At 37.3% G+C, this 288,358-nt stretch overlaps 2 protein-coding genes and 1 long non-coding RNA gene across 4 annotated transcripts; 2 read left to right on the plus strand and 1 right to left on the minus strand.

Moving 5' to 3' along the window:
* Positions 1–82,749: 82,749 nt before the first annotated feature.
* LOC141411586 (uncharacterized) lies at positions 82,750–143,456 on the minus strand. The gene is made up of 4 exons (XR_012436424.1): positions 143,148–143,456; positions 142,845–143,034; positions 87,221–87,375; positions 82,750–85,290 (listed from the first exon to the last, which is right to left on the minus strand). It is a non-coding gene; the product is annotated as an uncharacterized lncRNA (long non-coding RNA).
* A 63-nt stretch (positions 143,457–143,519) lies between these two features.
* Obi1 (ORC ubiquitin ligase 1) lies at positions 143,520–185,001 on the plus strand. 2 transcript variants are annotated; one of them, XM_020180413.2, is made up of 6 exons: positions 143,520–143,652; positions 154,949–155,084; positions 157,183–157,274; positions 161,226–161,474; positions 164,784–164,872; positions 182,239–185,001. In XM_020180413.2, the coding sequence occupies exons 1-6, from the start codon at positions 143,581–143,583 to the stop codon at positions 183,782–183,784; spliced, it is 2,184 nt and encodes a 727-aa protein (XP_020036002.1). In that variant the 5' UTR covers positions 143,520–143,580; the 3' UTR covers positions 183,785–185,001. The 2 variants fall into 2 exon arrangements, with proteins under 2 accessions (XP_020036002.1, XP_020036003.1); XM_020180414.2 differs by lacking the exons at positions 143,520–143,652; positions 157,183–157,274 and having other exon boundaries at positions 154,948–155,084.
* A 9,648-nt stretch (positions 185,002–194,649) lies between these two features.
* On the plus strand, positions 194,650–199,179 carry Pou4f1 (POU class 4 homeobox 1). Its single transcript, XM_074044618.1, has 2 exons — positions 194,650–194,891; positions 195,526–199,179. Exons 1-2 carry the CDS (start codon positions 194,769–194,771, stop codon positions 196,666–196,668), a joined length of 1,266 nt encoding a protein of 421 aa, XP_073900719.1. The 5' UTR covers positions 194,650–194,768; the 3' UTR covers positions 196,669–199,179.
* The last annotated feature ends 89,179 nt before the right edge of the window (positions 199,180–288,358 follow it).

Raw genomic sequence — 288,358 nt, forward strand, 5'->3', positions numbered from 1 at the left:
TAATACCCTTTAATATACTTGAAGAAGACTGCACCTTCATTTTTCTCCATGCCACGTTGACACTTTGCTTATATTGCAAATTCCCACAGAGGGTCAAGAGATAGGGGGCAAGATAACATAATGAAGAGCAAATTTGATAAAATATTTAAAACTTTCAATAGTCTGTAGACCATAGAAGATAGTATTTGTTATTGTTACTATAAAAAGTAACCTTCTTTCTGACTCCTTTTGCAACTGTCTAAGGCAGAGTGTCACTTTCCCCAACATTCCTAGCAGTCAGCTACTATCTATCAGAGCACCTGTTACCTTGCTTTGTAATGATCACTTGATATAAATGTTTGTCTCTCCATTTGCTTTTAGAAGGTGACCAATATCTCATTCTTCTTCTGTCCCTATATCCTAGTACCATACTGAGCACATGATTACAATAATAGATGTTTGTTGAGGGAATTAGTCAACTAATTAGTTTTGCATACTAAAATACAGCATATTTCTACAAATATAAGAGGATCAGGACCTTTCTTCTATTATCTCTAAGAAACCCAGGAAAACATTAACAACTTCATCAGCTGTATCAAGATTATTTTGTTTCAGGCATTACATATCAACATATATTATCTTTTCTTCATAAGAGTTCTCTGAGATAGTTGTTATTATCTGTTTAATAACTAGATTGATGATAATATATTATCTATCTCACTAAATAAATGAGAAATCTGAGGTTGGAGGAGCCCACAATCTACTGTAAAATGCAGAGATTTGAATCTAGACTGGCCTGAGTCCAAACTCATGCATTAGCTGTGTGAGTAGTTTCTGATAAGGAAATGAACTGTATGTGAGTGCTCAGTGCTGTCTGATTCTTTCATCCTTGCTTGGATGGATTGTCACTTGCTGGGAAAAGAAAAAATAAAGAGAAAAAAAAGGCACTGTTCAGTTGACTCTACTTATCTTGAAGGAGACAATGGAGCAGGGAAGGGGAAAGTTACCAAGTTTTAATGACAGATGCTTTGTGTTTTTAGGACAAATTACTCAGTTCCTCTAAGATCCAGGAATTTTTGTTGTTGTTGCAAAGGACATGAAGTGATTCATTATTTTGTTAGTTAGTATGATACGATGATGATTTTTTTCCTCCTTCCTTTCGGAGCCATGCCTTCTGAAAGGACAGTCAGAACCTGATGCTTTCCCATCTCTACTACCACTCACTCTCTGATCCCTTTTGAACAGCTTCTGACATTATCTTAATCTTTATTCTACATTATTTTATCAAATTCCATCATTGACTGTCTAGTCACATCTTCTCCCCCCATTTTCATTTCTTTGACTTCTATAATGCTCACAACTGTTTATAAAATAATGTCTAGTAGGTATCTTACCACTTAAAAAGTGATCCCTATTGATTTTGTAAAAATTTTATTTATTTATTTATTTACTTAGGTGGCACTGGGGTTTGAACTCAGAGCTTCTCACTTGCAAAGCAGGATCTGCTTGAGTCACACCTTCAGTCCATTTTGGTCTGGTTATTTTGCAGATGATGTCTTTGTGAACTATTTGCTCAGGCTGGCCTCGAAACATGATCCTTCCAATCTCGGCCTTCCAAGTAACTAGAATTACAGGCAAGAGCCATGGGCACCAGGCTTTATTGTACAAAGTTATTAAGAAAAGTATTAAGAAGAAACTAAAATCATTTCCATTGTCATTATTTTAAAATAAAGCTGTGAATATTTTGGCTTATTTCCTTTAATTACATTTTATTATGCATATTTAAATTTGATTTGACCTAATAAAGTTCGAATACATCTAAAATTGCTTAAAAACATAAACATTAACCCATGTATTTAAATTTTATTTTAAACCAAAATGGATGCATAGCCATGTACCATAATTGATTTGACTCTTTCCATTTTATTTAGAATGTAAGTGTTATAGTAAAGATTCTAGCTGGGAACATAGCTCAAGTAGTAGAGTGCTTGCCTCGCTAGTGCAAGGCCCTGTGTTCAAACCCCAGTACTGCCAAAAGAAAAATAAAAAGTATATATTGGTGTCTTCTTCACCCCCATCTCTGCGTGTCAGCAGGAGGTGCTTTTCCTTCTATTTGCTATTTCTCTCTATTTTATCCTGTTTTGCTAAATAAATATTTGCTAAATTAAAAGAAATCTTGTATATGCATTTTTCCTGACCATTTTACCACAGAATATAGTTCTTAAAAATTTTTAAATATATTAACATTTTTGGATATATGCTTTTTTAAGTTGCTTTTCAGAACACCTAAGTCTATGCTTTCTAACATCACAGCCAATAGCCACATATGGCTATTTAAATGTAAATTTAAATGTAGTGGACATAAGAACATTACAAATTCAGCTTGGCAGAGACACTGGGCAATTTTCAAGTGTTAGGTAACCATAGATATGGAACATCTCCATCCTTGCAAAGGCTTCTATTGAATAGTGATGAGGCAAGAGTGATCCAGGAGGATGATGGATTAGTTATGTTTCTGTTTGATTCTGAAGAAAAGGAGCAGATGCAGAACTCGTTACCTCCTCAAGGTGCACAGATTAGATAGTTATGTAGCAGGAGAGAGGCAAGATGAAAAGTACAACTTACATGTTTAACAAAAAAAAACAGCTCTTTTTACTTTTACTCATTTTGAAGCTGTGTCTCACCCTTAGAATAATCTCCCAAACAGAAAGAAAATTTCTTTTCTCCTAAGAATTTATGTTGCTAGTGGATTTTTAAAGTCTGAAACATAGTCAACACACTTTTCTCTTACTGATGTCTTGCAAATCTGCACAAGTGGCCACCAAGTCCTACTCAGGAAGAACGGAAGCATTAGGGATGTTTTGTGAGAGAAGAGCTAGGAGTGGGTCAAAACTCTGAAGAGACTGCAGGAAATGAGGAAGAGCCAAGAAAAGGCAAGTTCACTCACTATGAAGTTTCAAATGACTAAATGAGGCCTCATTTTAGAGCATGATCTCATAGTGCATATAGTTCAGTAAAATATTAGGAAAAGGACTAATGTAAAAAAGTGCTATCCTGTGTATAGGTGGTGTGCTGGGTCAGAGGTCCACCTGCAGCCCAACTCAATGTGGATGATTTGCAAAAGTCAGCTGCATTGCCAGATCCCATCTGCATGAGTGAGAGAAGGATTATGGAAGAGAGGAGCATCCTGAACTTAACTGTGCCTTGAACCTTTGCACAAATCATTTTCCTATTCTGTAGGGACACTTGTAAAGAGTGAGCTATAAAGGAAAGAAACTCATCTGAGGATAGTCTTTATCAAATCCTTACCAATCTAGTGACTTTACACACATTTATTTCACTTTTTAACAATTTGAGGAGTTTTCTTTCTCAGAGTAAGAATCTGAGTATCAACAATAGGAACACATGGGGTGGGGCAGTGCATTAAGTTTGCTAAATCAGGATGAGTTAACTCCATATCAGATATGAATTAGTGTGAGGAGAGGATGATGCTGATAAGATGATTTACAGTCTGAGATAAGAATAAACATCAAAAATAAACCAAGTCTCTAAAAGTTTGTGTAACTTAAGTAGCATGCAGCATCGTAAGTCAAAGAGGTCTGAGCAAAATCATAAAGTTGATTCTTGAGATTTGATTTTTTTAAATATGAGTTTTACAAAGCATAAGTAATTTCCACTGGAATTGTTGTACTGCTTAGATATGACCACAGGAGACTGTTTTGCCCATTCTATGGAGAAAATATATTTAATAGATATCAAAAGAGACCATCCTAAGACTAGGATTTGAGTCTCTGGTTTCAGCTGCCTAAAATGAAAGACATTCCTAGATTTCCCAGTTATGTCAGTTAATAAATTCCCTTTGAAAGTATAAATCATTAAATTAAACAAATTAATAATGATACATAAAGATAATTAAGATATCATTAAATAGGTGAATGAATAAGCAAACTATGTACCTTTAGATGGAATGCTACTCTATGATAAAAATAAATGAGCTATCAAGCAATGAAAGAAGCCAGTCTGAAATTAATACATAGTATATTATTGTAATTATATGACATTCTGGAAAATGCAAAACTCTGGAGTCAGTAAAAAGATCAGTAGCTGATCTTTTTGGGGAGGAGGGCATGGGGGATTTCACAGTGTGAAAACATTCTGATACTATGGCAGTAAAGTATTACATTCTGCACTTGCAAACACCCATAGAACTACATAACAGGGAGAGTGAATTTCAAGATAAACTATGAACTTTTAATAATAATGAATCAAAATTATTTTATCAATTGTAACAATTGTACCACACCAAGATAAAATGAGACAGCAGCAAGGAATAAATGGGAATTTCCGTACTTTCTGCTCAACTTTTCTGTAAACCTAAAAGTGCTCTAAAAATAAATTTGTTAATAAAAACATTTGTTTGATTCCTTAAAGTCCTTTATCAAATTACAATAAAATAAATGAGTAATATGAAAAGCCTACTGATTAGATTTATTTGCTAAAATTATCAAGTTGAATAGTGGATATTCCACAGAGAATATGTAAAATCCAATGCTAATTGTACAAATCAACCCCTCTGCCTTGTACACACACACACACACACACACACACACAGAGTCCATATGTTCAAATTAAGGCTCAATGATGACACTTAGCAAAGATTCCACAAAAGGGAGAGAACAGATATGATAACTGGAAAGTCAAAATATTTTTATGCTTGTTAGCCAACTGATGCCTATTATGCAATTGAGTCTATACTCTTTAAAATCCATTTATAGATTATATATAAGTATATACCATACTTTTTATAAGTCATCTGCAGCTGCCTTTAAGTTTTAGCTGTCCTCTTTGAGTCAAAAAAATAATGAGAATAAATGGGTCCACTCTAAAGAGAGAAGTCATTCTGGGTAGGTGGGGCTGGAAGAACACTATTGATTCCTGTGCTATTGGTCAGAGGACCCTACTCAGAAGTCATCAATGGTAAATGTCAGCCTCGGGGGCATATTGAGCAGTAGTCCTCGAGGAGTCAGTTCTGCACCTGGTGCTATTTAATGTTTTCATGAGTGACTCCAATGATGGCCTTTAGATGTTTTTCTTATGACAGCTTTTACTTTAACAAACATAATAATTCATAATCTACAAGATACGGAGAAATAAGGAAGTGTTAAAGCAGTATAATATGTAGAGGGAAAGAGAAGGGAAATTTATTTTAGAAAATAAACTCCCTGTCTATATCATGTAATGGTCCTGTTACAAATCTCCACCAAGGCTCTTGCTTTATTGCTTTAGCTAGCCTATCCCTAAGTGGACCTAATCGGTTCTCTGTTCCCCTGAGTGAAACAATGTGAGCCTTTCCTTACTAGATCAGAGCCCAATGAAAAGACTAGAATGTGCTGAAATTTGGAAGGATCTTTGAATGACTGTGACATGTAAATTAGCAAAATCATTAGCCCCCACAAGACTGTTAGGTGAGTGTAATGGGGGCTATAGGGATCTCAAACAGGTATATCCATTATGGAAAACAATATGGATGCTCCTAAAGAAATTGAAAATAGAGCTACAAAAAGGTCCAACAATTTTTCTTCTAGGTATATACCAAAAGGAGATGAGAATACCACTTGGGAAAAATAGCTGCACTCTTATGTTCACTGCAACAATATTCACAATAGCCAAGATACAGAAACAACCTAAATATCCAACAATACATGAATGGGTAAAGGAAATGTAGTACAGATATACAAGTGAATATTATTCGGCCTTAAGAAAGAAGGCAATCTTTCTACTTCCCACAATATGGATGGATTAGGAGGACATCATACTAAGTGAAATAGGCCAGACACAGAAAGAAAAACAATCTTGTTTATATGTCGAATGTTTTTTAAAAGCTCAGAATCAGAGAAGAGAATGAAAGAATGGTTATCATGGGGAGGGGATGACTCAAAGAATTCACAGTAGCATACATGTAAAATAAACATCTAGAGATCTAATGTACAGCATGTGGACAAAAGTTAATAAAATTGTATTGTATTAGGGGTTTTTGTTAAGTAAATAGATTTTAGCTGTATAAAGTAACTGTATTAGATATCTATGTTAATCCAGTTTACTACAGTAACTATTTTACTGTATCTATGCATGTCATAATATCATGTCATAAGCCTCAAATGCACACAATAAAATTTATTCAAAGTTTTTAAAGAGAGACCATTTAGGATTGATAATATTCAAAGTATCCAGAAATTATTTTTGATGACAAAAATGAAATTTTTATAAATGATCACAACTGAATAAACTATTGGTATCTGGTTCTTATTGTTTAAAAAGATTATTTATAAAATTTTTATTTTATTGTGAAATGCTCATTAATGACCTAATAATAAGCAATACGAATTCTGAAAGCAAAGTATAATCATTCTGAATTAAGATGGACAAACAAGGTTCCACATAGAGCTGAGCTTTGGAGGGAAGGGTTTGGATAAAAACAAGGCATAGAGAATTTCTGATAAAACACTAGCAAAAATTATGCTCTAAAGCACCCATTGACAGACATCTGGTGCTAGGCACTTATTTGTTATAAGGAGCTTTCTAGCATAGGATGTTTAGCAGCACCACTGACCTCCATCCACTATAGTTGGGTTGTAGTAACAACCCTCAATTATGACAACCAAAATGTGTGTAGACATTGCAAAGGTTCCTGGGCTGTGAGAGTACTGGGGTAGGGAGAAGGCAAAGAAGTGAATATAATCACCTGCCCATGAGAAACAGCTTTCAAGGAGAAACATTAGAAACCCAAAACTTGATTTTCCAAGTTAGAAAGTTAGATTATAAGATTAAGTAATTTTGTCAAAGTCAGAAAGCAAGTAAGAAATTCTGGACTAGAACTGAGGTCTTCTGGTTCCTAGTGTAGGCTTTTTCAAAACTTAACCCTGCTGCTTTGAGTCCTAAAAAGGTGGACAATTTCAAAGAGAGTAAGTCTGGAGAGTCAGTAGAGGTGCATGGATTACCTTTGAATATACTACACATAATACCTTAGAAGCCCTCAGGAGCCAGGCAGATGATGTACTCTGTTCCTCTCAAGACAGAGATTTCTTACCTCTTCCAAGGTAAGGACAGGACAGTGAGAAAAAAGGAGAAGTTTATGGGAACAGAGAACCTCCAAAGCTGAAAGTAATTTCTAATCCATTTCTGCAATTTCAGGAAACACATAATACAATAATTTATGTTTCGGGGGAAACAGTCCCAAGCATCTTGCAATTAAGGTGATAAAGAGCTTCCAGTTTTTGTTATATAATCATAAATATAACAAGCAGAATTTTCAAAAAATGTGATGAATCCCAAAAGTGCAACAATAAAAGTAAAAATTGGGCAATTAAATTTTCTCAAAATGTAAAAATTTTGAGCTTCTCAAGAAAGGGAAAAGAGCCTGGCATGATAGTCACATCTGTAATCCCAGTGCTCAAGGGATTGAAGCAAGAGGGTTGTGAAGTTGAGGCCAGCCTGGGCTACAGAGCAAGACCTTGTCTCAAGTAAACTACAACAACAAAGAAAACCAGAAACAGAAAAGGAAAAAAAGTGAAAAGAGAGCACACAGATTGGAAGAAAATATATCTAAGAAGGGGCTTGTGCTCAGAACACATATAAAACTCTCACAGTTAATAATAAAATGGAATAAGTCAATTAAAATGGTCAAAGGACTTGAATAAGTATTCATCCACAGAATATAAAATAGCCTATAAGCACATGAAACAACCTCAACATTATAGTCACTAGGAAAAAGCAAATCAAACCCACGATGAAACACTATCGTGCCAATTAAAATGGCTGTAATCAAAAAGAGAGGCTATAACAAATATTGTCAGGATGCAGAAAAATTGGAGCCCTCACAAACTTCTGGAAAGAATATAAGAAGGTACAGTTACTTTGGAAAACTTCTGGAAATGTTCTTAAAACGTTAACAAAAATTTATCATATTACTCAACAATGCTATTCCTAGGAACCTGCACCAAATTAAAAGAAATATCCATACAAAAACTTGTACTCAAATGTTCACAGCAGTATTATTCATAACAGTCAAAATATAGGAGTGGTCCAAATGTCCATCAATTGTCAGATAGATAAACAAAATGTGGTATGTCCATATAATGGGATGCTATTGACAATAAAAAAACAAAGAAGTACTGATGTTACAACATGGCTAGACTTCTATAACATGATGCTAAGCAAGACACAGATACAAAAGAACGTGTATGCTATTAATTCCATTTACATAAAATGTCAAAAAAAGGCAAGTAACAAAGAAACTAATTAGATTAGCGTTTGCCTGGGGCTGGGAGTGGACTAGAGAATAACTGATTAGGTACAGGTTTCTTTTTACAGTAAAGGAAGTATCCTAAAATTATATTGTCATGACTAGGTAACTGTACTAAACTCCATTGAATTGGACAACCAAAATGGATGTATCTCTGATGCGTAAGTCATAGCTGAATCAAGTTGCTTTTTTGAAAAACTCCTTTAAACAAAACAACGAGTTACAGGCTGGGAAAAATAATCTCAATGTATGTGCCTTACAGGATATGTACTTCACGCCCCTGCAAAAGAGCAAGTGAAATCTGAATCTTTGAATTTAAATAGAGCAAGCTAAAAGAAGTAATACAGTACTCCCAAGAGAATATTTCTTGGTGTGCATCATTAATATGACATAATAGATATGAAGCAGAGTTTATAATATTTAAATCAAATGACGGAAAGCAAAAAAGGTTTTGATAAGAGACCTTTACTACAGTGAGCTATGCTTACAGAACTATCTATCCTCCTCGTTGATCACTTTCTAACAACAAAAAAATGTGGTTGAAGTACGTACTAGTAACAAAACATTGTGCCAAAAAATTAAGGGGGGAAAAAGTAGCAAAATTTCCAAGTGGTTAGAGAAGGTCTGCAAACAGAAGTGATATCATGGCAATTTCTTTGCAAACGGAGAACCTAAACAATAAGGGAAGCTTGATATGCTGCTGTGGACAGATAATGGCACAATAAAAGAAGGCTCATTGCCTTGTTCAAAGCCACCAGTGAGTGTTGATTGTTGGTGACACAGTCAAGGGCTTCCTTAAAGTAGCTGTTATTCCAGTTTTCAACATCCCCTCGAGGTGCCACCCTGCCCTCTGTGTATTCTGGACTCCTGCTTTTCATACACCAAACATTTGCTCCACCTCAAAATGCCTCCTGTGTCCTTCAGTGTGCAATGTCTCCCCTGTCTTTACCTATTTAAATCCTACTCAATTGGCAAAGCCTAATTTAAAAGCCCCCTTCTTCCAGACAGGTTTCTTTAGATCTTCTTACTAGAAATAAGTCTCTGTTCTCTCTTTCCACAGCACTTTGTAGGTTTCTCCTGGCATTTAGCCATCTTTAGACTGTCACTCTCTGTACAGATCTCTTGTATTCCTTCCCTCGTTATTATAAACTTCTTCAGGTAAGCGGCTCTGTTTATTCTCCATATTCCTACCTAGTAGGTAGGTGCCCAGAAAAGGCTAAGTTCTCCAGATATTCTAGATGAAGCTTCCAAAGTAAGAAGTAATGGATTCTACATCCCATATCAGTTAGCTTCTAATAACAGTATCCAAAAGAATCAAATCAAATTGCCAAATTAGGAGTGATAAGAGGTTGATTCTCTCCACATATTTATTATAATTATCAAGAGGCAATGGTGCCTAAATAAAGAGAAAGTAGGCTTTTAATGATAAGATAATAAAAACCATAAGTATCTCCTTAAAAGTTATCATAGAAATGGGTTTAAATTCTAACATTATTGAGGTATTACTATGTAACAAATTGAAGTAAATAACTGTGAAACAACAAAAAGAAAGATAATTATATAAAGTATTAATTCTCTTAGCTGCATTTAGCGGTTAAGCTAGAGGAAAGATTTATGATAATGAAAAGGAAATAAAATATGAAAAAAAAGAAATAAGTAAAAAATTCTTTCTTTCTTTCTTTCTTTCTTTCTTTTTTTTTTTTTTTTTTGAGATGGGGTCTTGTTTTGTTGCCCAGGCTGGTCTCAATCTCATGAACTTAAGTGACTCCTCTGCCTCAGGCTCCCAAATGCTGACACTACAGGCATGTACCACTGCACTTGCTTAAGGGAAAAAAATTCTTTAGGGATAGACATTTATTTATTCAATCAGTCACTCAATCAAGCAAGTGACCAAAATATATTTAGTGTACTATATACCCTAAACTTGTACTAGATGTTGAGGGAATTTAAAAAACTGTTCATGTGGAGTTACAGATGTATTAAAATGTGCGTGAAATAAAAAGTTGGTTGTGTTTTAGATTTTAGTGGGTAGAAGCCCACCTAAGTGCAATGGTGTCCACTGGTTCAGAAGTGGCCTCTCAGAGGAAGGAAGCTAGAGCTACTTTGGAGATCCCTGAGGGACCAGTAGGCTGCCATTGGAGGACACATGGGTGAAAGCTTCCTTTTAGAAGGAAGATTAAGAGGAAAGTTACAAAAGCAGGACACCATCTGTGTATCCTGAGAATTATAGACAGGTAAGTATGTCTGAAATTTGGGGTATAAGGAAAAGCACAGAAAGAATATAACAGAGAGGTTTGCTAAGCTAAAAAAGTTTGAAGTTCAGGCAATGTGGACTCTGAAGACTTTTTTGATAACTGTCTATAGGCAATTTTGCATTTCAGAGGAACCCCATCTTGGTGGGAAAGAGGAAGATGAATTAGAATGAAGCAAGACAAGAGAAAGGGATGTAATTAGGAGACTTACAGTGCTCCAGTCTAGACTTGACAGAGGCCTGGTGTGCAGTAGTGAGGAAGGAGAGAGGAGACAGAATGAAGATATATTTAGGAAGCTGATTCAACAGGACATGGTGATTAATGGCAAGTGCAGAGGAAGAGACAAGGAGGAGCCCAGACTTGGGGCTCAGGCAATTGGGACATGTCATTTTGTGTGGTAGAGATAATGGAAAGAGGAGTGGTTAATGGTAAGATGATGAATCCTATTTCAGACATCTCAGGTTTGAAGAAAATGTGAGACATCCAAGTGGCAATTTTCAATAGGCAACTGGATTAATGTGTCTGGAGAGAGAGAGAAAGGCAGGGCTGGAATTAGATATTTAAAAGTCAACTTTGTCTCTTGTAATTTTGTCCATCAGAGTGGGTGAGAAGTTCAAAGCCAATGGGTAGAGTCTGAAGAGAACTGAAACTTGGAAGGAACTTCAGAAAACGCCAAGCTTCAGACAACATTCAGCACAAAGGACATTTTTTTTTTGCAAATTCATGCCTGCTGTGATATTTACCCATGTTGGCCCCACCAATATTTTCTCTCTTCTAGTCTAAGTTAAGTTGAACACTTCCTGACCTTTGGAGATGTAAAAACATCATAGAAAAGTCCTTAGATTATTCATTCTGAAGCACCATTGCCATTAGAGTACAGTAAAATATTAAGAATGTCAAATTATCAAACCAGCAGCAAGGAAGAAATTTAGGGCTTATCTGTAAGACTTGAATATGACCCATCAGGATATAAGTTCAAAGCAGAGAGAATTCAAGGCTGATGCAAATATAAGATTTGTTATACTATTTTCTCTACTTTTGTTTCCTTGGAGTTTTCTAAAGAAAAAGTTAAGAAGCAGAGAATGTCAAATGAACAGAGATGAAAGTCAGTTTTCCAACGAAATCAGGCCAATTAAAGAGAGGCATGATGGTTGAAGGAGGCAACAATAAAGCTTAAAATGTCAGCTCTAAAGAGAAACTTGTGGGTATAAATCAGAGCCCACCATTTATGCTGCCATTGCATGACCTTGGAGGATTCATTTAACCTCTTTGTGCCTCAGTTTTCTTATTTGCAAAATGGTAATAATGTACATCTCTTTGAGGTGTTAAGTGAGATGAATTTAGCACAGTATCTCAATATAGTAAACTACCACTAAACATTATCTCTCTAATAGATTAGAATAAGGAATCTAATTTCTCTAATAGACTTGAAAAAGGAAAAGCAAGAAAAGAAGATTATAATCAGAGAAGAGAAAAATGGAGAATTCAAACTGCATTATTTTTTTGTTCCATTTATCCATCAATCCACCCACTAATTTACTTTGTCTTCATTATATACTCTCTGGACATCTAGTTTTGATATTCTCTTCCCTCATCTGGCTTAAGATCTAAAATTAACCCTATGGGATCTAATCTAGCTATTTCTTCATGAGATTTAAATGTGAAGTATCTGATTATTTAAACTTAGCACACACCCTAATGAAAACCCCAGGTGACCTTTCTGTGCTGCAGCCTTTTGCAAAGGCAGCAGCTAGGTGATTGATCAATATGGAAACCCTTGAATCCCCAAACTATTGTGAAGAGAAGCTGACAGGGTTAGGTGATACCACCCCCAAGTAACTGCTTTCTATAGGAGATAGGGAACATGCCTCCATGATTACTATTTCATCCCCAGAGCCTTGTACAGAATCTCACTACACGCTCAATGAAAGCCAGTTGAATGAACAAATGAATGAACTTGCATTGGGATATTATTATAAGGAATGTAGGAATCTGCTTTTTTCCAACATTTTCATTTTGAACAGACTTAAAATTACAGCAAGAGTGACTTTGGTGCATCACAATTCAAGTCCAAGAATCTTCAAAGTCAGCTGAGTCAGTGGCTAGGTTTGTATCTTAACCCACAAAATGGGTTAAGATTCAGCAAGGCCTGACTGACAAGTGAGAGGAATGTAGGGTGGAGATGTAAATTCTCCCCACCACAGTTTCCTTCCCAAGACCTGCAGGAGCCATGCCAGTAGCCAAGCTACAGGAGTGACCAGTGTTCAGCCTTTCTGCTTCTGATCACAGTGTTCATGCTCCAGCCTTCATCCGCGCATCTGGAGAACAATCAATTGCATTTCAAATGTCTGCTCTCTGTAATAAACTGTTTTTAAACACCAAATTATTTGACTTTATCTAAACCAATGATGTTTTTATTTTAATGTCTGAATTTCTAAAGTCCTGACTTAATTCTCATGGTTTTATATTTTAGAAGTTTACCCTATGAATATTCTTTTCACTGGGTTGTTTTCTTTTTTTATTTGTTTTGTTCTCAAATTGTTCAGTGATCTATGATGATTTAGTGCAAATGCTTTAAAGTAGGATAATAAATTATGTTTTAAATTATCTTTTTTTAACCCATACTTCATCCTCACATGATAGACATTTTGCAGATTTTTACAGATGAGAAAATGATCATAAAGTAATTTGCCCAAGTTCATCTAATTAGCGAAGTCAAGAAAGTTCACTCTCTTCTGAAAACATAGGTTCCATTCTATTTAGTATCCTTGAAATTAGAAATAAAATATGTTATTAAATATGTTTTTAATAACAACCATATGTACAGATAAACAAAAATAGTCTTTTTCTCTTTTTTCTTTACGCTTCTTTTTCCAAGGCAGAAACAGGGGCCTCATAGGAAACAAAGAAAGGATTACTACCAAGCTCTTCTCTGTTTCCCCCTCACTAAGCCAGCACTGCTTAAAAACAGACCTGCACCAAGGTTTGTCCTCAGTACAGACCACTCTCATTTTAATGACAGCTCTGTGGGTTCTATGTTTCTTTATCCTAAGAACTCTATGCCTTTTCTCATTTGGAAGGGTCTTTTTTTCCCCTCACTGTGACAGAGACAGAGAATTACCTCTCAGAGAAATGGGAGAACTGCAAGACTGAATGTACAGGTGTGAGGAAGCCACAGTGGGGCTCACCACGCTGCAGACAGAGTGCACCCAGGGCTTCTGGAGCTCACAGGAGCCAGGGGCCTACAGCCAGGCATTTGTCTACTCAGGTCTTAAACAGGGTTTTGAAAGAACACAGTTAGTTGTATGACATCTAGAGACAACCAAACATTTGCAATACTTTACCATTTCCCCAAGTTTTTGTTATATTTTTATTTTATAAACAAAGGTATGTGATTAATAGTCTGTGAACCATGATAGTCAACACATATGTATTGTACTATATCTATAACTTTTAATTATTTCAGAATAAAAAAATCTACATCTAATGACCACTAAGTGCCAAAACTATACTGAAAGTTTCTCAACTGTAATCATTGCTGACTTCAAACCCAAGGGTTGGTCAATTCTAGGTGATTGGTAGAAAATTGTATAATAGATGCCATTTTTTTTTGTACAAAGGACACAAATTTGGCCCTTGAAACATGCAGATAAAAAACAGATGGATTTTTATGTATTCATTCAAAGTGGGGGGGAGGGACCAAGTGATCTGTGTGTTTTGTGTATCTCTATTGGAGGACAATAAACTGATTCAGAGGGGCTTTTTTTTTTTGGAAAAGAAAGGCAGACAGGACTAAATCAACAACCATCCCTTTGGATGCCAGCTGACCTAGGATGGAAATTTAGTGCTAGATTTAAAGGGCTTTGTTTACAGACAATTAAAAACCACATAAATTTAAATTGTCAAAGAAGAAATGGTTTCCAAAGCTTCTGACAGCCTAACAACCCCTCCTCAGCACTGTGCAGGAAAGGCCCAGAGGCAAATGCAAAGCCACCAACCCAAATGCCTGTAGAGTTTGCCAGGAAGCCAGATCCTGCTGCTTCTGCTGTGTGCTACTTCTACTACAAAACAAAATCTTGTACAGCTTCAAACCTAGGTTCTTTGAGTGCTAATCAACAGCAAGAAAGGGACAGGCTACCATGGAAGAAGTGACTGCACAAAAGTACACCCAAGTATGGAAATTGCCACGGTTTAGGCTGTAGGCAATGAGAAAGCTTGAACCTTTTGTGTGCTCTCCATCTTCCCTATGGAAGGAATTAGATTTAAAGATGAAAAAGTGAGACAAATACAAATGATTGTAGGGTTTAGAGTCTGAAATGCTCCAAATTATCTTATCTGTTGGTTTTAATTTGTTCCATCTAGTCATCAGGCAAATGGACCTAGAATCAGAAAATCAGCTCTGTAGGAGAAAAACAAAAACAAAAACAAAAGAACACCCTTGCATGTTTGCAACAATATTTGGTGCTGATGTTGATGAATAAGTAATGATGTTTAGGTGTTGATAACATTTATACACATCCCTGATTGGTTCTGACACAGGTGCTCCATGGAGGATGAGGTTACAAGCTGAAAACGGTCAGGAGAAAGCCATGGTTTCAGGCTGTCCCTCACAGATGCAGGATTTTGCACCTGTGTTTGAAGTTGTTTTCATTTAGTTTCTCTGCCGAAAAGCCAGACATGATGTTCAAACTGGGAGCACCTGTGTCTGGGGCCAACTTGGACAATTTTGTGGCCTGGATGTGATCTCTTACATTTATTACCTAAACTTAACAAAAAAAACTTTTTTTCCTTGGAGTTTTGAAAATTGGGGTTAAAAAATCTAAGTTATGAATGCATATATTAATCTTACTATAGGACCAAGCATATGCAAAGTGTTGTACAGCTTGCTTACATTATTCAAGTCCTTTGGTGATAAAAGACAAATGCTATTAAAAACTGGATGAGGACTGAAACCCTGCTCGTCAATGGAAATCTTTGTTTAAATCACAAGGCAATTTTCCTGTTAGTGGTGGGACATTTAGGCACCAGAATCAACTCTAATTTAATACAACCTCTTCTATTCTAAGTTAAAGGCAGAAACTGAACATCATCTACAGCTAAGTTAAAATTTGGAAGATTTTTTCCTCTAATAAACTGACAACAATATTGATAGATTCTTCACTCTCTGTTTAATTGGGTTAAGAACATTAAAAATTCTCAAGTTTAAAATAATAAGACTTTTGCAACCATAACTAATCTTTCATTCCCTAAGGTTTGGCCAGTGACAACTGGAGGCAAATCAAGAATTTATCACTTGGAATTGTAGCCACAAGTCTCATTAAAAAGAATTGCAGGGAGAACAATTAAATGGCATGTTTAAATTCTTTGCACTTGCCATTGGCAAAGATAAGGGCTAAGAATATGTATATGCAAATCTCTCGATTGCTTTAATTTTTAGCCAAATTTGTAATTATGATATATGTCAAAATGGACTATTTTAATTTCTATTAAATAATAAATGTGGGGGAAATGATATACTTAGCTATCTTCAAAGAAATAAAATAGGACTGTTTGACCAAAATTCTATTTGTAAATTATATTGGTAACACCATTCTGAAGAACAGACTCATTATTTAGACTTTATTTCCAAAAGCAGAAGGTGTCAATCAAGTAATAATGTGCTAAATAAATATTGTGTGGTTGATATCATAAAGAGGCTTGCACACACAAGAACATTTTACACTGTTAATGGGTTTCAACAAATAATAACTGACTACAAAAAAATTTTCAGATTAACACTTGTTTTATTTTTATCAATTAGGCAAGCCTTTGATTTAAATTCTCCACCCTCTGGCACCAAGGAGATGCCTTTTCTTTTCTTTAAACAAAGGATTATTCTTCCTCAGAAGGGGTTTGTCTAGTTCTTTTATTGCTTTATGTCACACAAGGGAAAAACGCTTTTGAGACATCACTACTGAATTTAGCAGGGACGAGAGTTTACTGCTATATAATCATTAGTCAATGCAGTAGCTGAAACCTTAAACAAAAGAAAACAAACTACAAACAGGCAAGCATCCCCTACAGGCACATCAGAACACCGGAGAGGGGCAGCATGGATTTCAAACAAGGCTGCCCAAGCATGTGCTAAATATTGCTGCTCTTGACTTTAAACTGCTCGCCAAGGAATACGGTTTCACTTTCTATTCTGAAACAACACTGAGAAGTGGGGGGAGAGAGAAGATAAAGGAGTTAGCAAATGCACTTTACTCCTACTCTGTTGCAACTTTGTGAAAATTATATTTCAACCCTAATAAAATCCCTTAATATACAGAGTCTGATCATCAAGCTATTAGAAAGGAATGCTTAAATTGCAAGCATCTTTTTTATCCCGAGCCATGCTTTGTTACTTCTTTCCAATTACCACCACACACAGTAAAGGTCTATAATATAGCTGTATCCTGTTAGAAATCTTGGGAAAGCATTTTGCCAGACGCTTGCCTTCAAACAGACTGATCACTTCTTAATTAACACCTGTCTATTATAAGTTCCTAGTGCAGAAACATTGATTTGTGAGAATAAGCACAAACAAAAAAGTATGAACAAGAAAGAGTACAAAGGAAGTAGTCATGCCATTTTTAAAGACAGAGAAAATGCATGTAAAACACATTTCACAGAAAGGAACCCAAATATTGTGTATGCTACAATAAAAGTATCTTTTATACCAAATTTTTTAATCTGAAATATTTCTTTATATTACTGATTCAAATTTCTGAGGTTTGTCTATGTGTAGGTTTTTTTTTTTTTCACTATTACAGTCCTTTTGGTAGACTTTTTGTTATTGAGACTTGCTGATTAAGATGGAGGTAATGATAACCTCATAAAATAGAGAGTGAGGGAAATTGCTTACTTGTCAGCATTTAACAAGCTGTGTCAGGCAGGGTGTGTTCCTCATTAGCAATGTGTGTTTTTGCTACATATTCCCAAACCTTGTTCACATGTGCTCCCTCTACTCCTCTCCCCAAAATGACTCTCACTTTTAGATTTTTTTCAAGGAACTACAAGTCAATCAGATATGATGTAGCTAATGTAACAAAAGGTAAAATTCTAAATTGCATTGATTTTCTTGGATTTTGATGTTATGTTACAAGAGCTCAATAGGATGGATAATAGAAGGAATTTAATGCCACTAACTACTCTCCCCAAATAAGCAGTCTAAAATTCTTGACAAGATAAAATGGTATCACTGACAATAACATTGATCACTGTGAAAAGTCATGATTTCCACAAAAACATACCTTGTCTGGGATTGAGATTTTCTTCAAATCTAATTTGCATGAAAATACTTTGTATGGAAATATCACGAGACACCTTTGTACAATTCATGTAAGCTAATAAATTTTTTTCCACAAAAAAAAGAAAATATGTCTGTAGCACTACTTTCTTCCATTCAATGTTAGGTTTCCTTACATTTGGTTGGAAAATTGCATGTAGTTGTAGTACTATGAGCTGGATGAAATAAACTGAGATGTGAAATGATAGTTTTCAGATCTTAATTTATACTTTTGCCCCAAAGTTAGAATTAGTTCATAAGTTCATGAAAGAACTGCCTATTTCAGATTTTATCAAAACTTGTATGGCCCTCATTATAGTCCTTGAGAGGAGGGACTCAGATTTTCTTGTCCTCAGATCACCCCACCACCACTACCTTTTGCCCAATTCAATAAACGTTTATTCAGTGAATGGATGAGAAAGTGAACTAATGATGCCCAAGAAGAGATGGAAGGCAAGAAACATAAAGAAAAATCATTGAAACTTGCAAAGACTCAAAAATTTTGGAGAGTAAAAAAGCCTATAGCACGTATTTTCCTGAAATAATAATTAAAAATTAGTATAGATTTTCACATTGTAGGAGTTTTGATACAAAATTCCTTAGTAAAATTCATTTTTTTGGACAGTGCTGGGGTTTGAATTCAGGGCTTCATGGGACTCTTACTGCTTGAGCCACTCCACCAGCCCTGAAATTCATGTTCAACTGAATTTGATAGTATTTAATGAGTATAGACATCAGCTAAAAATAGTAATTTGATTATAGCAAACTAGAAAATAATCATCAGAAACATTGTTTCATAAATCTGTCTTGTTTTCCTGGATGTTGACATTGTGTCTAGACATGTACAAAAAGTTGAGAAAAGATCGAATGTTGGCTATTTATCTGTTTCAGATAAATATTTAAATGACCTTCCTATACTACATTACCCTTCAACTCAGGGCTTGCACTTGCTAAGCAGGGGTTCTACCACTTGAACCATGCCCCCAGCCTTGGAGCATGAATTTTTGCCTAATGACTTGGAAATGCCAAAGCTTCGTTTTATTTGTATACCCATATTTATATCATGGTGAAAAAATGTTTCATTTTCATGTAGAAGACTTTACATACATATCGACTATTTGATTCTGTCTAGGCAAAACTTACTCTTCATCATCAAATTCAAATTAGAACTTTTACAGACAAAATCAGAAATCAACTTTTTAGTCAAAAGCATTTTGTTGTATATGCCAAATGTCTTAGTCTTCAAAGTGTCCTTAAAAGACCATAAAAGCATTATTACAATGCTTGCAAATCTGGCTCTTTTTTATACAAGTTAATGATGTGGGATGAGAGATATTTCATCTTTTATACAGTTATTTGACAGTGATGAATTTAATTCATTCTATCACATTGAATGATACATTTATATTCAGTATGTAGTTTAAAATTTCATAAATGATTAAAGTCCCTGTCGTTTTAATTATAATATGCAGAGAGCAGCCAGAACTTATTTGCAAAGAATAATGTACAAGTCAATAAATTTGGTGAGCACTCCTGACAACATATAAATAATGACCTTAGAAGTATAACTACCTGTAGTTGAAAACTAAATAACAAAGATCCGTGTTTAGGTTTTTATGAACTAGCTGATTTAGCTTTGTATGGAAGTTCTTTGGAGTTATAATTTGCTTTATTAAATTGAAAACAAAGCAGTGCAATGACATTTGATTACTAGTAAACCAATTTCAACCTGGAATCAAGCTTTAATAAATCAGTCCTGTTTGTGTTCCTACCCCAGGACCTTGACCATTGAAAAGAGCTTTGGGTCCTCTGGGATCCCCCAGGGTCCTTTAAACTAAGAATTGTCAATAAGAAATTCATCTCCTCATCTACATGGATGGTCCACCACTCAGAACCACATTGCTTTCCACCCTTACCACCCTTCCCAAATCATACCTTTTTGTTTATAGCTGAAGTCATTTACATTATAAAAAAAGAGCCCACTTCAATCCATTTATTCATTCATTTGCCAGGTATTAGCTGAGCATTAACTGTATGTTTGGTTCTACTATACCTTGTAAAGCTACAGAACAGGACTTGCCAGAACCACATTACACTATATGAGGTTAAAAAAGAAAGGAAAGAAATCAAATGATCAGAATTTACAGTACCATGTGGTTACAACTCAGTGCCTCTTTCAACTTGTATTCTATTTATTTCAGTGCATTCCTCTCTATCTCAGAATTCCATTTCAATAGAAGATATTAAAATATACTGACAAAGCAGACAAGCCTTTCTTGGATCCTCCTTTATGCTCAGAAATTATTGAGATTAATCATTTTATACTACTTAATGATTAAAACAGGACCAAATGTCATCATTCCTCTTCTCTGCGGTATCTGAAACTATCCCCCCACAGATAATCCATTGGAGAAGCAGTCATTCCTGCTGCTCCTACAAGCTTAGTAGACAAAATCAGTACAAAAATTTATCCCAAAGATCTAGTAGTTCTACCTTCCTACTAAGATTATGAGCCTGGTATCATTTTATGAAGAGACCAGAAGTGAGGTTTAAACTTGTGCCTGACATCAATTATGTCAGGACAAACACAGCCATTATTCAGGAGCTGTGTTGTATTCCCTGAGAAATGAACAAAAAAGAAGCTAAACTAATAATACTATGTCATATTCATTTAACTTCAAACATCTGTGACTGAATTCTGTTATTCCATACCAGAAAACATCATTCAAGATTGTTGCTACCTTGTTTATGGGAATCTGTATCTCACCATAACTGCAGGTCTGCATCCACAGTGTTATTGTAACTAGAGGTCTGGATATTTGTATTTCTCAAAAAAAAAGAAGGAAGGAAGAAGGGGAAAAATAGGAAAGAAGGAAGGAAAGAAAGAAGGAAGGAAGGGAGGGAGAGAGGGAAAAAAGGAGGAAGGAAAGAAATATAGGTTCCTAACCTCCAACATGAGCATTTTATACACACAGAGGGACTTGCTAACATCTCAAAGGCCAGAGTGAATATTAGAGAAAAGTTGTCTCTGAATGTCCTAAAGAAGAAAGCCTAGTTGGCTCCAGTGGCTCACACCTGTAATCCTAGCTACTTGGGAGGCTGAGATTAGGAAAATCACAGTTTGAGGCTAGCCCAGGCAGACAGTTTAGAGACCCTCATCTCCAAAATAACCAAAGCAAAATGGACTACAGATGTGGCTTAAGCAGTAGAATACCTGCTCTGCAAGTGTGAAGCCCTGGGTTCAAATCCCAGTCCCCTCCACGCACTAAATAAATAAATAAATAAATAAACTAAATAGAAAAGTCTACACCCATATTATTTCTGGCCACTTTTTATCTGTTCTTCTACCCTTACAGTTCTCACTCTGGCCTTCCCATCCCCACAACACCACTGAAAGAAGAAATCCTTGTGCTTGCTTAGGAACTGAGATGCAAAAATGACTGTTAACCTATTACTGAAACAGATGAGTTAACTACCACCCTTAAGCTGGGGTCTGGTAGAAACTATGACAGACTTTTCATGAGATTGCTGTGGCTGGGTGGTAGCCTAATAAATAGCTGCCTAGAATCTCTTAGGGTTAATAAGCCACCTGTCTTGAAAGTAGTAGTCATATTGGTCTTTGAAGCCTATCCCAATACTTAAACTCTTGATGAAGTTCTTACCGTGCCAAAAGAACTTACTAACAAAGCCACTGAGTCAATTTAACCTAGGGAAACTGGACCCAGTAGACTAGGCTATCAGAGTTTTGTGTTGAGATAATTACTGCACTAAAGAGAGCATATGGGCTGTCAGGGCTGGCACATGGCCTGCACCAGCTGTTACCTGGGCGCTTTGGAAAACCTACTGAACAGCATTTTGGACACAGCACAGCTCTGTGTAAGTTTTCCAAGGCTTCTACTGGGAGTTCTTCATAATAAATTTATTTCCTGTATAAGGGAGGATTGCACCCAGTAACGTAACTGGAACGAGCATGTTAAATTTTTCTGGCAGACAGAGTATCAATGGCTAAAAGGGAAAAACAATCTGGGACATAAAGAGGCACAAAGCCTGCAAAGTCAGGAATAATCAAAATGTTAACTAGGATAGGTCTCCCTAACTTAAAACATTAAAAAGTAAAATTAGTGCACGGAAAATTTCCTGAAAAACAATTGAGAGTTATAAGATCAAGCATTTACCATAGTGACCAGCACACAATAAATAATAGTTTCTATTTTTGTTACTATTACTATTTGATTGATCCTACTTAGTTGGCATGTTCAAGGTTCCTGACCTGTCACAAAGTAGACCATTTTGAACCTAGGACTTTACACATGCGAGGCGGGCACTCATCAGTGCAGCCACAACCCCACACTAGCACATGCTTCTGTCATTGTTGTTAGGGTGGTTTTAGCTCAATAAAAGATTTTTCCAAGAATGGACATCAGAGTGTCAACCAATAAACAACCTATGACAACAACTTTCATTTATACGTAGCATAATTCCTCCTAAATGACCTGACCCCAAAAATGGACCACTGGGGTATTCATAACTTGCATATTAAAATTCAGCCACCTCTGAAAGTACCACATAACCACATTCCACATGCAATGAAAGATCTGAAGACAAACCCAGGAAAACAGGGAGTGGGAGATAGGTTTTTTTCATCCTAGAGTTCCTAAAAGAGTAATTTCAATAAGCATAGCCCCAAAATATGTCTTTAATTATTAAGCTTTAATTCCATTAATAATGTTATCATTTGTAGCTTAAACTTTCTTATCAAAAATGATTATTTTTCCCTTCAAGAATGTCAGGGAGAGAAACTTCAGGCAATGATTGTTTCCCATTACTGAAAAGTCACTAAAATATCTACTCAGTGGTAGTATCCAAGCAAACAGTAGGCTTGGATTTTGTTTCTAAATTCAATACTCCGTAATCTCTTTGAAAAGATAAATAGAATGAATATGACAGTCACCTAGCTAGGAAGGAAAATCAGTTTTACTTCAAGAAAATAAAGCCAAGCTTACTTACAAAACAGGTCTTGTTCAAGGTTTTCTCTTGAATTGGACCCCATACTTAGTCCTGATTAAGTGAATTTACTTTGAGAAAACACACAGCAATAAAGACAAGCTGGGGAAGCACCACGTCCAGTCTCTTTGGTTCTGTTTCCAGGGGGAGAGCTGATTTGGGATCTTAGACAAAGAAAGTCATGTTTCAGTGAAATGAGTGCATGTCCAACTCGGAAAAACTCAGTCATTAGATTTAAATTTTTAAAATGTATGCTTTAAAAACATGCAGGACATTTAGAAAATCTACTGCATTACATCACAGTAAGTGCATCACTGCATTATATTTTGCAAGCTTTAGCAAATAAAAAAATCCCCCAGAAGAATCTTAATTCTTATCTATGGAAAACATTAAACTGCTAAGCGCTAACAACTGGAATTAGTCCTTAAATCTCTAATGAGAATAATAAAACATGAGTGCAGTTTGTGCTGTAACTTGATAAGGCCTGAATTTACTTGCTGTTAGGAAAAGTCACTGATCCAGCAGTATGGCTTTTTTACTCCCTGAGGTACAGGAAACAATATCTGTCCTCTAGGAACCTTCTCTGTGGTAAGCACTTCTTATCTGTGCTATCAGAGGACAGAGATAGCAGGCTAATATCTAGTAACAGCAGCTTCATGAGATGATCCATTACTGATTTAGATCAATCTCAAAGCAGGTAGTTCTTAACCCATTCAAAGCAGACATGACCCCCACCACAGAGCATCTCTGACTCCCTCTGTTTTCTGCCAGGTCTGAACTTCTAGGCAAGAAACTAACTGAAAAAACACTATTTATCCTGTACAAGAAGCACATTGTTAAAATCTTATTGCTCTGAAAAACGTCAGAATGAAGGGCACTGACCAAAAATTGAAATCCACTTTTACAATTTTCAATTCCATGTTCACTCAGTAGATACATAAGCAAGAGCTTAATGAGTCTATTAGCAATTTGCAAAGATCCAAACTTGCTGTGAGGAATGTGAACATGAGACATGTCTGTCTTTGCACTTGGGGAATTACGTGAAAGACACTTGCTGGGAAGCAAGTCCTACTGTTTATAGGCATGGATCAGCATAAACGTGAATGGAAGAGTGAGCAAATTAAGCCATGCATTTCAGGAATTAACAGGGGCATCAGATGTTAAAGTATCAGCAATATCCAATATTGAAGGTTCATATGTTCTAAACAGTAAATATCTTAACACTTGGATAAATAAATGCTAAAGATAGATTTCAGCCTTATATAGTCCAATGAATATATGCAGGCATATATTTTACACAAACACGGATAACAAAATAATAGATATCAGTGTGTGGAGATGCTTTACTTATTACCTTTTACCCCACAACAGAGGCTTTGGGAGGTTCAATAACTTATCCAAGGGCATAGGTAGACAGTGACAGAATTGAAATCACCTAACATCTGCTGATGCTTTCCTACTATACTTTATTTCTTTTAAACAGAAGTCTTTGTAAATACGTAAAATTCTATATACATATGATGTTTTAGTGCATTCTGGTTATCAGAAGTAATTCAAACTATGTGAACAAAAATAGTACTCATGTATTAAATATTTAAGATTCATTATATTGACTTTGGGTGGAAGTTTTATTTCCATATCAATTAGATTTTAATATAGTCACCTTTTCACTCACTATCGGAAGAGTTAAAGTGTCAAAGTCAGTTGAACACAGAAAGAAAAATATCTGGTCCCAGCTATAAATGGTTTTCTAAATCATCCCCACTTTTTTCCTCATAATCTTACCTTCAGAAAAATAGGATAAATATTCAGACTTCTCCACTAGTATACAATTGTTAGTTTTTACACTGTGTGAATTCAATATATGGAATTGTTATTTCACTTTATTGAAATAAAAATTAGTGGCAATATATGAACCACAAATGCTTCTGCTACTTTGTAAAACGGGAATGTGCTTTTTGACTTTCTGAGATGAGATTTAAGCACTTTTCACTAATGCAACTTTTTTAAAAAGTTTATTAAAGACTCTATTAATTAGTTGCATCTAACCTGCTATGGCAGCAAAAGTTGATTGTTTAAAATTTTTATTTTCTGGAAAAGTGTTAATACTTAGACACTAACCACCCAAAAAAGAAAAGGGCTCTGTCCTAACTATTCTGTTAAAGACACATTTCTTTCTCCTTCACCTCAGCCTCAGCAGAGGATCTGTGTCTCCTTCAGCTTCCAAACTGTTTCCCCTGATCCTGTCCAATTGCTGACATACCCGACCACCTAGAGAACCACAATAATGGGCTTCCCCTGGAGAGAGCCACGTGGGAATTCTGTTCATTCCTTTCATGTAGAAACGGCATGCGGGATATTTTATGATTCATTTTTTCCTTTTTGATAAGATATGAAAGAAATATCAAAAGAAATTCAGAAATATTTCCATTTCCTCAGAATAAGAAGTACAAGGAGCTTCTACTTAAGAAACATGCTTTTTTTCCCTGACATTCTGGGTTCATAAAGTGAGAAAATTACTTTTACTGCTTTTCTTGTTTGATGCCTAAAGATATGATTTGGTATATTCTTGCATTTTTAACACTTTCAAATGAAATTCCCTATCTCTATTAATTTAGTTAATATAAGAACTAAGCAGAATACCACCTAGTAATTGTAGTTTTAGTAAGCACCAATAACCACTTGCTTATTAAATTAACAGCATTCAAAAAAAGGCAATAGGAAATATACAAGGACAAAAATCTCTAATGGGTCTGTCTCCAAATTAAAATATTGTATTCATACGGTACAACATTCTAGCAATATATTTCATTGTCTTAAATATTTAGTTGAAATGAAAGAAATAAATATTTTAATGCACCATACAAAATTATCTAAATATTGCGTCCACAGGCTCCAGGTTTGTAGAAAGAGGCAAACAGCCTTCTCCCTTTGTTATTTAATCAGATTTTCTAATAATTCTTTATATGTTAAGGTCATTCCTAAGATTTCAGAGATGGACACTTTTATGTTTTATGTATTATAATTAAGTCACTTTATCACAATTGCTCCGAAATGCTTTGTTTTTTCAGAGGTTTCACGCATTCAAAAATTCAAATGTTTTAGCAATCTTATCAAAACACCACTTTGAAGAAAACTAGGATTAATGGGTTTAGTATCACATATACAGTATTTATTCAATGGTCTAAAGCTACAGTTTTCTGCTGTCTTATTTTTGCAATCCTTAATTCTCTTATAGAAGAATATGAACCCAGTATTAACATATTTAAACCAAAATAACACCCAAGAACGCGATCCTTGTAATCATTCTGTTATGTGACTGTAAAATGTATGCTGACAGCATTTTACTTATTTTGTCAATAGCTTGTTTATAAATGACTTATCATCAAATTTCAGGAAAGTTTACTGCCAAACTACCATTGGTTAATTTTATAGAAAAAAAAAAGCAGCAAAAATCCAGTTTAATCTGGTGCCATTAGAACAGTTCCAAGACATTTTAAAACAGAAGCCAACTTGATATTCCTCTGCCTTGGTTATCACAATTCCAGAAATTCAGAAGGCCTTCAAAAAAGGAACACTTGGATATTTTATACATAAGCTCAAATATAGTATTACACTTGGTTGTCCTCTAGTTATAATATCAAGGATGAGAAGGTAGGAATTCCATGGCTATCAAGATACCTGTATACCAAATATACATTTAAAAGGGATTTACATTTTATTATTTGTACTACTGTTGGAAATACGATTTGAATAAAAAATGTATTTTTCTCTGTTTTGCATCATTCCCTCCCCACCCTAAACAAGTATAAGTCATACTTTCTTACAGAAAGGAAGATAATAATACAGTGAGGGCTCCAAGTAAAATCTAGCACTGTACCGACAGCGTAATAATGATGTCATTAAGACTGCTAGCTGAAGGGGTTTCAGACAGAACTGTTGTGTAGCTGCAGACATAAATCTGAAAGAACTTTTTGGCTACATTCTCAGACTTACCTTGAGAGATATTTAGGAGCTCCAGCAAAATGAGTTGAGAGAAATGCACTCAAAAGAAGAAGGGAGGCAGACTGCAGATAGAGATGTAGGCCCTATAGGTGCATCCTTCTGAGATACAGGAGGAAACAGTTTGTTAAATGGATGAAGACAGAGAAACAATCTGAAGAAGAGGAAAACAGAAAACAAATAAACCTTAATTCTAGCACAAATAAATGAGAGAAAGGCAATTGTGGGGCTGCTCAAAGCCTTTTTGCCTAGCTGAATGAAAGCAATCCCTAAGACTGAATGGGTAATGAGATCCTGGCTCCTGAGATTTTAGCTTTCTTAATCATGTTCATAATTAATTCAAGAACATTGATAATTTCATTACATTCTTTTTGTCTTATCAATAAATGATGTGCCTGCACTTTTGGTCCTGTGTACAGGGAGAGGAGAAATGCTTTGGGTAATACTGCACTAGGAATAGTGGATATATATGATCCAAAAAGGGGAAGTGGTAATTATTATCCTTGACCAGCCTTCTATTATCAGAACACGATGACAAGCAGCTACAAATAATTAATAAGCCTTTTATGCAGAAATGCAAAGCCTTTGAAGAAAAATATGCTGCAAGTAGAATTCCTTATTGAAGATTATATACATAGCACAGCACACTTCTACAGGGACACAGTTTGAAATGGAAGTCACTAAAATGCCTGCATTACAAATACAAAAAGAAAATCAATAACTGGTTTTTAAAATCTCATTTTAAAATAACTTTTCTTTGTCTTAATGCTTTACTAAAAAAGAAAAATTCTGTGTCCTTCTGAGTGTCTTCCTAAAGTCCTTTTCAGGATCAACTTACAAAAGATGTTAAAACTGAACTCGGTAAAACCTCCTTTTTTAAACCAAGATGGAAAGCTCTGTCATTATCTGTCAGTCATCATCAAAGGGGCCCTTTCCCTTTACAATTTTCTGTTCACCCCCATGAAAATTTTCACAAAGCTATCACTCATTATTTTTACAATCCATATTCAAGGGTTTGGAAAGAATGCTTAATGCTACTTAATAGTAGGAAACAGAAATTGTTGCCTTGGTCTTCCCAACTATTCAGATAATTAGGATCAAATTAAAAACTGATCAGTTAGGAAGAGCTGCAACTATAAGAATCCCCCTAATTGGTAACAGGAATAGCATTTCAGTTTTAAATACAATGTGTAGCAAATAATCTATGCTCAAGCGCACAGCAATGATACATAAACTAGCATTTTTTCAAACTAGACCAATATGGTAGGATAAAATTTCTGCAGTGGAAACCATTCCATAAAAGTGTGTCTGAACTAATTGTGCCATTAAAGATAAAAACAATTCATGTGATACTAAGCAGTATTCATGTTGGCACATTGATCTGATTACTAAACAAAATAGTCTTTGAGAAGACATTGCAGAATCACTTAGTAAAGCAAGCTGTTGCCCATGACATTGATGTATGGGACAGAGATGATGTATATACTGGGTGGATTTATCAGTAAATCACTAACTCTATTTACTTTCCCCAGGAAAAAGACCTGTCCCCGAAAGAGAATTCTTTGTTAGAACCACCAGTAGGGGATTGATATTGGCAAAACATTCAATTTGGATATAGTCCTGCAGAAAACTCATAAAACAATAATTTAATAAGTTAATGGACAAAGACTTAGCACATTGGCAGCACACAGTTGCCAAGAGAACATTAAGTTTCTTTATTAATTTCATCAGATTACTTCTTTGTGAACTCAATTATATAGGTTCTAGCTACCAGGACCTATTTCTGCATTTTAAAAAATTGAGAAAGTCTAAGTCCCCCCCCCAGTAACATTTCCCTAAAATACAAAATACCAACACTACACAAGCGAAGTACTGGTTCTTTAAGCCTAAGAAGTCAACTTCTGCATGTCCCACATATTTTTATACATTTCAGGTCTGCTTTTTTAAAGTTCCAAATAGGAGGTAGCATTGCAAATCAAATATGCCAATCAATATTCCAAGTTAATACAGACCAAACTGAATCTCAGGGACAGAGGCCCTATAAGTGCTTTTAGTGCAGTTTCATAAAAGCAGTAAAATTTGAAAGAAAAAAAAATATGATGGAATGCAGCTTCAATTAAAGGTTGCATTTCAAATTCTATACATTTCTCATGTTTACCATCAGCCTCAATCTCTCCCCTAGAGAGTTTCAAACTTATGCACAGTTCCTGGGATGCTCACATGGATGGTCTTAATAATTGTGTCCCAGATTGGGCTTTATCTCCCTCTCTTCTAGCCTGTTCTCTTACTGCCCCACCTCTGGGACTAGCACCACCATTTACCTGCTTATCCAAGAAGACATTAAGGCATTTTCTTAACAAATGTCTCAAGTTTCCTCCCACATGCAATTAACCATAAAGTTAGAATGCCTTGACTTGCCAAATGTCTCTGTCCTGCCCACTTTTCTCCACTCCCAAAATCAGCAACCTCCTTTGAGTCATCAACCTGTTATGTTTTCTTAATGACCTTCTGTCTCTAAGCACACCTATTATTGCTCACCATCTTTTCAAAATGCAAGTCTAATCATATCATTTCCCCACTCAAGCCTTCAACAGCTCCTCAGTGCCCTCCTGATTGTACGCGAGGCCTTTTTGACCAGGTTCCTAACACTACTCTTAGCCTCATCTTTCAGCCTTACTATACCCCAAATTGTGTGGAACAGTACCTGGTCTGCTCTTTCCCCTCAGACTTTGGTGCATACAGCACAATTGCTATATTCAGTGATCAATGGCCAATTATTTTCTAACTTGGTTTTATAATACTTTTGAAGAGTTTTCCCTTGCTCTTTGTAGTTCCTGAAAGTTCACAATAAAATCAAGTGCTCATCAGTGGAACTGGTGGTTCTACTTATTAATTCTCGCTGCAGTTTATCAGTGGGCATTGTGCCACTCAGTCACCCTGGCAGTATTAGCCTAACCCCCATCTTGTTTTCATTGTCTGTGGCTTTTACTGTTTGCTTCTCCCACAGAACTGAAGAGTGAAAAGTATAAGCAGAAAGCCTCATTTTGCATTTAATCAATTATGCTCTATTCTTGAAAAAAATCCTGTAATGTTCCCTTCTTCTCACTAGAGTGACATTCTTGATCTTTGCTACAATTATTTTATCAACTCAGATGCATTCTTCACTTTCTTCTATTTAATATTTGTGTTTTAGTCTACATGGAAAGGTGAAAGAAAGTTGCTGGAATGGAGAAAAACAAATCAGCTGGCTTGATAGATATTATCATATGAGTTAATGCATTTTGATTGCATTTTTAAATTTTGTGTCTCTTCCTCCCTGAAAAATTTTAAAAAGGATAATATAAAGATAGGAAAAAATGTTGCTTCTTATTTATTCGAAATTTTATGTTAATCTCAATACCATTGCAATCAGGAAGAATTTGATGTAAAGACACAGGACAGTGATAGAATTTAATGATTGGTCAACAAATTTGCTGAAATAATTGATAAAATTAAATTGATCCTATAAGACTTTGTATTTATGATATCACTCTACATTTCCAGTTGGCTGCTTTATAGAAAAATGTGGATTTGGTAAGTTAATTGTTAAATAGGACATGTTATCATGGTATGATTTGCAAAGGTTGTTATAATTTTAGGTTTTTGAAAAGTTAACATTTTTAAAATTCCTTTATCAATAAGAATTCACTTTCTGGTGATACCAAATAAACAGTCTAATGCAGAACACACAGTGTCTCAACAGAATTAAAAGAGGACAGAGAGAAGACAAAAACATAGAGAAGTACAAGCATTAAGCTATACCAGATCAGTAAAGGGGAAAGTTATCAGTCCAAGTAAGAAAATAATAGCCAGGGGACGCTAGAGAGCTGGAGCCATTTGGTCTGCATGGGAAGAGCTAGTCTGCTCTGACAAAAACAGGTTAGCAAATTTTACACTGCATTGGAATAATTTAAAATGTAAGGTTTTATTTTACAAAAACATTAACACTTAGAGGATATTTTAGAAGAACATGACAATGTTTATGTTTTAATTAGCCATAAAAAACTTTTATCTTTTTATCTCTTTTCTATGTCAGAAAGTCACCTATTTTACATCTGAGTTTAAGAGTTCTTTCTTTTCCCTAGTTGGTAATTGAGGCCCCAAAAAGCTAGAATAAATTTCTTTAAATACAAACGACAAAAATTTCCACATTGATTTTCCTTATGTTAGAGATAATACCCAAGCCTACAGATTTAGTCTATTTTGGAATTTGAAAAGATCAGAAACTAAATAGAAAACTAATCTAAAACATATAATTAACAAATATTTGGTAGAAATGATTTCTTCAGAAGCATATTCAATCATTTTCCCTTTCTTCATGGACATTTTAAAAATCTGTATAAAAAATACACACAGTTCTAGACATTTCTTAATCTGAAATGATATGTATTAAATATTTGGCACTCTATGAATGATAAAGAACCAGATTTGTGATTGCTCAGCCCTATTGTTCTATGACACACACAGCTTCAGAGACAAGCACGTCTTATTCACTCCATACTGTAGATATACTAGACCACAGGAAGTTGTTTTCCTGGGTTATAAGACTTGTGACCTGTGAAAGTGGGATTTCCCCTTATTCAATTGAATTAACCACTTCCTTTTATTTTATTTTTGACCTACTGCTTATGTGGTCTTGCCTTACCATGTGCTCTTCATCATTTGGAAGCAAGAGGCTTAAGGATCCCAGTATCATTTAATTTTTCCCCTAATACCTTCCCAGAAATCACAGAATGCAAAGGAGAAGTGCAAAGAGATCTAATCTGCCTTGTTTGGAGTGTAGAGAAGGGAAGTGCCCCAAACACCTCTGGGGAGAGAGAGTGAGCAAGCTGGAAATCCTGGAATCTCACAATGGGCCTGGGTCTCTATTGGGACAGAGGAGAGCACAGCTCCAGGGTAGCCAGGCAGGCCACAGGCTGCAGGCCTCAGTCTCCTATGGAAGAAATTTGTTTAGGATGGGGTCGGGTAAGAGAGAAGATGAAGTTAGAGGCTTTGGGATTTCCTCCTGGGAGACATATGACAATTCTAAAAAACATTTTTTATTATTACGACAGGAAGAAGATGCAACAGCAGCAACTGAGTACAGTCCTGGGCTGTTACTAAACATCCTGTAGTGAACAGGATGCCCTCTCTCCCTCAACAAATAATTTTCTGATCTAATGTCAATGAGGCCCAGGTAGAGGAACCCTGGGTGAGAGAAGGCCTCTCTGACTATGTCTTTAATCTCCATTTTCCCTCAGCCTTGTTGAGAATAAGGTTAGGTAACAGAGGTAACACAAATTTTCTTTTCCATTGTCTTCTCATTTAGGCAGCTAGAAGGAACATACAAGTAAATTGGGTTGCACTCCCATCCTCTTGTGTGCATTGGAGGAGGCTTTGTAGCCTAGGGTTAGGACCACAGGCTCTGGAATCACAGGATCTGGTTCGGGTTCTAGATTAGCCATTTACAATTGATAGGACTTGAGGCAAGTTATTTTTCTTATTTAAGCCTCCATTTATTTACCTACTCATCCATAAAATTAATACATAATAGCATGACCTCTGAAGTTGAAGATCTCCCTACTTTCTAAACTCCTGGGTCATGCTACTATCTATCTATCTATCATCTATCTTTCTTTCTTTTTCTTTCTCTCTTTCTTTCTTTGGTACTCATAATCTTGTCACTGAGCATTTGCTACTAGTAGGGTCTATTCTCTGTCTCTATATTTCTCTACCCTGGGGTGACCATTCCCTTTCTCAATCTAAGAATCAGTCATTCTTCCCTCTGAGTACAGGTGTAGTTTTATGATTAGGCTTGATCAATTAGAATGCTCCATCTCTCTGGCCACAATAATTAGTTTGGGAATGAGGACACGGAACCCAAGTCAAGCCAACAAAATCCATCCCAGGGCTTTTGCTGGAGCTGCTGAGAAATTGGTGTTTTCTTTTTCTGGACTGAATTTCTGACAATGGTGGAAAATTGACACAGCCAGAGAACTGGCTATGCATAAAGCCAACCCAGAGAAAAGCAAAGCCATGAGATGCAAAGAGCAAGAGGGAGGCAGGCAGAGCTGTGACAGCACTGTAACAGTATGAGCACCCGAATCTAGCTAACTCTGTATCAAGTTCTACTTGAGTTATTTAATCACTTATGCCAACTTTTTTTTTTTGCTTAAATCTATGTGAAGAGTTTTTTGACTTTTGCAAGTAACAGCACACAAAAAATGTCCTGATTTCTCCTAATCTTTCTGCCATCAGTTTCTACCCACACCAGATGACAATCTCTTCCAAAGTTTGGTAGCTAATATTTAAATCTTTTAAAAAATATATAAGTATTTTGATGCCATTGACCTGTTTTAAAACTCCACTAATTACAGGTGGATGACAAGACACAACCTAAGCTCTACAACATGACACCAAATAATAATAATAATAGTAACAGTAACAATAAATAAAGATCCTATTACAGTATCTCCAATCTTATCTCCAGCCAACAGAAAAATGAAATTTCTTACTGTAACATCAATGCCATCTAGTTATTCGTGCTTTGTCTTTGCAAGTACTATTCTCTTGCCTCGTCAGCTACTATTTCCTCACCTCCTATTTGCTCTTAACTTATTCTGCAAGACCCCATTCAAATTTTACCTGTTTTGAACAGTGTCTCCCCAAGAACCCTTGGCAGAGTTAGTCACAATCTTAGTTAAGACATTTTAAGCTTAATAACCACTCAAAATGTGGTTAATAATGAAGAAAATTTATTCCCCGCTAGTTTTTAACCCTTAGCTCAATAAAGTTATCCAAGGTCAAGGGCACACATTCTTTTGTCTCTCCCCCATCCCATCCTTATCACTTGGGCTTTTGCCCTCTGGGTTGATGCATGGGGACAATATGGCTGGTGCAGGTTCAGATATCACATGATCGTGTGAACACACTATGAACCAAGTTTTGAAAAGGAAAAAGAATGTTTCTTACTGAACATCTCTTTTTTATTAGTCATAACTGAGCTACAGGTCCAGACCTCATTGGAAAGAGAACTTTTTTTTTTTACCAGCCTCTTTCAGATAAACACATTTGTAGTCATCTCCCCAATCTGGGGTCTCTGTTCCTTGCAAGGAAAAAGAAAGGTATAGACTTGAGGTAGAAACCATCATTACTTCCCTTGCATTTGCACAGCCAGCAAATTGTCTACATTTGTGTCTTTATCTAATCTTTTAACTCTTTACACATCTCTCTTCTCCACTAGAACCATAAGATCAAGTAAGGTAGGGAATAGCTCTCATTTCCTGTTTGCTCCTGGAAGGCAACTGAATACTATAATTCAATGAAACTAAGACACTAATTACAAGATGCGACAATTTTTTACCACTGAGAGGGAAGAAGTGATGCCAATTGAACCATGCAATGGTGATGCATCTGAGAAATGATGAGGAATTATCACTACTAGTTTGCTGGCAGAAAGAATAAAGGAATGAAACATAGTTGCCAATGAAGGTAGAATACTTTAACACCTGTCTTTAAATTGCTTCAAGTCATGATGCTTTAGACTATATCTTTTTTTTTGGAATATTAGCTTTCCTTTCTGATAGTGATTTTTTTAAATTGTTGTGCTGGGTGGGGGGTACATTGTGATATTTACAAAATTTCTTACAATATTTCAAATATATCATACTTCAATTCACCCCCTCCACCATTCTCCTTCATTCCTCCCTCCTCCCAGTAATAGTTTCAAAAGATATCATTTTTCCACTTACATACATGTGTACACAGTAGTTGCACCATATTCATCATCCTACACCCTTTCCTCACCTCTTCCCCACTCCCACCAGTACCAATCCCCTAGGCAGGACCTGTTCTGCCCTCCTGTTCTCTGCTTTTGTATAAGAAAAAAGAAAAAAATGACATTTTTGCTTATTTAAGATAGCAACACAGGGAGTTTCCTTGTAACATTTCCATGTATGTAGGTATTCTAACCTGAATTAGTTAAGCTTCTCTATTTTTCTTCTTTCTTTTATTTATATTATATTATAAATTTTCCTGATGGGATTTTTTTATATTAAACTTATAAATAAATATAACCTTTTTTCTCTATGTAAAGTCTTTTATTCATCAGTTTCATTCACATTTTTTAAAAGTAACTTTAAATATCTGAACTTATTATTATAGAAAAAAATGGAGCATTGTGGGATACAAGCTTGTCCTGGTGATGGACAGATTTCAGACTACTACCAGAGCACTATTCACTTTGGCTTTTCATTTTCATAAATTCTGGGGCACTGGAGAGAGGAGTTAACTAAAGGAAAAGTACCTGCACCTGAAGTGCCATATGTAGTAAGAAAAGAGGTTGTAGGTTTTACAATTTCCTATCTCTTGTATGAGACAATAATCTAAGAGGTGGAGATGCTGCCTCCATCTTTGTGCTCCTCATACAGCCCACTGTCTCACTTCTACATAACAGGACTTCAGAACTGTCCAATTAGTGGACTCTAATTCCTTTGAGAAATGAATAGCATAAAGTATGGGAATGCAGTGGGGCAAAATAGAGATGAAATGAGAAGAAAAAATCCAAAGACAAAAAGTTTGAGGTTATTGCAAAGAGTCACGGAGGCATTGGCAAAGCTGTTAGATGAAGTGAATAGAAGCCTAACCCCCAAAGCTGGTGGGAAAGAATGTGTCCAGGGCAGAATGGGGCAGGGAAGTGTAGCAATGGTCAATGCCTATTCTGAGGTAGACATGGGCCAGGGAGAGAGAGACTATCAGAATACATGTACAAATTCTACTATAGTAATGAGATAATTCATTTCAAGTTACAATGTTTTATAACAGACTTTTTTATCTACATTATATTTCACTATGGGAAATATTTTTTCATTAAATTTATAAATTAATGTAATTAATTTCTTATACTTGGAGCTTTCTATTCATTGGTGCTTCCTTCACATGGGGAAAACCACTAAGCTTTCCACATCTATACTTAATATTATAGAAAAAAGTGTAGCATTATGGGATATAATCTTGGTTTCGTGATGGACAGTGAGAATGCATCAGCATGGCACCTGAAAGAGAAGACGGCTTGGTTATGCTCACTCTGAGTAAGTATAGCACAGCAACCTGAAGATCCAAAGCCAAGTATCCTCTGCTGCTGACTGAGATTTAACTTTCAAATTACTTAAATTGCTGAGTTTCTCCTTTCATTATCTATAACATAGAGATATAGATCCCTATCCTCCGGATGATTGTGAGGGCTAAATGAGACAGCATTTGTGAAAGTGTTCAGTACAGCACCTGAGAAAATGTAGAGGATCAAACCCATTTGGGAAAGAAGCAGAACATAAAGAAATACCTGAATTTGTTGAAAATGTTTGTTAAGTGTTTAAACACACCAGATACCACACTAGCTGCTGGAGAGGAAAAATACGTAAGATATTTCCTTTTCTCCAGACACAGTTTAGTAGAAGCCCAGATAGCTAATCTTCTTCATAAAAATACAACATGATTACTGCTACCATAGAACAAAAAAACAACATGGAACCCAGAAAAGACAGAGATGCATTTTGCCTCTACGAACCAGAACAGACTCAATTAGCTCAGGTTGGGAAATTACAGAAGACTTCAAAGACAATGGGACATATATACATGGAGTATAAAATGATCAATAGGGGTGTACAGAATTTTTAAAGTTAAAATAAAAAGAAGTTATTACTAAGAATTGGAAAATTTCTATAATTAACTTCAACTCAAACACTGTGGGTTCTGATATACAGATGATAAATAAGCACAGGCAAAAAGGAACAACTCGATTAACCATCAAGGAAACACAAACTAAAACCACATGTATCAGAATTACTCAAAAACATAATGATAATACCAAACACTGGATAGGATTCAGAGATTCAGGATCTCTCATGTATAAATGATAAGAATGTAAAATAGTACAGTCACTCTGAGAAACAGCTTGGCAGTTTCTTACAAAATTAAACATGCAAATTCCACATATACAATCCAGCATATTGTACTCTCTCAGACATTTTGCTCAAAGTATGTTTCTGAAAATATTTGTACATGAATGCTCAGACAGCAGCTTTACTTGTAATAACCAAAACCAAAAATTAGTCCAGACGTCCTACTACTGGTAATGGCTAAGCAAACTGGTATGTCCATATATGGAATTGCTCAGCAATCAAAAGGAGTGAACTATTAATAAATACAGGCACTTAGATGATTCTGTAGGAAATTATGCTGAATGAAAAGTCAAACCCAAAGTTTATATGTTATGTATTTTTATTTACATAACACTTTTAAATAACTAAACTTTAGAAATGGAGAGAAGAGTAGGGGTTGAAAGAGATTAGCAATGGGGAGAGTTTTCATGGCAATGAAACTGTTCTGTATCTTGTTGTGGGTAATACACAACCTAAATAAGTTACAAAATTGATAGAAATAAACACATACAAATGAATACAAATAAAATTGGGGAAATGTGAATAAGATCAGTGGACGTGTCAATGTCAACATCAGTGTTGTGATATTGTGCAATAGTTTTGAAACTGGCTAAAGTATACAAGATAGCACTATGTATCATTTCTTAGTACATGTGAATCAACAATATCTCATTAAGGTTTCAACTAAGAAACCACTAGGGTTCTATATCATAAACTAATTGATGTTTCATTATTTTTCATTCATTTTAGTCTAAAAGTATTTATTGAGCTCATACTATGATTTTTAATGTGATTTGAGTATATCTCCTGAAGGTCTGTGTACTGAAAGATTGGTCCTCAGTGAGACAATATTGGGAAGTGACAGAACCTTTAAGAAGCGAGTCTAGTAGGAGTAATCAGATCTCTGTTTTTGGAAGGGATTAATGGTGGTATCTCAGTAACAGAGTTCTCCCAAGGGCTGGTTGCTATGAGGCAAGGTTAGACCATGCATCTGACCTCTTCTGTATGTGGCCATTTCCCTTTCTGCTTCTTCACCATATTGTGTTGCAGGAAGACGGTCCTCACTAGAGGCCAAACAAACGGGGCTGCCTGATCTCGGACATTTACCCTCTAACATGGGGAGCTAAATAAACCTCTTTTCTTTGTAAAGTACCTAGACTCCCATATGTAGTATAGCAACAGAAATTTGCAACTGTAGCTAGGTATTTGCCAATAACAAATTCCTATCCTTTTGTGCTTATTCCAATTGGGGTCAATCCTTCCTTCATTTGGCCTCTACTTTGCACTGTGTTTATCTCTGTTATACTAATAGTGCACTAATTGCAATCATTTCTCTATAGGGACTTCCAAGGTACTCACTAAAAACTTTTTTGATACCTCTGGGTATAAAACTGGTTCATGTTTCCCAGTTTCCCTGGCAGTTAAGCATGCCTTTGTGACCAGGTTCCAGGCAATGAAATGTGGGCAGCCATTCCCTGCCCTAATCCACCAATGACTCAGGTGCCATCCTCTAAACTTTCTCTTCTGATCAGACAAATCTATAGCCCAAACTCACAGTTAGAGAATCCCAAACCTATGAATAACAGTATGGAAGCAGTAAACTTGTATTATATTAAACCATTGAATTTTGGTATATTACAGAGCAAACTGTTATTTGCCCAAATTGATGCATCTGCTTATCTCCGGATCCTTGAGCTATGTTCAAGGTCTTGGGACCTTGTTCAGGCTGGCACAGATCTCGTGAACAATCACATTTCCACCAGGGACAGGCTGCCCATGCCCTTGTCTTTTTCATATCTATTCTCCTCCTTAAATGTGGTAGGAAAGCCTAGGATCACATCCTCAAGTCTGAAGTGTCCCTAATGGACTGGCGAAGAGGCTGTAGCAGTCAGATGGGCAAAGTTCAAAGGTATTGCTTAGTTTCTTCATTTCTTACTGTTAAGTACATTTTACTTTCTTTTAATTTGTGTTAAAAACACAGTTAACCATAACCTCATTGATGTGAATATGATTTAATCTTAAATTCAGTAAGTTTCTTTAAATAAATGTTTCTGTAAGTTTCACAGCAAAAAACTCTAACAAGAGCTTGTATCTAGAAAGCTTCATTATTTTTTAGAAAAATACCACAAAACACTTACTACTGCACCATGAAATTGTATAAATAATTAAAGGCAAACCTCACATATCAAAGTAAATTACCAAACACTTTTCATGATATATTATCCTTTTACTTTGTGGATTGGCTTGCTTACTGGATAATTTGTAAAAACTTTGCTCATCAAAAATGGGTCACTGGGTCACATGGGTAAATTTACATTTGTGGAATTCTGGGGTTTTGCTTCACTTGGAAACCAACATGTCTTCTTTTTATCTTATCTAAGCATGCACACACATCAGTTTTTCAAAACCCAAGAGAAAAATAAGACTAACTTCTTTAATTTATGCTTTTATAAATGTTTTCTCTTTTAAACTAATAAGTTTTGTGTGCAACTTAATAACCCTTTTTAACGATATGTTTAATATTTTGATTACTATGGATAGCTGCACTATCACAGTATTTGATAAATGGAAAAGACATAAAGTGTACATGATCTAACACCTTCATTTGCACATAAGGAAACTATTTCTGTTCCAAGAGGTTACATGGATGTCAGAGCTCACATTGTGCTGACAAGCAGAAGGGCCACAGTGAGAACCCTGGCTTCTTTCTGACTCTGTCAAAGGATGCTTTGGCAATGCCAAAAATAATTTCAATGTTGATTATAAGATTTTAGAGAATAAAATGTGAGTTTTTATAAAAATAAATTATTTACTTGATTTTTATCCTTGTGACTTAAACTCATTTATAATTACATAAGAGATTAATTGTGTGGTAGCTAACCAGGTCATGGTTTCTTAATACTTAGTTCAACATTTATTAATTTAAATTATTTGGGGCTTTCTTTGGGGGTAACATTTTCCTGGGTCCAAACTTTTTTAAAAGCCCTCAAAAGCATATGACTTTGTTAAGAGTTTCAACATTCACCCTCATTATCCTTCTTATTTTTATGGTTTGAGTTTTCACTCACATTTAACTCTTTAATCATGTTGAAGTTTATTTAATCTATGGCATAATGTGAGAATCAAAATTTCTGTTTTTCATCTTAACTATTTTGGTGCCTTTCCCACTTATCCGTGTTGCATCTTTATCACATATAATATTCTTTTAGATAATGAGCCTGTTTTCTAAATATCTGTGCTATGATATTTAATCCCTTCTATCATTGCTAATATCAGTGAAGATCAACTAGGTAGTGAAGAACAGCCTCAAGGTTCTGTGGTTTACAAACCTTTTATTTCTTACTAAAGTTATATGTCCACTGTGAGTCAGTAGGGGACTCTGTACATCCTGGTCACTCAGGGGCCCAGCATGGTCCCCAATCCATCTCCACACGTGTTTCCAGGATCAGGGAAGCCATACTGGAGTCTCAAAGGTATGTCACTTCTGTTCCATAACTTCTTTTCCTCAGTTTTGCAGAATTATAAAAAAAATCCATTTCATTGACACTCAAGTTAGTGTAAAATGGTACTGCTCATACATGTAAGCAATTCTTAGAACTTTTATTCTAGTTTTTTATATTTGTGTTTTATCTAACTATTCACAAGAGTTGCTAAGAATTTATCTCTTTGTTGAATTTCTTTTTCAAAAAATTCTGAGTTTCACTTTCCACTTATACATTTTACTTTTAATTCACTAGTTTCTGCAATTCATTTTATTGGTTTTCTTTTTTTTTACTTTCTATGTGAGGTTACTTTGCTTTGTCTTGTTAAATTCAGTGATTAACCAATTTATGTTCTCTCTTTTTTTAATAACTGTTCCCTAGCATATCTTTAAATATACCATACATTGGAATACATAATATTTTATGTTCATAAGCTTGAAGTAATCTAAAGTTGCATTGTTGATCTCTATATTAATCACATTTTAGGAGAGCACTGTTTAGCTTTTAAGGACTTAAACACTTCTGTTTAATTAAATTATTTAATTTTTCAGTGCTGAGATTGAATCCAGAGCTGCTTAGCTATGTATGTTAAACTCATACTAAGCACATATTTTACCATGGAGTTACATGCCTAGCCCTGTATTTAAATGTTTTTAAAATAAAATTTCTTGTTCATTATATTATGGTGAAAGAATTCAGCTTATATAATCTCACAAATTATATAATTACCAAATCGTCTAAAATTGTACTAACAATTTTAGTTAGCTACTTCTTCATCCAAGAGGCAGGCTGAAGAGCCATTCTGATTTCCATTCTACTTTCCAGCCAGCCATCTGTTCAGGTTCAAGTACATCTGTTCCAGGTTTTTCAATCCAGTGATTCCAAATCACCAATGGCAAGCCCATCCCTGCCTTGGACTCAGCCATGTGGTTGAGTATTAGTTTTAATTTTCAAGAGTATTAACAGCTGTCATAATTTTCATCATTATTCTTTTGAATATACTTTTAATTTTGATTATTTTAAATTTTAAAACATACACATTTTACCCATTTTGCCATACTTTTTAGAATCAAGTCTTCCTGTCTCTGGACATCATGAAACATTTTGGAAGTTTCCAAGAGCCTGTGTCTTCCTAAAGATGTAGAACTGATCGTGGATATTTTCATGGGAAATTGGGAAAAGTCATTCCATGTTACCACAGAACATGTACAAGTTTTAAAAACAAAAATATGTGGAAAATAGAATAAAATGGGTGGACTTCATTCTTTTACTTGCACTTCCAAATTCTCACAGCTAAGAGGAGTAATTACACAAATAAACAAAATATATCCAGGGCTTAGCACATAATCGAAAATGCTGCTCAGCCTTAATAATGTTTGACAGTCTCCTTGAGTAAAATTCAGGAACTGGGATGAAATGAGCCAGAGAAATCTTCAATATTAAAAGTAGTGACTAAGTGTTTGTGAAAATTCAAGGTCTTAATCTACAAAGTTACTAAAAAGACTGATTAAATGGCTCTATTTTAAATATTAAAGCCCTCATAATTTCTTGTAAATTATTAGATTATTATAAGGTAGTGCTACCTGTAAAATATCTTATGAGCATGATAGCTGAGATATTTTAACACACAAATGTCCGAATAACCATTAACTGGTGTACACAAATTAAAGAAACTAAGACTATTTCACAAAATATGTGCTTATATTTTTTTTAATTAGTAGAGAAGTGGGAATCACACATTTTAAAATTAAAGATAAAAATCTGCACAGAGACCACAGGACAGCAGCAATTATTTCAGCCATAGCTCCTAGATGGGCTTGGACTCTCACATCTATGAAGAACAACAGAAAATGAAATTGTAAAAGATAGAATTGACCTACAAAATCTTATACATAGGCTATCATGCACAAAATATAAAAACCTCAAAAAGATATTGGTACAAAACAACATGCTTAGAATCTTTCCTTTTTTTGGTAATAGTTTCTGTCTCAGGTTTTAGTTACAAGTTCACAAAGCCTGCTTCAGCCCCTGCCACATGCAAAACATGGGACCAGGGACTGTGGTCAACACCAAGATTGTTTTGTTTATGCTTGCTAGTGTATCTCTGCTTTTAGGGACCCACTCTTTAGCACTGGCAGTAGACACAAACATCAACAATTCCAAAAAAGTCATGAAGAATTCTATACCAAAGGACCTCACAGAAAATTATGGGTCAAATTAGGACTTAAAGGAGAGGGAAGACTTTATATGGCACCTAAATATTTACCAATATGGTCAATGACCGAATGCCTCTACCAAGAAGACCATGTGGCAAGGCTGCAAAGGACACTGATGTGGCAAAGCAGTGGTTCTAGATTCTGCACCCACCTGTCCACCGTACTGTTCGGTCTCTTGGCCCTGCCCTGTCTCAGTAAACATGCAGTTAGCATTGGCACTCCTCTACCCAGTGATTCTCAGACCAAAGGTACAGTTGGCCTCCAGCAAATAGGACCACTCTTACAGAAAACTATGCATATAGAGGAAGCTCTGACCCCACCGGGAGAAGTATTCCAACAATAGCCAGACCTTCCTTCCCTTCAAAGACAGCAATCATTTTTCTATATGGAATAAAATGACATACAGATCAAATGCTTTACAGATCAAATGACTTCAAGCATGTGTGAGAGCTTTTCAAATCATAAAAATCCCACATAAATGTCAGGTGCTGATATTACCATAATAATCCTGGGTGAAAAGAAACACAGTAAGCAAGGAAGTAAAGAGGTGGCTGACCACCTCCACCCCACGCTGCAGTTTGATTCTTAGCGTCTAAGGTAGAAGAAATACCTTAGTGACCTCATGTCTTTCTACTTCTCTACCATTTTCTGAAAGACCCACACAGGTATTGAAAGCAGTTGGTGGCCACTCACTCCTTCGAAAATTTTAAACCAGGAGAGTATTTCTCTACCTTTAATAGTTTACGTACTAACTTCGTGATTTTTGCTATAGCCTCATACAGCCTATAATATTCATTTACCAATTTTCTTTGCATTGACTATCATTTTTTAAAATGTGTTTACTTAAAAATGAAGTTTCTCATAGATAGCTTAACAAAGGCTGTGCAAGTGCAGCCACGTGGGAGAACCCAGGTACACCAGCAGCGATCACCTGGCCAACTCACAGAATTATGGGAGTTAACAAGGTCCTGCAAATTTAAACCTATATTTGGGAGTGCTTTTTTTTACCCAAAGCAAACTGAATCATTGAGTGGCAGCTCTTTTCAATCCTTTATATGCACACAGATGACCTGAGGACCTGATAAAAACAGAGTTTGATTCTAAAGGTCTGGGTTAAACCTGAGTTTCCACACAGGTTTCTTTGTTGTTGTTTTTGTTTTTTGTTGTTGTTGTTGTTGTTGTTGTTGTTTTACCATAGCCAAGGTAATATCAAAGGACCACAGGCTAGTGCTCTCTCACTGAGCTATATTCCCTGTCTTTGGTCCACATTTTGAGTAGTAAATTTTAGAGAACATAATCTTTGTCTTGACTTATTTTTTGGTTTTTGTATTGGTTTCTAAAAAGTACCACATACTGGGTAGCTTAAACAACAGAAATTTATTTTCTCATAATTCTGGAGGCTCAAAGTGTGCAATGAAGGTATGGGCAGGGTCAGATTTTGCTGAGATCTGTCTGTTGACTTTCTGATGGTGATCTCTGACTTCACGAGGTCTTTGCTCTGTGTCTGTGTCCTGATCTCCTCTTCTTATAAGGACCCTAGGACTTAGGCCCAATCCAATGACCTCATTTAGTCCTAATTACCTCTGCAAAGCCCCATCCTGCAAATGGTGTCACCTTCAGAAGTACTGGGTTAGGAATTCAACATATGAATTTTGAGAGGCTGCAAGTCACCCTGTAATAGCTATTTAGAAAAGTTTCAAGAGGAAATCATGCCAACTGTGTTGAAACTTAAAAAAGATAACTTTTATTTTGTAGTAGCCAAGGATTTGAGCCCAGGCTGGTCAACTTGGTATGAACTTAGTATCGACTTGGGCGTGTATATGTTTTATAAATAGAATAGGCAACTCACATGCTACTGTATTGAGCATTTTGATTTGCTTTTTTAAAGAGTGCGTCATTATTGACAGATAGGCAAAATCTACTCCCCTCCCCCCCCACACACACTGAGAATTAAATTTCCAACACTAGGAGAGCTCAGCTTCTGCTCATCTGGGGACAGTGTGTGATTATCCTGCACAACCTCAGAATCTGTCCCTCTACATCTATGGCACTAAACCAGACCCTCTGTCCCTCGAGCACTCTCATTGCAGGCTGCATCTTTTCAGTCAAACACTGCCATGCTGGAACACTCCCATTGAAAGCCACAGCATTTATGTATCCAGGGAAAGAAACAAAAGGCGTCTCTTGCCCGTGCCTTTCTCTCAAGCTGATGATAAATAATAATACATGGTATTGACGTAGCACCTTTCTCAAAGGAGCTCAGAGTGCTTTCCAGACATTACCTCACAACATCCTTGTGATTCTAACCTGAGAAGTGGCTCCTGAAAGTACGGCCCTACTCAATCACCACAAGAAATCTAGAAACCAGTGGGTAATATATATTCTTTTAAGGATAAACGAGGGACTACTTAACTACCACTGAGGGTCTCTTTTTTCACTCTCAGAGTGCTTAGGTAATACAGGCAATAAGCATTTTTGACTGGGTGATTACATACTCTTTGGACATCACATGTGCCTGTATGGGGGAGTCAAAAGATGAATGTGCTCTTCAATCTTGATTCATACAGCAGTGCACTTTGGAAAACTACCCAACAGCCCATTACATACTTCCTATTTAGCCTTTGAGTTATTTGAAAGAGATCCTACAGAAATGTTGTATTCACAAGCGCCAGGAGCAACAGTAAAAATGGAAGGCCGTATTAGCCACAAAATCCCCACTACTTAATGGAGTTCTCTATTCTTTTTCTTATCCATGTGGCTTGTTTTCTTATCCTTGTGCCTTGGGAAACACACACTTTTTCATTGAGATTATAAAACCATCCTTTCACATCCTGTTTTCATTTCAAGTCTCTCTAGGGGTGAGGCTTTATTTAACTGAAGACAAAATAATTATATCTAAGAAAGCATCACTGCCTCCTCAAGGCCAGTCACAGAAAAGAGCACCAGTCATGGCATCCCATAAACCCAGGTTCAGATCTCCATGGTTACTTACAAGCTCTGTGACTTTGGACAAGTGGTGTTATTCCTCTAGGTGTCTATTTCTAGAAATAATAACAATAAATAATAATCATCATAATGGTTAATAAAACTATTAACTAAAACTGTATATGTAAAGAGCTAGGGCCTTCCCTGTCATATCATTGTTTCATCAACGAATATACAATCATCATACCATAATGACAAAAATCATCACTACTCCCCATTTTATCCATGATATTCAAAAGGAATGGTAGAATAAAGCAGAAGAATGTGAGAGAATTTAGGAGTTCTCAAACCCTACACTTCATATCCCCATATCCCAAGTGAGTGGCATTATTGGGCTCACAACCTTCATGATGAACTAGAATCTTGTTCTGATTTATTTTGTTTTGTTTGTTGTTTTGTAACATGCTGCAGAAACTTCTCTATACTTTCTTCCCCACTGGAGTTTAACACAAGATAATGCTCTCTAGTGTACAGGTTAGAGAATTAGAAGCAGTAAGTCCAACTTTAAGGAAAATTTGGTTTTAAAATAAAATTATGCAGAGAAATAGCTAAATTTTTCATGTTAGTTTAAAAGAAGAATCCATTCCTAGCCACCACATCTGATCAGTTGAGAACTTGGGTTTCCATTTAACTATGACAGGATAAGTGAGATATTTTTCTATTCCAGGGTGCTGCTTATTCTAAACAACAGAAAATGGTCTATGTAATGATGCGTACATATCCAAGTGAGGAACTATTATTTTCTCTGTCTTAAAAACCCTTGATGGTATTTACATTCTAAATTAAACTGAACACTGTATATTGATTTTAATATGTTAAGATGAAATTCAATTTCATGACTACTGCTAACATTACAGAGCATGTAGGATCAATGTGTTTGCTGATTTCCTGCTTACTACCAATATCTCCCCAAGGGTTTAATACAAGATTTACAAGAATATTGTTTCTGAAGATGTAGGCATAACTATGTTATCAAATAAGCTACAATGCATTGCACATTAGGTAGTGAATGATTTGTTTGCTACATTTTAATCAGCCTGGCATAAATGCTGACATATCCTTTGGAGAGTTCACTGTAGTCAGTTCACCTGCTGGGGTGTCTCAGGGAGCAGAGCCAGCAGGAGAGGTCTCCCTGAAGCTGCTCTTAGAATTCACTGTCTCCAAAAAGAGGAAGCACACTTCAGCTAAGATAGAGCTATGGGTACTCAGGATGTGACTGCTGAGATGGCAGGAAGCCCAATGGCCAATTAGTACCAGTAAGTGTGTGTGTGTGTGTGTGTGTGTGTGTGTGTGTGTGTGTGTGTGTGTGTGTGTGAGCGCACACGTGAGCATGCATGATGTGTTCATCTACCTCCATAAAGCCTTATTTTGACAATGGGAGAGGTTCTCTAATACACTTTGGGCTTGGAGATGAGCAGCACTTGTGTCAAGTACAGCTTATGTTATCTGCCACCTGGATGACATTGAGTAAATTACTTAACTACAGCTCAATGTCCTCATCTGAAAAATGGGACGAGTAGCAATAAGTATTTTGTATAGTTGTAAAGATTGAATGAGACAAGACATATAATCCCCACAGTATTTGGTACTGAAGAAGAACTCAATAAGTGGTAGCTATTGTTATTGGATAAAACTCATATTCCAGCATTCAAACAAAATTTTTATTGAATTCTCATGAGCAAGACACTGAATAGACACTTAGGGGATGTGAATATATTAATATGACATATTCCCTGCTTTTGAGGGACTTACATTCTATTTAGATAGACGGATATATGCATAACTGTAGTTGATAATAATACATGCAAAAGTGGCAAAATAGAAACGTAATAAAAAGCTGGGTCCACAAGGTAAACAGATTTCCTGCTGCAAAGATGAGGGAAGCCCTGTGAAAAGAATGCTATTGGTTTTCAAGTATTGAAGAATGAATAGAATTTTAATGTGCACAGAGTTGAGTGTGCACAAGGATAAAGATATAGAAACAAGAATGTGAGAGAGATATGTCCAGCTATTCTGACTGTTGGGAATTTGCTTTACCAGCATTGACTCACTTAGTCTCCATCAAAACCTAAGAGGTGAGTACTCTTATTGCTGACAGTTCATAGATAAGAAATCCAAAGCATGGGAAGATTATATCAACTTTCTACAAGCACAAAATTGTCAGGTATTGGTAGAGGCAGGATTCCAACCCAGGTTATCTGACTGCAGCACTCATGGCTTTGACCACTAATATAAAGTCTGCTGCTCCAGAAGAAAGTGAGAGTAGAGTGAGGGGGGTAGGGAGGAAGCCACCATCAGAGAGCAACTGAGACCAAATGAGGGCCTGAGGTAATTTGATTAAAGTAGAATGATGACACAGAGACAACTACGAAGATTATGACAAGGGTAATATTGATAGGACTGAGGAATTAGTTTCATTTAATGAAGTGAGAAAGTGGATACAAATTTCTCAATTCTGTTCTCTCAGGAGCACATTTTAGGGCATTTATGAGTTGAAGCAACACAGCACAACACATAGTGATCCAAGAGTATGGATGATGTCATATGACAGACCCTTGGATGATGTTGGGCAGTATTATCCATACACCAAAATAAAGATTTATAGAGTTAGTTTTGATGAAATGAAATTATATAATGTTTATGGAAGTGAATGGAACACAGGAGGCACTGAATGAACACTTACTTCCTTTTATGATGAAAAGCCCAGGGAACATGGATTAGAGGAAGGACAAGGTAAAGGAATAGAGCAGGAGATGTTACCTGGGAGTGCTCAGCTCTCCTCCTATGGTGGGAGTTGCTCTGTTTTTAAATGTTACAGAGGACTTAAAGGAAAGGGGAAGACTTGAGAAGCAGAGACTGAGGTTGGAGTCAGTTATAGGCAATCCTGTACTCCATCTGTATGAGGAAACAGATAGAGAAAGAGAGAAAGAAAGATTGTTGGAGTGAAAAGGAAACTTTTCTGGCCTGTGAGATTGGCATTCTGATATTAGGGCTCAACAAGAGGACATCGTAAGTAAGCATATGATGCCTATGTGCAAAGTTGCTTTACAAATGACCAGCCAATACCTGTCAGGTGTCTTTGGCCATACACTACAGTGTGACTTTGTAATTAATATGGTATATAAACTTAAAATTTAGAAACAGACTGATGAATTTTGAACCCTTTTGAGAGAAGCTTTGAAGTCTTTCCATAAGGAAGGGTTCTTTCCTAATATACTTCGCTGTTGAACCAATTGGCCATTTTAATTACTGGATCAAGAAGCTGAAGCAGGCACCAGGGAGAAGGGTCATAGAATTGATGAGATTAGAACAGTTCTACAACCAAATTCTCAAGGAAGTGAGATGATTTGTAAAAGATCCAAACCTATAAACTATTTCTCAAACTGCAAAAACAGTTGACCCTATGGAGAACAAGGGAAATAGTCACTCAAAAGCAAGGGGAATTTGAACTTTCCTTTAAAAGGCAAAAGAAGAAAGAAATCCCTTAAGAGAAAAAGCTGGATAAAGCTAATAGGGAATCTGCTAGTTCCTGTTTAAAAGGCTCCAACTGCAGGTCACCTCAGAAAGGCACCTCAGAGATGCTGAGCAAGGCCTATTTAGATACCTAGAGGCATGGAGAGATTAAGCAGAATTTTTGGTTATGCTTTTTGGTTTTGGCAGAGTAGAGTTTGAACTCAGGACTTCATGCTTGTAAAGCAGGTACTCTACTACTTGAGCTACATCTCCAGTCCCTGTTCTGCTTTGTTTTAATGCCTGAAAGATTGGGCTTGAGCTACCTCAGGTTATAAAGCAGCAGAAATATTACCTCAGATAAACCCTTTACCACCCGATAAACCCTTCACCCCAGACTCAGACTCTGCTCCCTCAACATCCCAGGCTGCACCTCATTCTAGAACCAACACCTCTTTACTGTTGGTGATTTCCTCGTGGATACTCTGAGTTACATAGGCATGCTTTGTCCTTCCATCTGAAGTTCTTGTGATTTAAACTAGCCAATACAGATCTCAAGGTTGTGTGCCTTCAGCTAGCAACTCTGGATCACCATCATGGCAAGAGCATTGAGGCCACCCTATAAAAGCAGTTCTTGCAGTATGGCCCAAGGAGAAGCTTAGGTCCTTGGGACACTTTTCTGGAACACCCAAGGTCTTCCCTTTTCCAAATATTATGTATCATGAAACTAGATTTTCTTAACACACTTAAATTAAAAAGATATCTTGCAAAGTACATTATGTTGCATGTATGAAAGTGTCATTATGAAACTCTTACTATAGACAATTTAATATTTGCCAGTAAAAAATAACATGAATTATGTAATTATAAAATTTTTTAAAAGACACAGTGAATTCAAACACAGGTATAGAAACTCAACAGTCTTTTGCAAAGCCAGATATCTAAAAACAACTTACAAAAATGTAAAATAATGATATCCTTCATATTTTTTTGTTTTGGAAAACAAAAGTATTTTTTCAAAATAACATCATCTATGCTAACATAATGGATTAATTTCATTATATTTATGTAAAATAAAATGCTTTCAAAGTTCTCAGTTTCAACTGAAAATGCACTTAATATCCATAGAAATAACCCATCCAAAACAAAAACAAATGCTCTTCAGAGTCCTCAATAATTCTTGAGGGTGGAAGAGGATTCTCAAAAGATGTGAGATCTGCTATTCTAAAAAGGCGTTGTCTATTTTGTCTGCATATGGGCTATGAGTTCATCTTGGCTAAGATTCTTCAGACATCTAAGTTACAGAAAATTGTCATCCAAGGATGATGGGGAGACATTAACTCTGATAGTCCAGCTACCAAACTGACTAACTTTTGGCAAATAAATACAATGCCATGCTCCATACTCTTTAAAACTTTTATAAAGAAATAACAAAAATATGACTATTTATAGAAACTACAATAAATCTCAACTTCTAATGACTACTGGAATGACGTTCAGCTCATTCCAGACTCTTGTCTTATCTGATCTAGCTTATTTCAGGCTTTCTGTGCTAGAGCACAAGTGTTAACTACCAATCCACCTTCTTATTACTTCTTTTCTCTTTCTTTCTTTCTTCCTTCTTTCCTTTCTTTCTTTTTTGGTAGTACTGCAATGTGAATTCAGGGCTTCAAGTTTGCTAGGCAAGTATTCTACCACTTAACCCATGCTTCCAGCTCATTTTGTTCTGGTTATTTTGGAGATAGGGACTCGCTTTCTGCTTGCCTAGACCACAATTCTCCTATTTATGCTTCCATATCCCAGCCATTTATCAGATAACAGGTGCACACCACCATGCCTAGCTTTTTTCCACCGAGATAGGGGTGTCACAAACTTTTTTTGATTGGGTTGGCCCAGAACTGTGATCTTCCCAATCTCATCCTCCTATGTAGCTTGGGATGACAGGTACATTCTGCCAAACATAGCTATTCATTGTGATCTCATTGAAATGGGACCTCATGAACTTGCCCAGGCTGGCATTGAACAGATACTCTCCGGATCTCAGTCTCCCAAGTAGCTAAGATTACAGGCATGAGCCCAAAAAAGCCTATTTTTGAGCTCCACCCAAGGTTTCTTGATGTATAATCTCCCAGTGTGAATACCAGAATCCTACATTTTTTTTGATAAGGATCCCAAGTGATATGTGTACAATCAAATTTGGGAACTAAGAGCACTTTGCCTCTGCCAGAGATCTCAAATTTACCTACCCTGATTAATAATTTTTTTCTCTCATGAAACAACTGTCTACAAATTTTACATAACTCAGATATACTTTGACTCACAGTTTTTCATTCTTACCTTCTCATTTAAACTGCTGAAATGTTTTTATATATTTGAGGCAATTGTTTCGCCTCGGTTCTCAGGAATTCTCCATTGCATTCTATGTCTCCCATTTTGTTTATAAGGGAATCAGATCATTTGCCTACAAAACAGACATAATTTGAATACCCAACTAAGTAACAAAATGTTAACAACAAGATAATCAGGACTGTCATCATCAGGTTTCTGTCACTACCAAAAAGAAGATAGAATGAAGTTGCAGCCCTACCATAACTGGAAGAAGTGACAACGATGGATGGGAAAAGTTGAGTAGTGGATATTTGCTTTTAAAGGCTTCCTGGGACAGCTCTGTGCCTTTACCCTGGGATCTCCAAGTCTGGTTTTAAAACAATTTATCCTTTGGGGGAGAAAAGGGGAGACAGGCTCATTTCAGGCCAAGGATGTAGACTATCTCAACAATGAACTCTTGGTCCCTTGGGACCTAGGACTTGCAAATGACATTAGACAGGAAACTATACAGGGTATTTTCTTTTCTTTCTGTTTTTCTTAGTATACACATCCTTATGGGAGAAATAAAGAGCAAGGCAGAGCAAGCATCAATAAATGTGCCAAGGCAGACGAGTAATCTTCAAAAGCCTGGGTATGATGGTGGTAATAAAGACCTTTGATTTCTTTTAAATTATTTATGCTTTGCTCATTTTTTAAGTAGGCATCTAATTTATAATAGAAACAGAGACTTGGGGAAGAGACCATCCATTCCTCTCTCCCTGTCAGCACAGGGTTGTTTCCTGCAGAACATTTTGGAGTGCTTCGCCTTGCAGACACTCTGTCTAAGTCTGTTCCACAAGGAGCCTAATGCACAAGTGGTGCTGGGTGAACACGCACGCCATGACAGCAGAGCAGTATTAATAGCGCACAAGTAGGCAGCATCCCAGTGACAGGACTTTACCGCTCACTCTGGAAGACAACCCCACATTCATATTGACCTGCTCTGGGAAAGTATTTCCTGAGACCTTTTCTAAAGTTCCCTCTTGCTCCTCACTGTGCCATTACTTGTAGTTAGGGCTTTCAGCTGCTGTTGATGGAGAGGTGGGGATGTCATTGTTTCTAAGTGCTTCTGGAAAGTGCTGAGCTGGCAACCCAGGAGACAGGCTTTATTTATCCCCAGAAGAGGCAGAAACTAAGCCATGGTCACAGGAGTTTCCAATGGGCTGGACAGCAGAGTTCAAACTTGCTTTGTAAAGCTGAATTCTTTTAGACTCAAGGAGAGGCGATTTGACTCAGAAGATGTGATGGTACAGCTAGACAAGGCCCAATTAATTTCTCATAAACCAAAGAACAGCCAGAAATTATCCTGATTGTTCAATGCCAGCAACTCTTGACTGACTACTACCAAACCTTGATTTTTTTTTTAATGCCACCAGGTTAAAGTTTGTCCTTTTATACTTCTTAAACAAAAACTAAAATGCATAGGTTTAAATGCCTTTAGAAATAAGCCAAAGATAATTTGTATTAAAACTCTCCAAGCTAAGCCTTCTGCCTTCTTACCTCCCACTAGCCTGAGGGAGAACAGGGAAGAGCTACTGAAGCCTACTCAAGAGTTATTACAAGAAATTCTTTGACACAAAGAACTGAACATGGGAGGAATTGTATCTAATCATGCTGAATTCCCTTGGAAACTATCTTTGGGAAAAATCAGAATCTTCAGCTTTATTCTGATCTCTCTGCCACTTGAAATGAGCTTCCTGCTATGAATAATAATACTAAATTAAAAGTATAAACAATTATTAGAAATATATCGTCAAAGAAACCATTAAATTTGTTCCTTAAACAGGTTTATTACTTTTCTGCATACTTGCATGAAAATTTGTCTCCTACCAATTTGACATAAAATAGCCAGGATCAGATTTATTCATCTTATCGATATCATTATTTTATACTGTCAGGTGTTGAGAATAGCAGGTATATTGCTAGTAGCGGTATACCTATATATCTAGGTAGCAGGTATATTGCTCAAAAAGCAGACTCTATACCCCTCTTCCCCACCTACTCACCAATGCTGAGCAATTATTTTGTTTTTTGAAAAATAAGCTTAGTCTTATTTCAGAGGTTCTGCTGCACCTGTAATGATTTAGAATTCAAATGTGGCTAATTTATAAAACAACCACATATCACTGTTCACAGTAGGAGTCAGGTACTTAAAATAAACTCCATTGAGAATACAATTAGTTTCTTTTCTTGGGTCTTTTGCTTTCAGAGCTGTCTCTTGCTAAAACTAAGGAATAGTTTCCTTCTTCTAGCCTCCAAATGCCCAGTCACAGGGACACGGTATCCCAACATTTTGATTTCATGTTGGAGTTCTACGGAACTGGCCCAAATGCAACCACCTGAACTTTGGTTGGAGGAGAGAACTCTTAGTGACTAAATGCACTTTATGAACACTCTAAGTTTCCCTCCAGTATGTCTGCAAGAACACCAAACCAGGACAGGAGACACTGACCAGAAAGCGAGGGTGAAAGAAAAAGTGGGCATAGGATCATCTGGTTTGGGGCATTTACCTCATGATTGACAGGTAAGTTTTGGAATTGGTACTAAACAAAATGGAAAGCTGGAACTTTCCCCCAAATAATTTTATATAACAGAAATTCACAGCCAGAGAGACGAGGAACTGAAGGGTTTTCTTTTTTAATTTTTGTTTTATTCATATGTGCATACAATGTTTGGGTCATTTCTTCCCCCTTAACCCCACCCCCTCTCTTACCCCCACTCTGCTCCCTCCCTTACCCCCCCTTACCCCTCGCTACTTAGCAGAAACTATTTTGCCCTTATCTCTAAGTTTGTTGAGGAGAGAGTATAAGCAATAATAGGAAGGACAGAGGGTTTCTGCTGGTTGAGATAAGGATAGCTATACAGGGAGTTGACTCGCATTGCTTTCCTGTACATGTGTGTTACCTTCTAGGTTAATTATTTTTGATCTCACCTTTTCTCTAGTTCCTGGTCCCCTTCTCCTATTGGCCTCAGTTGCTTTAAGGTATCTGCTTTAGTTTCTCTGCATTGAGGACAACAAATGTTATCTAGTTTTTTGGGTGTCTTACCTATCCTCATACCTCCCTTGTGTGCTCTCACTTTATCATGTGATCAAAGTCCACTGGAGTGGTTTTGAAGGAAGAGATAGATTGGAGAATACCACTGAGTGATTTACCCATGCCGGTCATATAACTCTAGGGCTTGAAGCAAGTCAAATTGTCCAGATTTTTGTATGCTTGTGTGGAAAACAGAAGTAACGATAACTACCATAGAGAGTTCACAGGCCCAAGGAAAAAAATCTTACTCCTGGTAAACTTAAAACACACACCTCTAATCAGCATCATAAACATTTTCTTACTCTTTCTTTTATTGTGATTGTTACCCCTTCTCTTTTAAATTAGGGTACTTTTATTCCTATCCAAAGCACTATGTCTGCCTTGAAACTTCCTCTTTCTTTCCTCAATTAGCACGATCATCATACTTCTCTCGTCATTGACTGTAGCACATCTGGTGCAAGACATATGACCTCCGATATCTGAAACAGTTAAGAAATGCAATTCCACTTTATTAAATTTGCTAAGAAGAACTAATCGTAGTCATGTTTAGTTCTACACACAAGTTTGAAATCTATCATTTCTCTAAATGGAAAAAGGGGAAAGTAAAGGAGGATGACTAGAATGAGAAGGAACAGAAACAAAATCCAGTGTTTGTAGACCTTGCCCTGAGTATTAATGCCACCTGAATGAATGTGTTTATTGACATAAAGAATGAACTGTACGAAAAGCCTAGATTCAGATTGAGCTGTCAGCTTCAAAAGACATGGGAAACATGGTGGTGAACAGAAACTTGGGTGAGTGGCACATAGACCTAAAGATGCTCGTATCAGGATGACTCTGCTCAAAACATCTTTTCTGTATATCATTCTGTTACAAGTGAAAATCACCTAAAGATGACTCAGTTTGAGGCACAGATTGCCCCTTAGTCAGGAGACAGGAATGGGATATGGGACACAAGGACACTATGACTCAGAAGGGCCCAAAGGACCACAAAGAATGAAATGTGAGTAGCTTCATAAAAGAAAATAAGGTACACTAGAGAGAAAGAGAGAGAGAGAACAGTAGGGAAGATATAGATGCTGGACTGCTTAAAACCACAGATACCCACTTTACCATACAAAAGACTTCCACCTCTGACCTGAACTTGTTGGTCTCTGTCTCCTTTAAAAATCATTAATCTTCCAGTTGGCTCTAATTGTAATCTAACATATGTAAAATGCAGTGCCACTTGTCTCTACCTTGTGGCTTTTATCTAAAATTGGATAAGCTTTGGGAGCCACTTTATATTATAATTTATGAATGCAAAGTCAGCTGAAACCCCTAAGTCCTTTTTGTATGCATACTGTTTTAGCTCAGTCCTTCTAACTTGCTTACATACATACAGCTGATTTTCGAATTTAAATGTAGAATTTCATTTTTATCCTTCTTAAGTCATATCATTAATTTCAATCTACTAGGATCTTTTCAAACTCCTGATCCCATCATTTAGTAATTTGGCTATTTCTCCAAGCAGAGAGCCATCATGTACAGCTTTTTAAGTTCCTGCACTGAGAGTTGGTTTAGAAAGGGCTGGGATAGGTAGATAGCCTTTATTTTCAGTCACACTTCACCATTTACTAGCTGTGCAAGCTTTGACAGGTTTCTTAATTCTCTTGTAACTCAGTTTTCTCATCTACAAATCAGGAATAATAGCCCCTTTTCTGTAAAGTCTTTTTTCCTCTAGAAGATTGCATGAGTTTACTCAGGTAAAAATCTAATAGCATCCAACAATTATTAGTTAACAAAATATTTTTATATACATCTAACTCAGTGATGAAAGTCTATAAAGAATGAAATCCTGGAATACTCCTTCATTCCATATGGTACATTATCTTCATATGAAAATTACTGACACATCGCATTTGATTTGCCAGCTTAAAAATAGTATTACTATTTACCTATGTTAATGTGTTCTTATGCATTTTGATCATATACTGCTCTGTGAACCTTTTTCTATTGCATCCAGGGCAAACTTTCCAAGAGTTGTTTATAGGGCCAAGTACTTACAGTCTTCACCCATCAATTTTTAGCAGAGTGATCATAGGCCAGGCATTTAATCTCTCTGTCTCTGCCTCTCATATTCCTCATGTCAAAAAAGAAAATGGAATAGTTGAACAGATTTGACTTCCCTTAAAGTCCAAGTTACTTTTGACATCCTTCATAAAACTTAAGACTAAATCTAGCCACAATACTTTAAAACTCACCTAGCTGTGTACCCCTGAGCAATAGTACTGTCTGGTCCTGTGTGGGGTTTGCCATTGTGTGTTTCAACTCACCACTGGAGTGAGTCTCACTGGACTTCCTCTGAGCATTGTGACTGAGCAATTGACACTGTCCCCACTTTTAAACAGTGGTGTTAGGGAACCAAGGATGTTTGTGAGCCCTCAAATAGAAGTCTGATTCTTAAACTCTGCTCCAACTTTGCTGGATAAGTAGTTCTGGGAATAGTACCTAGAAACTGGTAATTTAATAAACTCTACAAGTGACTTTTACACACCCCAATGTTTGAGAACTACTAACCTACACCAGGATATATATATATATATATCCCACAGAGAATTCACAAATGCTTGCTGGATGGTTTCATTCTCTACTTGTGAAAAAGGAAGCCTGCCACATACGTTGTTAGAAATTGGACATGGTTACCTTTATTTTTTGTCTGCCTGCACAAAGCCACACCACGTTGATAATGCACAAATATCTATTTGTTCCTCATATGTTTCATCTCTGACGTCTTCTGCAGAGGCACTCAAACCACAGAATCTACTCTCGTAAATTACCACTGGAAAACACTTTCAAAAATAGGCAGAGATGAACTTTCCCATCAGGGATTTCCTAAGTCACTTCTGCATTAGAAAATAGATTATCTTTTCTTCTTCTGTCTCCTGACAATACATTAAGAGACCCCCACTAAAGTGAGGCCATTCTTCCAAAACCCCAGCCAAAGCACTCACAGGGCACCACACAATAATAAGTCTCCAACATAGTGTATGTGGAAATAATCACTCCAGGGAATGTGGTGGGAGTGGAGGACAAGAACTCTCCTCAAAGAGAGCCTGTTGTTCTGTCTCAAAAGTGTGAGGCAGCTACAATAACATCATCAAAGCTCTGATGTTTAAAACTGGTACAGCTTACGTAAACTACCTTTCCCCAGTCTGATTATTGGTATCTTCAAGTTTTATAATCCATATTCCCATATCAGGAAGGTATGCTAAGTAGCTATTTAGTGACTAAATAGCTTTCAAGTGCTATAAATGCTAAGTGCTACTATTCTTTTGAGCCTGTTTTGCATAGAGATGTTGTATTTTAGACCTCTTAAAGTGATATTTATACCCACACTGATTTTCATTAAAAAATTAACATAGCAAGATGTAGGAGGAAAGAGATTATAGTAGAGTTTCAATTCAGTCTTCTCCCTGCTTAAGTTTCAGAAAACTGGGTAAAAGCCAATAAAAGAAGTGTGAATTTATGATACTTTATTTTCGGTTTAATCTTTACCAACATCAGCAATTCTTGAATGCCTATTCTGGCAAATTGTGCATTTTCTCTTTAAATTCTATTTCTTTGCCAACACAAAGTCATAATACTGAAGGACAAAAGAAAAAGGAGCTCTAGTTGACAGTATTTGTGCAATGGAACTTTGACTTCTTTGTATTGGCTGGAACAGAATTGAAGTAATGGGAGGGATGACTAGTCCTAATCATTAATTAAGTTTTTAGAAAAATATTTAGTTTTATTGCTTTCAAGTAGATGTAATGGTATATTTAACAATTAGGCATACTTTAATGAATAGATGTTAGATTTTCAAATGATTCTCTCTTCAAAAAGCTGTTTGTATTTTTAAAAGGGTTGTAAAGATTACTCTTTGATCCTGTTTATACTATTCATTTTTTCATCATGTATTTCATTAATTGTTAACATATAAATGAAGTCAATCCCCACAGATAATTCTAAAGTTCCAAATCAAGGAAAATTTTGAAAGAAATTTTGGAGAGTTCTGAATACTTATTCTGTGTCTGAGGATAAACATTATTACAATAAACTACTCTGTAAAACATACCATATTTAGATTTGGAGTCTGGAGAGATCAGAGGTGCAAAGAGACTTAGGAATCCACTAAACGGCTTGTTTCTTCACGAATAAAAAAGGACAGACTCAAAGAAATGAACAAAAATATACAAAGTGTAATAGTTGGGTTCCAAGTGGCAAAGTCACAGTGGAAACTAAAGCAATGCATTGCTCAGCACCAAAAGAACCTCGGGGAGTGTTGGCGAGGAGAGAGTGATCAACTCTTTAAGCATTTGTCACCCATCTTTGCTTCCTTAGGCTTGCCTTCCTCTGAATAGGTTTATACGTAGCAAAGATGGAGACTAACAGTCACCAGTTTAATTATCATTTCAACCCATCATCCCAGTGAAAAGTGAGTGCTTGTTTTCCTGGAAGTTTCAGCAAAATCCCATGGAAGACACTAATTGGCCTGAATTGGCATAAAGATCATTCATCCTTGAGCCAATCACGACAGCCAGGGAGCTAAGGTGCTAACTCATGTGGGGGACAGGGCATGGCTCTCAAAGACAGAAAGGAGCAGACAGCTAACAGTACCCACTACCCACAGTCACAGGGCTAGCCAGTGGCAAAATCAATAATGCAGCTATAGTTCCTGACTCCTGGTCTAGTGTTTCCTTCCATAAAATTAATTTTTGTTTTGTTTTACTTTGCTTTAGTTTCATAGCCTATTTGGTTGTCAGTTCGTTGTGGCATGACGTAGAGACTAAGAAAGTGAAAAGTTGTAAAATAATATCTTCGTGTGTGTGGAAATATTTCTTATTTTTATTTCTAAAGCTTCAACCTACATCTTTCTGTAAACCCTTCATAAAAAATGCTCCTTTGTAGATGGAATTTCTCATGGGAGAGACATTCAAGAGATACTTAATGTCTATTTTTTCAGTTTCCAACATATGGTCCAACATGTGGCCAAAGAAATGCTGAGGGTGTCTGGTTCCCCACTCTGGCTAGCTGTCTAAAGTAGGGGAAACACTGATGTATGTCCCAAGTGACCCAACCCTTTCGAACCCTTTACTCTTCTTCCAAAAAGCTTGATGCAAAAGAGTCCACATTTGCCCTAAATGGGGCCTGTTTGAAAAGGACCACTTTCATGATCTTGCTGGTTTTTCTTGAGGCTGGCACACAGTCTATCTACTAAGAGTAAAAGGGAATAAGTGCACTCCATCAGCCTCCTTCCCTTTTCTATCAAATGTAAGTGGTGTTATAATATTGATATGATCAAGACTAATGAGCCATTAATTCTAATTCAAAAAAAATGAGGTAACTGAACATGATCTTTACAGCACATTGATCTGATACGCCAGATGAAGGCAAGGTTCCATTTCCTCTTGGAAATATGCCTGCTCCTCACAAGCAATTTTAAAATGTTCCCCATATGGATGTGCTTTTCTGCGTGCCAAAAATAAATCTAATAGAAGGAGACAAATATAATGTCTAAGGAGAAAATATACCCTCCTTTTAACATTTCTTTATCCTTCTCCTCCTTTCTCTAAGGCTCAGGCCTGGTAGCAAGTCACTTTGTGAATTACCAAAATGTGCTTAGGGGAAGCAGTGATTTCTTAATGAATGCAAGTAGATGCAAAGGTCGGAAAATGTGTACAACTGTTATCTCTCCCCCACACACATGACAGTGAACATAGCAAGGATTGCATTTTAATTAGTGGCCATAAGTACTACTTGGATGTTGTTTAGGGTGGAGCATACAATAAAGACATTTTATCCTGCCACATTTTTTTTTCTTTTTTTTTTCTTTTATTATTCATATGTGCATGCAAGGCTTGGTTCATTTCTCCCCCCTGCCCCCACCCCCTCCCTTACCACCCACTCCACCCTCTCCCTCTCCCCCACACCTCAATACCCAGCAGAAACTATTTTTCCCTTATTTCTAATTTTGTTGTAGAGAGAGTATAAGCAATAACAGGAAGGGACAAGGGTTTTTGCTGGTTGAGATAAGGATAGCTATACAGGGAGTTGACTCACATTGATTTCCTGTGCGTGGGTGTTAACTTCTAGGTTAATTCTTTTTGATCTAACCTCTTCTCTAGTACCTGTTCCCCTTTTCCTATTGGCCTCAGTTGCATTTAAGGTATCTGCTTTAGTTTCTCTGCGTTAAGGGCAACAAATGCTAGCTAATTTTTTAGGTGTCTTACCTATCCTCACCCCTCCCTTGTGTGCTCTCGCTTTTATCATGTGCTCATAGTCTAATCCCATTGTGTGTTTGCTCTTGATCTAATGTCCGCATATGAGGGAGAACATACAATTTTTGGTCTTTTGGGCCAGGCTAACCTCACTCAGAATGATGTTCTCCAATTCCATCCATTTACCAGCGAATGATAACATTTCGTTCTTCTTCATGGCTGCATAAAATTCCATTGTGTATAGATACCACATTTTCTTAATCCATTCGTCAGTGGTGGGGCATCTTGGCTGTTTCCATAACTTGGCTATTGTGAATAGTGCCGCAATAAACATGGGTGTGCATATCCTGCCACATTTAAGTAGAAACATGCTATGCCAATGTGAGGCTAAAAAAGAGTCTTGAGGTGTGTCTTCAGATTATCTAAATACATTTTAAGGTTTAAGGTACATTTTTCCATTAAATTCTTTGTGTTTCCTTTGAAGGAACATATCAGCAATTTATATGATCATTCAAAAACAATCCTAGCCACAAACTAGTAGGTCACGCCTGTAATCCTAGCTCCTCAGGAGGCAGAGATCAGAAGGATTGCAGATTGAAGCCAGCCCAGGCAAATAGTTCTGTGAGACCCTATCTCAAAAAACCTTCACAAAAATAGGACAGGTGGAGTGACTCAAGGTGAAGGCCCTTAGCCAAGTCCCAGTACTGCAAAAAAAAAAAAAAAAAAAAAAAACCTATATTCTTAGAAACAAACAAAACACCCCAGAATATAGGACATCATTTCCTTAATGCTGGTTCTAGTGACCAAGACAAATGAATGCTGAGTACTAATCCCATAAAAATAAGGTTAAATAACAGTTACACTCTGGTCTCCAGGGGATTTTGATAAAAACTACCTTTGCATATATTTGAATAGCAACTTGAATATATATATTACTAGAAGGTGAACTGTGTTTGCCCAAAATTCATAAATCTTAACCTCAGTTGTCTCAGAATGTGACTCTATTTGGAGACAGGGTCATTAAAGAAGTAATTGAGTTAAAATTCAGTCTGAGGCCAAGATCTGATCCAATATGGCTAGAGTCCTTGTGGAGTCAAACACAGATAAGCAGAAGGAAATTCATGTGAAGACACAGAGAGAAGATAGCCAACTACAAACCAAGGAGAGGCAGCTCAGGAGAAACCAACCCTGCTGACAACTTGATCTTGAACTTCTAGTCTCCAGAACCATGAGAAGATAAGTTTCTGCTATTTAAACTATCCAGTTTGTGATAGTTTATTATGGAACTAGCAAACAAATAAATACACCAATAGAATAAGTTTAATACAACCCCAGATCTCTTAGTGAGAAGATCCTTAAAAGTAAGTATAACATTTTAAAAGAACAAACATTATTTCTGTCAAGAATGCAGTGTTTGAACTAAAGCAGATACCTTAAAAGCAACTGAGGCCAATAGGAAAAGGGGAACAGGTACTAGAGAAGAGGTTAGATCAAAAAGAATTAACCTAGAAGGTAACACCCACGCACAGGAAATCAATGTGAGTCAATGCCCTGTATAGCTATCCTTATCTCAACCAGCAAAAACCCTTGTTCCTTCCTGTTATTTCTTATACTCTCTCTACAACAAAATTAGAAATAAGGGCAAAATAGTTTCTGCTGGGTATTGAGGGGGTGGGGGGGAGAGGGAGGGGGCGGAGTGGGTGGTAGGGGAGGGGGTGGGGGCAGGGGGGAGAAATGAACCAAGCCTTGTATGCACATATGAATAATAAAAGAAAAAGAAAAAAAAAAGAATGCAGTGTTTGTGGCAATTATTCCTAAGAGAAGAAGAATCCAGTCTTTATCAATTCTACCTTTGAGAGTAAAAGGTCCAACAAAAATGAATCAGAATCACTCATGGACGTTTGAAAGGGAATTTTAGAGGACTAAAACATGTCAATAAACTGGAAGTTGTTTAAATGATCAGAAACTAACGTTGGGGAAAACTAACTAGAACAAACTCTCCTCTCACTCCAGAAATCCTCTTCGCAACGACAGTAGAGAAAGAAAACAGTTTTAGTGTTGAATGTGATGTGCATCATAGGCAATCCACTGAGAGGTTACAAAAACAGAAAGAAATCTCACTCCCACATAATCAAACAGGTACAGCCCATTACTTATATGCTTTCAGACAAACGTTGTGGCCTGATAGCACCATTTGTCACATGTGACTCATGTTAACATCAGTTAGTATTTAGGGTGGCTATCTGTGTTACCTAACAGACTTTATCCAGAATTAAAATAAACTTCTCATCTTTTCACAATGACAAGTTCTCACCAAGTCAAGCTTCTACTCAGCTGCAGAGACTAGAGATGGGGGAACAGCTCCTCCCTTGTTGTCTACATTTCAGAAAGATGGCTGCTAGTTTCTTGGGTCATAAAGTTGACAAAATGCCAGTCTACACTCCAAAGGAATTTATATACATTTCAAAAGGAAAGACAGTGTATAATTATAAATTTTCTAAAGTAAATGCTCAAAGAAAAAGAAGTCACCTCATTTTCACGAGGGAGAATTAAGCCTCTTCTGTTTAATTTATATTTGTCCTTACACTATCATTTGAAAGTTAAAATAGAAATAATTCATGTTTTCACTGGCTCTCAGAAAGTACATTTTTTAATGAAAAGAAGTACTTAAAACCTTTAATTTAAAAATCCCCCATGCGTGTGGCTACCATCTTCTAAGCCTAAGCAAAACATGGACTTAAGGATTTCATTACTGAAGAAGCCAAGAAACCAACTTCAAAGCCATTGAAGGCATGGCATAACAGAACTTTCTTCATTCATAGATTCTGCTAATTTTAAAATGTAACATTAACAATGTACTAGCAGAGCTATCTGGATACAATAAACATTGTCCATATACTTTGTTTAGTTGAGGAGACCCTTCAAAATTCCAGGTGCATTGCAAAATCATGTGTTTAGTCTGATGTTTATCCCTTGTGTAGTTTCAGGAGTCCATGAACACTGTGATCTCATACTAAATCAGAGAATGTTAAAGAAAAAGAGAATGGTCAAGAAAAATGGCTGAAATCAAACCAAATTAGCTTGGAGGAAAGAAGAGGTCCACAAGTCAAAGACTCCAAGAATCTTCCCAGACACATCCTAGAGAGAAAGAGCCCTCAAGCAGACACTCTTCCTCTATCCTCCATTTCTTCCCAAGGCCTGGCACTCCCTTGGATTGCCCACTGGATCTTGTGACTTTAAATACCACCTCTCTTTTATCAATACCCAAATGTATGTGACTTAGGATAGCTGTGTCCCCAAACTCCAGACATCTCCTCTTCCTGCACATGCCAAAAACTGACCTCCTGGCCCTTCCCTCAAACTGTCCCACCTGCAGCATTCCCAATTTCAGAGAAGAACAATGCTAAAGTTTCAACTGCTCAGGGCAGAAACTTTGGAATCCTTATTGATACTCATCTTTATCTCACAACAAGATGTTATTGCAACACATCCAGACTCCAGCAGTGTATTAATATAGCTACCATGTCACAGCAAACCATCTCTCTCTCTCTCTCTCTCTCTCTCTCTCTCTCTCTCTATCTCTATCTCTCTTTCTCTCACACACACACACTCTCTCTCTCTGTCTTGTGTTATTTTGGTAGTCTTGCAATGACAAATGTTACATCCTTGCTATCCTTTATACTCTGTAGTCTATTCTCAACACAGGAGGCAGTGATTCTCTCAAAACATTACTAATCTCAAAACCAAATATGCCTCTAGCAACTCTATTCTTTATTTCATTCACAGAAATCCTCATAATGCTTCCATGAATGGACCTCTTTCCTTTTTTCCTACCACTCTCCCTTTCACTTACTCTGCTCCAACCATACTGCTTTTTTGTTCTGCACATGTTAAGTTCATTCTTGCCACAGGCCCTTTGCATGTGCTGCTCTGAGTACACAGAAGGGTCTCCTAGATCTTCACAAGCTGGTTCCTTTCTCCCTTCAGGGTTCAGTTCACAAAGTAAGAACTTCCCCCACCACTCTGTGCTATTACCCCATTCATCCCTTATCTCCTTGTCCTGTTTTCTTTTCTTCATAGCACATGAACTGCTTGCTATTGTGAGACTAATCTGAAACACATGTTCATATACCCATATGGGGTATCATAATAAAGAGAACCTGGTCACCTAATTGTAAGAGCAGAGCATGATAGTTTATTTAAACATTTGCCTGGTTTACTTTGTCCCTCTCTTCTAAGTATCAAACTTGGGAAAATTTCCACAGTGTCAATCGAGTCTCAAAAAAGTATTCATAGGGATCAAAATGTCAGCTTCCCCTGGATCTCATTCACCAAGGGAGTATAGCCAGGCCTGCAGGACCAGCCACACTGCACAGCTTGCCAGAGAGCCAACTCAGCAGCAGTCATTCCTCAACTGCTCCCACCAGGAGACTGAAATCCGCCTCCTCTCTCCTTTGTGAGTCTAGTTTCTCAACGGAGAAATTCAAATTAAAGCATTTGCCCCTGATGTATGCCTAAATAGCCTAAACAGCTCAATTTTAAAAAGAAATTAAAGAATATGATCATTGCTCTTATTTTCAAGATGTTCTCGTTGCCAAGAGACAGTAAATCCTATAAGGGAGAGATTCAGATTCTCTGTGTTCACAAAACATACTAGAGTCTCCAATTATACTGATATATTTGATTGGATTTCAGAAGTGGCCTGATGTTCACTGGCAATAGACAGTTATTGAGGTAGCTGACATATTTTTTTGCTATAAAATCATCTCCTTTTTTGCTATAAAATCTTTACCAAGCTCTATGAAGGACAATGGAGCAATACCTCTCCTTGACACAGAGGTTAATATTTAAAACTTAAATAGAAATGATAGTAACACAGAATTCATCCCCATGAGGCAAAAAATACACTATATTTTGGCAAGTTCTAGTTAATATATTTTGGGAGTTAGAAAACTAGAATCAAAGAGGCTATCTCAACTACACTGGTTATAGTAGCCATAATCAGGGTGATTTTATCAGGGTAGCCTAAAACAAAGCCCCAAATAGCATCTAAAAGAATTAAAGTCATGCTGCTTGGTTAGTTGCTGTGTGATATACAGTATAAATTTACAGTGTGCAATATATGCTAAAAAAAAAAAAAAAACCCAATCAACCAAACAAACAAAAACACTAGCTTTTGAATCAGAAATGTATGAACTACATCTCTACTGTTTACTAGTTGTGTACTCTAGGCTAAATTATTCAGTGTCTCTGACACCAAATGTCCTCATGAAGGTACAGTCCTCATGATGAGATTAGTGTTTTGATAATAACGGATGGGAGCGCTTCCACTCTGCTTCTGCCATGCAAGGACACAGGACACAGCAAGAAGACAGCTATCTACAAGCCGGGAAGAGAGCCCTCACCAGTAACCCAAACTGCTAGGACTTTGATCTTGAACTTTTTGGCCTCCAGAACTGTGAGAAGTACATTTCTGTTGTTTGAGCACCCAGTCTATAGTAATTTATTATAGCAGCCCACACTGGTAAGACAATACCTGACACCATGCCTGAACCGAGTAAAGTCTCAAGAGAGAGTAGGTCGAGGTAAGAAAAGAAAATGTTCATACAAGTGATAGATAACAAGCAAGTGCATCAGAATGGATTAGGGTCCTGGGGAGCAGGAAAACTAGATGGAATTGGAGGTGGACTTTACACCCCCAAATGGAAAGTTTACTTTTCACATTGAAAGCTAATGTGTGATCTCAGAATGTCACAATAGCAAATACCTTGAGAAGATAGGAACCTTCACTGCAGGAGAGGCAGAGGTGTAGAAAGACTAGAAGCAAATGGAATGATTTGGTGGCAGCCCTAGTTCATAAGTGATGATGATAAAAGTCAGTGACTAATAGCATATGGCTATTTACATTACAGTGTTTTAGAGCAGCCAACCGGAGTCCATCCCAGGGAGAGTTGGAGCAGGCTTTTATATATGTGCTCAAGTTTGGGCATTTATGAGGCACCTTTGTCTTCTTAACTTTTAGTGACCTTTATTTGACAACAGAAAAACATCACATTTAACAGCCAAAATAAAATAATTTACCAACAGAAAGACTTATTTTTTAAAAATGAGGGTTTTTTTCCTATCAACTAATCCATTTCAACCAGCTCCTGAATGAAACTGAGACTGGACACATGTCCATGACAGTCCTGCTCAACCCATGTCTTCACAGCATCTCAAGCTAATACTTTCTCATAAGAAAGGAAATAAAAATTATTTCTTCTTCAAAGGAAATAAAAATTATAAAGAAACTTTGTCAAAGCTTCATGTGATTTGGCCCTATTCTATTTAAAATAATATTCCCTCATGCAATCCTTCATGGGTTAGAGCTTTTAAAATGTAGATTAGGTCTTACTTTTTCAGAGATTAGCAAGCCCTTTATGGATCTGGAGTTTTCTTGTATAGATAACACTTGTCAAAGGGTTTCAGAAAACACAAAGATAATAAATACCTTTTATCAGCTGCTCACCTAACAGCTGCACAAGTGTTTCACATATATACTATTTCATTAGAACACCATCAAAAACAAAATAAAACCAAAAACTGAAGTCTTGTTCTCATCTCACAGATGATAAAGCTTATCTTGGAACAGCAGTTCCTAGTTTGGGCTGCACACTGAGTCACCTGAAGCAATCATTTAAAATAGCTCCATGGCCAGGCTGTTCTGCAGACAACCAAAATCAGAAACTTTGGACATAAGACCCAGGCATGGGATGGCATCAGTTGAGTCCAACATTTGCTCAAAATTAAGTACCACTTTTTGAACACCTCGCCCAGGGTCATTCATGTTGAAAGTGGCAGAGGACAACCTTTCTATCCCAACACCAAGAGCTATATCCATAGTTCTTAAAACTCTGATAGCAATCAAAATCACCTGAGGAAATTTTTTAACTACCAGCGCAGAGCCCCATCCCCAAAGATTCTGAATCTATTAGGAAAGGTTCTATGGGGCCCAGCCACAGGTAGGTATTTTTTAAAGTCTTCTCGATCAATTTTAAAATGTAGACAGACTTGTTTTATGTTATTCTTATCAGTTGAATTTTAAAAACCATAATATTTATTTTCCTTCCCACCTTCAAGTCTTTCTAAAAACAAGTTATATTTATACATGCTTTCTCATTGATCTTTTCTTTACTTAAGGGAATAGGTATACAGTTCTTGACTCCCATCTGCTAATTATATGATAAATGATTTTAATAATGAGAATATATTGACTATACTCTATATAATACATACACTCAAACATTAAACTACCTAAAAAACTAGAAGGTTATAATACAAATATTTCATTGGTGATTTTCTTCAACAAATACCAACCAAAAAACAAGAAAAGGAAAGGAAGAGAAAGAAAGAATGAGCCTAAGTCAGTCTTAAACAATGGCTGAAATTCGAAGGGGAATGAGCATCACCAATGAGGACCCCAAAAGCAGGAAAATTTTACAAGGCAAATATCATGTTTGAAAGGCAACCCTTTATCTGATTTCTGTTGCTATGTATCAGTTTGCTACTTCTAAAGTTAAAAAAAAGAAAATTAGTGGTAGAGCACCTGCTTAGCAAGCATGAAGCCCTGAGTTCAAGCCATAGTATAACAAAAAAAGAAAAGTAAAAAAAAAATTGAATCATATAGTATAAATAGAATCATACCATATAGATTATTTTAAGATCCATCTATTGTCTTGAAGTTCATTGTATAAATGTACAGTTGGCTCTTTTTATCCACTTGTTTAGTGACCTCTGATTGAACTATCTGCAGATCAAAAATACTTGAAAACCTTTTTGTCTATGCTGAACACAGACAGACTTTTTCTTGTCATTATTCCCTGAAAGATATAGCATATAATACTGTTTATATAGCATTTACATTATATTATGTATTATAAGTAATCTAGAGATATTTTAACATATATAAAAAGATGTGCATGGATTATGTACAAACATCACATCAATTTTCTGTAAGGGGATTGAACATAATCTGACTTGTGTATCTGCAGACGTTCCTATAACCAATCCCACATGGCAGATACCAAGTGATGACTATACAATAAGTAGTTTATCCATTCATTTGCTGGGGACACTGGGATGATTCCATGTTTTACTATTGCAAATAAAACTGACATGAGCATTTGTATTTAAGTTTTTGGACAGACACATTTTTTCTCTTGTGGGTAAATATATAGGAGGTATATAACTTTTTAAGAAATTTTTAAACTCTTCCAAAAGCTCACAAAATTTTACAATCCAATCAGCAATGTATAAGAGTTTCTGGAAGACAAAAAAAAAGTTTCTGTTCCTCTACATACTTGCCACATTTGATAAGGTCTCTGTAAATGTAGTCATTCTAATGGTGAGTACTGGTATCTCATTGTGCTTTTAATTTACTTTTCCCCAGTGACTAATGATGTCAGCATCTTTCCATGGGCTTACTTGCTATCCAAATATGTTATTTGGTGAAGGATATAATCAATATTTTACCCAATTTTTAAATGAATCGGTGATTTCCTTAGTACTGAGTTTTGAGCATTTTATATATTTCAGGTACAAGAACTTTTAGGAAATATGTGCTTTGCAAATAGTTTCTGCCTGGCAGCAAGGGGGGAGGAGGGGTACGAGAGGGAGCAGGGGGAAGGGGGGAGAAATGACCCAAACATTGTATGTACATATAAGTAAAAGAATTTTAAAAATTTTCTCCCAGTCTATACTTTCCTTTTTATTCTCTTAATAGTGCATTTTGAAGAGATGAAGTTTTTAATTTTAATGACATCCAGGTTAATATGTCCTCTTATGGATCACGCCTTGGTGTTACATCTAAAAAATCCTTTCCTAACTCAAAGCCCAAGATTTTCTCTTGAGTTTTCTGCTAAAAGTCTTATTAATTTAGGTTTAATATTCTGGTCTATGATCCATCTTGAGTTAATTTTTGTATATGATGCAAAGTATAAGTTCAAATTTTTCTTTCTTCCTTCCTTCCCTCATTTCTTCCCTCCCTCCCTGCCTCTCTCACTCCCTTCCTTACTCCCTTCCTCCTTTTTTCCCTCCCTCCCTTCCTCCCTCTCTCTCTTCCTTCCTTTTTCCTTCTTTCCTTCCTTCTTTCCTGCCTTTTTTATGTGGATATGTAATTGGTCCAGCAACAATTGTTGAAAAAACAATGTTTATACACTACATTGTTATAATTAGTGTGGGTCTGTTTCTGGAGTCTTCTGTTTCATTGGTGTATTTTGTTACTTTTTTTTGTTTTAACAGTACTGGGCTTGATCCCAGAGCCTTGTGCTGGCTAGGCAAGTGCTTTTTGCCACCTGAGCCACACTCCTCTTGTCTTGACACAAATAGCAAACTTGTTGCCTTCATTACTGTAGTTTCATATAATGCCTTGAAATAGAGAAATGTTAGCACATCAAATCCCTCAAATTGTTTGTCTTTTATTAATGTTATTCTGGACATTCTATATGCTTTGCATGTCCATGTGAACTTTAGAATGAACTTGTAGATTTCTACAAGAAAAATGTTCAGATGTTGCTTGGAATTGTTTTAAATCCATAGATCAACTTGAAGAGACCTGACAATCTAACTACATTGAACAAGGATCAGAAGATTTTTGGTAAAGGGCAAGATAGAAAATATTTCATGTTTTCCAGGCCATAAGGTTCTGTCTCAATTAATACTATAGTACAAAAGAAGTCTTAGACAACATGTAAATATCCATATATCTCTGTGTTCCTATAAAACTTCACTTATTAAAGTAGGCTTGGCCAAATTTGGTGGATGGACTACAGTTTGACAATCCATTATTGAATTTTAAATTTTTTTGTTTTCTTGGAGACAAGATCTTGCTATATTGCTCAGACTGACTTCAAATTCCTGGGGAGTCTTCCCATTCTTAAATAGGGTATAACTTCTTGTTAGGTTTTTCATTTCTCTCAAAAATGTTTTATGCTTTTTATTGTACAGGTTGTGTACACATTCTGTAAGATTTCTCTCTCAGTAATATATAGCCCAGGCTGGCCTCAGACGCCAGTCCTTGTACTTCCATCTCTCCGAACTGCTCAGATTACAGGCATGTCCTGCCATCCTGATGGTATTTCATGTCTTGGGAAATATTATCAAAAGCACTTTCACTCCAATTTATGATTATTCTGGTTAGAAGTAGAAACACAATTGAATATTTATACAATAATTATGTAACCCTGCTAATATTAGTTCTAGTAACTTTAGTTTGGATTTGTGTCATCTATGAATAAAAGAAATACTCCTTTTTTCCTTTCCAACATGGAATTTATTCATTTTTCTTACCTTAGTATGCTAGCTATTGGATTAGTGTTGAGTATAAATGTTAAAAGCAGATATCTTTGCCTTGTTTCTAATCTTAGGGAGAAAGCACTCAGTCTCCACCATCAACTATGATGTTCTTTTGTAGATGTCCTATCAGGTTGAAGAACTTCTAGTCTTCATTTTCTGAGAATTTTAAAAATCAATAAATAATGGATTTTTTTTCAAGTTTCTTTGTCATTATTGAGATTATTCTAAGTATCTGTTTTATTTTTAATCTGTTAATATGAATAATTACATTACTTGATTTTTAGGAGTAAAACCAACTCTGCATTTCTGGGATAAACTCAAATTGATTATGATAATTATTACATATATAATTAGATTAAATTTGCTAATAATTGTTTATAATCTTAGTATCTTTATTCATCAGGAATATTAACTGGTTGTTTTCTTGTAATGTCTTTGGCTGGTTTTGGAATCAGGGTTACTTTGATTTTATAGAATTATTTGGGAAGTATTTTCCCTCTTAAATCTTCTGAGAAGCTTATGCAGAATTGTTGTTATTTCTACATTAAATGTTTGGTGGAATTCTCCATTAAAGTCATCTGAACCTAAAATTTACTTTGTGAGAGGATAAATCCAATTTCTTGAATAGATTTATGATTATTCTAGTTATCTATTTTTATAAGAAGATTTGGTAGTTTGTGTCTTTAAAGAATAGACTCATTTTTTAAGCTATAGACTGCTATTGGAATAAAACTATTCTTAATGTTCCCTTATTATCTTTCTAACATCTGTAGCATCTGTAGTGATATCCTCATTATCATTTCTGCTATTGAATATTGATGTCTTTTCTCTTTTTTTCCTGGTCAGTTTGACTACAAGTTATCAATCTTTTCAAGGCACAAATTTTAATTTCTTTTATTTTTTTCTATTAGTTTTGCTGTAACCTAGTAAACTGAATATTGATCTGTTCACACTAGCTATGTGGTCAACAGCTGATCATTTCTTTATGAGATTCTGTTCCTACTTCATAGACATTGATGTGAGAATTATTTTGGATGATGCAGGTGCAAATCTCTTCCACAAGAGTATTTCCAGTACTCTTCTTTCTATTGTGTTGATTCATCTGGTATTATTTTTCTTCAATATAAGGAACCTCCTCTAATAGCTCTTATAGTAGAAGACTTGGTGATTTCCTTCATTGTTTATACGTCTAAAAAAGGCTTCATTTTTCCATTCTCACTGGATATAGAATTCTACATTGACTATTTTTTTTCCTTTTCAGCACTTTAAACACGTGGCCCAATGGGTTTTTTATTTGCATTCTTTCTCAAATGAACAGTGGTGTTATTTTTATCACTGTCCATCTACGTAGCATGGAATTGTTTTTCTCTAGGAAATTTTAAGAGCTTTTCTTGAACACTCTATAACTTGCTCATGATGCATGATGGGTTCGTGTTTCTCATATTTGGGATTTATTGAGCTTATTGGATTTGTGGGTTTATGGTTTATATCAAATTTTGAGAAAAAAGTGACCCTTATTTCTTCAAATATTTCTATGGATCACTTCTCTTCTCTTTGGGAATTGCAGTTACATATATATTAGGTCACTTGAAGTTGTCTCCAGACCCCTGATACTTATTTTGTTTTAAAATTTTTCTTTTTCTCTTTGGGTTTCCTTTTCTATACTTTCTTATATCATGGCCTCACTAGTCTTTTCTTTTGCAATGTCTAATCTGCCATTAACACAATCCAGTGTATTTTTCCTCTCACGCATTGTAGTTCTCATCTCTGAAAGTTCAATTTAAGTCTTTTAAAAAGTATATTCCATGTTCTTAGTATACTTTTTAAATACATATATGCAATTAAAAATCATTCTGTTATCCCTATTTTTTATTCTAACATTTATGTGAGCTCTATATTGGTTTCAACTCATTGATTTTTTTTCTCCTGGTTACTGGTCATATTTTCCTGCTTCTTTGCATGCCTGATGTCCTTTGATTGGATGCCAGATGCTATGAATTTTACTTAGTTACGTGTTGGATATTTTGTACTCCTATAAATATTAAATACTCTTGAGCTTTGTTCTGGGAAGCAGTTAAGACACCTGAAAAATAGTCTGATCTTTTTAGGTGATGCTTCTAATATTTTGCCAGTTGAGATCAGAGCTTTGTTAGTCAAGGACTAGTTATCCCATCACAGAGGTCAATCCCTTCTGAGTAACACACCCAGTGCCCAAAGAATTATGTTTTCCAATCTGGCTAGTGGGAACAGGCACTGTTCCTAACCCTGTGCAAATTCAAGGAATTATTTCTTTTTTTTTCCTCTAAAAAAATTTATTTTATTGTTTGTTTTTACATTTGCTTACATATGTAAACACTGTTTAGGCCACCTTCCCCCTTCCCTGGTGAACCTGTTCCACCCTCTTTTTCTCTGATTTTGTTGAAGAGAAAACATAAAAGATAATCAGAGAAACAAAGCATTTTGCTAGTTTGAAATGAAGATAGCTATACAGAGAGATTCCTAGCATTGCTTCCACGCACATGTGTATTGCAACCCACATGGATTCATCTCTACCAGACCTGTTCACTCTCTGGTACCCTTTCCATAGTGGCCTCTGCCAGTTTAAGATTACTATGTTCACTCCTCTACAGTGAGCATATCAACCACATTCAAGTTTTAGGTTTCCTTCCCTTTCCCTATTCCTGCAGTGTGCAGTCTCCCCGTAGTGTGTGACCTGTGCCTAATAATATTACTGCATTTGTGTTGGGTCTATAATCTGCACATGAGGGAGAACGTGATTTTTGGCCTTCTGAGCCAGACTAACTTCACTTAAGATGATGTCTCTAGTTCCATACATTTACCTGCAAATGACAAAGTTTCATTCTTCTTTGTTGCTAAATATAATTCCATTGTATATAAATACCACATTTTCTTAATCCATTCATTGCTAGTGGGGCATCTGGCTGTTTCCATAGCTTGAGCTATTGTGAATAGTGCTGCAACAAACATGGGTGTGCAGGTGCCTTTGTAATAACCTGAGTCGCATTCCTTCAGGTATATCCCTAGGAGTGATATTGCTAGATCATAGGCAGAACTATGTTTAGTTTTTTAAGAAGCCTCCATATTGTTTTCCATAGTGGTTGTACTAGCTTACATTCCCACCATCAGTGTATGAGGTTTCCTCTTTTCCAGAATCCTCACCAACTTTTGTTGTTGATGGTGTTATTGACGATAGCAATTCTAACAGGAGTGAGGTAAAATCTTAGTGTGGTTTTAATTTGCATTTCCTTTATGGCCAGGGATGATGAGCATTTTTTCATGTGTTTTTTTGGCCATTTGGACTTCTTCCTTTGAAAAGGCACTACTTAGTTCAGTTGCCCACTTCTTTATTAAAAGGTTCATTGATTTGGGGGCCATTTAGTTTTTGAGCTCTCTGTATATTCTGGTTATCAATCACTTGTCTGAGTATAGCTAGCAAATATTTTCTCCCATTCTGTGGGTGGTCTCTTCAATGTAGACACCATTTCTTTTGTGTTGTGCAGAGGCTTTTTAATTTCATGTAGTCCCATTTGTCAAGCCTTTCTCTAGTTGCTGAGCCACTTGAGTTCTACTGAAGAAGTCCTTGCCTATGCCTATTGCTTCCAGTGTATTCCCTGCTCTTTCCTGTACTAACTTCAAGGTTTTGAGTCTGACATTAAAGTCCTTAATCTATTTTGAGTTGATATTAGTACAGGGTGATAGGCATGATCTAGTTTCAGTTTTCTCCAGGCAGATAACCATTTTTCCCAGCAACATCTACTGAAGAGGCTATTTTTTCTCCATCATATGTTTTTGGCATCTTTGTCAAAAATAAGGTGGGTGTAGCTGCATGGGTTCATATCCAGGTCCTCTATTGTATTCCATTGGTTGTCATATCTGTTTTTGTGCAGGAACCATGCTATTTTTATTGCTATGGCTCTGTAGTATAGTTTGGAGTCAGATATTGTCATACCCCCAGCATTGCTCTTTTTGCTCAGTGTTGCCTCAGTTATTTGTGGTCTCTTGTGTTTCCAAATGAACTTTAGAGTAGATTTTTCAATCTCTGTGAAGAATGTCATTGGGATTTTGATGGGAATTGCATTGAACATGTAGATTGCTTTTGGTAATATAGCCATTTTTTACTATGTTGATTCTGCCATCCATGAGCATGGGTGATCTTTCCATCTTCTGTAGTCTTCTTCAATCTCTTTCCTCAATAGTTTGTAGTTCTTTTTGTAGAGGTTATTTACATCCTTTGTTACATTTGTTCCTAGGTATTTGATTTCTTTTTTGAGGCTATTGTAATTGGAATCATTTTCCTATATTCTTTCTCAATTTGTTCATTGTTGGTGTACAGAAAAGCTTCTAGTTTTTTAAGTTGATTTAGTGTTCTGCTACTTTGCTGAAGCTGTTTTTAGTGTCCATGAATTTTTGGGTGGAGTATTTTTGGGTCTTTAAGGTATAAAATCATGTCATCTGTAAATAGGGATAATTTGACTCCTTCTTTACCTTACCTATTTGTATTCCTTTTTTTCCTTCTTCTTGTCTTATTGTTCTGACTAGGAATTCCAGGACTATGTTGAATAGGAGTGGGGAGAGTGAAAACCTTTGTCTCATTCCTGACTTAAGGAGAAATGGTTTCAGTTTTTCCCCATTAAGAATGATGTTGGCTATATGTTTGTCATATACAGCCTTTATAATGTTGAGGTATAATCCTTCTATTCCTAGTCTCCTTAGAGCTTTTCTAATGAAATGGTACTGAATCTTATTGAAAACTTTTTCTATATCTATTGAGATGATCATGTGGTTTTGTCTTTGCTTCTATTAATATGCTATATTACATTTATTGATTTGCATATGTTGAACCATCCCTGCATCCCTGGGATGAAGACAACTTGGTCATGGTTGTTAGGTCCCTGGCATTCTTGGAGCAGACAGAAGGTCCCAAGGCTAGCACTGAAACCAGACCCCCTGATTTATGACTGCTTGTTTCTCCCTTGCCTGTTTTCCTGCATGCTTCTCTGCTTGCAAAACAACTCAGGAACTTCCAGTTACTCAACTAGCCAGGCATGTCAACCTGTTCCATCTAGTGGTCACAGATAATCAGAGACCAGAAACTCTCTCCCTCCCCCATGGGTTGGCCCCTCGTATAAAGCCCACTACTCATTCCAACCAAGCCGATTCATTCTGAACACAAAAAGAGTGACAGCCCTGTGGTTTGGATCCCAATAAATCCTTCCTTTGCACACATGGCGTGGTCTTTATTCGGCAGTACCTTACAATGGTGAATGATCTTTCTGGTATGTTTTGAATTTGATTTGCCATTATTTTATTGAGGATTTTTGCATCAATGTTCATTAAGGAGATTGGCCTATAGTTCTCCTTTTTAGATGTGTCCTTGTGAGGTTTGGGGATGTGTGTAGTACTGGCTTCATAGGATGAGTTAAGCAGTGTTCCTTCCCTTTTGATTTTGTGGAAAAGCTTAAGAAGTATTGGTATTAGTTCTCCTTTAAAAGTCTGGTAAAATTCAGTGGAGACTCTGTCATGTCCTGGACATTTTTTTTGGAGGGGGAGACTTTATTGCTGCCTTAATTTCATTATGTGTTATAGATCTGTTTAGGTGGCTAATATCCTCTTGGTTCAGTTTTGAGTGGTCATAAGTATCTTGAAATTTGTCCATTTCTTCAAGATTTACCAATTTATTGGAATATAGGTTCTCAAAGTAGTCCCTGATGATTCCCTGGATTTCCTTCGTGTTTGTTTTTTTCTCCCCTTTTTCATTTCTGGTGTTACTAATTTTGGTCTTTCCCTTCCTCGTTTTAGTCAGATTTGCCAGGGACTTGTCAATCTTGTTTATTTTTTCAAAGAACCAGTTTTTTGTTTCATTGATTCCTTGTATGGATTTTTTGGTCTCTATTTCATTAATTTTGGCTCTTATTTTTATTATTTCCTTCCGCTTGTTTTGTGTTTGCTTGTTCTTGTTTTTCTAGGAGTTTGAGATGTAGCATTAGGTCATTTATTTGAGATCTTTCTGTCATTTAATGTATGCATTCATAGCTATAAATTTTCCTCTTAGGACTGCCTTTGCTGTGTCCCATAGGTTATGATAGGTCTTGTTTTCATTTTCATTAATTCCAGGAAACTTTTGTTTTCCTCTCTTATTTCTTCTATAACCCACTGGTCATTTAGCAATGTGGTGTTCAACCTCGAATTGTATGCATATTTTCTGCTGTTGCTTTTGTTGTTGAGTTCTAGTTTTATTGCATTGTGATTAGATAGAATGAAGGGGGCTATTTCAGTTTTCTTATATTTGTTGAGGCTTGCTTTATGCCCTAAGATATGGGCTATTTTGGAGAAAGTTCCATGACTGCTGAGAAGAATGTATATTGTGCTGTTCCTGATATTCTGTAGATATCAGTTAGGTCCATTTGATCTATAGTGTCATTGAGGGCTAGAATTTCTTTGATGATTTTTTTGTCTGGATGACCTATCTATTGGTGATAGAGGGGGTATTAAAGCCTCCCACTACCACTGTATTGGAGGTATATATGCTTTTAAGTCCTTTAGTGTATGTTTGATGAAATTAGGTACAACAACATTGGATGCGTATAGGTTGATAATTGTTATTTCTTTTTGATGTATTGCCCCTTTTATCAGTATGAATTTTGATGAGACAAAGAATTTTGTCTCAATTGAGTTTGAAGTCTACTTTGTCTGATATAATTATTGCAACTCCTGCCTGTTTTCAAGGGCCATTAACTTCGTCAACCTTCTTCCAGCCTTTCATCCTAAGCCAGTGTTTATTTCCATCAATAAGATGGGTCTCTTGTAAACAACAGATTGTCAGATCTTTCAAAGAAGTCTTTCTAATCCTTTAAAATTGTCTTTCTTCATTCCATGCATGCAATGATTAGCACTCGGTTGAATACTCAAATAGGATTTTGCAGATCTCTGGGGTTCCTTTTCCAGTACTCATTCTGTCTTGTGACCTCCAACTGCCTTTGTTATCTCCAGACCCACAGATCTCTCTCTTTAACTCAGAGATTTACCAGTTATAGCCTGGGTTCTGCTTTTGTGAGTCATGGCCTGGAATCACTCTCCACTGAGTTAAAAAGAACAGTAATAGAGCTCACCTTATTTGTTTCCTGTCTCTCAAGGATCAATATTCTTTGTTGTTTCAAATATTTTATCCAGTTTATTTGATTTCAGGTAGGAGGTGAATCTGACTCCTTTACTCATTTTTGGCTGGAAGCAGAATAATATCCTGGTTATTTAAACTGCCTTAATTCTAGATGTTTGATACAATCATGGTACTAGGATTACACCATGAATATAGAAAGTATAAAGTGCCCAAATCAGAAAAGGATTTGTCTTGTGGTGCAGGACACAAACAGTGAACACAAATGTAGATTTGGTCTACTCAGCTGGATTCTAAATACTGCAATGACAAGAATTTTGTTTCGCATTGTATTTATCCTTTCATTATCCCCAGACTGTACCCTGCAGAAGCAGTATAAGTGGTAGTAATTACTAATTTGCATTCTTCTTTTACAGCCTGTTTCTTTTGCCTTATCTGAGATGAGACAATGTACCATCACAAATGCTCATTAATATGCCTTCCTATGTAGATTCTGAAAGAACTTCTTTAGTATTTTTTAATAGACAAAAATAAATTTTCAAAGATTCTATGCCTGGTTTCTTTTAATCCGTATGAAAGGATAGGTGGTATATCACAAACCTTTAATAATTCTTATTGCTGACCTGAGAAATGTGGGTATGTAACAGCTGATTAGAGGAATTAATACATTCTGAGATTTCTTTAGGGAGCCAATAGAAAGGAAATGTTGGTATGTAATTGCTGATTGAAAGAATTAAACATGGGTAATAAATATTGAGATTTCTTTGGAGGGCCAATGGAAAGGACAGCAAGGTGGCATGGAGTTTTAATGCAGGTTTGGGGATCTGACAGACCTCAATTCCAATCCTGGTAACACATGCCGTGTAGCACCCAGCAAGGTTCTTGAGCTCAGTGAGCTGTGATCAGATCATCTCTAAATGAGCATAGCAATACCACTCTACAGAACTTTGTAAGAATCATAGATAATGTTCATAAAACACTGGTTACATACCCTGCTGCTCAATAGGAGAAGATATTTCAGAGTTTTGAATCTGGCTCTGTTTTTCTGCTAACTAGAGATGGGTTTCATGGCTAGTCACTTCAAGGTGAGGTTCAGTTTCTACTTCAGAGTTGGGATGAGGAGTATATTGGATAAGGAAGGTACAAAGCACTTGGTTAACTGCCTGCAATAAATATTTGTTGATTAATCTTTGCCTACTAACAACTACTTTGACAACCTATAAAACCTCTGTGGGATTCTTAAAGAAAATTAAAACACTCGGGAGCTAGGGGCAACCGTTGATATTTTAGTTTTTCTTCAACCAAGTCTTCATTTCTTCCAAATCAGTGGTAAGCTCTCCTCAGAACCAAAACACAGTTATTCAAGGACTGTCAAGATGAACACCCTAGTGTTCATCAGACCTAATTAATTTTTGCATTATTATTTTTTAAATATTTTATGTGTTTTCAATACAAATTGATACAATAAAAACCAAGCAAGCATACAGAATTTTGCATTATTATTTTAGCAGGTCTCATATTTTGGCATTAAATAATGAGATAAATCAACTAGAAAACAGCATGAAAATACCAACAAAGACAAATATTATCTTAACTTTCTCATATTGTTCTGTTATAATGTCTCTTCTTAGAAGTGTTTAGAAGGAAGAGAAAAACACCTCTTAAAATGATCCCTACCATAAACATTTAAATTTTGATATTCCTCATGCTAGACAAAAAGGGAAAAAGAAAATTTAGCAAAGTGCTATGCTGTCTTCAGTAGTAATGTAGAGACAAACAACAATGATAATAGCAATAATGCACCATGTAACACATAGAGAGATAAAATTGACAAAGAACCAGGAAATAAAAGTCTTCAAGAAGCCATTTCATAGAACATATATAAACAGGAATTCTGAAGCAATTAGAAATCTTTTATTTAATCCCCTGCTGACCATACTCAAAATTGTCATGAATATGAAAGACAAAATACAATTTTTTCTCTTATCATAGAAAAAAACTAATCCAATATGCCAAATATTAGTTACCAATTTTAAAATTCAATTCTAGTATTAAGATAGTCTGCTATTAATTCTTCTTGTTAAACCCAGTTACACCAAGCTAAGTTCATTCACAGATTTGTTTTTAAATCACTTCATTATGTTTCAAGAATTTATGGAAAGAATTGAAAATATTTTAAAAATCCACTCATGTACACACCATCATTTCTGTCTGTTCTTTTAGTGCAAGTTCTTTGAATGGGTCTGGGGGTGAGAATAGAGAGGGGAGGGGGAAATCAAAATTCTGGGGATGGGCTGGTCAAAGGCTATGTGGTTTGAAAAGTCTCCCTGGGTGGATTCTGATGAATGTCCACAGGTTAAGCACTAGAAAATCTAGTTTCCAGTTTTCAAAGGGGAAAAAACAGCTATTCAAACATGAATTTAGGCTCTAAGTTACTGCTAATTTAATTACATAATTACTTACTGCTGAGTTAATAATTTATACCTTGGTTTTGACAGATCCCAAGTTAAAAACTGACATGCCATCACCATCACTACTTTCAAGAGAAACTCAGTAGGCCTGGGCTGAAGGAGGTGCTGTGGGAGGACTGAACCAGAGTGAGCTGAAGTCCTGTGCAAGCACAACCAGAGAGTAAAAGAAAAAGTCTTGTCCCCCGGTTCTAGGTATTCTAAAGCAAATAGCAAACACCGAGGAGAGAGCAAGGGGAAAGGGGAAGGGGAGCAGCACCAGTCAAATGGGATAGTCCATGCTTAGGCATTAAAACTATGACTGGAAGGATCCTCGGGACCCTCCTTCTCTTCATTCCCCTAGTCTCCCATCTCCAAATAACCACTAGCTCCTAAGCATAAGGCAGGATGCATCTGGTCTCTGAAAAAGGATCTTTTAGTAAAATAACTAATATTAGCTCAGTCTTTCAACAGATGGAGAGAAAGAAAGAACTATCAAAGGACCCTTCCTGAAGGTAAGGAAACAAGGATATAACATTACATTCAACCAACACCTTTGAGGGCCTCCTATGTCAAGCCACTGAGCTTGATCTTTGTTTAAAATACTAAAATATATGGAACATGCTACCATGTCCCAGGTACTGTCCTAAAAGTTCTTCATAAACCATCTCATTTAGTCTTCACAATAATCCTACAAGAATGATTCTGCTATTATTCCATTTTACAGATGTGGAAACTAAGACTCAGGAAATATATGCAATTTGCCTGATATCACACATCTCTTAGTGACAGAAGGCACATTTGTATCCAGGTAATCTGACTCAAGAGCCTCTGTCACCCTATCCATGACACTGTATTGCAAACTATTGCTTTATTGGTTAAGTTCAGACAGGTAGTATTAACATCCTCTGTCATGTACACACTTACTGTAACCCTTCTGGTTTGTTTCATAAAACAAATGTAGGATCAGTTCCAACATCTTTACTGTGGTGTTGACTTTCTCTACATGCATCTGTCAGCACATACCCACTTAGCCATGTAGCTATGTTAAAATGGCAGAAGTGATTTGAAGGGAAAAAACAGATTCGAGTGTACTGTGCAATGACAGTATTGGTAGACTTTCCATCCTAATTAGATATGTATAATGTTATTGACAAAAAGAATTTGATTCCCTGAGGCCATATAGCTGATTAGTAAGTATACTGCATGAACATATCACTGGACAGCAGAGAGAAACCACCATGGGGCACTCTGGAGATGGCTAGGATAACATGTTTAAATCTCAACTATGTCCCTTAATTCTTGGGTGATCTCCACAAAGTCATAAACTTCATTGAGTTTATTTACCCACCCACACAGTTGGAAAAAATACTATGGGAACAAAAAGAGGTAATAAGTTTAAAAGAGCCCAGTATCACACCTGGCATCTAATGATGCTATATGTTAATCTGAATTTCATAGATGCTACTCTGATATTTCTATATTTGATTGCCTGTTGGCCAACCCTGTTTTCTCTTAAATGCAAAAATTATTTGCACTGTGAAAACTTTTATTGGTAGATCTCAAATTTTACTGTACATAAATATCACTAGGAAAATTATTTTAAATGCAGATTTTCCAAGCTTTCATAGAAATTCTGATACAAAAAGTCCTATGATAGGGTCAAAGAATATGCATTTTTAGTAAAATGTGTTCAGAGAAATACATTTTGGACATGGTACATGTTCTGTCTCTTTGTCTCTTGTCTTGTTCTCTCACTCTCACTCTTTCACTCACTGCGGGAAAGTCAATACAAGGGAGCTGTTAAATTCATAGGTTTGGAAAATTAATCTTCAGCCCATCTGTCCTTGTTTCATTATTCCTACAGAAATGATGTTCTGGGAAATTGTGTCTACTAAAATTGCCCCCTAAATTACTGAGTTGGTAGAAATTCTATAATGCTTCAAAATGTTTCCATCACATCCCAACTTCAGCCCCTTGACTGGCCTGATTCACTCTCCTATCCCCAGAAGTCAACATCACCATCCAGCTCTTCTACCTAAAACCTGTCTGTGCAACTCTGCCTGTGGTGATCACTCTAGTTTCTGTACCCTTGATATCTATGCCACACACTCACTCAGAACTGGAGGAAAATTTTTTTACCTATACTTTATCCTTTAAAGAGTATTTGTCTCCCTAACAAAATTAAAAGCATTTCTGAGGGAAGAAGCTATATCCTCAATTTCATCTGAATTTCTATAATACCTAGCTCACATCTTTGCACATACCAGGTGTTAAATAAAGTTGAACATACTGAATCATGAGTGTCCTCCAAAGTGCCATGCTACTCCTTAAAGCCACCAGGTGTTTGCTAAGTGGCCCAAAGAGCTACCAACCTACTATGACTCTCTCTATTACATCTAAGTCCTGGACAACATCTTGGAGTTATGGGATTCCTGTCTTTTGCATAATGGAACTCCAAACTCTGATCTGGCTCTATCTTTATTCATACATATCATTATATAGTAGGGGAAAGAGAGAAAAATATACTGCCACTATTACCAGCCTTCCTTTTCTTTGGCTATCCTTCCAGTAGGTATCAGATATCTATATTTTTAATATATGAAAAAATCTCCAAGTATTTCTTTGATGTTACTAAACTTAAAGTAGAAATAAGGAGGGTATATCTGATGTGGAATATTATTTCATCTGCTCATAATTAGCAGTATATATGCTGGGTATATGATAAAATAATCAGTATGAGTCAAACAAATAGGGGAGCATACCTCTAATCCTTTCCTGAGACTTCATGGTACCTAAGTTCTCTTTTTGATAAAATCATAAGAGAATTTCATTTTAATTACCAATACTTACTACAGTGTGATGTTATGGATAGAAAAAAATCAGATATTTTTCTTGGCCTCTATTCAAAATGACTGGTTATATAACAACTTAAAATGATTCATTAGAAAACTGTTTTGCTAACAAAGGCTCTCCTAGCACAGGAAGTAATTTTTAAGAAAAATGCCTATTTAATAAAATCAAAAGTTGCCTTTTGTTCAGCCTCTCAGGTTTTCAAAGGAGTAAATTTGTTTGAGTTCATGTGACAAGAAGTGTTAGAAGTACAATAAAACAGAACTGTCCTACATCATATAGTGAGGTCTTGAAACAGACAAATAAGTTTCCTGACAGCATCAATCAAGTTGAATACTTGTGTTCTTTTTGACTAAACACTGAGACAATGATTGGAATAATGAAAAACAATAGGGAATTGCTGGCTTTCCCTCCCTCTCTACCACCACTTCCAAATGATAGCTATAATTCAGCAGAATATCATTGAAGCTGGCATTTATGCTGAACATCACTTCCTACCAGCCTTTTATTTACTAAATTCCTCCTAAATGAATATCTAGCTGAGGGGAGTAAATTGTATGTGAGCACCCCTATCAATAGCAAGCTAAAATATATTGGCATGATATCAAATAAATAGAGTAGATAAATATATTATTCTGGCATGATATCATTCATGGTGAGTTGTTTTATAGGTTTGTGGCAAAAGAATAGAAGACATATTACAAATAAATGTACTGTACTTAATATTATTGTCTCATGTGAGAAGGCTCACTCTTCCTAAACTAAATAAGAATTTCAGGAAAGAATTTAAGCCCTACTTCTAAGTTTTTAAATCAGAACACAGCTCTCTTCCTAAGGATGCAGGATTTCATATCTGAATGCAGAAGTTAGGACTGGTTGAAATAATGAAAGCTGAATCTGAAAGACTGAGTCGTGGATTCTCCATTGAGAGAGACACGGAAATGACTGCTGATGAATAAATTTAAATTCATTATTGAAAACTGAAACAACACAGCATTTGTTAAAATTAGACTACAACTTTAAATACGGGTCAAACTTTGTGCTCCATAATGGAAAAGTGCTAATTTGTGAATTGTTGACATTTCAACTCTCTTTTCCATGATATCTCTTCAAAATCCACAGTACGAATATAATTCTTATTTTGTTGTTAATGTTTCCAGAAAGGAAGACCAAACAGAAGGAAAACATTTCTTCCTCAATGAAGAAGGCTTTGAATTTCACTAAGGCCTCAGTTGACTAAATCAATCACGTCATTCTCCTATTGTATTAAAATGTACTTTAGTAACAAATGTTTGAAATCAGAAGTGACTTTTTTTTCTAAGATGCATTACTAATAACATAACATGCATTTTTGTCCTGTGTGAAACAGCTGGACCATGACGAGATCACATTAGCACTAATTAAAATGATATTTTTTGTGCAGTTTTTGCTAACCCAGCTTCATTGGACTCAAAAGGATTTTTGAAATCCATAATAAAGGCTATTATGTAATCGTACCATGATTCTCTTGAATCAGGCTACTGTATAATTTCTCTGTAACGATATTTTCTTAAAACTCTCACTCAATAAAATCAATATTAAGTTTTTACTCTTATAGCTCTTTTTCAATATATGATCCTCATTTAATTTAAAAAAATTAAAGCTTTAATTTATTTTGCTTGATGAACAAGAAAAATATAATATTAAAGGCAACATTTTGCAATGTTTCTCTTTTTCCACACTTTACTGGGTCCCTGTTGTTCCCAACGTATAATTTGCAAAACATATTGCTTCAATACTTGCAATGAGAGAGGCGGCCCAGCTGTGGGAGGGACAGGACAACAGCCTCCGATATTACCATAATAATCTGTCTAGAGCCCCATGAGTCCTCTGGTGTACACAGCTCTCTGTACTGCAGGCCCCAGCTGGAGAACATTCTCTTGACATGTATGCCAACCTTTGCCTGCAGGCAAAATAAAAAAAGGCAGAGAAGTAATCATGAAAATAAAAAATCTTGTCAACGACATTAGGATGCAGTTTCCATGTTTTTGCTCACGTAGGCAGGCATTGTGCTAACAAAATGACAAGACTGCAGCTGGTATGCATCTAGATCTTTAAAATAAAACACGTGCTACGTTAATTCTGCAATCCTAAAATTTGGGGAGGGCCTGTGGGCAGTGATAGCTTAGTTATTACTGTCAATATGTATGACAACTTTATTTACCAACTATTTCTTGGAAGATTGCTTATTGTAGAGATTGAACAAAAGGGAGCAGTATTATAGTATAGAGGTTAATCATGGATGAAACTTTCCAACAAATGTTATTTATACCCTTTGGCAAATAAAGGTAAGGGAATGTGAGTAGTTGTGGATTGACATACTTTTAAAATAATCCCACAAAATTTATATTGTATCTGCCCCTAAAAACTCGATCTTTAAGAGATTATATTCATTCTAAAAATAATAAAACATCAAAAGCACATTTGGGAGAAAAGAGTTTGAAGCTGAAAGTTCAGAGTAGGTTGTATTTTACTTTAAAAGCCAATAAAAGTCAAGGGGCTTAGAATATTCACGATTAATATTGAAAAATATGATATCTTTGTTACAGAACTAAAAGTTCTCAAACTTCGTTGGTTGAAAGAAAGACTGCTCTGAAAATGAAGTAACTCAGAATATCTCTGAGCACTTTAATCTGGGTGGTATTCCAATTGGTAAATACAGGTAAGAAAATTCCATTATATATGTGGGATATTAATGTTCTTTGTCAAATTTATTTTCCAGATATTAGACAGACTGGAAGAGGGCAGTACAGTGTTATATTATTCTTAAGTATGCCAAGAAGTGTTCAATTTTACTGAATTACAAATTTAGCAATGATAAATCTTTCTGTTGTGCAAATAAAGAGACTGGTTTAGACATTTCAGAGTTCACAGTGCAGCAGTGGGACAGAATATACAGATATGCTTTATAACTATATATTTGTGTGACTATTTAATTAATGTCAATCTCTCCCACCAAGTGGGGAGAGGACCATTTATTTTATTTTTTATTAAATTAGGAAATTTTATTCACCATCTTACACCAAGTGCATGTCACATACTAGGTATTTGTTGAAAGGATGGGTGCATGATTTTAATCATTCAATCAATCGTTCATCCATTCATTCAACAAATACATACAGAGGTCTTGGGAATACAGCAATGAAAAAAAGCTTGACTATAAGGCACAGGAGAAAATAAGTAATAGGTTTTTAAAAAGTACAATTCATACTATGTTAGATGATGATAAATACTGAAAAGCTTTGCAGGGAAAGAGGACAAAAAGTACATATGAACAGGAGGTTTCAATTTTAGAAAGAATGGCCAGGGGAGACCTCCATGAAATGAAAACGTAAGATGGACTAGTTCCATCCATGGGGTAAAATTCAATAGGCTTCCAGAAAGAATTCAACAAAAAAGCAAAGCAAAGACTCAAACTGCTCACCCTTTCATCATTTATGTAAATAGCTATATCCTCCATGAAACTGTAAGGCCCTCCAAAATAGACAGCTACTCATTTGAATATTATCCCTGATACTTAGCACAGTAATTTATACAGAGTAAAAGTTCTAACTATTATGTTGACTTGGCTCAGAATCATATCAGAATAAAAGGACAAGAGTAGGAAAATTCTTGGGTCTTTGGTGGTAAAGACCCAAGAATGGAATAGAACAACCCAGCCCATTCTGCATGGCCACAGAATTTGGCTTGATGCTATTCAAAGCTCCCTGACCTCTACATACAGCTACCCACCCTAGAGATGACCACTTTTGAGCCCAAGAGAAAACAAATTTATAGGAAAAATGCATATACACCATTACAAGTAGGGAAATTAATCAAAGCCATTGTCTTACCAGGGATCATTTTCATCTAGAAAAAAAAGTACCCATATGTCATTCTTATGAAAGTGGTCTTGAAGGAAGTACATGCCCCTTTGTAGCCGTATCTTCATTTGTGGAACTGGACACCGTGAGTAGCACATCACATCAGGCACTTAGGCAGACGCTGCCTGGAAAGGTCATATACTTTAGTGTTATGCTGCATGAGCTAAAGGAACATAGCACTTTCTACAGAGCTAGGAAAATGGGTCACTGGAGACATGATTGGGACTCTGGGGAAAATGATCAGATAGCGAAGAGAAAAAATTGCCATAAACACAACACAGTGAAAGAAAGTTGTAATCCCATGTTCTTCCTTCACTTCCAGCTGAATGCACATTGTTCCCTACCTCCAACCAATGCAAGTGTTCTCATTGTCTCCTCTCCTGCCATCTAGAGCAAAAGGTCATGGCATTCTCTTCACTGCCTCTGTGTAAAGACTGAAGTCTATACCACTGAATCCCTGGAGCCTAGAAAGTGTCTGGAAAATGTAAACACTCAACAAATATTTGTTGCTGGAAACAAAGTCATCAATTACCTTGAGCTTTGACCTGGATGTTTATTAAATCACATTTTTCAGCTTTCCAGATGTATAATAGATCAATAAAATTATATATGTTTAAGGTGCACAACTTGGTATTTTGAAATATTCATCTTATAGACATCATGAAATGATCACCATGATCACTCTAATTAACACATTTATCCCATCACCTAGTTATGGCTTTCTTCTTTGTGTGTGGGTGTATACTGAGAACACTTAGGATCTATTTCTTAGCAGTTTTCAAGTATGTAATACAGTATTATTAACTACAATGTCACAGTGTGGTACACCACATCCCCCCAAATTCATTCATCGTGTGTCACTAACTCTTTGTATTCTTTTTTTTTGGGGGGGGGTAGTACTCTGGTTTGAACTCAGGGCCTCATGTTTGTTAGGCAGACACTTACCACTTGAACCACTCTGTGAGCCCTAGCTTTGTACCTTTTAACAAGTATCACCCATTTCTTCCTTCCCCTAGATAACCACTATTTTACTCTCTACTTCTGTAAGTTTGACTATTTTAAATTCTACATGTAAGTGAGAAAATGAAGTATTTGTCATTCTGGGTCTAATTTACTTAAGTTATCACAATGTCCTCCAGTTTCATCCATGTTGTCACAAATCCTGATTCCTTTATTTATTAAGGTAGAAAAATTTCCATTGTGGCATATATGTATGTGTATATGCAGATACCATATTTTATATAATACATATACAGATATATGCACATATTACATGGTATGTTGGTGTGTGTGTATGTGTGTGTGTACTGCTGGATGGACATTTATGTTGTTTTAATATCTTGACTATAGTAAATAATGCTGCAATAAACATGGGCACATTTTACTAGGGATAGAAAAAATACATCAGATAATAGAAAAGAGTAACAGTGATAATCATTAAAGAAAAGTAATTTTTAAACTAGATATTTGTTAGCAATAAACGGAACAATTAAGTTAATTCAGTAATATGTGCTTTGGTATTACCAGGATAATACATACAATTGGCCCCATCATTGCAGAGAATAACAAAAACAGAGTAAGGACATACAGACATTTAAAAATGGAGAATTAATTTAAATATCAACCAAAAGTTTTTTGTTTTTTTGTTTGTTATTAAAGGGGATTAAAATATTCACATATACCCCTAAGGCTCCATTCCTAATGAGTTGTATCATAGGTAGCATAAAGTCCAAATGCTGTTACTGCTCTCAACTTCCCTCAACTTTTCCAGGTGCTATAAGTAGGTCCTCTCTGCTGAGGTCCCCCATCTCTTTCCAGTTCATATATCTGTCTGAGTTCCACATAAATTTCTTCCTGAATATCCCTGGTTATGCTCTGTAGAACTTCAGACTCAACATATTCAGAATTTTTCTCTCTAATCCTTTTCTTCTACATTCTTGTCTTAGTATATGGTGTCACTGGTTACTAAAGCCAGAAACCTATAAGTAAATCTTCACTCTACCATCTCAAATTCTCTTCCCGTACCATGAGCCACCAAGTCCTGTAAAATCTTCTTCCTAAGTAAGGTTTATACTTATCCCTTCATCTGAAACTGTTAGTATTTTGCTTAAAAAAAATTCATATTTCAGCTGAATTATTGCCTATCTCCTCCCTTATCTTCTCAAAGGAAAAGATTCTTATCACCCCAACCAGTACACACTAATCTAAATGAACTGAATGATCGTTCCAAAATCCAAGTAGTTAGTTCCTTGTTTAGTATCTACCTACACATCACCCTAGCATTTAGGTTAAGTCCACACTCTTTTACATAGCATGCAAGGTCAATGTGATGACTCCTTTGTTTCTCGTCCCCTCTCCTCCTCCCTAGCCCCCTGCACCAATGTTTTGGCCCCATACAAAGCCTTTCTCTCATGTCTCCTTTTCTGATGACCTAGTATTGACCAAAAATACCCTACCCAGCCTTCTCCACCTTTCTTTACTTTCCCTCATCCTTTAAGAACATAGCTTAAATATGACTTCATTTTGTAGCTGCCCTCCCTCAACAGGAGGATGAACAGAAGGAGGAGGAGGAGAGGAGAACAGAACTACTTAGTTTAAAAAATATATTGTCTGGACTAGCATTATAATCCAGACACTTTATGCAAACTCAGAACAATGAGCCAACCAGTCACTATTAAGGAAAGATAGCCTACTTATTTTTTCCTTAAAAGACGACAGGTCAGCCTGAAGGCAATAAAGAGTCTTAGATTTTCGACTTCCTTAGCTTTTTATTTAGTTTTCACTTCACATATTTCTGCATTTGTTTCAAGAATTTTTTTTTTGCAGAAAAGGAAAAACTGCAGAAAATATAGAAAGGTTATATGCTATAATTTTTAAATTCATACTCAGAAGTAATATGAATCATCTATTTACTCACAGTAAAAGACTAATATGGGTGAATCAGTCTATTTTAGGTCAAATTCATTCTTCAGTCCATTATAATACAGGCCCAACATTATAACATGGATCCATTTAATTCAACTCAGCAAGTATTTATTAACCACTTTTTCTGTGGATAATGAAATGTGAGGAAGTGACCCATATAAATACTGTAAATATTTAAATGAAACTAAAAATGAGACCAATTGTTCAAGGCATACACACAAAAATGAACACAACAAAACTGTAGAGAAGCTGATGGCTGTGTTTGTATATGTGGGAGTTCCTTTCTTTCCCCGATTTCTCAGTGAATCTTAGACTTCTTGTCAATTCTTTGTGAAAACTTTAAGTATTCAACTATTATATTGCAAGAATCCCATGTGTTCATAACAAAAATGATTTGACTGTATATCAAGGAGGAAATGTTAACAATCCAGCAATCACTGAAGCCAGTCACTTAATTAACATTCACTCATTCATTCTATAAACCCATGAGTGTCAAGCACTTGGTCTAATTGAGGAAAACAATAATTAAACAAGCAATTTAACATAAGGTATGCCAATATGGTACAAAATAAGCCCTTCCCCAAAAAGAGTAGGCAGGAAACAAACAATATCATCCTGAGAGATGATGCAAGGCAATGAAGTGGTACAAAACCGAGATTCCCTCTTGATATTTCAGAAATCCATTTAAGTGAAAGAGAGGGGATAGGAGTCTTAGAAGAAACCCTTCTCACCTCTGCCTGCTGTAAATATCTCAGCCGTTGTCATTGGGCAGTAACTTCCTGATGTACTTGAATGTACTGTATGTTCTCTCAAAGCAAACAGGTGAAACAGCAAGAACATGTAAATTAGCCAAGAGAAATGGAGTACAAAGGCTATATTTGAAATCCTGTGTGCAGAGCGAGCCTTCCAATGACCTCGCTGTAGAAAAGCAAACATTTCTGCCATAGAGACAGAGCAATGCATATACTAAAAATAAGCCATGCTACTGTATCTTTTTTTTTTTTTTGATCTGGAAGAAAGCCCTGGGAGGGAGATAAACTGTACAGTAAATGTTGACATCAGAAAGTCAAAATGGTGTAGTGAATGAGAACATCAAAGTGCTGTAATGCCAAGTAAAGATAACTTCTCACACATCCTAGACGACACAAAGTGATAACTATGAAGTGCTTTCTTTCTCTAAAATAAGGAAACTCACTCCATGTGAGTAGGTGACAAGCCAATTCTGTCTTTTTCATTAATTTCAGGGGCACAAAGCAAGCTATAATATGTTATGTTGTTATGTTTCTTTTTACCTCTACATCTGTAGCCAAGTTCTAAAATAGCTGTAAGAGTTAAGTAAAGAAAATGAAAGCCTCCTTTCTTTACTCTGCCATAATGGCAGCACATCCTCTACAGCTCTGGCCAATGTATGAACCAAGTAGAACATAAAAGAAAGAAAGTGAGCTTTGAAGTTAGAAAAATGTGAGCTTAAAACCATGTTCTATTACTTATTGTTGTGTGATCTTGAACACAATGCTTTTGTTTCCTAATCCAGAATGTGGAGTGGAAAATAGCACCTAATACAGTAATTGTAAGAATCAAACGAGGTAAGACAGGGAAGGTATCAACCAGAGTGTATGGTATGCAACAAACACTCAGTACCTGGTGGCAGCTTGTTCCTGCTGGCTCTTCTGGACCTCTGTTTCTTTATTTCTCTTGGTGCTTCACTTCCCTCCCACCTTCCTCCCTCCCTCTTTCTTCTCTCTCTTCCTCCCTTCTTTCCTTCTTCCCTTCCTTCCTTCCTTCCTTCCTTCTCCTCCCCCTTTTCCTTCTCCTTATTTTGGGGGGATAGGGATTTGCTACATAGCTCAGGCTGACCTCAAACTCATAATCTTCCTGCCTTGGTCTCCTGAGTGCTAGGATTATAAGCATGTGTCACTCCACCCACCTCTTTTTAGGGCTCCTCTTGTTTATCCTTGTTTATCATTACACAATTGGATTTCACAATCCAAGCACTGAGACTGCCTTTTATTTAAAAGTGGAGATGAGTAAGACTTTTAACATTATTTCAAATTCACTTCAAAAGATCCAAGTTCTTTATAAGTAAGAAAGTATCATCTACGAGACTAAATTTAAACACATTTAAATTTCATCAAACTCTAACAAAATCAGAAATAAAATGGCTGAAATTTTCAGAAAAGAAAACTACTAAAATTGTTGGCTGACTGAGGAATTATTCAACCAACAGGGACCGGAAAGAACATGTTATAAATGGGTTGTATCTGGCTTCTTGGACACGGAACAAACTAAACGAGAGGTGATCTGAATTTGGCAGCAGAGGGACACGGTGCGGCTCTGGTTAATCCTACAATTTCCTGACAAAACATGAAAGAGAAATTCAGAGATTATGATTGGCATTTAACTAGGCAAACTAGAGTATTTTCCTACAAAGGTTTTTTTGACCTTAAAAAAAAAAGCAAGGTCAGGAACTATAAACCTATAAAACCATATAAACCAATAACTCCCCAATCACTAAAACCAGTTCAAAATCCAAATAATCAGTTTTATCACTTCAGAATCACATCACCATCATCATGAAAAGTGCAAATATCTTTTTCTGTTTACCAAGGTCACCCAGTAAAATTCAAAACTTCCAGAAATTTCAAACTTCCAGAAATCAAAATTAGCCTAAAAGGAACAAAATGAAGCTCCATGGGAAATCATATAATAAAGGCACATTCTGACGGAAAATGACAAGAAAAGTCGGAAAGTCATGTACATTCTGGAGATGACTGATGATCTTGAAGAGCACAGTTCTTGGTTATGTAAGCTTTGGTGCATGTGTTTTAAAATAAATAAATAAAGCTGTCATGTCCTGATGTTATCCTGCATCTCCTTGCTACACCTGCAGATGGGGAAGCATTTTACCCCTTGATAAATGAAACCCTTTCTGCCCTACTTCAGACTCTCTCTTCATCAGCATCCTGGTTACACTGTAGTGTCTGTGGCTGTGGAGCCAAGTCAGCTTTCTGAGGGAACAGCAGCCAGAGGAGGAGCAGGAGTAGCCATCTGGAAAAGCTTATCTGTCTGGGGGAGTGACTATTTATTGTCATTGAATTGGGAGTGAATCACAGCACACTTCAGTGGTGGTGGCAAGGTTAGTCATATAATATTTAATAAGTTTATGTAATTGGACCAAGTTTCATTAGTACTTGTTGCAATAAAACCACAGACATTTCTCAAAAAGCAGGGCATCCAGCTGGAGGATGGAGACTGTTTATTTAACATTGGTGAATACACAGCCACAGGCATCTAGAAGCCAGAACAAAAATAAACATGAGCAGTAAAAAAGTGCAACAGCCAAAAAAGAGGCTGAGTGGGCAACAGCAAAAAGGAAAATCCAGTAAATGCTCATCTTGCATTCAGCTATTTAATCCACAGAGGTCCATGACCAACCACTATTGCAAAATAATTGAGCTGATCTTTTATTGGTTTTTAATTAATAGCATGTGTCTTAAACTTGATTTTTGTTTCTCTAAAGAAATGTGACTTGAATGTAAATATATATATATATATATATATATATATATATTGAATCATACTTTGTATTCTAGTTCTTATCAGTGTATTTTAGGCTTTTTGCCAAATGACAAAATGTAATATGATGACGCATACCTTCCATATAAAATATACCTTCGACAAAAAAAATGGGTGCAAATCTCAGTTTTCCATTGTATTCCAAGCTAAGTTCCCTGAATCCGTTGGAAGAATAAGTATGCAAACGTATGCCAGTAATAACTGCTTTGAAGACAGAATGGGAAAAATGATATCAAAACCCTAAATAATCATTAAATACTAAGACATAATCTAAATCAAAATATTTGAGATCTGTGTGGATTAAAATCTATGAGAGTTGCCCTTAACACAGAGAAACGAAAGCAGATACCTTAAAAGCAACTGAGGCCAATAGGAAAAGGTGACCAGGAACTAGAGAAAAGGTTAGATCAAGAAGAATTAACCTAGAAAGTAACACACACGCACAGGAAATTAATGTGAGTCAACTCCCTGTATAGCTATCCTTATCTCAGCCAGCAAAAAACCTTGTTCCTTCCTATTATAGCTTATACTCTCTCTACAACAAAATTAGAAATAAGGGCAAAATAGTTTCTGCTGGGTATTGAGGGGGTTGGGGGGAGAGGGAGGGGGTGGAGTGGGTGGTAAGGGAGAGGGTGGGGGCAGGGGGGAGAAATGACCCAAGCCTTGTATGCACATATGAATAATAAAAAAAGAAAAAAAATCTGAGAGTGCTGGAGGAGTGGCTCAAGTGGTGGAGCACCTGCCTTGCAAACATGAGGACCAGAGTTCAAACCCTAGTACTGCCAAAAAAATCACTAAAATGATTTCGTACTAATACAAATATAGAAAATGTTAAATAGCATGAATTCTACATAGTAGAAATATAGAGGACTTCTATATTATTCCTTTGCTTTATTATTTACATTTAATAATCATTTTAAATTGTGATTTTTAAAAAAGCACAATTACCACTTAATGAGGAAATGGATAAATCAATATGGATAGCCCCTATAAAGTTTAGCATGACGTATTATGGACTGAATCTTTGTGTTTCCCCCAAATTCCTATGTTGAAACATAACCGCCAGTGTATTAGGAGGTGGGGCCATTGAGAAGTCACTAGGGTTTAAGTGAGGTCATAAAGTAGAGGCATCATGATACAGAAGTCATGAGAGCTCTCCCTCCCCTCTCCTCTCCTCCCCTAGCCTCTCCTTCAGTCTCTTAACCCTATGTGAATATAATATGAACTTGGAAATCTAAACATGGAAGAGGTCCCTCACCATGTTGGCACCCTGCTCTCAGATTTCCATCTTCCAGAACTGTGAAAAATAAATGTCTGATGTTTAAACTACCCAATCTATGATTATAGCAGCCAAAATAATGCAAGATGTGATAAAGCAAGCATCATCAAACAAAGAAGGAATGAAATGGTCCAATTATGTCATTGAGAAAACTAAATATTTAGAAAGTATTCTTTAGATTCCTTATACCACACACCAAAATACATTTCAAGTTGTTTGCAGAGATAAGAAGATCAAGGTTCAAGGTCAGCCTAGACACAGAGTTAGCAAGACCCTATCTCAAAAAACAAATTGAGTGTAGTGGTTCATGTCTGTAATCCCAGCTAGGCATAAGGCAGAGGTAGGAGGACTGAAGCATGAGATTGGCCCTGAACAAAAGCATCTCATGAGACTCTATTTGAAAAATAAATTAATGCAAAAAATAAATAAATGGCTCAAGTGGTAGAATACTTGTCTAGCAAGCATAATCCCTGAGTTCAAACCCCAGTACTACCAAAAAAAAAAAAAAAAAAAGAAATCAATGCTAAAAACAAAACAATTTTGAAATATGAAAAAATATAAAAGAATATCTTATTTCTGAAGAAAGCAATGATTTCTAATCCTTAAAGCAATGGAAGAGCTGGGCACTGGTGGCTTATGCCTGTAATCCTAGCTAACTGGGAGGGTGAGATCAGGAGGATCACAGTTTGAGGCCAGCCTGGACAAATAATTCCTGAGACTCCCATTTCAACCAATAGCTGTATATTAGCACATGCCTTCATCCTCAACTACACAGGAGTCTGAGATCCGGGAGGATCGAGGTTCCAGGAAAATCCTGGAAAAAATGTTTGTGAGATGCCATCTCAATGGAAAAAAGCTGAGCATGGTAGAGTACATCTGTCATCTCAGCAATGGTGGGAAGCCTAAAATAAGAGGATCGGAGTCTAGGCAAAAAACAAAACCAAATAGCAGGAGCAAAAAGCTTTGGAAGTGTGGCTCAAGAAGAAGAGTGCCTGCCTAGCAAGTTCAAAGTCCTGAGCTCAAACCCCAGTACCACCAAAAAAAAGTAATGGAAAAACTAAGGAAAATATCAATGCTTAGAACTAGCCATCATAGCAAACACTGTCCGATAATAAGGAAATGGCTAACTAAATTATGGCAGATGCATAATGGAATACGGCATCATTTCAAAATATAAGGGTGGGATGTAGAGCACTAATCTAGCATGTGCAAGTCTGTGAGTTTGATGCCCAACACTGCGAAAGAGAAAAGTAATCACAGACATACAACTCTCGATAATGATGTCAAGACACAATATATTATTTAGTAAAATATGTATAGAAATAAAAATATACTATGATATCAGCCACATATATTTATGCAAAAAATGACTGCATCAAAAATATTAATAGTGTTTATCTTTTGGTTGGCCAGATTACAGGGTAGAAAAAAGAATGAACTCCACTAGAAAGAACTTTAAAAGGGCCTACTTTTAGTTAATATGATGACTCCTCTACAGCGTTAAGAGTCCTCCTCCTGTCTTGTCACTCCATATCTTAGAGGGTTCCTTCACTCCCACCACACAATGCTCAACCCTGTACTCACATTCTTGGAAGGAGGAAGGAAGGGAGGGAGGGATAGAGAGAGAGAGAGAGAGAGAGAGAGAGAGAGAGAGAAAGAGAGAGAGAGAGAAAAGAAGAAGAAGAAGGAGGAGGAGGAGGAGGAGGATAAGAAGGAGGAAGAGGAAGAGGAGGAGAGGAGGGAGGGAGAGAATCTGATAAGAACACTCCATCCCTTAAGGGTAAAACTCCAAATTTTCACTTGTATCTCAGTTCCCAAACCTTAATCATATGTCCACACCTGGGTGTGAGTGAGACTGGAAAGTAAAAATAATTATTAATTGGACAGCTTTCTGACTAAAAATTCCATTATGTATAAAAAAGGGAATAGCAAACTATTAGGTGAGAACTTCCAGCACTGTTCACCTCTTTGGCCAAAGATTCATGTACATCTTTATATACATACAATATGTTTGTCCATTTCCCAAAAGACAGAATCAAAATTTTTCATCTAGTTTTTAAATTTATCTTAATTTTCAAGAATTCTGGAAGATACCTAGTCCTGACTATCAGATGAGATAGATTCCTCTTGGTCTGACATCCTGTAAACTAAAACACAAGCTATCTGCCTCCACCCAACAAACACAAAATATAATGGTAGGACAGAAACAGGCTAACTGCACTTCAACACAAATAAAATGAATAGGTATAAACTTAGCAAAAAGTATATATAATCTGTATACTGAAAATTATAAAATACTTACAGAAATCAAAGGAGATTTGAATATACGAGGGACAAACTGTGTTCATGAATTGACTATCTCAACATAAGAAAGATGTCAGCTCTCCCCAAATTGATCTACAGGTTTAATGAGATTTCTATCAAAATCCCAGGGAGGGGATTTTGTCTATCTTTTTGTATGTCCAGATAAGTTTATTGTAAAATTTGTATGAAAAGACACAGGTGTTAGAATAGCTAATAATTTTTGAAAAATAAGAATAAAATGGAAGTAGTCACTGAGTTTGATATTATGGCATATAGCTACCACAATCAAGACAAAGTATTGATGGAGGGATATACACACAGATGAATGGACTAGAATAGAGAACTGAGAAATACACCTACTCAAATATGCCCATCTGAATTTTAATAAACATATAAAAGCAATTCAGTGGGGGTAGCCTTTTCAATAAATGTAACAGCAATCCATAGGCCAAAAAAAGAAAAAAGAAAAGAAAAAAAACTTGACCTAACTTAACCCTCACAAATTAACTAAAATACATAAATTATAAAATACAAAACTATAAAACTTTAGAAAATAGGACATAATCTCAGGGATCTAGGTACTAAGAAACTTGACATCAAACCAGGCCCTAAGAGGTAAAATTGACAAATTTTAGAACATCAAAGCTTAAAACTTTTGCTGTGTGAAAGACATAGTTAAGAGAATGAAAACCTAAGCAGCAAAATAGGAGAAAAGGTTTGCAAAACAAAAATACTTCAATGAACTAGTATATAGAATATGTAAGGAATTTCCAAATCTAAACAGTAAAAAAACCACACTATCTAATGAGAAAATGAACAAAAGATATGAATAAAGATTTCAATAAAGAGATTTCATAAATGGCAAATAAACATAGGAAAATAAGTTCAACATCACCGAACTTTTAGTTTAGTCCATTAGGGAAGTACAAATTAAAATCTCAATGAGATAACACTCTATACCTATCGGAATGGAAAAAAATTAAGGAAAAGTAACAGCAAATGCTGATGAAGTGCGAAGTGACTGGATTATTCACACAGCACTAGTGGTAATACAAACTGGGATAGTCATGATAGAAAAGTTGGCAGTATCTTATAAAACTGAATTTGCAGTATAATTGTCACATGACCCGGACATTTCGCTACGGGGAATTTGTCACACCAAAACATACAAACAATTTTTTATACCAGCTTTATTTATTGTATCCCAACCTGCAATCAATGTAACTATCCTACAACTAGTGAATGCTTAAACAAATTATGGTGCATCCATACCATAGAAAACTACTCACTAATAAAAAGAATAGATGATTAATACATAAAGCAACTTGGATGAATATCCTGAAAATCACTTTATCTTTTATTTGATGGGATAGGGATTTGAACTAAGGGCTTCCAGTTTGCAAAGCAGACACTTTACCACTTAAGCCACACACCAAAAATCATTTTAAGTGAACAAAAAACCAATCTCAGCAAGTTGCATAAGGTACAGTTTGAACTATATGACAGACCTGAAATGACAAAAGAATATAAATGAAAAGTAGATTAGTGGTCACCAGGGGTTAGGGATATTGTTCAATGTTTACAGCAGTTTTATTCATAATAGTCAAACCACAAAACAACCCAAATATCCATAAACAGGAAAACAGATGAAAGAATTGAAGTACAAAGAATTCTATTCCAAAATAGAAAAGGACTACTGCTACATACCACAACATAGATGGACCTCAAAAACATTGTGAAGTAAAAGAAGCCATGTTATTTTATTTTTTTTGAATTTACATAATGAATAATACATATATACCTGTGTACATGTGCACAGAATGCCTTGAACAAGTTCATCCCTCCCTCGTATATCCATTTCCTCCTCTCATTTTACAGTGTTCAGTGGGTCTCATTATACTTTCTTCATATATATATTTGTTGTGTACTTTGATTCTCTTCACCGCTCACTTTTTTAGAGGAAATAGCAACTAGATTCTAATTAGAAGAAATCCAAATAAAAGCAAATCTAATCAACAGAAAAGTCTAGAGAGTGGAGGACACAAACAAGAAGGGACACTGTGAGAACTTTTTGGAACTTTTTAGCTCCCTCTTTTGAAAGTAGTAGTTACACTAGTCTAGACAACTCTACAAGTCTTTGAAATGAACACTTAAGATATGTATATATTTACAACCTGTTCATTATAAATATATACATCATTAAAACTGTGAGTGTGAAGTCAGGTAGGGAATGACCCTAGAATTTCCACAGTAAATCTATGAACTCATTCTGATTGAGGATTTCAGCCTCTCTATGCCTCTCATTGAATTGGGATGGCTCCATATTCATCTCACAGCCTTTGAGTTATGTATTTGTTTATTCACTAAACATTTACTGGATCCCTACAAATGAGCCAGGCACTATTGTAGGCCATGGTTTCCTCCCTCAATATTTCAAGATTGGTGCAACCTAGAGAGAGAACTTGTTCAGAAATGGTGTCCTCTCTGTACCTGGTACAGAAAGGACCCAGGGACAAACCCAGAAAGGAAGACTGCAGATGTCAGAAGAGCAGAAATGGAAGACAGACAGGTAGGATGTGCATACCTAATTAACAAATATTGTTAAATGCCCTACCACCTTCTGTAGCATATGCATCAACTGAGAATATCCAGTAGCTCTGTGGACTGTTTTGAAAAAACAGCAGAGATTCTGCCTGGCCCACCTGGATTGAAGAAGAGCCTCGAAGATGCCAGAACCCATAAAGATAGTGTGAAGTTTTCAAGAGTTTCTTTTCCTTTTCTCTTCTCTGCTTTCTGAGGCTTTCCCTTATAGTTTTCTTTGGATTTTTAATCCTTTCTGATACAAGTTTGCTCTAGGTTTCTCATTTCCTGTCTTATATTGAACATATTTTAAATATCATAAAATAAAATTTAACTTGTCAGTATCCTTATTCCTCTAAAAGAAAACACTGATACAGAAATATATTTTTTAATGAATAAAACAGTATATGGAAGAATTTAACAGACAAATAAAAATTTTGAAAAATAAGATGTATCAGGAAAAGTATAGATGAGGAGAGACATATCAAGGCTTAAACTAAAAGGAAAATGATTAATAACATTGCAAGTAGTAAGTCATGTGGTAAACATGATACCTTTGCATAGTGTGAAAAGGATGAAGAGGATTCTTTTGAAAACAAATTTTAAGAGCTTTTTCAAAGAAAGAAGTCCAAATGGCCAAAAAAAAAAAAACACATGAAAAAATGCTCAGCATCCTTGGCCATAAATAAAAATGCAAATCAAAACCATGTTAAGATTCCACCTCACTCCTGTTACAATGGCTATCATAAAGAACACCACCAAAAACAAATGTTGGTGAGGATGTGGGGAAAAAGAAACCCTCATACACTGTGATGGGAATGTAAGCTAGTATAACCACTTTGGAAAACAATATGGAGGCTTCTTAAAAAACTAAAACTAGATCTGCCATATGATCCAGCAATTCCAATATACCTGAAGGAATGTAAGTCAGGTTACAATAAAGACACTTGCACACCCATGATTACTGAAGTATTTTCACAAAAGCTAGGCTACAGAAACAGCTAAGACACTTCACTACTGATGAACAGATTAAGAAGAATGAAATTTTGTCATTTGCAGGTACATTGATGAAACTGGAGAACATCATCTTAATTGAAGTTATCCAGGTTCAGAAAGCCAAAGACTGCATGTTTTTTCTCTCATGTGTAGAATACAAGCAATAATATGAAAAACAGGTCACATTAAGAGGAAGTCACATACAAGAGAGGGAGGGCAAAAGAAGGAAGTTAAGAAGGTGAATACGATTGATGTACTCAGTGTACAAGAATGAATATAGAATTTTTAAACTGGTTGAAATCACCATAAGAAGGGGACTAAGGTAGAAAGGAGAAAAATAGAAGAGATGAACTAATTTGGGTTATAATACATATATACATGGAAATGCCACAATTAAACACTCTCCATAGCTATCTTAAACAAACAATAATGCCTTTTTTCAAAAACAGAGGAAGGTAAAACAGGTCCTGCCTGGGGCGGGGGGTGGGGGGGTTAGTACCAGTGGGAGGGGGGAGAGGGGAAGATGAAAGGAAAGAGTGTATGAGGGAGACTATGATGGAAATATTACGTACTCATGTATGCAAATGGAAAAATGAGACCTGTTGAAACTATTCCAGGAATCGAGGGAGGGGGATAAAGGAGAATGATGGAGGGGGTGAATTCAACCCCCTCTTTTATATTACGAGAACTTTTGTAAATGTCACAATGTACTCCGAGTACATCAATAATAAAAAAAAGCAGAAATTTTATTTAACAATAAAAAAAGCTGCCAATGAAATGAGGCAAATAGTATCAGTAATTTTCAAGGATACATGTGAAATCTATCCATCAGATATAAATTAAAGTTTCAGGAAATGAAACCTGCCAGGTTTCTTTCTTTCTTTCTTTCCTTCCTTCCTTCCTTTCATCCTTCCTTCCTTCTTTCTTTCTTTCTTTTATTTTTTGGCAAAACTAGGGTTTGAACTCAGGGTTTGAGCTCCCAAAGCAGGCGCTTTACTGCTTGAACCACACCTTCAGTCCATTTTGTTCTGGTTATTTTGGAGATGGGGCTTCACAAAGTATTTGCCATGTATTTGCCTAGGCTGACCTTGAACAGCAATCCTTACCATCTCAGCCTCCCAAGTAGCTAGGATTACAGGCAGGAGCCACTGGCATTTATGCTAAAGCAGTAGTTTCTTAATGCTTGACTTGCTCATATATTTGGTAAGCATTCCCATAGAACATCACTCAGGGTCTTAATGACTTGCTCTGATGATTAGACAGTAACTGAATCATGAATGGAAACTAGGTTTTCCAGTTCTTGGTTTAGTGGCCTGGCTCCAGACCAAAGAAACACACCTTGCTTTAAGAATAAACATTTGCACTTAAGAGTTCTCTGTAGGGAAACTTGGTTAAACATGATTGGAATATGACTCAGTGGTAGAACACTTGTCTAGCATGTGCAAGGGCCTGGATTCAATACCCAGTATTGAAAAAGCAAAAAGGTTTTCTAAATTATTTCATGGAACATCTTTTGTGAAGAGCAGCTTAAGTAGTGGTTTTCACTGTACCACACTGAACTAGCATCTGTCCTAAACAATATGTGCTTAATCTTGGTTGCTTATTTCCCATTCAACTCAAAGAAGATCATTCAACATTTAATTTTAAAATTAATTCTGTGTTCTTAGGACACATCCCATGAATTTAAAAAGGATAAGTCAGCATATTTTTTTAGAGAAAAAATAAGAAGCTTTTGTCTTAATGTGTAAAATACAATAAAGCCATTTTCAGATCATAACATCAGTATTGACTTAATGCATGCATGGATAGTCAGCCAAAGAGCTTAGAGACCCCAAATCATTCTACAGGGACAAAGTGTTGGTTTTTCAGAATCCACTTGTTCATGCCTAGCAAGATACTGTGCCCTAAATAGGGACAGAAAGCTTGCCTTAATAAACACAATATTTCAAATAAGCCAAAGATGGGAGTAGTTAATTTAACAGGAAATAAATATTACAAGGATATAGGAAGGTAGCACAGCTTCCATACTGATGGTATTACCACTCTTATTACTAAATAGAAAGAATTGTTCCACAGCAAACAGTGCCAGCCGGAAATAGCAGAAGCATGATTTTGAAACTGATATATCATGGAAGATGCAACTGAATAGGAAGTCTCAGCCAGGTGAATTTCATTTGTTTCTTGAAGGTTTCTGATTTTTCTTTCTTGTCTATAAATAAAATCACTTTTAAGAATTATCATCCAAAAGTTGGTTTACTAGCATGCTTTGAGGAATCCACATAATATCATCAAAGTTTCTGCTGCGGGTAATGCAGGAGGAAAGGAACTAGCTAAAACAACAGGGTATCACGAGTATAAATGTAAAGTCAGCTCAACACCAGCCCATTTTCCCTTAAGAGTGAATAGTGATTTCCTGCCTTAAAAATCCTCATTATGAGAGGCAATAATGGGAATCAGAAAAATGTGGATACATACAGACTTTCAGAAATATAATATAAAATTTCGCATCTAGAATTTCAGGAAAATAATCATACCTAACTTTGTTAGTAAATTAGCATGGATACTCTACCAGGAAGAAGACACTCTGTCAGGCAGAGGAGAGATATGGTAATACATACAAGTAAGATGCTGGAATGCCTCTCCAGAAAGTTTTCCTGGGTCCACACTAACTCAGATTGATTCTTTATCATCTCATCTGTATTTATAGTTTGCTCCACAAAGATATGTGTTAGTTAGCTTCCTTATCACTCTAACAAAAATACCTAACATAAGCAACTTAGAAGAAAGAAAGATTTAGTTTGGCTCATAGTTTTAGTCCAAGGTCAGCTTACTCTGTTGCCTTGGGTACACTCTGAGTTTGAACGTCATGGTGGAGGGCATGTGGTAGAGGGGCTTAGCTCACCTCATGATGGACAGAAGCAGAGAGAATGACAGGAAGCTGTCAGGAATGAGGTATATATTTCTAGGGCACACCCTAGTGCCCGCTAGCCCATCTAGAGCCTAATTTCCACAGTTTCATCACGTCCCCATAGTCTATTCAAATTTTGAATAAATCATGATTCAACAATAAACGTGGAGCCCTCACTTTCCATGGCCCCACCTCTAAACACTGCTTGCATTGATGACCAAGCCTTCACTATGTCAGCTTTGCAGAGTGGGGACACTTCATGTCCAAACCATAACAAGCTGTAAGTGCATAACAAGTCTAAATATATTGCTTGCTTGCTTTCTTTCAAAAGGAAAAATCAAGGTTTTGATATAAAAGAAACCTGAATTTGAATCGTAGATTGGCCTCTAATAAGCTATATGGTTCTGAATGAAATTTTTGAGGTTAAATTGTCCCATTGTAACAGAGATAGTAATGTCTGCTTCAGGGGCTTATTTTACAGCTCATTTGGGATAACATGAAAGTAACTGAGTGTTACTGGTAGAAAGAAGATACTGAACAAATGGCAGTTTCCTCTCTTTTCCCTTCAGCTGGTGATCAAGACTTCTATAGCTTTTATGATTTCTACAACAACTTAAGAACTCTACATACAGTGAACACTCAATAATTCTGAATGTCTAAATCAAAATACCTCACACAGATTGTGAATATGGGAGTTTTAAACACCTCCTCTAAGTAAACTGGATTTCTATGATATAAATACAATATAGAACCACAAAAAGTATTAATGATCAACTAAGGAGCAATAGGTATTTATGGTTTATGTTGAAGTAAGTTTTAATGGGTCTAGAAAAAATATCTTTGAATTGGTTATATAAGAGCACAAGTTTTCCTTCTTCTCTTTATATCAAAGTTAAGTAGAAGCGACCCTTGTTATTCACAGTATAGAGTTCCAAGGAGACTGCTGTTGAGAAAAAAACTGCAAATGGTCAGGATGCACAGAGTTCAGTGCTGCACTGCAAATGGTTGATTCACTTTTCCCATAATGCCACCCAATTCTGCTAAAGACGTCTACCTTTCAACACATCTCAAATTTTCACTTTATCACCTCAGTTAAGCACATTCACTTTTATCTGTTTTGGGGCATCATTTGATTTTGGGGAGGCAGATTTTTACAAATGAAGGGCAGGGAAACACTCAGATTACACAATGATTTAAACACAGTTTACCATAACACAGGACTGACTGAGAATTTCTCCATATCAACTGAGTAGCATAATGTGTATGTGGACATTTTCAATTTTTGTTTTTGAAATTTCTTTTTATTTATTTATTTATTTTTGGTCTACACTTGGTCAAAACTGTGTGTAATAAATCTGTGAATAATTCCAGCTTACTGTAAAGCCCAAACATACAAGCATATAGTTAGGCTAGCAGTGGAATTCAATATTGATTTGTTTGTCCGAAGCACATAAAAAGCAAATCTTATAGAGAGCTTTATGATGTAAATAGTTTGTCTAATCACATCACTTGGAATATAACACTTTTTCTATTTTAAAACAAGTGTGAAAAAAATCAATATTCTCTTGCTGCACTATTTGTCCACTGCCAGAACATGAAGCTACATGCCGTAACTTCAAGCCAAAGGCACATCAAAGTGCCACATATAATGACCTCACTTGGACCTGCCATGAGATTACGTATGCAATATGAACTACATTTGCATACATTAGAATACAGCAGAAAAAGTAGCTACTATGCATACTAACCTCTGGTTTTTCCTAAACTTAAATATCTCAGGTGGCTCCCTTATATTCCCCAACCCTCTAAGGGCATTTTTCTACATTAAAAATTGCCTCCATCCAGGCAATTATTTGCAAAAACTCGAATCACCAATAGCTTTGCTTATTTGTAATATTGTCTCCATTATTTTTCTAAGTCTGTTTTCAAGCTGCAAGGCTGAAAGCTGAATCTTTACAACTTCCTATTCTCCTGCTGTTTCTGTCTCACCTCAAGTCAGCCTCCCCTGTTGCAAAGGGCATGTGCTAATGATCCAAGTCACAAGTGAGTATATAAAAGAAAAAAATGAAAAGGCTATAATCCCATTAATGAAATGAACAAGGGAGGTTTTAGGCAGAAAGTCTATAAGGCTTTGACTAGTAGTCCTATTGTCATTAGCCCTACCTATCCTACCTCCCAACATATGCCAGTATCCTAACTGAAGCCTAGTTGATCCAGGCACACAAGCTTGTAGGTGCTACCTTGCATGAAATACTACAAAATCCCATATACAGAAATTATTATGCATTAAATATGCAGTTCTATTTTAAACTGTATCTCTGACAGCAGGCCAGGGTTTGCCTGAAGGTAGGTCATTGAGAGTCAGTGAAAATGAGGGAAGTTCTCCAGCAGTTAAAAAAAATTAACTTAGAGAACTTTGTGGGCATAGGTCTTTCTCAAAACAGTACCATTGATGCTCTTTGGGATATGGCTCCATCACCCAGGTGATGAATGAAGGCTTCCAGACTGGTTACTACAGTGGGGCTGTCCCAGAAGATGGCTCACATGGTGCTTTCTACTGACTCTGGGCTGCCACCATCAGAGTAGATGAAAATAACAAGAATTACAATAAGTAATTCTTCAAATACACTCTATGAAATGGTAATTAAGTTGCTAATCATTCTGCTACTTTGAGTTAACATTCACTAGAAAGTATCAAACACAAATCACATTAAAAGAGATACTACCTCTAATTTACTCTACATTAGGAACACTTTAAAGTCATGGAGACCATATAGGTGAGTGACTGACCCTCTAGGGAACCTGGGTCTTCTGTTCCATAGAAATTTTGCTATAGTTTCACTGGCTTCCAACTGAGATAGACAGATTGCTCTCATTTACAAACTCCACCTTGTAACTGAAGGTTTAAAACAAAGAAAGTTCTCTTTGGAGATTTCTTATTGGCTCTAGATCACTAGTTCTCAAAAGTCAGCTACATACTTGGAATCATTTGGAGTGTTTTCAAAGTTGCTGAGGCCCTGGTTTTCACCTTCTGAGATTTAGGGTTCCTTGTTTTGGGATGAAGCCTGGGAAAGACTTACAGGATGATTCAATTTTGCAAAAAATTTCAAGAGCTACTTCACTACAACAAAGGTTCTCAGAATGTAATGTGTGTGTGTGAATCACCTTGGGGTCTTGTGAAAATGCAGATTTAATTCCATAGGTCTTAGTAGGGGGTCTGAAATTCCACATTTCTTACAAGCTCCTTAGAGAAGCTCATGCACTGATCTGCAGACCCAGCTTGCAAGACTTTGGTCCAAACTGGCAATTCAGGCCATAAGAGATTAAATTCCCTTTATCAATAACTTGAATCTCTACTTCTAATCATAGCAGAACCCTTTCCGGTGAAAATATGATGATGTATGCAAATGACATATATATATTTTTGCATGAAGTTAATAAACATACTGGATTATAAATGCTAGTCACTAAATCCGGCACTGGCATATCATCTGACTCTAAATATGGATTCTCCTGTATATACAACTTAACACAGAAAAATACTTATTTTCATATCAGGTAGATGTTGAACCTTATAGATCCACTACATCAAAAATGTAGCTGAACCTAATAGCAATGCTACTGAGAACAGTCACAAATGCAGAAGCATTAATCAGGTTTCAACATAGCTACCATAGTATCCTTAATTCTTATCATTGTGCTAATACAGGAATGTATTACTTTATCCCTAAATTGCAAGGTTAGAGCAGGTTTTTAAGTGACATCTATCTGTCAGACTATAACAGTCTCTTTTACCTTAATATTAAAGTATATACACAGAGTTTCATAGCATTTTTAAAACAAAAACCCACACAACTGCCAAGACCTAAAAGTGACAGTCTGTTTTGGCAACCATGGAGATTTTTCTGCTAATTGGATTAAGAACAATAAAGAGAGGGCAACCTATATAGAATTGTCACAATGAATATGTCCTAATAAAAATGAAAAAAAGAGAGAGGGCAATCATTCGTCACCTCAATAATGATGGTTTACTATGTGCCATGCACTCATTTTAAACACTACATGTGTTTATATATATGTAAATATTATATATAAAATATAAATACAACACTTATTTTCATAAAAGTAGCATTTACTTAGTTAATGCTCCAAAAAATCCTATTGGATAGATACCTTTACTATTTCCCTTTAAATCTGAAAAAAACAAGATCAAAGAGTTAAAAAAAAAAAGTGTTGGAGCCAGGATTTGAATCCATATTTTCAGTATCCAGATCTTTGCTTTGGCCTACTTTTCATAATGCCTCTCAAAATAGAGGGTTTTTATCTGAAAAAGGGCTAGAAGGCACTCTGATCGTCCTCAGTAAAGCAGTTCTATACTTTCCAAATTCCAATAACTTGCACTTTTAGATGCAATCAGTATTTTCTGAGACAATCAAATGGTTTACCTGCTTTCCCATTTCCAGTTTATTCTAATTCTTTAGGAATCTTCAGTTTCAAATGGATAAGAAACAGGAAGGATTTAGTTGGCCACAGTATTTCTAAAACAATTGGTGCCACAGTCCCATGTAGACAAGGCAGGCAGAGGAGTGATGATGGGGCGCTGGAAAGCAAGAGACCAGAATGGTAGCTCTGAGGGACTTCTAATCACAGGGAAAATCCTTGGGGATTCTGTCACATGAGGGAAAAAGAAGTCTCTGATCATGGGAAACAGTTCTCTCTAGAGCTTTTGGTAAACGCAGAAATTTTCAGCAAAATGTAAAGCTTTTCAACAGCTAAAGTTAAACTGATTTTTATGGTCTAGATATGCTGCTGAAGAACACAAAACTATCAGAGAGAGACTCCAAGTTAGTGGTTTCTGCCAAAAAGAATTCTAGGACAAGTTGGGAAAACTCAACTAAGTGATTTGAGGTTTCAACCCAGTCTGCAGAATTAGGGGTAGTCTCACTGAAGTCAGGAGTCAGCATTATTGATGAGAACACATTGCAACCTAGAAATTATGTGTGTGTATATATGTATATATATGCATACACATATATATGTATATACACACACACACATATATATATATTTATACATTTTTAATGTATGAAAAGTTAGGAACCAATTATAAAGATCATTCTAAATGTAAAACACTGAGTCCTTCATATTTAAAGACAGTAACAAGGGATACATTCACTATCATTGCTATTTTTACTGTCTAGAAATGTTAGTCAATACAAAAAGGTAAGAGTAAGAAACAATATGCATAAATGTATCCCAAAGGAAAGAAATATGAAAGAGAAAACTGTCCTTCTTTGAAGATGACAAGATGATCAGAAAAAAATCTATAAAAATCAATAGAAAAGCTATTGAAACAATTAAGAGATTTCAAATAAACTAATATTTAATATTTAGCTAAATAAAAATTTAAGATATAAGCATGCTTCAACCTACAAAATTAAATAATAAATTAGGAGAAAACATAATGAGTAAATAGAAAGCATTAGAAGCCTTAGTATGTAAAAATATTTTATACCCCAATAACATAAGCAAAATGTCTTAATAGCATGAGCAATGCAAATAAGCACATACAACACAGTGGAGTATATTTGAATTTCCCAGCCAGCGATGGCCGGGTATGCCTATAATCCTAATGCTGTGTAAGAGGGTCACAAATGTAAAGCCAACCTGAACTTGTCAGTGAGACAAAGTCCTCCCTCCCCCCCAAAAAAACCCCAGAATTTCCTAAATAGAAATAAAAATATAAATTTTAAAAGCTAAATTTAAAAATGAGACATCAATATCAATTTCATAAAATATTTCAAAATGTAACATTTGCTAAAATGCATGAAATGTGCATCACTATGGACTTTGGGTGATAATGATGCGTTGACACAGGATCACGGTTGGAGCAAATGTATCACTGTGGTATAGGATTAAAATAGTGCTAACACTGCTCTAAAAAAATTAAGTTTCTTACAACCAAGATGCCCCACTATTGATGAATGGATCAAGAAAATGTGGTGTTTACAGACAATGGAATTTTACTCAGTCATGAAGAAGAATGAAATCTTATCATTCCCAGGTAAATGGATAGAACTGGAGAACATCATTCTGAGCAAGGTTACCCAGGCTCAGAAGACCAAAAATCGTATGTTCTCCCGCATATGCAGACTTTAGATCTAGGGCAAATGCAGCAATGTGGTTACCAATGTGTGTGCAAGGGGAGAGCACACATGGGAGATATGGGAATAGTTAGAAAACCCAAAACATGAAAGTGTTTAATGTCCCCACTACAGAGGAACTAATGCAGAAACTTTAAAGCAATAGAGGTTATCATGAGAAGTGGATCAGGAACCAGTGTAAAGATCAGTTAGAGATGAATCAGCATGGGTTGTAACACATTTGTATATGGAAGCAATGCTAGGAATCTCTCTTTATAGCTCTCCTTATCTCAACTAGCAAAAACGCTTTGTCTTTCTTATTATTGCTTGTGTCTTCTCTTCAACAAAATTAGAGATAAGGGCAAAACAGGTTCTGCTGGGAAGTGAGGGGGGAGAGTGGAGAGGGGGATAAAAGGGAAAAATGACCCAAACAATGTACGCACATGTGAATAAAGGAATAATAAAATTTTTAAATTAAGTTTCTTAATAAAAATTGACAGACAGATATGCTGCTATTCAAAGTTAATTTGGCATCAAGAATTTTAAAGATATTGATATTCTAGAAGCCCATAGTTTTGCTTCTAGAAAGGAATCCTAAGTAATTTGTTAAGAATTTAGTAAAAATGTATGTCTGAAGATATATATGTTTTTTGGTAGTACTGGAGTTTGAACTCAGGGCTTCACACTTGCTATGCAGGCATTCTACCACTTGAGCCACTACACCAGCCCTTTTCTGTGTTTAGTATTTTCAAGATAGTGTCTCTTGAAATGATCTTCCACATCTCTGCTTTCTGAGTAGCTAGTATTACAGGAGTGAGCCACCAGTATCTGGCTGTCTGAATACATTTAGCATTACTTAATAATGGTAAAACACAAACAACAAACAGAACAAAGGAAAACCTACCAATGCACATTCTAGATAAAAGGAAGTACAAAATTGCTGATGCAAAGCATTCCAGGAATATTTAGTAATTGAAAATGCTCAAGAAAAAATATTATATAAACAAGGAAGATGTATGTTGCACATGTCCGTGGTTTTGATCTTAATTCTAAGTATATAAGTGCCTTTTTAAAACTGTATAGAAATTTGTAATATATTAATATCACTGAGTGGTGATATTTTAGGTGATTTTTATTTACATTTTTATATTTTTTCTATTTTCTGAATGCTCTAAAAAAGCATATATCACATAAGAATTTAAACACAAAATAAATATTATTTTTTAAGATTATTACTCAATGTTAGATCAATATTTGAAAATCAACTGAACACTTTTTAAAAGACATGCATGTATGAAGTCATAAAGAAAAAGTATTTAACAGAATTCATGATAAAAATTCTTGTCAAATTATGAATAGAAGGGAACTTCTCTAACCTGATTAAAAGAATTTATTTCAGCATACCTCATGGTGAAGCACTGAATGCTTTCCTCTAAATTTCAGGAAGAAAGCAATTTAAGACACCTAACCTATTTGTTAACAAGTGACCATCCTTGCTACTCAGTGTAACCTAGCAACAAGAGCATGGGCATACTGGGGTTATGTTAGAAATGTAGAATTTTAGGCCATATCCTATACATACTGAACCACTATCTGCCATTTAACAAGATCCCCAGGTAAGCATATGCACATCCCACTTGGAGAAGCCCATCTGTAGATTTTCAGAATGAAATTTGGAACTATACTGCTTTGGGTTTCAAGCTCATCTTCCTACAATGTGGCTTTGAGCAAGTCACTTAACCTCTCTGAATCTCAGATTCCTCATCTATAACATGGAGCAAATAACAGCTCCCTTACTAGGTTACTATAAGGATAAAGTACCCAGTAAAATCATACTCCAAAAAGTGCTGGTGTTATTGAAATTATCATCTGAGACACCTAAGATGTAGATGCTATTATTCTATCAACCACAATTTGGTCATGGATAACAAGGCAAATGCAAATGTACAGAGAGAAATCCAATATTCCTAAAATGATGGTCAGAGAAAAAGCAAAATCAAGAACTCAGGTCTCAGGGTGCCAAACTATCACACCCTGTGTTTGGCATTGCTGGGCCCTTATCATAAAGTGCATATTCACCTCCCTCCCTGAGGCATTTCTTGGATCTCAGAGTTACACATTCCTTGACATAAAATCACAGTCATAGATAGATTGGTAGACATAGGCTAAAGGCCTATGTCATTTTTAAAGGCCAAATTGTGGCATAGGGTAGGACATCTCTTCCAAAATGCCATACTTGTCTTCCCCAACTTTAGAAAACAAAGTATCTTATTTCCATCTTGTAGATAGTTCTGAAAGGGAAATTCAAAAAATAGTTTATCTGAGTGAAAAATGCAAGGTGGCAAGAAGAAAAGACTTGTCCTGGAACTCAGTTTCAGCTCTAAATAGCAATGAAAGGAGCAGAAAAATTAATTCCATCATTCATATTGGTCAACAGCAAGAATTAATGAAGCAAAGGAGTCAGACTGGGGCTTCTTACTCTTAACTCCAATATTTCAGAAGTCTCACAGTCATCATGTGCGCTGTATGTCTGATTTATTACCTTCCTGCTGCTATTTTAGCCAATGCCCCCTTTGTGTCCTTAATGAAGATGTAGAACATTTGGTCACCAGTCATGTTCTCATGTCCTTATTCTATCATCCTTCACCTTGTTCCTCATCAGCTTTGCTAAATTTTATCTTATGAACAAACCATTTTTCTTGTTGCCTTTCACTCAAACTAGATACCAAATCCATCCCTTTCTCTTCACATTTTCCTTAAATTCTTTTCATTCCTTGGTGATGCTTTTTTCTGACCTAAAAATGGTGGTTCCAGAAATAGCTGTATAGCTCTCATTTGCCACTCTCACCTTATGTCTGACCTCACAACACAAGGAGACAGACTCCTGTAGGGTCTGATACCAGACCCTAACCAGTGCTAATAGGTGCCAGAAACTTCCATCATCATTCATTCCTGCTATGCTGCTAGAAACCAAACCTAGACCCATGCCTGCCAGAGACCCCTGCAGTAGAACGTGAAAAATAAGGGCACTGTAGTGAATTCTTATAACACTCTATTTATTTCCTTGGTGCCATCTTGTCTTGTATTCTGCTATTTGTCTTTTTCTCTTCCTTTTTTCTGTTTCTAAAAATGCCCTTTGTTTTGTTAGGAAAGTATATTAATATTATCCCTTTTTGAAATGGTGTTTCTTTGCAATACTAAAATACTAGTAGCCCTCAGTCAAGTCTCTTTGATTTTGCTATAGTTATTTCATTTTTACTACTCTGTGAAATCTCAAAGTCTAGGTACGGAGGTTAAAAAGCACATTTTGTCCTCTGTAGGCAGGATTGAACTTAAATATCTGCAGTGCTATTTTTTGGTGAAGTAACCATTGACCTCTCTATGGCAGGTAACCTCTCTAAGCTTATGTTTGTTCATATTAAAATGAGATAATAATACTTATATAGTGAAGTAGTCAAATAATATATCCAAAGTGTGTAACATAGTACCTGGCATAGATATTCCCTTGAATATTACTTGGCCTAACATTTAAAATGAGCTCCCAACTGTTGTCAAGATTCTGCTTCTGAGTGAAGCACCAATGTCCAGTCAAGGTCAAGATCTCACTTTTGATTGCAGTTCAACTCTACCAGTCAGGCTGCAAAACTGAAGCATCTGAGGGCCTTGAAGACCAGGGAAGAGACTGGCTCTCCCAGAATTAGCTAGTTGCTAGAATTAGCAAACAATTTGCCTACTGTAGCACACCTTTCATATTCAAACAAACCAGTCCAAAGAACATGCATCCAATCACTTCCTTTAATTGTGTCTCACCCACTAAACCAATATCTTCTCTGCCCTTCATTATCTCACTGTCAGGTACTGAACAACTAAGATCAGAATCCACCAAAATTTTTCAAACTAAGAATACTAAATGTTTATCCATCCCTGTCTTGCTTTTCCTGCAGAAGCCACAATAAAAGCCATTGACCATATTTCCCTTCATCCTTCTGCCTCTCGACAGATACAGGTGCTTCCCCATGTAGTCCTGGGGAACCTTAGAACCTCCTGGTTCTCAGGAATTATAAGAGCAAACTTCTTCATGGCAGTTGGCTCTTGATCTGTTGGACTCACCGTACCTGACTAATACAACTCCAGGTATACTTTAATCTAGCAACAATACAGACCTACCACATATTTGTTTTTAACTAAATACCCTATAAGTTTATATCAGTCAAAGTGTTATCATCAGCGTGTAAATGATAATAACTCCTTCCCTGCCTCCACTCCAAATCCACTTGGTGCTAGACACAAATACAGCAGTCACCCCTTATCTGCAGAGAACATTTTCCAAGACCTCCAGAGGATACTACCAAACTTTATATATGCTGTTTTTCATACAGATACACATCTATGATAAAGTTTAACTTAGAAGTTAGTCACAATATGACACTGACAACAGTAACAAAATAATAGAATATTATAACAATATGATCTAATAAAAGTTGTATGAATGCATCTCTCTTTCTTTCTTAAAAGAGCCAAGACAAATATTAATATTTTCATACTGAGGTTGACAGTGGATAGCTGGTCACAGAAAGCAAAACTGCAGATAAAAGGGTCCATTACATCCAGAATGACTGTAGAATTGATTGACTTTCCAAGAATAACTTTCAAAATTGAATATCATCCTCATAAAGCATTAGAACAGGTTTAGATTCCACCCCGCACATCTTGCCTACCTTCAATTGCACCAATAGGTATTGACTTCAGAGAATTTTAAAAAGTAGGATTCAATGATCTTACAGCTATTCCTTTATTTTCTTACTGTCAATAGCAATGCAGAACAATCAACATACAAAAAATAAAGCAGCCTGGCCACTGTTTTGCTTAGTTCCTGGGAAGAAATTCATTTCTTACTAATTTGCTTTCTGTGTTTGGATGGTGTTAAAGGTTCTTTCAGTTCTTATATTATATGGATGTTATGACAATTTACCATCATTTTATTTTCTCACCACTTTTGACATAGTTGGCTAAGATATCATTAGGAGATATGAATTGTTATCAACAGCAGATGAGACTAAGCAAAATACATGCATTTGTTCCACTCAGAAATAACTATCTGAAGTTCACAATCTTAGAGTTTTGTTTCTTTTTCGTCCACTAGAAAAAGTCTTCTTGGCCAAAGTAAAAGTTCCTTGGAATCACCTAAGAAATCACTCACTCTCCAGATTGTTTTATCTCCTACCTCCTGTAGCCATTGAAGATGGTAAATGGAGCACAGAATTTTAGTGGCTCTGAATTTCTCACTTTCTGATTCATTCTGGACATTGACCAGAATAACCTGCTGGGAGACCCCAATAAAAAGACTGCCTTTACAAACACTTCGCCTTTCCCTTCATTTATAATTGAGGTTGAGCCTGTCAATAAGGCTTTCCAAAGGCCATTCATCACAATGCTCTTAGACAAGTATTTACATTCCTTCCTCCTCCCCTATCAAAAGCAAGACTGTTTTTGTTACCTTAAAAAAAAAAAAAAGAATAGTAGTACCAGGCAACTGGAAGCAGACCTTAGATTTTCTCTCCTGGTGCAGTTTTAAAAGATGCCCACTGTAACAAAATCCATCACAGATAATAAGAACTTGTCCCACTTCTTCCTCCCGCTTTAGCTCTTGTGATGTGGTCTAAAGGAATTCCTGAAATGGGGTCCTGAGGTCTTTTACTCCCTACTTCTCCTGCTGTGGCTATTTTGTTGTGTATTCTGTGCCTTCTTTTTTAACTTTTTTTTTTTTTTTGGTAACAAATGATATGAGAAATTACTGGACTTGGACGCAGTTTTTTTTCTTTTTCTTTTTTCTCCCTGACATCCATTGTACTTACTGGATTCTTACAATTGTGTTCACATTCATGAAAATGACTCCTATTAAGAAATTTAAAGTCAAGCAGAAATACTAACAAGCTAGTTCCCTTTCTTTATCTTGCCAGTCATAATCACCCACTCACTGCATGCACTGTCACCAAATACTGAATGTAGCTCTTTTCTTTATTTGTAATGTTTACTTTATTTACCTCAAAATGCACGCAAATAAAGATTAATCATACCCAGACTATGTAGATCATTTTTAATTAACAGAGTTCACCGTGCTTAGAGAATATGATTAAATAGGACAATAAAATGGTCAGTCCATCATAAAATATATAAGTTCCTCACCTCAGAAAACTTCAACTTAAGATGCTTTTATTCATTTGAGCAATTCAGTCTTGTAGTAAAAGACAGGAAGGCAAATAATGTGAGCTAAAGCCCCAAATTTGCATTAGCATCAATCAAATAAAGAAAACAACAAAACTTACTTTTAATTACGTTCAAGATGTTCATCCTATTAATCTGAAAATTAGCCATGTAAAAATGAATTTCACTGGTGAAATACTACATTCTGTGTAGTAGGAAAAGAAATAAAACCACCATAGCTATAAAACAATATATGGTAACCCATTCTTACAAACTCTTCCATGGTGGTTTCCCAGGAAACCAAACCTCTGCAGATGTACAAACTAAAATACAGATGTGGGTATTTCAAACAACTAACTCAAGTTTTCATTCCTAATGATGTCAATTCATTTTCAGACTTTTATGCAGAGTACCATGTTCCTCTAAACTGAAATGAAAATCTGATCTCCTAAGCAAAAACATTGGTGCTGTTTGAAGATTAACACTTATTCAATCAAATTTCATTTTTAAGACCATATAATACATGATCTCTATAGACTAGTAACTAGTGAACCACCAGGTAACCTTGTTTTTTGGTATCTCTCCAGGGGCTCTGCAGAATCATCATCCTACAAGTGTGCCAGCTCTGGAACAAACACAAACATATATTTCCTCTCCAAATGCACCACTGCTGCCAGGAAACTAACAGATGCACAAACAAATGTTGCAAGTCTGCCTATTAAACATGGAGCTCATTGAATTTCTATTGCATTTCTCTAGCACAAGTGCATTTGGAGCAAAGAAAGAAATTAAAATGAAGTCAGGTGTCATTCAAGAAAATTACAGTCCCACAGAGGATAGTTTTGAGTTGCAGCTTTGAGTTGCCATGCTGTGCCTTTCACAGCTGCCTACAGTTCTCGTCATTAATAATCAGTAAATAAGATCTGCAGGTGGGCCTGGAAGGCACTGGAGCCAAGAAGATGGTAGTTAGGGCTTCTGTCTCTAAGATGGGTGGCCAGGCTCATTTGCACAACTCAGCTTATGTTTCCACACAAAAGTGCAACCCTACTTAGCATAGCTTCAGGGAAGCTTCCACAATACAGGGAATGCTAATTACTGTAACCAACTGGCAATGATACATCCAAAATTAAATGGCCTGTGACTGAGCAGATGAACAATTTTTATGGCTCAAAGATCAGGGAACAGGGATAGTTTGTTAAATTAACTGACAGCCTCTTTGGTCTGCGTAGGTGAGTTGAAGTAATTTGAAAGCTGTGTTTGCACCAGAATCTCTCCTGTGTAAGTCCAGTTCCCCCTGCAGTTTTATGTGGGAGTATGGCTACATTTTGTACATAAAATTCACAAAGTTCCCCAGTTCAGTGCATAAATGACCAGGAGAAGCTATTCCAAATCCCTGTGGGATTGATCTTTCACATACAAAGATCTGCTCTTTTTAAATTCACCTGAGACTGGATAGAGTTGTGTAGAAAGGTTTTCAGGACACCTACAGAACCCTGCACGAACAAAAGCTTTTAACTTCTAATTTCCAACATTGATCACACATAGAAACCACGCTGTTTTACCAGCATATCAGAAGTCAGCTGTCATTATAAGTTCATTCCCAACTTTAACGTAGATCTAAAATTCTTTCTGAAAAACAATCTAGAGATACTAGCATGGTCTCTAAAATTTCAAAGGTTTTGCTTACAGCAAAAAAACACTTTTATATCGCAATTCAAGGTAGGAATTCTCAGTATTAGCACTATGATATCAAAATATCATAGCATGATTATTTGGTTCCCACGGGGTGTAGCAAGGACTGTCCTATGCAATATAAGACATTCCTGACCTCTACAAGCCAGTTGCCAGTAGTAACCCCTGCCCCCTTCCAGTTACAACAAACAAAAATATCTCTAGGCACTGTCACATGACCATGGAGAACAAAATCACTTTCCAGATAAGAACTAGGAGATGGAGAATAAGTAAGGGTCAGATTCAGAGATTAGTCCGAGCATAACACAGTTCTGACCTGGAGGAGCAAGTAGTTTAACGAGGGAGACAGATAAGTGAACAGGACAAAAGCAGTGATGTGTACAGGGTACAATAAACATATGCAGTAGGGGCCATAACACCTAACTGTTCTGGCAATGTTTCCTAGAGGAGAAAACTCTAAGCTGGGGCCTGAAGAATGAGTTGAAGTTGACCAAGTAAAGATAAATAGAACATTCCATGAAGCATGAACCACATGATCAAAAACTTCTTGGTTTGAAACAGCAGTGTATATACCAGGTATTACATCAATTTCTAAGTTCTTCTATTGATACTACAGTTTTTTTAAAGCACATGAAAAATAGGGAAAAAGGAAATGAAAGAATGCTATAAGTTAGGAATAAAGTATATCATGCTTTTTGATGTTAAAAGAAAATTCCTCTGAATCATTAATTCTGTACAAATATTAATTTACTGTCAAGTAGGAATGCAAGGAGCTATGTGAGAGTTCTTTCCATCTAGATACCCACCATCTGGTGAGATATCAGAAGTATGGGGTGACTCAAATATCAGAGCAAGTTGCATACTAGAATATTACTGTGTGTATTACTCCAGCCTCTAGAATATTCTCTTTCTATATTGGATTGCTCCACAAAACAGAATTGCCAAACTTCTGACAGTCTTGTGGGGAAGATGAAGATGTTAAAGACATGTAGCCTACAAAAAAACTTAAAATATAATAATTCATACAAATTATGAAAAATGACAAAAAAGTTACTGATGGGTAATAGAGTAGCAAAAAAGACAGAAATAATAGTGGTCTACAAAGGACAGGCAGGATCTTGAGAAGGACGTGGGACTTGTTCTGATCTTAAAATATAGGTCATATTAAAGCAGTAACATGTTAGTCAGTTTTGTCACCTTAACAAATACCTTAGGTAATTAACTTAGGGAAAAGGTTTTATTTTGACTTGCAGTTTCAGAAACTCCAGACCATAATCAATTGCCCCATTGCTTTTAGGCCTGTGGTAGCATGTGATAGAACAAATCTGATCACTTTTTGACTAGGGATTTAAAAAGAGAAAGAAAGAGGAAGGAACCAGAGTCCCAGAATCCCCTGCAGGAGCACACTCCAGTGATCTAAAGACCTACCACTAGGTCCCAATTCTTAAATTTTCCCAACCTCCCAATAGTGCCTTTCTGGATACAAAGCCTCCAAAACACTGGCCTGTGGGGGACATTTAAGATACAAACTATAGCAAATGGAAAAGGGGAAAGTATTTTAAACAATGGAAAAAATGGCTAGTACGATGAAACAAATGTTAGACTGTGCCTGCCATTATGAAGATAGTCAGGAGACATGCTTGGACAAAGCAATGAGTTCCTATAAGAAAGAAAAAGTGGCAAGATGTGGAGAACCATTAAGCTGGAGGATGGGAGTGGACAGTGGCTATGCACTTAGTGCTTGGTATTTAAGTCTATCTTTTAAAAGTGAATAGAATGTTGATAAGAGTTAGGAAGAAATACACAGACAATGGGGAGGAGAGGGAAAGGAGAGTGTTTATCCAATACTATTAGAAAGTTCTGTTGGCTTTAGATAGTCTTACATGGTAAAAGGGTATGTCTTACTTGCCTGTAGTTTTTTGTTGTTTGTTTGTATTTCATGATAAGTACTATTTCTGTTTTTAGCACTGTGTTATTATAAACAATTACTTGAAGGTTTTTATTTTGTTAGAAAAAAATTAAAGTCATTCTTTATCATATATTATACCTCTGCAACCAAATGACAAAGCTCTAGGAAATGACTTCTGCCATTTTCCTCCACTCCTGACTTCAATAAAATGACATTCACTCTGCCCTGCAGAGTAGGCAGCAAATAATGCCTCAGACCACAGATGCCTCTGCCCCACACCCCTTAGGGACTCCTTTGCCTGCAGCCAATAGACTTAGGTGCATTCCTGCCTAGAGCAGGTATAATCCAGCCCAGCTAGTTAGCATCCTGCAGGTTAACTCCTTCTCTCCCAGAGCAGGTATGGGTATCTCTTCCTGTTTCCCTGACACTTTCTTTACAGAAACACATAAATTTGATTATAAAGGCATGCAATTGAGTGCAAACTTTGTCTTCTTATGGCCCTTTAACGCTAGCATATAATCCAACATCCATATTCTAAAACTAAAAAAAAGAAAAAAACATTAAAAAAAGGCATTTCTGCCTATGGTTTTCAAATTTCAGAGTGTACATACAAATCACATGGAGATGCACAGCCTAGAAATTCAGTAAACATGGGGCTGGAAACATATCTGTTTTTACTTAGGTAGTTCTGATAACAGAATACATGTTTAGAAACAGTTTTTAGTGGTACACAAAATATCATTTTTTAAAGAATATTTCAGACATCTTGCTAAAAATTAGGTTTACCTTGCCTTTCTCTAAATCAATGAATGAAATTATTAATAACAAAGCAAACTTGTTGCCTCTGAAGATTTGGATGATGGTGTGAATAGATCAGGAGTATTCAATACTTTAAAATCACTTGGGGAATCCTTCAAATAAATCTCCTACCATAATTCACATGGCTCAGATAAAAATCTTCCCTTATTTCTTTCATAATTCATATTTTGCAAGAGATATCAGGACTCCAAGAAGATACTTTTCAAGGAAACTCCTTCCACTCAATAGCAGAGAAACTCTCAAAATCCTTTAGTGTGGGTTGAATGGCATTGTTAGGTAAACTTAAGACCTGATGTTGATGATCATAAAACTTCCACCTTACTTGATGCTCTTTTAGTCTATACTTCAATTATGTCCCACAGGAATAAATATACAGAAAGAAAAATGCTTGAAATAAACTGGGGAACAATTTGATGTGGCTCTGCTCTAACATCAGCCAAGATGGAGCAAAAGAATCTGTCTCCCTCGTAGATGAAGAATCAGAAATAAGGGAAGGAGAAAGCAACAATTTCATGAAATATAAACACTTTTATTCCTCAAAATGGTGTTACAAAATGAAAAGACAAGTCACAAACTGGGAGATAGTATTTACAAAACATATGTCTAACAAAGGTGTTATATCAGGAATATATGAAGAAATCTCACAGCTGAAAAAGAAAACAACCAATTAAAAAATCTTTTATGCAAAAAATTTGAGAAGATACGTCACCAAAGAAAATATATGGATGGCAAATATCACATGAAAAGATCCTTTAGGGAATTACAAATTAATGTCATAATAAATACCACTATACACCTATTTGCAAAACTTATAAAAGCCTAACTGTACCAATTGCTGGTGAGAATGTGGAACAATTGGAATTTCTATACACAGTTCATGGAAAAGTAAAATGATAAATCTCTCTGGACAACTCCTTGGAAGTTTCTTAAAACATAAGCACTAATATTAATAAGTCAAAGTCTATCAATTTTAGGTGGTTTTCTGTGTAAATAATGATGACAAATAAGACCTAAGAAACTCAAAATGGAGCCTCCTAACCTTCTTTTAGAACTATGAAGGATAATCTGCTAATATTTTTCCCTTGATGGAAGAATGAATTACAGCCAATTAATTAGCAGAAAAAGGCCTGCTGCCTTATGTCTATCTCAGGCTGGGCCTCCAAGGCCCAGTGCTCTCTGGCTTAGCCTTGAACATTCCACATCACTTCTCCAGGTATTGGGCTAACAGCAGAATGCCAGCAGGGGCTGACAGTTGCAGCTGTTTCCCAGCTGTTTATAGCAGCTCTGCATTGCTTCAGGCTGAGCTCATGTGGTTTGTCCAGCCACCTGGTCTGATTTCTTCCATCTATCCTCTCTAAATCTAATGATGATGTTTTAAGACTCAGTGCCACAAAGTCTGGTCTTATCCTCAGAGTTGAGCCACACTTCAGTGAACCCCAGAATGATGACAGGCATTACCCTCAGCCTGAACTTGCCCTCAGATTCAGTTACACAGTCCAGAGTATACTTAGCTACTATTGCTGAATCCTTGGTTGATTCAGAGCCCTTCTGAACCCTTGGATTCACTCAGGAGATATTTCTGTTTACTCACTTGGCTGTTTAAAGGACATGTCTCTTTTTATTCTTAAACTGTCTGGAGCCCTGATGGGAATGAGTGATATAGTCTCACTTGTCTTCATCCTCATCCTCATCAACCCAGACCTCCCCTCAGCAAGTCTGACCATTCTTCTAAGCCTAGGCTAAGTCATCCCTGCTCCTGAAAACCTTTCAATATCCCAATCTACGCAGGTCCATCTGTCTTATGCTTGGCTTGTCATCGCACCTCCTGCTTATTATATTCAACTAACTTTACTACATGTGTTGCATATAGTATCTGTCCTTTTATTCCACAGTCCAATTTATACACTTCCAATAAGTCAGCTCTTTGGCTACTTAGACTCCCTTCCTCAGAAATTTTCACTGGATCCCAAGAGCTTATAAAGCAAAGATGAAAGTCCAAAGACAGGAACCTCTTTTGCTGGCCTCCTGCTATTTCCCTGGTCTCACTACTGCTACTGGTTACCCAACTTATGCTCCAACTAAAGTTACCTGAGGACTGTTTCTTAATCCTTTGCTATTTCTATAATTTAGTATATATTGTCATGTCTATATACAATCAGCAATACTCTCCCACTAAGCACAGCCCAGCCTCTCATGAGGTCTTTTTTTATGCACACTTAAATTAACCTTCCCACTTACAAAGTCCCTTTATCACACATTTTAGCCTGTCTTAAGATGCTTAGCCAGTCTTACTTCTTTTTAGTAGTTATTCATATATAATATACCTTGTCCCAACTAGACTAAGTATCATAAAAATAAGACAGGGTTTGTATTTATCTTTCTTCATTGTATCTTGAAAATAGTAAAAACTTAACAAAGTTCTTTCAGGCTCAATATTATTCTCCAGAGACATCTGAGCTGGAAAGGGAGAAATCTGAGTCTTGCCCTAATGTTTTTTAGTTCTGTGTCCCAAGATAAACTACCTAGCCTCAGTTTCCTCCAATATAAACCTGCACTAAAAGTACCTTTCCAATCTTTCCAATCTACTCACGGAGTCATTATTATGATGAGTTAACCAGATAATGTGTCCAAAGTGTTTTCAAAAGTACAGTCTTATACCGGGGAGTTAGCACCTACTCATCCCTTCAGAATATTTACATTTTCATACAACTACATACAATTGCAACTAAATGTGTTAGGTGCATAGGACTATCAATACGTTTTAGAGTAGCTCAGCAACTTTAGTATGATATCTTTAAAAGACCAAAGAAGCTTGGAAACCTGTCCCTAAATGTTATAGCCAGAGCTACAACATCTGACTTTAGTCTTGTGCTATGGCCATTAAATCATTTATAGAAGACACTAGAAATAGTTGCTGAACCAAATAGATTCTATGATATTTGGACAGAAAGTCCAAAGAATTTAGGACCTGCCTTCCTGAAAAATTCCTATTGAAGCATAGTGATTAGGATCGCATGTTCTAAACCCCCATCATACAGCACCTACACTATCCTGGGCAATGTCTCAAAACCTTTCCGCCTGCAACCAGAATGTAAAGACTAGGAAAGTGGGGATCTCATGTTTGTTTTATTTATTGCTGTGTATAAAACCTAGAGCAGTAGTTGGCACAGAGCCTGTGTTCAATATGTACTTGTTGAATGAATGGGTCTCCATTTTTCTCTGAAGTAGAATGGTAACAATCTCAGTGACATCCTGTGAATTAAATGTACAGAATCACTCAAAACTCTTTACAATAACTGGAATCTGGCAAGCAGAACTCAATAAAACTGACATTTTTACTATGCTGAAAACAAATCTATAATCATTGCTTTGAATTGGGAGTGGATAGAGAGAGGGCTCCAGAAGGATGAGTGCTCTAACCTGAACAACAAATCTTGGTTACAAAGAATATTCTGGCAAATATTAATTGCCTATAGGTGCCCTACCAAGGCAAGCCTTGTCACTGAATTTCACAACTTCACTGATACCATATACAGATAATTTTTCTCAAACCAAGGGACTATTTCTCCTAAAAAAAAGTCTCAAAATTTTAATGTAGAAGAAAACATGGGAATCCAAGATGGCGGCTAGAGGGAGGAAGCAGAAAGTGTGCCTCCTAAAGCAAAATCTTGGAGAGACGCTGGATATACACCTTACAGACAAAACCACTGGGAAGAGGCAAAACTTTGACCCCTCCAGACCTCCAGCCTGCGCAGAGCACCACCACTTCACGTTGAACGGAGAAACCAGGAGGGCCCCAGGCTGCCACCAGATGCAGGTGCCCAGATGGCTTGGGAAGACGCAGACCACCAGGGGAGCTAAGCGGTACATGGTACTCCCACAGACAACCCTGGGCCAGATCAGCATAGCCCCCTGAACAGACCGACCCCCACCCAGGGAAAAAAAGAAAAACTGAGTAATAAGCAATAAGAACAATAAAGACACATAGGAAAGAGGGTGGGGCGCCCTGAGCGCCAAAGAGGTGGGGAGGGGAATCCTTCCTGGAACTGTAAATAAACAAGCTGGTTGGAGAAGGTAGAGCAGCAGCACATGCCCAGCAACCATGAGCAGGAAAGCTTGTAAAAGCTATATATGACAAACCTACAGCCAGCATTAAACTTAACAGAGAAAAACTGAAACCACTCCCTGTAAAATCAGGAACCAGACAAGGATGCCCACTATCTCCACTCCTTTTCAACACAGTACTGGAATTCCTAGCCAGAGCAATTAGGCAAGAAGAAGGAATAAAAGGAATACAAATAGGTTAAAAAACTGTCAAAATATCCCTATTTGCAGACGACATGATCCTATACCTTAAAGACCCAAAAAACTCTACTCAGAAGCTTCTAGACATCATCAAGAGCTACAGCAAGGTAGCAGGATATAAAATCAACATAGAAAAATCATTAGCATTTCTATACACTAACAATAAGCAAACTGAAAAAGAATATATGAAAACAATTCCATTTACAATAGCCTCAAAAAAAATCAAATACCTAGGTGTAAACCTAACAAAAGATGTGAATGACCTCTACAAGGAAAACTATACACTTCTGAAGAAAGAGATTGAGGAAGACTATAGAAAGTGGAGAGATCTCCCATGCTCATGGATTGGTAGAATCAATATAGTAAAAATGTTTATACTCCCAAAAGTAATCTACATGTTTACTGCAATTCCCATCAAAATTCCAATGACATTCATTAAAGAGATTGAAAAATCTACTGTGAAATTTATATGGAAACACAAGAGGCCACGAATAGCCAAGGCAATACTCAGTCAAAAGAACAATGCTGGAGATATCACGATACCCGACTTCAAACTATATTACAAAGCAGTAGCAATAAAAACAGCATGGTACTGGCATAAAAACAGACATGAAGACCAGTGGAACAGAATAGAAGACCCAGATATGAAGCCACACAACTATAACCAACTTGTCTTTGACAAAGGAGCTAAAAATATACGATGGAGAAATAGCAGCCTCTTCAACAAAAACTGCTGGGAAAACTGGTTAGTAGTCTGCAAAAAACTGAAACTAGATCCATGTATATCACCCTTTACCAATATTAACTCAAAATGGATCAAGGATCTTAATATCAGACCACAAACTCTAAAGTTGATACAGGAAAGAGTAGGAAATACTCTGGAGTTAGTAGGTATAGTTAAGAACTTTCTCAACGAAACCCCAGCAGCACAGCAACTAAGAGATAGCATAGATAAATGGGACCTCATAAAACTCAAAAGCTTCTGTTCATCAAAAGAAGTGGTCTCTAAACTGAAGAGAACACCCACAGAGTGGGAGAAAATATTTGCCAGCTACACATCAGACAAAGGACTGATAACCAGAATATATAAGGAACTTAAAAAACTAAATTCTCCCAAAACTAATGAACCAATAAAGAAATGGGCAAGTGAACTAAACAGAACTTTCTCAAAAGAAGAAATTCAAATGGCCAAAAAACACATGAAAAAAATGCTCACCATCTCTAGCAATAAAGGAAATGCAAATTAAAACCACACTAAGATTCCACCTCACCCCTGTTAGAATAGCCATCATCAGCAATACCACCAACAACAGGTGTTGGTGAGGATGCGGGGGGAAAAAGGAACCCTCTTACACTGTAGGTGGGAATGTAGACTAGTACAACCACTCTGGAAAAAAATTTGGAGGCTACTTAAAAAGCTAAACATTGATCTACCATTTGATCCAGCAATACCACTCTTGGGGATATACCCAAAAGACTGTGACACAGGTTACTCCAGAGGCACCTGCACACCCATGTTTATTGCGGCACTATTCACAATAGCCAAGTTATGGAGACAGCCAAGATGCCTCACCACTGACGAATGGATTAAGAAAATGTGGTATCTATACACAATGGAATTTTATGCAGCCATGAAGAAGAACGAAATGTTATCATTCGCTGGTAAATGGATGGAATTGGAGAACATCATTCTGAGTGAGGTTAGCCTGGCCCAAAAGACCAAAAATCGTATGTTCTCCCTCATATGCGGACATTAGATCAAGGGCAAAGACAACAATGGGATTGGACTTTGAGCACATGATAAAAGCGAGAGCACACAAGGGAGGGGTGAGGATAGGTAAGACACCTAAAAAATTAGCTAGCATTTGTTGCCCTTAATGCAGAGAAACTAAAGGAGATACCTTAAAAGCAACTGAGGCCAATAGGAAAAGGGTACCAGGAACTAGAGAAAAAGTTAGATCAAAAAGAATTAACCTAGAAGGTAACACACACGCACAGGAAATTAATGTGAGTCAATGCCCTGTATAGCTATCCTTATCTCAACCAGGAACACTTGTTCCTTCCTATTATTGCCTATACTCTCTCTTCAACAAAATTAGAGATAAGGGCAAAATAGTTTCTGCTGGGTATTGAGGGGGTGGGGGGGAGAGGGAGGGGGCAGAGTGGGTGGTAAGGGAGGGGGTGGGGGCAGGGGGGAGAAATGACCCAAGCCTTGTATGCACATATGAATAATAAAACAATAAAAAAGAAAAATAGTAATAATTGCCAAGAAGGGGGTTGCATTAGAAACTAAGCTGAGAAGACAGGTGGGGGAAAAAGTGTAGGACCTTTTTAAAATGCCACACTAAAAGGTCTGATTCAAAAGGCATTAATTTAGCTCCCAAGTCTGACTATATTTAGTAAACAATTAGGTGTCATTAAAAGTTCTGGAGCTTGTGACTGGAGGCATGGCATGACCAGCGTCTCTTCACTGTGATTAGTTACATAGAAGCATGGTTGGAGGAGGGACTGCTGGCCTGGGGCCTGAGCATAAAGAAAAGAGTTCAGAGACCTGTGGCAATGTAAGGCAATAAGTCTGTTAGGAAGAGTGCACCTCAGGGTGTCAATAGTGGAATGGAAGAGAAATACTGAACAAGTTGAGTGCAACTGATTTGTGATTTCATTGTTTTTATGAGAGCCATTTAGGGAAGAAGCTTATTGGATGTTGATTTTGAAGTTCTAGATAGACTTCAAGGTACCAGGCAATCAGAAATCTGAGTCTGGATGTCAGGACCAGATCAGAGCTAGAAAAAAATATTTTATCTTGTACCTTCCACTGGTGTACCTTTGTTACAGCAAGCTTCCTTCAGAAATATTTTTCTAATTTGATGCTTGGCTATTCTTCCATTAGTCATTTCAAAGAATCCTGCTGAAATTTTCATTGAAATAGTATTGAATGGGTTAATTAATTTGGAAAGAATTCACATTTAGAATATAAAGATAGAATATTATGTTTTCCTACTCATGAATGTAGACTTTCCCTTCAACAATTTGTCTTCTTTTATTACCCCAGTGAAGTTTTATAGTTTTTTTTCATGTCAATCCTACTTCTTATTAAGTTTATTCTTAGATATTTTATAATTTATAGTGATTTGTGATTAGGATATTTTCCTGTATTGATTAAACTGCTCCCTAATATACTGAAAAAAAACTGAGTCTTTATTATTATTATTATTACTATTACTATTAAATTGGTAAATGATATATCCGTGGGGAACAATGTTTGAATATATATACACTTTTGTTTGTAATACTGGGGGATGAACTCAGGACCTCACAAGTACAAGCACTCTACCTCTTGAGTCATGCCCAGTCCTTTTATTTTGTATTTTGTTTCTGAGATGGGGTCGTGCTAACTTTGCCCAGGGTGGTCTCAAACTGGTGATTCTCCTATCTCTACTTCCTGAGTAGCTGTCATTACAGGCAAATACCACCACTCCTGGCTTAATATATAGAAAAATTCTGAAGGATTAAACCAAGCTAATGACATATGCTTAAACACTTTTTTCATGTTAACAGTTAAAATCCAGTTTCTTAGCCATTTTGAAATAATCATCTTCTTAATAACTACAGTCACACACTATGCAATGGGTGTTCAGTTAAAAGCTCATCCCTGCTGTTTAACTGAAACTTGTGCCCTTTAACCAACATCTCCTTCACCTAGAAACCACCCCTCTACACTCTATGTCTGAGTTTGACATCAGTAGATTCCACATATAAGTGAGATCATGTACAACAATACCAAATCTTGGGTGAACTTAGAAATTCAGTGATTGCCTACATTCTGCCCTTCACCATATTGTCCAAATCTCTTTTCCCTTGCATGCATCCCAATGACAAAGGGCATCCTCTTGCTTTTTGCTTCTCTGCTAGCTTCTCTGCACATACAGCCCTTGGTTCTGAAGGCTTTATGGTCCTTAGTTGCTGCTGTATATCCTGACTATCCTTTCCCAGGATGGAAAAACTTAACCTGATCTCTGCCCTGAAAGACATCTCCTCAGAGTCCCACAGCACTGCACAGACCACATGCCTGGGCCAAAGGAAGTGCTTCTTGAGTAGTGGCTATTATGGCTATATTATCTTACTATGTTTGATCAAGTTTTAAAGTAAGTGACTGAAGCTCCTCGAACGCAGAAACCATGTCATCTCTACATGTAACACATGGTTTCCATAATATTCTTAACAAATGATTATTGAATGAACAGTCACTGGAACACACATCAGAAAATCCATTAATGGCATTTAAGAGCCATTTTTGTTACCTCTCTGAAGCTCGGTTCTCTGAGCTATAAAATAGGGAGTTTGATAGGCTCCATCAGGGTTGTTGAAAGGAACATTCAAAATGCACTGCAGAAATGACTGCTGGGCCACTCATTATTCTCAGTGGGTTACCTTCTGCAGCTGTGCTGGAGTTACATGTCTGAGGAAAAAGTTACAACAAAAGTCAGACTCTTTTGTCTCCCTCCATTTAGCTTTTGCAAAATCAGAGCAACTAGGTTCGGACTATTTCTTGAGAACGTATAATGTTTAACTTTATGCTTTGAAGGAGGGTTAAGGAAAGAGGGAATGGAGACAGGGATAGAAAGTATTCATCAAAGCATCTCTGTGTTGCTAAAGCACCTTCTCGCTTAGGTTTGGTGGGTGGGTAAGGGAAAACCAGAGATTCATTTGGCTCTACTCTTAGATTTACCAGACAAACCACATTTTGACCTTGAATGGTATTCCAAAAAGAACATGAATACTTCATCATAAAGACATATTAATGGTAAGAAAAAAACATCCATTACATTAAGATAATAGTTCTCAAACTTTGTAATGTAACCCATAGTAAGAAATCCATCGGACACCACAACCAGCACAAAATAATGCTTACCATTATCACAGGCACTGCACTGTGTATTTGTGTTCCATTTTCTTCTACAGAAAGTTTCTTAAAGTGTTAGTTGCACCAGGACAGATGGAGATGAAGATAAGGGGATAGGAAAAGGGAGAGAGCCAGTATAAAGCCCTGAGGCACTGCAGATTGGAAAGGGGCAAATAAGTCCCAGTAAAAAATTTCTGCCCATCCACCTTGACTTATGTGAGAGGGTGAAGGAATTTTTATACCTGAACCTGCTCTTGGTTGGCCTACTCTTCACCTACAAATTAATTTCATGACCTGCTGATGGGAATGTGGTTCATGGGTTAGAAAAAAAAAAAAAACTTGGTAAGATACTGCTGCCTGTATTGCTCCAGGACTTAATATGATATGATAAATCCTATAATTATCTAAGGCAATGTAAAAATAATTTTATTGCATTGTATGTCATGTTATAGTCTTCAAAATATATCACAATGTTTGTAATAATGTATTGCCATTTTCTCTTATTCTTAAAATACACTGTGGATCTTTTTTAAATGAATAAAAGATAAAGTATTCCAGCCTCTTGACCCCAAAGGCATCTTCTTATACCTGTAGTTGTAAGAAGAGTCCCTGCAATGACTTTTAACAAAGAAATCAGGTCGCTTTCTGAAAGTTAAACTTGTACATCCAACATAACTATGGAAGAAGATAGAAGGTCTCCAAGGCCCACAGGAATAGAAATTGACTGCAGTTAGTTAGCAATAATGGCAGATCTGAAGAACCAACAGGCCATCAAAAGAGAAAAGTTAGTAGGCACCAAGACACTGACACTTACAGGCAGTAAACATGTCAAACCAGCTTCAGCAGAGAGCCACTAACTACAAAGACCACAGAGAAGCTTTCTCAGTAGTATCTCTTTTAGGATTCTCCACAGCCCAGGAGCCAATCCCTCCATACTGTTCATATTCCTTTGCTCCAAAGTAATCATTACCCAGGGAAAAGATGCAAGTTGCTGGGAAGGAGTTTCCCTTTTATAAATTCACAAATTTGTATACTTCTCTATGTATCCTTGTAGGTGAATTAGATTGTAGTGAATCTGATAAATATTGATTGAACTGTTACATTCCAGTTTCTGGCTTTTCAAGGTTTGGAGCAAAACCAAGTTTACCAAAAATTATGCCAACTGTGAAGCTCTATGGCACCATCCACAGCATTCCTTTGGTGTTTCTGTCCATTTCACAGATCTTCTGGAGGTCTACTGGCCCCAAGGAATGCCTCAACCACTCATGCCCTCCCTTAGAACCATATGAGGAATTTCTGTATTTCGTAGTTGCTTTCATGTTATAATTAGATTTAGCGATTACATCTAACATTTTAAACTTTTTTAAGACTAATTTCCCCAACATGCATCTGAGAGAACTGATTCCTGCAGAGACGCAGTGAGTTGCCATTTGTCAGGCAGGTAGATAATGTGCAGAGTCAGAGTCATTTTTTCCCTCCACAACTCTCAAGAGCAGTTCTCGATTGTGCATCAAATGTGTATGCAAAACTGAATCCAACAACATATCAGAAAGATCATTCACCACAACCAAGACAGCTTCATCCCAGGGATGCAGGAGTGGTTCAACATAAGCAAATCTATAAATGTCATACAGCACATCAATAGAAGCAAAGACAAAAACCACTTGATAGATGCAGAAAAAGCCTTTGATAAGATCCAACACCATTTCATGAAAAAAGCTCTAAGAAAACTAGGAATAAAAGGAATGTACCTCAACATTATAAAGGCTATATATGACAACCTATAGCCAACATCATACTTAATGGAGAAAAACTGAAACCATTTCCCCTAAAAGCAGGAATGAGACAAAGGTGCCCATTGTTCCCACTCCTATTAAACATAGTCCTGGAATTTCCAGCAATCCAGGCAAGAAGAAGAAATATAAGGAGAGAATTCCAAGATGGCGGCTAGAGGGAGGAAGCAGAAAGTGAGCCTCCTATAGTGAAATCTTGGAGAGACGCCGGAGACATGCTTTGCAGGCATAATCACTGAGAAAAGACAAAACTTTGACCCCTACACATCTCCAGCCGGCGCAGAGAATCTCCACTTCACGTTAAACAGAGAAATGAGGAGGGCCCCGGGGCTGCCAGTGGCTGGCGCCCAGACGGCTTGGGAAGACGCAGACCAGGTGAGCTTCACGGTACCACGGTACCCCCACAGACAAGCCTGGGCCAGAGCAGCATAGCCCCCTTAGACAGACTGACCTCCACCCCAGGAAAAAAGAGAAACTGAGTAACAAGCAATAAGAACAAATAAGACACGCAGGAAAGAGGGTGGGGGCACCCTGAGCGCCAATGATTGGGGGAAGGGAATCCTTCCCGGGACTGTAAATAAACAAGCCGGGCAGGCCGGAGAGCCTCTGGCGGGAGCAGGGGCGCGCACCCAGCAACCAGGAGTGGGGAAGCTGGTGAGAGTGGCGGAGGGAGGAAAACTCCACAGGAGAGGAGGGAAGACCCACTTCCCCTGTGAGCTGTAAACAAACATGGCAGCTGGCAGGAACAGCAGCACCGCCCAGTAACCAGGAGCAGGAAATCTTGTGAAAGTGGCGGTGTGAGGAGAACTGCACAGGAGAGGGGGAAAGACCCACTTCCCACATGAACTGTAAATAAACATGCAGGCCTGACAACGTGGGTGCAGTGTCACCTTTCCCAGTGCTTGGAAAGGGGAAAGCTTGTAGCAGAGGCTCAGGAACAGGAGAAATCTGAGCAACAAAGCCTGCAGGTCCAGGTGAGTGCTAAGCTCACCCCAGAGATCTGCATAAATAACGCCTCCAGCAACAGCAGGCTGACAACAGTGGGCAGGCAAGCCACAATTGCAGAAACCATTCCCAGAACTGTCTCCAGACTTTTTTTTTTTTCCTTTGTCTCCCTACCTTTGATGAGAGAACAACCAAATTACACCTGCAAGCTGAAAAACTTACTGAAACTGTATTGCATTTGAACTTGGGACACTTGGTAGGTTTATTTTTGTGTGTGTGTGTGTGTGTGTGTGTGTGTGTGTGTGTAGTTTTTTTCTTCTTTATGCGTCCCCTTTGATGAGACAACTACAGAACATCTGAGGCACCATCTCCAGGATTGGAGACTGTGACTTCACTGCATTTGAACTTGGAGGTTTTTTGGTTTTGTTTAATTTTCTATTTTTTCATTTTATTTTAATACATTTTTTAAATAGATTTTTCTTTCATTTACTTATTTTTTATTTTTATTGTTACCTTTATTTTTTTAATTTTTCATTTTCAATCCTCTCTCTGTCTCTCTAATGTCTGTTCAGCTTACTGTCGATTAGTACACTAAAGCTCCCTGTTTATACCTTTGAAATCTTCTTCTCTGACACCTTGTTCTGTTTTCTCCCTCCATTCTGTGTATTTGTTTTTCCCATTTCTTTAACTTCTTGCTTTCCATCTCAGCTCATCCTTCCATTCTGAATATTACCATTGTTATTATTACAAGCTAGAAAATACTTAATTGCACACAGTACAGGGACAGTAACAACACCAAAGACAATGAAGGGAAGACAGAAAAAACAGGGAAACCAGTTTCCCCACAGCAAAAAATTAGTACAGGAACCAGAGGGGAATGAAGAAAACAGGTACTAGATCCAGACTCCAACAAAATGAAGATAAACTATGCCAAAGGACCCAATGAAGCCCACAAGAATAATTTAAAAGAAGACATACTACAAGTACTCAATGAAAATTTTCTAGAGATGATACTGGCTAGGGTCAGCCAAAATGTACAGGAGACACTCAAGAAATTCCAAGACAACAAAAATAGAGAATTTGAAAAAACAAAAGAAGAAACAAAGGAAACCATAGAAGCACTGTATAAACACCAAAGTGAAAGAGAGAACATGATGAATAAACAGATAAATGAACTCAGGACACAAATAGACAACATAAAAGAGGAAAACAGCCAGGATATGGAAAACCTCAGAAACAAGAACGAAACAGAACTGCAAAACAAAACAGAAGGCCAATCTAGCAGAATAGAACAAACAGAAGACAGAATCTCAGAACTTGAAGATGAAATGTTAATTAAAGGAAAAACCGAAGAACTATTAATTAAACAACTCAAGACCTGTGAAAAGAAAATGCAAGAACTCACCGACTCCATCAAAAGACCAAACTTGAGAATCATGGGCATCGAAGAAGGAGAAGAGGTACAAGCGAAGGGAATGCGTAATATATTTAACAAAATAATAATGGAAAATTTCCCAAATCTAGAGAAATATATTCCCATACAGATGCAAGAGGCCTCCAGCACACCAAACAGAGCAGATCAAAATAGAACTACCCCACGACATATCATCATTAAAACAACAAGTTCAGAAACTAAGGAAAGAATATTGAAGGCTGTAAGAGAGAAAAAAACAAGTAACATACAAAGGTAAACCCATCAAAATCACAGCAGACTTCTCAACAGAAACATTAAAAGCAAGAAGAGCATGGGGTGAGATCTTCCAGGCACTGAATGAAAATAACTTCAACCCCAGGATACTCTACCCAGCAAAACTATCATTCAAAATAGATGGAACAATAAAAGTCTTCCATGATAAGCAGAAACTAAAACAATATGTGACCACAAAGCCACAACTACAAAGGATTCTTCAAGGGATTCTGCACACAGAAAGTGAAACCCAACTTAACCATGAAAAGACAGGCAGCACCAAACCACAGGAAAAGAAAAAGCAAGAAAGTAGAGAGTAACCTCAACTTAAGTACACACAATCAAACCTTCAAACAACTAAGACAACTAAATGACGGGAATCACCACATACCTATCAGTACTAATGCTTAATGTTAACGGACTTAATTCACCCATCAAAAGGCACCGCTTGACGAAATGGATTAAAAAGGAAGATCCAACAATTTGTTGCTTACAGGAGACCCATCTCACCAACAGAAATAAGCATAGGCTAAGGATGAAAGGCTGGAAGAAGATTTACCAAGCCAATGGCCCCCGAAAACAGGCAGGAGTAGCAATACTTATCTCTGACAACGTAGACTTCAAACCTACATTGATCAAATGAGATAAAGAAGGACATTCCATACTAATAAAAGGGGAAATAGACCAAAAGGAAATAATAATTATCAACTTGTATGCACCCAATGTCAATGCACCCAATTTCATCAAACATACCCTGAAAGACCTAAAACCATATATAAACGCCAAAACAGTGGTTGTGGGAGACATTAACACCCCATTATCATCAATAGATAGGTCATCCAAACAAAAAATCAATAAAGAAATCCAAGATCTAAAATATGCAATAGATCAAATGGACCTAGTAGATGTCTACAGAACATTTCATCCAACTTCTACACAATATACATTCTTCTCAGCAGCCCATGGAACCTTCTTCAAAATAGATCATATCCTAGGGCACAAAGCAATTCTCAGCAAATACAAGAAAATAGAAATTATACCGTGCATACTATCTGATCACAATGCAGTAAAAGTAGAACTCAACAACAAAAGTAAAGACAAAAAACATGCAAATAGCTGGAAACTAAATAACTCATTACTTAATGAAGAATGGATCAAAATCAAACAAAATCAAATACCTAGGTGTAAACCTAACAAAAGATGTGAAAGACCTCTACATGGAAAACTATACACTTCTGAAGAAAGAGATTGAGGAATACTATAGAAAGTGGAGAGATCTCCCATGCTCATGGATTGGTAGAATCAACATAGTAAAAATGTCGATACTCCCAAAAGTAATCTACATGTTTAATGCAATTCCCATCAAAATTCCAATGACATTCATTAAAGAGATCGAAAAATCTACCATGAAATTTATATGGAAACACAAGAGGCCACGAATAGCCAAGGCAATACTCAGTCAAAAGAACAATGCTGGAGGTATCACAATACCTGACTTCAAACTATATTACAAAGCAGTAGCAATAAAAACAGCATGGTACTGGCACAAAAACAGACATGAAGACCAGTGGAACAGAAGAGAGGACCCAGATATGAAGCCACACAACTATAACCAACTTGTCTTTGACAAAGGAGCTAAAAATATACGATGGAGAAATAGCAGCCTCTTAACAAAAACTGCTGGGAAAACTGGTTAGCAGTCTGCAAAAAACTGAAACTAGATCCATGTATATCACCCTATACCAAGATTAATTCAAAATAGATCAAGGATCTTAATTTCAGACCACAAACTCTAAAGTTGATACAGGAAAGAGTAGGAAATACTCTGGAATTAGTAGGTGTAGGTAAGAACTTTCTCAATGAAACCCCAGCAGCACAGCAACTAAGAGATAGCATAGATAAATGGGACCTCATAAAACTCAAAAGCTTCTGTTCATCAAAAGAAATGGTCTCTAAACTGAAGAGAACACTATCAGAGTGGGAGAAAATATTTGCCAACTATACATCAGACAAAGGACTGATAACCAGAATACATAGGGAACTTAAAAAACTAAATTCTCCCAAAACTAATGAACCAATAAAGAAATGGGCAAGTGAACTAAATAGAACTTTCTCAAAAGAAGAAATTCAAATGGCCATAAAACACATAGAAAAATGCTCACCATCTCTAGCAATAAAGGAAATGCAAATTAAAACCACACTAAGATTCCACCTCACCCCTGTTAGAATAGCCATCATCAGCAATACCACCAACAACAGGTGTTGGCGAGGATGTGGGAAAAAAGGAACCCTCTTACACTGTAGGTGAGAATGTAGACTAGTACAACCACTCTGGAAAAAAATTTGGAGGCTACTTAAAAAGCTAAACATTGATCTACCATTTGATCCAGCAATACCACTCTTGGGGATATACCCAAAAGACAGTGACACAGGTTACTCCAGAGGCACCTGCACACCCATGTTTATTGCGGCACTATTCACAATAGCCAAGTTATGGAAACAGCCAAGATGCCCCACCACTGACGAATGGATTAAGAAAATGTGGTATCTATACACAATGGAATTTTATGCAGCCATGAAGAAGAATGAAATGTTATCATTCGCTGGTAAATGGATGGAATTGGAGAACATCATTCTGAGTGAGGTTAGCCTGGCCCAAAACACCAAAAATCGTATGTTCTTCCTCATATGTGCACATTAGATCAAGGGCAAACACAACAATGGGATTGGACTTTGAGCACATGATAAAAGCGAGAGCACACAAGGGAGGGGTGAGGATAGGTAAGACACCTAAAAAACTAGCTAGCATTTGTTGCCCTTAACGCAACCAGTAAAAACCCTTGTTCCTTCCTATTATTGCTTATACTCTCTCTAAAACAAAATAAAAAATAAGGGCAAAATAGTTTCTGCTGGGTATTGAGGGGGTGGGGGGAGGGGGGGGGCGGAGTGGGTGGTAAGGGAGGGGGTGGGGGTAGGGGGGAGAAATGACCCAAGCTTTGTATGCACATATGAATAATAAAATTTAAAAAAAAAAGAAATATAAGGAATACAAATAGGTAAAGAAACTGTCAAAATATCCCTATTTGCAGATGACATAATCCTATACCTTAAGACCCAAGAAACTCTACCCAAAAACTCCTAGACACCATAAACAGCTATAGCAAGGTGGCAGGATACAAAATCAACTTACAAAAATCATTAACTTTTCTATATACCAACAAAACAAATTGAGGAAGAATACATGGAAACAATTCCATTTACAATAGCCTCAAAAAAAAAAATCAAATACCTAGGAGTAAACTTAACAAAGGACGTGAATGACCTCTACAAGGAGAACTACAAACCCCTGAAGAAAGAGATCAAGGAAGGCTAGAGAAGATGGAAAGATCTCCCATGCTCATGGATTGGTAGAATCCACACAGTAAAAATGGCTATACTACCAAGAGCGATCTACATGTTTAATGCAATTCCCATCAAAATCCCAATGATATTCATTACAGAGATTGAAAAATCTACCCTAAAGTTCATTTGGAAATACAAGAGACTGTGAATAGCCAAGGCAATACTCAGCAAAAAGAACAATGCTGGAGGTATCACAATACCCGACTTCAAACTGTATTACAAAGCAGTAGCTATAAAAACAGCATGGTACTGGCACAAAAACAGACATGAAGACCAGTGGAACAGAATGGAGGACCCAGATATGAATCCATACAGCTATGCCCACGTTATTTTTGACATACGATGGAGAAAACACAGCCTCTTCAACAAATGTTGTTGGGAAAAGTGGTGATCTGCCTGCAAAAAACTGAAACTAGATCCATGTTTATCACCCTGTACTAGTATTAACTCAAAATGGATCAAGGACCTTAATATCAGACCCAAAATTCTGAAGTTAGTACAGGAAAGTGCAAAGAATACTCTGGAAGCAACAGGTATAGGCAAGGACTTCCTCAATAGAACCCCAGCAGCTCAGCAACTAAGAGAAAGGATGGACAAATGGAACTTCATTAAATTAAAAAGCTTCTGCACAACAAAAGAAATTGTCTCTAAACTGAAGAGACCATCCACAGAGAGAAAATATTTGCCACCTGTACATCAAAGGACTGATAACCAGAATACACAGGGAGCTCAAAAAACAAAACTCTCCCAAAATCAATGAACCAATAAAGAAATGGGCAACTGAACTAAACAGAACTGTCTCAAAAGAAGAAATTCAAATGGCAAAAAACATGAAAAAATGCTCACCATCTCCGGCCATAAAGGAAATGCAAATCAAAACTACACTAAGATTCCACCTCACACCTGTTAGAATAGCTATTATCAAAAATAACACCAACAACAAATGTTGGCAAGGAAGTGGGGAAAAAGGAACCCTTATACACTGCTGGTGGGAATGCAAGCTAGTACAACCACTCTGGAAAACAACATGGAGGCTTCTTAAAAAACTAAACATAGATCTGCCATATGATCCAGCAATCCCACTCCTAGAGATATACTCAAAGGAATGAGACTCAAGTTACTCCAGAGGCACCTGCACACCCATGTTTATTGGAGCACCATTCACAATTGCCAAGTTATGGAAACAGCCAAGATGCCCTACTGCCAACAAATGGATTAAGAAAATGTGGTATTTATAAACAATGGAGTTTTACTCGCCCATGAAGAATGAAATCTTATCATTTGCAAGTAAATGGATGAAACTGGAGAACATCATCTTAAGCGAAGTTAGCCAAGCTCAGAAAGCCAAAAATTGTATGTTCTCCCTCATATGTGGATTTTAGATCTAAAACAAATGCAGTAATATTATTAGATATGGGTCACACTCTAAGGGGAGGACACATACAGGAGGACTAGGGAAAGACAGGAAACCCAAAATTGTGCCCACTGCAGAGGAGCTAATACAGTAACCTTAAAACGACAGAGATCAATATGGAAAGGTGACTGGGAAATAGTGAAGAGGTCTGATAGAGATGAATCAATTTGGGTTGTAATACACCAGTGAATGGAAGCAATGACAGGAATCTCTCTGTGTAGCTATCCTTATCTCAACTAGCAAAAACTCTATGTTTTTATTATTGCTTATGTCTATTCTTCAACAAAATTGGAGAAAAGGGCAGAACAGGTTCTGCCTAGAAGTGAGGGGGTGGTGGGGAGTGGGAGGGCGCAGGGGGCAGGGGAGAGAAATGGCCCAAACAATGTATACAGATATGAATAAATGAATAAAGAAAAAAAATGTGTATGCAAGTCATAATGAATGATGTGAGGGAGAAAAAACAAAGTCAAGCCAAGATCAAAGGAGTTGAGGATTCCCCAACCTGGGGAATTACATACTTGCTATCACATACTTATAAAAACTGACTCAGCTGCTGAAACAATGAGAGGTGTTACAAGCTGCTGGAGGACTCCATGGCTAAGTGCAGAATACCTTTGTGGGTATCCTCAAATACAACACAATTGTTTTTAGAGTCTTAGTAAACAGGATGAAAACATTTTCTTTATTTAAATAGGCCTGGCTCTAGGTTACTTTGGAGCATCAACTTGGCACTTTTGTTCATACCTAAAATGAGGACAAGAAAAAGATAAATGTGCTCAGTTGGACAACAAAGTCAAAGGCAGTCAATACCTCAGAGCTGTATTCCCTCTTCTGCTAGTTTTTAGCAAAACTATAACCTTTCCTCTTGGTGGTTCTTGTTACAATGTTCTCATAGGTGATATTCCTTTATTCCTGGCATTCAACAAACATAATAAGCAATCTTTAGCCTTATGTGGAACTAAAATGTTCTCTTAAAATGACCTAATTTAAAACAATCACCCAATTTGCAACATTTAAAAAATTTTAAAATTATAACTTGCTCTGTCATGATGGCCAGAGGCAAACCAAGAGCATCCAAAAGAGAAAGTGCTGTAGAAATTGGCATTTTAGGATGGAATAGAGGAATTGGGCTCAGTTTTTTTCATTTATAAATTTGCTCATTGATAGTATAGGGGCTGGTACATCATTGAGAATCATTAATGATCTTGTTTATGTGATTGACTGCTGTACACCCAGCCCTTAGAACAGGGCCTGGCACATTAAAAAATATTTAAGCACTAATGGAATGAGCAAATAAAAAAATAATTTCACTGATTTATTATAAAATCACTATATTGCAATTACATTTGAACTTGATGGACAGGTTGAATGTGAAGTAACCACAGTTACTTGAGAGACCAGGTTTCATTCCAAGCCCATGCAGCATAGCTTTCACACTGGAATGTAAGCTCCATGAGACAGAACTTTGAGTGAGTTGCTCCTTAATGTCTTTAATAAACATGAATTAAATTAATATGCAGTGATGCAATGAAAGTGAATAACATGTATCAATTTATTTAAAAATAAATAAAAACAAAAGTGACAGTGGAAGAGAAACCCAAGTTCCTCTGCTTCAGTAGAAAACATCTTTTCTGTCACCATCTTGGGATATTTTAGCTCAGAATTCCCAGCCTGTGAGAGGGTGGTACCTCGTATGACACCCATGCAACTGGGCCAGCACCCTTGATTAATTTTTAATATTTTTATGAGTTTTCTCAATTTTAACCACAATCCAGGTGGGAGGTTTATAAATTTAAAACAAACAAAAAATTGTCTCTCAGGAATGAAAAAGAAATGTAATCTGAAATCAATATTAATGAAGTTGTGATTAATTGACTGATGACCAAATGATTACAAAACGTCTGTCTGAAACATCTACTCAAATTTATTAGCTTTGACCAAAAAAAATTAAAAACAATCTGAACTGGGTCAATGAAAGAATAATGCATTCCTGATCAATTTTTAATAGCACTTAAGATTTTATATTTTTTAACTTATGTTTAAATAATTTATCATTAAAAATGAATCTGATTTAAACAAGAGGTAAAAGGTGTTCCATGGCTATTTGATGGTTTTCTTAGCAAAGAAACTCAATTATAACTGACTTTTTATTACTAAACTACTTTATTAATAATAATACATCTTACACTTACATGAAGGCATTGGGCCAACAATCTCAAAGATTCCATCACGTGTGATCTAGAATTTAGCTCTAATTCTACTACTATTTGAAGGTCTGCCTTATGTAGATCTCAACTTCCTCATCTGTAAAGGAAAGGACTTCAATAGTAACCCCTAAGAGCCTTTCTAGGTCTATAGGTTTTTAATTCTAAGGGTTTAGGAGGCCTTAGCCTCTTACAGGTACATCTGAAACCAAACTCCTCAGATCACAGGGCTCCTGTTAAGTCTACTTGAAAGGTGAAAAGAATTTAAGCAGAAAGTCAATGAGTAATCTTTGTTTTATAAGTGATAAATCTTTTAAAAATTTGGGCCAACAATCTCTATTTACAATGTGATTTGTCAAAAAATGGGAAATGTCCTTCATAGAGCAGAGCAGAGACAGATGTTAACCTTAGACCACTTGCTTCATTATAAGCAAAGTTTGGGAACTGACTTGGAATCAGTCTGGATCTAGAAAGAACCCTAATCAATCTGCATTTGGAGCAATACTATTTGCACATATATGTGGATGGGTGTGTGCATTTTGAGGTTAAAAAACACAAGACATTGCCTAAAATAAAACAGTTTAGGATTACAATAAAGGGAAATATTACTATTTGTGGAATACTTACAGCAGATACTAGGTAAGTTATATGTAATACCATGTTAAATATAACCCTGGGCAAGGTGAGAACAGGGAAGAAAACAGTAAGATGCAGGGGTGGCGGGGGTGGGGGGGATAACTGAATGACAGTGGCCGTGGCCATGGAGATTTGTCATTAAGAAACTTGGGTTTCATAGCCATGACTCTGAAGGATGCATTACCTAAACATGAGAATTCTGGACTTCATACAAATATGACTGCCTTCAAGTAACCAGGAGATACTGAAACCATACGCTGATGCCAGGCACTCCGAAAAAGTGGCTATTGAATAGACAATCAGAATGACTACTTTGCCCATTTCTCTAATTCCAAGCATATCATGGCCTCCAATTCCTGAAAAATAAAGTTACTGTTTGGGAAGAATTCTCACTGCCACTTGTAAGGTGATTTTTAACTGGACTAAGTCTTCTTCAACCTAACTACTAGCTTCTTCCATCACCTTATTGTCTGGTTCTCTTATAAATACAGTGGTAAGCATATACATTGCCCTCCTTCAATACACACACACACACACACACACACACACCCCAAGTAAGATGCTAAGGGGCAGAGATTAAGTAAGTTGCCTGAGGCCATAGACCTAGGAAACCTAGGGAGTTTGAGGGCAGTGATTTCTTCACCAGTTCAGGCCCAGAAACCCTTTCTCTTAACCAGGGCGCTGCTTCTTGCCATTGTACTGTATGTCTCTTTTTCAGAAAGATTAGTAAAACTTGTTTCTTTGGTCTTGCTTCTAAGTCTTCTAACACAGAGACTATATTTGTTTTCTTAATCTATCACATTCTAACTAATTTATCACGTTCTTAAAGCAAATCCCAAATGTCTTATATTTAAATTTCATTTAGAAACATTTAGATTTTTAACTGTTAGGAGATGTTAATTTATAACCTCACAAGTTCTCCCGTGGAGTTCAACAACATAGTGGTAACACTTCATATCCAACCACACACCTGAAACTGTAGGCAATAAAATGCACTGTGTCCGTGGATGGCTCACACATTTGCAGCTTTCTCACTTTATGTGTGTGGATCAGATCGCTGGCTAGAATCCTTTAGTCACCTTTTTGTAGAAACCACAGAAAGGGGGGGACAGTGAAAGTCTGTCTTTAAGGAGAGCTGCCATTAAACGTATTCAGATTACCTGTGGATACATAAAACAAGGAGAAAAATCATCCTGTCTTCTGAAAAACATATTGTATCACTGAAGAAAAGGACTCCAGAGGTGGAAAGTTGTTTTGAAAAAATAAAACGTACAGAAAACGTGCTTTCTCTTCATGTCTAGACCGTGCTGCATTTTCACTGAGGGGATGGGGTTTACTCATTAGGAGAAAACTCCCATCCCCATCCCACTTCCCCGGGAAAGATGTAGGGATTTAAAATCTTCTATCGGTATCTTCCTCTCCTCCCTCCATTACTGCACTTTCTTCTAAATTTTTAAGGTCCCCGATGGCTGGTAAACCACCATCCTTCCCCTTCCCAGGACTCCTGAACCGAGAAAAGCTTTTGTGTCTTGGATAAGGTCAGGGCCCTGCGCGGCGAGGGCGCAGCCCCCGGCGCGTTTTCGTCCGTCTGCGCCGCGGGCTTCGTGGCCCCGCCGAGCCGCCGTAGCCGGCCTCGCGCGTTCCCAGCCGCGGCGAGGAGCTGCAGTCGGCGGGACTTCCGTGTTGGCGGGATTCTGAACGCTGCCATGGCTCAGACCGTGCAGAACGTTACTTTGTCTCTCACTCTGCCCATCACGTGCCACATTTGCTTGGGGAAGGTAATGGGTGATTCCGAGTACAGCTGCCAGGCGGGGTTGTGCGCCAAGCGCCCGCCGGAGCCCAGCGCGCACTCGGCGTGGGGCGGGGAGGAAAGGCCACCTGCGCGGTTCTCGGCGGTGGGGAGGCCGCGTCCTAGGGGGACCAGCGGAGCCTGCAGTGATGTATGGGTTCGTCTGGGCGCCTTTCCGAGGAGAGGCGGGCCCGCCCCCGCCCGCGGCCTCACACGGGCGGATGCCGGCCGCGAAGGAGGCCCGATGGCACCGCGTCGCCGCCGTGCCCATCCGCTTCGCAGCCCGGTGGGGCGCGCAGTCCGACCGCGCAAGGCTGCTGGGAGCCTCGCCCCGCGTTTCCGCGCCCTGCACAACCTGGTGCACGCTCTGGACCGCGATGCTAATAGGGGGCTCTGGTACCATTTTGAGATCCTGTCTTTTTCCTATCCTGGTCCTGAGGAGCGCCCGCGCTCTGGGTTCAGAATTTGAAAAGTAAATAGCACATGCCCCAAGGTGGCGTTTAGAAGATTTTTTTTCTATATGCATACATAAAAATTGTATGTGCAGAGTTTAACTCCAAGAAAGGATCAGTCACAAGATACAGTACTTACTGTCTGCGATGCAAGAAGTGCCTAAAGTGTTTGTGAAGCAAGTGGTAAAAGTAGTTCCCAGTTAGAAGTGGAGTTTTCAGCGTTCTCATGCACTTGTCTCCCTCTTTCATTTCCGTTTGTGCCTCCCATGCAGTCTTTTTTTTTTTTTTAAGAGCATTTCTATACCGCGTGGATCAAGAAGGGGGAAGAAGATTGGCCTAATCAGGTTTTCCACACTAAATTTTTTTTTTATAGTGTGCCTGGGTGTGTGTTTCCCCCGAAGTGTAGACTGAAATTACAACCACAGGACTAGAACTGAGACTGACAAGTTCATAGAGGAAAGCTTTGAGTGCCAGCAGTCTGAATACCTGCCTTAGGGGTTTGGAGTTCAATGTGAATTTGCTGAGTTCAAGAAATATAAATTGGAAGCAACTGATAATTCTTGATACCAGGCAGAATGAAATGCTAGTAAAATAGCAAATGTGCTGTGAGAGGGAATGGCTGACTGAAAAGACCCGTGGATAGCCTGCTCCAGGGTGGCGCTTGAGCTGTCATTCGCTATGCTGCCTACATGCATGGCTGGTGGGAGGAGGAAGTGATACTTGTATTTGCTACATTCCTGTACATTTGGCCCTGACAGATTTCCCAGATGTATTAAATTCGGAGTGAATTTATCCCAACACTAGTCTTAAAGCTGATTTAAAATTGTGTTGGGGAGGTCAATTTCTTTTGGTCTTAAGTCATACATATCTAGTTTCCATTAGTTAATAAGCCCTCTTTTAAAATTGTGTTGAAAATGTGTTCTACCTGTTTGATTTACGAAACCATGCCTTTTGTATTTAACAAAAGTAATACCTAATAGAATATAGAGATCGGATGTGCCTCCCATTCAGTTTTTTTCAAGAGCATTTCTTTACTGCATGGATCAAGAAAGGGAGAAGATTTGCAGATTACAGAATGCTTTTATATGCATTTAATTATTTCATTCTTCATTCAGACTACCTGGATTCTCATCTAAGTTCTGCCACTTGCTAGTTTTATGATCTTGTGCAATTACTCAGCCTCTCTGAGCCTCTCTGTCTTTACTTTTAAAATGAGAATGATAATAGAATCAAGTCTCATTCTTGCATTTTGGGGAAGATTAAATGAAACATATGCAATGTTTAGCTTAAAATTGGGACATAACTTAATAACTGTTAGCGAGGCAGGCCCATGAACTTAGGATGTCAGACTTTTCCAGAAACCACTTTTTTCCATTGGTTTGTAAAGTTAGTGCACTCTGGAAATTGCCACAGTACATCCAGGGTTTTTAAATGTTCCATATGACTGCTGCCTTTTCTAATCCAATCTGCTGGTGTTATTCACTCTCCCACACATAACCACATTTGTGGAGTACTAGATAAATAAAGTACTTTTTCATTTGGAAGGGAATCAAGTTTTGTGTTGCTCCACTATATTAAGATTTCTGCAAGCTTTTGGCTGAAATAACCAGAAATGAAACCAGCTTCCTTACAATGTAGGGGTATTCTTGTCCAGTAATAGTACTGGTTATTTTTTTGTTAGGTAAACTGTCAAAAGGATCCCTTCTTTTAGGGAAGATTGTCTACCTTGCTTTTCACCCATATTATTGATTTTAAATGTTGAACAGAAGACTGGGGACAAAGCCTATGTTTATGTAACATAGAGTCCTTGCTGTGGCTTCACAAAATTCATGAATCATTGCTCACTACAGGTCTGTAGATTGGTCAGCAAGTCATCCACTTCAACACATTGAGCCTGTGTTTGAGTCCTGTTTGCCTCAGAAGCCCCAACAGTGAATTTAAAAATAAGCATTACACATAATTGTCACACATAATTTGCCATGTGGAAGGCAAGTTCTACATTTTAATTGTCACTTAATATTGTTTTTATGTTCTTAGGGCATAATTTAAAAATTAACTCCAAAAAGTGTTCATATATACCAATAATTATCAGGGTTGGTATATAGCAGCTGGCATATTTACTTTATAAAAAGGATTCTAGTTTATCTAGAAAACATTCCTGTTAGGGATGAAGGTAAGAAAGGGGAGATAGTTTATCTTTTCCTTACCTAGATCGAAATGGAGACCCAAACAATTAGCAGAAAGTAGGTAACTTAGTTCTCATGGTTTTAAAGTTCTAAAATCTAAAGAGCCAGAGGTTTTCTAAAAAAAAGAAAAAAGAAAAAAAAGGGACAATCCAGAAAGTTTATTTTTTAAAGTTTTCAAATTCCCAAGGTTCAAATAGTGGGAGACCTACTCTAGCCATTTCTATACTACAAGCTAATTTTGAACCTTGCTCCAAGGAAGAAAGAACTAATTGAAAGGGCAAGTGATTTTACAGTTGAGCAACATTTAAGCTCTGCCATTTATAACTTGTACCATTATTTCCTTGAGTCTCAGTTTCTAAAGCTGAAAATGTATTTCATATTTAACCAGTCCCATAAACTTGTTGGGATGATCCATGTGAGTATCCTAGACCAGTGGTTTTCAGTGGGATGGAGGTAGGCTTTTGACTCCAAAGAACTTTTGGCAATGTCTAGAGATGTTTCTGATTGTTCCCTGGGGCATGCTACTGGTGTTTAGTAGTTGAATTCCAGGGATACTGATAGCTAAACATCCTACAATATACAGGACAACCCCCTACATCAAAAAATGCTTTAACCCAGAATGTTGGTAGTGCCCAAGATGAGAACCCCAGTCCTAAACCAATGTATAACGCCTAATTGGTGAGTCCCGGATGGTATAAGCTACAGGATAACAACTTTAAACATGACTCCTCCCAAGTATATTTGCTGTTTTAAAAAAGCAGTTTTGGTGATAGTTTTTTAAACTGGACTGTCTTCAGATAAAAGAAATAAAATGATGTAATAGAAAATCAGATTATAGGGTTGATCCTTGTGTACCAAGGACTGCCCCTTCACTTCTATTCCAGTGAGAAAAACCCACCTAATATGCCTTGCTCTCTCTTCTCTTCCTTTTCTTTCTCACCAACCTCAGAGGACATTATCGTAGAATATCACTTCACTGTCCTTACTCCAGATGAGTTTGGAATGAATGGTACATGTCACTTACCCGTTACTTCATAAGAGTTCTGTTTTATTGTTGTACATCTCACTTGGGAGTAAATTGGATAAAAAGACAAATAACTGGCAAATTAAGACCATTTCTGTATCTTAGGACTTATTAAAATTTGTGCATGTTTTAGTATTTTATATTTCAGATTCTTTGCATTTTTCTACTACAGGTTACAGTTTTGTAACTTTATATTCTAAGCCAAATATAGGCTACCATGTAGTATAAAGAAATATCCAGTCCAAAGAAATGAGTCACTGTCTTAAAAATCCAACACAGTGACAGTGATAAGCATCTAGCAGTACAAATGATTCTCCTGTGGGTGACATTGTTATCTGCTCTTAGCAGACAGAGCTACATAGTCTACCTGTAGCTGTTCCTCTATCATTTTGGTATATTAAATGGAGAGTTTAAGCTTTTTTTTTCCCACAGTTTGGCCATTGATCTTTGGCTTCTTGAAACACTTGTGGACATTGTCCCAATCTCTCATTGTACTACATCAGACTTTACTTTTATTAATCTTATAGCTTCCAAATCATTGTGCCAGATACAAAGAGGAGGACACTGACCCTGACCCCGACCCCAAAAAGCCTATATAAACAGTTTTCTAAACAAAGCATGATGCAGAAAGAAGTAAACATTAAATAGATGAATGAGTACTCTATTAGATAAAGATATGGTTGTGTTAGTCAGCTTTCTATCACTATGACAAAATACCTGAGATAATTAACCTATAAGCAGGAAAGGTTTATTTTGACTCACAATTTTGGAAGTTTCATTCCGGTGACTTACTTCATTGCTTTGGGCCTGTGGAGGCATAGAACATCATGAGAGGAACTTGTGGTTAAGGAAACTGCTTATCTCATAGTAGCCAATAGGCAGAGAGGAAGAGGAGGGATTGGGGTCTCAGTATTGTTTTTGAAGGTACACCCCAAATGACATAACTTTCTTCCTCTAGGATCCAGCTCCTAAAGAGTCTACTATCTTCCACCAACACCATAGTCTGGGGGACTAAGCCTTCAACAATGGACATTTAGGGAGACAGTCAGGATCCAGACTATAGCATTCTAAAGGCTATATGTGTTTTAAAATGCAAAATGGGTCCCTGGAGTTTTAACTGTTTCAATATTGCACAAAAATCCAAGTCCAAAATCTACCCTGAGATTCAAGGCAAGTTCTTAACTATGAGCTCCTGTAAAAATCAAGTTATAAAAGTTACATACTTCCAATACACATTGGTATAGGGTAAAATTTACCATTCCAAAAGGGAGGAATGGGAATATAGAAAGAAAGAATCAGACCAAAGCAAGAATGAAACCCAGCAGAGCAAACATTAAATCCTAATGTTCCATGTCCAGCACCTGGGCACACTGGTGGGGTATAGACTTGGGCAACCCTGCCCTTATATTCTTACTATCAGCAGCCCATATGGTTGCTCTTTGGGTCTGACTTTCTGGATAGGCATTCCACCATTCTGGCATCTCTGACTTCTGGGGTCTCTAATTACAGTTTTGGTTTCACTCTCAGAGCTATGTACATCTCCCTATTATAGGCTGCTTACAGGAACTCCAACTGCCACACTGTACTGCCTTCCAAGGATTTCTTTGAAATTTCAGTGGAAGCCTCCATGACTCCATAGTTTGCAGTAGGAATGCTTATATTAACATCATGTGGATTTTCTAAGATCCGTTGCTGGCCCTGCTTCAAACACTGCTGTAATGGCCTTTGAGTGCCTTGACAACTGAACACAGAGAAAGTAATTCTGGGAAACAATTACCTAGGCATCTTTGCCTGTGATGGCTGGAGTCTTACTGATTCCCAAGATGCCCTCAAGATATTTTTTCTGTTGTCCCAGTATAGAGTTCTTTACTTCTTTAATGGCACCCAACTCTAGCAGCTGCATCCTCCTTGACAGCAACATTAAAAGTGTTCCTTTTCTGGACAAACTGCAAATTTTTCCAAATTTTTTTGCTCTGTTCCTCTTTGCTTCTGATTCTTATAGTAAATTTGGATAAAAGCCATCAGTAATACCTATGCTGCTGCCTGAGTGCTATGGTGCTGTGAAATTGCCTCTGCCGGATATTCTTAGTTCATCACCTTTAGACTCATCCCTCCAAAAAGTCTCAGGGCATAGACATAATGCAGCCAAATTCTCTGTCACAAGGTCAAAGGGTAGTCTTTAGTTTAATTCCCACCAGAATCCTTACTTCCATGTGAAACCTCTGGAGCTTTACTGTCTCCATTTCTTCAGCATTCTGGTCATTTGAGCACTCAATTAGAATTGTCTATTAAGTTCTGTTTATAGCATTCTGGGCATTTTCTGTCCAATCCCTCCAAATTTTTCCTAGCTCCTTTTGCAACCAAAGTCAAAGCTCCTGACTAGCATTGGATATGATCACATAAATGACTCCACTCTGTGCTAGTCAGCTTTCCATCACCATAAAAAACAAACAAAAAACCTGAGACAATTAACTTAAAAAGAGGAAGGATTTATTGTGACTCATGATTTTAAAAGTTTCGGCCCATGGCTGATTGGCTCTGTTTCCTGGGCCTGTGGTGAACCAGCATGTCATGGCAGGGAGTTCTCAGTGGGACAAGCTGCTCTTACATTAGCCTGGAATCAGGGAAGAAGGGGCTGGATTCCTAGTAAGTCTCACCTCGTAAAGATTCTGTACCTCCCAATAAGGCCATAGGCTGGTGATCAAACCTTTAACAGAAGGGCCTTTGGTAGACACTTATCCAAACCATAGCAGTGATTAATCCTAAAACAGATCAGTGAAGTCTTTGCAGAAAAGTTAGCATTTGATTTGGATCTTTAGAGGTGGGTGGTATATTATTTTCATTGTTTGGGGAGGGTGGAGAGGTCAGCAGGACATAACAAAGAAAGAGAGCTAGAGAGCAGGGAGTCTGCCACTGCCCATTTCCTTTCTAATGAATGCTAAATCTTCATGGTCCAAGTGTAACTTATGTCAAGCATTAAAAATAGCGACCAAGGGAAATGTCTGTTGAAGAACTACATTATGAGTCAGGCATGGTGTTGCTCTGAGACTGAGGCAGGAGAATTGTTAGTTCAAGGCCAGCCTGGGTAGCCTAATGAGTTCCAGGCCAGTTTGGCCTGCATAGGAAGACTCTGTCTGGGGGGAAATAATTTAGATTGTTTTTTAATGTTCCACTTAAACTATGAGCAGAGAAAAACCATTGCTGTATCTCAGGAGAGCAGTGAATATTGTTGACCCATGTTTTAGGAAGGTGGGATACATGTAGATGTGAACACTTGGAAGCTTATCGGAGGAGGTCATTGCAACAGATCAGGGATTAAAAAAAAAAAAAAACATAAACTCATCAGTAGAGAATATTTTGTGGTAGATTTGCTATGTTGTAGCTATTCTGAGGTGCACATTTTTTCCCCTTATAAAATCTCTGAAATCTGATATCTTGACTGTATGCAAGTCACTCTGATCCTGTTTTCATCTTTCTTTCCAGCTTTACTCTAGCCTTACTGAGACCCATTCATTGACTATTACCATGTTTTCACTGTCATCTTTACCACTCAAGTACTCATTTCCTTATTATTCATGATCATTATCACCAGTTCCTTTTCTCTCTCTCCTTGGCAAAACCCCAGCTCTGGGTAAACCAAACAATTTATCTATTTCCTGCCTGAAGCTGAGCATCTAAATATTGGTAAGAAGAATACATACCTATGTTAATTGGTGTTACTTTGCACTCAAAACCACAGACCTCAAATAGGGACTCAACCATGTGGAGCAGCCTAGTACATGTCCCTAGTGAACTTACTTTTTCAAGGTAACTCCTTTATTCTTTTTTCTCACTTTTAATTGCTAACCTCACTTCTTATTTAATGATAAAAATAAGCAACTGGGATATTTCCAGCCCCTTTATATTTGTTATCACACACCCTGCTTTCCTTTCTGTTTCAAAGGAAGACAAATCCTCACTTCTGTATAAAGCAAAATCTTCCCTTGGGCTTTGGCTCCCATTCCTTTTTTGACTTTTTAGGAAATTTGCTCTCTGACTATAATACCCCTCCTCTCTCCATAATAAATATCCCCTCATTAGTGAATCATTCCCTATGGAATTCCTAACTATGGTCTAATTGGTATGCTCACTCCTTTACATTCAAACATGAGCTTTCTGCAATCTCTGTGTTATTTCTTTGTCTTCCATTCTCTCACCTAACTTCCTGTTAGGTTTCCATCTCCACCATTTGCTGAAATGGTGCTTTTCAGTAACAGATCAGTAACTTTCATACAGTCAAATCCCATAGAATCGTCACACTTCATATGAAACTCAGTCTCAGTATTTTACATACTTGGTCACTGTTTCCCTCTTGAAAAACTTTCTTCTCTTGATTTCTGTGATACCATGTTTTCCTTTCTTACATTACAACCACTTTCTTCTTCTCAAATCCTTTTCTTGGTGATTCTCTTCCTTTATTTACTGGAATTCCCTCTTTTCCCCAGCTGTTTGTCCATATAAGGTATCTTCTCTAGTCTTATGGCATTAATGCCACTTTTAGGCTAATGGCTCACAAAACCTGCCTTGCTAGATTTGTCCACTTAAAAGTACTGTTGGCATCACAAATTTTACATGACCCAAACAGAATTCTTGATTTTCACTTCCTGTGAAACCTATGCCTCCTGTCTTTGTTACCTTATGAAATGATACACAACCACTGGTTGCTTAAAACTATTTTTTAGATTGGGGAGCTATTTAACCTTTTATGTGGAAGCAAATACATAGAAAATACTGATTGTTTTTAAATGTGTTTCTTATTATGGGGAGCATCTTGAATCCTCCATGTCATGTGCACAGTTTTATGTCTTAAACATTGACTTTCACGTGAACATGAACCTAAACATGGGTTCAGGTAAGTTTATAATTATAAAAAATAATTAAGTCACCATTATAAAAGTAGATAGCAATCCAAGAAGATAAATCTTCCTTTTTTAACTGAGCTTAATTTTAGGGGTACAAGGTAACTCTAGTAATACTGCAAAGATATGGGAGTGGAAGATGGCTCTCCTGAATACATTTGGCAGGGTCTTCCTGGTATTTAGTAAGGGATTTTGTGCTCTTAAAAGATTTCATGACATAAAGATGAAATTAAAACATTCATAAACATGTTATGATTTGAATCTCCAAATCACATGAATTTTTAAGTTAAAAATCTGAACCTGCAGTGAAAGTCTGGGTTTGTTGTTTGCCACTTTAAACTCTGACCAGGAAATACCTCACAGGTAAACATTCACTCCTGGCAGCTGGTAGAAGCACTTTGGAAAAAGAGTGTGAGACACTGTGCTTTATGGGTTTTCTTTTTGTTTTTTTGTTTTTAAATGAATCTTGTTGTCAAACACTTTGAAAAGGGTGAATTAGAATTAGTTTTCCTCAAGAGGTTCAAATCACCCTTAATTATGTTCTCCACTTTATTTTCTTATATTAATGTTCATTATCAAGGGAGTGAGTATCCAAGAGTTTAGAAAGCCAGACTGAGACCAGACAGTTGTTTGCAGTGAGACTTAAATGGTTACGTGTCTGTCATGAATCCATGCATCCATGATTTCCGTGAGGGAAGGGCTCCCTTTCAAATTACTGAAAAATCAGTATACTTCCAAGCAATACAGAGCAGCACAGACGTTTTCTCTGCGGAAAGTAGTTTGTACTGGTACTGTTTCTTCATTCCCCCTCTACTTTGGTTTCCCTTGATCTTCTAAGGGTAATCCCTAGCCCAGAATGGCTCTAAACTGGTGTTATTATTATTAAAACAGGCAAATATTGAAAGTGGCTGTAGAATTTTTTCTACAAATAGATACCATGTATGTCAAGTGAAAGCCTATATGGTTTTGTTTGTATTGTTAAATTTGTCATTTCAAAAATATCAAGTATTAGTATTAGAATAATGTCTTGGTATTTTTCAAATAGCATATTTAACAACTAAACACTTTCCTTCTGGCAAGTTCCTGAACTAACAAAATGTTAAATTCTATCTTAAAAGCAATTAATTCATTTAGCATGCCTTTGTTGAGTACCTATCTACTAAGTACCAAGCTAACTTCTAGGTACCAAGGATTTAGGAATGAATGAGACTGGTAAAGAAAAATCTGAGATGGGTTAAAGTTAATTTGAGCAAGAAAAAGATTATAGAATAAGGAAGCATTCTGGGCCCATGTTGGTTCAGAATGCTCCAATCCTACCACATGTGCAGAATATATTTATGGCCAGAGAAAAGGAAATAACATTCAAAAACAATGTGCTTGGCATCAGTCAGCATTTGTCTTATATGGACATGATATGATAAGGCATTTGTCTTATATGGTTATAGCCTGATCACTTGGGTACTATGATTGGCTGAAGTTTGACTGCTGTGATTGGCTAAGACTCAGCTATAGAAGCAAGATTGTATTCTGTTTTCTCTGTAATAAAATAGCTATTGTCAAAACATTCAGAAAATGCTCAGTAGCCCGGGATTTGTGTATTTGAGTTATGTTAATATTTGTCACAATTGTTTATTGTTTATATTTTAAAGCATTTCAGTTTACATTTTAAAGCATTGAGAATTAAAGCATTGTTTATTATTTACATTTTAAACATTTGAGATTGAGGCTGATGCCTTTGAGGTTGTTTCATTACTTTCTGGTTTGGGGGAATTTGTAATAAGATGTCTTATTCCATTTTGTGTTGCTATAACAAAATACCTGAGCCTGGGTAATGGATAAAGAAACTTAAATTTATTTGGCTCATGCTTCTGGTTCAAACAGCATGGTGCCACAGGGTCCCTTAGTCCATGTCACAACATAGAAGATGACATCACATGATGGGAATATAAGCAAGAGATAGATTCAGAAGGGAAGACAGAGAAAAACAGTCACATGGTGAGACAAGGAAGCAAGAAACCAGAGGGAGGCTAGACTTGCTGTTTTCTTAACAGCCAACTCTTGTGGAAACTAATCACTCCTGACTTCTCAGGATCAGCATTTATCTATCTTAAACACCTAACCACTGATCCTAAAGGGCCACTGCCCCAGTACCATTATATTGGGAGAATTAGCCTCAAAATGAGATTTGGCATAGAGAAACCACATTCAAACCATGACAAATGTGAATGCTTAATGGTTGGTTGATGCTATTCTGGGATGTAGTAGAATGAAATGAAGAAAGGATTCAAGCATCCAGATGGATGATTGGGCACATGATCTTTAAGTAATCTTCGAATCCTGCCATTCTATAATTTCATTGTAAAGTAGTTTGAGGGAAAATGCCCCAGCCTTAGTGAAATGGAATGTGTTTTTCTCTTTTGACCATGAATTTAGGTAAGTACAGAATAAAGTGTTTCAGAATAAGTAAAAGTTTCATTCTCCATGACCAGCTATGTCAGCTAACATCTCTGTTGTATGCATATAAGAAACAATGTTGTCAAGAGAAAGAAGCGTTTTAAGTCTTAGGTGTTCCCTCCTCAACAGCTACTCTGCTGTACTGTAGAGGAATAGTTTGCTATAAACTAAACTATATTGGGAATGTAGTTATGACTGTTGGCCTGTAATAAAAGGGATGTTTCTTTTTCCAAGAGTATATGCCCTGTGCTAAAAGTTTCTTTTTTTAAAGGTACGCCAGCCTGTCATATGCATCAACAACCATGTATTTTGTTCTGTTTGTATCGATCTGTGGTTGAAGAATAATAGCCAGTGTCCAGCTTGCAGAATCCCTATTACTCCTGAAAATCCTTGCAAAGAGATTATCGGTAAGGACCTATTATATATAGGAATAGATTTAAACCAATCTACAAATAATGTATATTTTGAGGAAGACTGAAATAATTTTCATTGTTATTTGACCATCATCGTATTGGGTGAGTTAGTTAATTTGTATAATGTGTATGTGGAGTAACTGAAGGGCACAAAGACTATTGATGCTAAGAGAAATAATCCATGGAGCCTCACTGGACTTACACCCCAGTAGGTGCTGTGATATGAGCCAAAATATTAATGGTTTAAAGCAGCAGATGATAAAAGGAAATGGAAGGAAAAAAAGTGTTAAATAAGAAAGCTCATCTAGGAACATTGAGAAAGACTTCATGAAGTAGGTGGCCTTTATTTAAGCTGGCCATATAAGTAGTAGATAAAAATTCAACTAGTAAAAATTAGGGGAATGGCATTTTAAGTAATAAGTGTACCATAGACAAGATTTAAGTATAGGAAAATGCAGCGCATATTTTTGGAAATGACTAGTAGTCTAGTTTAGACCTGACTATTGAAATAAGACTGAAAAGGTAAATTGAGACTTCAATGTTGAGAAACTTGAGTGACAACTAAATTAGGGACTTGCTCTAAAGGTGGGAAGAAGAGTGAGGAGGGTGTGACAGTTTTGAGCAAGGGATGATAGGATCCAAAGTGTGCTTTAGAAATATTGCTCCAGTGCTAATATATGGGTTGGTCTGGAGGAGAGAAACAGGTGTGGCTAAATCAGATACGAAGCTCTTGCCTAGGTGAGGGAGAATGTGAGTCTGGATTAAGAGTTAAAAGAAAAAAAATTTAGTGCCACCCTAATACAATACTTAAACTAGAAAATCCTTAAAAAAGAAAATACTTAAAAAAATACTTTTTGGTGTTTTATTTTTATTCTGCTTATATAAATTACTTCTTTTAGATTATAAAAAATAAAATGATTTTGCTTTTGGAAGTGAATCTGTAACTACCCATGCATAGTAAACATCTTTCAGAAAACTTAAAAAGGCATTGTGATAGTCCAAAATTAGCAGAAATTGACTTAAAGATTTCTATAATGGAAATGGGAAAGGAAGGTATATGCTAGAGAGCAAAAAAAGAGCTAAAGGGATTTTAGAAATAAAGATTCCAAAGGAGAAATCAAAGTTGGCTACAAGATTTCTCTCATGGTTACCTGGGTGAAGTCTGGTAGAGCACTGCTGTGTTGCATTCCACAGGAGTAACCTCCTGTCTCTATGTTACCTACTGAACTTCACCAAGGAATCAGGTCTTTCTCACAGAATAATGAACTTTGGTAATTAAAATAATCTGAATGTTTTTCCCCCTCAAATTTTCTTCACATCTCTTTTCCTGCCTTCATTCACATTTAAGGGATATTTCTAAGTGATACTTCATAAATTTTCTCAAGTAAAATAGTTCACCCATCCTTGCATTTGGGTAGAGTGTACTGAAAAAGAACATCAGTAAAATGGCTTTGCTATCATGAAGGTAACCACAGCATAAGTGAGGAGCTCTCAGAAAGAATTCACATTGAGTATGTATCTAACAAATCATGGCATACAATTAATGCCCTGATTCATAATCCACTGTAAGTAGATTGTTAGAATCAGTGAAATACACATTAATTTTTTCAGTTATGTAACCAGTAATAAGAAATGTTTGAATGTCTTGGTTATAATTATTCATATGTATCTGTTTGTATATATATATGTGTGTGTATATATATATATATATATACATGACATAAAATATGTAGTCTTTGAATAGTCTGTTGGTTAAATATAATTATAGTAATTGGTTTTATTATTTAACAATTGGCTACTTATCAGATTTGCAGCAGTCCAAGTGTGGCAGTCATACATGGCCCTTTCCTCTGTTGTGTTTGCTATAATAAGATGTATAGATAACAGTATATTTTACTGACAGTCTTTCTTGTGATATTAGTTGATTTATTTTTTCCCAGAATTAGAATAAAGGCCTAGATAGCTGTCCCAAATGTGTATGTAAGGGGAAATATAGATATTAAGCTGGGAAACTTTATAAATAATAAGAAAAAGGTTTGTATTTATTCTACCCAAATAAGAACAAAAATTAGGATTTTTTTTCCCCCTGTAGGAGGAACAAGTGAAAGTGAACCTATGCTAAGCCATACAGTCAGGAAGCACCTTCGGAAAACTAGACTTGAGTTACTCCATAAAGAATATGAGGTAAACAATAATTGAAGTGATGTCAGCAATGAATTTCAGTTAAAAATTGAGTTACCTCAGTCCCTAGACGACTTAAGAGTAAATATCAAATGTAACCTTAGTTTGAATGCCAGTTAAAAAAATACCTTGTTAAATTCTCTTTCTGGTTCCCTTTTTGTTTTAAACAGAGAAAAGAGTTGTTTTTCCTTTTTTTTGGTTTCTTTGTTTTTTAAATACCAAGGAAGGAAGGAATGGGATTTCAGAGAAGAGGAAGAGATGGAAGCATTTCCTTTTTTTTTTTTTTTTTAAATAATTTATAATTTGTACCTCTAAGACATGTCATTTTATGTTTGCTCCCTTAAAAAATCCAGAGATAAAATAAGCCCTCTGGTGACACTCTCATCCCACAATTATCATTTTTTCCTGTCTATAAACTTACTGATGATTATAAGCCTGACTGTCTGATACAGTAAATATACCTTATGTCAACTATCAGCACAGATCTTATTGTGAAATATGCTTTTCCTGAATTGTCTAACAGTAAATGAGCAGGCTGATTTGCTATGAGGGTGGACTTTTTCCAACTAAATACATGCTAATAGAATATACTTTTTAATAGACATTAAGCCCAGTTGTCATTTTTTGTCAGCTAAAGGGGAGATATTACTAATCTTCTGTTTTGATGCAAAGTATCTTTAAATTAAACTATATACTTGGAAACTACCTTAGCTGCCTTAAAATTTTTTGAAGTGCATTGGGACACAAATAAATGATTAAATAAATGTTCATTTATGTATGTGTTTTTTGCATATATGAATACATAAACACATGTGTTTCTATTAATATGTTAAAGGCAAATTATTTTATGCTATTTAACTTCAAATGTATTAATTTAAAATAATTTAAAATAAATAGTACTGTGTTAACTCTAAAATGTATTCTTTTTTTTTCTTTTATTTTACTGTTTTTACAATTACTTACATGTGTATACATTGTTTGGTTCACCTCCCCTCCCCGTCCCCTTCCAGGCAGAAATTCTTGTTCTCCAGTTTTGTTGAAGAGAAAGCATAGGAGATGATAAGAAAAACATAGCATTTTTGCTAGTTTGAAATAAACATACAGACAGATTCCTAGCATCACTTCCATGCACTTGTGTATTGCAACCCACATTGGTTCATCTCTGCCAGACTTCTCACTACTTCCTGGTCCTCTTCCCACAGTGGCCTCTGCCAATTTAAGATTACTGTATTTGCTCCTCTACAGTGATCACATAAACCACATTCAAGTTTTAGGTTTCCTTTCCTTTCCCTGTTCCTCCCATGTGCATTCTCCCCTTAGTGTGTGACCCATGTCCAATATTACTGCATTTGTTTTGGGTCTATAATCTGCATATGAGGGAAAACATGCCATTTTTGGCCTTCTGAGCCTCACTAACTTCATTTAAGATGATATTCTCCACTTCCATCCATTTACTTAGGAATGACAAAACTACATTCTTTGTGGCTGAGTAAAATTCCATTGTGTATAAGTACATTTTCTTGATCCATTCATCAGTAGTGGGGCTTCTTGGCTGTTTCCATAGCTTGGCTATTGTGATTAGTACGTCAATAAACATGGGTGTACAGGTCCTTTTGTAATAACTTGAGTTGCATTCCTTAGGGTATATCTCTAGGAGTGGGATTGCTGGATCCTATGGCAGATCTATGTTTAGTTTTTTTAAGGAGCCTCCATATTATTTTCCAAAGTGGTTGTACTGGCTTACATTCCCACCAGCAGTGTATGAGGTTTCCTTTTTCCCCGAATCCTCACCAACATTTGTTGTTGGTGGAGTTCTTTGATGCTAGCTGTTCTTACAGGGATGAGGTGGAATTTTAGTGTGGTTTTGATTTGCGCTTCCTTTATAGCCAGGGATGATGAGCATTTTTTCATGTGTTTTTTGGACATTTGAATTTCTTTCCTTGAAAAAGTTCTGTTTAGTTCTGTTTAGTTCAGTTTCCCACTTCTTTATTGGTTCATTGATTTGGGGGGAGTTTAGTTTTTTGAGTTCTCTATATATTCTGGTTATCAGTCTTTGCCCGATGTATAGCTAGCAAATATTTTCTCCCACTCTGTGGGTGATCTCTTAAATTTAGAGACCATTTCTTTTGGTGTGCAGAGCTTTTTAATTTCATGTAGTCCCATTTGTCCATCCTTTCTCTTAGTTGCTGAGCAGCTGGAGTTCTTGAGGAAGTCCTTGCCTATACCTATTGTTTTCAGGGTATTCTGGGCTCTTTCTTGTACTAACTTCAAGGTTTCGGGTCTGATATTAAGGTCCTTAATCCACTTTTAGTTGATACTACTACAGGATGACAGGCATGGACCTAGTTTCAGTTTTCTGCAGGCAGATTGCCACTTTTCCCAATACCATTTGTTGAACAGGCTGTCTTTTCTCCATTATATGTTTTTGGCGGCTTTGTCAAAAATAAGGTGGGTGTAGCTATGTGGATTCATATCCGAGTCCTCTATTCTGTTCCATTGGTCATCATATCTGTTTTTTGTGCCAGTACCATGTTGTTTTTATTGCTATGGCTCTGTAGTATAATTTGACGTTGAGTGTTACGATACCTCCAGCATTGCTCTTTTTGCTCAGTATTGCCTTGGCTATTCATGATCTTTTGTGTTTCCAAATGAACTTTAGGGTAGATTTTTTTCAATCTCTGTAAAAATCAATGTCATTTGATGGGAATGACATTGAACATGTAGATCACTTTTCGTAGTGTAGCCATTTTTACTATGTTGATTCTACCAATCCATAAGACTATTTCTTTACATAATATTTGTCATGGATAGTAATCAAAATAACCCTTTGTGGGATCACTGGCTATCTTAGTGTTTTCTGCTACTATAAAAGAACACCCCAAACCGGGCTATTTTTAGTGAACAGAAATATATTTGGCTTATGATTCTGGAGGCTGTAGAGCCCAGGAGTATGCTGCCAGCATCTGGAGGGGGCTTTCATGCTGTCTTCGAATGGTGGATGACAAAGGAGCAAGAGATGGCAAGAGCAAGTGAGCAAAAGAGGGTACCTAAACTATCCTTTTTACCAAACTGAACTATCCTTTTACCAAAACCCTCCTTCATAAATAACCCATTCCTAAGGTAATAGCATTAGCTCATTCATGAGGACAGAGCCTCATGGCCTAATCACTTCTTAATGGCCCCACCTTTTAATGCTGTCACAATGGCAATTAAATTTCAACATGAGTTTAGGAAGCATCAGCATATGGAACTACTTGGAGCTTATTTTCTAACAACAGAATTTTTTAAAACTGCAGTTTTAGGTTATATGTCTTTTATAAATGAATAAATGACATCACAGGAAGGAGTTCTAACTCAAATGTTCAGCAGTTGCATTTAAGATAAGCAATTCCAGAAAAGGAAAACAAATACTTGTAATAGTCATATACTGACGAAAGGACCAGAATTTAGAAAGGTTAAAAGTTAATACAGTTATTATTCTGAAATGAAAAGTAGAAGGCTATGTGATTTTACTTCTACTTCAGAAATAGAAGCAAACATAAACATCAAGCAAACCCCTAATCGATCACCTTGATCAACACTGTACTTTTTAATTCCCCTCAGTAAAGCAGTTAAACATGCCTCAGAGTTCTCTTCTGAAATGGAATCTACTTCTTTGTTGGAATTCATGCCTCTGCTTTTATTTCTGGATAATATTTTAAACAGAATCAAAGATTTGACATTTTTCATTTTTAAAACTACAACTGTCATTTAAAATGCTAGCAGCATATTGACAGTTTTTATTAGAATCAAGATACATTTTAATAATTTAAACTTTCTCCTTACAAAACTGTTATGATGTATAAAGAATCTGTGAATTTTGAATTGGAGTATAAAATTAAACACATTGGCCTTGGTTTAGCATATGTATGTGTTGACGTTTTTGTCTGTCTAATGACTATGATACTTTTTCAGGATGAAATAGATTGTTTGCAGAGAGAAATAGAAGAGCTTAAAAGTAAAAATCTCAGCTTGGAGTCACAGATCAAGACCATTCTAGATCCTTTAACTACAATGCAGGGCAACCAAAATGAAGAAAAACATCCCATTGTAGATATTCCAAGTAAAATTGACCAAGATACTGTTGCAGAATGGAAGAAAAAACTCAGAACAGCTAGTGAAATCTATGAAAAAGTAAAAGATGATGTGGATAAGTTAAAAGAGGTAAGTTGTAGGGGTTTTGAAAAGCCTATTGGGGTTGTTGTTTGAATTCTATAATATTTGTACTTCAAAAACTTACATTGCTTTGACTCATGAGATAATTTGTGAGAGAAGGGAAACAACCCCTGGATGAACATTTATATGCTGCAAGAAATCTTTCTGCCTAGAAATATCAGGTGATTCCATTTGTGGCTATAACTGGAGGCTCTATAGTGAGTGTTCCCCTATGAGATTTTGTTGTCTTCTTGAAGAGTAATATCAATTTAAAGGATGTGTTTTTATTTCCCCCACTTTGTTTGCCTTTTTTTAAGCTTATTTCAGTGACTGCCTTCTGTGGGGGAAAAACAAAAAAGCACACCCGTTTCCCTACTTATTAAAGAAAAGGGGTGTTTTTTTTTCATATCTTTTGTAACACTACCATTTTCTGGTTTTTAAGATTGTAAATAGATATTAAAGGTTTAATGACTAATTTAAAAGAGCTGTGAGCATTGCTTTAGACTTTTCCATGCAAAAGAATATTGTGGTTTATGAGACTTTTTTTTTTTTTGCCATTATTCTTCTATCTATCCAACAAGATAGAGAAAACATAAATTAAAAAAAAAGCAAACTTTTAGAATTTTCCAATCTAGAATGGGAGAAAGGATCCATCCCATCAGCACAAGCAATGACAGGTGGTGTAGTATTTTTTTGACTAAACACCAGCCTTTAGATTGACTTTGGGTGTATCTACCTAGAGTCCTACTATACTGAATGGGGATGGTTTTGTAATACTCAGGTCAACAACCACCCATTCAACTTATCTACTACATTCCTTTAAAGTACTGTTCTTGTGAATTACTAAATCCTGCCCCCTAAAATTATTAACGGGTTCGTATGATATTTTAAAAAAGTACTACCACATATTGAATCACAGAGGTTAACAACCCAGTGTAAGCCATTTTCCACATGTAAAATAAATGCTGTTTTGGGTTCAGAAAAGGCCTATATGAGAATAAGAAGGAAACTTCTTTCAGAGAAAAAAAAGCACTATAGATGCAATTGTACTGAGCTTATTACAAATTTAGGGGAAGTACAGTTTCTGTATTGATAGCCAACCTTAGTATGTGGACTTGTTAGAAGACAAGACAATGGAAGGAATTACAGATAGGAAGTTACAGTATTTATCAATCTGCAGCTTCTCCTTCAGCTTCCATACCTCTTTTTAAACCATCAGTAAGCTCTATATCATCTCCTTCATAGTTATAAAATTTTTGGCAAAAAAAATACACTCTTTAGATCTTGAGGCTCTGTGTGAAAACTAATCGGGGCTCATAAGGCTAGTTTTGGAAATGTATGTAAAATGATAGTACATAAAGCCCAGTTTTAAATCCAGTACCCACAGCTATTCTGAGACTTCCCAATTATTTGGAATATTTAATAAGTACATTTTGGATGCCTACTGGTGGTATTATGTAATAGGCTACAAGCCAGTGCATAAATAATAAGAAAACATGGACTTCAGAGACAACTCAAAGTAATGACATATTATAAATGAATAAAGATAGAATGAAGTACTACTTAGCATGAGAAAAATGAACTTTTTTTCTGATGTTCCAGGACTGTGTGAGTTTTGAACCATTATGAGGTTGGTATCATTACCCAATCAGGGCTGAGAGTACACTGTGCAATAAGTAGGCAGAACTGTACTCTTTATAACCTTCGCTCACCTACATCTCCCAAAGTTGAGACAGTTACTACCCAGCCCATAATGAGAAGGATTCCAAGAACCACAGGACTCATAAGAAACCTTTGAAATATAGTAGTATTGGGGGCAGGGATCAAATGAGTTTCTAATTTAAGCTAGTTGCTGTCATCAAAAAGCATTCACTGAGTGCCTCCCCTTCTGGTGCTATCTATGCTTCAAAGCTTAATTCACTGTCTGTATGTATGAGGAAGTAAATGAGTTCCCTTGTATCTTTAGAGAAGTAGTAACAGTGTTTATCAGTAACTAAAAAGTTAACCCTCCACAATCCTGGTTGATGTGCAACTGTGAAGATAAGCAGGGGGCTGAGAGTCCAAAAGGAACCTAGACGAGTCTAACTAAGGGTGTTAGGCTTTATACCCAAAAGAATGTCCTCTTTCCTTCTTTTGAGACTGTTATGGTGCATTTATTACATGCATATGGGTGGGTAATACAATCAGAAGTTCTGGAAGTCAAGAGCATTGGTCAAAATTTTGAAATATGTTTTTAAGACTTCTTGATTTAAACATTTTTGACAGTAGTTCTTGTGACTTACTAACTTTAAACATAAATGTTTTATCAAAGAATTTCCTTTGTCAAATGAGTGAGTTTGGTTGCTAGTCTAGAGAGTTTTATTTTGTTTGGAGTACTCAAATGCAATGACTTAGGAATTTAAAGGAGGGAGCTGTTAAGAAGATTCTAAAATTTAAGAACATTAATTTTCAGACTGTCTATAATACTGAGCCTCTAGATTTTTCTTGTTTTTGTTTTGTTTTGTTTTGTTTTTGTGAGAGGGCCTCACCGTGTATCCCACAGAGCCTCACTGTTTATTCTCAGGCTGGCCTTAAATTTGGTATGTAGCCCAGGCTAATCTTGAAGTTGTGATCCTCCTACCTTAGCCTCCTAAGTGCTGATATTACAAATACTCATCGCCATGTCCAGCCAAGCCTCTAGATTTTTCTAGCAACTAGGTAATTTTTAGGTATACAATTCAAGAAAAGCATAACTGGGGGCCTTGTGGGTTTTGTTTTTGTTTTGTTTTATTTTAAATCAAGGGAGAAATCATAAAATTTATTAGAAGATACCCAATTTTTAGGGTCCCAGGAATTGTGAGCCAGAGAATTGGGAAAGCCTTTTGAAGAAAGAAAACAGAACATAACTAATTCAATCATAATAGATTTATATCTAGTCATAGCTCAAAAATTAGTTTTTAGCATTAGTTTGGAAATACTTGCATGTGTCCTAATACTACCTTGCTTAGAGTATCCAGTTATGTAAAAAAGAAATATATAAGAGTGTGTGTGTGATTAGTATATTATATAGTCCCTCAATGACTTAGAGCTAGCTAACTAAGAGTAGCCTTGTTTATTTCCTTCAATAGGAGATTTGGGAAAAGACTAAAAATGCTTAGTCTTATTTACAGTTTCACATGCTACTCTTAGTGGTGATTTTAAGTATTTGAAAGCCATGTTTTAGTATTCAGTTTTCTGATATTGCACTAAAAAATACAAATGGCTCTTGTCATAATTTCTACATGACACTTTTGTTTTACCTTGTGCTTAATTATTTTCAACTCTTTTTTTTTTTTTAAGGCAAATAAAAAACTGAAATTGGAAAATAGTGGCTTGGTGAGGGAGAATTTACGACTGAAGGCTGAAGTTGATAACAGATCACCCCAAAAGTATGTATTTTGCTCACAGAGCATTGTTTCAGATTGCCATTGGTGTAAATTAGACTGCCATGATGGCGTGTGGTTTTTATTTGACTCTTTTCATTGAAGCAAGCAGAATGTCTTGTCTTTAAAAGTCAAGTGCAGACTTCTGTATTATTGGTAAAATCTTAGTCTCAGCTAAGACTTAATTTTGAAGAAAGGATTTCATGCTTATCTTTTTTTCTTCTTGATTAATGAAAGGATTGTTTTATGTCACCCAAGACAGGTAAGCCTTCATTTGATTTTACATATAACTGTTTAATAGTATAACATATAGTGAGATTAATGCCTTTAATGGTTTTCTAAGATAATCTTAGTAATAGTTAGTGTCCCTGTAGTACATTCTCTTTGCCAGGTACAATAGGATATGAAATCCAACTATTATTATTTTCTATGTACAGATGAGAGGATGGAGATATAGAGAGATTAAATTCATTTATCTAAATATGCACAGCTATTAGGTGGTAGAAATTTCATTTGAACTAGGGTTGTCCTGCCCCAGAGTTTGTGCTGTGAACCATTACACACACACACACACACACACACACACACACACACACACACACACAAAACCTCTCTGAAATCAAACTTAAGGAATTGTTCACTGAATTTTGGACTGATTATTTGAAGCTATATAATAAGTGAATTTATTCTTCCTTTATGTTGGAATAGTTTTCACTCCATTCTCGAGACTAAGAGATCGCAAATGTTGAGCTGCTTAGCAGTTAATTTGTCTGTTTACAATTACAAGAAAGAGTTTGTAGTTAAGAGTTGAAGATGGAGAAGAGATGGCATATACCACTTGCCATTGTTCTTTAATGAAAACAATGACAGGAAAGAAGAAAATATGGCCCCTAAAGTGTGGCAGCCTGTCTAAGGGGTATTGTATCAGAACTCCATCATTACTTCTCATCCAACTACTAGACTTCATTTCTTTTTATTGTAAGATGAAAATAGAAATAAGAAAACAGTGGAAATTCATCTTTGTAATTTATCCTACCACAAATAGCTCTTTGCTTGTCATTTGGAAAGAAGGAAAAATTGCCTTCAGTAGAATCTGATATATTAGGAAATGATAAAAGTAAACAATAATTATGCAAACCAAAGATTACTAGCCAATAAAGAAGAAGACATAACTTTTACTTATCAATAGATCAATAATTCCTTCCCCTGTGTTTTCCAACCTCATTTTTCTTATACTTCAGATAATGTCCTGATCTGACAAATTAGTGACATAAATTTAGGAAGTGTTGCTGTTACGTGGTGCTTTAACTCTCTAATCCTGTCATTTATTGGCAGCTCGCCTTGCCAATCATAGAGATGCTTGCTATTGTCCATTTCCCACAGCATGCTGAATAGAACTAAAGCTATTTTGCTTGTAGCTTTTATTTCTTAAAAAGTTGCTCACCAGATTTCAAATTTAATGCCAGCCACAAGGATATGTGATTTTTAAATGTCCATGCCTTCCACCAGATAAATCACTGGAGAACCTCTTATGAAGAAACCTGGCATCTGTCTACTGCAACCAAACAGCCACACATTTAAATTCAGTATAACTGCATGATTTGCCATCTTTAGCTTCCATTCCCTCCTTTCATGGAAAAGGAATAGTTTCACTTGAAAAGTGGTTTGAGCTGGTCCAAATTGCAGATCAGTTCAAAATGCATTGATGTATTAAATGCATTTCATTTGATTTATAGTTTTGTTTACTTTATATCACCAAACCCTAGTGGGATTCAGAGAGAAGCTGACCACAGCTGAAAATACCCAGATGTAGTTCAGTGAGGAGCACTCCAACTTGTATGGAAAAGAATATGAAATTTCAAGAATTTAAAAATAAATGGAAACCAGGTATTGGTGGCACAGGCCTGTGGTCCCAGGTACTTGGGAGGCAGAGGTAGGAAGATTGAAGTTCAAGTGTAACTGTTTTTGTGTTGGTCAACTACTTGATTAGGTATAAAAGAATCTTTTTTGTACACATACACCAAGTCTCTGTATATTCTAGAAGCTGAGCATTCAGTCTAAAAATCATACACAAGAAAGAGCTTTAAAATTTAGACATTGGAGAGACAAAAAATCATACACAAGAAAGAGCTTTAAAATTTAGACATTGGAGAGACATTGGAGAGGCAAAAAATTAGAATGGTGTATAAGTCATCTCAGATTGCTATAACAAAACACCATAAACATATTGACTTAAACAGCAGAGATTTATTTTCTCATAGTTCTGGAGGCTGGAAGTCCATGTCAAGGTTAGGCAGGATTGGTTTCTGGTAAGTTTGCTCTTCCTGACTTACTGATGGACACCTTCTCCATTGTGTCCTCATAAGGGAGGGAGAGAGAAGTGAGAGCACTCATTTTTCTCTTCCTCTTCCTATAAGGACAAAAATTCTATCGATTACGACCTCACTCTTACAACTTCATTTAACCTTCATTACCTCCTAAAGTCCCTGTTTCTAATTGCAGCTTCAGTGTGTGAATTTTAGAGGTACACAGTTCAGTCTTTAGCAGAATGTATTTCTTTTTAAGACAAACAAATATGCTCTTGCCAAAAAACCTAGACTAATATCCAGTATAAACAAGTGAATGATGGTATTGTTTTTAATATCTTAAGGAGCAGTATTATAATCTTTTTAAATGAAGGTTTTTATTACCCTGCTACAATCTTAAATCCAACCTGAACATTTTTCCTGCCTCAACTAACTTAAAAGCCTTCTTGAGCAATATGGCAGGTAGCCTTCTGCCTTAATTAGTTTCGTATAGCTGTGACCAATTTAAAGGAGGAAAGACTTATTTTGACTTACAGTTTCAAAGGTAACATTACATAGTGCCTGACTTATTCTGGGCTCCTGGTGATGTACGTATCATGAAGGCGGGAGCATGGCAGACAGGAAGCAGAGTGAAGACAGTAAGCAGGCAGGGCAAGATACAGCCAAGGACATAGCCCCACGGACCCACTTCCTCTAGCTAGGCCCCAAGCTTACTTTTCGCCACCTCCAAAAAATGCCATAATATTACGAAACTGTCAAGGGATTAATCTGTTCATTAGGTTCCAGTCCTGTAATGGTCTCTGGAAATGGTCTCATAGACACACACAGAGGTGTGCTTTACAATCTTACAATCTCTTAGGCTTTTCTCAGTCCAGTCAAGTTGACAAGATTAACCATCACACCTAATCATGTCTTTCTAGGTTTCAATAACATCCATTGTGTTCTGTGTCAAATTCATAATATCTGGATGCAGTCATTTTCTTTGGCTCTGTTAGCCACTGTTTAAAATTATTTTTCTTCTAAATTAATTTATTTTACCTGGAGGAAACCAGCTGCTTGCCTTTTTAGTTTAATCTAGTAAAGATTCCCAAAAGAATAGGATCTGATGCTCAAACCTCAAGGGGTGGTGGTAAGGTAGGTCCTTTAGTTTACAAGGCTAGTATCTGAAGAAAACGCTACCAGCCAGCCCAGAAATACTGAACATTTTCTTTTCTTAACACTATAGGAGGGGCTTTGAACTTTACAAAGTAAATACTGCCCCTGATCTTAAAGTAGATTAGTTTCTCTTCCTATAATTCTGTTTAATTGTCTCTCTTGTGTTGTAATATTTAGTAAGCACTTCTGTAAGTGCTTACTGTTGGCACATTTATTATTTTTTTATTTATCTTTTGTTATTAGCTTATACTAATTATACAAAAGGGTTTCAGTGTGTTATTTTCATACATGCACATAATGTACTTTGGCCAAATTTATCCCCTCTATTACTCTTACTTTTCCTCTCCCCGCCCTTTTTCAATGATTTTTAACATGTGTCATTGTTCTGTTTTCATACATGAATGACTTCTAGCATATTCACCTCCTTTTCTCCCCTCCCACTGGTTCCCATCCTTAAACAGTCCCTAGTTTTACACAAGTACCATTCGTTTTTTTCCCCCCCAGGTCTAGATTCCACATATGAGAGAATATGTGGTATTTGCCTTTCTCAGTCTGTCTTATTTTGCTTAACATGATGATTTCCATTTTCTTGCAAACAACTTAATTTCATTCTCCATTATGGATGAAAAATACTCCATTGTGTACATATGGCATATTCTCTTTATCAGTTCATCACTTGATGGACACCTGAGCTGATTCCATAATTTGGCTATTGTAAATAGGGTTGCTATAAACATAGGTGTGGTTATCTCTGTTGTATATACAGACTAATACTCCTTCAGAATGTACCTAAGAATAATATAATAGGATCATATTGTAGTTCTATTTTTAGTTTTTTGAGGAACTTCCATACTAATTTTCATAATGGTGGCACTAATTTACGTTCCTATCAACAGTGCAAAAAAGGGTTCTGTTAGGGTTACTTTTTCTCCTGCATCTTCACCAACATTCATTGCTGTTTGTTTTCATGGTGACTGCCCTTCTGACTAGTGTGAGATGAAATCTCAGGGTGGTTTTGATTTCCTTTTCCTTTATGGCTAAGAATTTCAACATTTCTTCATTTATTTATTAGATATTTTTACTTCTTTTGAGAACTGTTTGACTCATTTGCCCATTTATTAGTTGAACTCTTTGTTCATTTGGCATTTAATTTTTGAAGCACTTTATATATTCTGGATTTTAATCCTTTATCCAGAATAGCTGGCAAAAGTTTTCCTCCCATTCTGTGAATTGTCTCTTAATTCTAGTAATTGCTTCCTTTGCTATGCAGAAGCCTTTTAATTTAATATAGTCAGTCTCATTTGTCAATTTTTTTGGGGGGGGGATACTGGGGTTTGAATTCAGGCCCTTATTTGTCAGTTCTTATTCTTATTTCCTAAGCAGTTAGTCCCATTCAGAAAGGCATTACCTATGCCAGTATCTTTAACAGATTTCTTTTGTTTTCCTATAGTAGTTTCAAAGTTTCAGGCCTTACATTTAGGTGTTTTATCCATTTTGAATTAATTTTTTGCAAAGGTTAGGAAATTAGGGATCTGGCTTAAGACTTCTATATGTGACTATCCAGTTTTCCCAGCACCTTTGTTGAAAATAAGATAGTTGTAGCTGTATGGACTTATTTTTGAATCTCCTATTCTGTTGCATTAGTCATATTGTCTTTTTGTGTCAATATGATGCTGTTTCTGTTACAACAAAAGACAGCATACATCTTAATCAAATGCAGTATGAGGGTCTTGTTAAGATATTAATAACAAACCAGTTGTCAAAGATGTTTATGAAGCAACTGGGTACCTTTGGATATAAAGCAGGAATTAGATACCAAGGCATTACTGTTCATTTTGCATAGGCATCATAGTTATATAAGAATACACATTTATCTTACTCTATTTGGGCTGCTCTTACAGAATACCCATATTTTGGGTGGCCTACAAGTAATCGAAATTTGTTTCTCGTAGTTCTGGAACCTGAGACGTCCAAGAGCAAGGTGCTTGCAGACAAAGGACAGTTTGCTTGTGCATAGATGGCATAGATGGGTTTTTGCTGTGTTCTCACACAGAAGAAGGGCAAAGGGGCTCTCTAGAGCCTCTTTTAATGGTACTAACCCATTCTGAAGGTTTCATCTTCATGACCTAAAGGTCCCCAATGGCCTTTTCCCCAAATATCACTTTCTGTTGGCCCTATTTCTAAATTCACTTTGAGTATGTAATGTAACATAAGAATTTGGGGGAGGAGACACAAACATTCAGTCTGGGAAATTTTCTTTTAGAAATGCCTACTTTTAAAAAAATGGATTGTAGAATACTTTAGCAAGAGAAAAAGGGATATGCACATAAGGATAATGAGGCAAAACTCTTGATAATTGTCGAATGTGGGAAATGATTACATGGGGGTTAATCATACTGAGCTTTCTGCTTTTGTGAATGTTTTTAAAATTTTTAATAAAAAATTAAAACCAGCAAAATATGGTCCAGGAAACTCATACTGATGAAGGCAAGAGACTAAAAGACATGAAACAAATACTAAGCCAAATAGCAAAAACAGCGGTTTGGGTTTAGAGAATGGCAAAGTGGGTTGCAGTGATGAGGAAAGTCTTTATCAAAAAGACAGAACTTAGGTCACAGGTGTGGTTCAGTGGTAGAGTGCTTGCCTAGTATTCATGAACTCTGTGTTCAATCCCTAGCACTTCCAAAAACAAAAACAACAAAAAAAGACAGTACCTAAACTCAATTTTGAAGGATGAAGTAAAATGCAGATAATAAGTTACTGAGAGGATTAAAGGAAATAATCTATGTCCTTGAACAGTATGTAATATAAAGAAGAGGTTGATGCTGGGTACCCATGGCTCACACCTGTAATCCTAGCTACTCAGGAAGCAGAGATCAGGATCACAGTTCGAAGCTAGCCCAGGCAAAGAATGCATGACACCCTATCTCAAAAAAACAACCAATCACAGAAAAGGGCTGGTGGAGTGGCTCAAGATGTAGGCCCACAGTTCAAGCCCCAGCACTGCAAAAAAAAAAAAAACGAAAAATGAGGTTGTCCAGGTATTAATGGGTCACACCTGTATTCCTAGTTGAAAGGCTGAGATTGGGAGGATCATGGTTTGAGTCCAGGCCAGGCACATAGCTTGCAAGACCCCCATCTCCAAAATAATCAGAGCAAAATGTACTGGAGGCATGATTCAGGTGGTAGAGCACCTGCTGTGTAAGTGCAAAGCCCTGAGTTCAAACCCCAGTACAGAAAGAAGAGGTTGCAAAGGAAAGTGTTTGTTTTGTGAGTGTACCTAAATAATTGTATCCTTCCCTGTCCCACACAAAAGATCATTTATTCTCTTACTCTGTTCCTCATCTCCTTGATGGTTTCACTATTCACCTAGTTGCCTAAGATAAAAACCTGAGTCTTCTTATGGTTCTCCACCACTTTCCTTCACCACATACCTGCTTGTTCAGAATGTTTTCTGTAATCTACATCTTTTAAATGCCTCTATAATCCACCTTCTTTTCATTCCCACTAGCTTAGACCCTCATTGTTTTTTGCTTAGCCTATTGTAACAACCTTTGACTGCTTACCCCTGGTCAACTCTTGAGTACCTACTTTATTGTTGCCTGAATTCTGGAATATAAGTCTGATCCTCTCACTCACCTTCTTTCCCTTTGGTGAAACCCCATTGCTTCTATATGAAATCCCCAATGTCTTAGCATAGCATACAGGGCTCTAGATTATATGACTTTCACCTTAACCATCTTGCCTCTTCTCTACCTCCCCATTGTTTTTTACTCTGGTCATACTGAATTTCTGAGGCTCAGACTTTCCACATCGTGCCATGCTTTTGTGCATTTTTTCATATCTTGCCTTCTCTGGTCCTCCCCACTAGCCTCTCTTTTTTTATTCTTCCTGTTTAATTTCCACCCATCATTTGAAACCTAGCCCAGTTACCACTTTATCTGTGATATGTTCCATCATTTCTCTTGACTGAGAGAGCACTTTATCTTGTTCTTCTAATTGTTCTTATACTCACTGATTCAACAATCTTTGTTGTATACTAACCAGTTCCATGACTGTCATGTGCAGTTATTTTTCCAGCTCATTAGCAGTAAGTCATATTTTTAAATGCATATATATATATATTTACACAAATTGTGCATGTGTGTGTGTGTGTGTGTCTTCCTTTCCTGGGGCCTGGCAGAGAGAAAGCATCTTTATGCTCCAATACTCTGCACTACTACTTTGAGGGAACTAACCAGGATTTTAAGATTTCGAGTTTTCTTAAAGCTTAAAATTCAAAAGTTTTAAGAGAGATTAGCAATTTTTCCAAATAAAGATAGCCAGAGGTTTACTGACATTTTTCTTAGAAATTGTGCTAGAGATTGGAAGTGAGAAAGGGGGATTTAGGGGACTATGTTAGGGCTTGCATGACTCTTGTTCTGGGTTTCTTATCTCAGTCTGCCTGAATCACATTTTCTTGCCCTAATCTGACTGCATGCTGACTCTGAGCTGTGGCTCAATTCTAGATCCCGAGTCTGTTATTCCTAAACTGTGGCTCCACACGTGTTCCTACCACGCAGACCTTCTGCTTCCTCATCAGAACATAGCTCTGGCTAGCTTTGGCTACTGTCCCTTCTTGATCTACTCTGCCCTCTTTTGTTTCTCAGATTCTTCTCTGACAAATGCAGTGATTCCTAGTATTTGACCCCAGCCTGATCTGATGACTGATTCTGCTATGCCCTTTGGTTTTCCCAGAAGGGGAACTTGTAGACTGTCAGGGGAGCCTGATGATACCCTGGGGCCAGACTGTGACAGCCAGTTGTGCTCAGGTCCCTCAGCCGCCTGAGGGGCCCTACTCTGGATATTCAGCTAATTGGTGATAGACATTTGCTGCAGTTTTCTGTCAACTTGTCTTTATTGTATTGATAAAATATTTTAGGAGCCTGCAATACATGGTAATAACTAAGCAATACGGGTTGTCAGAGAGATCATGAACTGTTAGAAACAGAACAGGGATGATGACTTCTTTTGTTTTCCTTCTGCCATTCAGCATACGTTATTGCTCAGCAAGTCATCTGAGCAATAATTACCAGATAGCTAGCTAGTTTTGGGTTTTTTTTGTTTTTTGTTTTTTCTATTTGTTTAAGATTGTTCCTCATGTGGGATGATGGGGGAAAGGGGGATTTAGCTAAGGTGAAAAATGCATAAAAGGTACCAGTCCAAAGATTCTTAAGTATGTTTTTAATCACTCAATAGTCACACACTTTTACACTATTGAGATTTAGGTGTTAAAGTTTTTGTATTTGGGGAAAAGACATGTCTTTTACTTCTCTTAGATATGTGAAAAAATGTGAAATAGGATGTCTTTAGATTCTCTCACATGAAAAATTAGGCTCCCCAGTGATGTCATGCCAACTTCCAGGCTGATTTTTTAAAATATATTTATCAAGGAGAATGGAACATATTTCACATTAAAAAGAGTAGGATCTCATAGGTAGTGCTGAAAAAGTAGTACTTAAGAGTTAGGCATTCTGCTGGGCACCGTGGCTCACACCTGTAATACTAGCTACTCAGGAGGCAGAGATAGGGAGGATTGAGGTTCAAAGCCAGTCCAGGCAAACACTTTGCAAGTCCTGTCTTGAAAAAAACAATCACAGAAAGGGCTGGTGGAGTGGCTCGGGCTATAAGAGTGCCTGTTTAACAAGCTTGAGGCCCTGAGTTCAAACACCAGTGCTGGATAAAAAAGATGATGCATTTTATTTTCAGCAGCTTACCCCAATGACCTGCTCAGAGAGAAGAAAAGGAACCTGCAAAAGGGTTATTGGAACCCTTTTGGGTTAAATTAGTTATAATTTCCAAGCAAAGGATCAGAGACCATGTCTTAGTCATCACAAATGCAGGAAAGGAAAGAAAACACAATCAAGGTCTGTATTTCTCCTTATGATCTCCACCAGTCTTACTAGAACTGCCACAAAAGGAACCAGTGTATCTCTCTTCAATTCACATGTACTGCCCAAAAAAGTCATTTTTATTAAGAATTTTCAGTTTCAACACCACAATCCTTAACTACAAATTCACTGATGGTTTAATAAAATAAGCATTTAAGAACTTTCTTTAAAAATCTGTTAATGCTATGAGCTACTATTTTTAAATCCTGTTGTCCACTGGAGAACTTGCCAAGCAGTCTTTACCTTGCTTTGTTTATTTTGAGACAGGGTCTCTCCCTATGTTGCTTAGGCTGGTTTCAAATATCCAGTCCTCCTGCCTCACTCTCCCAAATAGCTGGGATTACAGGTACACACCACCACTTTCAGCTTCTACTGTGCTTTTTAAACACTATTGGAAGCTGGAGGAATGAAGAATTACTGTAAGGACCTTTGATTCCTCTCATGTCCTGTTTGACTTTAAGGGGAAATTGTGGCATTTTTTTATTCTTGTAAATATTAAAACACTTTCTGGTTTTTGATAAAATGAATGCAGCATAATATAGCTTTGTATTAAAATTAGATCTAAAGCAAATAACCTGTTATATTTTTAGGACTTAATTGTTGTATTTATAATTTTGCTTATTTCATATAACATCTTTTTTATAGTTAAAGGTGCCTGCTGATTATTTATTAAATAGATATGTTGATCATGTATACTTTCCACACTTAGCACATTTATGTACAGTACTTTCAGTCTACAATTCTGGTTCAAACTTGTCTTCCTATCTCTGGTAAAAATATTTGGGCTGGAATATACTAAGTTGGTCTGTCAGTGCTGTGCTGTCCTTTAAGGCCACTTTAATTAATGATCTTTTGAAGTTTCTTGAATTTGTGCCTAGAATATAATAGCTTTGTAGTAAATGTTTATTGACTTTGTACACACATATCTGTGTGCTTTCCTGCCGACTTGTTTCTTCTGTTTCTATTAGAAAAATAACATGTACTAATAAATAATACAGCAGTGCAAGTTCATTGATTGTGTACAAACTTCTTCATTCAGTAAACTTACTTGAATTTTCATAGAAAATGTAAATAGATGGTGATATTCCTTAAGAAGTTATTTCACGTTCAAGTATTTAATGTGGTTTCAAGCATGGCATTTGGAGTCAGAAAAACGTGGGTTCCAATTCCATTCCTGCCAAATAACCTACTGTGTAACCATGGGCAAGAAAGAGCTTTAACATATTTAAGCTTCTCACTTCCAGTTTTTAAAATAAACATTACTCTTGCTTTATAAAATTGACATGAGAATATGGGGTGCTATACATCAGACATGTAGCAATGCACTTGACACCAGGTAAACACTCAATAATTAGGGCTGCCTCCATAGTGTAATCTTTACTTCTTATCATTTATACCAGTGTTCAGGACTTATCTGCTGGAGCTATTCCTGCTAAGTTCCAGCCAAAAGTTTACTTTCCTTTTTCCCTTTTATATTTTCAGTAATGGGCCAAGAATTCCTTCCTGTTCTCTTTCAGTATGCCTCACCATGTAACATATTTTTGGACCCAACATGTGTGACTGGATTGCCATGTACTTTAATGTTTAAAAATTTTTTAGGAATGTAGCATTCTCATAACTGAGTACTTAACTTTAAAAAGAAAAAATCTCTTGAGGAAGCATTGTTAAGACCTATGGTTCAGTAGCAGATAAGAGCAAGTACATGGGCCAGCTGTGGATGTGGCTCAATGGTAGAGCACTTGCCTGTTAGCATGTGTGAAGCCCTGGGTTCAATGCCCAGCACTACAAAACAAAATAAATAAAACCACAGGTCACTTTCCAAAACTTCCTTAGTAGTTTAAAGGTAGAGTACTTCTCCTCTACCCTCCCAGCACATGCGTACATGAAGATGAAAAATGTATGGAAAACATGCAAACAATGCATAGGAAGGTGAGGGTAAAAAAGGATTCGTCCATTTGATTTCTTGCCTGCTACCACCTATCGTTTGGAGTTCCCTATAGTCCTGGTTCTCCCTGATTTGTTACATGAAATATGTTCCCATACCCACCCTGTGCACATACCTGCAAAACCAGTACCAGAAACTTCTGCTTCCCACTCCCATCAATAGTCAGCTTCCTAATGAGCTGATATTAAAGGCTACTCACTTAAGTTATGTGTAATCAAAAAGAATTTGCCGGTTCAAGAATTCTCCAAATTGGTTAGGAAAGCAAAAGAAATTTTACCTCTCTGGGTTTAAAATAAAAAAGATAGCTGCGCATGGTGGTACATGCCTGTAATCTCAGCCTGTAATTCCAGCACTAGGGAGGCAGAGGGAGGAGGATCACAAGTTCAAGGCCAGGCTAGGCTACACAGTAAGTTTAGAAGCTACATATTGAAACCTTGTTTCAAAAAAAAAAAAAGATACACAATTATAGCTATGTGAGCAAGCAAATCTACAATGAAATCCACTCTGAGTGGATCATTCTTTCTTAGAGTAATTGTGAAAGTTCTTAAAGAAGAACTTTTGAGACTCACATGAATGTATTTGGTTTTTCTTGTATACCACTCTGCATATTAGTTTAGGACCATAAAAATGACTGTGCACGCTAAAACCTTACAAAACAATCTTAGTAATGGGAGAAATCACAATTGTTCTATGGCCTTTAGCCTTTTTTGTCAAAATACTAGCCCTTGTAGTCAGTTATAATTGGACAGTTTTCATGGACATGAAAGAAAACAGAATGATTAATTAATCCTGTACACTAATGTTTATGCAGTACAATTTGAAATACTTGAAACATTGAGAATTAAAGTATTATTTCTTTGTAAAAAAAATTTGAGAATTTTGAATAGTGTTTTCCTTTTCATCATACATATATGATCTATGATATGAATCTAGCATCTTTTTTGATATCTTGATAAATTATCACACTCCTGAGTTTGCATCATCTTCCAACATTTTATTCTGTCTACTCTCAGTGTAGTGAAAATCTCCACATGATTTATTTTGAAGGTTTTGTTTTTGGCCATATATCATTTCTTCTACACATCTTTATGCTTTTCATCACAAACTACATTTCTCATTTCTCATCTCTGTCAATAAGATTGCTTCTACTCAGTTCCTCTGGCATATGTAGAGTCTCTTAAATAGGCTTATCATCATAACATTCCAATAGTCAGCTATTTTTTTCCATAACTACATTTTCATTTTATTCTAATTTTACTTCTAGCATTAACACTTTTCATTTCTATGCCGTACCTTTGTCTTTGTTGGCCATTTCCATCTTGTCTTATCTAATTTTTGAAATGTTACGTGAGGTTTTCACTCAGAGAGAAGGAAGCAGCACAATTACACTCTTTGTGTGTTAACTACATAGCAGAATGCACAGTAACTAATCACCACCAGACTTTGAAAGAAGTGACCTGATTAGCTACTGATCATGATACCCATCTGTTATGTATGTAGTGAACTGAAAATGTAGATGTAGAAACTTTACCTTTATAGTTACTCACAGTTAATTTAATGTGGCAAGTGTTGGATGACTGGTGTTACTCAACTGAACCGGGGTAACTGAATTTATGCATATTGGAACCGTGACAAACAAGGACATCAGCACTGGAAACCTGTTAGATACACTAGGCCACAAAAGCTGTTCCAGATCCAAAGCTTGCTTTTACTTTGCTTTATATCAATTAGCAAGTAAGGTAAAGGTATGAAATCAAAGATTCACGAGGAGGTAGGCAGACTCATTTCCGTAGAATTCCCATTGGTTCTCTGTGAGGCCTTTCTGAAGTTTGGTAGTCTTAGAAACCCCTGGGCTTACTGCATTTGTTCCTTTTGTTGGAGTTGAAAACCAGAGAGGCAAAGGTTTCACAAGTAGTTACAGCAGCATAATACTGGAACTTGGTTCTGATATTTCTTCCTTTTTTTTTAAAGTAGTACTGGGGTTTGAATTCAGGGCTTTGTGCTTTTAAAGCACATGTTCTACCGTTTGAGCTATGCCTCCAGCTCTTTATTTTTCTTCTCTTGCTTCATTTATTTTCTTACCCTCTTCAATCACATTTTGTTCTTTCTAAGTGATGAGCTATGGAAAATGTGGTCTTAAGAACTTTGTGTTGTTAGAGATGCTCTTACTCTAGTTGTGCTGCCTCAAAGGTCAAACCAGTAGGACTTTTCATTTCTGGTAGGGAAGGAACAGTCTTGTGCCTCTGTTGCCATTTGGACAAGGGAAACACTCACCCTTTCTCTCATCCAGAATATATACTTCAGTTAACACTTGCAAGCTGAAAAATCTTTTTTAGTTTCTGCTAAATTCTGGCAGAATATGCTTCTAGTATCAGTTGCAGCTCCCAAACTGCTCTACAGTGTTTCTCTGGCATAATGAAGCCTTTAGCCTTCATTGTTACTTTGAAAATCAAAGCCTTTTAGTCTCTAATGGAATGTTTATAAAAATACTGCATTTTGAAATTTGCTCAGGAAGAGGAAATATGGTAAATGATATTTAGAAATCCCTCTGGCTTGCCTTGGCATTGCTTCATTTAATGTTATGTACTGTGGAAATATCTGGAATTAGTATGAATAAGAGAGTATTAAAACCCAAAGATAAATAAGCTCTTATCTTCATTGTCTTATTCCATGGTAGTATAGATATATAGATACAGATATCCCTAGTTGTTGCTTTTTGTATTATTGTGCTAGGTGGAGTACCTTGTGACATTTACAAAAGTTCTTACAGTATATCAAGTATATCAACTTGAGTTCACCCCCCATCAGTCTCCTTTATCCTCCTCCTCCCATTCTTGTAATAATTTCAACAAGTATCATTTTTTATTTACATATATGTGTACACAGTATCTGTACCATATTTACCCTCCTACACCCTCCTAATTGTTATTTCTGTAGGACAAACTGTCTTTTGCCAAATTTAATGTAAGTATCTTGGGTAAGCTAAAAATCCCCTATGTCAAAATCTCACCTATTTCTAGTCTTACTGAGGTGAAAATGGAAGCTTTTGGATAGAGCCGTTTAGAATGCTAAGCCTATAATTAAAAAGCTATATGCATATATGTCAGTCTCTGTTGCTTTCCTTGGCATCAGTGAAAAAAAAAGTTAAATGTATGAAATATATTTACTTTAGTAAGATGATAACTGACATCATAATACCCACATGAAAAAGAGGCTCCAGGAACTTTAGCTTACTTACCCTGTTTTGTTGACTCTGTCTTAATATAAGGCACTGATATATCTTAAGGTAAGAGTGTGATACTTACTCAAGAAATACTTAGCAAGGGACTGCTGTGTACCTGAAATTATTCTAAGGATCTAGCACTGAATATCAGACAGTCAAACTGCTTGCTCTACTAGACCTTCTTCTCTGGTGAAGGAGTCAGAAAATCGGTAAATTGCATAGACTAATTAATTGAGCAGTTCCTATGGCTTTCACTATACATTTCTGTCACTTTGCCCACAGCACAAGTCTCTTATTAGCATGGTACAAAGATCTGATAATTCAGAGTATTATAAACTTGTGAAATGTTAAGATGGAACATTGGTGTCCTAGGGGCAGTGACCATCTGTGGCTTCTGCTTGCTTATTCCTCTCATATATGCTCAGTTGCTAGTCTTTGTTGTGCATTTTCATGGCCTTTGAGCTTTCTCTCTGAAGCAACACAAAAAAATATGTTCAAGGATATCATTGACTTCAACTCACAATCCTTTATTACTTCTTAAAATGCACAGTTAGGGGATGTGGCTCGGCAAGTGGGAGGCTCTAGGTTCAATTCCCCAATAGCACAAAATAGTAATAACCTAGGGACAAATAGTGTTCTTTAAATAACACTATTTTTGAAATTTCAAGCAAAAACCTGGAAAAAGTAGTTGCTAATATTTTGGGAAGTATTCCTTGTTTGTCACTAGTACTTCTATATATAGTCCCCTTGAGTTCCCAGTGACATCCATTGATAGCATCTGACCCACTGTCTAGTAGCATTATTTGATTTTAAGTCATTTGAATTTTTTTCATGTGGGGATGCCTTTTGTTATAAAATCTGCACTTAAAAAAAAGGACAAATTTTATCTTGGTAAGCAAATGTAAGGCTGTCATTTTTGCTGTTTGCATTAAATAAGCATACTGCACAGTTTTTCAATTTAAAAACATGTGGGCTAGTTGATTATGCCAGAGAAATTATAATTAAAAACTCACAGATGATTTTTGTGGAACACAGTCTTCTACCACTTTTTAAAAGTTCTTTCACAGAACTATAGCTCTGTCAATGCATTTATAGTCAAAACATTTTTTAAACTTTATTTTTTGCCAAAACATTTTAAACAAAGTAAAACTCCACTAACATGATAACCAAAAACTCAGTAGTAAACTTTGTCTTTAAGATGGGAAGGCTTGTTATTATAGTTGCTTTTGTTTTTTTGTACCTGTGGTTTTTACTTAGTGTTTAGAAGTTGGAGGGAGTGTGCTTTCTCTGGGAGTTCAGTTAATTGCAGTGAGCAGATCAATATTCAGCAATCATGTCTTTTAAAGCTCTTTCTAATCCTGAGATTTTATGATTCTATATTTACCTTTGCCTCTGATTTTTTTTTTCCCCTCAGTGACAAGAGAGCAAGGGAACCATGGTTCTGCACTGGGGATTAAATTAGACCAGGAGTTCAGGAGGCAGTGGGCATTAAGTGGATGATGTTAAAGGGAGTGCAATTCTATTTGCTCCTTTGCTTCTTTACAGTTAGTTTTTAATACTTCATACATTTTCTTAGCTGTAACTACTTTTATAATAAGAGGAAATAAAGAAAAAGATGAGCCCAAAATAAAAACAATTTTTAGAAATTACCTTCTCAAATACCTCCTATAAACAGACAGTCCCTGAATTCAATGATGAATCAATATAGAACACATCAAAAAGATGATTAAAGCTTTTGAAAAGAACTTTGGGGGTGAGAAGGTATTTTTCATGAAGTTAGAAGGTAAGGCTTACATTTCTTGTCTATAAGAGCAGCTCATAAAAGATAGAATTTTCCTTAGTATTCAGAATTTAACTTATACATTTGTGTTCCATGGCACTAGAACAGTCTTATTCATGTTTGTGTCCCTAGCCCCAAATATACTACCTAACTTGTATGAGGTGCTCAAAAATTTCTTTCTGAGCTGAATCTAGTACCCATTCTTGACAGAATAATGGAAAAAAGATAATACAAGGCAAAAAAGAGTGAGTTTTTATGTGTTTTTTCTAGTTACTCTCCAAAATGCTCCCTTTCAGAAAATGTAAAAATGTTTTTATGTGTAGTATGTTGAAAAGACAAGCACTGACACTGTATTTCAAAATTGAAAGAAGTGAGATTGATATCCTACACAATTGTAAAATGCCAAAAATAAGTAGAGCTGAAATGAATTAAGGCCTAATATTCAGAAAGGCCAAGAAAAAGCTTCATATCAAGGGTGGCTATAATTGAAAGGGTCCAAATAAGTATTTAAAACCACCCCTCCTGGAACTTCTGAGATTTCTGAATTTCAGGTTGGTGTTTTATGTTTGACAAGGTGACATTGTATAAGATATGTATTGTAAAACACTGCTGTACGATAGGAAAATGATTGAATGTAAATATTTGAAGATGTGGACCACTGTTCAAATGTTATCATAAATCTTTGCCATTGTTTTAGGGGATAACTTCATGCATATGTGAGCTGAGTTGATAGCTCATTCTTGGAAGGCAAATCATCAGTGAGTTTCTGCCTCTCTGCCCTATGACCTCTGGTCTGATTCTACCACCAAAATATCCTACTAGATCTTTGCTGTTATTATCATATGCTTATAACATAAGTAGGAAAACCCTGTTTTGAAGATACTGCATCTGGCAGTACTTTTGTGCAATTCTGTAAGTGGTTTGAAATGTAAGTTATGTGAAATAAGACTGGAATGGAGAAATTTATACTCTTTAATTTTGGAAAAAAAAAAAGCTTAAGCTATAAGATTAACTATTCTTCCATTCGCTCTAGGTTTGGAAGGTTTACAGTTGCTGCTCTTCAGTCCAAAGTGGAACAGTATGAACGTGAAACCAATCGCCTCAAGAAAGCCCTGGAACGAAGTGACAAGTACATTGAGGAACTTGAATCTCAAGTAGCACGACTAAAAAATTCAAGTGAAGAGAAGGAAACTATGGATTCCATTTGCCAGAAAGCACTTTCTGTAGATGGCAAAGGAGTCAAAATCAGTGAGGATGATGTGGCATCAAAGAATCAAGGTGATAACACCAGGAAGCAGCCTGGCTCAGTCACCTCTAGTTCTTCTCACCTGGCAAAGCCTTCCAGTAGCAGACTGTCTGACACCAGTTCTGCCAGGCAGGAAAGTACCAGCAAAACAGAATCAAATTGTCTTAAGAACAAAGACCTGTATCAAAAACAAACCGAAATAATGTTAGATGTGACAGATACAAGTATGGATACTTACTTGGAAGGAGAGTGGAGTAATAAGCCAAGTGACTGTGTACCCTACAAAGGTGAAGAGCTTTATGATCTGCCAGCTCCTTGTACTCCTTTGTCTCTTAGTTGCCTTCAGCTAAATACTCCAGAAAATAGAGAGAGCTCTGTAATCAAAGCAGGAAGTTCCAAAAAGCACTCAAACCATCTCAGAAAATTGGTGTTTGATGATTTTTGTGATTCTCCAAGTGTTTGTAATAAAGATTCTTTAAGAGACGATATAAGTAGAAATGAAAATGAAAAAAAGTCAGAATGTTTTACTTCCCCAAAGACAGGATTTTGGGATTGTTGCTCCACAGGCTATGCCCAAAGCTTAGATTTTGAGAGTTCAGAGGTGAACAAGATAGCGAGTTCTGCTGGAGAAATGTCTTCAGAATTGAGTGAGAAACCCAGCTCATGTTTATCCAAGAGGTTGAATTGTATTCGCTCTCTCGAAATGAACCGAACTAGAACATCCAGTGAAGCATCGATGGATGCCGCCTACCTTGACAAAATCTCTGAGTTGGACTCAATGATGTCAGAGTCGGACAACAGCAAGAGTCCTTGTAATAATAATAGTTTTAAGGCTGTGGATTTGGATGGGTTATCAAAGTCATCTCAAGGCAGTGACTTTCTGGAAGAGCCTGACAAGATGGAAGAAACAACTAAACTGAATCTTTCGAAAGATGCTCTCACTACTGATCAGTTAGAAAATGGAAATGAATGGAAACCTACTTCTTTTTTCCTCCTCTCCCCATCTGACCAAGAAATGGATGAAGATTTTTCACTCCATCACACTTCTAGTTCAGGAACTAATGAAATCAAACTCCCAAGCTGTTTGTTTCAGACAGAGTTTTCCCAGGGTGTTTTGTTAAGCAGTCCACATCGACTATTTGAAGATCAAAGGTTTGGGTCATCTTTGTTTAAGATGTCCTCAGAGATGCACAGCCTTCATAACCACCTTCAGTCTCCTTGGTCTACTTTCTTTGTGCCTGAAAAGAGGAATAAAAATGTGAATCAATCAACAAAAAGAAAAATACAAAGCAGCCTTTCCAATGCCAGCCCATCAAAAGCAACTAAAAGTTGACTCATTAAGGAGGTATCCTTTGTGTTTTTGTCCTGAAAGGAGTATAAATGTTTTTATTGTTACTTTTTTCACTCCCTGAAAGTTAAAACTCGATAATCTGTCAAGTGTCAAGTCAGAATAGTGGGCTAACTTGTACCCATAGTACTCATTTCATGTTTGAGGGTCTTTTTGACTGGAGAAGGTAGGAAGAGGGTTTTTGTTTCATTTGAATTTTTTTTTAATGACTATTGTATGTAGTTGGCTTGGGTATATTTTGTTATCTTGAATCTTATTTAACTATTAGATACAGTGGCCTATTAATGAGGCTCGGTTGTCTTCAGAACTTGGATTTCTTGAATAAATCCTTTAGTATTGTCTACACTGTGCTCCTGAATTTCTTTAAAGCTTTTGCTAGGGTAGAAATTCTTTTGCCCCTTTTTATTTATTTTTAGTGATGGCCTATCTTTTATATAAGGCCATGATGGAGAAATAGCACTCTGACTGTAGTTCAATACTCACTTTCTTTTTCTTAAATTTTACAATAATGTATATATGTTCCCATTTTGTTTAACATTGTGCTTTGTCCAGTTTTTGTGAAAATGTTCTGCTACTATAAAACAGCACATTTTTATGTGACGATACTCATGTCAGGTTCATATCTGCTCATATTTTTTGTGGGTATGTAAAATCAGAAATTGAGCAGCTGCATGGAACAGTTGGGTTTGGAGGAGCTTAACCCCTTATAGCTTCATTTTTCCAGATGTACAGTCGGAAAGGCCAAGTTCTTAATACACTTATATCCCTGGAAAAGTTTTTGGTTTGGATTGTTTTTGTGTTGTTTTGTTTGTTTTAGTGATAAATTTCTTGTTTGCATGTTACCGTTCTTTGTGGAGACTGTATGCATGGTTGCATTTTTGCTTGCTGTATTTTCCATCCTTAAGTAAAAGAAGCTTCAATTGGCTAGTCGAATGTCTTTTATGTAGGACAGTTTTCTAAATGAAAAGTATTGAGGGGATGAGGAGAGGTAAGAGCTAAGCACAAGTTTTAATTTAGGTTCTAAAAAAGTATATTATTCTGTACATGTTGGATATCCTATATAGGCTTTTACCAATGGGTTTGTATGCTAATGACTTGTTTATCTAATGTGCATCAAACATTTTACATTAATACTGTATTGTTTTCATTAAAACTGCATGCTTTTCTATGTGAATTGAATAAAGGATGTCATAAGCACTGTATGTATGTCTTGATGTTGTCTCTGATATTGAATTAACCTGTAAAGACCAGGAAAAGTTATTTTTAATTGATTTTAGAATATAGCAATTCAACAATAGCCCAAGGACCAAAGCTGGTCACTGGTCTGCATCTGTTTTTGAAGGTCTGTTAACAACAACAACAAAAAAAGTCTTCTTAAATTGTTTTGTAAAATCCAAAGAATAATATCTTAAGACACAGGAAAAGTATGTGGAGTTTGGAGTCCATTGTTCCTAAGTAAAGTCCTGTTGGATCACAGCTGCATCCATTTGTTTACAGACTATCTGTGGCTGCTTTTGCACTGTAGGAGCAGCCTTCAACAGTTGCAACAGAGACTAACTGTGGCTCACAATACCAAAAGTATTTACTGTATGGCTTTTTACAGAAAAATTTGGTGACCCTTGTTTTAACAGTCTGAGGATTCAGTGACACTATAAAAGTATAACAAATCACTTTTATTATTTGGAGAATCATGCTATCCATTTTGGAGGGGTGGGCAGCACCAGGGTTTTGAACTCAGGGCTTTGAGCTTGCTATGTAGCCATGTCCCCAGCTCTTTTTCCTTTATTTTTTTGATAGGGTCTGGAGGTTTTGTTGAAGTAGGTCTTAGAACATGGTCCTCTACCTGTGTCTCCCATGTAGCTGGCATTACAGATGTGGATCACTGTGCCCAGCTTATTTGTTGAGATGGGATCTCCCTAGCTTTTTGCCCAAGTTGGCCTGGAACTCCAGTCCTAATCTCCACCTTCCAAGTAACTGGAATCAATCACAGGCATGCACTACCAACCCAGCCTTATACTCTCCAGTTCTGGAATAGTAATAGCCAGAAAAGGCTAATATAAAGAAGCATAATAATTTGTTTTACTATGTATATTTTTCAATAATTATTCACAATTTTGTCTTTCTGTCATAGTTGAGCTGGTGGATATTTTTAGAGCTCTTAGCCTTTTATATATCTTTGAGTCTATGGTTATAATTTAATTACTCCAGTGTAGAAGTTAAGTTTTTTCTGCAACAGGGTAAATTTAGGGATGCTGTTGTCTAAATCTGTCTCCTAAAAATTCATATGTTGAAACCTAGTCCCCAAGGTAATAGTATTAAGAGGTAGGACCTTTTAAAAGAGATTAGGTCATGAGGGCAAAGTCCTAATGGGGCTTAGTGGGATTAGTGCTCTTATAAACAAGGTGCAAGGAAGTTTCCTGGTTCCCTCTGCCATGTGGGCACCATGTTTAAAGCAGAGAAGAATCCTTGTCAAACACAAATCTGCTGCCTGATCCTGGACTTTCCACCCTCTAAAACTGAAAAACTAAATTTCTATTGTTTATAAATTAGGTCATTGGAAACATTTTTTTAAAACAGCCCCAAACAGACTATACAAGGAGTAAACCTCACCAATTCTATAACCAAGAATGTGTCCATTTTTAATCCAAATACACACTGACACTGCCGTGGAAACCAATTTACCAATGCCCAGCCTGGATCAGAGCACCTCTGTTGGACCAAACTATGTCCCAGCTCCTTGCTTTCAAAAGCATCCTTACATTCTCAAACAGTACTTCACTTATTAATCTAAACCTGTGCTCTCCCTCAGCTAAAGCAGGTAACTGTTCAGGACTTTATTTTAATCATGTTTTTCCTCTTAACCATAATCTGATGTCAGGACTTAGAAAATACATGATGTCTCAGATTTTCAAATACTATTGAAACCAAATATTTTCCTAACTTCAATCTCATCCCATTTTGGAACCCTGTAAGACTAGTAGTCTTCTTCCCAGTTTTTGAGAAAGTAAATTGAGGATTAGTGACCACACAGCTAGAATGGAACAGAACCACAGATCTGGAGTCTGTGACTCCAGGGCTTGTGATCTCCCAACTGTGAGTTCACATTTATCCATGAACTTTCAAGTATTTTAGGAGTTTTAGAAGTAGTACTTAATTTCTGCCTATATTGCCAGATCCGGCCTTACTAAACAAAAGCTCAAAGATGGGAGGTGTGTGTGTACATGCCATTTTTATGTTTAAAGATTCAAAATAGTTCTCAACCTCCCTTTCAGTCTATTGAAAGTGTATTCCTTTCTTAATATATTTTACTATGACTTTCACTACAGAAAAAAATTCACATTAACTGACATTTTTATTAGTTTAATCTTCCCCTCCCTATGGGTTCATTTCACTAAGGCTATGTTGAAAGAAAGGAAGGAAGGAAAGAAAGACTAGTCATAAGCACTTGATTCATGTTTTTTTTATTTAAAAATTTAATTCATGTGTTTTGATTGCTAGTCTTTCTAATATATGATTACATGGGCATAACAAAAAGTATGTATAAATTTTTGTGGTACTGGAATTTGAACTCAGCCTCACATTTGCTAGGCAGGTGCTCGATTGCTTGAACCATGTGACCAGCTCAATGGATTCCTATTAATTTAAAAATCTTTCATCCGATTCCAAAGTTACAAGTCTCTTTTTGTTTTACTGAATCATCTGACACAAAAGCTGGAAACAGACTCAGATTTCCAGTCTCTTAATTTCCAATCCATTTTGCTTTCCTAGCCTCTTTGGTATCTACATTGGTTTGAAGTAAAGATACCAGTGACATGGGAACTTTGTCTTCTATAGAAAAATTTGCTGATCCTTCTTAAAATAGACTGAATATGATGTTATAATAGACTTACATATGTTTCAGTAACTTACTGTTGTATGTTCTTGAATGGTTTTCAATTATTCAAAGAATAATACATGCAGGGGATTTGCCCCCTCAATTTTGTACCTGTGGATGATACTGTGGAATATCAAGTTCAAATCAACAGTTTATGGTATGAAACCTACTACAAGTTTTCCAAAGCCTCCTTCCTATTTGTGGGAGTCCTACAATACAGCCTTTGCCTATCATCATGTAACCTGATCCCTTTAATAATACTTGGCAGAGAGAAAACCTTTTAAGCAATGATCTCAGACTGCATAGTGAACATTTATTGCCTAATTCTCGGAACCCCACTCACAGCGAGGAAGCATCTATTAAGATGCAGATTTAAGAATCCATCTGGATCACAGGCCAGGATGATCTTCAGTTTCATGTGACTGAGACAGTCTAGAATACCTTCAGTTGCAGCTGCACTTTTTGAAACAAGGTAGATTCCTAGGTCTACTGTGTCTTAGTAGGAACAGACCCTCTAATAAAAGTTGTATTAAGCATATATGTAGAAGTATGGTTCTGTATTTATAATTCGGGGGTGTAAATACCCTTTGCTAGGACAAAGATTTGACTTGGGCATTTACTCAGACATACTGTAAAGAGAGAAGACTGACCAGTTTGATTTTTACAACATTGGTAAGCAGAAGAATGTCCATTTCGGGAGATAACTTGAGTAGAGAAGAAATCTGGCGGCTTCATGGAGGTGCTTTTCCTACTGGGTCTTGAAGGATGAATTAGAGGCGCGGAAGAGGATGTCTTTGCCAGTGTGTGAGGATGCCAGAGCCGGCGCCTATTTAGCAGCTGTTCTAAAGTCCTGACTGAAAAGGGCTTCCCGTACAGCTTTAGCCTGAGCTTGCAAGTTGAGTTTTGCTCCGCCTCTTCTGAGTCCCCTGAGGCTCTAGGTCTTGCCCTAACCGCCTGGACCGGCGGCTTGATGGCGAGACAGTGACTCCCCGGGGCGCTTGAAGGCTCAGGAGGTGGCAAGGCCGGCCCATCAACTGTCCATTAAGCCCAGGCTTGGCCGCTCCAAGGGCTGGAAGGGAAAATCTGGCCCCACCCACTGGGACATCCTGGTGTTTAGGGTGAGGGGGTGGGGTCGGCCTGCCAGCTTGGGCTCTGAGTCCTCTATGCTCCCTTGGTCACTGCGGAGGCCAGACCCGCCGGGCCGAGTTCCCCGCGCTCCTGAGGGCGGTCTCGGCTGATGGCGTCCTGGCCCCACTAAGAGCGGCCCGATCTGTGGTTTCCCTTCATTTTATAATCACTGTGGAAACCTGGCGATTAAGACGCGAAACCAACAAAGAGTTTTCTTTCCACCTTAACCTTGCACACAATCCTTTAACAAATTAATTAATCCTAATGAATTAACACTTCATTTATTTAAACGCGCTACAGTCCATGAATTAAATTTTCATGCAGTGATTAAAGGCTGTTAAAATATGCATGATTTCGTTAAAATTTTATAATAAATCAGGGCAATGTGTTACATGACAAGGCAACTATTTCCCAGTCCCTCGCAAGGGGCTTTGATTTGTGCGGGCGGCGGGGAGGAGGGGCGGCGGCGGCAGCGCTGGCGAGCGGTGGAGACCGGCAACAGGACCCAGCTCTGCGCTCTCGGCTTTGGCCACGCAGCCTTATCGCCTCCTCCGCGGCTTCCTGACCCTCGTGGGAACCCTGCTCCGGGAGGCAGGGCAGAGCCGGTGGAGGGCGACAGGCGCCCGCCTCTCCGTCCAGGGAACCACACTTCTGCGAGACAGGGCTGGGGGGGGCGGGGGGTGTCCTGCTCAGTCTCGTCTGCAGAACTCCTTGCAACCGGGGCGTCAGTGTTTCGGATCCGAGCGGCCTGCAGGACCAGCGAGGACGACAGAACGTCCACCGTGTCGTGGGGTCACGGGCCGGCGTGTTTGTGATAGAGTTTTGCTGGTTGGTGGACGATGTTTTAATCTGGGGTCCTGAAAGCCCCTTCTCTGACCAGCGCGCTTGGAAGGGGCCGGGCCAAGGCAGAGCCCTCTGAGGACCTAAAAAACAGGGGCCCGTGACCGTGTAACTGGTACAACATTGTTCATTCGGGCTACAAAAGTGCGTCTGGCAGCTGGCAGGTAGGGGAGGCCGAGCCCCTGTTAGGACAGAGACTAGTGATTGTCTTGCGTCACCGGTGGGGCTCTCGAGGTAGGTGGGTGTTAGGGCCACAGGGATGAGGGCGGGGAGATTACACAAATCTATATATTTATATGTCAAACGGCAGGAGTAGAATGACCGGCAGTGAACTTTGCATCATTAGGGGTCATCAGTGACATCTCGGAGTGAGGTGGTCCTCAATCAGGAAAATGTCCCCAACGGAAGTTACATTTGAATAAAACGGCCAGAAGAAAGAATACAATGGATTTGCCGCTGGTTTGCTTGAGAACTTCCTCTGCGGGTCCCAGCGAACCACAGACTGCGCGCAGAGTTGGGAAACAGAAGATCCAATGTCCCAAACAACTCAGCCATCCCGGACCCTGGGGACCAAGAGAGGCGAGCGGCCCCCGGTGTTAGGCAGTGAGTGGTAGAAAGCAAGGGAATCTCTCAGCCATGGTGAGCGGGATTGCGGCCCTGGATTCCAGCTCCCGTCTGCGCTGTGCCCAGCGGGCCACCAAGGGCCTCGCCACCGCGCGTGGTCAGGGTCCCCCGCGGGACGGGCAAGGAGCCCAGTAGCCATCACAGAAGTTGGGGTGGGGAGTATAGGGCGGGGATGGACCCAGAGAACCTTTAGAGAGACTGGAGATCAAAAACAGCTTAGGCCCGGTCCAGGGAAGACGACCCAGAAAGGAAGGGAAAGTGTGGCACTAATCTGTAGTTCCTGTCTCACACATCGGACTGTATCCAAGTAGGAGCGCGCTGGAACATATGTGCGGCTTCTAACACAACACTGGCGAACCCTACCCTAGGCCTGATCCTGCCGAACCTTGACACAGCGCTAAGTGGTCTAGAAAGCTAAAGGCATTCTGGGCCCTTGGGGTTTCCCCTGAACGCAGGATGCTAGCTGAGCGGTGAAAAGTGCCTCTTTTCAAACTGGGCAATGCCTTCGAAGATATGTGGTGCCTCGAGTCTGTGAGGAGTAGAGCTCCAACTTTGGCCTCCTGCAGGTGGGGCCAGAGCACGGGGCCCAACTCCCTTTCAGGTACAACCGCCAAGCGTCCAAATCCACATTTGTTAGGGCGGATCCCCAAACCAAGCAAACAATTTGGGTTGAACCCAGAGGTGACGAGGGTTAGTAGGTGCAGTGTCAAAAGCTAACTTTCCTGCGCCCAAATGGGCGCTCCTTCACTGGAAGGAGAAAGGCAACGCCCAAATGGGCATCCGAGTTCACGTGTGTCCTCCCTAGAGGTCGGGCAAGGATAGTTCACCAGGGATGGTGCGGGCTCTTGAACAGAGCCTCTCCCACCGGTCCTCGCTCCAACCAACAGGTCTGCTCTCTGAGCTCACGAAGGGGGCGCTGCCAAAGGAAATGTGAAGCGGAGCCTGCCAAAGGAGGAGGAGAAAATTAATTAATGAGGGAAAGAAATGTGTCTCTGATCCACTTGATAGACTTCCTATCCCTGGGGGCGGAAATTCCTTGGAAATCAATGGCTGTGCATTCATTGTCCTTCTCTTGATAAAATGTAAAGCTATGAGGGGACAGGGAAGCTCTGTGTTGATCATTAAACCAGAAGAAGGTGGGGAAAAAATTGCCCAGGAATCTACGCCAAGGCTCAGACCCCATGTGGGCACCATTAGCACGGACAGGGACCAACCTAGTTACAACAGTTGCCAAGCCAGGAAAGAAAGCTGTGACATATGGGAGAGCTGAGTCCAGGTCCAGCACCCTTCCCATTTACCCATCCTAAGGTTGGTAAGGGTGGTCTTGATATGGTCCCAGTAACTGCCTGCAGAATCAGCGGTGTGCCTCACTCTTTAGCCTGGGACTGAGGCCAAGCAGGAATGTGCAGGATAACTCACCAAGCATCATCTTGTTCTTTTGTGCAACTCTCTCATCACACCTGCCACACCTCTACCACTTTTCCTTTGCCTTCCTCATGCTCATCGACTCTCACCTCCTGAAGAGCAGGTGCAAGACTAGGGCTCAGCAAGCATATGAGGAAGGAACAGTAAAGTAACAAGGGAGGGGTGAAAAAGGACTGGCTGGAATATAGATTTATAGCTCTTCCTAAGGCAACCACACCCCTCTGCCCAAGCTCCACCTCCTTTTTAAGGAGACCCCCTTCAAGGATTTTCTTACATTCCCTAGTCAGCCCTGGTGTTTTTTGAATCTCCCTACCTTTTCCTCCTGGACCTCCTCAAGTGACCTCCCTCCCTTCCTAAGCACATGTATTGCTCCATAAAACTCTTTACAGGTACCATGATGAAAAACGTATGTGACCTACATAGACTTCAAATTCATGAGTGGAAAAGGAAGGACTGTACCCAGAGCCCTTACATGTCTAGTCCCAGTAAAGAGAGAGACATTATGAGCAGAGGTCTGGCCTCACCCACAAGAGGTAAGCTAGGAAGGGAGTCTTGGAAAAAATGGTAAACTCTAACTTAAGGGCAATGTCACTCCTTGCTGGATCTGCTGGAGTTTTCCAAGGGATATAGGTTCACCTAAGTTCTCTCTCTCTCTCTTTCTCTCTCTCTCTCTCTCTCTCTCTCTCTCTACCTGGTCAAAAACCCATGCTGTTTGGCTGTTAGCATCTTCAGTCCTGCACCCTTTAGGATATCTAAAGACAACGATTTCCTGGCGGCTGCAGGAGCTTGCCCATGGGGTGGGGTGTGGAGGGGAGACTCTTTCTTACACCCTGCTCACCCTGCTGGAAAGCATTGGGATCCACCGCGATGGGTGTCAGGAAGTATTAGATTAAGCCTGGACGCCCGGTGTGACAAGTACCACAGGACTCACTCTTTCCCTCCAGCGAAGTCCCCTCCCGGTCCATTCCCGTGGAGATAAAGTTGCATTTAGCGCTCCCAAGGGGCCGCATAATGGATGTAGACGCTGCTCCTTCTCGCACCAGCAAGTGAACATCCTTTTCGCTTCCCTCTTGGCTAGAAAAAAGGGAGGGAGTGGGAGGAGAGGAAACAAAAAAAAAAAAAAAAAAAAAAAGAAAGAAAAGAAAAGAAAGAAAAAGCCATGGTGACGCCTGCGGGCTCTTGGAATCTGAATCGGTGAGTGGGTATGCTAAATACACACGCGTTTATGCAAAGAAAAAAATAAAATCCACGGGAACGCAAATTTTAGATTTATAGAAATGAGATCTGCCCTTTGATAGAAATGTAGACCTCCTTGGTGTAGGAACGACCAAAAAGATTATTTATTTGATATCTGCTTCCCATAAGCAGCCCCTGGCTTATCTCCAGCTCTCTTGCAGCAGATGTGATAACATCTGGGCAGTTATTATCACCCCAGGCAAGTACAGAGTCCCTAGGGACTTGGGCACCTGAACTGTGGCTCCCTAGGGGAGGCCCTTGATCTGCCGGCCATATAACAAGTTGGCTAATTGATTTATTCTTCTTATCAGGTCTTGGTTCCACAGTAATTTAAAAAAAATACTTGAAGGCTGGACCAGAGCTTGCGTCTGTTCTTTCGATCTGATTTGAATTCGTATTTTGAATCACCCTTTCTTATAAGTTTCATCCTGTCTCCTATTAGGAAAAAATATATATAAGTAAGCAGAGATGAGAGGCAAAGAGCGAAAACGATAGAAGAGGAAAGTTGTCTTTTCAGCATCATATTCCCTTTTCTCTGAAGTGGTTTTCTTTTCCTGGAGTTTCCAGTAAAAAAGTGTGTGTGTGTGTGTGTGTGTGTGTGTGTGTGTGTGTGTGTGTGAAAGCAGAGGAGAGGAAAGGATTCCGACTATACACTGTTAACTATTTTTTGCTTTTGATTACTAGAACCCTCAGATCACTGGGTGCTCGTTTGAAAGGTGGGTTTGTACATGGTTAAAGGAAACAAACAATAAGAGAGATGCACAATTTCATTTCAACAGCCTTTCCTGAGTAGAAAGCACATGCTCCTTGTGGCTCCTAAGTGGCTGTCACTGGTGGTGCCTGACACAGTTATATTCACAATAACAGCAACAAAGTATGCAGAGAAATTAAATTATATGGAAATCAATAGCGTCTGACTGCTTCAAACAAATGTCTGTCACCGCGATTATTCTCCAGGAACCTATTTATAAACCTTGAAAGAAACAGGTTCTTGCAGCAAAAGACAGTACCTTCAGCATTTCTGTGTTATTTTTCTGTGTATACAGAGGAATGCACGGCATAATTTAACATACAAATGCCCAGCTGTATACATTATATAACAGCTTGTTAGGCATCCCAGAGAGGAGGTGTGCCTAAGTAATGCGCATATATTCCGGGCTTGCTAGGGAGCGGGAAAAGCGCGCGCGCGGGCACACACACACGCACACACACACACACACACACACACACACACAGAGGAGCGTGCGTGCCTCTTGTCTTTCTCCTTCCAAAAGGTGCCTACCCTTAGACAATAGCTGGCCTTTCTGATCTTTCCAGACCCCCGGTGGAAAGGTGAGGCGTACAGTGCGCATGCCCGGGTAGCCACAGGTGCATCACCTGCGTTGTCCTTGCTGGTGGTCACTATAAGAGCTGCTCCCACGCGCTGGTCGCGGCCCGACGAGCGCGCGCGCGCGCAGTCGCACGGCACCGCCGAAAGAGAGAGCGCGCGCCAGACAGACGGAGACAGCTGATGCCTGTCAGCGCGGCGGGGCCACGAGCTCTCGCGAGAGCTCTCCGGGCCAGCCGCGAGAAGTGGGGCTCAGGTGTAAGAGGAGTGCATCCCGTCGGCGCGCCGGGCTAGAGCTCCTGGAGAAGTGGGACCGGCGAGGCCGGCGCGCGGCGCTCTGCGCGGTCAAAGGGAGCGTCGGCGGCAGCAGGAGCAGTAGTAGCCCCCGCTGCGGCCACCGTTAGCCGCAGCGGCCGCCGCGGCCACAGGCTCGGACGAGAGGCCGGGGGAGCCGGCGTGCGCACTTTGCCGCGGACTTTCGGAGTGTTTGTGGATTTACATGCCAAGCCGTCAAGATGATGTCCATGAACAGCAAGCAGCCTCACTTTGCCATGCATCCTACCCTCCCTGAGCACAAGTACCCGTCGCTGCACTCCAGCTCGGAGGCCATCCGGCGGGCCTGCCTGCCCACGCCGCCGGTAAGCGCCCCACGCCCGCGGCCCCGGCCCGCGCGCCCGCCCCCCTCCCCCTTTACGAGACGCTGCATGTCGGGTGCTGGTTGTGCAGGTCCCGGTGCGGACATTTGCGGGCAGGGGTTTCTAGAGGAATCCGCTGTGAGGCACGTTTTGTCCAGCGGAGCTTGATGTCGTGTTCCCGTCTGCCTGTGCCTCTGTGTCGAGCACCTGCGATCGGAGTGGGGAGTTCTGACTCTAGACTTCCCTCCACTTTCTCTGCTAATTTCATGCTTGGAAAAGGTGGTCTCTGTGCGTGCTTGGGTGTGTGACACGGGTCCCCAGCTGCGAGTTACATCTCCATTTCTTCTTCTTTTCGCCCTCCTTTTTCGTCTTCCACGCCCGTTCCCGGAATGTGTTCCCACGTCCTCTTCTCCCCTTTTGCACCCCTCTCTATGCCCCTGTCCCTTCTCGTCTGCCCCCTGTTCGTCCCCAATGTGTCTCCCCCATTCCGTCTTTCCCTCTCTCCACTCTTCCCACCCCCGTTATTTTGGTTGCTTTGTGTTTGCTTTTTGCTTGTGCTTTCCGGCTTGTGTGTTTTTTGTTTTGTTTTTGCCTTTTTGGTTTTGTGGTTTTTTGGTTTGGTTTGTGTCGCCTGCAGCTGCAGAGCAACCTCTTCGCCAGCCTGGACGAGACGCTGCTGGCGCGGGCCGAGGCGCTGGCGGCCGTGGACATCGCGGTGTCCCAGGGCAAGAGCCACCCTTTCAAGCCGGACGCCACGTATCACACGATGAACAGCGTGCCATGCACGTCCACGTCCACGGTGCCGCTGGCTCACCACCACCACCATCACCACCACCACCAGGCGCTCGAGCCAGGAGATCTGCTGGACCACATCTCGTCGCCGTCGCTCGCGCTTATGGCCGGCGCCGGTGGTGCGGGCGCGGCGGGCGGTGGCGGCGGTGCCCACGACGGCCCCGGGGGCGGCGGCGGCCCAGGGGGCGGCGGTGGCCCGGGCGGCGGCGGCCCCGGGGGCGGAGGTGGCGGCGGTGGCCCGGGGGGCGGCGGCGGTGGCCCTGGCGGCGGGCTCCTAGGCGGCTCGGCGCACCCGCATCCGCACATGCATGGCCTTGGCCACCTGTCGCACCCGGCGGCGGCGGCCGCCATGAACATGCCGTCCGGGCTGCCGCACCCCGGGCTGGTGGCGGCGGCTGCACACCATGGCGCGGCGGCTGCAGCGGCGGCAGCGGCGGCCGGGCAGGTGGCGGCGGCATCAGCGGCGGCGGCGGTGGTGGGCGCGGCGGGCCTGGCTTCCATCTGCGACTCTGACACGGACCCGCGCGAGCTTGAGGCGTTCGCGGAGCGCTTCAAGCAGCGGCGCATCAAGCTGGGCGTGACACAGGCCGATGTGGGCTCGGCGCTAGCCAACCTCAAGATCCCGGGCGTGGGCTCGCTCAGCCAGAGCACCATCTGCAGGTTCGAGTCGCTCACGCTCTCGCACAACAATATGATCGCGCTCAAGCCCATCCTGCAGGCGTGGCTGGAGGAGGCCGAGGGCGCGCAGCGCGAGAAAATGAACAAGCCCGAGCTCTTCAACGGCGGCGAGAAGAAGCGCAAGCGGACTTCCATCGCCGCGCCGGAGAAGCGCTCCCTCGAGGCCTACTTTGCCGTACAACCCCGGCCCTCCTCCGAGAAGATTGCTGCCATCGCTGAGAAACTGGACCTCAAAAAGAACGTGGTGCGGGTGTGGTTTTGCAACCAGAGACAGAAGCAGAAGCGGATGAAATTCTCCGCCACTTACTGAGGGGGGTGGAGGTGCCGGGTGGGGCAGACAGGAGAGCTGAGGGGGGCATTTCTGGGGACTTTCCTTTGGCCTGCTCCCCCTCGCATTTGGAGTGTCCAGTTAGTTATCTTGCTTGCATTTGGGGAGTCCCTCCCCTGGCTCTTTCCTCGGCCCCACCCTGCTCTCCCTGCCCTTACTATCCCCCCTTCTAGAGAGGGAAGTTGGGCATGGAGAAAGAATTGGACGAAGTAGAGGGGAGAAAGGGGGGAATTAGGGTGAGCGGGGGAAGGACGGTGGAGACTAGAGCAGGGCTTTTGAGGAGCAGGATGGTTCCAGGGGGTAGGGTGGGGGAGATTCGGGGAAGGGTTGGGAAATGGATTGTTTTTGACCAGAGACGCTTACCCAAAATCTCCTGGGGACCAAGGAATTATGTACAAAAACAAACCAACCATCCAAAACTAGACAAATAAAGACTAAAAAACAAAACAAAAACAAACAAAACTGCTTTAAAATTTTAACTCTGGGGAGCAGTAATCTGCAGCTTCATTTACCCCCAAGAAAGAAAAAAGATCACTACCGTTATTACCACTGCCCCAGCCCTACACGCACACAAACTAAGTCAAAAACGAAAACCAAATGAACCCGAAGGTGAAGTTCTGGATAGGAAAACTAGTTGTTCTGTCTGCGTGTTTAATTTTTCCTTCTAAATCTCACCTCCACCCAACCCATATCCTCTTTGATTCATTTTCTTCATTTCAAAAAGACTCCAGTGGCTGCGCTCCGGAACTGGGAAGCGCTTGGAGGCACAGCTCAAAGTGGGTGGGGGTTGGAGGCCGACTGCCTGTTTAGAAGGAATCCAAGTTTTCCAGTGGCCCAGTGGCTACAGTCCTGTGGCCTGGACCCGGTCCAGTGAGGGTCGTTAGGAAGTGAGAGTTACAGTCTTTGAGCTGACTAAAAAGCAAGATTTGGAGTCTCTGAAATAAACATTTTTATTCTAAGAAAACAAAACAATTATTGTTAAAAAAAAACTTCTCTTTTTCATTTTGTTGTTATCTAAGATCTAGAAAACAGACTATTCCAACATAAACCTTTCCCTTTCCCTTATAGGACTTCACCTTAGCTTGCCCATTCTTTCATTTTTCAGTCTGTTTTATTTCAAACTTCCTACTGTTTTTCCCCCCCTATTCATTTAAATAGACTGGTAGTGTGGGAAATATTGGGACAGATACTTCGTTCTGTTTTCAGTTTTCTCCTTTGAAATAAGACTCATCTTGCTCTTATAGGTCCCCTTTCTTCCTCTTTTGGAGAACATGAAATTGTTGAAATGCTGACAAGTTTCTGCTTTCAGTTAGGTTTGGAGTTGGCTGTGGGAAAATTACCTAAATCCCGGAAGAGAGGAAGACAGATTTAAAGGCCTCCCCGCCACACACCCGTTTGTTTCAAAGAGGTCTGCATGTTCCTGGGAAAAGCAGAACAACTCTTTCCTTTTTGTTATTATTATCCAAGAGTCATTTATTAACTAGGGGAAAATATTGGATAGCAAAGACTTTAATTTGCACTTTCAGTTTTCCAAATAGAAAATCATGTATAGTATTTCATAGTAATAATCCAGGTACCTTACAAGCTGCTGATGAATTTTTAAAAATGAGAAAGACAGTTGAAGTTGGTTAGGTGAAATTGCCTGCTCTGTGTACAAGATACTCTTTGATCTCATGTGGAGGTGATTTGTTACCATCCCTTAACCATAACTTTAAAAATGAAACAGAACAAATAAGAAACAAAACAAAACAAAAACCCTGCTGTATAACAGGACAGAAACCATGCATGATCTGAAAAGTGCAGAAAGAAAGAAACACAATTAGATCTCACTCTGGTTAGACATTATTTATTTAATTATGTTGTATATCATTGTTTGCAGCGCAAACATTCTATGCATTTGAAACTGAGCACTAAACTGGGCTAGCTTTCTGGTAGACCGTTTTGTGAATAGTGTGATTTCACAGTCTACTGCCTGTTTCCACTGAAAACACAACATTCTTATCATATTCTTGTATGTAGAGGAAAAGGAAGAAAGGAAGATTATTGTAAATATTTTATTTCATGCACACATTCACACAGTGGTTACAAACTGCCAGTGTTAATCCTGAAATGTCTCACGGGTTGATCTACCTGTCCATGTATGTCTGCTAAGCTTTCTCCTTGGTTATGTCATTGCTCTATTACCTCCCCCTCCCCCACGTCTATCAGAATCATTTTTGTGCGCCAACATACAACAGGGGGATGTGTCCCAGTACACTTACAAATAAAACATAACTGAAAGAAGAGCAGTTTTATGATTTGGGTGCATTTTTGTGTTTATATTGAGCCAAGTCCTGGTAGAGCTGTTCAACAACTGAGACAATTCAACCAAAAAACCCAACCAAACAAGCAAAAACAAACAAAAAGGGGTGGGGGAGGATGTCAAAGGGGAGACCAAAAGAAGGGAAAGAGAAAATGTTTTGGTGTTTTTTTCTTTCTCCCCTCTCCCCTCCTCTCCATCCCACCCCTCCCCTCCCCTCCCCTCCCGATCCTCTCCTCTCTTCTCTCCTCCCCTCCTCTCCCCTCCCCTCTCCTCTCCTCTTTTTTGCTGAATCAGAATTCACTTTCAGATAACTCATGTGAATAAAATGAATTCTATATTAGTTGCCTGTGTTTATCAAAGATTCTTTTTAACTGCAGAAACTCCTAAGCCACAGCACTCCATTCAGAGTGGTGGAAGGCAATAAATAACCATGCACCTGAAAAGCATTAACCTTGGAGGTCAGGGACAGAGGTATTTGGGAGTTTGTATGTACTGTTCTACCCTAAAAACACTTCTAAAGGTGTTCCCACAGTAAATGACTTTTCTTTGGACATTAATAAATTTAAAAACCATCCAGTTATCTGTTCAGATACCTTGTCAAATGCTTCTGTTCATTTGGAATAATTAATATGCCACCTAACTGCTCCAGAGTGACCAGAGATCCTCTTATTTCTTGGTGACCTGGAACTAGATCAAATGCCAAATGTACAAAGTTTCTTAGTAGCTGGGATTATATCTTCTGAAGTCATCCTATTTTAGCTAAATCTTTTTTAATTTCACCGGCAAATCTGTGAAAGAAAACATTTGATGTTCAAAAAAGAATAGTACATTTTAAAAGCTGTGATTTTAAACAGTTGTTAATGTTTAAAAAAAGCACTAGAGGTATTTTTAAAAATAGATCTCTTCCATCAAAATTGATTTGTTTCTGTTGTTATTGACTTGAAATATCATCAGAGTTTCTAATAAAATGCATTTGTAAAAAAAACACGTTATTTTATAGAAAAGTATGACCAGATTTCATTGTTGGAGAACCAGGAATGAACAAATGAAAAGATTACAAAAGTCGTTTTTTAAAAAATTCTGCTCAAAAGAAAATGTTGCAGGCAAATACATTTGTATTATAATGGATAATGTATGTATTAAGAATTTAAGCATTTGTTTTGTATTAAGTAAAGTCCTTACCCAGTAAAAAAAGAAGACTATTATGTTAATAAAACATCATGAAAACACATGCTTTGCAAAGTTTCCTATGTTATGTAGTAGGAGACTGTGCAAAACAAAAAATGTTTTGCTTTCTGGTGAGTGAATCTGTATGTGGGCTGAAAGGAATATTAAAACTATTCTAAGATGCCTTTAACCGTCATCCCATGAAGAAATCTTAAAATGTCCTCTGAAGAGAATGCAAAGGCTTGCCATTCTATGGTAGTTTAGCCTGTCAAAGTTCTCTGGTTCTGAAGAGCGGCACTTGAAGCTACACAGATTTCTGCACCTATCAGTGTGTGGAAATAAAATGTGTGACTCGGGGTTCTTTTACTGAATAATCTCAGAACAAGTTTAAGAGAGTAGGAGACCTGGGCTGCATTTGTGTTTCAGCTTCTCAGGAAAAACAGGAGGCAAGGAAAGGCAAAAAGACAAATAAGCAGTAAAAGCACCTGCCACCTTAGTGCCATCCATTTGCCTTAGATTGTCTCTTTTCCCCAATCCTAGCTCGGGGTTCTGCTCCTTCTGTAGGTCTGAGAAATGATGTCCTGAAGATCCATAAACTAAATAAATTCTGGATAGATTTTTGTTTAATGCGTGTTCTGAAATTGCTCTCAACTTCGATTATACTCTCATAAATAAACCGTAGGCACCACTGCCATAACTATCGATTTTTACTTTCTTGTAATATTAAGATTACTTGGGTCCAGCAACTATGGATGGTCTCGCGGAGAGGACAGGGCTCTAAGCCTGAGAAGCCTCACTTGGTCAGCCCCCAGCCCTAGGCCCTCGCGACTCCTCCAGAGCATCTCTGGACCTTGCCTGCCTGAAAATCCCTACTTCACCTTTCAAGGTTGATGGCTTTCTTAGTTTTGTCCAAGAAGTTAAAGTTGGAGCGTCTGACTCTGGCTAAAACCAGGGTGCTCCACCTCATTCTAATGGCTTGATGCCCAGATGGATAATAAAGGTGATTTCACAATTATTATCGATGCTGCTTTGCCATCGGTGTTGCCACCACAGTCAGCCCGCAACGAGAGCTACACAATCCTTGCGGGCTGTTTCAGAGAAGACCGCAAGCTTAATTGATTTTTTTTTTAAGCAGCTGAAATCTAATTCTCACGGGGGTCTCTTTTCCACCTGCGAGATAAGCCTTGTCGCAATAATTACGTTATTTAATATTTGATCAAACCTTCGCGCCTCTGCGGCTTCAGGTACCGAACTGGCACACAGAGCAATCGGCTAGCGGAGCAGCCAGAGTCCAGCCCGGCACGTGCAGCGGAGACTCGCAGCCGCCCCATTAGGGTTGCCTTGCTCTTTGAATAATTCATGGCCTGAGAGTTCTGGAAATTAATAAAATGAATGATAACAAGAAGCTAATTAAAAACTTTCGTAATTGTTGTCAAGTCGGCTTGATGTGAGACAGTCAGCCCTCCGTGACTCCCTTCCCGAAAACTGGTGGATCTGTAGGGCGCGGGGCGGGGGGGGAGGTATGTGAGCTGCCAAGCGCCCCTCAGACTTCCAGAGTTATTTCGGGGGCGATCACAGCTGCCTACTGCAACCCGCCTGTCTGCCCCGCCTAACTTCTAGACTTCAAGGCGAGTGGGTTGGCGCGCGCAGTTCAAACCACAGACAGCTGATTGGGTCGAATTTTCAGCCAGGAGGGGGACCCGCCCTCCCCCCCATCCACCAGAGGTTCTAGCTCTCGCACCTCAACACCCCCACCCCGGCTGCGCCACCGAGTGCGCAACTCTGCGGCTGGCGGCTGAGCTACAGCGGCGGGCCCTGTGCGCAACCCTCCACTCCCTGCTCGGAGACTCGTGGCCCAGAGGCTTCTGGCTGCCGGAGGTCTCATCTCTGCTCGGAAGGCGGGACGGCCACCGGCCTGCTGGCCCAGGCCAGGCCTCGGCCAGGAAGGGTAGGACGTGAGGGGGTTAATGGCCTAAGGCCAGGCCATCTCGCGCGCGTGCGCACGGCTGGCCAGCGGGAGCGGACCGCTGGGAACCCGGGCGCAGGGAGCGCGCCGGAACCGCACATGCGCATTGAGCGCACCCAGTCCCCTTCGACTGTCAGCTGCAGTTCCCCAGCTCAAAATTAGACACTGCCAGAAGTCTTCTCCCACTGCAGAGTGACTTTGAGGACATTCTGAGAGAAAGGGAGCAGACCTAAATCCCACAGAGCTTAAAAATGCTTCCCCACACCCCTAGGTTGCCTAAGTCACAAAAACTTTCAAAACTGGTTTACGTGTTTTAGAAAGAATTGGGAGGAATGCTAGCGAGCTTCGCTTTTGTCTTGTTGCTGTGGTGCCTCATTACCAAAGTCCTGCTACAGATCTGAATTTATCAGGCAAGGAAAGATTTTGTAACCGAAGCGATAGAATGGCCAGCTGCTAGGTTTTGTCCCGGGGAATTTAGTGGAATCTTAAATATAAAAGCGAAAGATGCAAATCTCGGGTCTGAGAGAAGCCCCAGTATGGAGACCAGCGTCCTTCTCCCACAGACCCAGGCGTGGGGCGAAAAAGCGCCAGCGTCCCTGCCGGCATCCGCAGGAGGTCGCTTCTGTCAGATTCAGAGGGGGAAGGATGGGAAGTGGTGAAGGGAAACGGGAGGGGCTAAGCCGGAGCTTGGTCCCAGAGTTGGCAAAAGGAGGGATGGAAAAGGAAGAGACTAAGCATTGATTAAGTAAAACGAATTACAAACAAAAATTTGGTAACTCTGACGTTTAGCCTCATTGCAACATAGTGTGTGCAAACTTTTGTAGACATGGATCAGAATCAAACAAAGTGTTGATAATTTCCAACCGTGGAAATTCACTTACACCGGTCTCTTTCTCCCCTCCCCAGCCCCGCCAAGTGTTGACAATAAACATTTAATGAAGGCAGAGACCTGGCTGTCTCCAGACAGTGTCAGAATACTTTAGGCAGACCATTAGCATGGCTTCTTCCACTTCAAACATTGCGCGGTACACTCTTAACATTATTTTTAAAAAATACAACGTGTGAGACAAATAATACGTTTATAAGGATAATCTTAAGTGATCTGCAGTAGTTCTGATGCCCCCTGTACTAACAGAAACTAACTCATTGTAGATTACTCGCGCTTAAAAAATGTTAAATACAGTTAATGCAATATTAATCGCCCTTTGGTGATATAAAATGCAATATTTTCAGGCAGCTATTGAGCTTTTCTAGAGGAAGAGCTGATGAAAAGAGTCACAGCTGAATAGTGGAGAGAAAAAGCCCGGTATTTATTGCTTTTGTTTGGCTTTTGGCTACAGAGACAGGAACCTTCTAATGGGGTAAGGACATTTATTTTATCTGCAATCTATTGCTGCGAGAGCAGGGGCGGCAGATGGGGCTGGTGCGATATTCACAGTGTAATTTAGAGCAAATCCTAATAACTAATAATGATTTATGTTAATTTTGATCACTTATGCGACTTTACCAAATCGTTGTGATGAAAGAAAGAAAGAAGCTAAATCTGACGAGGATCTCTGAGGCTAGCTGGTATTGGAGCTCAAATGTCCTGCGCTTTGCGCGATCTTAAAATGCAGTTTTATGAGTTAGCAATGAAAATGTGGCATTAAAAAAAAAAAGCAGGTAGGTTGGATATGAGGCTGTGCCGAGGTATTTCATGGGAGCTTGCCTTTTTTCCGGAAGTGCACCTGAGATAACTGTGCCGCCTTTGTGTAGCAGGCGCTTTCATCCCAGTTTAAAATAAAACAGCTATGTTTCGATTGTTTTCTTTGGTTATATTAAACTCAGGGATCGCGTGTATGTTGTGTGCGCGCGCGCGCAGTGTGGCGCAGAACAAGTGTATTGAAGGCTCCCGAGCGCCGGCGGGGTTTTTCCTCCAAAGTATGATCTGAACCCCAGGCTTGAACTTGGTTTTAACATCTGTGCGCACCTCTCGCGCACCACCGCCACACCTTCTGTGGAAGTTTTATTGCTGGTTGCTTAAATGAGTTGTTCATTCCTAATCTCCTCCTTTCGCTTGATATTTGTTTGCCTAGAACCAACTTTTGGAAGGCCTTTCCGTCTCTACATTGCTTCCCCCCAAGGGATTCCAGGGCTTTTAAACTTAAAAGTGCCTCTTCTCTCCTCTCTCCCCTAGTAAAGTGGCTCGGGATCAAAACCCCAGGGGCTGCCAATGGGACCTATTTCTGTACAGAAACAGGGCGATTTTCGGCTGCCATGCAGTGCACTGGGGAGGGTCGGAGCGATTTTGAAAGGGAGGGTGCACCTTGCTTGTGGCAATTTACTTTTCCAGTTACCTTTTGCGCGTTTTAACGCCTCGGGGCTGTAGTTTGAAAGTAAAACAGCATCAAAGTACCTCCTTATTAGCTCCGTATTTGAGAAATCCGAAGATGAAACTACCTAAGAGGTTTAATAGGGCGGAACAGTATTTATTTGCCAAGCAAACAGGCAGAGTACAGTTCAAAAGAAGTACAGTGGCTTATCAGCAGGAAACTGAAAGGAGAAGGACGTGGGCAAAGTGAATTTCAAGCTTCAGTTGTGAGGTTAAAGTGAATTAAACAAGCTTCAAGTGAGAAGAACGCTTTGATTTTTAATAGCATCTCCCTTGCCCCAAATTTATATATCTCTTTATATAAAAACATAGACATAGACGCTTTCCTTATCTTTCAGAGTTGTTGTCAAGACTTTTTTTATTTGTTACTAAACTTCAGATTTTGTAGAGTTAGATTGGTTACCTCTCTAAGGATTTGGCCTGCAAATACATTTAAAGTATGATCACAACTTTTGAGGTTTAATTTTCATCATTTTCTTCCTGCTTTTCTTTTTCTTTTTAAGACTACAGACGTAAAAAATACACTTGATTTTTTTCTATCTGCTACATAATTCACATTATGCGGTGTTTTGTTTTTTTTTTTTTTTTTTTGCTTTTGAATCATCTCTATCAGTAACTGGACTGTTACTGTACTGTTAGTATTCTGGGTATAAAGAAGACTTTAAGTAAAATAAATCTTTAAACAAAATAAATCCAGGCGGCTGACGTTGCCTGTTTACTGATTATACTCAGGAGCTGTGTGCGTTTGTGAGCTTGAAGCTGTGCCTCCACGTGCATATCCATGTACAAACAGATGTAAGCACATTTTTTTTCCCTGTTGTGCTGGCTGCAACTCTTATTTCTAAACTTCATTCAATTCTGTCTCAGTGTTGCAGCACAAGAAGCAAGTCCCTCAAAATGGAAGAGTGGTGCATTATTGAAACTCTCTATCAAACAGCTCTGGGGTGCAGCCTTTCTGCAAATGCTGGCGCTAGATGAGGTCTGACTGTCTCACTGCACATAAGCCCCTAATATGTTAATGGCCGTAGGGGATGCCTTAGGTACTATCTCAAGCTGCTTCGCACACCATATGTCAGGCCGTTAGCCACATGGATCTATTAATCAAAAGGAGCTGGAGAGGGAGGAGAAGGTCTTGGAAAGAGGGAGAGAATGAGAGAGATGGGGGAAGGGGAGAGGGAAATAGAAAGCATTTAAAATACTCATCACTCTTCTTTCTTTTATTTAAAAAAATATAGAGAAGACTAAACCAATGAAGATTTTCTTGCTTTCCAGTTAAATACTGTTCACAAATGTCTGTCAAAGAATTGGCATAGCATGTGGTTCTATTTAACATAAGGAAAATTTACCTACCTGAAAGGTCCTGTTTAGAGTTCTTTTACTGCAAAACTTTTATAGGCAAGACTTTCTTGGTACAAAAACGTGTTTTTGTTAGGTATGTTGTTTTGTGGATGGGCTTTATTAAAAGTAGTCAAGGAACAGGAAAAATGTGTATTTCGGGGATGTAGGGGCTTGGAAGGAGGTGCCTGGGGAATTTGTAATGAATATGTAATTTATTAATAATTTCTGCATGGAAGTGGGGTTTTCACCAGCTTTAGTTCCTCTAAAGATAACACGCATTTACAATTCGTCCCTTCCTTTAAGCTGCAGAACAAACAGGGTAGCAAAAGCATTAAGTGAGAAAGCATTTAAAACTTATCTCATTTCTTCTTTTTTTATAAGTATCTCTTACCTTCAAATGTTCATAGTGTTTTTGGTTAAATATCTAGTTTTAAAAGTTTGCAAACCTTGGAAGTAATTATGTGCTCAGCTTGGAGCACATATGAGTACACATGCTATAAGACAATATTTATATGAAAAAAATAAATTCCTTTTTGAAGAGATGAATATATTTGGCATGTGCCTAAAACTCATCATTCTTAGGTAAAGCAAGTGAAAGCTTTTTTAAGATTTTAAGATCTTATCAGAAACAGAGCAATGAGAGAAGAAACCATACTGCTACTTAGATTTAAAAGTTTCATTCTTGTCATGTGCAATGCTACCTGAGAATAGAAAAAAATATAAAATCAAGGGTCAGTTTGGGAATATTTGTTTTAATCAAGGGTCAGTGATGGTAGACCACATGAAACTTAATTTGTGGATTATCAATTTTAAGTTTTAAAATCTGAAATTAGTGATAGATCCTAGGGAGAAATAGCCTTGAAGGTTTTTTTAAATTTTTTTATAACTTATATACTTATACTGCAGAAGTTAATCTATAACATACTGGAGTGACTAAAAACTTTGTTGATCTTAGATTTAAAAAATATATATGTGCATATATATATATTTGAGAACACATATTGTTTACTTGCACCATAAGCCTTCTGTTATTAACATATATTCAAAATGTCCAATTATTTTGAACATATAAAGGAGAAAGGCAGCAAAATGTTTTTACTTATGTTTTAAAGATACATTAAAGATAATTGTGAGATTGTGTTCAATGATGAGAAACAAAAACTATATGAAAGCCATTATAGTATTATAGTATAAGAGTGAAATATTTTATACTGCGTATTGAAAAGGCACTGATCTGTCTTTGAATAGAAGTGATTTCTCAATTCTAGGGAAAGGTTAGCATTGGTAGGTGCCTTTAATTACAAATGTCATTGCTTTAACTTATTTGATTTGTCTGGAAAATCATCAGTGACTCATTTAAAAAGGCATTTATAATAGAGGATTGTATTGTATCATAGAGAACTGCCGTCAGTCAGTAAATATGGAGGACTCTAAAGCACTGTGTTTTATCCAGGAGATAATGAATAAAGGACCATCCTGAATTCAAAAGTAGCTGGGTACAGCGAAACACTTATTATCTTTAAATTTTGGTGCATGCCACTACCCTTTATTTCTTTCCCTGTAGTTAAAAGGTAGCCCATATATCTGTCGCTTTGGGTTTCCAAAGCCTCGTAACTTAATTCCTTCAGGCTATTCATCAGCACAGTAATTAAACTAGCAAATGGATGTAAATAAAGTGAAATTGGTTTCATGACAGATGAGGCGAAGAGGCCTCTGACATGAAACAAGGCAGGACAATAATGATTTCAGCAGCATCAAGCCATAGAAAGAACCCCAGCTGGATTTATTAGGTGCTGCAAGTGATTTGCTGGAAGCGGGCAGGACATGGGCACTCTTTAATTTGACAAGAATTTTGCATCCTAAAGAGCATATTGAAATATAAATCCAGAAACAAGTTTAAGCATACTGCAGACAGAAGTATTTTTAGACTGAAGGTATTATCCAGTATTTTTAAAAGAAAAAAATAAAGCAACACTCTTCTCCCTAGTAGAAGGGCTTCATTAGCAAAAGTTATTTTTTTAAATCTCGAAGTGGCAAAATAATTATGAAATATTCCTTTCTACTTGAAGAATTCTATTGCTATTTTAGAGTTAGCAATTTTGGATTTCTGGCTTTACTTACCAGGTAAAACACCTAGCATAGTAGATTGTTTAAAACCCAGTGTGATGAAAACATCTATACAAAATAAGGGTGCATGTTTATATGGGAAGGACATGGAGAAATTGTGAGAGAAGCCTGGATGGTCAACTTATTTTACAGAATGGACTTACTATTGTATATGAATACAATCTGGAAAAAGACCTAGTGCCATTTTATTGCCTCTAGTGGGCCATGCTCGGATACCCAGAAAACAAGTTTCTAGCTAGAAACAGAAATGATCTCAAGTTCTTGATAAGATGAAGTCTTAAAATCAAATATAAATTTGTCCCTTTAAAAACAAACAGTTCCATAAACTAAAAGAGAAATCAAACAATAGCTGAAAAATCATGGAATACGGGGAGAGAGTGAAGCAAAGGGTTCTTGGCTGGCTCAACAGCACACAAAGGGAAACTGAGTCACTCTTCAACTACAATAAGCAAGTCACACACAGAATAGATAAACTCACAGATTTTCATGCTAGGAGCAGATTAGTCCCTTTCTACATGAAAAGATGAGAAATGAGCCTCTTTATGTTTAAATGCAGTTTCAATTATTTAAGCTTCCTTCCATGAGGAGCAAAGATAAGTAATGCCTCCAAAGCCTCCTTGAATGGTACCCTTCCTTCCCAAAGAGTCAAGCAAGATTTTCAGCACCATGGTGAGCTCCAGAGGGGCTTGTAGTCACTGACCCAGGAGAGGTGAAACCTAAAGTACTCCTGAAATTGTATAGGCAGTTTAATTATTTAGCAGTGGATTCTACTACCCGAGTGGGATACTAACGTGGCCATAGATCTCAAATCTTTCAGAATGCAGTGTTTTATAGGATAGTAGGGCGTGTTGGGGGGGGGGCATAAATTATCAAAGCTCTTAATGACAATAAAATCTTAAAAAAAAAAAAAAAAGGAAAGAAAAACACCCAGTGCATTCTCCCTCCATTCTAATGGTGGATGACTTTCAGGCCGCGAAGGAATTTATTATGGAACTCAATTGGCTTTCTCACTGAGCCTCTTTTTTTTTTAAACAGAAAAATATGCTTAATTATTTTAAAGTTCTTTTCCAATAGCAAGGCATAGGCAAGTCCTTTAATTATAATACAGTATGAATAGGGGGAGCATATGGAGGAGAATGTCAAGAAGAGGGTGCCAGGGGCAGAGCCTCAGAAATCTGTATTCATTTCTGGCTCTTATTTGTTCAGTAATCTCTACCATCATAACTAAATCTTGAAGCACTGATGTAGTTCGAGTTGTTGTTGACTTAACGTCAAAATTCAATCACTGGGGGTTTTGCATCAGCCGGGCTACTTATTTGTCTAATAAATCCGTCATTTTGTAAGAAAAATATTTGAGCAGCCGTACTTGACCTCTTGGTATCCACAAGTCACATTTATTTCTCCCAGTTTACAAATGCAAAATCCAGATGATCATCTAATGCCTGGAGGAACCGTGTTGATTTCTGATTGGATTTTAGATGGAAATGTCTATTTTAAATACCTTGTGATTAAATTGTACATATAATAGAACCCATGCATTTTAAACTGATTCCTGCTTGGAAACCTAACAACCTGGACTGCTAGTCACACATACTGATGCCAAAAAGAAAGAAAGAAAGAAAAAAAAAAAAAGAAAGCCAAACCAACCTCTGTCCCCCACAATAAACCAAACCCACCTCTCCCCAGCAAATACTAAAATTTACCCTCCATTGGATGACTTCATTAATGTCAGTGATTTTTAAAATTTATGAAATATTTCTTTTTTGGTGGCTCCCCTGCATTCTCAAAAATTTTCTAATTTGGGAAGGGGAAAGTAGGGTGAATTCACTACCCCAATCCCAGAAACAGTGCACACAGAATCACAGCTAGCATTGCCAATCTAAGGGCTGCAGTCTTGAGTCTACTGCCAAACTTTAACTCAAATCCAAGGAAATCCGTGTTACCATCTAAGAATATTAGTTAAGGGAAATAATGCATTACGGTTGATCCAATTAATTTTAGTTTTCAGTCCAGCAAAGTTCTTAGAAATTCACCTGCCCCTTTATTTTTCCTTCTTCTTTCAAGACCTCTCACAACTTAAGAATGTTCCCAAAATCTTTGGTTAAGGTACAATGTTCGTTTTGAGAGTTTCTCTGTGCATTGTTGGAGAAAATGAGACACCATCCAATGTTGTGACAAAATGCTTGAATAAAAAGAGAAGTCTTCCAAATCAGACTGGAAAAATGATTTTGCCAGTTAGTGATGTGGCTGGGAGAATTGGGAGGGACTTTGGAAATCTCGACCAACTGAAGGAATGCCCCAGTTATCCACAAGGCACAGACAGGTGTGTTAAGGACGAAGTTCTGAACGCTTGTCATGGGTGGGGTGTAGACGGAACAGACTTTGGCGGACAGAGGACCAGGGCCTGGCAACCCGCTCAGATTTGGAACCCCCTTTGGTTTCTTGCTCCTGCCGGGTGTGCACGTGCGTGGTTTGAATGTGTGTGCTGTTTAATAGCTAGGGGATGTGTACAGAAAGTGCTGCTTTAGCTTGCTTGTATCTGAAATCATAGTGATGGGAATTTGCCCTCATACACGAGAGATTCTAGGACAGAGGTGGTTAATAAAAGCGACAGGTCCCTGATGACGCCCCCCCTTCTCCGCCTGCGCCCCATCTCTGCGCTGGGTTTCCTGCCCTTCGCTGCAGTGTTTGGCTGTTGGCACCCCCCCGCCCCCGGGACTTTCCTCTCCGGCTCAGGGCACACTCGGAAGCTCTTTTTTTCCCCTGGGGCTTCACGGGGCAGGTACTCTTCTGTCGCGTGCCGGCGCGCCCCACTCTCGGCCACCCGGAGCTGATGCCTGCACCAAGCTCTGGCGCTGCGTCTACCGAAGCAAGCAGGCTGGCAGCAGAGAAGCGTCGCGGCTTGGGACCGAAGCTCCTGACGCGGCAGTCGGGCCGGCCCTCGGCGGTTCCTGCAAAGGGAGCTTGGCTCCTGGTCCGGGGCAAGGGTTCCTGGGGCTCTCCCTCATCTACGCGCTTCCCCCTAAGGCCTAGAGGGGGCGCTAGTGCGCAGCGCCTGGCCTCCCGCGGGCTTCCGGCCTCAGCCTGCTTTGCGCTTGCACCCTGCAGCGTAGATGCTTAGTAGGTGCTTGTGAATAACCAGTCCTATCGGGAGGTTAGTGTCTAGGACACTCTCTAATTCGTTTCTGAGCCTTTCTCATAAACATGTCACGTCCATTTCCAAGCTAGCCCTCCTGAATCTGACTACTTCATTTTCATTTTCCTTTGGAAGGACCTTAAGGCATTTAATACATTCAGAGAAAGGCACTGAAAAAAAATCCTCACATCTAGGCCCATTCTTCCATGCCAGAGCAATAATCCACATGACTAACTGTCAGCTCTTGGAGACTGGAAGGACCAGATTAAGTTTCTGAATTATGCCCTGGGTCTGACTGGATGTGCAGCTCAAAGATGGGGAGGTAAAGGAATAATTCTTTAGTATGTGACAAACCCAGTCAGACTGAAGTGACAAATTCGTCTAACATTTGTGGGACTTTGGAGAGTTCAGAAAAAACTTTTTTCTTTTAGGGTGGTTCTTGAGGACAGCAGGGAAGTCTCTGAGAAGGCTCAACTGTTCTGGGTTGCTTTGAGTGGGGCCGAGTTGGCTGGGTCTCCCGTTGACCTCCAGATTTCCCTGTACTTTTGCTAATGTTGAGAAAAGGACACTACTTTCTTTTGGTTTTCTCAGTGACTTGATCAGAACAGGGTTGAGAAGCTGCTCTTATTATGTTGTGCAACAGCCAGAAGGCAGTTGAGGACAGAGGACTGGTTGAGAAATGGAGGAAGGAAAGGTGTTTCCAAGAAAGACATAGTTTTAAAACTCAGGTGACCTTAAATGTACAATGTACAAGGTGTCATTTAGTGGAGAAACATTTCAATACTCAAACTTCTACCACAGGATTTTGTTCTTTTTGGTGGTGGTGGTGGTATGCCAGAGACCCAAACCAAGGCCTCTAGAAAGCACGTGCTCTGCCACTGAACTGCAACCCCACCCCCTACCTGTAGCGTTTAGAGGGTAGTCTTCACCAACATAAAGTAGTTGCAAGTTTGTGAACTTTTTAATGAGAACAAAAGTGAAGTAAAAAGGAGGAAGTGCTTTGGCAGTTTGAAAATATTAATGTGAACCATGGCAATGGATGTTTTTAACAACTTACACAATCTTAAATCAATATAAATTAATTTAATTATGATTTGCAATTGCATTATGCATGATCAATTTGAAACACTACATTAAAGAAATTAGAGCTGGGTGCCTTCACTCATCACTCTCCTAATAGCTTAATGAAAAGGAATGTCATGTACCACCTTTGGGTTAAACCTGTAAATTAGGATAAATGCTTATTTTCCAATAAAAATGTACTAAAATAATTGTACATTTAATAGACATTTTTATGACTTACTTGTAAATGTGTAATGGATTTTTTTGGGTGAATTGTATTATTTTTTTTCCATGGACCTAGTTAAGTATTTATTAGGGTTGATTGAGCTGTCAGTGTTTTTTCAGAATCAGACCTCCAGGATTTGAATGAAGACTAACTTTTATGTAAAAATATCATGCTGTCCATGAAGCTTGTGCCAAGAGGTCACTGCAGATGGAGGTCCTAACTTAGCATAATGGGTTTAACATTTCCATGACATCATCAGGGAATCTGAAAGGAGTCTAAGGATAATCAGAGTGGTCATTCAGAAGAACAGTAAATATTTTATGAGCATATATAGAAGACAGGAAAGATGGCCAGAAAGGTGACTCTAAGCTCCTTAGAGTTCTGCGAAAGAGGCGTCTCAGTCACTCACAGAGTTAAAAGAACCACTGCATATTCTTATATTAGCAAGACACATTTGAGAGGTGCAGCTGGGACCCAGATTAGGGATTAGTTTGTATAAGATCAGTTTTGCTTCCCAAATGCTTCACCTATTTGTCAGTATGAAGTATTTATTTTTTTATATGCTTGCAAACAGAAACACATATTCATTTATTCCTGGGACATTTTAGGTTGATTTCCTAATATTATCTAGTATAGCAAGACAAACTCTTTAAAGATGATCAATGAAATTACCAGGAGCAAATTAGAGGTGCGCGTGAACGTGATAAATTCAGGAAGCTCTATTAAATATTTGTTTTATTTTTTATCTTTTATTAAGTAATATTTGCATTCCTAGATGAGTATAGATTTTGATGGATTCACCTTTGTCTGTCACCAAATTTCCACTTCTGACCCCAAGCAAGAATTGAAAAAAATATATAGAGACAGAAAGAAACAATAAAAAGTGCACAAAAGAACATGATTCATAGTTTGAAGCATTTCCTGTAAATTATGATCACTTTTTTCTTGTCAGACATTGCATGAATAAAAATAAGCTTATTTTTGTTATGTGAAAAGCAAGTACACTTGCTCATGTTTATTATTTTTGTTATGTTATTGTTTTGATCTCACTTTGGATTATGTGGATTAAATGGCATGAAGTATTAAAGTGTGCATTTTAGACTTAGTTTCAAAAATTTCAACTGGAATGAACACTTGGATTTGTTTATTTTTATAAAAATTCTCTTGACTTCTAAGGTGAAAGAACCTTCATTATTCTCTGCAGAAGACACAAATACATTAAGTGATGAGAAGAGTAGATAAAATATTTTGAAATATGAAATTTAATTTTCTTTCATCGAGTCTTGACCTTTCAGCATCCTTCAAAGCTCAGATATTGTCACATCATGAAGGCTTCCTGGTCTTCCCGCAGAAGAATGTACATGACTCTTTCATAGGCATGTTCTTCCTCTCTCATCACTTACCTCACATTGCCTTCTACTATAAGGACATGTTTGTGCTTCTATCTTTTCTGCTATAGTTGGGGCTTCACTGGAGATGAGGTTCTTATTTTTTACTGTCTTTATGTTTCCTAAATGACTAGCAAAGTATTATATAAAGTATATAATAAAACTTCATGAATACATAAATTAAGGGACACACAATTTTTTCCTTATGGTCACTTGTAAATAATGCAGCTTCTTCTTCCTCTTTCAAATAGTTCCATTTTACCCTCCTGATTTTGCATGTAGCTAGACAAATGGCACCACTGATCTTTTCAAGCTGGGGTTATTTTCATCTTTATGCTTTATTTTTGAATTATATTGTGTCAATGAGAATTTTGTTTCAGAAAACATTAGTTTCATTTAAAACATGTTAATTGAGGTTAATATTCTAAATGTTGTAGCTTTCTTTATATAATTTGTGGAAATGAAATTTGTGCAATTACATCCTGGCATTGCAATTAGTTATGGACTGTTTTTGTGACTGAAAGCCCTGATCCCTTGTCCCGAACTGCAAATATACCCCATTATTTATGCCATCATAGGCTGATCTTGCCTTAAAAATTCGGTATTACATGGTCACCATATATTAACTTGAGAATGTCTCTGCATGATTTATTCTTTCTTTCCCCTTTGCACAGTCACTGAATATTGCAATGTAATGATTTCTGCAAGTGGACCAGTCAAACGCCAAATAAATCATTCCTTTATAAGATGCAAAGTTTAAAGCATCAGTTAGCAAGTTTTGCTTCTTGGTAATGGGACTTAGCAAATTTTACTTTCTGACACATTTTATAACCCTTCAGAATAGGTACCATAATTACAAACGACCCTACCACCACAATCCATAGGAACCAGGCTCTCTGTGAATATTTTTTATTGCAATTGAGTAACTTTTAATGATTTATATAATGACTTGATCAGTGCATCAAATATCACAGTATTATTTTATAGGACTCTGTTACCTCCTGGTTTCCAATAAGGGAAGAGAGTACCACTAATGCTCTCAACAAAAGAAAGGATGCTTAAAGTGGGTAACTAGAGAAACAGATAGGTTGATTATTTGTTTTTAAATATAATATTCATCTTGCATTTTAAAACACGAAAGAAATTTTATTTGCAATGGCTATTGTAATTATAGTTCCTGAACTGAGGGAATGTCTCTTATACTCCAAGTTTTTCTTTGTCTACAAGAGGCAACAAAACACAAGGTTTCTAGATCCAATCCTTTTTACATTAAACAAACCCCAAAAGGGGAAAAGAACTGGTTATGGGTCTGTGCTTTAAATTTCATGACTTGAAGCCATAGTGACCAAACATCTTGTTAATCAAAATCCATATTTTCTTCATGTTCTGAGCTGTTTGCCAAACAAAGAGAAGGCAAAAATACCACACTTATACATTTCTATATTAAATGCAGAAACATTAAAAATTAGATTAGGAAATAGATAAATATAATGACCTTACCCTCAATAGAATGCTGCCAGCTAAGTATTTGAGACTGAAAAATTGCACTAATGAAGCTATTTGATGGCTTTTGTGGACAACTGCTTCCTCTTTGAAGATTAAATGAATGATGTTGATGTGATTAATCTTAGTACAGGGAGTGATGCAGCAGCTAGAAAATACCTTGGTGATTTTCATAATTAAACTAAATCAACATTTCAAAGAAATGCCAGTGTTATCACTTGTATATTAGAATTACATTCATTAGACAGAAGAAACAAATAATTTGAGCAAACAAGATTTTCCTTTTGGTGTATTGAGACTTCTGTCATGTCTTAGATTTATCTTACTGTAAGTCATCATTCCTGTTTAATTTTGTCTTTGTCATTTTTGCAGTTCTTGTATCTCCATGTGCATGTGTACTGCTGTGAATGATTGAAAGTACCATGCCTTTCCTTTACGTACTTTCAAACCTTTGCATTTTATCTTCTCTTAATCCCACTTTCAAGGTAGCTGTCTGCTCACGATGATCTTAAATAATATTTAAGAAATTTGATTTCTAGTGAAGTAAGACTCCTTGAAATTGTTCTGGTTACCTTGCAAAGACTTAAAAAAATCATAGCTCTGGTATCTTCACATAACTTTGATGTATTGCACACACAGTGTAGTGATATCTTGACCCAGTTATTAATTGTAAATCATCTCTTTAAAAGTTTTTCTTTCCTTAGAAAGATAATCACAGCAAGTACTCATGCTTTTTAGTGCTTTGTGGATAATTTAAAAGAGAAAATAATCACCACCATTCCCTAACAAACTATGGGAAATTGCCTTGGTAGATTGACTAGGAACAGTTTTTCTGATTTCTTAGTGAGAACAAGTTAGGTTCAAGGGTTAAGGACCACAACATCAATAGAAGTACAGTGTGTTACTTGTTCTATCACCAGTTTAAATTATTGTAAAGGTTTCTGGGTGACTCCTGCTAACCCTGATATTTGCAGTGCTCCTCCAGCAGTTGTATGGTCTTTCCTTCCTTGGTTGTTTAATAGAAATAAGAAATGCTTTCTGAATAAAGGACTGGTCTTTCTCTTCAGGGACCTCAATTTGAGTTCAACCTACAATCTCAAGTGAAATGAGATTGGTGCCTGCCACCAAGTCACTGGTGATTGAAAATAGTCAACCCCAAACCCAATTTTGTCTTCAAAGTTGTATAACATAGAACATGCTGGAATGATCAGGTGCCAAGTAGCTCAGGAACAAAGCCCCTGAAATAATGTGTCAGAACTGATTTATGATGCCAGTATATATTCCCTACAACAACCCTGGTGGTCTAATCTATTAACATTCTTTGTGAAGTCATCTGTATGTGCATGTCTGAGATGCCAAATAGTCAGTTACCTGTGCCCAGACCTTGCCAACTAATCATTCATTACAGCAGATAAAAAGCAAGACTGTCTTACCACATTCAGGATTTTGGTATGCTCATTTGAAATAGATTTGTTAGCACTCAGACTACCCATGTCAAAAGTAATTTAATTAATTATTGAACCAAAAGCACAATTTTCCCTCAAATTCTTCCTCCCATGCTTGTCAGCACTAACCACAGTAATCCCAATAAGGTGAGACTTAGGCTGCCAGGCTACAAAGGGACTTGCTAGAGGAGGAGAGCCCAGAAAAATCTTCCTTTGCAGGGTATTTGCCCAGAGGCTGGTGGGGAAACCAGAGAACATGACTGGAGGAAGAGGGAAGGGAGATGGAGTTGCACATAAAGTGATCTGATTTGTTTGAGGGGCAAACAGTGCAGTGCACTGTACAAATATGAAGGAAGATTGGGAAATATGAAATGGGAACATGGCGTTTGAGGGCAGATTATACTGCATGTGTGTGTCATAAACAATACTTAATTAGTCATGCAAAAAGAAGGCGAACAAGACAAAGAAAAGCAAAATAACCTTACTAAATAAAGAGGGAGCCCTGTTCTGCTGGTGACACTGCCTCATGACTAACTGGAAACTCATGTACCCTTGAGAAGAAGCTCTTCCAGAGAACTCCACAAAAATAATTCACAGACTTATCTGCTGTCCAGTTCCAGAGAGCTGAAGGTGGAAAGAGATAATTGCTCAATAAATCATTCTTATCCAGCACACTTTTTCTTTTCTGGAATACTGTAAGAAGTTGGAACCAATTGAGAAGGTCTGAAATTTCTTACTGGTCTTCTTCCAATACTCTGCTGTGTGCCTGAGCTGACCTACTTCACCCTCTCTCTAAACTTTTCTGAGGATATACTCTTGCCTTCTTCAGCTTTACTGGTTTTGGCCAGGCCATACTTTGTACCACCTTTTCCTCAGAGATTATTTAGATGTGTTTCCATTTCTCCTCCCTCACTTTTCCTTTTGCTTTTCATGGTTTGGACACAATGTCTCAAGTCTCACAGCTATTTTCTTTTAATAATGATCTTCCAAATAGAAGGTGGCCTTGAGGAAATTTCCCTCAGCCTGTTTTTCCTCCAGGCAGGCCTCATGGCTCTAACCATCTTTCAGCTTAAATACAAGTTCGATATATCTGTAGTGGACAGAGATCACAAAGACTGAGTGCAAATCAAAATGAACTGACAATCAATTCTGAAACTCTGGCTCTTTTGGATGGCATTCTCCCAAATTTCCTAAAAATAAACATTGCATTGATCTTTACCCTGCAGTATTTTCTCCTGTCCAATTTTGCTGCTAGTGAAACAGGCATTTAGTGATCTCTATACCTCAAGAGAACCTTTGTTTCTGTTGTGATGTAGCAATACATCTAAAAAAAAGTCTTTGAACCCAATTTGAATCTCACCCTTTTAGGAATTCAATTTTCACTATAAATTTTCTGGATTTCTATAATCTCCACCATTCTGTGTAACCATTGTCCATGTATCACCTCCCCATCAGTGAAATGGAGGTAATAATATAGTCTACCTTTTTAGGTCGTGGGAGAATTCAGTGGATTAATATTGAAGCATTTATTGCAGTGCCAGATTGCAATGTCTGACTAGAGTTAAGAATTGTGGGTTTGTCATAATTTGCATTTTTGTAGTTTTATTTTAGTCATCTATTAAACATTGGAAAGCAGGGACCATGCTTTATTGTCTCTGTTCATCCTCAGCGATGCTAAGAGAGAACTATGCACAAAGAGGCATTTATACATTATTTGGTGATGGATTGATTGTGTCAATTAAATGAAATATGTCTTTTAATGTGATAAGTGGCCAGAAAAATTCATCAAGAATTAGTTAGATCAAGAAAAGTGTGATCCCTTCTTGGGTACGCTCCAATCTTACAAACATCCCTAAGCCACAAACATATGTTAATAGGAAACGAGTAGCTGTACAGCACTTTGCTTCAGAGATGTAGAGCTTTTATCCATAGGCCACACGACGGCCACTATGTGGGTGACACAGCACCCAATTATCTCTGATTTTGTCTTTGGCTTCCTTTTTACTATCAGAGAAAATAAAATCATTCATAAACTAGGTTAAACAGAATACATGAATTAGGACTACAAAACAGGGTTAAGGAAAAATAGAAAAAACCCTCAGCTTTGGTATTTGGTAGAAGTTCTTTCTTAGCTTTTCCTCAATTACAAAAATTTCATCCTTTAAACCTGTTGGACAGGTCTGTCGTATTCTTGGTTGCCACTTTTAAAAAGTGGAATCTGAATGAAAACTAAGTTGAAATCTTCATTCCAATAAAGTGTAACCAGCCTTTCTTGATTACTATTTTTAGATTGTCATTTTTATATTTTACAGATATTTTAAATGATTCCTAAATTTTATGGTTTCAAAGATGGGTAGAACTGTAGTTTACATGCACGAACATGTTTTCACTATTCTCCTAACATGCCACTTTGACTATGGTAGTAGTCTTTTGATATTCCAATGTCATTCTCTAGCATTCTTCTCAAAAGCAGGAAACAATAATCCAGGCTGAAACTAGGACATGGATTCCTTTTCTGTAGGGGGACTAATCCTGGGGCATTTATACCTAACCAATAGCAGACAACTCTTTGTCAGGTCCACCCTTCTAAATGGAGGAGGAAATGAATGAATTTTTAAGTCAATCCTCCTTGACTATCACTAAGAAGTTGCATGAATCCTTTCCTACATGAGGACAACCGATGCCATTTTCACATTCTGTTTGTGTCACAAGTGCAGAGGTTTGGGAGTAGAGGTCATCTAGAAATACAATCAATTTGTAGTCCTAGAGGAGTTTTACAAGACACATAATCTGATTTAGACTGAATACTCTGTGTGTGTGTGTGTGTGTGTGTGTGTGTGTGTGTGTGTGTGTGTGTGTAAGATGGACAAGAAAGCAATGGAGGCAAGAGAATAAGCTAGGGTAAGGGCAAAAATGGAGGAAGACAGCTATAAAGCAGATGGTTTCCTTCTATATAGGAGTAGTGATATTACATCTGGGATGCTGACTGAGTTTATACAGGAGTTCATGCCTGTATATCTTATTCTCACTGATGAATCAAACATAATTTTGAAAAATTATTTAGGGAATCCCCATCATGTCAATCTGACTTTTAAAAATTAAATGCATCAATTTCTGTATCTTTAAACAGATGCTAAGAAGAAGAAGGCTATGTAGAAGAATTTAAAGTGTCTTCTCTAAAAAGGTTTAATTTAACTAAACAATTGGTTAAAAAATAAGATTCATTTAAGAAAATCACATTGCTCTTTAGTGCATTGATTCCTGTTTTTAAAAACAGTACATTTTCTATGAGCCATTTAGAAAATGCTCAAATGTTATAATATTTCATGTGGATCCAATTCGACACAGCTTTTAACGTTAGTTAACTCTATTAACTATAGAGTTAATACTATTTCTTTCTATAAAGCATATATAAAAATTTTCATATTGAAACTCTTTTAGAGCTAACATAATAAATTATGTTTCTGCTTTTTTTTCCCCCTTGTTCAACCTTCTTTCTTGACCTAAATACACTCCAGTTGGACTCTAAGCTTCAGAACATCTGTCTACAACCTTTTGCAGAGTCCCTCTGGGCCTGGGTTTTGTATATTACTAACCTCAGTAGAAGCCATGAACACATTGAGTTTCCCTGCTGGTCCCAGATTGTCTAATTGTCAGTGACAGCTCTTATGACCACTCATTGCTCTCTATATTTAGATTTTACGGTATCAACTGATGGATCCAGTGATGTTTGTATAATTCAGTTATGTGAATAACTATCTTTGCTTTATAATTCTCTTTTTAAAAATAAATATTTTCCTCCTTGAGTTTTTCAGAAAACCATATTGCTCATTAGTCCTGCTAATTCATATGAATTAGACTTGCAATGCCACAAGCTTAGGCAGATGTGGTGTTACACACCATAAATATATTCTGTATGGCATTTCACATTGCCATGGAAGTGCTGAATCAAAAGCAATATGAATAGACTAGAATTCTTTAACTATTTGTTATAATCTTCACCTAGCCATACTATGAGAAACATAACTGAATTCCCTTTTATGCAAATGAAGCATTCAATACACCATCTTATCATAATTCTACTTAAATTACTCTTTATACCGAGCCAACTCGTCAGATATCTTGCCTTCCCGACTATTACTTTCTCTCTACGTTTTGCCTTTATGTGATTTCATAAGGGAAACAAATTCTGGAGACATTGGAATTTCTAATGAGAACCATTGGAACAGGTATGATTTGGTTTGCTTCATGGAAATGAAGATCAAGTTCCTTTACAATGGAAAAAGGCCTGCAGGCTGTTGTCAACTTAGAGAGAATTAATCAAAGCTGAGCTGATTACAAGTCCCCTAAAGAACAAGATTTCCAAGGAGCAAAAGTGTATCTGGTATAGTTTTTTGAAGATGGACTCAAATATTTACGGTAAAGCATGGTTGGTATAGAACGAAAAAGAGGGATTATGGAACAACTTTGTTTAATACTTTAGGGTAAGGATAAAGGCAGGGAAAAGCTGAATGTATTAAGGCTAGCACATGGAATTTCATAGTGCAAGGTCTTTTATGATTATAGAAATCAAGGGAAAATGAGATTAAAAAGGTAGAATGAACTCCATAAGTAGGTTTGTAAAATTAATGATTATTCTACATGGCTGGCCTTTTGAGGTCAGAGAAATGGGGTAATACCTAGTGAATAGGAAACTGAATAGACACTCAGGAAAGATTTTTTAAAATTCTGTCATCTTTCTTATTTTGTGTCATTAGACAGGTAATCTGACACATTTAGTTTTTAGTCTGCATACCTGGAAACTAATTTCCATCTATTTCTTTAGGTAGTCTGAGGCCCCATGAAATATTAATAGTTGAGTGCTTTGGAGCACTTTGGAAAGCTATATACTCTTAGTAAAGTAATTGTTTCTTATTTTAACAAAATATCTAAATGACCAAAACATTAAAAAGAATTTTCAGAGTTCAAAACTAGAGGCTCTGTGAAGGCAGAGTCTGTCTTTCTTTTTGTACCATCAGCACAGAACCCAGTGAAGGCCCATCATAGTATTTAGTAGTGTTTGATGTAAAGCAATTTCTAACATGCCTAAATTAGATTATTTGGGGAAAGTATAGATTAATCAAAGACACTTTATGACTGCAGTTAGTCATGCTGATCATGTTTCACTTTTAATCACAAATAAATTCACTAATCGTTGTTTTGCATTTCTTGCATGATCTAAGTTTACTACATAATGCTGCTTATGGGAAGCAGACAATTCATAGGGATTTCCACCTCATACCCTGTGTGTTCTTAGCCCCTTGAGACATTAGGGGTCCTTGACCTAGTGATGTGGCCCTCTCTTGCACACTATCTTGTATCACTCGCCCCAGGGGAGGCAAGCTGCCATGGTGTGACTGGTCCGATGGAGAGATCTATGTGGCTTGGGGAGGAATTAAAACTTTTAATCTAAGGCCCATCATCACCTTGGCAACAATGATGTGAGCGAATTAAAAAACCTATTCTTAGCCCTGGTTGTCTTAAAATCATCATAACCCAACTAACGGCTTGATTACAACCTAATGAAAGAACTGTAGTTTGAGGGATTAAGCAAAAACACACCTAGACTCTTGAGTCATAGACACTATGGGATAGTAAATTGTTTGCTCTGTTAAACAGCTAAGTTTTGGGGTGACTTTCTATGCAGCAATAGGTAGCTAATACACTGTTAAATAAGAAGAGAAAAAAGACTCAGAGAAAATGTTTGACAAATGGAATTATTTTTTCCTGCATTTTTGTTGACTCTGCTGTTGAGGGCTTTAAAGACAGAAAGAAGGAAATAGTGGTGAGAGGAGGAAAAGAAGGAAGAGCTAAAGAGAGAGAGAGGTTCTTTCTTTCTACTCCATCAATGTCTCTAACAATAGTTTTGGAGAGCTAACTAAAGTGCATATTTGCTTTTAAACATGTCTTCAAATATATGAAGGTTGGTTATATACAAAATATAAAATATGTACAGCTTCTTTTATGTACAGAGTAGGAGAATATAGACTTGTAAGGCAAAAAATTGCACTACTGTAAATCAATAATAGAAGGCTTATGATATTTTCAAAAATATTTAGAAAATATGAGAAATAATTTTAAGGAGAAAAGGTGAGCTAAATTTATGTTGCTATAAAATGTATTGTATATAATTTCAAGTATAATTTTAATATGATACATTAGTTTGTTTACATTAATAATTGTTGCTAACATGTGTAAACTTGTTTCATGACTCTTGGAAAATCATTGTGCATTTCATCTTCCTGTACACTCATTTACTGTATTTTGTCACACATCTAATCTAGTAAGTAGCAGTATTTTGTTGTCATTGGCAATGTCAGGGAGTTAAATTGTCTTCAAAACGATGTTCTATTTGTGAATATATTCTGTACAAAAGTATATCTTTTATTTTATTAACTGTGACTAAACTTTCTGAAAATTTTTGGAATGGAGAGAGATGTTTTGTTTTTTTCTTTATTCTTGCCACATATGGTACTTTTCTGAATTCATTATTTTTGCAGTGTGTCATTTAAATATGAATATTTTAAAAGTTAATTGCAAAGATCACAAATGTGATAGCTATAAAAAGCATACTAAAGCCACTTATGTCTTTTTAATTAAACACAGAATCCAAGGGAAATACTTTTTGCCATCTTTCCTCATGATAATCAATGCATATTGGTTACTGCCCACAGACACTGTACCAGTATCTGTATGTCTTTTTAATAGTCCATGAAAGGTTTCCAGATTCACCTATTCCATGAAGATTTAATAGAAGTGATTAACATCATCATCTCTTAAACCTGTAGAGTGCCTTTTGTTTCACAAAATGTTTTCATATATGTCATCCCATTAGTGCTTCACCATGACCCTTGAGGTAGGAAGGGCATTTATTATTCCTTTTTGTTTGTTTGTTTGATGGTACTAGGGTTTGAACTCAGGGCCTCATACTTGCCAGGCAGGTGCTTTGCTACTGGAGCTACTCCACCAGCACAAAACATACCTTTTGTTTTTTTTGAGACTAGGATTTGAATCAGGGTTTCATGCCTGAGCCACACCTCCTGTCCATTTCCTTCTGGTTATTTTGGAGATGGGGGTCTTGAGAATTATTTCCCCAGGCTGGCCTCAAACTTTGATCCTCCCAAGCTTGCCTCCAAGTAGATAGGACCACAGGCATGAGCCAGCAATGTCCAGCTAAACGAAATTTATTATTATTCTCCCTTATAGAGGAGGAAATTTGAGCTAAGAGACTGTAAGGTGACTTCCAAAATCATAGAGTTAGAAACTAGTATGCTTGAGTTCCAAATCTATGTACTAGCTCCTACCCTGGTGCTCATTTCACATGCAGCTTTTATTTCACAAGTTTCTATCAGCTACAATTATATCATTTTTCTTTTTCTCAATAATAAGTGTGGAAATGCTGAATGACTCACATAAGTGGATTAATTCTTAAGTGATTCAGTTTAAATGTAAAAGAAAATATAACTACTTTAAGAGTCTATGCTTTTACACTTCCTGAAATTGTTAATTAAGTCTAGTAAAATACACATTTCATTAATAGTATATTATCTTGGCACATATTTCTACTTAGGTTTATGACCCAATTTATTCAATAAAAAAGGAAAGTATCTCTGGTTTCAGCTCAAAGGATGTTTAATATTAGAGGAACTGGCACACTTATCCTACCTTGGGAGTGTCCAGTTAAAATACAATCCAGGATTGGATTAATTGTTTTATCTGTGCAGAAGAGTCATTTTGTTTGATGTTAATTGCTTTGTGAGATTTGAGGGCCAGCAAAGCCAGGCATCCAGTGAGGACTCCTGTGCTTATCTGTTTGTGGGGCCTGGTCCTGCCACCTGACCTTTGTGAGGAGTTGGGTATGTCTGTAGCATGATTGTCTGACTTTGAGATTGTGGTATAATCCTCCAGCAAGGATACCTGGTTTACAGGACTTTGGTGTTATTGCTAAAGGATGTGAGCTGTAAAGAATTTTATTCTAATGAGCATGTTTTAGGTGGTCAGCAAATATTTGTTCAGAAAAATAATGAATAAATACATTCACAACTGAAAAATTTCACAAGATCAGGAAAGATGTGATTGCCAGGTCACTGGGGAAGGGTCCATTATTTTTCCTTAGAGAAGTTTCCTTAGGGCCTGCTAAGTATGGACTTGAGTACCCTTCATATTTGGGGTTTTTGTTTCCTGATCAGTGATGAGAAAGCAGCTACAATGCTGGTAACAGGGCATAAAAGGGGTCACAGCAGATCTCTGGAGGAGCCACACTTGTTCAAAGGGTGAGATCTGGCCTCAGAGGGTCTGGGTCAGCGAATTGTTTTTATTAGTTACTTGGGAAGGAATGACTAAGTGGAAAGCACCAAGGTTGATTTGTGTTTGTTAAAACTGTAACTCTGCATTTACATTTCCAAAGTACTTTATAATTGCTAAATGAGTTTTCCTCAAAGTGGACCTAGAAGGAAGATTAGCATTGTGGTTCCCAGTACAAATGCAGAAACTGAGGCATGGGTATGTAAGTGACTCACTTGAGGTTATACAAGTTCACTGAGTAAACTTCCATCGAACTTTTGAACATGGTTGTCTCTCTACAGCTGGATGCAGGGGCTTGGGAGCCTTTTCTAAGGGAAGTTCACTCATCTTGAGGCTCTATTGCATATGGCTTGGCCTGGGTCGGAGAGCTTTTAATGAAATTAGCTCACATATTCCCATGCTGAAAGATGTTGGGGGCACTGATGGCTGGAAGACTAATTCTGGAAGTGCTGTACTGAGGCCTGCACTATGCTATGATTTTGCAAATTCTGCTCAGGAAAATTATTTCCAGGGTCCCAGGTGCTTTTTTCTCGCTCTTGGACAAATATCCCAGGAAGCTTTTTCTTCTCACAGACCCACTCTTTGAATCAGCTTATGTTTATTATAAACTCTCCTTTAGATTTTTAATTAAAATAAAGACTTCCATAAACTTTTTATTTCTTATTACAAGGAAATGAGGCAAGTGTTTGTTCTGGCTCAGTGTTTGTGGGAGACATAGACCTTCAAAAGCTCTTTGAGTCATGTTACTGAGCTCTTTGAGCCTGGGATCCCCAAATTGCTGGACATAACCACTATTTTTGCACTTACAAAATTATAACAAATGCTGTCTAGAATAATTTTCACTAGTTTGTGTCTCTAAGGTCTTATATCTGCCTCATCTCAGGCACTTACTATTAAATGATTGTTAATAAAAGAATAAATTTAGGTCACATTTAGCGTTTTTACAAGTAGCTAAATTTTTTTCCTTCTTCCCAGAAGGGAGTAACAGAAGGAGAGGGAGAAAGGGAAAAGGGAATTGAAATGAAGAAAAGAGCGAACATGCTAGCTGGAAGCTATTATATTACTATCTTACATAACATCATATGCTCTTATAAATCACTCTTTTGTAGATGAAAAATGAGAAGAAGCCAGGAAAAAGAGGGGGAAGGAAATAGGTAGAGACTTACTGGTCGATTAGGTGAAAAGGCACCCAACAGTTGTAGATAAGAGAACAAAAATAAGCTTCATGTTGAAAAACTCACTTCCCCCTAGCCAAACTCTGAGAAGAATTACCTGCAAATTATGTAACTTCTGCTTTGAAGATTTGGTCCAGAAAGTGGATGAGTAAATATTCCATTTCTCCCTCTTTAAGAGCTTCCCAGATCCTCAGTGTGATTTCTAGTTAATAGAACATGGAATTTCATCCCAACTCCAGGTCAGCACATCTCCTATTTTCTGTGTTTCATTTATGATATCCCAAATCCTACAGCCTACACTAGGGACATTTAGATCTCTGTTGTTAGAATTTTCTGAGAGGCATTTCAGGAGGAAATCAGTCGTTACTGAGGTGAGGGGTTGAGTAAATGCTTCATGTCATTGAGGAAACAGTAATGCACTTGCCACTGTTGAGCAATATGAATCAAAGATCCGAATTCCATGTCTGTATCTGCCACTTACTAACTATGCTGAACAAGTTAAAAGACTTCTTTGTGCCTCATTTTTTTGTGCCTTCATTTTGAAAATAGAGATAAAGTTATTTATAAGAGAGAAATTAGAAGTGTTAAAAATAAAATATTAAAAATCATTGAATTATGGGGAAAGGGGAAATAATACCCCACAAAATATATGCAATCATCTGACTGTATTCATAAAACAAAAAGTCTCTTCTTAACTTATAAATAAAGAAACTTACTCTTTGATGGCCCACAGGTTTTAAGTGTGGAAATAAGTTAATACTACTAGCTCAATTAAGCAACTAGGTAAATTATTTATTTATTTAAAACATTAAAATTGTGTGTAATTATGGAGTGTGTGTGTTGTCTGAATACATGTATGCATAGTGTAATGTTCATGTCAAGGTAAACATATCTATCTCATCAAACATTTATCACGCCTTTGTGGTGAACACATTCAAAATCCTTCTAGCTTTTTTGAAATATTATCGACAGTCACCCTACTGTGCCATAGAACACCAGAAGTTATTTTTCCTATTCAATTATAACTTAGTACCTGTTAATTAACCTTTCCAGATGGGGAAAATTTTTTTTGATTCTAATTTACTTCACAAAAATACTCTGTACAAAATATTGCAATCCTTTATATTATTATTACTAAGAGAGTTTGAAATTGTTTGTGCCTATAATTGTGGAAAGGCATTTTAGATTTTAAGGTTATAAGACATGATTTCCTAATGGGCCATGTGATTATGATGTCACTCCATTAAAGTTGAGATATTATCTTTAAAAGAGCAAAAGCAGTGGATCAAATATTTATAGCATGAAGCTAGAGATTATCTCCTCTGAAAATAAAGAAAAGGAGAAATTAAGAAAATTTATGTTGCAAATGTTGAACTAGAAATCCAAACATTTATTAATTTTTACCACAATTTATTAAAAAGTTAAAGGGTTGCCCATATTTAAAAAATATTAGACCTCAGGGTTTTGCTAAATACAGAGTTTATTTCTCAATATTTTGCTCTTTTTTCCATTCTCCCCTCCTTTTTCTTTTCCATTAGTTGTGTGTAAGTCAGTATAAAATGAGTTGTGGAAATGTCTAAGGAATAAAATTGTGTGTTTCTGTATTAAAATTTTAGAAGTGGAAAGTTAAATGTAAATATATTAAAACAAATAACAGAAAAATCTAAAATACATTGCTGTTTGCACAGATGCTTTCCCCTGAATCACCAACACTCAATAGAGTAAATTTCATTTTCCACTGCAATATGTTCATTGGTACTCCTACAATACAAGAAAGCAAGCAAAAGTCTCCTGGCTTCAAGCCTAGTGTTCCTTCCCCAAAACAGCTCTGGCTCTCTGAACTATTGATTATACAGCATATTTGCAAAGATAATGAAGGGGTGACACAGACCACTTTTCCTTACTCTGAAAACTCCCAATCCTAAGGTTTTACATTTTTGCATTTGCTTTTTATAATGCTTACTTCACGATGTGTGGCATATAATATGCATTTAGTCATCATCCCTGTGAATCTGTCAGCTGTCTGTGATAGCATATCTGGCACTGGAGCTTATCCTCTGATTAGTATTCATTCACTCATTCCTGTATTTCCTCTTTAATACATTTGACAAATACTTAATGAGAATGTACTATGTGCCAGGTCTCTGTGCTAGATGTGGGGATAAATACTGGCACATAAAAAAAAGTTAAAGTCTAGGAATTTGTGTCAATCAAAGGTCACTCCAATGTCAGCCTTCTATTCTTCCCCCCAAACAAAGCTACTTCAAAGAAGATAACGGTAATTATATGTGTTAGTTTGCTAGGTATACCAAAACAAAATGCCACCAGTTTGGCTGGCGTAAGCAACAGGAATTTATTTTCTCATGGTCTGGAGCCCAATGTTCAAGACCAAGGTGTTGCACACTGGGTCTCTTCTGAGGCTTCTCTCCTTGGCTTGCAGATGGATGCCCTTTTGTAGCCTCTTCATAAGGTCATTCCTGTGTGGATGTATACGCCTATGCTGTCTCTCTCTACATCCAAATTTCCTCCTCTTATAATGACACTATTCATATTGAATTAGGTTCTACCCATATGACCTCATATTACCACAATTATCTCTTTCCAAGGCCTTATCTCTAAATATAGTCATATTCTCAGGTACCAGAGGTTATGATTTTAATATATAAATTTTTGGGGAACACAGTCAGCCAGTAACATAATACTTACTTTCCATGAAAGGCCTGTTTGAACTTTTAAAGCATTTCCATTAACACTAATTCTAACAACCTATAGCTTAGAGTACAGTTAAACTGAAGACATACTCAAGGAGATGGAATGACTTGTGTACAATGTATATACACACAGCAATCTCTGGATTTGAACCCACACCAGTCTAATTTGATATTCTCTGATGCTTGTTTGATGGTGTAGAGATCTCTTCTTGTTCTGGTTCTTGCCTTTCTGTATATTTGGGCCCAAGGATATACAACCTCTGGGCATATGCTATACTGTAGGATATTGGTATACACTTGGTTAAATTGTCAATCTCACTTTTTTCTTATTTGTTTTACATAACACTGGACCTCATCTTAGTTATTAGATGCAACACAATCATTCACAAGTTTCTCTAAGTTTAATGTTACTATCAGAAACATTTCCCTATTGAAAATTATTTTGGATTCTGACTATGAATTAATGCAGTATTGAATACATATAAATAGCTTATGATTAACTCTGGTTGACTTGGACTACCTCAGTTCATTCCATCAATTCAGGCAAGGAAAACTATTTTGGACTAAATACTCAGCCTGATATGTGGGCAGAAATAACTTAAAATGCTTACTTTTTATTACATAATCCAAATGTAACCTACTTAAATTATCTAAGATTTAAAAAATCAATAAACATTTTGAATTCAGGGAGAATGTTAATACATCATTTTATGTTGTTGGATTATGTGAAATCTAATATGCTTTACCATTTCCAGGAATTCCTCCCTGGGCTCCTCAGAAAGGGCTCAGTTACTCTAGTCTAATGGGCTAGTCCTTTGGGGAAGTTGTATGGTAAGTGGGCTAGTGGCCAGTTGTATATCCTCAAACATCCTCCACCCTTCAAAAGCATTTTTCCAATTAGCTATAAAGTAAGTAGAAATCAGTTGTCCATCATCCTAAGAGAAGCTGTCTTCTCCAGGAACACTGGCTCTTTCTCCTTCTTCTCTATCTTGCTATCAATTTGTGTATTACTGAATTTTAATAATAAAGAGCTTAGAAACAGTTGAGCTTCCTTTGTAATTACTTGGATATTTTCTTAGTTGTTACTAATAAATCTAAGTATACATAAAACACTACAGTTCAACTTCAATAAGCTGAAATGTTCAGGGAATGATTAATTGATTTAACCTGTGGAAAAAGCAGAAAACTGTGGAAAAAGCAGAAAACTTTCACCTTTATACACACACACACACACACACACACACACGCGTGCATATAAATGCACTTAACAATGTCTTTAAATATCTTGTGTAAATTCCCCATCACAGTTAATATAAACTTATAGTAGGTATATGTAGTTCATATACATTCCATATAATATAATACACATAATAGACTTGTCTCTTCAGGATATTGTTCAAAGAGTCTAAACATAAATTTCTAATAAGTTCCTATGAAGTGACTTGCTGAATGAATGAATAAAAAAACTGAAGCAATGATTCAGGTGACTTTGTACTTCTCTGACAATACAGCTTAGATGTGTTTAATTTGTTTTTAAAGTTAAATCCTCACTGTCCTATTATTTGGTTTGCCATTTCCATTATAAGTAAAGATCAGGACCAAACTAAGTTAAATGCCTGATTAGTTATTTGAATTTAGATGCAAGTACCCAAGATTAGAAATTGCAATCATGAATTATAGCTTTGCCACATACATCATAAGCTTGAGTAGGTTACTTGGCCTTTCTGAGCCTTTTGTTAAAAAAACCTCTTTTGTATATTTCACATAGTACAACATGACTGGGCCTCTTTTTACATATTGCTAAAATGGAAATAAAAATTATACCTAGTATGGTCTTTACTATAATAAAGATGTTCACTTTAAATGAGGTGAAGTCTAAAATGGATTTTTTCATGAGCTAAGGAAGTAGCATTTTCTTATCCTGCTGTAGTTACATTCCATACATCATAGGTGTGCCCGAAAGGGGAACTAGGCAAGATGCTCAACTATTTTTATTATGGGGAGCACTGTGTCTTTTTCTTAACTTCTATCTCACATGTGCAATACTACCAGAATTACAGTCTGGACTTCTAGGATTTTACTTACTCCACTTTTCTGGGGTGATATCCTAATATGTGTGAATAAGCATAACATCCACAAAAAGATTTTGGAATGATAAAGACTAGGCATGCACACCAACTCTTATGTATTGGTTTCCATTTTTTCATTTTTGTCTTTATCTCTTGTGAGTGGTGCCTTGGGAGAGGGAAGGAACTTGGACACAAGAGTGCTTGCCTCATAGGATTGTGAGAGCTAAATAAAACAATATCTAAATAAATTGAGTCCAACTTTCCTTCCTTCCTTCCTTTCCTTCCTCCCTTCCTTTTTTCTTCTATTCATCTAATTATTATTTATTTGAGAAGTGTCAGGCACTGTGTGTAGTGTCTTAAAGTAGAGCATGAGAGGTAGTCAGCAGCACAGTTTCTTTTCACCCAACATTGCATTTCTGTATTAAAATCCATGAATGTAGCCAAAGAAATGAAGCTCTGACCCTAGAATAAAGAACAAAGTTCTATCCAGAATCTCTCTCCATCTGCTCTGCCCCCCCGTCCCTGGGCAGAGATGAGAAACTTCACTGATTTTATGCAGAGGAATTAAAATTTTTGTGTGTTATTAAAAATTCCCTCCTGCCAGCCATCATCCATGTGAGGCAAAGGATGGAAATGAAATTGAAAGATACATCACCAGATCTTCTGACGTTTTCCCAGGGGTGAAACTGGGAAAGTAAGCACAGGCCCCTTGGTGAGTTGATATTTCTGTGGGAAGCACTGTGCAAAAGCGTGACACTTTTAGGTACATCTGGCCCAGGGCAAAAATATGAATTTGGCTGAGATTGTCTTCTACCTGGCAGCCCGGGAGCCTGGGAGCCTTCCTTCCCTACTGGTGCCTGTTCTTCCCCCTAGCTCTCACGGCATGCTGCCCATCATCTTTTGTGCTGCCCAGAAGAAGCTAAAAATGCTCTCCCTCCTAGGTGCTGTGTGATTACTGGCACAGACTTTTGCTTTTTCAGAACAATTTTAGGTTCAGAGCAAAGTTTAAGAGGAAGGTAAAAAGATCTCCAATACACTCCTACCTCCATATACGCAGCCTCTCCCCTTGTCAATGATCCCTACCGGACTGGCACATTTGTTGCAACTCAGGAACTTCCATTGACACATCAAAATCACTTGAGGTTCATAGTTGCATTAGGATTCGCTTTTGGTATTGTACCTTCTATGGACTTGGACAAATACATAATGAGACGTGTCCAACATTGTGATATCATACAGGGTAGGCTTACTGCCCTAGTAATCCTCCAGGATTTTCTAATTTATTCCTCTGATTTTTTATTCTTTTTCTGACACTCACTGATTTTTTTTATTCTTTCCACAGTTTTGAAAATAGTCTATAGCACAGAGCAACCTCTGTTCTGGACTTACCTTAAGTTCAGACTTTTGATATATAGAGAAAGGACAAAATGTCAAAGAAGCTGGGAAAGTAGGCAAAGGAGGAAGGCACACTTCTTTTCCTTTCCCTCTACTTTCCCATCTTGTTTGGCATAGCACAGTTTAATTCTTAGATAGGGTTTAGGTATTGTTCCTTCCCTTTGGCACTCATGCATATATTTCTGAAGAGGAGTGGCTACAAGGTCCTGACCTTCCTAAGCCTACACTTCCACATTTTTGGATGCACTTGAATTAGAAGAGCAGAATGAAATGCTGCTCATGATACTACTGAATGACTCTTAATGCAAAACACTGACTGAATAATCTTTAGATAAATCACCCTGGAGAGCATTTACCTTTTCTTCTAGTGCAGAAACAAACCACTTCATGAAATACTATCAAACGAACATTTAACAAGATATACCAAATCCCAATAGGTCATTCAAGAACTTCCACTTCTACTCTTAAACCATCCTTCCCCTGTGTTGGGAAGAAGGGTAATATAGTGTTTGACTCTTTGCTTCTGATGGAAGGGGCAAAGACCAATAACTGTGGTTTTTCTACTCCCCTCACTGTTGTGTTGGGTAATATCAATGTGCTTTTCCCTTAAACAAATTTGATTAAAGTATATTATCAGTATAAAAAATAAAAGAGTCTGAGAAAAGAAATCTTTTTATGACAACTCACTTGTGGTTTTGAAGTGTGCTTTGAATGGTAAGAGCACAGTAAGTAATTTAGCTGAAGTGTAATAATTGGTTTCCAAGTGTTATGATTGATACATTTCATTGAAAATAGCACCCTGAGGTTTTTCCAAATTAAAGATGAAATCTAAATAAAACCTTAAATAACCCATGTGGAAATACTTTATTGTAGTTAATAACGAAGCAAAAATATGCTTATTTTAACTGTAGACTCGTTTCAACACATTATACCTATTGTTGCTTCCACTTGAAAAGCATCACACTTGGCTTATATAAAAGTAATAGCATTCCTAACTATTAATAGCAAAAAGAGAGACATTTATGGACATTCATACATCATTTATAAATGACCCTTATGAATAAAGTGTTACAATGATTTCCATTAGCATAAGTTCCACAATTATGGCCTGCATAAGAGACACATTTTTCTTTCTGGAATACATGTATAAAAATCTGTCATTTACTTTGCTGAAATCTTACCCATAAAGCTTCAACATAGTTCTATGTTCATAAATGACTTTAAATTGAAATGTATAGACATAGAGTATTAGGTAGGGGGAGATACATGGTACACTTAGGAAGAAAGTACTTGGGCCTGAGCACATGACCATGGTACCATGTGTTCCTGAGGTGAAAGCCTGGGCTTTCATGACTGGCTTGGACAAACAGGAAAGTATAATGCCTGAAGGGTATCTTGATCTTCTTGTTTTTCCCTTTTCTTGGCATCTCTTGATCCAGGATCTTGGGCAGTAACTTTTACCTCTTTAAGGGCTGTTTGACTTTGGGGTATATTTTCAAGATAGTATTGAGAGAAACATGACATTGTTGTAGAAATCCAAAGCACAAGAACTAATTTTTGAGCTCCTGCTTTCTGGTAGACACTGTGTACCCATTATTTTGCCCATTCTTCATAATGTATCTTACACATTTTGATTATATACCTACAAGGTAGGTTTTATTATAATTTTTTTCTAGATCTAGAAACCAGAGCTCAAAGAAGTTGTATAAATTAACCAAGATTACATGGCAGAAAGGGTTTGACCTAAACCAGTGGTGGTTCTGCCATATCTATCTCCTTACCTACAGTTCTGCCTGAGAGTACATCAAGGTAGCTTGAGCTTGCCCCATTAACTCTCTGAAGCTGTGGAACTTCTTTGAACAGAGGGTTCTTTATGGAGGGAACTATATTAGTTTTATTTTACAATGGCAGGGCATTGTCTGGAGTCTGAGTTAGAAAGCTTGACCTGGAAGCATTTCCAAAAAGGAAACATATCCAGCAGTTATTCATTTCAGAGACTTTCTTAGAAAGGCTCTTCCACTTCCTCCCCATAGTGACTAAGCATTTAGGAAACAAAAAATAGCTCTTATTCAAAATAAATAAATGAATAACTGAATACATGGATAAATAAATAAATATATAAGAAAGAAAAAGAAAAGAGTCAGGAACTCTGTTTGGGACTCATCTAAAAATAAGCAATGAGGAGTTTGTAAGCAGAAGGCAGCCATTTGCTTCATCTTAAGAGTCAGTCAGACCTGAGTTTTAGTCCTCTTGACTCTACTACTTATTAGATGAGCAACTTTGGCAAATTAGTACCTACCTAAGCCCTAATTTCCTAATCTACAAAATGTGAGTAATAATGGTATCTAACTCATGGAGTCCTCGTGTAGATTAAGTGAAATGATCTCTGGTTCAAAGACATGTTTCAATAAATCGTAGCTATTATTATGATTCACTAGTCCAACTAAGATCATACTACCAGTTCATAGCACTCTGGACACTAGTGCTAAATTCTAGGTGTTCTAACTGAGTCCAATTCTTTTTTCTGTTTATTTCAACCTAAAACAGGTATATAATTTTGGTATCAGCATGAATATAAACTTTTAACATCAACCTGTAAAATGTGCATAGCTGACCAGAAAAACAGACTGAAAGCATTATGTTACTAATTTAGTTTTAATAAATATTTCTAATTAATGTTTTATAACAAGCCATTTGCCATTTTACTATCAATTACATGTTTCAGCTTTATATCAGCATTCAATCGACTCTAGGAAATATCTGTTGCCACATATATTAGCAGCCATTTACCCAGAAAAAAATCTGGTTTTCAATTCGATTCTTCACTTTTGGCACCATGTTAGCTGGATCCATCATCTAATTCTCTAAAAGTTTGTCAACCCAAAATTGTATTTTTCCCTTTGAGAACAAGAGCAATTCAGATGATGATGACTGAAGAAAGCGATGGACTAAGTGAATACGGATGTAATTTACATTAGGAAAGCCTTGATGATATTTACAAAATAAATCCTAACTCTACAAATAATTTACTCTTTACTTTTTGAGATATCAGCTGTAACCCTAAAATTCATTCAAGAAAATTAAGTTTTTAAGTGTGCAATTTTTTTCTCTAAGAAGTTTAATAAATAAAATTAGATTGTGATCACAGAATCACTGTTTTTCCCATAAATATAATGATAACATACTTCTTTAATGTCTTCAAAAACCTTTAAGACTAATGAATTTGGAAGCCAAAATACCTCATTCCAGAGAAACAGGAACCAGGGTGAAATTTTAAGGTTAACTGTGTTTATACGCATGAGTGATTATTGTATAAGGATATTAATAATAAATCACAGAGATTTATAAATAAGTTATCTATGGTAAACCAAACCAGGACTTCTAATTCTAATTTCCTCTTTTATTTTGCATACAGTGAGCTATTATTTAGCTATAAGCTGTTTAGCAATTAACTACAGATGTTTTCTAAATTTTATGAATCTCTCTGGAGATACACAAATCCAGATATCTGTGGTAGAAGATATGAATTCTGTAGCCTTTATTTTATAACCAAAATTTGTTAGGGATTTCTTGGTTAGTTGTTAGATATTACTTTAGAAATATCTGTTGGTGACAAGCAGACTTATCATAATTACATTCAAATTCTTGAATCAAGTAGTGTGAAAGCCCTTATTTTTACAGATCAAGCCATACTGCATGTAAATGACACCAGACCTTCAAATAGTTTTCAAAAATCATCAGACCTGAAAAAGACCATTTACTACACATAATTGAAATCGAGCAGCTTGTGCTAGCCTGAGCCTCTCTTTTCCTCACTTAGTTCTGCTCTTAACATCCCAAAGAGAATGCAAAAGCCACTCTGTTGCCAGCTTATCCTGTTAAATTAGGATTTTATAAAAATACCTGAAAAAAGAGAAGAAAAAAAATAATATCCTATAATTATTGAAGCCCAGTCATCTGACACTTATTGGTTCTTCTCTGACTTGTATTCAGCATATAGTGCATAGGGACCAATATTTATTGTTACACTTGGATTCCTTTAGGAGATAGAGGGCTGCCAATTTTGTAGTAAATTGAGTGTGTCAAAGACTTGGATGAGTGCCAGTGTCAAAACAGGCACAGAAAATGTGTTCTTACTGCAGGTGAGAGGAGACTAGACAAACTTGTATTGTTTCTGTCAGCTCTATGATAATTAATTTCAACCATATTATCTGAATTAAAACATGACAATTATTTATTCCCTGGACTAGTTTCCTGGAAGCTGGCCAGTTTTCCTACTCTATTTTGGAAAATGCTTGGCTAAAATATGAGCAAGTCATTAAGAATTGATGCATAGGTGATGTCTGTATTCATATAAAAGATGACACCTTTAAAACACGGTTTTAAACCAACATTAGTAGAGAGGAAAATGTGTATGAGAACTCCCTGGCACAGCTGGAGTGCCCTATGATGAAAAGTAAAAAGAGTCAACTATTAGCTGGCCTTTTGGGCCTGCTGTATGGATCTCCATTCCTCACACAAGCCCATGTTGGCTCGTTTGCTGATAGCAGTGATTGACTGTTGGGTCGTATTATCCCCTGCTGTTCCCCCTCCCTCACTTCTGGGGATATCAACAGCAGGAATCGTCAGTCAGGGCTCAATTGATTATCCTCAAAATTTGCTCCGCTATTGACCATAATGGGGAAAAAAATTCGTGCCTCTGAATTATTCAGAATGAAAATATACACAGAAGAAATCGATAAGGCACATCTGATATTAAAGACAAATTAAAACAGGCAGTAGAAGGGAGCTTGAGGCAGCTGCTACATACAAAGAAAAAGGCATTTTGGAGATAAAGGAAACTGTTTTTGCTTTTTTAAAAAAGATGTTATAGCTGTCAAAGCTTTTCAAAATTAATAACTTTATTAATGGAAACATTAGGACTTCCTGGCCAGCTGGTTCCTTATAACATTTGGCATTGTACTTAAAATTCCAGCACTGTAATTTCTTTCTAATAGAAATATAACTGCAACATGCCATGCTAGAGGGATATAACTACAGAAAAATACTCAGATCAAAACAAAGACACCCACAAATATCTAGGACTAGACACGAGGACTGATAGAAACTGATAGGAGTTAGAAATTAACTAAATGAGAAAAAAATCATGTTGATGAGACACACTTACTTTGCACTATGGACAGAAAGAAATTGGGTTCTTGTAGGCTGATAGGTGCTGGTGGAGATGGGGGATGCGGGTGGGGTCTTTGAGGTAGAAACATATCCCAATTTAATCTGGATCTGAGGAGAAAGGGATCCATCCAGAGTTACTTCAATGGCAGTGAAGTGGACAGTTTTCAATTATCTGAAGATCTAATTTCCTCTGAGAGCTCTATAGAACTTCAACCTTCTTTTTCCTTCACTAACAGGTGTATTTAGTCCAAATTGTCAAAAATATTTCTTTAGTTTCTCCACCTCATTTGGTGAGAATTTAGTCTTGGTTATCCATCTGTTTGCTCCTATCAGAGATAAATGTGGTCCCGAACACAAGGAACTTGAAACAAATACTCCCCTATCCCCACTCCAGCTCAGGAACCAGCTTGAAGCCCAAGTAGCTTTATTTATTAGGTGGGAGGTAACAATCGCCCTTGCTCTTGGAAAATGTTACTCAATTAAGAGTCTTCCTCTGGAATGCTAAAAGGAGAGACAATTCCTCTGGGACCCCTCTCCTTGCCACTTCTGAGGTGATTCCTGGCAGATGGGGAGATGTCCCCTGCCTCTGAAATTAGCAGAACATTTCAACACCACAGGCAGCACTTGACTGCCAAAGATGGGACTCCTTCACTTTCTTTTTGGGCTGTCCTTGGATTTTCTGTTCATGAGAAAAGTTGCTGCTTGGAAACACATATTGAAGTGCTTATCTGTGAGTTGTATCTTGGTCAGGTCCAGCAAAGAATGGGCAGGGTAATCTGACTTGTTTCACAACAGTGGAGAGGAATGTAATTCAAACATTAGGTGTGTGAAAATTCTTAGTATGTTTTATGACTTCACTGAGATTCTAGAGATGGACTTTGTCATTGCCTCAGGAACTTTCCTCAGTGTGATTTGACTCTGAATTCAAGTTACTGCTATTGAGAGTGATCAGAGAAGAGAGAGGAACATCCCCAGGTCAATCTTGACCTCCCAAATTTCTTTTTAGTTTTTACATGCATGCTAAATGTGCTCAAGCATTTCAAACGTTGTCACTGATGCTCCTTCCTGTGTGCTAGAGGTGAGAATTTCACTTTCTTTTCTCACCTCTTTTCTTTCCTCCCTTCTTCCTCCCTCTCTTCTCTCCTTCCCTCCTTCTCTCTCTCCCTCTCTCTGTCCTTTGTTCCTTCCTTTTTTGTGAGACAGGGTATCACTATGTACTCTAGGATCGCCTCAAAGTTGTGATTCTGCCTCAACCTCCCAAGTGCTGGGATTTTATAGACATGAACCACCGTGACTGTCTCCTTTACCTGTCTCTTTAAAATTCCAGCACTCCTTCACTTCAGGCACACTCACACTCATCTGTGAACCTGCTTGCTATTTTGTGGGAAATATGGAGCAGACAGACAGGATTTGCATATCTACTTGCACACAGTAGCTGCACTTTTCCACCTGCCCTCCATGGCTCTGGCCAGTGCTTCCACAGGGGCTTGGAAAAAACCCCAAACAAGCAAAAACAAGCCAAACAAAAACCTTTCTTGACCCCATTTCCACATGCTGCTTGCCACTTTTTCCTTATGCTTTCAAGAAAATTCTATGAAAGCCTTGACTATACTACTGTCTCCAATTGCTTTCTCTTCATGTCCTTTTTCCAGCTTGTTAATCGAAAACAATTTTAGATTAATAGAAAAGTTGCAAAAATAGTACAGGAATTCCCATATGCTCTTCACTTAGCCCCTTCTAATGTTAACATTTGATACAACCACAGTGCAGTAACCAAAACTGAGAATTTCCACTTACTATTGAACCCATGGCAGTTAGGCTTGCTCTTGCTTGCAAACGTCGCAATTTTCTCCACATCACTAAATCAAAAGATAAGTTCTCAGACCTTTAATTATTTGACCTATCAACAACATTTCATATAGTTGGTAATTCTCTCCTCCTGAACACGCTTTCTTTGCTTGGATTCCAGGTCGCTACCACCACACTCTCTTCTTCCTTTTGTTCCATTTTCAACTTGTGCCTCATCTCAGTGTTCTTGGCTGTCTTTTGACCTTTTAACATAGGGAAGAATCTCTTTTTTTACTGTTCTGACTGTCTTAGTTGCCCCTCATTGCTTGCAATACCATCTATTCACTGATGACTCGCACATTTTCTAGCTCTGGTTTGAATTTTTCTCACAAACAATAGGCTCAAATGTCCAGTAGTGTACTGTCAATCTTTATTTGGATATTTAAAACAGGCATAGTAAGCAAAAACTTTCCAAATCTGAGCTTCTGCTCTTCCCTATTCCCCCAAATTATTCTCACATAGTATTCCCCATGTCAATCAACAGCAACTTAATTCTTTCAGTTGTTCAAGACAAAAATATGGAGAGTTGTCTTTCCTTCATGTCTCATATCTAACCTCCTAGAAAATTTTACTAACAATACATTTGAAATATATCTGGGATCCAGTCACTTTTTTTAAGGGTTTAAAAATTGATTTTATTTATAGAGATATATGCAAAATGTTTTGGAGATCAAGAGTATAGAAATACTGTTTTGGCTTGGAAAATCATGGAGAACATAGAAGAGGTAACTTTTAAGCAAATTATTAAAGAATGGGTAGCATCTGAAAGAGAATACTTTATTTTTTCTTTTACTGCTGTGAATGGAGCCTAGGGCCTTGTGCCTGCTGGGCAAGTGCTCTACCACTGAGCTACATCTCCAGCAATACTGTACATTTTAATACTAGTTTAACAGAATTTTCAGAACACTTTGGAGGTAAAATGATAATTCTTATCAAGCTAAAGTTTAGAAATGTTGAAAAATTTGTCTGGGGTCACATTGTGGCAGGACAAGGAGTTTCATGGGTTATTATTCCAAAGTCTTTGATTTTTTTATTAGAAGGAGTAAAGACATACATTATCTTTTGTTCATCAACTTTTAAGGCCTGAGGTACTTCTTACTGTATTATAACAATTAATTTCTGTCGATTTAGAGACTAGTTATATTATATCATAACTAATAAGTATCATAGTTAGTAACTCTGGACTCTGCTAGTACCAGATAATAGTATCTAGACTTTATATTACTGGTCTCTTAAAATTGTGGATATTGGATTTGAATGTAATCTCAGGCAATTTCTGAGACTCCATGCCAGTCACTTTTTAATACCTTCTCTTCCAGGGCTCTGGCCCAAGTCCTCATGATGCCTTCCTTCGATTATGGTTACATAGCTGACCTCCTTGCTAATGTCCTATCCCCTCATCTGTTCACCACCTATAGTGATCTTGTTAAGGCATAAAACAGATTACATGGCAGTCCTGTTCAAAATGGCTCCCTGTTTCACACAGAGAAAGAAACAAAGTCCTGTCAGTCGCTCACAAGGCTCTACAAGCTTTGTTTTCGCCATCTTTATCAAACATCTCTTTCTAGTCTTCATGTGACCTCTTCGAAACCACACTGGCCTTCTTGCTGCTGGTCTTGGGTCATTTCAGCCTACTTTTGCCTCAGGCCATTGCACTTGCCATTTCACTATCTTGAAATGGTTGGCCCCCTTGATTTCTTCAGGTCTTTGCTCAACTCTCACTTTTTAAGCTTATTTTGGTAATACATAAATTGCCTGTTCTTATCCCTAAGAATCTGTGTCTTTATATCTATTTGTTTAAAAAATTTGCAGGTTTTTTATTCTCTGTTTCTTTTTACTAAAATGCAAGTTCCATAAGATCAGCAATTTTGGGGTTTTTTTTCTTTCAAATGTTACATCCACAGTGTCTTCCACATGGCCTGCAACATAGTAGATACTCAAGATTTGTTGAATTAATGCACAATTCTTCCATATGTCTATGGTGCAGGCCAGGCAAGTAGTATTCCCATTTACTGGGAGGAGAATAAAGTCTTTAGAGGCTAATTAAACTGTCCAGAGAAAATGCAAAATTTGAAATGAGAGAGCACAGTTCCCTGGGCTCCAAATGCTTGGGCATATCACTACATGTGACATTTAATTCAGTAGAGGAATTTATCCAAAGCTCTTGCTGAACTTTATTAGGCAAGGGTTATAAGAATTGATCCAGGGTCAGATGAGTATGGTAAAGTCATTGGTGGTCAGCCAATTAAATTCTTTGGATCCAAACTCTTTCTCTCAAAAGAAGATTTCCAAGTAAGCTTTCACTGCAGGGTGTCAAGAAGGAACATTAATCTGCCAGAACAGCTGTTTGCTCTTATAAAATACATCAGTCTTCAAAGTAATGGAAAATCCAAGAGGCAGCTTTGCTGATTGAATTGAAAGTCAATGGGAATCAAGGAATTGTCCATGTTGAATTATTAAGTAACTATTTCTAAATTAAAGCCTTTTGGATGAGCAGCAAACTGGACTGCAGCTTGCACAAATGTATGTTTTGCTCACTTTCCTATTTGAAGTTATATTAGCTGTATGCCAACACATCAATCAAAGACCCCAAAACAGGTGTGTGAAATGGCCATCCATCAAATGGGATCTTTGGCCACTCACTCCACAGCAGAATGATTTGGAACTTGTTCAATGGATAATGCACAGGAAAAGGAAAGGCTATGCAGAGCTATTAACTGAATTCAAAAGAGCACAGAAAATACAAATTGATGCTTAAAACAGAAGATATACTCAGCAGTTTGCCTATTTTGATTTAGATTGCCAGTTTGAGAAATAGAAGAAATAATTCAATCATTTGTGGAAAGGGTCTACTTTTTTAAATACCTTTTTATTTATACAACGTTTTGATCTCCAGAAAAATTGCAAAGGGTCTTCGCCATCTCCCCCATTATTAGCATCTTACATTTGTATGGTTCATCTGTCATGATTACTGAGATAATATCAATACATTCTTCTTATTATTAGCTAGCTTCCATACTTTATTCAGATTTCTTTATATTTAACCTAATGCCACTTTTCTCTTTCCTATCTAGGATACCACATTACTTTTAATCAATATGTTTCCTTCTTGGGTGTGGCAATTTCTCAGATTTTCCTTGTTTTTGATGACATTGACAGTTTTGAGGATCACTTTCAGATATTTTATAGAGTGCCCTTAAATGGGATCTTTCATGATTAGAACAGATTTCTAATGTTTTCTGGAAAGAAGACCATAGAGGTAAAGTTCTCTCACCATAATCAAAGGTACATATTATCAATATGACTTATTATTGTTGACATTAAGCTTGACCACCTGACTGAGGGAGTGTTTGTCAGATTTTTTTTTTACTGTATCTATCATTTTCTCCCTGTTTGCATGTAATATTCTTTGGAAGGAGGTCTTAATATGTATAGCCCCTACTTAAGGAGAAAGGATTTATTTTCTATCTTCTTGAAAGTGGAAGAGGTATGTGGATTATTTAGGATTCTTCTCCACAGATTTGTCTTTTCTCCCTTATGTATCTATTCATTATTTGTTCATTCACTCATTGAGTACTCATAGAAAAAATTATATATATTTAACATAAATGTATATATTTTATAGATTGGGTTGTGATCCAAAACTACTTTGTTTTTTGCTCAATTAGTCCAGTCTTGGCCACTGGATGCTTTTTTTGATTTCCTCTTATGTCCATGTGGCATATCATAATTGTGTTTTTGTTTTTGCAAATACATTATATATATATCTGTTATATATGTGTGTATATATCTCTCTATATATATCCACAAACACTCATAATTTTATGTTATGTATTTATTTGTGTGCAAATGTCTGGATCTACATTTAAGCTGAACATATATTTATAGTGATGAATCTAATTCTTTTACCATATGGATCATTTTTGCTTTCTCACCTTGCTTATCTGTAAACATTAATTCTAACAGTGAGAATTTGGCTTCCACTGCTTATCATTTACTTACTTGTTTAATTCAAATATACATATGTAGTATTTTCAGAATGGTTAGCCAATACTGTTATGGGAAACAACTTTATCAACTAGAGTAAAGTTTTTTTTAATATATAATGTGTTTTGCCTGTAATCTTACAGACTACTCATTCTAAAGTTACTTAGGTTAGCAGCTTTTTTCCACTACCCCTTCAGTTTCGTTATTTCACACATTTACATTTAAATTGTTTTGTCATCTTCTGCGTTTCATCCTGGCATCCCCTGGCTTCCAAAGTGACTTTAAAAATGTTGTATAATTAAGGTTCAGTCTTAGTGTTGCAAAGGTCTATGGGGTTTAACAAATACATAGTGTCATTAATTCATGTTTATGGTACCATACCGAAGAGTCTTACTGCTCTAATAACTGAATAGTTTCACCTATTCAATCTTTACTCCCACCCAACTCCTGGCAACCACTGATCTCTTTACAATTTCTACAGTTTTTATCTTTTCCAGAATGTCATATAATTGGAATCATACACTATGTAGCATTTTCAAACTGACTTGTTTCAATTAGCAAGGCGCATTCAACATTTATTCCATGTCTTTATGTAGTTTGATAGCTTATTTACTATTGCTGGATAGTGTTGCCATTATGTGGGTATAACAACTTTTTACCTACTGATCTATTTTGAGTGTGGGAGTGTAGTTTAGTAATAGCATGCTTTCCTAATATATGTGAGTTCCTAGGTTCAAGCCTCAGAATTACAAAACTACCAAACAACAACAATAAAATACCAAAATAAACTCCACTTTTCAGTGTTGGTTGCTTTTAGTTTTGGTCATTTTGACAAAGCTGATATAAATGTATGTATGTAGGATTTTATGTGCACGTACGTTTTCAAATCATTTGGGTAAATACCAGAAAGCATGACTGTTGGATCAGATGTAAAGACTATTTTTAATTTTGTACAAAACCTGCCAGACTGTCTTCCAGAGTGGCTGCACCATTTTTCATCCCCAGCAGCAATGCAGGAGGGTTGTTGTACTGGCGCCTAGCTAGCAATTGCTGGCATTGGTTTTTATTTTAGCCATTCCAAAATGTGTCTAGTGGTGTCTTATTATTATTAGTTTAATTCACATTTCTTTAATAAAGCAAATGATGTTGATTTTCTTTTCATATTCTGATTTTAAAAGGGCCTATTTTTAAGGGTCCAAATCATTGCCTGATGTGAACTGGCTTTCTTGTGCTGAGAGTTTATCACTATTCAGACTGAACTTGTAGAAATTGAGAGAATGGAATTTTTAAGTGTTTTCTCCCTTGCAATTATAAAATGGCTGAAAATAGTTCTGACATCATTACAAAATGGGTAATGAGGAGATAGCATTGTCCTTACTGATGGGTCTATTCTTTGTATCACTTTTTTTCTATAATGAGGTTGATGTGTGCTCCAGATAGCATTGAGTTTAAAATTTTGGGTAAAGAGTATGATTTGTCAATAATATCTCCCAAATAATGGTAAAATTCTATTCCTATTTTTCCTGCTCCAATTAAGGGCACTGGTCAATTGCAAGGTCCACTCTATAGACTCCCAACCCTTCTGACTTTAATATTCTGTGCTAGATACACAGAACTCTTTTACAGATGCTCAGCATTCAATCCTGAAGGCTCTACTTCATCATCAGGTAATTAGTATTTTCATTAACTTGCTTATTGTCAAGGAAAATGAGCCTTGATCATCTAATTTTTCCTCAATGAGTTGAATATTGTAATATATCTATAATTAATGTGCTTTATGCCACAAACGTGTAATGGAGTGGAAATCTGAAGCTGCTCCCAGCAGTCACTGTCAGTAAATGTTTGATGAATAAACAGAGACTTTCTAATGGGAAATGGTGGCGACTTTTATAAGCAGACACAATAAAGACTTTATTAACATACTTAAGAAGCATTCTGGGAAATAGAATTGAATGCATTATTACTGTAGGCTTCTTTTGTGAAAAGTAAATTTTACTGTCCCCATAACAAATGTTTACTTGTTTGATGTAGTTGTAGCATCAGTATTTTATGGCATATTCTACAGTTTAATACAATGAAGCTTAAATTAGCTATATATTCCTTATGGGTTTTAGATCATGAGAAAAAAACCACGAATGATTCTGTTAATCATTTGCATACCTGGTTTATATGAAAAGAAAACAGTGTACCTATTTCAGAATTTTTAAGAGCCTAAAGACAAATTTCAAAGTATTTTATGCTAGCTAATAGACAGAAGCAATAAATATGTGTGTATGTGTGTGTGTGTGTGTGTGTGTTTGTGTGTTTAGTTTACCATATAGAGTCCAATTTTAACTAGTAGTTAAAAAAGGCAAATACATTGCATTTTAGAGTATATATCTGTCTTTTCTCATATAGAATCTAGAGATGTGTGAATGTTATCATTTCAACATATTTTTCTTTTTTGAAGGTTTGACATATGAATTACCCTGTATTCATTTTTCGTTAAACAGAAGCAGAAAGGCAGAGGGAGATTATCCATTACTTTGTCTTCATCTGAAAGACAAGGTATCTGCAGCAGGAAGATTTTAAATGGTTTCTGCATGGTTTTATAACTATAAAGTGACTGCCTGGGAACTCAGGCCCAGACGACTTCACTTTTCTCATTGCACACACTGTGTGTGATAGATGTGGATTTTCATGTAGTCAGCCCTTCCTACTTCCTCTTGAACAACTGTCACCACAAAGCTGGGCCTAATACCAGGGGATTGCAACCTGAATCTGGGTGTGTGTGTGTGTGTGGTACTGGGGTGCTCTACCCTTTGAGTCACACCTCCACATACAAAAGTCATTTCCACGTTGCCCTAGCTTGGTTGAAACTGAAAAGAAGAGAAAATAAATTTGGAAAAGGAGAAGCATAAGGTGACACTCATGACACCATGACAAGCAAGGAGCCAATCTGCTCTTTGCTTTGTTGAGATGATTTCCTAAAATGGAAATCAGATTGCGTCTTCTTGCTGCTCAAACTTTTCAGTTTTGAGTGGCTTCCCGATGCTCTTGGTTATAAAACTTTTTATAAGGCCTAAACTGTTCACATCTCTAACGCTGGATAAAATAACATAGTCCTCCCCTCAGTCCACCTCCTTGTGCATGGTCACATAGGTATTATTTCAGCTCCTCACGTGCACCAAGTTTTCTTTAAGCACAGGCCCTTTTCCTACTATTTTTACCATCTAATCATCCCAAGTATTTAGATCAAACTTCATTTTCTTGGGTAAGACTTCTCTGGGCCACTTTCTTTCTTTTTCTATATGCTCACAGAACTGCAAATTGTTTTCTTGGGGCACCCAATGTCACCTGTGTAGTAATTTGAGGGAGGTCTGTCTCCTTCCACTGACTGGAAAGTTCTTTGATCTGGGCTTATGTTTTTGCTTGCTATTATATTTGTAGTGGTTAACATATTGCCTGGCAATAGTCACTCAGAAACATATGCTCTAAACAAACAGTTGTTTACATATAATGAAATATAGTTATATTTTAAAATATTCCTCTTATGGTTGGAATATTTAAACATAGAGATGTTTATAATCTTAAATTTACTTAAACTGCGTAGTATTTGTAAAAGCATTTCTAACTACACCAATCGTCTAATACAAGGAGTGAGTCTCCATCTGGAAGAGAATGGGTTGTAAACATGGGGTGTTGAAAGAATCATCTCCCTTTTTGAAAAGATCTGTGAACAGCTAAAGGTTTTTTGTTCAGAGAAACGTGGATCAAGTTAGTTATTCAACATGAATTTATTGTGAGCTCCAGATTTTTATTTCTTAACTACCTACTGGACAACCTATGGTTTATTTGCAAATCCTTCAGTTAAATTGAACCCCACATACTGAATTCATTGTCTCTCTTCTCAAACCTGGTCCTTCTTCTCAGTCCCCTTTTCTGTAACATGAGATTACTCTCTATTTTTGCACTTTCAGCTCTCAACTTCAACCTATTTTTAAAAATTATTCTTCTAGGGGCTGCAGGTATAGTTCAGTGGTGGTCAGCATTAAATCACTTGCCTGCCAAAGACAAGAGCCTGGGTTCAATCCCCAGCACTGAAAAAAAAAAAAAAACAATCTGCTAAATATCTCCCCAAGCTGTAGTCACCTTTCCACTCTGTAGCAGCCCAACTTTGAATTATGTTAAGTCAGGACATTTTTCTTTTTGGTTCTGGGGTTTGAACTCAGGGCCAACACCTTGAGCCACTCCACCAGCCCTTTTTTGTGTTTTTTTTTTGAGATAGGTCTCATGAACTATTTGCCCAGGCTGACTTAGTATTTGTAAATGGAAAAATTTAAAAAAAGGAAAATGGCATTTTTTGTTTGTTTTATTTGTTTAAGATAGCTACTCAGGAAGTTTCCTTATGACATTTCCATGTATATACGTATTATAACCAGAACTGGTTCATCTCCTCTATTTTTCTTCTTTCTACTTGAGTCCCTTTCTACTGAGGTTTCAATAGGTTTAAAATCTTTACAACTGATAACTGAAATTTTTTATTCATTGACTTAAATGACCCCCATTTCACAACCTCCCCATCCAGCCCTTGGCAACTACCTTCTCACCCTTTGTGATTTTTGGCATCTTTAAATTCTACACATAAGTGAGATTATGCAAAATGAGTCTTTCTGTGCCTGGCTTATTTCCCTTACAATGTCCTCCAGGTCCATCCTTGTTGCAAATGGAAGTATTTAATTCTTTTTTAAGGGGCTACATGTTATTTCATTACACATACCATTTTATTTATTTATTCATTCAACCTTCAACAGATACTTAAGTTGTTTTTCTGTCTTAACTATTATGAATTATGCAGTATCAACATGGAAGTGCAGATATCTCTTAGTGATACATACACCAAAGTGGATTGCTGGATCCAATGATAGTTCTACTTTTTTTTTTCAGAGGAACTTCCATGCTGTTTTCCATAATGGTTGTAGAATTGACAACTTATATTCCTACCTTCAACGTGCAAGTGTTCTTTTTCAATACATCGGCACCAATACCTTTCTATAAGAATTTTGTTCTATCTTTTTTTTTTTTTTAATGGTACTGGGGATTGAACCCAGGGTCTCCCAGTTTCTCTCTACCACCAACACTTGTTATCTTCTATGGTTTTGATAACAGTCATCCTAATAGGTGTGAGGTGGTATCTTATTGTGGTTTGCATTTCCTAGACGATTAGTAATGCTGAGACCCTTTTCATGTACTTATCTTCTTTGGGAAAAAAAAAACATTTATTGAGTTATTTCTTATTTGTTTTCATGCAATGAGTTTATTGGATATTCTGAATCCTATTCCTTTTCTGGAAATACTATTTTCAATATTTTCTCCCATTTCTTAAGTCATCTTTTCATTTTGTTGATTATATCATTTGCCATGCAGACGCTTTTTAATTTGATGTTTATTTTTTGTTTCTGCTTGCCTGTAAAATATCAGTCATTTTGAATTACTCTTTTTGTTCCTAACATAACCTGATCATTCAGGAATAATGAAATATTCCTGCTTAAAAACCTCCAGTAACATATCTAAACAGATCTGATCTAGAGATATTTTAATTTTGTGATGGTTATACTCATCTGTGATAAATAGCTTAAGTTTGGGTCTTTTGAAATGAATGTGCTCTATAGTTTTGAGTCACTTAAACTTGATAACAACTTTCTGAATATGGCATAAGTGGTAAAATAACGGTCACCAATTTCAAATATAAAATATTATCAAGTGAATGTCTTTTACCCTTGATGCACTTAAAATAGCAGAGCAACAGTTTTCAAAGACCTGGCATTATTTTTAGAGATTTTGAGTTAGAGTATCTTATTAGATGTCATCCCTCCCCTGCTTCTTACTTACAATCCTGGGCAAGTTGCTTTTTTCTTAATCTTAGTTTTCTGTTTTTTTTTTTTTTTTTTCTTTTTTGGTGCTGGGATCGAACCCAGGGCCTCACGCATGATAAGCAAGCACTGTACCACTGAGCTACATCCCAGCCCTAATTTTAGTTTTCTTGTTTCTGTAATGTAGATAACAGCAACTAACATGGATATGCTTTTCATGGTCAAATTGAGGTACAGATTGGCTTGTAAATGAAGTCAATCATATTAGGTGCTTGAAGTACCTCCTCAGTTCATTAAAGGACTTCCCTTTATTTCTCTCATTTTCCCTAAATTCCAGACAATTTATAATCTTTCAGAAGCCGAAGTGTTTTTTTTTTTCTTTTTCTTTTGAGATAGGGTCACCTTATAAGCCTAGACTGGCCTCAAAGTCTCAGTCCTCCTGACTCAGTCCCTGAGTGCTGGAATAATAGGTGAATGCCTGGCTATGTAGTCTGGTTTTTGATAGTGTGAATGGGTTGAGTTGATCAAATCAGGAGAATTTCTGAGTTTCATAGATGAGAAATGTATAAACATTGCAGCCAAACAATTGGCAACTAGAGTTTCCTTATTTTGGACTACTTTAATCTTGTCTAGGTTTTAATAACTTATTTTTCATCATCATCACTTTTTGGTCAATGTAATCTGAATATTATTTGGATTCTTCCTACAGTTCCAATGTGTTTTACTTGTCTTTTGCCTATTCTACAAAACTTTAAACACAAAGCTTAACCTGTTGGGACACACAGAAACATTGCTTGAACTGAACTGAATCCTTAAAAATTATTCATTCTTGGGTGCTAGATGGGTTCTGAGAACAGAATTTACACGGCTATTATACTTTTCCTATAGTCAATAATACATGTTTATACATCGTTCATTGTCAGCATTGAGAGAAAATACAGAAAATTAAGAGTTTAATATCTCAATAACTTGGGTAGTGCTTGACCTATGGAATTTTATTTTTAAACCTTTTACTGCTTCCATGAGATTCATGCAAATTATGAGATGCAACAAGGTACATATTAATTTTCATGATCACTCCTATTACTGTCTAACCTTTTTTCACCAAAGGATATCTCAGAATATTCATTCATACTATGGGAGTATTATGGAGGTAGAAGTCTCAAATGCACCTGGGATGCAAGGTTGTGAAAGTAAAATGAGAATAAATGTCCTACACCTGAAGTGTAAAAGGACTGCAATAAATGTTAGTGCCCATTCTTTGCCCTCTTCTCAAGATATGAGAATTTTGATCCCTGTGAAAGCCTTAAGCCAAAGTAAGTAAGTTGTAACATTAACTTCTTCAAGAGTAGGTAGCCGATGCCTCTTTTTGAATGTAGAGCTGGACATACATAAAGCAGATCATGGTGTCCGTGTAAATGGAAATGTCACAGTGATTGTCAAATGACAAAAGACTAGATGAGACTTACATGCTTTCCAAGGCATTTCTAAATGATTGTCCCACATTTACTGATTATGTTTTTCAATTTTGACTTTTTATATTTAAACAAGTGTAGTGACTCTAAGAATTCTTCAAGAGAGTAGTACCAACGGAAATCACAATTTAAAATATAAAACTCATAAAAACTTTAAGAAATATCTCACATGAAAGCAAGGGAGATGGGATTCTTTATTTTGCTACATGAAGACAGAGGGGAGAACAAAGTAGGCAGAAGAATCCATGTAAAGGCATCTGCGTCCTGAGGCTCATTGACACTTCCCTAATGGACTGCAGTGCACATAAAAATAATTAATCATGTGAAGGAGGCATTGCCAAGGTTAAGACTGAGGTCTTGGGTTTTTAATGGAAATGTTCCGTGCCTGAGCTAAAAGAAAAACTTCCTTAGCTCAAGCATTAGGGCATCTGTCATACTTAACTCAGAATAGTTCAGGAGTTCAGTAAAATATCAGATAGAGTTCAGCACTTTTATTTCTCAGGGTATTAAAACCATATATAATAAGGAAAAAAGGAGTGACGAGGAACTGCTCAACATCGTGGGTAGAACATCAAAGAGGTTTAAACTTAGAATTTCCAAAATCTTAGGAAAAAATTCTGTTTTTTATAGATATTTCTTTCTGTAGGTTTTTTTTTTAGTTGTTTTATGTGTGCTTCTGAAGATACTGAAGTAAACTATAAGTAAATGCTTAAAGAAAATGCATAGGTTCATCCAGAAGAAAGTCAGCTTGAATACATTTCATTGCTTGATTTACTAAACCAGGGTAATGTCTCATTTATTTTTGCCTTCTGGAGAGAGTGTAGATAGGCACAAGTAGAATCTTTGAGGTAACAACTGATTGTTAGTTGTATGGTTTCTTTCTCTATGGCTATTTATGGAAATTCATCCTCTTAAACACCAGGCAGTAGATGGGAGTGTGGCTTTCTAGTGACCAGAGGTGAATACAGTGAAATAGATTCCTAGGTAAAGCATGCCAAGTGCTTAGGGGGGTGAAATACACTAATGAAAAGACTGGACTTCCATTGAAGCTGATGAACACACAGTCATCACCCAATAATAAGTGTAATTCTTTCAATCTATGGATGCACTAGTTCTTGTGAGTACTTAACACACTTGTACTTATATACTTGCGTTCGATAATGGATTCTTTGTAGAGAAACCAAAGTTAGGTTGGAGTTGTTGGATCACTGAAGTCGCTGGCAGTTTAGGTCCTCAGTAAAGAGTTTGGGAGAGGATCATAGACAACATGCTTAGCGTGGACATTAAATACGTAATTGTTCCTATGTTACTAGGTACTTTTAAGTTCATGACCTGGATTTCGCCTTCCTCCCTCATTTTTAATCTCATAAGCACCTCATGACTGAATGACATTGTTAAAGTGTGCAGGGATGATCGACCTGGAGTTGCCTTGCTGATTTGGTGATATCTTTTTTTTTTTTAAATAGTCAAGATGAGGTGACCCTGCCCTCATCCTCCCAACCCCAAGAGGGAGACAGATGATAAGGTAGGGCTGGACTGTCTCTTGGGTCCCAATAAAGTGGTCACTCTAACTTCATGTGAAGCTTTGCCAGGGTCTGGATCCCTGGGGCTGGAGCATTCTTTTTTTTGCCTTGTGGATGTCCATCTGCTGGGAATCTTGCTCTCTGTGGTTTGAAGTTATTGATGATTGTCATGGGAGGGGAGAGTGTTTCTTCTCAGAATCAAGTGCACACAGAGAACACCACGTGATTCACATATACTTTCATCTGCAGAAATAGTAAGTCGTAAAGTGCATCTAGGAGGAAGGTGGGGGGGACGGTGATCAATCCTTCTGTCCAATAATCAGTTGTGTTACCATGGTGCTGTGAGTCACTGCATGGCTAGATCCTTTGCTTGGTGGAGGTTACATGTTCATTTCTTGAGAACTGGAGACATGTGGTTGAATGATCAGGGAAGAAACATGAGAGGATTTGCCTGGACTTAAAAAGCCTGGCTCTTTCAGTTTTCCAAAGTGTCAATTAGTTCAGATAAAAATGCAAATCAAAGAAAAACTTCCTTAATCTTTTAAAATATAAATTCATAACTCAGTTTCCCAGCCCATCTTTTTGGTGCCCCCACCTCCACTTCCCTCATAAATGTGATAATAAGTTTTTAGGTTTTAGCTTGCCTATTATTTTAGAAGGCTGACTTTTGAAAAAACAAGCAATTATTTTAAATATACACATACTTTGAGAGCTTTTGAGAAGCTTGATCTCTAAGGAATATAATTCTAAAAAAATTATATACATTTTATTAACTCAAAAACTAAAGTCAGGATATTGCATGCATATATTGCCTCTGCAAGGCAATAATTTTCCATCTTTGAACATATTTATGTCTTTGTCCTTTCCCTTAAATGTAAAATGGGTTGACACTGGATCCTGTTTTTTAATGTTGTATGAGGAATAAATAAGATGAAAAATCTAAAATACCTGGCATGTTTTAGGTGCCTAAGAACAATTTACAAAATATTGGCAATTTTTATAATTATTACCATAATTAAAAAAAATTTCCCAGCTCTGCTATGTTTTCTTCTCTATTCCAGAATTTTCTGATTTTGGTTCATCACGGAGTAATTGAAGTGAACACAGACATATCCAGCTTCTATCTTTTCCAGCTTCTATCTGTAATATTGCTGTGACTCACGTGGCCTCTTTTCACAAATCTCTGTCACTCACAAACATTAAAAAAAATTAAAATAAATGAATTGTCACATAAACACATCCACATCATAAGTTAAATAACTTGTTTAGTTTATCTTCTTTCTGTCCTAATCCTTGATTTTTAAAGTTTTTGTCTCTCCAATGAATCTTTTGATTGGAAGTTTGTTTTCTATCATAGTTTTATGGGATCTATAATGAATATTTAATAGCTTCACCCTTCTTTCATCTGAATGTTATTAATTAAGCTTGTATGTGTCTTCCTTTTCCCTTGTGTTCCTGAAGCACTCTTTTAACTTGTAGTTACTTTTCATTAAAAAAAGTCCAATTTTCAGTTTCTTCTTCTTCTTTCCTGTTTCTTCTGCTGCTTTGCTTTTCTCTGGGTCTGAGGACAAGCAGGGGAAGCCCTTTGCTTTCTTGTGGCACCCCACCAGGCTGAGCTGGGGCACAGCATCATGACAGAATGAATTGCCAGAGTCTTGTTCCAACACAGCGATATTCCTTGTAATCCCTTCACATTCTGCAAGCACACTGGGTGCATTCTCTGCCTTCCTTGAGCACAATATTACTTCACCTTGTGTGGCAGAGCTTCCTGTAGAACAATCAGACAGCTCCAGCGTTGACAACCTGATGATGAAGAACGCCTGCCAGCGCCCTCCTTCCATGAGGCTATTATCCTAGAGCAAAGCTTTAGCAGCTCGAGCAGCAGCTTTAAAATGCCAAGTTCAAATTCTGACTTGACCATTTGGCCTCAGGTAATGTTTGAGTAATGCTTGTGTGGCTATGCTTTCTGGGAGGGACGTGTTGCTAAGTACAGATGCTGCTCCTACTCCCTATCAAATGATCTCAGGTCGTGGGAACCATCTGTGTCATTCTTGCATCATGGACATGATAGCTGGTTTTGTGTTGTTTGGTTTCTTCCTGAAATAGTCTTCTACATACCTCAGAACTTAGCCTTCCTTCCCTTACTATTATTTTATTTTTTTTGTGTGTGTGGTGCCAGAGATCCAACCTCAGGCATGTTAAGCATGTACTTAGCACCATAAGAATTTTATGTTTTGAGAGAAATCTTTTGACTTTTTTTCCCTGAATTTTCTTCATTTCAAAACTGGAGGAAGTGTCATTTTTGCCATTTCCTAAATGTGGCTAGGATTTGGGGGGCAGGGATCTCTTATATATTTCTAAAGGTGGCAGTTAAGTAGGATCAGGAAACTGCCTTGCAGCCCTTAGGAACTTAAATTTATGTTGCATTTGAGGTATACTTCTATTTCACACTGAAATACTAAGTTATATAAGGTCATACAAGAGATGGTGGGATTTTAACTTAGTCTATGCGTGGTCTGTCCTGCAGCTCATGTAGCTCATGACAAGCTACTATGGAAAGACAGCCCTAGAGTCTTGGGACACTTCCTCTAAGTCTTGCTGTAGCCTAATGTTAGTCTAAGTGGGAACTAGAATCAAGAATCAGGCAGCTGTTCACTGCAGCATGGAAAACATCTTGAGTCAGGGATTCTTCTACTCTGAGCCCTACCCTTTCTAAAGACCCAAACTACTTTTATTTGCATTTTAGCCTTTATGTTAATTAATGGGAATTAATACGTGTGTAAGAACTTCAGAAATTTCCCAAAGGCTCATTATAAATTTAGTGTAAAAGGAGCAGAGGATTTTTTTTTAAAGATAGGGCTTTCATTAAAATTTTAGGTTATTAATAAAAACATTTTTATGAGAGCAAGTTTAGTATAAATGTTGGGATGAAGATATCAGTTAATGTACTTCAGCAATATATTCAAGTGACTCCTACAAGAGAATCCATATAGTGTGTGTGTGTATGTGTGTGTTGGTTGGAGGGGAGAAAGGTTGATAGTGAGAGATACTGATTGCTGCAATAAAAAGTATACAATCACAATTCCCTTTCATTAGGAAAAAGAATAATAAAAATTTATTCATTTGTATTATTTATTCTCTTAAGACCTCTGCTATCACAGGATGTAGCAGAGAAAAATTGCATTTAGTGTCTAAGAAAACAGAACTGAGTGTCTGCGTATTTGGGAATTGATATCTGTTTATTCACTTATGATCACAGCTGGGTAGGCTGATCAATAATAATAGGAAAGCTTTATGAGAAATGTTGCACTCACCAACTCCATGGTTTCCACAGAGAGTAAGTACACAAAAGTAAATCTCAGGACAAACATGAAGGCGGCTTAACCCATGCTCTCTAACTGATTTTAACTACAGGTGCACACTGGCTAGGCCTCTATGGGCTTTTCTGACTTAACTTCATGGCACTTTGAGTTGGAAGGGAACTTAGAGGCCCCAACTTCCTATTGTCCATGTGTCCTTGCTTTACACTTCAGAAGGTCATGCTGGATATGCTTGTGTACCCTAGGAACAATGGCTCACCCTTTTGCAGGAGCCTACCTATTATTATGCCATAGAGAAGTGGAAGATCTTTGTTGAAATACAGCTCACCTTCAGGTGGAGTCTCCCTCTCTCAGGTTCTGCCTGTGCATCCCAGTCCTGTTGCTCAAGAGCTCTGAAGTGACTATAATGGGTTATATACAGGTTAATGATGGCTCTCTCAAAAATAGTTTATCTTTCTGGGCTATATAGCTCCAGTTCCCTTACCCATTGTTTCATGTGTTCTAACATTTTTTTGTCAGCTTAAAATGGTTAATTTTATGTTATATCAACTTCACACCAATGAAAATAAAAATATTGAAATACATAAAAAAATACTTGATTTGTTCAAAAGAAGGCAAGAAAGAAGAGGAAAAAGGAACACTGAATAGGTGGGACAAAATAAAACAGTAAGTACAATGGCACAATTAAACCCAATATATCTATGATTATATTAACTATAAATGATCCTAATACATCAATCAAAAGTCCAAAAGTGGGCTGGTGGAGTGGCTTGAGTGGTAGAGCACCTGCCTAGCAAGCATGACCCTAAGTTCAAACCCCAACACCACCAAACAAAGAACTTCAAAAGGCCCAAAGCATCCTAAAACCCAGTTATATACTGCTTATAAAAGACATGCTTCAATACCAGGATACAGGAAGGTTAAGAAAGAAAAAAGACACAGCTCATATTGTGATCTGAATGTGAAATATCCCTCAGAGGCTCTTGTACTGAGCATCTGAGGGGTCCCTAGATGGTGGGAGGTCTGGAAGGTTCTAGAAACTTTAGGAGGTAAGACCTAGCTGGAGGAAGTAGGTCACTGGGGAAGTGACTTGGAAGGTTATCCTCAATCCCCAGTCCCTTCCTCACTCTCTGCTATGCAGTGAGAAGGATTCCTCTCCACACTTGCCTGCCACCATAATATTCTGCCTCATCACAGGCTCAGAATCAACAGAGCCAAGCACTATGGACTGAAATCTCTAAAACTGTGAGGTAAAGTAAACCCTTCTCTTGAGTTTTTATTATTATTATTATTCATTTATTCACATGTGTGTACATTGTTTGGGTCATTTCTACCCCCTGCTCCCCTCTTCCACCTTCTCTTCCCCTCCCCCCCTTGCTTCTAGGCAGAACCTGTTCCGTCCTTATCTCTAATTTTGTTGAAGAGAAGACATAAGCATAAGAAGAAAGACACAGAGTTTTTTGCTAGTTGAGTTAAGGATAGCTATACAGAAAGATTCCTAGCCTTTCTTTCATGTATAAATGTGTTACAACCCAAGTTGATTCATCTCTAACTGATCTTTACACTGGTTCCTGATCCCCTTCTCATGTTGACCTCTGTCACTTTAAGGTTTCGGTAATAGTTCCTCTGGAGTGGGGACATCAAACACTTTCATGTTTTGGGTTTTCACTTTTAAAATCCTGGACATCTAAGTTGTTGCATCTCTGAAAACCATTCGGGCCGACAACACATTTCCCAACATTTGACTTCATAATCCATATGAGATCCACAGAGGTTCATAAGGTACTCTGTCCATTCCCAACCTGCATTTGAATCCTGTACCCCAACTATTAAAGCTAAAAGGTAAGACTGTGACTTCCTTATAGATAGGAACTGGCCTCAAGGCAGAGTAGTAAATGAGTTTGTATGAATTCTCCCTAACCAACAGGTCCTCAATTCAAAAACCATCAGTAGGTCAGCACTTCCATTTCTGTTTGCTGTTAGATGAGTCCCTAAACCCTACTAGGTTTCTATTGCCCTTATCTTTTTAAACAGCACATTTCTAGCTTCAACTCTGATGGCACTCCAGCTGGTAGGGATTACTCAAGACCTCTTTGTCCTCCAGAGCTCCAGCTGCCTCTTTTGCTCCTATGCCATGTTTAGGCAAGGTACTGTTAAAGTATTGAATAGGATAGATCCATTAAGTATCCTCCTCAGTCCTTCAGTGTACCTTGCTCTTCACCCCAGCCATGACTCTGACTAATTGTACTAGTAGAGCCACCACATCTGCGTGGAATCCACATGCAGTTACTTACTTGTCTTCCTTAAATAAGTATGTTTAGTGTTTAGTCATTTTTTTTTTCAATAGGAATCATTTGAGCTTCTTTCAAGCATCATGTAGTAGATTCTGGAAATCCAAAGAAAACCAAATGGATAAGTCCCCTGTTCTTAGGGATTTGATATTGTGAGAAATAAAATAAAATATTTGGGATTGATGCTGTGGAGGAAAAAAGCAGGGCATGGAGTTCTCGGTGGAACCTACTTCATGTTGCGCAGCTAGGGATAGTGCACTTTTTCTCATCCATAAAGTGGTGACATAAATGCTTATTCTCAGGGGACTGTTGTCAGACATAAGCAGCCAGGTTGGCCCAAAGCTCTCCTGCAGCACAGTTTTCATGCTTAGCCTTCTGATTGCTGGAATTACAACATCTATAAAACTTTATCTTGTTTCAGTTCACAATTTTTCTGACTAGAACCTTATAGATTGTGCCTATTTTCTGTACTTTCTCTTGGTTATAAACTCATCCTGGCTCATTTGGTATACTAAAAAAAAACCTGAGCTCACGAAGGAGATAATTTTGTATCTATTTTGGGCACTTTGACCTTCAATCTTATCTCCTTCTCACGTAAATTAGCCTCACTTGCAAAGTCAGAATTATACATTTTTAAAAACTTTCATTCCATTTAGAATCATATTTTTTAAAGAGTCTGTCTTGAGATCTCCTTAGTTTTGGGAATGTTGTCATGAGAGACAAAAATGGTAGAGGGGGAAGAACATACACTCTACAGTCTGAAAAGTCTGAAGCCAAATTCTAGTTTGGTTTGCTCAAAAGAGATGATTCCTAAAAATATCTGCTGAATAAATAACAAGTGAATGATTTGTGAATGCAAGCAAGTAATTTAATGTCCCTGAGTCTCAGTGTTCTCAATCCATGAAGTGGTAACCCAAATGCCTATCTTCAGAGGACTGTTGTCAGATGTAATCGTGTGTAACATCTGCAGGAGCATTCCGAACAGCAGTGTCCTTTCTTTTAGCCTTGCATCATGAATTAGTTACTTTCACATTGCTCTGACCAAACACCTGACAGGAACAACTTACAGGGAGAAGTTATTATTTTGGCTCACAGTTCCAGAGGGTGTGAGGGGCAGAACATCATAGTAGAAGCTACTCTTCATCTCTTGGTAGACGAGGAGCAGAGAAAGCAAGACAAGAATGAGCCAAGATACCCCCCAAGGATTTGCTGCCTGAGTGACCCTACTTCCTCCAGGTATTTCCCACCTTCTAAAATTTGCACAACCTTTCGAAACAGCACCACCAGACGGGGACCAAGCCATCTGAGTCTGTGGGAGGACTTTCACATTCAAACCATAACAAATCAGTTCTGGGTGTACCCCAAGATTTGTAGGACTCACTGTCCTCGTGGCTAGCACTCTTAATTTTTGTAAGCTTTTATTTTCATTAAACATATCCATGTATATACTTTAAAGAGTCACCCAGGTTTATGTTAATAATCAGCTGTGATTAGCCTTTTTTCCCACCACCTCAACTTCCCTTTTTTTAGAGGTAAGCACTTTAACGTGTTAAGCTAATTCTGTTGGTAATTACCTCCATGTCTCTAAATAATGTTTTCCAGTTCCAGTCATTTTCTTTTGATTTGCCTGGTACCTAGAACTCTTTCTTCTCTTTTGTCCAGTGTACACAAATGTCCATTTTTTGCACACCATCCTCCCAACATAGTTATTTAAATTTTGATGAGATCAGTATTTAGGATGGTAGCTATTTTGAGTCTGTGTAGCTTTCAGGGCTAAGCTGTGGGATAAACAGTGCTTACCTTTCCTTTCCGATTTATCTTTTAAAAAGTTATTTCTGCCAATTAAAATTTGTTTGTTTCCTTAATTCTACTCACAGATTCACTCCCAGGTGTTTAAAGATCTTCTTAATATGCTCATTCACTTCAGCAAGTCAACAATTCCATTTTCTTGACAAAGTCCCTCCCAGAACCTCCAGCTCCACACCAGCCAGGACTGACTACTCCTGACTTCTGTAACAACGCCTCATCCTCAACATTTTCAATGCCTGTCTGAGTTACAGCTCTTCTTCTTGGTTCTTAATTTTGTCTTTGTAATTACTGTCTTGATTCAGTGTTATCAGTGTCCTAATAGTTTCCCAAGAAAGCATCTGAGGAGAAGAATTTTTGGAAATATTCCATGCTTTAAAATACCTTTCTTCTCTTTCACACTTTAATGGCTTGGCTCTATCTACTCTTACAGGAGAGAAAGCATTTTTTTTTTTTCAGTGAGGAAAAAACAATAAACCCTAGGTCACACACAAAGGATCAAGAATGAATTTGGTTCAAGCTTCTCAACAGTAGTACTGGAAGCTTCTGAAAGCCAGAAAACAATGTGGTTTTAAACAATTTGATTTTCTGTAGTTTTAGTTGATTTTTAGATGAGATTAAAAATAAAGGTATGTTTCAGTGTAATATTTTTTACCTGAAAGTCTTTATTTCTCTCTCTTTTTAAAATTTTATATCTTTTATTCATATGTGCATACAATGTTTGGGTCATTTCTCTCCCTACCCCTTCCTCCTTCCCTCTCCCCCCTCACCCCCTTGCTTCCAGGCAGAAACTGTTTTTCTCTTTATGTGAGGGACAAGTTGTGTCCCAGATGAAAAGGACTAATATCAGAGGAGAAGTGTGGGATGGGAAAATGCTTGGCTCTTACTAAAGTTATCCACCTAACTCATCTCAAAGGATTCAGTCGCAAGTCCTGAACTCAGAGGTTGGAATGAAATAGTGAACACATTTGTAAAAAGCTGATACTTAAGGCCTGAGACATAGGAAGCACTGGCTGACTGGACCATTGGCTGAGGGGGAAGATGGCTTTCTAGGAGAGATATGAATTCCTTCAGCATCTGGTTTCAACAGCCATAGCACTGAAGGCAGGGACAGTAGTACCAGATCCTTTAGATGACAAAGCTCTTCAAAATGGAGCTGCTGGTGGTCACATAGCACAGTTGCCTTTTTGGATTTTTTAGTTATCTGCCACTTCAAGATGTTCAAAATGATAGAGGTATCTTGGCAACAAGAGGAGTTTCAGAAATGCCAATAAATGTCCCCTTTGGGAAGTTTCATATATGTTTCAAAGGAATTTGAAGAGAGTGGGAGGTCTTAAGGAGTTCATGGGATAAGAACCATAAACATTCCCCTTTACCACTATTGTTGCAAGTCTTCAGTCACATCTTCTGGATGGTTTTCCAGAGATATTCTTAACTCTTGTTGTGAGCCTATAATGCTGACAGCTGGTCTGCATTAATATTCCACGTCATGTTTACTTTTTAACAGAGAATTCCTATGAGGGATGTTTTGATCCAAATGAATCAAGTTTTAAGGGGCAAAATTAGCTTGGCAAGGGTATAGCTTAGCAGAGGACCATTTCCCTGTGAGAAGTCCATTTCTGATAACTAGTGTTCCATCTCTAGTTGTCATCTATTCTGTAATGTCTCTTTGGATCCCCTCATCTCCCTGTCTTTATAGGGGTCTTTACATTATTTCCCATCTTCCACAGTGGTACTTGCTAGTTAAGGTAAGATTTTTGTAGATGCACTCATTCCCTTCGTACTATTTAGAGAGCTACAAAGACACTAACCACATCAAGCTCACATTTAGATGTTTAACAAATGTTATGAGACAGAGTTTGTATCTGAAATGTTTATTTATATAGTTGAGCACAGTAGAATGTGTCTTCAGGGTACTATTGTAAACAAGCTGTCAAGCCTAACTGGGTTATCTTGGGGGAAAAAAACAGCCCTTGTTGTACATGCCGTTTACAAACGTTGTAAGAGACATTCACTAATCGAATCAATTGGGTGATTTTAAAAACATGGAGTATTGTGCTATCTGCTCAGAAATCCAAAGCTTGGGTCTTTGTCTGCTTAGCATTGGGAAAGCTATTTTAGAAATAAAATCAGTCAATTATCAAGTTACCTCAAATTTTACAACAGTTACTGTCTTCCTTTTCTCTTTCCTTCCTTCTTTCCTTCCCTCCTTCCTTTATCATTATTTCAGAATTACAATTCTGAGAATAAGTGCCCAGATCTTTGGGTAAAGTTAATATATTCATCCTTGTATTCTCTTTTATTAAAGAATAATCAGTCTTACCCCAAATTTCTATGTTTAAATCTAAAGTAAGTTTTATGTTGAAAATAAAACACCAGAAATCTCAGGGTAAAGTTTTTATTTATTAAATTTAATTTTAAGGCTTCTTTGTGAGGATTATTGATAGAATGGAGCATCAGCCTCATCAGTACTGGTGTTTGGAATGGAGGAGACCCAGCCATGGGTATCCAAAAAGGCTTCTTGGAGGGAGACTTTGAGTTCAGCCTTAGAGAATAAAAGGAATGTCTGTTGATGGACTGAAGCTTGGAGAACATTCAGGAAAGAAGGCACATCAGAAAAAACCTGAGCATGTCTAAGCAACAATGACTAAAACAATACAGAATGAAGTTCGTGGAGGTTCAAGGAAGGGCCTCCCACAGCAACCCAGGAAAGATACTGTCCGGTACAGACAATGTGAGCTCCTCTCAATGCCGGACACTGCTGTAGGCAGTGAGAGCATGAGGGAAGGGATGGGGGGAAGAAGTTTTGAGAAGCCTTTGGACAGAGTACCGTCAGTTACTAGTACATAGGAAAGGGCAAAGTTCATGGGCATTTTGGGGAAAATTACCAACATGCAGGAGAAAAAAGCACTTTGCACTATTGCCTGAGGAGTTAAGAAAAGCTTAAGGTGGAAAAGTCCTGGAGCACCAATTTCCACTCACTAATTCAACAGTATTTGTGGAGTTCCCCACTCTGCTTGAAATACCATGCCAACACTGAGGGAAGGGCTTCCCAGTTGCTAGAACAGATCCCAGGAAAGGCACAGGACTTCCCCTCTGCAGGCAATAGCACAAGCCCATCTGCCCCACCCCCCAGTAGCTCACAGCAAAAAAAGGCATGAAGCCTTTGTGGGAGGGCAGGAAGCTCTTGCAGCCCTCAGGTCATCATTATGGACATTGGTTATCTTTGAGTTACAGATTTGCAGAAATGCCAGCTATTAATAGACAGTAGAAAGCAGAGTTTACTGTAAGATCCTGACAAATATAGATTTGAGATGTTCCACTGCCAATTTCTCTTCAGCCCGCAAAAGCTTTGTTGGCCCTTGCACTTTCTCCTCTTCCTTGGTCTTCTTACTAGGACAGCAGAAGAGTTGGCCCGGCACAGAGCAGACCCTGGGTCTACCTTCAAACCCACATAGAACGTAAAATAAGAAATAAACTCTTATTTTAGGTTGAGTTTCTTTCATTTGCTTATTTGTCTGACTTTTTAAAAGATCAAATGTTCCCTCTGCTTCTCTCCTTCCTCTCTCCACTCCGATTAGCCCAAAGCATTTGGATGTACATTTATTTTCATGCATGATTTACTAACTTTCTCTTTGGTGTTGTGAAGCTAGGTGTTTCACTAATAGAGAATCCTGAAGTCATGACAGGGAAAGATATACCCTTTTTAATGGGGCAATAAATTGGTTATGGAGTCTCCTTACAACTTTTTAAAAAGAGTGCCGTAGGCAATTGTTTGAATGTCTTCCAAATTCTGAGCAGGACTTTTTTGTGTGTGTGTGCTACTGGTGGGGGAGGGAGGCTTGAACTCAGGGCGTCACACTTGCTAAGGAGGTGCTCTACAACTTGAGCCACTGTGCCAGCCCCTCTTTTTCATTCTTTAATACTTACAAAGCTGGAACTTTTTGAGATTGTCCCAGATTCACTTAGATTATATCAGACCCACCATGAAATAGCAAAACATTCTTAAAATACTGTCCACTCTGGTGTTCTCTGCAAACATAACAGATATAATAAAATAGTTCAAACTTTAGAGAGTTTCAGCTCTAACCTGAAAAAATATCTGAGTGATACCATGCCAAACTGAAAAAATATCTGAGTGATACTGTGCCTTTACTTGTGAAAAAAGTAAAATAAATTTCATATTTATTAGTGGGAGCATTAGGGAATTTAAATTACCCATGAATGCAGAGACATAGCACTGTGGATTTTAAAGTGAGCAACACATGTCAGTTTATAGTTTTCATTGTAGTGCTGAATTGCTTATCTAAAAAGAATAAGCCATTGTGGAATTATGGCTTGGAACTTTAAAATATATTGTCTATTGCCTCAACTTTGTCCTCTACTTTGTTACAAAATATTCTATTTTGTTATCCTAATATTCTTTCTTGCCTGTAGGCATTTTAAAACATTGTATTAATATAATCTTTCTGTGATTTGCATTTTTTTCATTTTACTCTTTCTGTGATTTGCATTTTTTTCATTTTAATCCTGAATTTTAGGACCATTTCTTCAATCTTTAATTAGGTAAACCTATTTCTTCATCCATTTTCCTAATTTAACTTGAAGGTCTGCTGTCTTGATGCATTGTGAAACCAGAAGATAAATTCACATTGTAAGTGTAAGAATATCTGTATCGGAAAAGAGTGAAAAAATAATATGAATCGAAATCTGCTGTTGTGAGAAATATTTGTTAATGTAATGCGGACATTTGAGTTACTATGTATTGCCAGAAAGTTCATGGGAAATTTTTGTATATGAAATAAAGACTTCTCATAAGTTTACTTTAGTTAATTAAATGGAAGACTGTCATATATGGGCCTAACTAATCAGGTGAGCTCTTAGGAAGAGACTGGAAGTTAGAGATTTTTGCCTCCTGTGTTGGATGAACTGAGTCACCATGTTGTAAGAGGGTCTGTGAATGCCCATGTGGCAAGGAATTCTGGGGGTTCCAGAAGCTGAGAGAGGTCACTGGCTGATAGCCATCAAGAAAGCAGAAACCACAGTCCTACAACCACAGGGAATTAAATTCTGTCAATCACATGAATGTAGAAGAGGAACCTGAACTTTGGAAAGAACTGACCAATTGACATGTAGGTTGAAACCTTGAGAGATCTTAAACAGAGGATCCATGTAGGTTGACTCAGACTCCTTACCCATGGGACTATGGGAGAATAAATGTGTGTTTTAGACAGCTAAGCTTGTGGGAATTTATTTTATAGCAATAGAAAGCTAACATGACTGTGTTGTGAAAGATAGTACTTAGATGGAGGAAAGAATGTTCCAGGGTTTTAGTAAAGTTAGATTAGCACGTTATTTAACCTCTCATTGTTTCTAATCTGTAAAATAGACATTATCGTTATCACCATCATTTTCCTCTTCTTCATCACTGTCACCATCGTCATGTCCACCAGTCATCTTTATCATCATTGTCGTCATCATTGTTGCTAACATCATCGTGGTCATCCTTTCCTGACAGGGCTATTATCAAGATTAAGTGAATTAAACTGTTGAAAGACATTAAATAGGAGAGTGGCATGAAAAGAGTTGGGACTTTAGCTTTGTCTGACTCTCAGTCCCTGTTATTTCCTAGAAGACTCATCTAAATTATAATTCATAAGTTCTCTATTGTTTGATTTAGTAATCTGACAGATATGAGTTTAAATTCCAGCTTCATTTTGAGCAAGCAACGTTTTAAGACTTACTTTCTGATATATAAGATATGAAATAATCACACCTAGCTGACAGGGCTGTGAGAAATGAATGAGATACATATATATTTAAGAATTTTTGAGAGTACTGGAGAAATGTTTATATGTGATATTACTTGCAATCTTCATTCTTGTATACATGATGTATGTAAATTATATCTACACCTACACATATATAAAAAGCTTCCCTGCATAATTAATAGATTACTGAAGGAAATGATTAAATCTCTCTAAAGATCATTGAAACTAAGACATTTTAGTTGGTGTAGGATACTTTGAATCAGGTAAATGCTGAGAATTAGTTGATATGTGAGATGCTCTTTGAATCATTGTATGTCTTTATTTGCTAAATTCTTTATTGTAATTACTTCTTGTGCATATGAATGTAGCCCAAGCAGACTGATTTACATCCCTTAGGTCTTTCTTCAAGATTGCATAATTATTTGTTCTTTGATTTTCCAGGGCTGAATTACTGCTTTCTATTTTATAGCTCCTTTTTCAGAGGGTTTTTCATGCCTGGGGAGTAGGTGATAGTGATGTTTAGCTCTCTGAAAGCAAGCTCTTTCACACGATGTAGCATTTGTTACTGTGATTTTCTAAATGTGGCTCTTGCCACTGCTAATTGAGAAAAGCTGAAAACTGAAAATGCTGGAGCATAAAATTCATTTTAATTTCTCATTGTGTAAACGCAGTCCTTACTATGGCTGCTCTGCTTGTTTTATTGGCATTGCTGCTTATTCTTTCTTTCTGTCTCATTGGGCATAGACTACGTTTACTGTTGTCTTAGAAATTATCTTTCCACTTGGCATTTGCTGTTGCTAATTGCATACTAACTTTCTCCCCATTGGAGTAATGGCTGGCAATTTGGTATCTACCTCCATGTGGATATTAGGGATTCTTACCATTATTACACTGCATCTATTTCTCTCTTATACTCTGCTTGACTTATATGTATATAGTATCTTTTTTACATGAAGAAAACAGAAACCATTTATATTCATAATTATTCCATCTTTTCAAAAGCTAGGCAAAAAGTATACTCAATGTGTTCTGTAGGAAGATTTAGATTAGGGAATTGAAATTAGCTACCAACATTTTAAATAAAGTTTGAAAATTGTGCAGTTGTATATACATATCAGAGATTCTTTATCACTTCTGTTATGACAGGGAGTTGAAACCTGTATTTGGTTTAGGAAAACGGGTTGAGATTTCTGAGTGCTAGAGATAAGCTGACGTTTTTGTGGGGATCCCTTATTAGTCATCCAGTAACACATTTCAAACTCAAAGCTTGTGCCCATTGCCTGGATAACATCTGCTCTGGTCTGGTTTGGACTCTGATAGTCACTAAAAAAAAGCAATAGAGGGCAGTGTTCTTCTGCTACAAAAGATTACATAAAGTATGGGAAAAGATAAGTCTGTGACTTATTTGAATAGACATTTCTACCTATATGCGCTTGACTTTGGACAGAACGTTCCATAGGCATCCTTGGAGGGTGACCGATTGTTACTGTAATCATTATTGGCTGCTGGTTTAAAGCCCTAACCATCTCTCTTATGAACTGAAAATTTTCTAAACTTCAGGCTCATCCCTTTTCAATCTATCTTTTATATTCCTGCCAGAATTTTCAAAATGAAACAGAAATCTACTATATCATCCCATGTTTAAAAACTTTTACCATCTTAAAAGTTTAAAAACTTTTACCATCTTAAAACTTCATCTCCTGTAAACAGGAGAGAATTAGAGCACAGCTTAGAGTGAGGGGAACATGGCTGGGCAACCTCAGGATTGCTTTCTCCCCTAATGCGTGGTTAGTGGTACCTCCTGCACAGGGTTACTGTGAGTATTAGAAATGACATAAAAAGTACTTAGTGGAGTCCTTTGCACTATGTGGGCATTAAAGAAATTCTATTAGCTCTTAGCTACTTTAAAAAATAAGTATGATGGACTTAAAGTCACTTTTCCTTTCAGAAGAAGGGAACACATCAGGAGTAACAATCCCTATAATTTGGTCTCTTTCTCCAGTCCCTCAAACTTACTGTCACTCAATTGTAAAGCAACTCTAATTCACTACTCTTGTTTTTTTCGTGGTTCCTGTTATTTGAACTTTAAGTGATCATGACAATTAGAATATTCCATTTTTAGAATCTGATTTTAGGTGCTTGACAGAAATGTCAACATAACATGGCCAAAAAAGAAAAACATAAACAATCAGATCAAAGAGACTCAGCCAGAAGAGGATCACATTCAGAGCAAAAGAGATAAAGAATATTTGGAGGAAAATTAAAGAAGCTGACAACAAATTCAATATAATCAGCAAGAACAAACATTTTTATGTGGTGTGAGATCCGTTGTAGGTTCTTTGTTTTTGTTTTTGTTTTTTTTTTGGAAAACATGTACTCATATGGGTATCTTTGCATTTACTGGATTTCTGCCAGGAGTGTGCCCCAGACTTTACCCACATTGCTGTTTGCCTTCGTTCAAGTCTGCTTACAGAGCCTTCCCTGACCACCCCAGCTTAAAGAATTGTTCCTAATTACACCTGCTCTTCTCATTGCTTTATTTACTTAGTTTTCCACATAGGACTTTCACTACTATGAAATATTTGTGTATCATCTGCCTTCCCCACTAAAATATATACTGTTCTAGGGCAAGGCTTTTTACTACTCAGTTATTTTTCTGGTTTCTAGAATGGAGCCTGGCACTATAGTGGGAATGTAATACTTGTAGCTGAGTAAGTGGCTAGTAAACTGAAAGTCCAAATCCCTAAGAAGAAATATTTTAAAGGCATTCTCCTACCTTGTTAATTGATAAATAATCTGATTTTTCATAAAGTGAGACTTCTTCCTAAATAAGTTCATCTTAAGAGAAAGCTATGTGGGCACCATCTTCTCTGTAAATAATGTATATAGTTAGCTTAGTGTGGGTAATGGCATATAGAAAATATTTATTAAGTACTAATTACTATTATTAAAAGTGTGATAGATTACAATGCTATTTCTACTAAAAAAATAACAGCTTTCATTATAGTCGCATTAGTATAATACTTAGAAAGATGTCCCTGCCCATCGACCCTCAGATTTGAATGACCACACTCAAGTTGTTAGTAATGAGAAAAAATGGGGGATAGAGAGGAGCCAATAGCTGGAGCCTGTTGCTATTCTGTGGGTATAGAATTCCAGTTATGTAAGATGGATAAATTCTGGAAATCTGCTGTACACTGTGCTTATAGATTATAATATTGTATTGTGCATTGAAAATATCTGTTAAATGGTTAGCTCTCATGTCAAGTGCTCTTATCACAATAATTTTTTTTTAAAAGCTGCATGGAGTGATACAAGCAGAACCTCATAGGCACCTCTCCTGAGGTCCCTTCTTGCTCTGGAATTTAGTACAGTTGCATTTGGCAGAATTTTCTAAGTTCTTCCCCATTTGTCTTCATTATCTATGTTAGACTTTTCACAGCTGTGCTCAGAGAGGTACAGAAACAAAAGCTGAGAAGTAGGAGGCATGGGTCCATGATTTAGTCCCACCACTGTGTGCCTCTAATTAAATATTATTTATTCTTCTATTAACTCAATTCCCTGTCTATAAACAGAAATAATGCTATATGCCCTCTACTACCTCAGTGGAATATTGTGAGGAGAAAACAAAATTATGGCATGAAAATATATTGACAAATATAAACATAAAACTTTTTAAAATCAACATTTAACACAGTGTGTTAGCCCCCTTTTTGTACCACCAATAGAGGCAAAGAAGAAATAAAAAAAATCCTGCAGTCATTTCAAAATGCAGTCCCAACTATGTTAGACACTAAAGATTTTCTCCTATCTTCAGTATTAGCTCTAATGGCATAGATTTCAAAATGCCGTCTAAAATCTACTTTAGACGTATAAATATGAACTATAGATTGCAAAAATGTAAGGACTAAGGCCAAGAGAAAAAACAAAGCGCTCTACCAATTTGCATATTCATTTTGGTGTGTTAGCTAAAACATCATTGCATTTGTAAGGTATTTCTCCTTGTTTCCTTTTTCCATCTACTTTCTGTTGTTGATTTCTCTGCAGATTTTCTAAACTTTACAGGGTCTCTCTTTGCATACTAAGCCCAAGTCAGTTACAAGTGGAAGCACAAACAACCCTGCTAAGATACTTTATTCTTTGAAGGGCAAAGTATATCACTTATCATGTTATTATTTTTGCAAAAAGCTATTATGTAAATATACAGGCTAATATAAGCTTCAGTAGTCTGAGTCAAGGATGCACAGATAAGAATACATACACTTCTACCAAAGCAATGCTTAGGGCGGCCTGGCTCTAACAGACAATTACATACCCTCACTTTAAGGGCAAAGAAGAAGCCATATGTCTATTTTAGTGACTCCATCCTGAGATGGTGCACTCATTCCTTTTATTATATTTTCAAATAAATACATATGGGACCCGTCAGATGTCAACAGTGGCTCAGAAAAAGAGTATGAATTAGTCACACTGGCACACAGGGCTCAGAAACAATGAACAGTGCTCTGGAAGACCCTTGAATACAAGCCTATTTGCCTCTTAATCCAAATGAATAATTAATGATAATTATCATGCTGCAGTTATTATCTGTGATAATAATATATCTGTAAGGTGAATAAATTCAATCTGCTACTATGCAGAAATGGCAACTCACAATATTCTTTAGAAATACAGATATAATTATCAGTATTAATGGTCAAGGGGAAAAGGAGATTTTTATATAAAGAATTATAGCAAAAGGTCTGAAGTAAGGTAGAAATGGATCCTCCTGGTAGTGTTTAATTTTTTTTTCTCACAGCCATCACTGCTCTGGGCCTGCTGTGGTGATGTTAGGGTTCTTACTTTTGTGGGTAGCATCCATTTAAGTTAAACCATTAGCACTGTGATCTGTCCAAAACATTCTGTTACTGCCCTTTAGAAAGTGACTCTGGTTAGGTTTAAGATCCTGTAAAGAGTGTGTGAACATGTTATGACAGGTGGGGAAGACTGGACCACCAACTTGTCAGTTTGACACTTAAAAAGAAAAAATAAGCAAAAAAGTTAAAATGAAAAGTTATCTGACTAGGGGTGGGGTAGTGCTGACATGGTGGTTGTAGACGGTGATCTTTCTTTTTAAAATGCACAACAAGGGGATTGGACTATGAGCACATGATAAAAGCGAGAGCACACAAGGGAGGGGTGAGGATAGGTAAGACACCTAAAAAACTAGCTAGCATTTGTTGCCCTTAACGCAGAGAAACTAAAGCAGATACCTTAAAGCAACTGAGGCCAATAGGAAAAGGGGAACAGGTACTGGAGAAAAGGTTAGATCAAAAAGAATTAACCTAGAAGGTAACACCCACGCACAGGAAATCAATGTGAGTCAATGCCCTGTATAGTTATCCTTATCTCAACCAGCAAAAACCCTTGTTCCTTCCTATTATTGCTTATACTCTCTCTACAACAAAATTAGAAATAAGGGCAAAATAGTTTCTGCTGGGTATTGAGGGGGGGGAGAGGGAGGGGGCGGAGTGGGTGGTAAGGGAGGGGGTGTGGGCAGGGGGGAGAAATGAACCAAGCCTTGTATGCACATATGAATAATAAAAGAAAAATGAAAACAAAACAAAACAAAACAAAAAAAATGCCTTTAAAGGCTTAGAGTCAACTGGTGAAATGGAATACAATCATGGCATAGTATCTAATTCTTCCAGTTTAGTTTCTATCATCACAGGCAGGTGAGCTGCTTGACTCTATCATTACCAGTCTCTAAGAACCATCTATTTTCTGACCCTGTAATTTTGCCTTTGTTCAGAATGTCATATAGATTGAACATATGTGACTTTTTTGTGTGTCTGACTTCTTTCATTTAGCATGTTGCTTTTAAGATTCATCCATTCTTTTGCATAGAGTAATAGTTGTTCTTTTCATTTTCCAGAGTAATAATCTAATGTTTGGTTTATCTCAATGTTTCTATCCATTCACCAGTTCATATATATGTGCATTATTTCCAGTTTTTAAAACAATTATAAATAATGATATGAAATTTACCTGTAGATCTTTGTGAAGACCTTTTTATTTCTCTTGGGCAAAATATCTAGAAATCAGATTAAGAGATCAAATGGTAAATGTGGATTTAACTTTGTAAAGCTGCCAAAACATTTTCTGAAGTGGTTGAAGCACTCTACATTCCTGCAGAAGTAGATGAGAGCTCCAATTGCTCTGTACCTTGTTAACACTTGGTATTGTCTATTCAGAATTTTTGCCATTTTGGATGTGAAGGAGTAGTGCATTGTGGGTTTTATTTACATTTCTTTACTGACCCGCAATGGTGAACATTTTGTTCATGTGTTTATTTATTGTCTGTAAATTTTGTTTGGCAAATTTTTTGCTAAAGACTTCTTCCATTAAAAAAAAAAAACTTGGGCAGTATGTCTTCTTATTATTGAGTTGTTAGAATTTTAAAATTTCTTCTGTATGCAAATCCTTTATCAGACATGTTTTGCAAATGTTTTTTCCTAGTCAGTGGCTTATATTATCATTTGTTAATAGTCTTCCAGAGATAAAACTTTTTTTTAACTTTTTGAGCTCCCCCTGAATTTAGCAAGCAAAGTGAAGTGAAGGTATTATACAGATTAATACACCGCCTTCTTCCCAAATAATTACTAACATTTATTGAACACTAGCTACATATAAGATGGTAGACTAAAAATATAAAAGCATGTAAGAATCCACTTAAGAAAAATAATGGCAATAGTAGTTTAGTAACTTGTTCCATTGAATGAGATGCCACCTTACGCTATGTTATTTTGTCTTTGTAGACATAGTTATAGATAAATATTTTTACCTAGGAAAAAAATCTAAGAGCATAAGATAACTGTGAAAGTAGATTCCTTTTGGTGAAATACTATAAATTTATTCAAATTCTGTCATTTGTAATCTTCCTACTGTTGAGGTAGATAAGCAGAGAGCTCACCAGTTACTTGGTATACTTAATATGTTGGCATTGGAAAAAACAAACTTTTATTTGACATTGGTAGAATCTACCTTTTTAATAACCTTTTATTTGACGTTGGTAGGACAGATCTGAAGTGCAGCAGCAGTAGTGTAGGAGAGTGACCTCTAGAGAATACTTTACAGCAGACTCTTAAAATCTTTTTTCAAGGGCCGGAGGTGCGGCTCAAGCAATAGAGCACCTGCTTAGCAAGTGTAAAGCCATGAGTTCAAAAAAATTATTTTTCAAGAGTAACATTTACTAAGGAATTACTATAAAATTTTTAAGGTTTATCAACTCTCTGCTCTCATATTTTCATGTGAAATTATATGGATACTTCCTCATTCCTGATGAGTTAAACAAATTGGAAAGATTATCAATCTTACTATTTGGAACAATATTTAAAATTTCTCTTCATCTGTCTTTTTGTGCTATATCTAATTCTGTCATATTTATTTGGACTCTGTTTGAATATATTTTTTACAGTGGCTCTAACAGTAACCTGGTTTCTATCTTTAAGATCAAAAGATTATCTCTGTGGAATCTGATTGTCTTTTTTCTTTTAAAATATTTTCACATACTAGTCTTGTTAAAAACTGCAAGCATTAAAATTCTGAAACATCAAAAATTAGGTTTTTTTAATGGGTTTCTTTTTTTATTCATTTATTCATATGAAAATTAGTTTGTTTTAAACTAAAACAAATTAGATTCTTTCAGAGATATCATGAACTATGTAAGTTCTATTTTTACCTCTTTTGAACAACAATTCAAACAAAAATATCCCACAGTAGTAATGGAAGGGATCTCAAAGGGAAAGGAGCTCATCTTCTTGAGGCCCTTTATGCTTGACAAAAAAACCCAAAAAACAAAAAACATGGCTCATGCCTGGAATCCTAGCTACTGGGGAGGCTGAGAGGGGGTGGATCATAGTTCAAGGTCAGCCCAGGCAGGGAGTTTGGGAGACCCCTATACTCATAGCTAGGTGCAGTGGTGTGTGCCTGTCATCCCAATGACAGCAAAAAGTGTAAAATAGGAAGATCATAGTCCAGACCAACCTGAGCAAAATAACCAAAGCAAAAAGGGGAGTTCAAACCCCAGTACTGCCAAAAGAAGTTATAAAGGTAAACCTCTGTCATGACACACAATTACTTCATTACATGACCTCCCCCTCCTGAGTTTCCCTGTTCATGCTATTAGAAATTTGCTCTACTTCATTGGTTTAAAGTGAGTCAGCAGGTGGGCTGGCAGAGTGGCATAAGTGATAGAAGACCTGCCTAGCAAGAGAGAGCCAACCAGAATGCCTTGACTTTGACTGGCTTTCTTTAGATAAGTATGCATTTTCCTAGTTCAGGACAAATTTTAAATTCTTACTGGGTCTAACAAAAATAAAAATTCATTTTAGAACTGATAATAATATCATTTTAATTTTATGATGTCTTTCAATTGAAGAGACCCTGAAATAAGACTAAGATGTGGTATTGGCGGTCTGATGTTTAAACATCAGCTCTGCAGGAGAAAAATTTCTGTTCTCTAAATTGTTTAAATAATTGATAAATAATTATAGAATCTCAAGATAATAAAGAATTGACTGAACTAGAGAAATTAAAGAAATCATCTTGCCTGCTTACTTTCTTAGATGAAAAAATAATTTTGAATGGCCTTCAAAAGTGAATCCTTAATCCGATTCATTGTTTGAATCAATTATTTAATAGTACTCAATGCCAAAAATGTTTCTTTAGGTCTGAATCCAATACCCATGCTAAAACATGACCTTGATTCCATTCTTCCATGAACACTGTGCTCTGGGGGGAACCCCTCACCTATCTGAGGACAATATTTAAACCTCCCTTGAGCTTTCCCCAGCATCTTAACCATCTTGGTGGCAGTTCTGAATCTGCCTTGAATTCCTTTTTTTCTTTTATACCCTAATACAGGCCCATGCATCTCAATAAATAGCTGACTAGAATGGATTAATATAGAGGAAGTAGTTACTTTTGTGTGTGTTAGTATTTGAATTGTTTTGTAAAAATTCTAGTACTGTGTTGCTAACTTACTGTTAGTTTATTACTGTGAACTTCAGATCATTTTGATTTGATTTGCATTTCTTTGCTGAGGAAGCCCAGGTTTGCCCCCTGAATGAGCACATTACAAAACACACACCCATTGACTTTTGAACTTGCAGTTTTGCACTTTGTGCCTCCTTACTGGTTTTTCTCCCCTTCTTCTCTCAATAGGGTCCTGTCTTTCCGTGTCATGGAAAGATGTGGTGGGTTGGCAGAATTTTCACTTTTTTTTTTTTTTTTGCTGTGTAATCTTTTTGTAATTCAAAAACACAAAGTGGGAACTGAAAAAATAGAAAGCTTGGAGGATAGGCACTGACAGGCTCTGAGAGTAGCCATTAGAAACCAGCTGCCAGTAATAGCAGCATCAGAGGTGCACATGGTGAATAGACAGTGCAGAGTGATAAGAGGTGGCGTGTGTATTTGTGACGGAGGAATCCAGGGCACAGAATGTGAAAGAGATACACTAAGTGGGCGCCAATGTTTTGCTCACTGGTTCAATAATTTTTTTATTCTCTTGGATACTTTCTGAATTACAATACTGCAATTACCAAGTAAATTACAACTTAAGTTCCACATAGAGGCCTGTGTATAATATATTCATTAACTGAATCTACCAAAAAATGATATTTATTCACCAACTGAATCTACTAATAAATGAAACTACTAGTAAATGATATTAATGATATTTCTTTAATTTATCTGGAAAAATATGCTACATTTAAATATGAATGCTTTGTCAATTTTTGAAAATTTGCAAAAATACTTTGTGTGGAGTTAAAATAATAACTACGCCATACATAAGTGTTTTCATTTCCTAATACTGATGCTGCCTGACATATTTAAAGATGATAATATTGTGATAATGATAATGCAAAATTCTGTGCTTTGCAGTAATGGATTTACTCTGACTTATGTTTTTTCTTTGGGAGAGTGCTTTTCTGACTAAATAAACCTCCAAATGTCTGGCCAAAGTTAGTGGAGTAGTTGTACATGTGAAATGAACTAAACCTATGAGAATGAAATTTACAAATTTTTTGCATTGTTTTTAATTTAAAATTTTATGAGAAGACTTTATGATTTTTATTTCCTTTGGAAACTTGTAGATCCTTACATCTATCACCTGAGTGGGCATGTTAAACACACACATACACACTCACATAAACTCTCCACATTTATAATTATATTTTTGCCATCTATGTTGGTAACCACATACACAGTCTAGTGTATACTAATACAACACATACTTTTTTTTCTTTTATTCATATGTGCATAAAATGTTTGGGTCATTTCTCCCCTCCTTGCCCCCCCCCCCCGTCCCCTCCTTTACCTACCCCAGCCTCTCCCTCTCCCTCCCTACCCCCTCACTACCAGGCAGAAACTATTTTGCCCTTATGTCTAATTTTGTTGAAGAGAGAGTATAAGCAATAATAGCAAGGACTAAGGGTTTTTGCTAGCTGAGATAAGGATAGCTATACAGGGAGTCTACAACACATACTTAAAGGGCCATGCCGTGTTTTTGTGCATAATGGCCTGGAGCAAGGTGACCTACTTTTGACTTTCACATAGTTGTCTTGAGTCAAAACTGTGTGATAAGGGGATCTGTGTGTGTGTCTTTCCATCTTTCCTTGTTGACTCCATTCTTTTTACCTGCCCAGACCTAGAGGTCCTTGATTACTTAATATTCTCAAGCTGCTTGTTTGTTTGGAATCCTCCACTAAAACCATCACTTTGACCTTCTCTTCTTCCCAGGGTCCTATACTCCAGCTGCTTCCCTTTGCTCCATCCAAGTGAATCTGCCTTGCTTTCTAGACTAATTTCTAAGTATTCTTAGGTAAAGGGAGGTAATGTGATTTTTTTAAAATCAAACTGTAAATTATCAAATTCTTCACTTGTAGCAATTAGTATTTTGAGACTTTAGATACTCTTACAGGGCCAATGAAAGAATGGGGATTAAATAGTGATTTAGATCTATACATATTGTGCTTGTGTGTCCAAGTACTTGCTTACACACATTTCACTAACTCAGAAGTACGACTGGCAGTAAAGCTGTAAGCAGGACGAGTAGCAAATTCTCCCACAGTGCATGGGACTTCTTCCCTCAATTCAAAATCATTTTCAGAAACACACTTTTAATGCATATTCATTGACATGATCTCTAATACCACAGCAGAAAGACTTTAGAGAAAGCAGAGTAATAGAGAATGAAGTCAATAGGTTGGAGGTCAATGTTCTTGCTTCCTCATCAACCACTCAGGTAGGCTCTACCTGCCAATGCCATCCTGCAGCCAGCTCCTCCTGGTGTTAGAAATTGGAATTGGTTCTAGACTAATAGTGAGTTCCCCCACCATTTGAAGGGAGCCTAAGTCCTTTGGGGAATACCCTGCACTTCTAGCACTTGTCAGCTCAGGGGAAAATTCACTGTCTAGAAATGTTTACCTTTTGATGTGCACATATATAAGAGGTACAGATACAAAGGACTTCAAGAGCACTAAGAAGAGAAGGGCCTTGCTAACTACTTGAGACGGTCTTGGGAGGCCTGTATGGGGAGATAGTATTTGATTTACATTTGAAAGATGAGAGGACTCTGTAAGGTAGAAGACAGTTTAGGTAGGCGGAAAGAGGAAAATGAAGGTTGGGAGTAAGTTTCCAAGGTGTAGAGTGCAGTGAATTCACTCATCTGCATGGGCAGATGAGAATTTCACACCTGAGACTCACCTAATTCTTTAACTCTCTACAAACGAACAAAAGTAGGCCAGTTCTCTTCCTTTATACCTGGACTGATTCTACTCAGGATAACTTGGCCATCACCAGTAGCTTGCTTCTTCTGCTTATTAAATCAGCACTAACATATTATGAATATATAATGTATAAACAAACTAGAAAACATTCACATTATTACCTAGTGCAGGCTTTTGAAATGTCTTAAGTAAGTCATTTTTTATCTCTATATTATCTTTTTTTACAAGATAGCTCCTGAAATTGTTAGCTATGTTCTTTTTTTATATGTTGTTATTCCTTGAAGGTCTGGATATAGAAATCAAGGACACATTTGGTTCAGAGAATTGGACAGGAATATCACTCCTTGGCACACTGTTGCTATACCCAACAAGTTGTGATGGGCTGGCAAATGTGAATTAAAGTTATAGCAGAGAAATATCTACAGAGATCTGCAATCCATTTTTCATGGTTCGGCATGTCACATTTCCTTCTCTTTAGGAAAAAAATAACCCTTTGACACATTTAAAATTCAAATCTTTTATGGACTATGATCCTCTGAATTTGTACTTGGTGCAGTGGAGTTTTCTATTTCTTCTCTTAAGCTACAGTTTCTACCTTTTATCTAACTCATGATCTATGAGTTCTTGTCATAGATTTTTATCTCCTTCTACTTCTTCATTGGGATCCTATCATTCCAGGACATCTTTCTCTATAATTTTCACACAAGATCCTCTCATTTCTCTTTGTCCATATTTTTCCATTCATTTCCCTTTCTTTCTCATGGTTTTATAGACCATGAACTCCTCTGCTTTCTCATCATCTACTAATTAGCATGTCTCCATGGTAACAGACAGTTGCAGAGCAAGAATCATTCTCTGTACCAGCTACTTGCTGAGCAACCTCTGGGCCTAGCAAGGAGGGGCCTTGACCCGATTAAGATAGGAAGACTTTTCTCTTCTTGGCAGGAGAGGATCCATACATTTCAGAGAAAGCCCTGCTTCCCAGGGAAAAGAATAAGTCAATTTGATTGAAAAGGAGCATACACTTGGACTCAGGCATGCAAAATCAAAGCATGAAATAAACTAAGAAAATATTAAAGATATAGAAAAAATATCTAATGCCGATGCTCTGCCTCTGGTTTGTAAAGATTAGCAGTGCTTTGATCTGGGAGATGTTATGAAGCAACTGGTAGCAAATATTTGGTTATAATAACCTTTTCATTTTACATATATAAGTCAGTAAGTGAGCCTCTTGGGGCAGACTGTATGATAGAGAACAACCCTCCTTCTGAGATTTATTATTATTTTAAAATTTTATGCTTACTCTTTTCAGCTAGATATCAGCCCATATCATATACTTACTAAGACACTGTAATAGTACTAATAGGAGTTTACTGTTGCAGTTTTTTGACAAGTTATAAGGTGTGCATTTGTAATACACTTCCTACATATTTTCCTATGATTAAGAGGCTAGGAAAGGAAAGATATTATTTGTTATAATTGATTAGGTACTTGTTATGTATTAGACTCTCTACTAGGTGTTTTGCAGATATTGTCTCAGAATCTCGTGATAACTTTTCAAGGTAAGACACTATTATTCCAATTTTATGGATAAAGAAACTAAGATTCACAGAGCATAAGTGATACTCCCAAAGCCAAAAAGTTACTAAGAGCCTAGCACCACACTCCCGGATATCTGAATACAAGCCTGTGTTTAAGTATGCATTGCCTGTTCATTACTACATAAAGATGTTAGTATAAAGATTAGAAAGTCATGTAGGTGCAAAGTGCTAACTTCTGTTTTCATAAGAAAACCTTGAGCATTGAGAACGGTAGTTTGAAGTTTGTGTTTCCTGAATTGGAAGTTACAGTAGCTCAGAAGATGCAGACCTGAATAACAGATGATTTCTCTAGATGTCAAGGAATGAAGTGCTTTAGCAACTTATCAGAATAGTTTATTGCTTGAAAACATAATACAGACTTGTGTGTAACCTGGCTGGAAATGTTCTGCCCCCAGATCTGTAAATCTGGGATGACACTGTTATGGGAGCTCCACTCTTAATGGCAGGTGGGGATGGACAACCTGTGCTTCCCAAAGAATGCTAAGCTGTCATTCATTTTTTTCTGAAAAGTTTATGGTGAACAATATGTAATGAATTTGAATGAGATATTATGAGTTTTCAAACTGAATTCCAATAAATGAAAGTTTGACAGTTACTGATACTAGGTTAAAATCATTCTTGTTAGACTCAGACAAAGTTAGAGCCAGGAAATAATGGAGGTGAGCTCCTGACTTTATAAAGATCCCACAACAAATCCCTTCATGTTCTATATTTGCTTCATGTTTGAAGCTTTGGGCATATGCACATATTTCCATAAAAAAGTTTGACATTTTTTATGGCTGCTTTCAACAGAACACTTACCACCAAAAAACTGATGCCAACTCCTGCTTTGGGTCTTCAAGATCAATGAACTTTGCACCCAAGTAGCTTATGTGAATTTCTCCTGTTTTGCTAAAAAAAAAAAAAAGATCTCTCATTGTTTCAACCTCTTTGAATGCATACATAGTTTATTATGTCACACACATTCCCATGCTATGTTATTCCCCAACAAACTTAATTAATCTTTTGAGAATCTTTATTTGTCATTTAGTTCAACAAAGGTCAACATACATCTCAAAAGTTGATTTAAACCACTAAGCTATGCTTGTCATTCAACATATCAATGAAATACCTGACACTTAATAGGGAAAAGAGTACATGAAGAAGAACTAAATGTTATCATTCACAGGTAAATGGATGGAATTGGAGAACATCATTCTGAGTGAGGTTAGCCTGGCCCAAAAGACCAAAAATCATATGTTCTCCCTCATATGTGGATATTAGATCAAGGGCAAACACAACAAGGGGATTGGACTTTGATCACATGATAAAGCGAGAACACACAAGGAAGGTATGAGGATAGGTAAGACACCCAAAAAACTAGATAGCATTTGTTGCTCTCAACACGGAGAAACTAAAGCAGATACTTTAAAGCAACTGAGGCCAATAGGAGAAGGGGATCAGGAACTAGAGAAAAGGTTAGTTCGAGAAGAATTAATTTAGAAGGTAACACACATGTACAGGAAAGCAATGCAAGTCAACTCCCTGTGTAGCTACCTTATCTCAACTAGCAAAAACCCTTGGTCCTTCCTATTATTGCTTATATTCTCTCTTCAACAAAATTAGAGATAAGGGCAAAATAGTTTCTGCCTGGTAGCAAGGGGTAAGGGGGGGTAAGGGAGGGGGCGGGGGGAAGGGGAGAGAAATGACCCAAACAATGTATGCACATATGAATAAAATAAAAATTAAAAAAAAAAGACATAAAAGTACAAGGGGGACAATTAGGGAAGAGGAGGGGAACCAGGAATAGGGAGGGATGAGAGTGCAATGGGAGAGTGAATATGATCCAAGTACATCATATGCATGTATGAAGATGACACAATAAAACCGATTATTTGCATAATTAATATGCACTCATAGAAAGTGTTTAAGAACTTTAACGTCAATTTAACAAAATAGCATTATATCTGCTAATTGTGATAATAAAATATTTGGACTTGTAAAAAAAAACAAGTAAATTTCTTGCATGACTTCTATATGCCAATTACTATGCCAAGTGCTTTTCATATGCTACTGGTGGAGGCTGTGAAAATGCAGCTCTTAGATTCAAGCAGGGAGCATAGTTGTCTGGCCATTGTTCTCTGAAATCCATCAGCAGTTTGTAAGGAGGCCATACTTCCCACAGACTGCTCCAGCCAATGACTGAGCATGGCAGAGATGCTAAGGTGGATCTGTTTCTGGAGTGGAGAGTTCTTTGACAAGTGGCATAAGCTTGAGAACTACCCACTGGGCTTGCATAGATTTCCTGAAATTACAATCAAGATACTTTCCTCTCACCCTTTTTGCCTTACCTTTCTCCTTCAAGGGGCCCAATGGCCTTGCCATCTGACTGCTCTGCCTGCTTCCTCCCCATTTTACCTCACAGGTGTTCCCCTAATGAACTCTCCTGATGCCTGCTTCTTGCAGGAGCTAAATCAGCACATTATCTAATTTAGCCTTGCCAATCTCATGAGCTATTTATGATGTTAAGAAATTGAGCCTCAGGGACTTTAAAGTACTCATAGGTCGCCCAGTTAACGAGTGGCAGGCTTCAAACCCAATTCCACCTGCTCTCATATCCTACTGACTCTTCTCATTGCACCATACTGCCCAGGGAGCTTTATCGTACTCACCACTACTTTGTGGCCAATTTGCTTGTTGATAGTTTCTACAGTGAAAAAGGGAACAGGCAAAAATTATTCTAAGATGAAGAGGCAAGTAGTTAATATAAAATGTCAACCCTTTTCATAGACTAACTTATAGTTTAAGGTTTCTTATATGTGTTACTGACAGGAACATGTATCACAAAATGAACGCTTTTCTTTTTTAACACCCCCTTTTTAGGTAAATTAAAGTTGCAGGTGCAGTATCCATTTCTCAGAGCTAGCATGTGAATTTGTGACATTCTTTGAGGAATTTGAGGTCTAGGAACCAATGAAGAAATCACAATGAAACCGAGCATTGTGTTTTCAAGTGCTGGAGTGATTATTGTCAGGAAGTCAGCATTATTTAAAAGGTAGCTCGTTTTGTTTGGATCAAGAGGCAGTGTGAATTTTCTAAAGGTGAGAAGGCCTTCTTCCTAGCATGGATAAAAGCCTAGTACGGAATGGGGCTGCAGGCTGCTTGTGTTATAACGGAGGCCAGTAGCAAAAGCTGTGGTAGCCAGTTTCATGGAAGCTTCAGCAACTGGAAATGATTCCTAACAAATCAAGAACCAGCAGGGAAGTGAAGAAAACAAAAGGAGACTTAAGAAAAAAATCCTCCTCCTTTCTCATCCTGGGCAAAAAAAAGTACAATTTGCTACAATTCCCTCCAAAACCTGGTGAGAGTTCAAGAGGACAGGAAGCCTGAGGACCTACACCTGAGTGGCTTCTTGAATTGATCCTGTGTCTAAGATCTTTAATGCCAGGAGAACATCCTCATGTTTCCCTCTTTACATTACAGGGCATCTCCTCATGTGATTAGGAAACTTGAACCTTCCCACAGCTGTCCCACTGGAGTGGTAGGTGCTTCAGGGCGATGTGTAGATCCTGTTTGTCTGTTTCTTTGGTTCGAGTGGCACTGGTCAGTGTGTGTTTTATTTCCCACGATGAGTCTCCCACAGGACCTGTAGCTACTAATGGAGGCCCCCTTGTTGGTCTAATTGTCTCTCTTAACGTTGTTATATTTAAACTGTCCTGCTTACCTCTCGAGCTTCTTCACATAATGCATTTAACAATACTAAGTGCTTTTCATTCTGTAAATTCCACACTTTTCTTGCTTCATATCTTTGCCTGACCTCTTCTTTCTGCCAGTACCATCCTTCTGCCCCTCATGGATTTCTCACTCCTGGCCTATTTGGTGCATATATAATTCCATTTAGATAGAGTTTGGATGCTACCTTCTCTATGGACCTTTCCCTGAACTCACCAAACTCCATTACTTCACTCTCTATCCATTTTGGTTAGAGCTGAAATTAATCTTGTTTCTTTATGAAGATACAGATTCAAACTCAACAACTTTTTTTCTGAGTGATTACAAAGTGCCTGGTATTAAAATGACTACTTTCACATATAATATTTATTGAGTTTTTATTTGACAAAACATCTAGAGAAGACTATTTCTTTGGATTGAGATGGACTGTTACTGAATTTTGAAATTATTTGAATGATGGGTTCCTAAGAAAAGGGAATTAAAGGGCTGGAGATGTAGCTCAGTGGTAGAGCACTAGTCTAGCATATCCAAAGTTTGGAGTTCAAGCCCCACAACTGCAAAAGACACAAATTATTTTTTTTTATTTGCAAAAAGAAAAACTAAAAAGAAGAAAGGAAGAAAATGGGTTGAGTGCAGATGTGGTGGAGTGCAGATGCGGTGGTACATGCCTATAATTTCAGCATTCGGAAGGCTGAGATAGGAGAATGTTGAGCTAGAGGCCAATCAGGGTTACAAAGTGAGACCCTGTCTCAAAAAAAAAAAAAGGTGGGGATTGACTATAGGAATGAGGGGCATTTTTCATTACTGCAAACGAAACAAAACAAAAATCCTTGTTTAGAGTCTGATTTCCTCAGGACTTTTAGTAAGATGTTCTGATTCCCCCATCCTGTGAGCCTCTGCCCCTGTAGAGCCTGTATTAATAATTTGCCTCATAGATCTCTTTGGAAGTCTCTTTCTTTGATCCATGGGTGCTGTGAGCTGTGGGGACTTCCAGTGTTACTGGGGCACAGACTCTGTGCCACCTGGGTCAGATGCCTCTCACTAGGTCATTCCTTCTTGTAGGTAGCAATTAGCATATCTACATAGGACAAGATGCACAACTACTTAATGCTTATTGAAGTTTTGATTCACTTCTTACACTTTGCTTGAAACCATGAGGAGTAGGTAGTTAGCTCTCCCCCCCAAAAAATATACCCTCAACCCAAAAAAATAGCACTTATTTTCACTAATACAACTGCTGAAAAAGTTCCTTTCAAACTGACAACTCTGCTTTTAGTTGACAAGGTAGACCACAGGTCCATAAAACCAAAGCTTATGGACCAAATCCATCCTGCTGCTTGTTTTCCTAAATGAGCTTTACTGGATCACACCCATGCCTATCATTTACCTCTTGTCTGTGACTGCTTTCACATTGTAACAGCAGAGCTGAGTAGCTGCAAGAGAAACAGTATGGCCCACAAAGATTTAAATACTATCTGTCCCTTCACCAAAGTCTGCCAACTCCTGACAGCAACTCAGAGTTCTGCCAGAAACTATAAATGCAGACTCCTCAATATTCAGTTCTTTTTTAAAGTCTGATAGTGAGAATATATTTCTCTCCAGTCTTAGTACCAGGAAAGCTCTGCTCCCTCCTTGGCCACTAGCAAGTTTGTCATCCTGGGGACACTATGAATCTTATAATGGGTCATGCTTCCCTTCAACCTTCACTACCAGAACATCCTGGGCTGACACAGTGGTCCTTCTCTGTAGAAAGGTAGGTGGTAACAGTCTTTATCCAATTTTTGTTTTTCCTTCCCTTAAATCCTCTTCATTCTAATTTCCTAAATATTGATTTTAGTCTGCTGGCCTTGGATATACTTTTTTTGGGAAAAGGCTAGGTAATAAATATCTTTTTGAGAAAAGGTTAGGCTTAAACACTTAAGCAAAATGTTCCCTCTGCACTTCCACAGTTAATTATCCAGGATCAGTAAAACTTATGTCTGCTTCTAATGCCTAGTTTAAAAACTCCTTGAATGAGCTAGAGGTGTTGCTCAGAGCAGGGCTCTGGGTTTGATCCTCATCATTACTAAGAACAAACAAACAGCTCTTAGGCTTATTGACTATATCATAAAGGACGTAGAACATAATAAATGTGCAGGTGTTCTGTTTGTTTATTTTGTTTTAGTGTCAAGTTAATTTCAGAGAGTACTTATTTTGATGATCAGCAAATTTTTGACAAAATTAGTTGGGAGCTGTAGTATAAATAATAGTCTCTCCAAGATATTTATAGTTGACTCCTTGGTTGAGAAATTTACTTGTTTTTTAAGGATTTTATTAATAAAATAATAATTGTCCCTAGATGGCATGCATCACTTAGAAGGAATGTACAGAGCTGAGTCCAGTAATACCTGAGGGAGTCAGGCAGGTGATACTGGGGAATGAAGCAGGTGGGTGTAATGCAGTGTGGAGTCCTGGGGACCAGTGTGTGCATGCTTTCTCCAAACGGACAGACAGACAGCTGCTATTCACCCCTGACCAATGCTGCAAAGCTCAAACGTCAGATCACTATTGTTCACGTCCCCAGTGTTTCAGAAACCAGAAGTCCAACTTGCAGAGAAATTTTAAGTCTATGAAACTGTTCAGGGATGATGACACATGCTGTAGAGTAAGTTTGTCACCTGGGCCACCAGTTTTCAAATTCTTGGCTAAAACCACAGGCCCTGGGGCTGACAAGTTGGGCCTAAAACTGAACTCTATCACAGTTTGTGTTACTTTGAGCAACTTAACCTTAAGCTTGTTACTATTAGCAATTGTTAGTGTTAACAGTAATCCTGACTTACTGAATTTTCATGAAGTGAAAGAACATACTCATAGGATAGCTACCTATACATCCTAGGTGCAGCTGAAGAACACATGGCTAGTAATTTCATACCTGGGCTTTATAACCAGATTTTATGACCTCAAATCACATCTTTTTCTCTCAGTTCAATCTTGTCTCTCATATTAGAGTGGTTTTTGTTGTTGTTGTTATTTGTTCCTAATCTAGTTTGCCAGTTGTTTATTATAATGGGAGCAGACCAACAATTTTATGAGCCATATAAAATTTTTCACTGAAAAAGTATAATTGATTGACTAAATTATTGCTTTCAATTTACTCAAAAAGTCATTAAAAATTCTCACTAAATTAAAAACTTTAAATTTAAAAATGCACATATAACTCCCATTGACTTCACTGGGAATCAAAACTCTAGGGACAGAATTTAGCCTATATAGTATAATTTTCTGTTTATTTACAGTGGGACATAAGACAAGTTGCATGTTTGCTTCCAGTGTATCAGCATTAAGTATCTAAACTAGCTTGGGCAAGTACAGTGTTAAAACTAAAGTTGAGAGTGAAGAGTTTCTGTATTTGCTTAGTTGGCCTGAAGATGCTTTCTCATAAATGAGCAAGCATGGCTATCAACACAGAAAAACACAAGTATTATCAAATAGGATGAAGGATTTCTCTAGGGTGAAAAGGGGAGCCAAATATGCAGGACAGCTGATAAATGCTTATATTTTTTCATTTGACTGATTTTTTGAAATTCAGGAACATGGTTAATATAGCCAAGTAATATTTTCTCTAATTAGATTTTTTAAAAATATAAATTTTTATAATGCTACCTACAGAGTTATTCTGTCCTGAAACAATAGGATAAAACACTCATATCTCAAAATAAGTGGTAATATACAGCAGGGGACAGAGGGGTAGATTTGGAAATGGGGGACTTAGGTTCTAGTCTCAATTGTACAATATTCTGGTTTTCTTTATATATACTATAAAAGTATATATACTTTTATATACTCTATAATTTCAATTACATTAACCTCAAAAACAGGTAAATCTACATGAGTATATATATATATATATATATATATATATGCACACATATATATAGTATCTGGTTTCTTTTACTCAATTTTATGTTTGTGAGATTCTTGTATCTTGTTGCTGAGAGTTATAGTCATTGCTGCTTATTGTTCAGTTGTTTTGATCTACCGTAATATAATTATCCATTCAAATTTTATAGACTGCTTTTCCAAGTTAGGATTTATTATGAAAAATGTAACTGTAGCTATCCTTGTACATGTCTCCTGGTGCATGCACATGGAGTGCGTTTCTGTTAGGTAAACAGGAGAAGCGATAGGTCAGATAACATGAGTGTCTTCAGCTGTGGTAGATAATGCCAAGTCATTTTGCCAAAGTTCACTTACTAATTTACATTCTTACTAGCAGTAAATGACAATCCTTAGTGCTCTCTAGGCTTGTTAATGTTTGATATTATTAGATGTTTTTAGTTTTAAGCATTCTCAAAGCTGTGCTGTTGGTACCTCATTGTGAATTTGGTACCTTTACATGTATTTATTGATTCATTGGATGTCCCTTTTTATGAATGCGTTCACCTGTCCTACTCCCCTTTCAATGGGTTATCTGCATGTTTTTCTAATTGACTTTCTTGAGTATTTTGCATATACTCACTGTGAGCTCTTTGTTGGCTAAATTAATGAAAATTTATAAATACAAGGATCTGTTTCTGTGTTCTCTGTTTTCTTCCATTGGTGTATTTGTCTATCATGTACCATTACTGTCCCATCTTAATTGCTATAGCTTTATAATAACCACTGATACCCACTAGAGCAAGTTGTCTTACCTTTTTCCTCTCTAAGGTTGTCTTGGTTATTCTTGACCCTTTGCATATCCAAATATATGCATATATAATATGTGTGTATGTTGTATTTTTTATTTCTTTTTTTTTTTTTGTAGTACAGGGGTTTGAACTCAGGGCTTCACACTTGCTAGGCAGGTGCTCTACCACTTGAGCCACTGCTCCAGTCCTTTTTTGTGTTGGATTTTTTTGAGATAGGGTCTCACGAACTATTTGCCCAGACAGGCTTCAAACCATAATTCTCTTGATCTCTGCCTCCTGAGTAGATAGGATTATAACCAGTAAGCCACTGGTATTTGGCCAAAATATAATTTTAATATTACCTTTACAAGCAGTTTCTCAAGTTGTATACAAATAACAAATGTTGGGAGATTGAAATTACATAAAATCTAGAGGTAATCAGGAGAACTGATGTTTTAATAATATTGACTCTTCAATCCATAAATATAGATAATGGTACAAGCACTTAAATGTTTTTATTTCTTTCAATATTATTTTACAGTTTTCTCCTTAGAGATTTGTTTCTAGATATTTGTTATGTTTTAGTTATCTTGTAAATACCACTTTAAAATTTTTATTTCTTATTTCACTAGTATATACTCATTTAATTGAATATTGAATATTAGCCTTTATCCAAGAACTTTTGTTAAGCTCATGGTTTCCCTCTAAGTTTTATTATGAAAATGTCAAGTGCACAAGAAGTAGAATTTTGTAATAAATGTTTATGTGCCTATTATCTATTCAATAATTGTAACAATTTTTGAATCTCTTAGTTAATTGAATTATAAATATAATTCAAATAATTTTTACATATTCTTTTGAATTTTCTGTATACACACTCAGACTGCCTATAAATAATGAAAACTGTTTCTCAGTTTCTAAGATTTTTTATTTACTTATGTATTTTCTATGTTGCTTAGGATGTTTCCAGAAATGTTGAAAAGAAATTCTTGCCACACTTGTGAGCCTGACCATGGCTTTTCATTTTTATCAAATGGCACTTAGAAAAGTCAATTCTTATGCAGTTGAGTGTCATGGAAATCAGTGCCTTAACTAAGCTATAACATGTGTACATTGAAATATTTGTGTAACTTGTAATTCATTACAATTATAATAAATTTCAAATAAGTTTTTT

Source organism: Castor canadensis, chromosome 10 (genome assembly GCF_047511655.1).
Source record: "Castor canadensis chromosome 10, mCasCan1.hap1v2, whole genome shotgun sequence".
In the NCBI taxonomy this organism is placed as follows: domain Eukaryota; kingdom Metazoa; phylum Chordata; class Mammalia; order Rodentia; family Castoridae; genus Castor; species Castor canadensis.

Excerpts from the sequence above, each read along its gene's own strand:
- Obi1 (XM_020180413.2), top strand. The coding sequence starts at position 143,581 with ATGGCTCAGACCGTGCAGAACGTTACTTTGTCTCTCACTCTGCCCATC. Across the intron at positions 143,653-154,948 it reads GCCACATTTGCTTGGGGAAG|GTACGCCAGCCTGTCATATG; the intron begins GTAATGGGTGAT and ends CTTTTTTTAAAG. Across the intron at positions 164,873-182,238 it reads GATAACAGATCACCCCAAAA|GTTTGGAAGGTTTACAGTTG; the intron begins GTATGTATTTTG and ends CATTCGCTCTAG.
- Pou4f1 (XM_074044618.1), top strand. The coding sequence starts at position 194,769 with ATGATGTCCATGAACAGCAAGCAGCCTCACTTTGCCATGCATCCTACC. Across the intron at positions 194,892-195,525 it reads CCTGCCTGCCCACGCCGCCG|CTGCAGAGCAACCTCTTCGC; the intron begins GTAAGCGCCCCA and ends TGTCGCCTGCAG.